The following is a 288,358-nucleotide window of genomic DNA, read 5'->3' on the forward strand; positions in this document are numbered from 1 at the left end:
TTGAAGAAAGAGTAGAGTTGGCTTTTTTCTTTCTTTTTTTTGGCTAAGTTTGAAAACTATTGGTTTAAAATGATACTTCTGCGATCCCTTAGGCAAAAACATTCCTGCTTATGGGTGAGTCTCCTGTGGACCAGGCAACTGGCTGGTCATTGAAGAGTTGTTAAGGAACTAAGTTTCTGTAAAGATCCATCCTCAAGCCTATTCTTTGATACTGGGCAAGAAAGAATCGCCTTGGTTGAATGGCTAGGTTAGCTAGGATCCAAGGAATAAAAGGAAATGTGCATTGATTGATGTTGAAAGAAACAGGGAAATAAAATCACCTACTTGTTTCATTGTGGCCTTTCGATCTGGAAGGGGAAGGAATAAGAGGCAATGAGGCCTCTTTCTTTTATTAGGGAAATCATTCTACCTCTAGAGAAGACCTCCTAATTCCTTGGGTGTGTTTGCAGAAACCATTCAAACGCATCCAGCTGGCTTCAGAATTGCTGCCCATTTGAACTTGCTCCAGCCAAGCAAATTGGTCTTAACAGGGAAATTTTACTTGGCAGTGGATCATCTTCCTTTTCGTCACCTCCTCCTTCTTCTTCCGGCTGCCCTTCACCTTCTCCAAGTCACAGAAAGTTAAAATGTACCCTTTGGCATCATTCCGTAAGATCAGTCAGTTTCTTCTCCAGCATTACCTTCCTTCTCTCATTTTCTCCCTTCGGTGCTGAGAGCACACCTCGTTCTGATTTGAAAGAACTTCTCTATTAGGAATGGACACATCTTTGCTAAATACATGTACAGGGGGGATAGGTCTTGCCTACACTGGCTTCCCAAAAAGCTGTGTTCCTAAGGTCTGTTATAAATTGGTTGGTTGGACCTAAGCACATATTTTCCCAGTTATCCATAGTGCTTAGCCCATTGTGCTTAGCCTAGGCTAGCCCACGATGAGCCTCTTCCTTAGTTATAGGAAGCAGCACTGGGATGGACTCTGGTGAACTGAGTTGGTGGAGTGGACAGAGAGCACAGGTTTTGTTTGGGGCAAGCTAGACTTGGTTTGAATCCCAGATTGTCCTCAGGCCTTGAGCTACTTACTCTTGGAGCTTCAATTTTTTTCCTCAGTAAATAAGATGAGAGTGATGATACCCGCCTCAGATGCAAGGTGGGCTCGAATACCCTGTGTGAGGGTTAAATGGCAGAACAATGCCAAGTGCCCAGCACAGAGTGGATGCTCAGTGAATGTTAACTTCCTCGCTACCCCTCTCCACTCAAGTTATTGATTTACACTGTAGTGGGTATACCCCACATGTGTGAAAAGAGGGGTAAAAGATGAGAATGCTACAATGTTAGCGATCAACCAAAACAGAAAAACTATGTAATTGAAGAAGTAGTGTTTCTCTCTTTGTTGCTGTCATTCAGTAAAAGGCAGAATTATTCAATTAGAGGAAGATGAAGTAGGTGGAGAAATGACGAGGCTTCTGAGGGAATGTCTGGACACGTTCAGGGGCTCAGGGATGGTGACTACCAATCTGATGGAGGATGAATTCTTCATATATCTGAGGCACATGCAGACAGTTGCCTTTTCTGTTTCTTAGGATCACCAATGGAACTGGGTGGGAGGTGGGAGGGATGGGTAGGAAGGGACCAAGAGCAACTAAGCAAAAGGAGGGGTAGCAGGGCGTGGCCAGGGTTGGATCTCATGTATTTGGCACCTGGACTGGATCTTTTCTTTTTCCTTTTTTTTTTTTTATTGTGCTTTAAGTGAAAGTTTACAAACCAAGGCAGTCTCTCATACAAAAACTTATGTACACCTTGCTATATATTCCTAGTTGCTCTCCCTCTAATGAGACAGCACACTCCTTCCCTCCACTCTCTATTTTCGCATCCATTCAGCCAGCTTCTGACCCCCTCTGCCCTCTCATCTCCCCTCCGGACAGGAGCTGCCCACATAGTCTCATGTGTCTACTTGATCCAAGAAGCTCACTCTTCACCAGTATCATTTTCTATCCACAGCCCTGGACTGGATTATTTTTAACAACCTCCCCCCTCATATGCACAAAATAATTGTGCAATAATTAATCATAATCACGACTTTCTTGATTTGTTGATTAATTTAAAAACAAACAGTGAGCAATTCAAAACAAAGGATAAATTTCTATTTTAAATGTGTTCAAATTCAGTAAAATTGGCCATGCGTGACCTTGCAGTTTTCATTGTTTCTGTTTTAAATTTTAAATACAAATAAAAATTCCAAGGGATCACAAAAAACGACCAAGTTGAAGTAACTCAAATTCTGTTTCTTTCACTTTACAATCACTGTGCTAGCATTGTTTATTTTTAACCTACTGTTTAAACAGAGGGACATGTGGTACCATAGGAACTGGAGACACAAACCGTGCCTGAAGCCAACTCAAATGGTTCTAAGCTGTTATGAACTTACTCCTGAAACACCTGGGTAGCTAATTGTGTGTGTGGTGGGGGCAGTAGAGGGGCGGGGTGGGGACTGACTGTATAACTACCATAGAGGGTACAATTTGTATTAAGAATAAGTCATAGAAAAATTCTAATTGGATGCTCACATGTATTATGAAAACTTAACAGGAATTACAACAATGGTTGAGAACTTAAACCAGCAAAAGATTTTCTTGGGGAGGAGTATTTCATCACTGACATTGTATAGATGTGCTGGAGCAAGGTGATAATAAAAAGCAGCTGGACTTTTATTTCTGTTTATTACTGTTTTCACATTCTCTGCAGACAATGCCCTCTTATTGCTTGCATCCGTGGAAGCCTCCCCCCACTGCTTGCCCATGGTACACACCGGGTGTGGCCAGCCCAGTAGTCATTCCTCCTTCTAAAAGAAACGGATTTTGTTTGTTTGTTGAGTATCAATGTACTCAGGAAAAGTGAGCCTCTCCCCTAGCTTCAGGGAATGAAGATATTTTAAGCCAGTCATGGGGATCCATCTCTCCTTTGCCAGCGATTGGTTTGGGGTGAGCATATACTGAATTCTGGCCAATACGATGTGAGGATAGTCTGCTGGAGTGAGGGCTCTTGGGAAAGATTTTTCTCCAGGACTAAAATGAAAACAAAGCAAACAAACCAGAGATATAAGGGGCAACATTTTCCCCCAACATAAACCAACATATGAGTACACCCCTGTCCTGGGTTTATACATAGCTGGGTAAGGAAGTGATGTCTGGGGCCACAAGAGCCATCTGTCAACCACGAGGGAAGCTGAAGGTGAGCAAATGTGAAGAATGGCAGAGCAGAGAGATGAAACTACCAGTCTCTGGAGTGTTTGCTGTGTGCGGTAATAGACTCCTCCTTTTGAAGCTGCTGTCGTTCAAATCTCCTATTCCTTGAAGTCAAAAACAACTTACAGTTATTGTTGGATGTGTGTGCACGTGGGGAAAAGATGGTTACCCAAGGAAGTAGCTTAGTTCAGTGTAGAGAAAACAAGGGGAAAGGGAGAACAGGATGTGTGCTCGGGCTCCCTGGTAGGGAGGGAGAAGAAAGAAAGGAGAGTGGAGAAGGGATACTAGGCCAGGTGGGCCTATTGCTTGGCTTCAGGTGACACCATTGACCTGAAGGTCTTAGCGACTGAACCAGAACCAGAGTGCCTGAGTGGGTGTGTGGGGCAGGGGAGGGTCCACTGGGCCTTTGTAAAACAGTGTTCGGAACCCGTAACTGCGGCAGTGACTACAGAGGAGAACCCACCCATCCTCATGCTTGTTATGCACCTTTCCCCAACTAAGATGATTGCTGTGTGCTGTGGAGTCAATTCTGACTCATAGCGACCCCCCAGAGGACAGAGTAGAACTGCCCTGTAGGGTTTCCGAGGCTGTAATCTTCATACGAGCAGATAGCCAGGTCTTTCCTCCTAAAAAACAGAGCCTGAAGCAAGCATTAAAATGCTGACACTTCATTTGGGAGATGGAAGCCCAGGGAATTGAGGGTGATAAAAAAGAGGAAGTGAAGCAAGGACAGATTAAAGTGTTGCTGTGCTGGCTACCACTCCATATCAACCCTCAAAGAGACTTAGCAGGTTTCCTGGTATGCATGTCTTTTCTGGAAGGTTTATAAAGAGAAATCATAACACGAAGCAGTGCATACATAGGAGAAAAGGCGGAATGTGGGGGGAGCTACCTTCTTGAACTTCTGAGTTGTATCTTGTGACCCCTCAGTAGGCCAAATCTCACATCCCAGAAGTGGAGGCGAGACTTGGCCTGAACGGGGTGCTGCCCAAGAGAGAGAAAGGGGACCTGAGATGGCACCTAGGGTTTACTTCTGGAAGCAAATATTTGGCCTTTAGTGGGCAAGAATCACCCATCTCTCCTTGTCCCATGTTTGGCCCTCCCCTTGTGGGGCTCAAACACTCTCCAGAAGGCCTTGAACACCTTCTCCAGCTTTCTTCAAGTCCTTCCCATATCACCCTTCCAGTTTGCTTTCAAAGTAAGTCCCTTAGGGCTGAACGTAAAACTCCATCTGTGCCTTCAGTGAGGCAGAGTAAAGAGGAGTTATTGCTGCCCCCTGCTCTGCTGGGCTTTGTAGAATTACCCCAAAGCAGTGTTTATCATGCCATTGAGCTGGAGGCCCATGTTTAATGTGCTATCTGCTCTGACCCCAGGTGTCTCTCTGCATCACTGCTCTCCAACCAGCTCCTCTACAGTCCATGGCTCAGCCTAGGGTCATTTTTGACAAGTGTATTACCAGTGTTTATCCATATTAAATCTTGTATCATTGACTGCCTTTTACCCATTTTTCTAAACTCTCTTCGGTTCTTCTGCAGCTTCCCTTCCTGCCTTGTCTTGTTCTTCTTAGAAAGGCAAACCATCCTCTGTCAGGAATTTTCTTGAAGCTTCATGTTCCCAATAGCTTCAGAAGAATAAAGATTATGGATGGCCCTACTACAAAGCTCAAGCTTTCATCTGGAATTGGTACTGACCCACTCATCATTACATCGTTCAGAGCAATGGGGAGTTCAGCAATGAGCTGGGTTTAATTGCAACATACATCTGTGAAGGTAGTAGTGGCTAGTCCTTTTTTCATGGGAGAACAGAGTTAACAGCTTTCATCTTGATTGTGTTTTATGTAGGTATAGAACTTCACTGTTTATAAAACCCTTACTTTTGATTTTGTGTGTGTATGTGTGTGTGCTTTAGGTAAAGGTTTACAGAGCAAATTAGTTTCTCATTGAACAATTAATACACATACTGTTTTGTGACATTGGTTGCCAACCCCACCACAGTGTATCAACACTCTCCCCTTCTCGACCTTGGGTTCCCCATTTCCATTCATCCAGCTTTTCTGTCCCCTCCTGCCTTCTCGTCCTTGCCCCTGAGCTGGTCCGCCCATTTGGTTTCATTTTGTTTTATGGGCCTGTCTCATCTTTGGCTGAAGGGTGAACCTCAGTAGTGACTTCAGTACTGAGTTAAAAGGGTGTCCAGGGGCCATACTCTTGGGGTTTCTCCAGTCTCTGTCACACCAGTAAGTCTGGTCTTTGTGAGTTTGAATTTTGTTCTACGTTTTTCTCCAGCTGTGTCTAGGACCCTCTATTGTGGTCCCAGCCAAAGCAGTCAATGTTGGTAGCCGAGTACCATCCAGTTGTGCTGGACTTGTATTTTATTTTTTCTAAAACCTAGGTGTATTTTCTGCTTTTCCATTCCACAAAACATTTTATTATAGCCAAAAAAAAAAAAAAGCATTTTACTCTGAAAAAATAATCAAATATGAAGTTCTAACTTAATTGAGCCATTAGGAAATAAAAACACGTTTGAATGTCCCCAGTTTTGAACTGTAAGTCATTAATGCTAGGGAGACAGGCTCAGCCAACATGTTTCTTTGTTCTCACTTAATAACAACACTTTACATGTTAGTGTGTGGTGCTTTGAAATTAAATTACAGAGAAGTTCCATGTATTTTATGGTTTCCCTAAGGTAATTATCCGTGTGAATAGAAATGTAAGTGGAGGCATAATTTGTGAGTTTGCAAAGCAAATTGTTCATTCTTTCTGTGGCCATTAGTTGACAGTGGGTTTTTTGCGGTTAAAACTATCATCAACCAAAGGGAAGTTTTCCTTTTACCAACGATGAAACCTTAGAAGCAAATTGCATGTAACGCCGTTTGAAACCAACTATGTTTTATGCTTCAGTTGATGAGAAAGTCACAAGAAATTGATTGATAAATTAATATATGATACAGACAAAAGTAAGGTCAAGTTTTTTTGGTATAATAATAATAATAAAAACCCCACAGTCCATTGTAATGGAAAATATTTAATTAGGCAGATCATTCATTCATTCATTAGCTAGCTACTCAATGCTTCCTAGATATCAGGTACTATCGAGGCATAGCTTTCTTATCTCCTCTCCTTCATCTTCTCTTCTTTGTGCTCTTCCTCCTCTTCTTTATTTCCCCCGGAAATGTAACATGGGACAAAGATACCCATAGTCATGACGTACTTCTCTTCTCCTGGCTGTTAGGAGGGAAAAAGACCTTTGTTTCTATGGGGGACCTGTCTCACTCTCTTGATGCCCCAACCTCACTGCAGCTGCCATCCTGCACAGGGCCTGCAGGAAGAAGGAATCTTTTTGGTAAATAGAGACCTTTAATATACTGTTCACCTGTGTTGGTGAGAATGGGGTCTTGTGGCTCAGAAAAAAATTGACCTTTGGAATATCTGGTAGGTATTTCAAGACCCCTGATAGGGATTTCAGAATGGTGAAATGGGTGGTGGTGGTGGGAAGGAACCCAAGCATTGATCCACTCAAGACCTTCTCTTCCTATTTTATCTTCGGTGTCATGGCGGCAGTGCTAATAGGACACGAGACTTCTTGCCCCCAAAATGGCCCATTACAGCTTCAGAAAAAGCCATCATGTCTCTGCAGCATTTATCTGTCAGCAAGAGACTATTACGGGAGCACAAACTCACATTGTATTCATGTTATCAGTTAATTATGATTCTTGGGACGTGTGCCAGCCAATGGGCTGGTAGTCTGCTGACCACCACTCAGAGATATAACCCCACACCCCAAGTTCAACCATGTGAGAAGAGAGTAGGTCCCCAGGAGTGTGTGGTCAGGGACATTTTCCTGGAGTGTATGGGGCCCTGGCCTGATCTGCACTGTCCCTAGAGATGCCCAGGTTAGGTTCATGGTCCAGGCCAGGCCCACATAGACATCTAGTCATCGTGGACTGTCAATGGATGCACCTTCTGGACTAGCCTCCCCTAGCCCTCACCCTGGGGTGGCACAGAAACAAGCTTGGACTGGGATTCAGACAATTCCACGGAGACACCCTCTCTCTCCTGGGCTGGTGGTAAGAAGTGGCCACATACTTTGTGTGCTTCCTAAGGCCCCATTCTTCCCTGGGAACTTGGGTTCAGGGAACATGGACCAGAGTGAGGCCAAGGATGGCATAAGGAGGCAATTGGTGCTCTCACTTTCACTGGACTTGGGTAGCATGTGGCAGGCACTGCAAAATTTCCTGTTGGGTCTTATCTTTCAGTAAAGAGACCATCAAGTTCTCTGCTCTCCTGGAGCCCAAGCTGAGTCCACCAGCTCCTGCTAAGTTGCCTGGCTAGAAGCACGAAAAATCTTCTATTATTTTGGGTCCTAGAGCAGCATGTCACAGGAGGGGAAGTCAAGAACCTGAGAGATGCTGCTTGCTGCTGTCTTCTTTTTATGTAAAAATGATTGCTATCAAGAGAAGGAAGATACATATCAAGACAAGGCTCTGTTAAGGGTAGAGATGTTCACTAGACCTCTGGCAGGGTGTGCTGGGCTTGGGTTCGCTGCACAGATCATGGCAAGATGGCTTAAGTAACCCTCCAGATCCTGGTCCAGGTATTAGGACTGCTGGTTGTAAGGATTTAGCCGGTGCTGGGACAGAAAATCATGGTTGGTTCAGTGTGGACCTGTGTTTGGCTAGATATGTGACATACTTGGTGCTTTTTGCATCTAGGGAAATACATACAGGTTTGGAGAACCAGGTGGGTTGGGCTGCGCCTGGATACGCTTTCTTACTTATCTCTCCACCAGAGCATTGCTTATGGTGGGACATCAGTGTCATGAAATCGGTAACCATCCATCAGCACTTCCCTTTTCCTCTCCAGAAACCACCTGGAGAAACCTGCGTCCCCACTATCCATGAGGCAAAGTGGGACTGTTCTTGTTTGGCTTCATATTCCTTAGGAAGAAACTGGAACTCAGGGAAGGAGGAGGGAGGGAAAGGGAAGAAATTTGTCTACACTTAGGAGTTGAATAAATAGAAGTCCAGAGACCACAGATGTCATGCTTTGCCAGTTATTTGCTGTGTGACCTTGGGTAGGTCATTTCATCACTCTGGGGCTTCATTTCCTTATTTGTAAAATCTGGTGATGGCTCCAAATGATTCTCTGAGCCCATCTAATTGTCAGGTTCTGTAAATGTAATAAATGCCAACTTAAAGCAGTTTGTCACAGAAACAACCTTACGTTCTCCATGCTTACTCTGTTTAAGACCTTTTATCCCATTCCCTCTTGGGTGACTTACCCATCCTGGGAGTGCCAGTATTGGGGCATGGGGTAGTGAAGGGTGGTACTTAGAGCTTTTGCTAAAAATGCATTAGAAATGGCACCTGCCCTAGGTGAGCCATACAGGTAAGAAATCATGACTGGTTGAATGAATTTCAAGCTTGAAGGAACGCGAGAGCTCTGCCCACCCTACCCCACCTCCACACCTGCCTTTGCTTTCTGGGGAAGAGATGACTTTGACAAGGTCACACAGAGTAGGGAGGACCGGATCCCAGAGTCCTTTGCACTAACCCATGACACTGCCTTTCCAGCCGAGCCATGGAACCTGACCCTGGCTTTGGGAAGGAATCCTGTGCTCCTGTAAGCTGGCTGAGGACAGAGTCGTGGGAAGGCTGGTCCCGTGAATAGCTTGTGACCAGGTCAGGTTTGCCTGGAGAACCACAGGAGATGCCTGGGCCTGCCAGGTTGGATCATGTCACCAGGGTGTCCTGACTGGCTGGTCCTCATCTCCCCTATAGCAGAATCCAGAGGCTCACACACTTGCCAGAGAAGGGAAAGAGAAAGAACCCTGCCCCAGAGCTATGTGAAAGGAGGCTGGACAAGTACAGGCAGAGGAAGGGAGGCTGAGGAGGACATGGCCTCAAGGGCATCACTCCTGCCTTGGAGGACAATCGGCTGGTGCCCAGAGGCGATTGTTACCTGGGCCTGGGATGCAGAGAATATTTGTGTGTGACATTTGCTGTTGCTGTCACCCTCAAGTCATGAGAACCCCATGTACAACAGAATGAAATGTAGCCTGGTCCTGCGCCATCCCCATAATCAGTTGCAGATGGACTGTTGTGATCCACAGAGTTTTCACTGACTGATTTTTCAGGAGATTACCAAGCCTTTCCTCCTAGTCTAAAAGGTCTACTGAAACCTGTTCGGCATCATTGCAGTGCACAAGCCTCCACTGACAGCTGGGTGCTGGATGCTGGAAGTGTATTGGCCAGGAATTGAACCTGGATCTCCCACATGGAAGGCAAAAATTTTACCACTGAACCATCACTTCATTAGCTGTGCTTTTAAACCAACATAGACCTCTATTTTCCCTTGTTTGCCCCACAGGGCTTTGAACTGTTGCTCAGGGCTGCAAAGTTGTCTTTCTTTTTAGTGTGCTCTGTTTCCTACAAACAATTATCCACCCAACTAATCCTATGTAACCTGTCAGGCCTAACCTCTTCCTGGGCAGCTGGCCTGTCCCTCAGCAGGCTCAGGCACCCCACCCCAACAGCTACCGTTTAATAATTCATTCAGCAAAGTCTTTATCAAGTAACTGCTTTGTACCAGGCTCCTTTAGGCACTTGGGGTTTTTGGGTGAACACACACAGACATGGTCCCTGACCTCATGAAGCTTACAGTCTAGTGAGGTGGGTGGAGAGAAGGTATGATTTACACCATACATGTATAACTGCCAACTGGGCTAAATCGCCTGAAGCAAAGGGAAAAACAGAAGGCTCGGTGGGGCATTCTAAGCGGTAGGTGCCGACTGGGCCTGAGGGAAGAGTGGCACGGGATAAGAGGGACCCAGAGAGGCATGCAGTGCCCTGTCATATGAGGCCTTAAAGGCCATGAAAAAGATTTGGGCCCTGGGTGATACAAATGTTTAAGGTGCTCAGTTGCTAACTGAAAGGTTGGACATTTAAGTGTACCCAGAGGTGCCTTGGAAGAAAGGCCTGGTGATCTACCTCCAAAAGATTAGCCGTTGAACACTCTGGAGCCCCGTTATGCTCTGTCGCATATGGGTCTGCCATGAGTCAGAACCAACTCAACGGCGATAGGTTCGGCTTTTTTTTTTTTTTTTCCTAAGAGCCTCAAGGGGATATTTGATGTGCATGTTGCAAAGTGCTCTGTGGCCGCTGTTTGGACAATGATTTCAGGGGGCCAAAAAGGATGCAGAGAAAACAGGCACCGAGGTCTTGGCAAGAATGATGGCCACTAGAAGCCAGGTTCCAGGGAAGTTGTGTCTGCACCCCTCTTTCTATCCCTAATATAACCAAGTACCTATGTGATTAAAAAAAACAAAAACAAAAATAAAACCCGGGGTTGCTGGGGGTTCTGCTGGCCAAGCAGATGCCTTCATCCACTTCTCTCTGAGATGCCTTCCTGAGCCTCACACCCCAGAGAATCCCATGCGTTCCTTCACTTCAACACGTTTGAAAAATCTCAGCTCTGCTTCTCAGCCTTCACAGGCTTACATTTATCCAAGTCAGATCTCATCTGTGATCATGCCGCCCATTCCCCCAGCCCTTCCCCGAGTGGCCGGCCCCTCCGGGCCTTCTCACAACCTCCCTGCTTTTATTCCTGAAGTGCTCACACACTGCCTGCAGTTCCACTCCATTTAGACATTATTCTGAGGATAAAATTATGTCTTCCCCCCTACTGCTCATTGTCTTCTGCACAACATTAGAGGAGAAGGTGGTAGTCTTTCCGGAGGGCTTTTTTCCTCCTTTTAAATAATTCTACCCCCCCCCACCCCCGCCGCCCCATTTGAATCATCAAATTGATTATTATGGCTGTGGCTGGCACATCTCAAAAGATGAAAAGCCCCAGAAGAAGGGTTGGAGCTTGACATATAGCTTATTTTGGTACAGTGGCAGTTGATAATATTCAGGCTTTGGACGGAGAGGCAGTCAGGGATGCAGGTGTATTCCTAGCTGGGGATTCAGGTGTGTATTCCAAAGCGTCTACTTGTGCCTCAGAGCGGATGTGGCAGGTAAGTTGCTTGTTTGAGCCATGATCATATTATCCAAAGCAGGCAGGAATTTATTGACTGGTGTCTGGGTCTCGGATCCAGTTCTGAGAGTTGCCAATCAGTACAGCATGGTTTTCTAGGTCTAGAGAGCATTTTAGAGATATGCACCTTGCATCTAGCCACACGGGCACCCTTCAGAACTGGTGGCCCAGGTGATCAGAGCTGGGAAAGGAATCTGTTCTCTCTGGCTCTGCCTCACCTGCTGGCCTGACCCTTTGCACTTTTGTGCACTAAACCCAGGGGTCCGGGCTGTGAATTTTGAAGGCGCTGGCCTCTTCTCCTTGGTGCATGTGTGAATGGAGAAATGTGATGTCTTTTTAATTTGGAAAACAGAGCCATTCCGAAAGCCTGAGAGCTGCTTACTAGGCCTGCCCGTTAAAAGATAAGAAGGCGTGGAGGTGGGGTGTGTAAGCTGCAAATCTTTCGCCCTCCCAGTCCCACTGGCCAATTGGACATTTTTTTTTTTCTTTACGGGAGAGAGGGTAGACCTTTTGGCTCTACAACCAAGTCTTCCTACTCCGCAGGAGGTGGGGACCTCTCCTGAGCATCTAATTCCATTGAAGTCTCTCTGGCTCACCCCCCTCCCCCTACCCCAGCTCTATTCTGTCACTTTAAGTCCAGCCCCTGAGAGATAGCCAATAGCAGCCAAACCATACATCAGTCTTCCAGCCTTAAAGCTACAGTAGGGTTAGTGGGCTCCAAGTCTCCGGTGCCCGAGTCTCCTCCCTGGCTTCCCATGCCCTCTGCCCGCCTAGGAGTGTCTGAAGGAGTGGGAGCGCAGGGCTGTGTGCGCACAGCTCTCCGCCTCCCTCTCCCCGGCCACGCCGCTTCCTCCCACTGCTCCTTCTCCGGCTCGCTGAGCGCCTGCCGGGACTCGCACCTCGCCGGTGCCCTTCACTCGCTCTGCCGCGTGATTTCCGCGCCGCCTTTCTCCACCAACTGGGAATGCTAAAGCGGGACTGATGGACGTGTCAGAACTGTGCATCCCGGACCCCCTCGGCTACCACAACCAGTAGGTGCCCGGCTTCTCGGTCTGTCTGTCCTTCTGCCCGTCCGGCTGTTTCTGCCCTGGGTGTCGCAGTTCCTCTTCTAGGCATTCTTGAAGTGACGGGGGCCCGGGAAGGGGGACATTTGGGAGACGTTGGAGGGGCCAAGCCGCACACTTCCTGGGTTTCCTTCTCGGGGGTTAGCCCGCCTCTAACTTTTCCCGCACCCCTTTTTACAAACCCTCACTTTTCAGCAAGAGCAGCTTTTTTCTCATTCACTCTTTCTTCCTTTCTCTCTCCTCTCTGATTTTCCTTCGTGGTGAAAAAACCTTTGCGTTTCTGTGCAATGGGGAGGAGCAAGCCCAGAACAGGTGCGGGAATGTGGTCGCGAGGATGTCCTGTCCTGTCGGAGAAAGCGTCCCCGCGGACCCTTTGGCTTTATTATTTGCTTCCACCCTGGGAGCCAGAAATGACCCAGGCAAAAGGGCGATATCGTACGTGCCGCGGTGGTTTGGAAACTGCAGTCGGCCAGTGCAGAACTCGCCCAGCGATCCCAGCGGTGCGCCCCGAGGGCGCGCACCCGGCGCGGCGGGACTCAAGGCGCCCAGGAGTGCGGGCGGCAGGCCGGGGCTCTCTGCGCCTGGCACGCCCAGCGAGGGGAACCCGCATCCCACCAGCAGTGGGGACAGCGGCCGGGAGCCTTGTCCAAGGCAAAGTTAGTTCGCGGCGTTGGGGGCGGCAGCGCCACGCTGAACCCACGGATTTCGCGCCGAGCGGGCGCGATGTCCCTGCCCCGCACCGACTTCGAGCTCGCCGCGCTGGAACCTGGGATCGTCGGAGCGGCGTGGCTGTGGCCGGTGGCCGGGGCTGCGGGACGGGCCTCCGGGAACCGCGGGTCCTTCTCCCGAGGCAGCGCGCTGAGCACGCAGAGCGGGAAAGTGGAGGACCGAGCCCCCAGAGCGGCGGGTGGCGCCCGGTGCGTCCTGGCTGGGCTCTCTGGGGTCCCGCTCTGGCCAGCTGCAGTTTCCCTCCCAGCGCTGTCTAAGCGCGCGGTTTCCACCTGCCCAGCTCTCCTTCTCCGGCCGCGTCCCGCCGCGCCCCGGGCTGGTCTGGGTGTGCTTGTTCTGTGCGCGCGCTTAGTGGGTCCTTCCTAAAGCTGAAAAAAATACAATAAAATAAAAACTCTAGGCTCTCCGGGGCAGCTTTCCTGCTTAACTTCTTACTGTCTTTTCTGAAGCAAACTGAACTATCGAACTCAGCGTTTCTCCCCTTCACCATCTTTTCTTCTTTGTACCCGCCGCCCCCTCCCCCTAAAATAAATACTCTGGATAGATAATGTGGGGGTCCAGGGAGCGTGCTTAACCGCCTTCTCGCTGCGCAGACGCTGGACCACGCGCGAGTGTGGAGGCCACTTGACAACGGCTCTCAGTGGGTGACCGGACTGCCCCAGCTCCACACTGACTTTCTGGTTCTACTTTTAGGATTTCCTATGCAGAGAGTCTTTTAGATGCTGCCGTAATTTAGAGTGTGGAAGAAGGCGAGTGGTTTAGGAGATGAGGAAAATCCTTAATTGTATGGATTCTGGTTTCCCTCGGCTTGAAAAGTCGCTTTTCGTTCTCTTTGAAGGTTCCACTGATCCCAGCTTCTGTGGATGGGGGGAAGGTGGTGCTGTGCTGCGCTCAACCTAAAGAAAGCTGGGTGGGGGGTAAGTGAGGCTGCAGACAATGTGATGAAGCTGGTGGGTCATTTCCTCACATAAAATGACCAAGTACTACACATATTGGATATTTAAATTATTTAGGCTCCCTCTCTTTTTTTTTTTTTTTCTCTTTAGTAGAGCTGGAAATATCTATGTATTTGTCCCTGGCTCAAGTCACAGTCAAGGAATATGAAAATTCGTCTGGGGGAAAGTACATCCTTTGATTGTGTTGACCAGGAAAGCAAGGAGAGATGGAGGTTTTAACAGCTGGGTAATTCATCCAGTTGACGGCAACAGTGGCTTGAGTTTAAGGAGAACTATGGTCACAGAGGGAATGTCAGAGAAACAGGAAAGCGGAATGAGGGTGCTGAGGTCCTGGGTCCCTGGGAAGGGTTTGGAGGGGAAATAATTTATAAACTAAGTCTGACAGTGTTTTGGATCCACTACCCTTCCTGGCTTCTTTGCAAAGAATTAGCTTCTCACTCCACGGGGCACAGGAACAACCAGAGATATACCTGCTGTCTCTACTGAGCAACTAAGCATCTCTGTGATAAGCCATTTCTCAAACCCCGGGACCTGCTGAGCTGCAGCCTTCTGGTGAGTGGCTGGTGGTGAGCTGGTCCCGGTGCACAGATGTGTGCCTCCCCACCCAAGCTTGCAGTTGCTGGGGTACAGGGGTGCACCATTTCCAAAGATGAGCTTGTGGAGGTCAGATGCTGGTGTACGGAAGAGGTGTCTTTCTGACCTGCACCCCGGAGCTTTGTGACAGGGTGCTTTAGGATCCAGTGAAAGCAAAGTAACAAAGCAGAGGGCTGAATTCTTTGATTTGTTTGGAAGGGCAGGCGGAGGAATCCATTCATTATGGAGGGTGCCAGGGTTTCTTGGTGAACATAGACATGAGTGGGTTCATGTGCTCTGTACACACAGTTCCTACCTGTGTGGATTAATTGACATTCCTGGACTTGAGAAAACGCAGGGGAGCAGGAACCAGAGTTCTGAGAGAAAGAACCCTCCAGCCCTCCCTCTTGCCCTCCAGCACACAGAGAACATATTTTTAATGCCTTACTGCTAGTCCTGCTTTCCCAGGAGACACCAACACACACACCCAGAGACACATACATACCTTCATAACTTTCTCCTTCATTTTCATCTCCCGTAGCCAGTCCTGTAGGTGACTCCAGTACCATTTCTAATCAATATCTTATGTACATATATAATCAGCTGGAGTGAGAATGAGTGTGCGTGCTCGTGTGCCTACCTGTGTACACACGTGCCCATGACCTGACCCATTGGAGACCCTGGGCCAAAAACCCAACGAGCAGGGGACGGCCTTACCCATTGTCCAGTGATGAATTTGCTCTTGTTAAACAAATGAAGAACAAGCTGTCCTGAAGGTAAAATATGTGGGTTCACACGTAGGAAAAATGCCACATGGTAATTCAGAATCAGTGACCTGGAGAAAAAAAGGGGGGGGGGGATTAATTTTTAATGGTACATTTAAAAATAAATCAGCGTGAGGACATTAGTCTTGGTTTTCCAAGGGAAGGGCTGCAAGAAATAAACCTTTCTGTGCCTGCCACCCTTCTGGAGGTGTGGGAGCCATGGATGAAGGTGGGGTGATAGGAGGTTGAAGTTATACAGGCCTGAGGGCAATAAACTAGAAGAAAACATTAGATCAACACAGGGGCCCTGGTCCAGGGTAGGGCCCTTTCCAGCTCAGTGAGAGCCTGTCATCAACTGGAAATTTCCTCTTGGAGCTTTTTATTTCCCCAGCTCCCTTTATTTTAGAAACACTCCTCTATTTTACCAGTAATTAGGGTATATGAAAAAATCTGTTTCTTAAAAAAAAAAAAAGGAAGAAACAACCCAGCCCACGAAAAGGGAACGTTTTCATTCTATTGATTTGGAGTAATCAATAAATTTTCCATTTAGACCGAGAGACGAAGGAGAGAGGGGACTTTAGGGGAAAGCCACACAAGGGAGGTAGCTGTGAGAGAGATTTCATGTCCCAACCCTGACTTCTCAGAGCACCCCCCGCCCCCAGCTCGGGGCCCTTGTAACTAGGTCCTGCATGCTTGATTCACGCTTCCGATCATTGGACATTTGGCCAGTGGTGTTTAAAGATAAATCTAAACTCATCAAAAAAGTTTGTTCTTTCTTCTGCCCTCCGCAAAACGTTTGCCTTGCTTCTTTTGGGCTCGGGGACTGGACAGACCTGCACAACTCTAGCAGACCAAAGGAAGGAGGTGTGTGTGAGAGAGAAAATGTGTGTGTGTGTGTGTGTGTGTTTACGCACGGGGCGGCGGGGCGGGAGTAGCAGCGGAGTCATGTGAATGTGTAGAATTACAAAAGGAGAGAGGATTCAGAAGACAGCAGACAGACAGGAATCAGAAGTTTTTGATGTGGCTCTCTGCAGTGCCCCTTTCTAGAACTTGTCTTCCTGGATACCTTAAGTGACTTCTTCAAAATGATTAAAACTCCTTGTGGCTCTAATTTCAGAGGAAAGATAGGTATATTAACCATAATCCAGCCCTTCAAAGTTAAGCCCGACCCACACTCCTAAACACCTCTGTGCCTATGTGCCCCCACTCCTAAGCACTCTCACGGGCTCTCTGTCCACCTCTCTCTGTGAGACCCTCACAGCGCCTTGACATGAGATCTGCCCACCCCACCTCCGGAAGCTTCTGTCATAGGGTCTGGGGGCTCTTGACTGAATGTTACCGGTGGGGGACCCCAGCTAGGCTTGAATGTAGAAACCTGGGTATCATCCCCTCACTATAGCATCCAGAAGGTGTGTGGGCCAAGGAGGGAGCTGAGAACGCAGGGTCAGTGGAACGGGTCCAGGAAGCAGTGAAGGTCGCAGGTTGAGGATGGGTTGGAACTAGACAAATCTGAGCTCAGAGCCTTCCAGAACATCCCATCTGTTTGCCCTTGAGGCCATTTGCTGGTTTCTAGGGATAACTAAAAGATCTTTTTAGCATGTACCTGCTGGTGACCTGCGAGTGGGCTTCATCTCTGGCGAGTGTCCCCTTTGTCAGTCTTGGCAGCCTCGGACCTCTGGGAAAAAGTCATAGGTAGCCATTCCTTGGAGGAGGGGGCTGTAGGCTTCAGCTGACCCCGGGGTCTCCTGGCGTGGCTAGGGTGTTCTGGACCAGGATGACAGCCTGGTTACCCATCCGCTGGTGAGGCTGCCTCCCTGTGCTGGGAGGTCGTGGTGTTTATAATTGCAAATGTAATTAACAGACCAGCTCTGGGGGACTGGGATGCTCAACTTCTCTACACATCACGGTGACCCCTGTGATGGCTGGCCAGGCAATTAACCCTCCCTGGACCAGCCTGCCTCCTGCCTCCTTCACTGACAATGGTAGAGCTGTCCCGGGTAATGGGTGGCAGGGCCACACAACTTCCTTGGAGCGGTTGTCAGAGCAGTGACTGGGGGCAGTCGGTATTTGGGGGATCATTTCTTCCCTAGTGACCCTTGTGTCTTATGACAGTGTCACCCTGTGTGGCAGCCTGGTGTGGGGCCTCTCCTCCCTCACTTCCCCTGCCACACTAGGTGGACGTGATGGGAAGACCTTGGTACATGCTGGTCAGTTCTGTGGCTGGAGGACCTTGTCCAGGAAAGCAGGGCTCTCTGGGGACGCACTCCTTCCATCTAGTGCTCCTGGGTCTCAGCAGGCTGTGGCTGTATTCACCCAGCCCATCAGCGTCCTCTCAGAGACAGCCCGTGGGCCATGACGGCCTTGCTGACTCCCGGGCTCTGTTCCGGTGGCCCGCAGAGCTGGACAGCTTCTGGTGATCCCACTCAGAAAACTTGCAGGGAGGCCGGTCCTAGGGGAGCAGGGCAGAGACCCCCCCCCCAACCAACCATCCAACACAAAGACACCAAAAAACTGACAGTGGGGAAACGGTGCAACCTCTTGGTCCTGTTTTTTTCTCTTCTGTCCTCGCTGCTTGCATCTACTTATCTAGAGGGCTTTCTGTAACTGATGAGGATGAGACTCAGCAAGGAGCTGAACAGGACCTTTCTTTACCTTTATAAGTAAAGACTTTGCGGGTCAAGTCCTTGCGTGTTGCCCTTAAAGCCGCAGTTGTAGAGGATATTTCTGAACCCCAGAACACCCAAAGCCACGTCCATTCCTAAGAGTTTCGAGCCTGGTGGGTCTGTGTGTGGACACGTGTGAGTGTGTGCTTGGGTAGTTATTCCCGATGGGGGTGGTGGTGGGCAGGGGGCTCTGCTGTTTAAACACAGTCTCTGCTGCTTGCTGTACCCCTTGCTTGGGCTGAGGTCAGGCTGTGGCTGCATTCCGAGTGGGGGATGCTGAGCTTTGGGGTTTTTCCATGGCGTGCAAGGAAACCCACGGGCTGGCAGCCCGTACAGCTGGGAGGAGTTCAGGTTTATTTCCGCACCTCTCCTCCCTTCCTGGCCTGGGTAGTGCTGTGATAGGGCTAGTGCAGACCCCAGAGAGGAAGAGAAGGGAGACGGGCCCTTCTCTGGGAGAACAGATGGTCACACTCAAAGGAGCATTTGGGCAATTCTGTTCCAGGTTCCTGACTTCCCCTTCTCTCCCTGCACATAGCCATTGACAGTCTGTAGCTTAAAGGATCAAATGCTTTCTTAAATCAAGGGAAATCATACTGGTTAATCTGCCCAAGGGACTTTCAGTGTGGAATAAAACAAGGTAAAAAAAAAAAAATCTATTGGCTAAATGTCTTAAATTCAGAATCATCTGAGCTTGAGTTAAAATCGTATAAACACCAAACAAAAGTTTTCCTGGGGAATTAGAGATATGATTTTTTCATCTTTATTTCATTGTGCTTTTTAACCTGTATGGTACACATTTGGTCTTAAAGAAGCAGGTTTTTTTTTATTATTATTATTATTTTTAATTTCTTTCTTGTGTTCTTAGGACTTTAAAATATTCTATTCAGTATTGTCATTCAGAGTCCCCGGGACTGAGCTGTTTCTGGGAATGGTTTGGTGGATAATGTTATTTTATTTCTCAATGTCATTTTATCCAGAGGTCAGAAGGCAGTAAAACAAATTCCGACAAGATTTTATTTTTATCTTCTGGTTTCAAATGTGATCAATTTTCATTTAAAATTATATCATGCTTCTCTTCTGCCAATTACAGCAGCGATCAGCCTCCTGGCTGACTGGGGGTGCTTACTCAAACGCCGCATTTAAAATGACACGAATGTGAAGTGCCCAATTAGAGCCAAGCTTTTCTATCTAGGAAACTAGGAGTTTCTAAACCTCACAGGTTAGGTGTGATTTTCACTCGACTCTTTTGTTTTAACTGCTCGAATGGACTTGAATTCATAAATTTGTTTTACTTTTTTTGGTGTTGTTACTCATTTTAAAAGCTTTATTGTATTTACTTAGATTTGTGTTTTTGGTAGTTTCACCTGGTTTGGGGTTTAAAAAGGTATTTGGAGAGGGGCTTCTGAGCATTGCTGGCCTTTTCATGTGTTCTCAGTTCCTGAAGGGCGAAGAATAAGGGAACATAGTTGTGAGTAAATGCTGTAGGGGAAGGTGAGGAATATGCCGGAGTGAGGTTTTAGATGAGACTCTCTCTTGTCTTGCAATTTAGCATTTTCCTTTGTCTTCACTTTTTTTTTTTTTTCTCTCTTTTCATTTCAACTTGCTCTAGTTTGCCCTTGTCCTTTTATCCCTCATTGATTCTGTATGTTTTGGAGGAAGGAATGTCGGGTATATAGGCCTGTCTGTGTATCTACCTGTGTTTGTGTACGTATGAGCGTGTGGGTGCATTTGCTCTGTTTTGAGGTTCTCATTCCTAGTTAACTGGGTATCGTCCCAATGCTGAGTGCTTGTCACTGGCCACCTTGTTCTGACTTAACCGTTAGTACATTTATCCAACCGCCTCTGGTCTGCTCAGATGTTTTGGTGAAAACAAGGAGGATAAAGACCTCCTGCTTACAGACAAATTTCAGGTTTGGCTGGGTCTGCTGCCTGAAGAACAGGTGATAGAGGCTGGAGGAGTGGGTGAGGGTATCAGGAAGCATGAAACCTTATTTGAAACCATTTTTTAATTCTCTTGCCTCATCTAGTGCTTTGAGCTCTAGTTTGGGCTCTTGGTGAGAGGGCGTAAACAAGCTGGTATATGCTTTTGTGTTTGTCTCTCTAATCGATCAACAGAAAACATTCCCTTTGATGGTAAAGCATCTCTTCCGCACGCATGCAGTGTGCAATATTTATTCTTTTCCTTTTAGCCTCCCTCCTCGTCGCTTGTCTCTTGGGTGTGTTGACATTGTCTACCTAAACAGACAAGCTAACAAGCTTTGGCAGAAAGAACATTGCTTTTACAGAAATCATAGCAATAATGTGATAGTTATAGTAATTATGATAACAGTCATAACAGCTGGCAGCTTTTTCTTCCCCCAAAGCGCGAAGCAATTCTCATCCCTAGTTTTCTCATAGTGACTGGGTGAGGGTTTGCTATGTCTTGCCCTGGACATAAATATCTTTGCAGAAACATAGACCTGTGGAGGTTTCAGGTTTGCATGGCTGAATTCATCGAGGAGCAACAACTGCCAGGTCTCGAGTCAGAACGGAGGGGAACAGGATAAGACAGGAACTACGTGGCACCCCTGAGATAAGCAGGATATTTTGCTTGTGAACTAAGAAGGGAGAAATGTTTCCTGCAAAGGTTGCTGTGTCAAATCTGACTCCCCTTCTGCCAGCCTCTCTGGCCCATGAGATGCTCTGCCTTTCGGTTCCCCCATGTTCCATGGCTTTTCTGGCTGCGTGCGTCCTCAGGAGAGGTTTGCAGGCCAAAGGCACACAGAGGGCAAGGGGTGGTGGTGGTGTTGGTGGTGAAGGCTTGGTGCATGTGAATATCTGGAAAAAGAACTGCATGAAGAGGGAGGCAAAGTCACCTCTCCACCCTTGATAGCTTTCTTGGCCCTTCAGCTTCTCTGAGGCTGCTGTCCCCTGCTCCTGGGCACCTCAGCCCGTGCTCTGCAGATGGAGGGAGGTCACCAGGGAGCTGACCCCTCTGGATCCTGGTGACCTCTCTTGTGAGTCTCCTTACAGACTCCTAACCAGGACCCTGTGCAAATGCAGGCTCTGCCCCTCTGCAGAGGTGCAGAGGTGTTACCTTTATAATCAGCGATGCCTTTGTTATTTTCTCTCGCGTTTCCTTTTGGTGTGTGTGCTTTGGAAATAGGAGGCAGCTCTGGTATTTTTGTGGTATACTCAGGAGCGTACCAGAGCTTCCCTGGCTGTCTGTAGTTCTCTTTTCCACCTTAATGTTCTTACTCATGTTCTTAGTCATTTTTTTCCTAAGGAGGTGGCGGGCTGGAGGGTGGGGAACAAAAACAAGGCTTCGGATTATTAATTGATTATTAACTGATTTCACAAACAAAACATTCCTACCCCGAAGAATTCAGGCAAGAGTTTGGCTGTGCTGCTCAGGTGGAGAGCTGCCTTTCCCCTTCAATCGGGGAGAAATTTTATAGCTTCAATTCCCTTGTTGGACCCAGAGTAAAAAATTAATTCATGAATAATAAAAGCCAATCAGTCTTGTTGAGTTTAAGAAGGATTAGGAGAAAGGGTGTTTTTTTCTTACAGAGAACATTTAGAATCCGTGTGTCATTGTCACTGAATATTCGGGCATGGCTTAGCGTGCCTACATTCATGGCAAATGAGCTGTTTATTATCCCGAGGTGTACCACGTCTTCCTTAGTTACAAGGCCAACTTATGGCTGACTGTGCTGAGTTTCCCACCCACTTCTCTCCCACCATCCCATACCCCAAGCCAGTGGTAAGCATTGAAATTAAGACACTTTACTGTGTAAGTGGTGTATAACCAAATAGCAACAGACCCGGCATCGGGTTATGAATAAGCCCATTTGTTGATGGGATGGAGACCTTGGTTTCCTTCCACTTTCCTCCTGGGAAAGTAATTGACCAGAAATTTACATGCCTTTCCAAGAGCAAAACCCTGGTGGTATAGTGGTTAAGTGCTATGGCTGCTGGTGGGCAGTTCAAATCTACCAGGTGCTCCTTGGAAACTCTATGGGGCAGTTCTACCCTGTCCTATAGGGTTGCTAGGAATTGACTTGATGGAACTGGGTTTGGCTTTTTTTTTTTGCAAGAACTACAGAAATAAGATTTGTAGGTTCTCCTTTTAGTTTCTGCAGCTAATAGTATCCACCTCCCACGGTTGTTGTGAAGATTAAATGAGGGAATTTGCAAGTGCCTGGAACACAGTTAAGTGTGCATTAAATGTTCCCTGTTATTACTAATTTTCTCTGATGTTATCTTTTGGAAGTTACTTTTCATTTCTCTGAGGCAGCCTCACAACGACTCCCCCCTCAGCAGTAAAATCGAGGTGTTTGAACTGTTGAAGGCGATGACTGTGGCCTGGGTTTCTATACCTAACATAAAGGGATCAGAGAAGGAATTCAGTTTTGAAGTAGCGGTAATGAATAGGAAATTTCTTCTGAATGAATTCCTATATCCTTGGACCCTGTAGATAGGGTTGCCCGATAAAGTACAGGGCACTCAGTTAAATTTTAATTTTAGATAAACAACGCATCTTTTTTTCCTGTAAGTATATCCCATGCAACATTTGCTAAATCTAGCATCCCGACTCATCCATGCTTTTCCTAAATGGGTCCTATTAAGAAACACTTTTCCCTTTATTTTTTTTTCCTGCTTTTAACAAAGCCCAAAAGAACGATTATGTGTTCAATTTTTTTCAAATTGTTTTTTAAAAGACCGCCTTTAACTTTTCGCCAATATTAACTTGTTAGGTTGGCCATATCCTTAGAAGTTGGTAGGCAGAAGTGCTTGCTGCCATCCAGATATATTGATAGAATTGCAATTAGGTAAAAACATCTGAAGAAGGAGGTCTCCTAGCTCAGCCCCAGGGCTATTGAATCTTGCCTCAGAGAGGAGCAAGGTAAGCCAAGTCTTTTTGGGAACCTATGTCTGTGTGACATTTCCCTGACAAGCAGGTTGAGAGGCTGGTCTGCCAGAACCTGAGACCCTGGCATTTGGAAGCTACTCTTGCTCCACCTGGGAGGCCAAAGCAGTGACCCTTCCTTGCCTCCCCACCCAGAGACAGGAGGCTGACCCTCTGGCGGCTGACCCCCACTTTGAGGGATCATTTTAGCCTTCCAGGAGGCTGTGTCAGATGGTGGAACAAGAACAAGGGGCTTGAACCTGGAACAGAGCCAATGGGGAGCAAGGATGAACTGGGGCTCATCAACAGGGGACCAGGGAAACCCAGCTTCTTTTCACCCACCCCAAGAACTGCCTAGCTGCATAAAAATAGCCCTGGTAAACACAACCATTGTTTTCCGCGAGGAGCCCTCACAGCCTAAAAAAGGGTATGGGAAATGGAAGAGCTCTAGAGCCCCCTACAGGCCCTCAATGACACTGCACCTTCCTAGGGTGGGAAGGGGTGTGGAGGATTCCACCTGGAGAGCCTTCAGAAAGGCAGGGTTCTGGGACTCAGTGAGGGTGTGACTCAGGATTCAGAAAGCAGGTCTGGCATGGAACCGCAATCCATGCTCTTTAGCACTGCAGCTGCCTGCAGGTGTGGTGTGCCCCATCCCTCACTCCCCCCGACATGCGTGCACACACACACACCACAGTCACTGCCTGTGAAACAGGCCACACCATTTTCAGAACCTCACACTTACATTCAGATTCTCCTCTTCATGCCACCTAACTCTGAGGAATCCTTTTAGGATTTGCTAAAAAAAAAAAAAAGGCTTATAAGGTTGTTTTTGTTAGGTGCCGTTGAATAGAACTGCTCTGTAGGGTTTTCTAGGCTGTAATCTTTATGGGAGCAGATTGCCAGGCCTTTCCCCCATGGAGCCACTGGGTGGCTTCGACCCACCAACTTTTGGTTAACGGCAAGCGCTTAACCATTGTGCCACCAGAGCAGGAGAACTAAAAATGAACTGTAGGGTCAGAGATGGGTGATTGTAATAATAATAGTAACAGTCATCATAGCAGTAACTGACATTTATTGAGCACTTGCTATGTGCCAGACTTTGTCCTAAAAACATTTTAGGTATTGACTTGTTGCTTCTTCACAACAACCCTGTGAAGTAGGCATATTACCATCCCCATTGCACAGGTAAGGAAACTGAGGCACAGAGATGTTAAGTCACTGCCCGAGGTCACACGGCTGACAAAGCTAGGATTTACACAGAGGCAGTCTGGCCGAGTGCCCACACTCCTAACTACCGTGTTGTGTGTCGCTTATTGCATCTAAAGTTTCAGCTTTCTAACCTTAGCCTGGTTAAAGCAATCGACAGCTAACTGAAAGGTCCGCGGTTCAAAACCACCAGCAGCTCTGTGGGAGAAAGATGTGGCAGTCTGCTTCCATAGAGATTACAGCCTTGGAAACCCAATGGGGTTGGTATGAGTTTGAATTCACTTGACAGCAGTGGGTGGAAATCTCACCTCCAGAAAATTCCTTCTTAGCTGTGTGGGTCCAACACATAGGTCCAGTTTAGGGAGAGGTAGAATGGGGGAAAATTGGGCCCCATGTCTTGTTCCTAAAAAGGCAGAACAGAAGAACTGCCACAGCGAATCAGATCCGCTTCCCTCCTCAGCCTTTGTCCTTGTCATTGGCACAGAAGGAAGGCTGTGGAAAGGAGCCATTGGTTTTTCTGATGTCATCCTCCAGAAGCCCATGGTCAGCCTCCAGAGGCCCTTGGTGATCTGACCTGCTTCGTGCCTCCCTCTGAGATGTCATAAATGCATTTTGAACTGGAACCACCCCCACCCCGCCTTCTTAGCCTGTATTGCCTGCCATCTCATGCTCCCATGCCCTCCCCTGATTCTCCCATCACGCGTTTTCCAATGACTCCCAAGCCTGAATCTGAGTTCCTGACTTGGATTCATGCAAAATCAGGAACAGCATAGCACTGTGACCCTGCTTCTCCTCGTGTCATCCTTATCTCTCCCCACCCTAAGCAGGGGCCCCACCCAAGATATGGAGTGAATCTTCAGTTCCCTCTCTCTCTTCATTGTCCAACCCCCTCCTAAATCTGCAAAGCTTTTACCTAAATATACATCTCAGATCTTTTCCTTCCTATTTGTACTATTGCTCCCCCTGCCCTGGTCTGCCTGGTGACTTTGGTTTAGCCTTTAAAACCCTATTCAGGTCACACCCTCTCTGTGAAGCTATCCCTGATCCCTTCAAACCAGTTGCCGTCAGGGGGACTCTGATTTGTGGTGACCCCGTGTATGTCAAAGTAGAACTGCGCTCTATGGGATTTTCAGTGGCTGATTTTGCAGTAAATCACCACACCTTTCTTCCAAGCTGCCTCTGGGTGAACTTGAACCTCCAACCTTTTGGTTAGCAGCTGAGCATGTTAACTGCTTGCACCACTCAGGGACTCCCTCCCAAGGGGAATTAATCTCTCCCTCTTTTCGACTGCTCTCTGGCCTATACCTCTATTTCTTTGCTTTCTTTTTATTGTTGTTGAAAGTATACACAGCAAAGCCTACACCAACTCAACAATTTCTACACGTAGAATTCAGTGACGCTGATCACATTCAAGTTGTGCCACCATCCTCACCCTCCTTTTCCAAATTGTTCATTCCCCACTGACACAAGCTCGCTGCCCCCTAAGCTTCGCATCCGACCTTTTGAGTTGCTATTGTCAATTTGATCCCATCCAGATAGTTCTTCAAAAGAGCACAACGTTCAAGTCTATGCTCTATTTCTGACTGGTTTGCAATCTGTTGGATTTGAGTGGATCTCCCCACTCACTGATCATGAGCCCCTAGAGTACAAGCTCAGCTGTGTATCTCAGAGCCTAGAACAGCACCAGGCCCAGAGTAGATGTTTAATAAATGTTGAGCTAGCCCAGGAGATCAGGAGGGGGTAAAGGGGAGTCCCGGAGGGCATAAGAGGAAGGTAGAAGTGCGTAGAAAAAGTGGCCAGGAGAGGACTCACTGCAGCACCCGTGGCCTTGTTGATCAGCGGAGGCAGACCTGGCAGCTGGGTGGGCATCCACACCCTTCTGGGAGGAGGTATGGGTAATGGTTAGGAGGGGACACTTGCTCCAGACTGACTGAGTTTAAATCCTGGCCTCAGTGATATGCTGGAACCAGCTCAAACCAGCCAGTGAGAGCCGCTCATTAAGTTTTCAAGAATTTTGGGGGGGGCTGGTTGTTAAACACAACCATTATTAAAAATTACATTATATGAGCTTACAATGTTATATTAAAAACAGATGCAACCAGTATTTAAAACTCATCACTTCCTAATATCTTACTACATCTTACTTCATACTCTTGAGTTCCTTACATCCAGGAGTCCCTGGGTGGCGCAAACGGTTAAGCGCTTGACTACTAGTTCAAAGCTTGGTGGTTTGGACCCACTCAGAGGCACCTAGAAAGATAGGCCTGGTGATCTGCTTCCAAAAGGTCACAGATTTGAAAACCCTACAGTCTTCTGCTTGAGTAGAGCCCTTCTACTCTGCACACATAGGGTCACCATGAGTCAGAACTGACTGGAAGGCAACTAACGGCAACAGCATTGTGTCTGTGTGGTGGAAGTACTTACGATGGTGGGCTGCTGCCCACCTTCCCAGCTCTGCAGTCAGTGATGTCACGTTGGCAGCTTGAAATTGGCCATGGTGGGAGTATTTACATCATGGAAATCGGAATTTGGCAAATGCCACACATTAGCCAGTTGTTAGACATTTAAGACCACACTACTGCCTGGTTCATCGCGTCCCAGCTCTGTGAACTTGGATACATGACTTAATCTTTCTGAGCCTCAGATTCCTCATCTGCAATGATACCATCTCCTTAGTTGCTGTAAAGATTTGAGGAGTTGATACCCACAAAGTAGTTAAAACAGAGACTGGTACAAAGTAAGTGCTCAATAAATATTAGCTTCTTTTAGTATTTCTTTCTCAATGGCATGTCCCTCCAGGCATGTCCCTATCCAAATTCTATTGAAGCAGGTGACCTTCGCAGATGAGGAATGCAAGTTTTATGTCTAGGGTGTAAGGTTAATTGCTCTTCTCTGCTGGACCCTGCCCATGGGGTTTTAACTTAAGTACGAAGGCGAAAACACGAATTCTCCAAGGGGAAAGGCCCTGCTGGAGAGGTATGCCTAAGCCTCCAGGCCTGTGAGGAAGGGCCATAGCAGCCACCAACAGGGGAGGCAGGCATAGGTGAGGGCTGACCAGGTGAGGCAGGCGCAGGTGACGTCTGGAGAGGAATGGAGCCGATGCCAAGAACCGCAAAGTTACGATGTGAAGGGAGGAGGCTCTGCGTGTGGCTGAAGTGGGACCCTAAGACCACGTGAGGGGCAATTGCTCTCCCTGGAAATGCTGGGATGCACAGCCAAGGCAGTCACGCTACCTGTGAAGACAAGGGCCCCACTGACTTTGGGAGTTGAGAGAATATTCTGGGTCATTCCCAAGTCAGAGCACACACTATAAATGGCTTGAGTTGGGGTTACATTGGCTGTGCTGTAGTTGCTTGGGATGCCACAGGAAAGTGGGAAGTTGAGAGGGAGGCCAGCGGGCCTGGTCTGCAGCCCCCAGTACAGCAGAGGCCCAGAAGAGGGCCAGAGTAAACTAGTGTTGTCCCAGACTCCTCCTTGGCAGGCTCCTTGGGTCCCAGGCAACACTGCCCCAGAAGGAGGTATTACCTTTCCAGTTACCCAGACATTGCTTCAGGCTCAGACCTTTGGCGTCTGGTGGCACAGCTCAGTGACTCAGATGCACATAGCGCGCGGGCCACCAGAGCCCAGGCCTCAGCCCAGGCCTCAGACTGACCCACTTCCAATCAGAAGTGAAGTACAAGCCCCCAGACACCAGATAATGGCTATATCAACACAGCTTTTTTTTACAGGCTAGGAGGTGCCTGTCATGGGTGGGGTCGCGTTTTGTTCTTTAAACCCCTGGACTGCAGAGAAACGCCCTTGGAAGTGGCCTTGCCAAGGAAGAAGTGGCCTTGAGAATGAAACTCCTCCCCCTCAGCTCTCCCCGGAAATCTTCCCTTTACCCTGAGCCCCTCAAGGGCAGGTCTGCATCTGATTCACCTGAGGACCTGCCCCACAGGGCCAGGCATGGAGGAGCCTGCAGTAAATGTGAGGTCGAAGCTTGGAGACATTCTGAGAAAATGCGTGTGTTGTGCTGAGCAGCTGGCAGGGCCGCCTGTATAGTTGTTCAGGTTATTCACTGCCCAAGGGTGGCTGGTTGAGGGGGCGGGTGAGGTCTGAACTTGCTCTTTTGATTCACACCAAGGCTCACAGGACAGAGAGGTAAGGGGCTGAGTGTCCAAGGGGTTCAGGCCTAAAGGGGGATGAGGAACCCCAGGCCCTGACTCGTTCCCAGGGAGCAGCCCCTCTGACTAACGTGTGCCCTGATTCTCTGAAAGCCACTGTGTTTCCTAGCATTGCCGCCACAGTGAACTTAGGGCTTGATGACTCTTCAGAAGGCTTTGTGTTCTGTTTAACTTCAGCTTAGTTGGTCCCCAAAACTCTTAGCAAGCATGGGGTCGGGAGGGGCACCCAGGACCCTGCTCTTGTTGCTGCTGAGTCAAGGTGGTCAGGGAGCAGTAGCATGCTGGGGCCCTGGGTTCCCAGACTCAGGGTGCCAGATATATGTGGGTGAGGGTGAGCCAGGGGTCCAGCCACAGGGACAGGCTGGTAGAAGAGTGTCACCTGGCCCCTGGACTCTCAGTGCCTCTGTGCATAGGTTCGGGGGAGAGAGGGAGCTTAGCTCCTTAGAGGGGAAGGGAGCTGCTGTAGCACTTGGTGTGATCCAGGCACCGTGCTGTATGATCGCTGTAACCTTTGCAGTAACACCTAAGCAGGGGGACGCATCCCCACTTTACCCAGGAGGAACCTGAGGTCGAAAGGGATCATGTGACTTGGGCAAGGTGACCCTGCTGGTCCCCTAAGAGCTGCCATTAAACAAAACAGAAAGGCCCCTGAATAGTCTTTGAGCCCTAAAATCGTTGTGGGGGCAGCACTGGGCAGACAGAAACAGTAGCTTTTAGGGTGCACGCTAGTCAGGGGGGTTGCTCCCTGGGAATGAGTCTGCTTGGAGAGCCAGGGTGGAAACCTAGGTCTGCCTGAAACAGCTCTGAGCTCCCAGGTGCCCCAAGAACCATGTTTCCCTCACAGATGTCCCTCTCAAGAGTCCAGGCCAGCCCATGACGTTCCCCCAGCACGTTCATGTGGTCCCAGGTGAGCTACTTGGCCGACCAGGAGGGTGAGCACAGCCCCTGACAACAAGGCTGCCTGCTAACTCCTCATCCCGGAACGGCTGTGCAGAACGAGTCAGGGCAACTAGAGGTGTCGATGCTGGGGTCTCTTTATACCGTGCTGAGGGGGCTTTTCCCCTGGTGAGAACAAATGGGAAAGAGTGGAGTACAGGCTCCCCGGCTCAGCTGCCTGAGGGCCTAGTAAGAGGAGCCGCTTGGGGGTGGTTGACATGCTCAAGCTAGAACGTGGAGCCTGTGCTTGGTGCCTCTGACAGGCGTGTGGGACAGGGAAGCCTCGGAGGCCACTTTCCTGGGTGGACACTCCGGGCATGGTGGAGAAGGAGGCCTGCTTTGGTCTGGGTGGGGCTATGCCTGGTACCTGGCACAGGGTTTGGGTTAGTGGTTTGATCTCCCTATGCCCACGCGGTGCCCACCCACCTCCACATGTGACCAGCTGAGCAGTGCCAGGAGGAGACCCCAGGCTTACAAGGGGAGGCAGTAGGGGAGCTGGCCGTCCCTAGGACGCCCCCTCAGCAAAACTCTCATTACCCTGGACGTGCCTCTAACTTGAGTCGGGTGGATGCCTTGCATGCCCCATCTGGCTTTGTTTGGTGAACCCTTCTCCACCGTGCCCAAACTTCCAAGTCTTTACTCGGGCCAGGGACTTTCATGTGGTAATAATAGTAATAAAAATAGCATCTGGCCATGTATTTCTTTCCTGGTCTGTAAATGTATCATCTAGGAGGTTTTACGTCTTATGACACCTAGACATTGCACCTGTTTCCTGTACTGAAAAGAAGAAAGTTACTCGGAATCAGAGCAGAGGCAGAAAATAGGGACCTCTGGCCCCATGTCCACAAGAAGAGTGGGTGCCGGGCTGGGAGGAAGGTCTCCTGGACGGTGCCCATGTCCAGAGTGTGGGCTGCTGCAAGTGGGTGAGTCCACGTGTTTCCAAGGGTGGGCTGTGTCAGCAGCAGGTACCATGTGCAGAGGCTACCTGCACACCTGAATCAGAGCCCTCTCTGTATCCAGGTGAACTCCAAGGCTGTGGTCTTCTCAGCGGGAATATTTTCCATCCCAGGTCTCCACAGTTGTTCCAACTCCTGGCTACACGGGTGAGGCCAGCAATTTGTGTACATGGCAGGTAGTCTTGGCCATTGTGGGATAAAACACTTTGTCTCCAATTCTGTGGCTTTTTTTCTTGTTCTCCATCATACTCTTACTTTCTTTCTAGCCCCGTATTTCTGCCTTTGTCATCCTGAGCCTCTTTCACTGTGTTTTTCTTTCTGTCCTGCTGCTGATGACAATAGCAATCACTGCCAATGTTGGCTGAAAACCTACTAGGTGCCAGCCTTCATGTAGATTTGGACACCTCATGCCTCACTTTCTCTCTTTGGGTCTTCTTTCTAAAACATACCCCTGGTGACACCTGAGCACCCTGTGTAGCTGGCCCGTGGGATTTCCCACTTCCCAGAGGGAGAATGCAGAATAACTGTGCTGGGGAGGAACCACCCGAGAGGCTCATCAGCTCCAGCTCCCTCGTTTTGCAGGTGGGGAAACCGAGGCCCTGAGCAGACAAGGGCCTTGTCTAAAGTCCCATAGCTCCTGTGTGCAGAACTAAGCCCAGGAGCCTGGCCTTTTGACCTCTTGCTGTTGTTGTTAGCTGCCTGCATTTAGCCTCCGACTCATGGCGACCCCAAGCACAGACTGTTGTGCTCCATAGGGTTTTCATTGGCTAATTTTTGGAAGTAGATCACCAGGCCTTTCTTCCTAGTCAGCCTTAGTCTGGAAGCCCCACTGAAACCTGTTTGCATCATAGTAACACACAAGTCTGCACTGATGGGTGGTGGCTGTGCATGTGGTGCACTAGCCGGGAATCGAACCCTGGTCTCCTGCATGGAAGGCGAGAATTCTACCACTAAATTCTCCCTGCCCTCTCTTGGCCCCTAGCCTCCAAAGGGTCAGCCTCCTGTCCTCGGGTGGGAAGGCAAGGAGGGATCGCTGCTTTGGCCTCCAAGGTGGGGCAAGAGTAGCCTCCAAATGCCAGGGTCTCAGGTTTTTGCAGTCCAGCCCCTCAACCTGCTTGTTGGGAAGATGTCACGCAGACACAGGTTCCCAGAAAGACTTGGCTTACCTTGCTCCTCTCTGAGGCAAGATTCAATAGCCCTGGGGCTGAGCTAGGAGACCTCCTTCTTCAGATAGATTTACCTAATTGCAACTCTACCGATATACCTCGATGGCAGCAAGCACTTCTACCGACCAACTTCTACGGCTGGGCTCCTGGAGGTGCTGATGGTGGATGGGCAGCCGGGTACTGCCAGGGTGGGCAATGTTGGCGTCTCCACCAGATTCTTTCTTTTCTTCACGCTTCATGGAGCCAGGCTGGGGGAGTCACTGGAGGATTGTGATGGGCTGAGTGGGTGGCTGCCCACCTGCCTAGGAAGCCATTAATCTTGTGCCTTCAGGGCTTCTCGTCCTCCCTCACCAGCCGCCCTGGCACAGACAGACTCAGGGAAAGACAGAAAAGGGCCCTGGGCTTTGCTCCATGGGGGACCGTGACCCTGGAAAATACCATCTGGCTTTTCTGTGTGTCTTCTGACACCAATTCCCCAGGTTGAGACGTATCAAAGCGGTGGCATTTCTCATTGTTATTCCTTTGGCAGGGCCTTCGGATTCAAGGTCACAGGTATGCAGGCACCTCTGAGGCTGGCTGGAGGGGGTGGGCCTGAGGCCTCCCTCCTCTACATGCCTGGACAGGGGGCTTGCAGAGGTTGACTCAGGCCTGCCTAGGGGAAAAAAACAAGACCTTATTTACAGTGCCTGGAAGGCCAGTTCCTTAGGGCCAAAGAGCTTCCTGGAGTTACTGACTGGCTCTGAATTTCCTTCCCAGCAGTCTGACTCTTCCCATACAGGGTATTGGCAAATGTGTGGAGTTTGACCTTGGCCCTAGGAATCTCGGCTTTATTAGTTGCTGACTACTGCTGAGTTGGTCCAATTTATGGCAACATGTGTGTCAGAGTAGAACTACATTCCACTGGGTTTTCAATAGCTGTGGTCTTTCAGAAGTAGATTGGCAGGCCTTTCTTCTGAGGCATCCCTGGATGGATTTGAACCAACGACCTTTCAGATAGTAGTCAAGTGCATCACCATTTGTGCCACCCAGGGTCTCCTTAGTCACTGATCCATATTTTCTTTAAATTAAGGGATGTTAGGGTTTCGGGCCTTAGAGTCATTCCAAAATAGGTTTATTTGGGGCAAAATAGTTTGGGGCAAAAGAGAGGGTCTTTGATTAACCTGGGTGTTTGGTGCTTAGAGATGGACTACCTCCTGAGAAGTGAGGCACCCATCATGGGAAATACTTAAATGGAGAGTGGGCCTGTTTGGAACATTACAGAAGATACAGGTGGGGGATTGAGTTGTCTAATGTCCACTCCACCCATTTACAATAAACCAACCAGTTATCGTTGAGTCAATGCCAACCCATGGTGACCCCATGTGTGCAGAACTGTGAGTAGGGCAGTGCTCCACAGGGTCTTCAACAGCTGATCTTTCTTTCTTTTTTTTTTTTCTGGGTGGACTCGAGCTACCAATCTTTGGGATAGCAGGTGAGCATGTTAACCATTTGCACCACCCAGGGACTCCCTGGGTAAATGTGAGGGTTAAGTGAAATCAAATATCCAGCAAAGGTTAGACGTGAGCCGGATTTTTTTTAAGGTGCTGCTCCCTGGTGGGGGTCCATCTGGCAGCACCTCTCTCGCTCCCTCCTCTGTGGCCATGCCGTCAGACTCTGCATCATCTTTGAATATGCTCACTGGTGGCGAATCTTCTTCCTTTGGGGATGGATTTAATTTTTAATGCTGTCAAGGTCATTTGGAGGCAAGTCTAGGGAATTAGCTGGGTGACAAAGCTGAGCAAAGCGATTTTCGATTACAAAGAAAAGTGAGGGTGTGACTCTTTCTCAGGTAATCTGGTTCTAAAGGCAGTTCCCAAGAGGAGCTCCAAAAATGCTTTGACCAAAGACAGCATCGCAGGAAACTGGGCAGAGATTCCCAAGGTGACTACATTGAAGGGGACACCACGAGAGTATATATATCTGTTGGTCACAAATGTCTCCTGACTTCGTAGTCACACCCTGCTGCTCCTGACCAGCTGTTGCCGCTTCCTGAAACAAGCTTGGTGGGAGCTCCTGTGGGTATCCAGGGGAACTTGGGTAATTGTGGCAGCCATGGGTCAGACTCAGTTCCTGCCCATCAGGGTGCCTATAACTTTCTCATCTTACCAGCCAGACCCGCAAATTACCCAGCAGAACCCACACTGTCTGTGCCGTGAGGGCCAAATGAACTGGAGCTTTCCAAAGTCTAGCTGGAGGCAAAAGGGACAAAGGACACTTGCTTCCTCCTGTTCCCCGGCACATCATTGGCTCTTGAGAATTAGCCTGGTGGGGGGAGCCTTAAGAGTAGGCCCTTAATTCCTCTTTCCATGTACTGCCAAACTCATTGCTGTCGAGTTGATGATTCCAACCCATAGCAATCCTACAGGACAAAGTAGAACTGCCCTGTAGGGTTTCCAAGGCTGTAATTTTTATGGAAGCAGACTGCCACATCTTTCTCCAGAGAAGCAACTGATGGGTTTGGACCAGTGACCTTTCATTAGCAGCCGAGTGCTTTAACCACTGCGCTACAGCTGCTGGCATTTCTGCTTCTGGGGAAAACTTCTGGAGAAACTGTTCTGGGAAAGGTGGAAGCTTAGAAGTCTTGAATAAGAAAATAGCAAACTGACAGCATAATCTGGGGAGAAAGAACACGAGAGCAGGCAGATTGCGAAGGCCAGTCTGAAGACCCTTGCAGGTTGGAGCGAAATGAAGAAGGTAACAGCGCCGTAAGCCTCCCAGAAGAACTCATTTCAGTTGAAGATGGCTCTTTATTCTGAGATTATGCCTTTCTCAATTTTGGGGGTTAAAGCGGCCTTTCTTTTCTTCTTTTTTTTATTGTGGTGAAAATATACAGAACCAGACATTTGCCAATTCAACAATGCCTGCATGTAAGATCCAGTGACACCGATCACATTGTTCGTGTTGTATAACCACCAAGGCTAACCTTTTCCAAATTATGCTGCCCAGAATGGCTTTTCTTGTATGAAATGATGCTGCCGCTAGGTGCCTTGTTGTTGTTGTTGTTGTTGTCATCGTCTTCTAACTTAACGAAATGGAGTCAACCTTGCACTGGTTCCCATGTTTGGTGGAGTGGGGTGGTGGAGTTGTTGTGGTTGCTGGCTGCCATCGAGTTGGCCCCCGACTGATGGTGACTCCATGCACAACGAAATGAAATGTTGACCAGACTGTTGCGATCCATAGGGTTTTCACTGGCCGAATTTTGGAAGTAGATCTCCAATTCTTTTTCGCTAGGCCGTCTTAGTCTGGAAGCTCCACTGGGACCTGTTCAGCATCATAGCAACACACAAGCCTCCACTGACAGACAGGTGACAGACGTGCGTGAGGCGCATTGGCTGAGAATTGACGTCTCCTGCATGGGAGGTGAGAATTCTACCCCCGAACCACCGCTGCCGCCGAGGATGGTAGGGAGAATATTCTCATGGAACTGGCCTAGAACACAGAACCTGGAAACTGGGTGACCTCAAGCTGAGCCACAAGGCTCTGTAGGGAACCTGGGGACAAAAAGTCAAAACACAAACAAATGTCGTCCCTACTGTCCTCCATGGGGCAGCTCCTACAAGGCAGGGCTCTGTCCACCCCAGAAATTCTCCCCCTTCTCTGTGGAACTCTGCTCTCGGTGGTGTGCAGGGTTTGGCCAAGCGCTAAAGAGAGAGCCATCTTCAGCGCTTCCCCACCCCCCCCCCACACACTCAGCTCTGAGCTCTGGCCTGCTGCAGGGGTTGCCGGATTTGTCAGATGCTTGTCTGAGGAGAGGTTCCTTTTACCCTTTGTCACTATCGCAGTTCAGGACCAGATCACTCTTCAGCCCAGCATGGCCCCATATATTCACGTGAGAGGAACCGAAAGGAGAAAAGGTGCTAAACTCCTGAATCAAAGGAGAAGGGAACAAAATAGAAAAATCTGGAACAAAATGGGAATTGTCATTCATAAAGGAGCGCGCCTCCTTAATCCCCATTCCCGTCTTTTCAGTCAAGAAGACTTCAAATTAAAGAGACCATGATGAGTGGGAATCACGGTGATTTATTACTTCAGGGCACACCTCTGGGATAGCCCACGTCTTCGTGGGCAGTGGGCAGGGAGCAGAGGCCTGCAGCCCCTTTAGACTCTGACCCTGTAATACAACATTCATTGAAGCGTTAGGCGCTTTTGTACTGCAAGATGCTGTTTGTGGGCGAGAAAGTTTCCTGTGGTCAAGTGGTCTAGGAAGACTCGGTACTATCGCCCTGTCTCTGAGCTTTAAGTGCGTGGTAATGTATTAAAGGTTCAGCAATTCTGAAGTAAAGGAACCTATTTAACTTGTTTTCTTGTTGTTGGGTGCTGTCGAGTCGATTTTGACTCATAGTGACCCCGTGTGACAAGAGTAGAACTACCCCACAGGGTTTTCTCAGCTGTAATCTTCATGGAAGCAGATTGCCACGTCTTCCTTTCTCTGAACCCCTGGGTGAGTTCGAACTGCCAGGTCGGTTAGCAGCTGAGCACTTAACCTTTTGCACCACCAGGGCTCCTTTTAACTTATTTATTCAAGTGTTCATTTCCTTATTTATGTGACCATGGTTTTGTTTTTTGTGTGTTTATGTGGTTGGAGAAGGGGCATGGTCTCCATTAAAATCTCACGGAGCTGGGTTCTGTGGACCATATTTTGGGAAACACTCGACACAGCACACTGGACATCAAGGGTCCTCAGAGCTTCCTCTGTCACAGTCGCTGTCCCCACTGATACTTGGCTCTGGCATCTTCGGCCTCTCTTCCCTGCCTTCTGCTCTGCTGTGCCGGCTGCAAGAAGGTGGCTGCCTCTTAGTACTGCTATAACAGAAATACCACAAGTGGGTGGCCTTAATGAACAGAAGTCCGAATTCAGGACACCGGCCCCAAGGGAAAGCATTTTCTCTGCCAGCTCTGGGGAAAGGTCCTTGTCTCTTTCCAGCTTCTGTCCCTCAGTTCCTTGGTGGTCATCATGTAGCGTCAGTCTTTCCCCATCAGTGGTTCCTGCTTCTGTGCCTAACCAAAAAACAAACCCATTGCAGTTGAGTCAATTCCGACTCATAGAGACCCTATAGGACTGAGTAGAACTGCCCCACAGGATTTCCAGGGAGCAGCTGGGTTCGAACTGCTGACCTTTTGCTTAGCAGTCGAACTCTTAACCAGTGCTCCAGCAGGACTCCTTCATTAGGAACTAATATCCCATTTTACAGATAAGGAAATAGGCACTGAGAGTTTTAATGCCTTCCTAGCAAGTGGAAAGTCAGAATTTGAACCCAGGCCTGTCTGACTTGAGGACAGTGCTCTTAACCACTGTGCACCCTGATCCCATTGCGTGGCCTGGAAACCTTTAGAAGCAAAGGAAACAGGCTTGACCAGGTGTGTACTTTGAAATCAAACAGCTTATCTGAACACCCTTAAGCGGCAGGGTGCTTTTTGTTGGCAGAAGGGAAAACTGGAAATATTAGGGGATGGGAAAAAGAGCCCTGGTGGTGCAGTGGTTAAGTGCTCAGCTGCTAACCGAAAGGTTGTTGGTGGAAACAGAACCCAACCAGCTGCTTTGTGGGAGAAAGACCTGACTACCTAATCCCCTTAAAGATTGGGGGATTGTTGCTCATAGCAACCCTGTGTACAACAGAATGAAACACTGCCCCATCCTGTGCCATCCTCACAATCATGGCTATGTTTGAGCCCATTGTTACAGCCTAGAAAACCCTATGGGGGCAGTTCTACTCAGTCACTTTGGGCCGTTATGAGTCAAAACCCAACTCAACAACTCCCAACAACAACAACAGGGCATGGGAGGAAGCAAAATGCTAGTTAGAGAAGAGAGACTGTATGTTCGTAAAATGTGGTCATGTTCCAGGGGGAAAGGCCAAAGAACACCAGCTTAGACCATTCTGAGCCACCGTCCTGCCTTGCTGGTGATAGGCAGATCTCACTCAGCCCCGCGGCTCACTTGGTCCTCGAATGGTCCAGTGCCCCTGGAGGTGATTCCTGGGACTGCCTGACAGTGAAGGTGGTGATAGGCAGCAGGACCCCGCTAATTGGAAGCAGGGCCTTGGTCCAATAATTGGCATGACTTGGATGAGCCTGGCTGTTCTTAAATACTGTTGTGCTGTCTGCCAAGCGAACAACGCTGCTGCATCCTATTTTGCATTAGGTGGTCTTCACCAGGGGTCTGGCCCCTGGCACAGAGGCGCCCCTGAGCCATGTGTCTGCATATTCATTTATATATACATGTCACACACAATGTATTCCTGCATCACACCTAGTACTTTTAACTATTTATATTATATTCAATTGAATCGTATTCTGTTATGTCATATAATATCCTCATTAATCACCTGTCTCTCCCACTAGAATAAAAGCTGCCTGAGGTCAGGGATCTTATTTTCACTGCCCAGTGTCCCGAATATTGAAGTACAGTCCCCGACTTATGACGGGGTTCCTTTCTGATGTCTATCGTTTAAGTCGGTTCTGATGTAAGTCAAATACCTCATTTTTTTTGGTTTTCATTATCATTGCCTTTTGTTACCAGTATCTTCATAAATCCAGTCTTTATTTGTCGGCATCAGTGTCGTAACAATGAAGTTGAAGTTGTAATGGCTGTCAGGCGTGTGTGGAGTTCAATCGTTTTTGTTGTTAGGGTTGAATACTGCCCGACTTTGTATCTGTTACGACTCCCTACACTGACACTGCCACCGACTACACTGTAGACCAGGCCAGACCTGGCTATACGGCAGCGTTTTGATCAGTAAATCATAACATCGAACGTCTGCAAGTGAGCATCTGAGAACGATAACATCCACGGATTCTGTGCTGTGGCACTGTGTGTACATACGGTGTACAAAAAAAAAAAAAAAAGAAACGGTTGTAAAAGCAGTTCCTTGTAACACGAGTACCTCTAATTCGGGGACTACCTGTCCCCAAGAAATACTGGACAGACTACTAGGTGTGATCTTTTTGTAAATGTCCTGGAACTTACACCTTCGTGTGAATGGCATCCCCTTCAGCAGAGCCCCAGGAAACTGCAGTTTGACGCTGTCCTGCTGTGGAGGCCTTCTTCACCTCTTCCTTCTCTTCCTCCTCCTCCTTTGGTCTCTCCTCCCCCTCCTCCTCCGACCCCTGCACAGTGCTCAGAATCATCTCTGACAATGGCTCCAGCCCAGCCCCTTGAATATCCTTAATGATGGTTTTGACTTTTTCTAAAATAGGCAGATGTCGTTTGGATCCAAGCATATGAGTTGGTTTGTTTGGCCAAGCTGGTCACTAGCCCAGGAATGATGAATGAGGTGTTGTAGTCAGATTAAAATTTTTTTGTGTTTGGCTAACTGCCTCCAATGGCTATTCCCCTCATAGAGGAGGGCTCAGCATGAGGGGAGCAGGGGCAAGGAGGATCTTCAGGAAACCACTCAGAAGGGGAGAGACTCCACTGGGTGCTGACATTCTGGTTGGTTTCTAAAGCAGTGTCATGGTGGCACAGTGGTTCAGAGCTTGGCTTCTAACCAAAAGGTCAGCCGTTTGAATCCACCAACCACTCCTTGGAAATGTTATGGGGCAGTACTACTCTGTCTTATAGGGTTGCTATGAACTGGAATCTACTCAACGGTAATTGGTTAGATTTTGGTCCTGGCTTTCTGGTTACACCTCGTGTGTGTATTCACGTAAAGGGAACTTGAAACCTGTGACCTCGGAAGCTGTTTGACAGTGAGAGAGTGTGGGTTCCCAGGATTGAAGACGGCCCAGTGCCTAGGGGTGGGATGAACAGCTAATGGGCATATTTCCTTGGAAGTTTCCTTGTGAGATAGTTTGGAGCTTTGCCTTAGGCACTGAGTCCATGGGCATGATCAAAAGAGGGTAGAAGGCTCCTGGGAGGTTTTTCTAGTGAAACCGAGAGCAAGGCTTCAGAGAATGCCAGCGAACAGATCCACGAGGAAAAAAGATAGAGCTGAGAATCTGCAGGTGGCCTATAGTAGTCAGGTCAGTAATACCCTTAGGATTTAGCTCTTCTCCTCTGCCAAGCCTCCTTCCAGCTATGGAAACCCCAGGACCTTGGCAGTGACCTCCACTCTGATTTCCTCTTTTCTGTAGTCGAGAAGGAAACCCTGGTGGGGTAGAGGTTAAGAGTTTGGCTACTAACAAAAAGGTTGGCAGTTCGAATCTACCAGGTGCTCCTTGGAAACCCTTTGGGACAGTTCTACTTTATCTTATAGGGTTGCTATGAATCGGAATTGACTTGAGAACAATGGGTTTGTTTTTTTTTTGGTTATGGGTAAGAAGAAGCCCTGGTGGCATAGTGGTTAAGAGCTCTGGCTGCTGATCAAAAGTTTGACAGTTTGAATCCACTAGCTGTTCCTTGGAAACTATATGGGACAGTTCTACTCTATCCTATAGAGTTGCTATGAGTCAGAATTGACTCAATGGCAAAGGGTTTTTTTAACGGTCAAGAAAGAGGAGCACTGGTGGTACAGTGGTTAAAATGCTCTGCTGCTAACTAAAAGGTTTTTTCTCTGCATGAGAAAGATGTGGCAGTCCGTTTCCATGATTAGTCTTAGAAACCTTATGGGGCAGTTCTACTCTGTCCTGTAGGGTCACTATGAGTTGAAATTGACTTGATGGCAATGGGTTTAGTTTTTTGGTTTGGTTATGGTCAAGAAAGGCCTGATGATCTACTTCTGAAAATCAGCCAGTGAAAACCCTATGGATCACAACTGTCCGCTCCACAACTGATCATGTGAATGGCACAGGACCAGGCAGTGTGCCATTCTGTTGTGCACGGGGTCACCATGAGATGGAGACCAATTTGATATCAGCTAACAACAACAACAACATGGTCAAGCCCAGCTCTGTGCATGTTACCTGTGCACGATACCGATCAGAACTCTGTCCTGGAAGAGCAGCTACTTAGGAGGAAGGGCTTTTCCCTGTGATTGATGGAGTGACCTCTGCTGGGACTGGCCCTGCCTCCTCCTTGGGTGTGCAGATGGAGCCAGATGGAATGGCTATGTGCCCTGTTTCAAAGCTTACCCTTTGTTGACCAGGTGCCTCATTCTGACCACTGCACTGGCCCTTGGGTCCCCAGCAGTCTATACTGCCACTTCCTACCTGAACTCCAAGGAGCTCTGGTCCTGGGGCCCTGGGTGCTGAGCCTGGCTTGGAGCCGAAGCCCCTGCTGCTGCTCTCATATCTTAGCATACAGCCATGCAAGCTCCTAGCCACAGCTGTCATAAGATGTTCACAAATCCATACCATGGCAAACATATTAAAAGACTCATTCACATAATTTTTACTATAAAATATATTTGAAAGGATTAAAAAATATTTGAAATTACTGGGATGCAAATAACTCCATGAGTTTAAAATAGGCTATAATTCCTAGAGATCATCAAGCCAACTCAGAAATTCTTACTAAGAAAATCTATGCTGCAAATTATCTTCAAATGTAATGAAATGCTTATGAATACACCGTTAGCGAAGCAAAGTTGACATCATGTTATGCTTTGTGGGCATTTAATTATACATTTGAAAATTTTTCCTTTTTGTATTTGGAAATTGATCATGGTTTTGCACATTTCAAACATTGGAAGGTCTTTGGAAATAGCCACAGGCCCGAGTCTCTGTGCCTGTAGGGCTGAGTGGACATACCCACTCTGCTCCAGCCCTGGGGAGTTTAAGAGCAGGGAAAGGGCAGGAGGGAGGGTGTAGATAGAAAGGAGGTGTTAGCTGGAGGAGTCCAGGGTCTCTATGCAACTGAAGGGCAGCTGAGGGTGGGGCTGGAGCTAGGAGCCTGGGATCCTCTTTGACGTATGACCTTGGGCAAGTCACTTCCTTCTCCAATGTTTATTTAGTTTGCTGGATTACTAGGCTTTTGAACCTGCTCATGTTGACCAGGATGCTCTCCCGTAACTGTCCAGATACCCACCCAGCCCCCTCTTTCTCTGCATTCAAGTCTCTACTCAAATGTCACCCTAGTTGAAATGGCTCCCCATCCTTCTCTGATATTTGATGTAATGTTAAAAACCAGCTGTAATCAAGTCAGTTCTGACTCATGGCGACCCCTTGTGTACCAGAGTAGAACTGTGCTCCAAAGGGTTTTCAATGACTGATTTTTTGGAAATAAATCGCCATCCCTTTGTTCTGAGGCAGGAGCCCTGGTAGTTAAGAGCTTGACTGTTAACCAAAAGGTCGGCGGATCGAATCCACCAGCCACTCCTTTGAAACCCTGTGGGGCAGTTCTACTCTGTTCTATAGAGTCGCTATGAGTCAGAATTAACTTGATGGCCAATGGACTTGGTTTTTTTTTTTCCTGAGGCACCTTTGGGTGGACTTGAAACTCTAAACTTTAGGTTAGAAGTTGAGCGTGTTAATCATTTGCACCACCCAGGGAAACCATTCTAGTGTTACCCAGTGCTATTGTGTTGATTCCAACTCCTAGCAACCCTGTAGAGCAGAGTGGAACTGCCCCATAGAGTTTCCAAGGCTGTCATCTTTGCGGAAGCTGGCTGCCACACCTTCTGCCCGTGGAGTGGCTGGTGGGTTTGAACCACTGACCCTTCAGTTAGCAGCTGAGTGCTTACCCACTGCTCCATCAGTGTTCCCAGATGTAGTGTTCGGATACCGTTAATGCTGTGAAGACAGCTAAAACAGGATAAGGGAGTAGGGAGTAGCCCGTTGTTGTATTCGTTTGTTTACTTGTGCGTGGTACGTCTCGACCTGCTTCCTGAGGGCAGGGCTTGTGTTTTGTTCACAGCCATGTCTCCAGTCCCTGTGATAGTGTCTGGCCCCTACTAACTACACAGTAAATACCTGTTGGCTGAATGAATGAGCAAATGAATGAATCTTTGCCTTGCCTGCCTCCGGTGACTGTTGCAAGAATTGGGAGAGAAAAGACGTGCTCTTCAAAAGGGAAATTGTGTGGCAGTGGCCCCAGGAGTCAGAACACATTTTTTGCCTCTGAAGGACTTTTTAGGCTTTCCCTGCATGACCACAGAACAGTGGTTCTCAATCTTCCAGTCTTCCATATGGGCCACACTTCCTTGGAGAGACATTAAAATACATATTGATAACTCATGCCTAGAGATTTTGATTTGGTAGGTCTGGGGCAGAGCCCAGGGATCTGAATTTAACAAACCCTCCTGGTGATATCGATGCTGCTTGCTGGTCCCCACACCACAACTTGGAGAAGCCTGCACCGAGAACCAGCTGTACCTTTCACTCCATTTTGCAGATCCCTGCACTGTCTCCAGCTGGAATGCAGTGTGAACTGGAAGCCAATGGAAGCCAGTAGTTCCAGAGTTGGAAGTGGGCTGAAGCAGAGTAGTTATGTCCACTCAGCCCTATAGGCACAGAGATCCTGGCCGGTGAATGTTTCCAATGTTCAAAATGTGCAAAAGCACGATCAACTCCCAAATATGAGAAGGAAAAAGGCAAAATGAAAATTTCTCATATGTTTAATTAAGTGTCCACATGATGTCAACTTTGCTTCGCTAATGGTGTATTCATCAGCATTTCATTACATTGGAACGACTGCCCTTCCCTGTCTTTAAGGGCCAGAAAGCCTGCATGGAGCAGAGCCACCCGGCTGGGTCCCTGGCCCTTGACTTTGGTTTTTGGAGCTCTTGGCCCTGGTGTGCTAGCTTTCCCAAATCTTCTTTTTCAACCGGGGAGATGCAGTGATTTGGGGTTGTTGGCCACACCTGCTGCTCAGGGCACCCCCGTGTCCTGCCGGCCAGTTCTCACTCAGCCTGAAACCTGGCTGCTGAGCACTGATAGGGACTGTGCTGTCTTGCAGGGGTAGGTTTGGGTGCCTCCTGCAGAGCGGGGGTACCACTTCACTGCCTCATGACCTCCGGAAGGGGCACGGGGGGCTGGCACTGGAAGCTAAACAGCCCGAAGCCAGCTTTCTCTCAGCCTCATTTGCCTATACCGAGCGGCGTGTGAGTTCCTCCTCTGGCCCAGCTGCTGGGTGGTGGTTTGCAGTTGATGGTGGACTGCAGGACCCTGGCTGCCCAGTCCTCACACAGAACATACCACACACAGCACGCACCGGCAACCCACAAGAACAGGGAATCAGGCTCCAGTTATTCATGTCTGCAGAGCTGACTGGAAGAGTGAGGCACCGGGCAGGTTGAGGGCCCAGCCCTCACTCAGGCCTCAGCCTGAAAAAGTCTAAAAACTCAGGTTCGCAGTTGCCTCGGGGGTCATCTGGCTCCACTCATTGATTCATTTTTGTGCTCATTCCACAAAAGCTTATTAAGCACTTTCTGTGGATAGTTTGGAGCCTGGTAGTGTAGTGGTTAAGAGCTTGGCTGCTAACTAAAAAGGTGGGCAGTTCAAATCCAACAGCCACTCCTTGGAAACCCTATGGGACAGTTCTACTCTGTCCTATAGGGTAACTATGAGTCAGAATCAACTTGATGGCAGAGTTTTTTTTTTTTTTTTGTGGGTGGTCTGGAGTCCCTTGAGGGAATGGGGACAAACAGTGAAGTGCTTGGCTACTTAAAGAAAGGTTAGTAGTTTGAACCCACCCAGAGGCACCTTGGAGGAAGGCCTGATGATTTACTTCAGAATAATAAGTCATTGAAAACCCTGTGGAATGCAGTTCTACTCTGACATGCATGGGGGAGCCATGAGTCAGAATTGACTCAATGGCACCTGGTTATGGGTGGCTCAGTTGTAAAATCTTCCCTCCTGTGCAGAGGCCTGGGGTCAGTTCTCAGTCAGTTCACTTCATATACAGCCACCACTTGTCTGTCAGTGGAGGCCTGCATGTTGCTATGATGCAGAACAGGTTTCAGTGTCGTTTCCAGACTAAGACAGACTAAGAAGAAAGACCTGGCAATCTACTTTTGAAAATCAGCCCGTGAAAACCATGTGGATCACAACGATCGTATCCCATTGTGCCTGGGGTCACCATGAATTGGGGGTGACTTGGCAGCCAAAACGATGAATACAACAGCCCCTGTCCTCAGGGAACTTAACTGATCAGTGATGCCCCAAAGCACAAGTACTACGTAGAGTACCCAAAAAACCGAAACCAAACCCATTGCTGTCAAGTGGATTCTGACTCACAGCGACCCTATAGGAGAGAGTAGAACTGCCGCATAGAGTTTCCAAGGAGCACCCGGTAGATTCAAACTGCCGATCTTTTGGTTAGCAGCCATACTTCTTAACCACTGCGCCACCAGGGTTTCCACGTAGAGTACCAGGTGGCTCCCAATACACAGTGCTGGCCCAGGGACATCTCCGTTGAATGAGCAAGTTGCTCTGGGAGCTTGAAGGAGGAGGGAACAAAGGTATGAAAGTCATAAGATATTTGGGAGTGACAAGAAATTTGGTATGAGTGGCAGGTGTAGAAAAGTAGGAGCTAACGTTTATTGAGCCCTTAGTTCAAACCGGGCATTGTTCTAAGCACGTTACACGTATTATCCATTCAATCCTCATAACAACCCTTTGAAATGGGCTTATTCTGCTTTGTCCTATAGAATCGCTGTGAGTCAGAATGGACTCTAGTGCAACGGGTTTGGTTATCACTCCCATTGTACAATTACAGTTGCACAGCCGGAGGCACAGAGAGATTTAAGGCAATGCTCAAGGCCATGCAGGGAGTCAGTGGCAGAACCAGTCGCCCTTGAGCTGACTTACGGCAAGTCCATGTGTATCAGAGTAGAACTGAGCTCCAGAGGGTTTTCAATGGCTGATTTTTTGGAAGTAGATCACCAGGTCTTTGTTCTGAGGAGCTTCTGGGTGGACTTGAACCTCCAACCTTTTGGTTAGCAGCCCAGCGCTAACTGTTGCACCACCCAGGGACTTCAGATTCAGGTGCCATACCAGAGCCATTTATTCGGCTTCTAGTGGGTAAAGGTTAAAGACCACGAGCTTTATGGGCGTGCGGGCTCCAGGCAGGAGTTGGGGTGCAGGTTGAGTTTGGAAGGAGAAAGAGAAGTTGAGGCTGATGTTCGTAGAGCAGAGATGGCATGTGTCTGTATCAGTCACTTTCCCTGTGCCCCCACCTTTCTCTCTTTGAGGGAAAGGACGCCTTGGGGACAGGCTTCCTCCTCAATACAGTATGTACATTTTATCTCTGCAGACTTCTTGCAGACTTGGTTTAAAGATCTCAGCTCAATACCATTAGTGTGTATCTGCAGAGGCCCTTTGTAAAATTGATTAGAAAGTGGGCTTTTGCATGTGGGGTGGGAGTGGGGGTGGGACTTAATCGGATTTGAAGGAGAGATGGTATCTAATTCCCTGCATTTTGCCACTGGCTTGGGGACCTCCCTGGGAGCCAGGGCCCCTAATTTGGTTTGCGAATACATTAGCCAAACAAGCTGAGGAGGCTGCTTTGGGGAGGGGGTCTTGGGGCGGGTGGGGGCGGTGGATAGGGAGGGATGTAGTGGAAAGGCTGAGGAAATGAAGAAGGGGTATGCTCTTCTGTGCAGGTCTTGGGTGTGGGCTGTGCCTGAAGTTACCAGGGGTGTGCTGAGGGGACCTGCATTTGGTATTGCCTGCCATTTACTGAGCCCCTCTATGTTTCTCATTTTTCATACTTTTGTTTTTTTTTATTTTTAAGTAATGCATTCCTATGGATAATAAAAAAGGCAAACAGTAGGAGAGGACAGACAACACCTGGTCCATTAGCCTAATCCTCAGTCCCCTAGACAGCCTCCCCAAAAGTAACCACTGGTACCAAGTTTTCTGGAAATCTAAATTTTTCATAGATTTTCCATGCACATTCCTACACAGCTTTCTTAATCCTTCCAAGAAACCTACCTGGGAAGCTTGGGTGTTCCCATTTTACAGATGGAGAAGTTGAGGCTCAGACTGGCTAAGGGTCAACTGGTAAGTGCACAGCCAGGATCCAAGCTGTGGATAGGTCTGGCTTTTGAATCCTGGGACATTTCCGTGAAATCACGCGCCCTCCTGTGTTAACACTTTTGGGCAAGGGAGGGGTCTGCTAAACAGGAAGCACCTGGGCTTTTACTTCTCAAATGCTATCATTTTTGTCCACGTATACCCAAGCATCCTCAAAGCAGGGTGGAAGCTTCCAGGAACATATTTATCAGGGACTCCTTCACCTCTACACCAGTTCATGAGGGCAAGGGACAGAGGGAGTTGAGTGAGTCCTTGCCTGTTTTATTGGTATCTTGTGAATGGCCTCCTGCTGCCCACATTGCTACTGGGCACTGTTTGTGTGTGTGTGTGTGTGTGTGTGTACGACGTGGGTGACAATGGTAGCATGTGACAAAAAATAAGTGTGGGCATCAAAATTTAGGGTCAGCAGTCAGCTTCACTCATAACGTTGTTGGGAGGTCTGAATGATACAATGACATGGTACCTGGTACAGGTAAGTTCTCAATAAATACTAACCCAGTAAACCCTATGACTAATATCATTAGGAGCCCTGACGCAGCACTTAAAGTGCTCGGCTGCTAACCAAAAAAGGTCAGCAGTTAAACCCACCAGCTGCTCCGTGGGAGAAAGATGTGGCAATCTGCTTCTGTAAAGCCGTAGCCTTGGAAGCCCTATGGGGGCAGTTCTACTCAGTCCTATAGGGTCCCTGTGAGTCAGAATTGACTTGATGGCAATGGGTTTGGTTTTGGTAATATCATTAGCAGGACAACCTTTAATCCTCTACTCATCCTCTCTGTGCAAATGACCTTGATTAGAATGTAAGAATAGTGTTGTTCTTATATTTTTATGCTATTATTTATTAACTAATACTATTTAAAATATAATTCTGTTTACATAATAAAATAGTATTTTGTTTTAAATAGAATTAACATAATGCCAGGCATAGAAGAGAGGCTCCATGAATGTGATATCCCGTTTTTTGTTCCCTTTACTTAAATCAAGATCTCAGTTCTCCATTAGCCCTGTTCTGAATCTATTTTGTTAAGTGAACTAATTTTAATTCCATGTCAGAAAGTGTTTACTCAACACACATTTTTTGAGCACCTGCTGTTTACTTGGTACTCTGTTATGTGCTGGGGCATGAAGAGGAATAGGCCGTGGACCCTGCCCTTAAGGGGCTGATAATCCACTAGTGGAAACTGACAGAGAACAGAGGAATCCAAGTCCAAGCTGTTTGGCGGTGGGGTGGGGGGCAAGTTCAGGGTGCCAGAGAGGTGAAGGGATGGACCTCCTGGCTTCACTCCCTCCAGTGCCTCAGTTTCCCCTTCTAAGGAATGGAGCTATCTTCCTTCATTGTTCCTTTTGGAAGATGTAGAACCACCTGGCTGATGGAGATTCAGTCTTGTGGGGGCCAGAAGGTTGAGCTCCTTCTTCTTCCCATTCACCTGCCCCCCAACTCCCCCCACCAGCAAGTACCCCAAGGCCTCTGCTGGAAGCCATGACATGCTGGCACATTTGAAGGGCTTTGCCACCAAAGCCCCTCCAACAAGCTACACCTTTTAACCAGATTTTTTTCTTTTAATTTTCATTTTTTAAAACCAAATATTTATCCTAGCCCTTTCCTCTCCCCGCAAAGAAGGCTTTATAGGGACCAGAATACCTGGGCCCGAGGCTATACTGTAAAATCCAGAATTATATAACAGCTGGATTAAGGGGTGATTATTAGCTTTGCTTAAAGATTTTCCGTTTACACAGGGATTAGCTGCGGGGTTCCTTTAAATAGCTAGCTTTGCTAATGCCTTTTCAGTGCAAAGAAAGGGCGGGTGGGAAAAAATAGGACTGGACTGTGAGGCAGAAGGCTGGGTTCTAAAGCCACTGTAGGATGGCCCTTTTATCTCTTTGAGCTTTAGTTTCCTTGTTGGTGAAAGTGAGCAGCGGCGGCCTGCCTAGCTCTGAGGATTGTTGGCCGAAGGACCATTAGGGCGGTTAGTAGCGCCGGTCTGTACACAGGTCTGAGCCGGCTGCGCACAGGTCTGAGCTAGTGGAGGCTCTGATTACGTGGTCTTGGTGGGTCAGGTGGTCTGCAGTGGTGCAGGGTGCGATTCAACCAGCCCGCAGACACTGCCAGGATAGAGAGTTTGGCCCCGCAGAGGTTCCAAAGTCCGAACTCCTTAACTTAGCACCCAGGGATTTTCTGGAGCTGATCCCTGCCCACTTCTCCATCCTGTCCTCTTCCTGGCCCCTCCCTCTGCCACAGTCCCCGTCCCAAACCTCCCTAACTACCTCCAGTTCCCCCGATGTGAACTGCTGTTTCCTACTTCTGCACTTTGTGCATGCTGGTCCCGCCGTCTAGAATTCTCTCCCCTTCTCGCCATGGCCGACACCTACTTGGCCTTCGAGACATAGCTTAGAGGACTCCTCCTCCAGGAAGCCTTTCCTGACCCTCTTCAACTAAGGAGGGTTAGACACTGTTTCTCTGTGCTTCATGGGTTCCATGGATCTCTGTGTGTCCCTGTCATAGCACTTTTGGACCCAGTATTGTCATTGTCTTTTCACTTATTTGTATCCGCTATGAGCTGCTGGAGCCCTGGTGGTGCGGTGGTTAAGAGTTAGGCAGCTAACAAAAAGGTTGGCAGTTTGACTCCACCAGCCACTCCCTGGAAACCCTGTGGGGGCAGTTCTACTCTGTCCTATAGGGATGCTATGAGTCAGAATCTGTTCGACAGCAATGGGTTTGGTTTTTTGGTTTTTGAGCTGATGAGTTTAAGAGCAGGGCCCCTGTCATGTTGACTCAATAAATGTGTGGTAAGTGAAATAAATGAATGACCATTTTTCATGTGAGATACATGCATCTCCTCACTAGGCACATGGAACACACACACACACCCCCGGCCCCCCAGGAAGTGTATAGTGTTTGCTTAACAGCAAAACCCTGCTGTTAGACTAAACCAAAAAACCTAACCCATTGCCATCGAGTCAATTCAGACTCATGGTGACCCTATAGGACAGAGTAGAACTGCCCGATAGGGTTTCCAAGGCTGTAATCGTTACTATGGAAGCAGACTGCTACATCTTTCCTCCCCCCGGGGCAGCTGGTGGGTTCAAACTACCAACCTTTCATTTAGTAGCCGAACATTTAACCACTTTGCCACCAAGGCTTCTTGCTGTTAGGCTACCTGGGTCCAAATCCTGGCCCTACCCCAGCTGTGTGACTTTAGCCAAATTACTTTGCCTTCTTCGTGTCTCAGTTTCCCCATCTGTAAAAGGGGATCATAATAGTTCTGACCTCTGAGGATTGCTGTGAAGATGAAGGGAGTTAATACGTGTGCCACACTTGGAACAGTGCCTGGACACGGTAAGTTCCACGTTTGGTCGCTGTTTGTATTATTGAGGGCCCGGAATTCTAGCCCTGTGGCTCCTTCCATCCCTCCACTCCAGCCTCCCCCAGGTTGCTGCTGAGCTGGCTGTTTCTGCCTCTTTGCTTGCTCCGGTGAACCTTACTTCCCACCCACCCCAACCAGTCAGCACAGAAATAATCCAATTTTACTTGATTATTAGTCATTAATTTCTGCTGTTGTTTTTGTTGGATACTTTTTTTTTTTTTTTTAGCATTTTAGATTTAATTGAGCTGATTGATTAGCGCAATTACTGATTGGGAGGGGCGTACCCTGTAACCCTTTGCTCTGTCTGTCTACAGGCTGACTGCTGGCACCCACGGCTCAGCCCTCCCAGGGCTCATGACCTGGAAGTGAAATGCCTGGCTCGGTGGGCTGGGAGCCAGCACCTGGCCTGGATTGGCTGAGTGACCTGGTACAAGCCCTTGCCCTCTCTGAGCTTAGTTTCTTCATCTGTAAAAAGGGGATTTTTTTAGGATTGCTAAATGAGTCTTCTGATCCCTTCTTGCTCTAAAATCCCACAAAAGCTCAACATCTAAGGTCCCCACCCTCCTTGTCTGTGAATCATTCATTCATTCCTGAGAGCCTACTCTATGCCAGGCACTGAGCTGGGGGTTTGGATGTGAGCAAGTGAGCAAAGCAAGAGCCCTGACTTCTAGGAGTTAGTGGGGGACCCTATCAAGCAGCAAATCAAAACGTTTGTAAGTTAAGTGTGTTCCAAGCTCAACAGGGTTTCAGAGGAGGAGTCCCTAAGTCTGGAAATTTGCAGAGGGTATGATGTTTGGGTTCAGTCTGGTGGAGAGAAGTGACGTTTATGGAGCCTTCCATGTGCCAAGTATTGTGCTAAGCGCATTCTTCTCATTTCCTCTTTAATCCTCACAGCAACCCTTTGAGTAAGGGAATGTGATATCATTTTGTGGACAAAAACCCTGAAGCCCAGAGAGGTTAAGCACCTTGCTTAAAATCACAAGGCAAGTGAGTGGGAGTGGTAGACTTTGAACAGAGATCTGAACAGTGTCAAAGCTTGTGCTCTTTACACAGTTTGACACCATGTTCCATAACACACTGCCGTCAAGCCTTGCAACCGTGTAGGACAGAGTAGAAATGCCACATAGAGTTTCCAAGGCTGGAATCTTTACAGAAGCAGACTGCTACATCTTCTTTCCCATGGAACCACTGGTGGGTTTGAACCACTGATCTTTCAGTTAGCAGCCGAGTGCTTAACCACTGCACCACCAGGGCTCCTTTCACACCATGTTATAATATTAAATACAATATTAGATAATTTGAGAAGATAGAAAACTCCAGCTAATTTCCCCACATATCACCTCTATTTTAATTTTTTGCACATTATTTTCCGTATGTAGGTTTTTCATATGGTGTGAGCATAGTGACATGACATTTTTTGTTTTTCACTGATAGTATTCGTATTTTTTCTGGATTTCACTCATTGATTCATGAATTTATGGAGCACCTACCATGTGTCTTGGCTGTGGAGATAAAAGTGTAAGTCCAATAACGTCCCTGCCCTCATGGTGCTTACTGTCTACTGGGTGAACAGATTAGAAACAGATAAACAGACATGTAGTATAATGACGGGTACTAAGAAGGGCTGTGAAGAAGATAAAGCAGGTAACAAGGTAGAGTATATGGTGGGCGCCATTGCGGAAATAGTGGGTGGTCAGGCTGTCCTCTCTGAGGAGCTGATATCTCAACAGAGAATGGGCTGAAGTGAGGGAAGGAGCCATGTGGGTATCTGGTGGGACGGGGGAACAGCAAGGGCAAAGGCCCTGAGGTAGTAATGTGCTTGGTGTATTTGAGGAAGAATAAAGAGGCCAGTTGGCTGGAACATGGGAAGAGGGAGGAAAGTGAGGTTGGAAAGTGAGGTTGGAAAGGTAGCTGGGGCCAGGTGCAGAGAGTTTTGTGACCATATATGGACCCAATTTTATCCCCAGTGTGTCTCTCTGTTGTCTTCTAATTCCCATTTCAACAACTACACACACAATTCAAACCAGTGGTTGTGGTGTTATTTACCAACATTGAGGTTGCTTCCAGCTGTGCTCGTGTGCGTGGGTGTGTATGTGCACACGTGTACATGTTGTGTATTCAAGTTAGTACTACAGGGCACATTTAAGCATGTGGCTTTGTGCTTCTGATGAATTATTTCCTTTGGCTAAACCTGTGGGAGAGAGATAACTGGTTCAAAGTGTTCAACCACTTTTATGGTTCTTGACCAGTAAGGTCTTATTGTGACTTGGGAGAGGAGTGAAATCACCCCAGGCAGTGGACCTATCCTACAAAGGTGCAGAGACAGGGAAGGGCAAGGTCTGTCCTGAGGCCCCATGCCATCAACCTCTGGCTTGAAGGAGGAGCCAGAGGTTGTAATGCAAATGTCGCCTAAGAACAGGTCAGCTGGAGGGACACACCTCATCCTCCCTTCAAGAGGCAGGGCTAGGGCTTTTATACTTGTTTTTCTCCTAGCTTTTTATTTTAGAATAGTGTTGCATGTAGTGAGAAGTTGCAGACAGTACAGAGCGTTCCTGTACGCCCCTCAGCCAGGTGTCCCTTCTGTAACATCTGACATTACCACGGTACCTTTGTCGCACTAAGAACCTGGCATGCACGTGTCACTATTAACTGAGCTCCACACTTCATTTAGTTTGCACTTGTTTTCCTGTTAATGTCCTCTCTGCGCTCCAGGATTCAGTCCAAGATCCTGCGTTGCGTCACCTTAGTCCCCTCTGGTCTGGGGCAGTTTCTCAGACTTCCCTTGGTTTCATGACTTTGCGAATTTTGAGTACTGGGCAGGTATTTAGCTTTTGGATTTTTAAACTTTCTTTTTCCATTTGGCGTTGTGATGTAGAGAGGCTGTGAAATCCGAGTTCAGAGCTCTGGAGGTGGAGGGACCTGGATTCAAATCCTGGCTCTGTTGTCCACTGGGGAAACCCTGGTGGTGTAGTGGTTAAGTGCTATAGCTGCTAACCAAAGGGTCAGCAGTCCAAATCCGCCAGGCACTCCTTGGAAACTCTATGGGTCGCTATGAGTTGGAATCGACTCTACGGCACTGGGTTTGGTTTTTTGGTCCCTCCACTGTCTGGTGGGTGGACAGATGATAAACAGACATGTAATATAAGCTATGCTGAGCAAGGAAGCCTTCCATGCCTCAGCTCCTTCATCCGTACTGAAACCAAAACCCATTGTCATTGAGCCGATTCCAATTCATGGCAACCCTGTGTGTTTCAGGGTAGAACGATTCCATAGGGTTTTCTTGGCTGCAATGTTTATGGAGGCAGTTTGCCAGACCTTTCTTCCATGGAGCTGCTGGGTGGGTTCAGACCTTTAGGTTGATTGTCTATTGCACATCACTTGCACTATCCAGAGACATTTCCATTCATACCGCCCACTGCCATGGAGTCGATTCTGACTCATAATGACTCTCTAGTACAGGGTAGAACTGCCCCATAGGGTTTCCAAGGAGCACCTGGTGGGTTCAAACTGCTGACCTTTTGGTTAGGAGACGTAGCTCTTAACCACTACGCCACCAGAGTTTCCTTCCATCCATACAGTGGGGGGATAGTGTTTGCTCTGGTGATCTGGTGGGAGTTAACTGGGAGGGACATGCAAGTGTTCTAAATCTGGGGTTCTTTTCATCGTGTGGATGGACACCTGGTGGGACTGAGTAGCCCGAAGACATTTCCCTTCCTCTTCTGAGCCAGGGGTGAAACGCCAGGGAGAGGATGGCCATGAGGTTGGGACAACTTTGCATGAGATGGCGGTTTACAAAATTTTGAAATAAGATCCTAATTTGATCCTCACAGTAATCCTAGGAGGTAGTGAAATGGGCTGTCCCTGTTTTAGAGGTGAAGAAACTGAGGCTCAGAGAAGGTAGAGAACTTGCCCAAGGTCACAGGAGAAGGAGGTGGCAAAGCCAGGACTTGAACCTGAACCTTGAGAGTCCAGATTTGGTACTCATTGCAGCCTAGCCTGGCCCGAGCTGGCTGGCAGATGGGGAGGCAGCTCTAGGGGGAAGCCCCGCTCTCCTGGATCCTGGGATGGAGCGGGTGGGTCATAAGTGGCAGGAGGACTGGGGTCTGACCAGGCAGACAGATCGGAGTAGGAGACTGGAGAGTTATGGGTTCCCAGTCTTTACACGTCATATTGATCTCAGGCCATTCTATTACAACGAGGTTTTCATTTTGTAATGTGGGTTTTTTTTTTTCTCTTTAGTTAATTTAATTTTAACCTGTGATTTACTGCTGAAACCAGCCTGAGCAAGAGGCTCAGGACAGGTGCCCAGCCTTCCTGTGCTTCCCAGTGGCATAGCCGGTAAACATTGAGATCAGTAGTCCAGCTTTCTTCCTGAGGCCCACTGAGCTACCTCCTGCTTCCTGTCCTGGGTCTTCAGGCCTCTCTGCAGATGGGTAGAGTGGTCTCTATTTGCCAGAAAAGGAAGTAGAAAGACTGAGACCAGACAGGGCAAGCGACTTGTCTCAAGGACACACAGCCTCTGAGCTGGGGCAGAAGTCTCACCAGGTAGTGCTTGGGCTTTTTCTAGCAGGCTTAATAAGAACTCAGAAGAAACCTGTGCTGTTTTAATTCTTTTAAAGCTGCTGTGTAAGCTGGGAAGTTATAATTCCATTATCCATTTCCAAATTTCACCATCACTTTTGAGGCTGTTTCTCTTCTGGTCCTCTTAAAATCCCACCTTAAAAGGCCAGTCTGGCCAGAAGAAGGGGGAAGCCACTGTGTTTGAGTCACCTCGCTTCTCCAGAGATGATCCTCAGTCTTCTGGGGGTACAGAAGAGTGGCTAAACCCCCAGACATTAGTGTCAGGGCGTTTGGTGTTCAGGGCAAAGTACTGTGAGGCTGTGTGACCCGTGAGACTCACGACCTATGTGCCTCGATTTTCCCATCTGTAAAATAGGGCTTAAAGTGGCACTCCTACCTTCCAGAGCTGTTTTGAGGATTAAATACACTTACATGTATAAAGCGCTTTGCCCATGTTGTTGGCCCTGACTCATGGTGACCTCATGAACAAGGGAAGAAAATGCTGCCTGGTCCTGTGCCGCCCTCATGATTGGTCTCTGATGGGACCCTTGTGCTCCACGGGGTTCTCACTGACTACTTTTTGGAAGTAAAACACCTGAACTTTCTTCCTAGTCTGTCTTAGTCTGGAATCTCCGCTGAAACCCATTCCGCATCATAACAACACTCAAGCCGCAACGGACAGACGGGTGGTAACTGTGCATGGGGTCCATCGGCCAGGAATTGAACCCGAATCTCCTGCATGGAAGGTGAAGTTTCCCCACTGAATCGCCAATGCCCCATACTTTGCTGATGCTGTTGTGGCTGTCATGTGCCACCAAGTTGGTTCTGACTCATAGCGACCCTAGATGAGAGAGTACAACTTCCTTATAGGGATCCCTAGGCTGTAATCTTTACAGGAGCAGATCGCCAGGCCTTTTCTCCTGCAGAGTTGTTGGTGGGTTCGAACCACTGACCTTTTGGTTAGCAGCCAAGCACTTAACCGTTGAGCCAGCGGGGCTCCTTACTTTGCTCGTAAACCGGACCAAACTTGTTGCAGTCGAGTCAATTCTGACTCATAGCAACCCTGTGGGACAGAGTAGAACTGCCCCAAAGGGTTTCCAAGGAACGGCTGGTAGATTCGAACAACCGACCTCTTGGTTAGCAAGTGAATGCTTAACCACTGGCCACTAGGGCTCTAAAAAAAAAAAAAAGAAAGAAAGAAAAAGGGCTCCCACATCTGTTTTCTCATGGTCTCCTTACAACAACCCCTTGAAGTAGGGCGCTTTTTCTTGGTTCCAGTCTACAGATGGAGGGAAGAGATGTAGAGGGCGCTGCTAGGTCAACTGGACCCCTATTTGGCACAACTGTGGCCACAAGGACCCTTCCTGGCAGGCATGTCGCAGCTGGGGAAGGCAGCCCCTGCCCCCACATCTGCCCTGCCAGTTCTACGCTTGCTCCCGGGATGTCTCCTCTCCTCCTCCTCCTTCCCCCTGCCTATGAACCACTGCCTTCTTGTCCACCCCTGCTCTGTCTTTCTATGGTGGAGGGAGAGCCATAATCCAGTTTGGTGCCGGCAGAGGTGGCCCCGGCTCTCGGGCCAGTGGTGGGGTGGTGGCATCTCCAGCAGCATCTTGTCGGGATGAAGGTTGCCTTAGTGAGCAGTAATTGAAATGCAAAATAACATTTTGATCGAGCCACCAGGCTGTTTATTTATCAGATCAATAGTCAAAATGCCCCATCTGGAGAAGTCAGCGTGACAAGCGACAGCCTTTACAAGCGACAGCCTTTCCAAGGGCAAGCCGTGTGGGAAGAATCTAGCCCCCACCCTCAACAGCCCAGATAAGGGGAGGGCCAAGGAGCCTGGGAGTGACCCCACACCTCTGCTGCCCTTTGTAAAGCATGTGCACACACACCCCTTTCCTCATTTCCTTCTTATACCCAGTTTGCAGAGGAGACAACTGAGACCCAAATTGTCATGGACTATCCTTACTGTAGAAAGAACCTGCACCCAAGAGAGCTGAGGAATGGTATAGTCATAGCCAATATTCATTGTCTCCCTTACTTTGGATGCATCATCAGGAGGGAGCGATCACTGGAGATGGACATCATGTTTGGTAAAGCAGAGGGCTAGCAGAGGTGAAGGAAACCCTCAAGAGATGGATTGACACAATGGCTGCAACAATGGCATGGGACTGGGCTACCTTTTATTCTGTTATGTGTAAGGTTGCTGTGAGCCTACTCGACAGTAACGACATTCACTGAGCTCTTACTATCTGTAGGCTCTGCTTTTGGTACTTTATGTTTATTATGTCTTTAATCCTCAGAGAAAATGCCACGAGGTAGATGTTTCTATAGTACCCATTTTGCAGATGAGGAAACTGAGGCATGGAGAGGTCAAACAACTGGTTGCACAGCCGGTAAGTGACAGAGGCTGATTCAAGCCCAAGTCGGCTGATCCCGAATCCTCCTGCCAGGTCGTGTCTGCCCCCTTCCCCGCCAGCACCAGGGCGGGGAGGGCTGTGTCTGGTTTTCGTGTACACAGGGAGGCAGCACCATGGTGCTCAGAGGTTCCTGCTCTGAAGTCAGGCCACCTTTTCTTAACCCTACTTCCCACAAGTTTTCATGAATTCCATTAATTTTTGTGTTAACATATATTTTTAACATTTTGAATCCAGATTTCTCGATAAGTAGGTCTCAGACTCAACCTTTCTAAGTTGCTTGCCAAAAATATCACGTAGTTTTTGGATGCTTTAAAACAAACAGATAGAAAATAAGAAAAATCCATACACAGTTCGTACGGTCTTTAAGTTGAATTAGCAGAATTCGTTCGGAACTGATTGTGAGATTGCTCCTTTGGGGGCCTGCCCTAGGTCTCTGTGGGTTCTGCTCCTGGGCACCACCTGGCTCCCTCTCTGACGCTGGTCCTGCCCTGTGACTCAGACCTAGGGCTGTCACATCCCGAGAGGGTGTTGGGCTTGGAGGCTATCTGACGCTGGTTTTGTTGGGCATCCTCACATCCCATCCAGCTCTTGGACTTCATTCAGTACCTTTGTTGATTCAACAAATATTTATTGAGCACCTACTGTGTGCCTGGCAAGGTACTGCAGGAAACACAACAGACAAAACCATATGGGGGCAAAGACACCTCACAGGGGGCAAAGACTCCGAATGGGGAGCATGACCCGTGCAGTCAAGAAACAGCAGGAGGCCCGTGTGGCTGGAATGGAGTGACCACAGAGAGTGGGCAGGAGATGGCATCAGAGAGGTGGCAGGGTCAGATCCTAGGGGGCCTTTCAAGCTGCAGTAAGGAGGTGAGGACTCACGCTTCTACTGTGTCGTAATCTCCTAGAGCTGCTCTAACACAGATACACATGTGGGTGGCTTTGAAGAAGAGAAATTTATTTTCTCACTGTTTAGGAGGTTCAAAGTCCAAATCAGGGTCTTGGCTCCATTGAGCCAATCATATTGGTGGCACTGGGCATTCTTTGGTTCCTTGGTGGTCCTCGCATGACATCTGTCTTCCTCTGTGTGTGTGTGTGTGTGTGTGTGTCTAATCTGCTCCTTATATAACTCAGAAGTGATTAGGCTTATGATACAACCTACCCTGGTATGGCCTCAACCGATCAATTGACCACCTTATATTAGATGACATTATGGCAGGGGATTACATTACACTGCATCCACAGGCATAGGGGCTAGGATTTCAATACATATTTTGGGGGACACAATGCAATCTATACCACACTGGGTGCGTGACGGGAAGCCCCTGGCAGTTTCCAGCAGAGGAGTGTGATGACTCCTTCCCCTGTGCATCATAACTTACTCCAGCACTTTCTGGCTGAGTGATCCCTTCCAAGATGCTTGCCACCTCTGGGCCTCCATTTCCTTATCTGTAAAATGGGAGAACGAAAGTATCTGCTTCAACAGGTGCTTCTCAGGACTAAACAACTTAGCACGTATAGACCCACACCTAGCATAGAGGAAGCCCTCCAGAGGTGGGCACTATTATCATTGCAGACGTCAGGACCAGGTTCCCACTTGGCTGCAGTGCCAGGTCCCCACCTGTCCACCTGAGTTAAGATGTCTCTATGTCATCCACCCAGACTGTGCATTAACACAAAGACTGAAAAAAGGAGTCAGGAATTGACATAGATGGTGGGGGCCCAAGCTTCCCACGTCATCCCTGCTGTGCATAAGCCCACATAGGAAGGGCCACTGTCGAGACCAGGGGGTGGATGGGAGTACTACCTCTTTACTGAGTCTGCACGCGGCCCTGTGGGAACACACATGGGGAGGGGGCAGTCAAGCTCAGCAACAACACACACCAAAGATGCTTTATCGCATTAAGGAGTGGAGTGGAAGGAAGTCAGCAGTGCTGATTCCATCTTGTGTTGCATAAATAGAAGCATAGTGTCTAGAATGAGGGAGGTGGCACCGCTCTCATGGGCTCAGTTCTGAGGCCCCTCCTTTAGAGGAGTAGGCAGGCCAGATGGATTGCTCTCCTTAGAGGACAACCAGTGTGAGGAGCAATGATTCTAGGCCCAGGGGATGTTGCTCCCGGGGAGGAGAGGGCTCACCAGAGAGCAGGAAGCAGCCCGCAGCAATCTAGAGGGCTGTCAGGTGGGAGGGAGTCAGACTTGTTCCATAGGTTCTGAGGGGTAGAGGTGTATAACTATAACTGGAAGCTCCAGAAAGAAGAGTCTGGATCTAGACAAAGAAGAAAAGTTTATTTTTCCCCTTTTAACAATCTGTTGTTGTCCCGTGCCGTCAACCACTGTGCCATCGGGGTCCCTTTTTAACAATCTAAAGTGGTTGAAAGTTTGAGGCGCATGGAAGAAAGGCCTAGAAATCTGCTTCTGAAAAATCAGTCATTGAAAACCCTACAGAGCACAGTTCTGCTCTGACATACATGGGGTTGCCATGAGTCGGAATTCAACTTGATGGCAACTTTTTAAAAAAGAAAACACAATTGAAGTTTACATCTTGCCCACATAATATTCTGGTGAGAGTGTTCAGCAGCAGCTTTTCATGAGGTAGTTTAAGGGCCCAGGTTCCTTTTAATTTGTGGCTCTCCTGTCCCCCAGGACCTTGGAGTCCCCTTCTAGATCCTCTGCCTGCTGCTTGCAGATGGGGGGGAGGGGGAAGAGAGGGAGGAGGAGCATCATGAGAGATTTTTGTGGACCAGATGGGGGAGTGGCTTACATCACTCCTGCCCACATTGCATTGACCATGGCCTAGCCACATGGCCGTAGCTAACTGCAAAGGTAACTGGGAAATGTAGTCTTTCTGGTGTCCAGGAAGAAAATGAAATGGCCTTTGGTGAACTCATAACAGTCTTGCCACACTAATTTATCATATATCTTTGAGTCAATGACATCATCTATTGTAAGACACACCATTATTTTTGGATCCACTAATTAAATTAACCTATGGCATGCCATCAATTTAAGATGCATTCTGATTGCCAAGATGCTAAAATGTGAAAGATGGTGTAGCTTAGAGTCAATGAAATAGGGTATTGTCTCTCCTTAAGGGCAGGGACCTTGTCCACCTTGTTCAGCAATGTGTCCCCAGGGGTAGACCAGTGTTTGTGACATGGTAGATATTCAAAGGACAATAATTGGATGAATGTGTGAGTAAGTGGGTGAAGGAATGAATGACATGGTGTATGAGTTACCGTTTTGGTCCAGTGTCAGATGCCCCCTTGCGTAAGCCAAGGCATCAGAGAGAATCAGGCTGGGTGCGCTCTCCTAGACAGAGGTGCTGCTGGGGATTGAGACAATTGCCAGCAGCAGCTCAGGCTCCCAGGAGGCTCTGCCTCTGGCCATTGCTCTTCTCTGTTGCCGTCTTCTATATTTTCCTCTCTCAGTGCACATTGATCAGCTCTTGAGCTATCCATCTTACTGTTTCTGTCCCTGAAGAGGTAGCCCTGATGCTGAAAATCTCATGGATGGGACTCAGTGACCCAGCTTGGGACAGGTGCATACCCCTAACTAATCAGCTGGCCAAGGGATAGAGGTCTGTAAGAATGTGGTAATTCCCGTGCAAGCTCTGTGCATCTGTGCATAGGAGAAAGACAGAGGGAATGCATTAGTGTGACTAGCGTGTACGTGTGTGTGTGTTCCCAGGAGACAGGTTAGTGCTGGGCAGTTTGCTTTAGTGGTGCCGGAATAAGGGACACTGGAAACTCTGGTGGCATAGTGGTTAAGAGCTACAGCTGCTAACCAAAAGGCTGGCAGTTTGAATCCACCGGGTTCTCCTTAGAAACCCTATGGGGCAGTTCTGCTCTGTCCTGCTGGGTCACTATGAGTTGGAATCAACTTGACGGCAAAGGGTTTTTTTTTTGTTTTGTTTTGCTTGAAAAGCGTCCCTGGGTAGTGCAAACAGTTAACACATTTGGCTGCTAACTGAAAGCTTAGAGGTTTGAGTCTACCAGAGGTGCCTTGGGTCAAAGGCTTGGTGAGCTACTTCAGAAAAATCAGCCATTGAGAACCCTATTGTCTTAACTATCTAGAGTTGCTGTAACAGAAATACCACAAGTGGATGGCTTTAACAGAAATGTATTCTCTCATAAGTCCAGTAGGCTATTAGTCTGAATTCAGGGTGCCGGCTCCAAGGGAAGGCTTTCTCTCTCTGTTGGATCTGGAGGAAGGTCCTTGTCATCAATCTTCCCCTGGTCTAGGAGCTTCTCAGTGCAAGGACCCTGGGTCCAAAGGACGCACTCTGCTGCTGGCACTACTTTCTTTGTGGTGTGAGGCCCCTCCATCTCTCTGCTTGATTCTCTCCTTTGTATCTCAAAACAGATTGACTCAAGATACAACCTAATTTTGTAGATTGAGTCCCACTTCATTAACATAACTGCCTCTAATCTTGCCTTATTAACACCATAGAGGTGGGATTTACAACAGATAGAAAAATCACATCAGATGACAAAATGGTGGACAATCACAATATTGGGAATCATGACCTAGCCAAGTTAACACACATTTTTAGGAGACACAATTCAATCCATAACACATATGAAGCCCATTTCTACTCTGACACACATGGCATCACAATGAGTTGGAATCAACTCAATGGCAACTGGTTTTTTTTGTTTTGCCTGAAAAGAGACTTTCCAGGTGGAAGGTCCAGCACATGGAGCAGGCACGAAAATGCATGATAAAATGAGTGGATGGGTAGATGTGTGGATGGATAAATGATGGAAGGAGAGAGGGAGTAAGACACTCTGGCTTGCTGTGGGATTGAACTCTTTAAGGAATATAAATATAAACTGAATGGGAGTGCTAGTAACCATTGCTAACATTTATTGAGCACTTACTGTGTACCAGGCACTGTTCTAAGCTCTTTTCTATATTAACTCTCTAATCCTCAAGACCACCCTATGAGATGAGCACTGTAATTATCATCCCCATTTTACAGATAAGGAAACTGAGGCACAGAGAGATTAAATGGTGCAGAACTGGGATTCAAATCTAGGCAGTCCAGCTCTTAACCACTAAGCTATATGGCCTAGCACCTATGGTTATTCTGACGATTAAATGGGATCTGAAAATGGCTGAGTTTGTCCAATGAGAGTAGGTTGGATGTTTATGCCACACCACTGCTTAATATAGGATAACAATAAAGTTAGATTTAAGAAGAGTTAAGAGAGACTCAGAATCCCCGGGTGGTGTGAAAGGCTAACACACTTGGTTGCTCACCAAAAGGTTGGAGGCTTGAGTCCACCCAGCAGTGCCTTGAAAGGAAGGCGTGGTGATCTACCACCAAAAAATCAGCCATTGAAAACCCTATGGAGCACAGCTATACTTGGATACACGGAGGGTTGCCATGCATCAGAGTCTACACAACGACAACTAGAAAGATAGATTCACAGATGTCAGATCTCCAAAAGCTATTGAGACGAAGGGTGTTAGAACTGTGTTTGGGGCATAGTCTGAATTTTTAATGCTGTCCATTCCCCAAACCCATACCTTCATGGTGATCAGAGCCCAGACCTGGCAGCGTGGGCAGAAGAGGGAGCCACCAGGTACTGTTGTGCTTTGCATGAGGGCACTTGGTGAGAAGACCAAGGGACGGGCTGAAATTCAGAACTGGTTTCCTCAGAGGGGGCATCTCTTTCTTTTTTTTAATTGTATTTTATTGTGTTTTAGGTGAAAGTTCACACAACAAATTAGGTTCCCATTTAACAATTTTTATACAAATTGCTCCACGTCATTGGTTATAATTTTACAATGCATCAGCATTCTCATTATTTTCATTCTGTTTGTTCTATTCACATTGATCTAGCTTCCCTTCCCCTCTTTGCCTTCTCATCTTTGCTTTTTTGGGTAAATGTTGACCATTTGGTCTCATATAGTTGATTGTTTAAGGGAGCACACCATTCACAGGCGATATTGTTTATTTGATAAGCCAATCTATTATTTGGCTGAAAGGTGACCTACAGAAATAGCTTCAGTTCCAAGTTCAAAGGTTATCTTTGGGTGATAGTTTTGAGGGTTCCTCTATTCTCTATCGGTCCAGTAGGTCTGACCTTTTTTTAGGAATTTGAATTTTGTTCTATGTTTTTCTCCCATTCTATCCGGGACCTTCTATTGTATCCCCTGAGCAGAACGGTCAGTGGTGGTAGCTGGGCACAATCTAGTTCTGGTCTCAGGCTAGAGGAGGTTGTGCTTAATGTGGGCTGTTAGTTCTGTAGCCTAGTTTCTCCTTAGAGCCTTTGATTCCCTTTGATTCTCTTTTGCTCCATAAGAGTAGAGACCAAGAGTTGTATCCTAGATGGCTGCTTGCAAGCTTTAAGACCCCAGATGCTACTCACCAAACTACGATGTAGAGCATTATCTTATGAACTCAGTTATGCCAATTGATTAAGTTTTGGGGGGCGCCTCTTTCTAATTTGCGCAAAGTGTGTCCCAGCAGTGGCCCTCCCCACGGATCTGAGCTCAGGACTTTGCTGGTGGACTGGACCCTCCCAGTTGTCCCCGGCGGCCACTCCTCACCCAGTCTGTCTCCTTCTGGTTGACAGAGCCCCTCTTCTCATTGTGATGGATGCTGCCTGGAAAATCATGGATAAAAAGCCCCGATTGAAAGGCACTAATTACCCATCATTATTTTCCATGCCGCAATTTGTGTGGAACGAGATTTCCATCAGTTGTCCGGGGTCAGCCTGGTTTTGACTAATCTTTCTAACGACAAGATGTTTAATTACCGATTTTTGCCTGAGCTCCAGTGGGCGCCGAGGGAGGCAGGCACTCAACTGAAGCCAGTTTGCTGTTGGGTCATTTTGCAGCCACGGACCCCAGAAGGGCCCCCAAAAGGAGGAAAAGAAAGAGAATATGAGGAAAGTATTTGTGAGGAAGCCAAATAAAATCCAACCACCACAGGAATATTCCTCAGCCATAAAGAGAAATGAAGTCCTGATACATGCTACAACATGGATGAACCCTGAAAACATCATGCTGAGTGAAATAAACCAGTCAGAAAAGGACAAATATTATACGATCCCACTTATATGAAATATCCAGAATAGGCAAATGTACAGAGACTGAAGTCTATTAGTGGTTACTAAGGCTGGATGGGGGGAGGGGAAAAGGAGGACTCAATGCTTAGGTGACACTGAGCTTCTGTTAAAGTGGATGGTACAATTTGGGAACAGATAAGGGTGATGGTTGAACAATGTAATGAACATAATTAATGACACTGAACTGTACATCTGAAATGTCAAATGTTTTTTACATATATACCTACCACAATTAAAAAAAAAAATTCAACCACTGCAGAGAAGGGGGCCGGGGTACCAACAGGGTGATGGACTGTGGCAGGTGGACTGCTACCCTGAGTCTCTCACTTTCTCTGAGCTGTTCTCTAACTCACTGTGTCTCTAAACCTCCAACCAGATTCTCAACCAGTCTTGCCCTTCAGTTAGTGACTTTGAGGACTATGGGCTTTGGTTTCATCATCTAAAAAGACACCAGGGTACAGAGGAGAATCTCTGAAAAATTCTGACTCGAGATCCCAGCTGGCCTGGTGTGTCTGTCCAGAAAAATGTGTCTATGACTGAAAGTTAAAAGGTATACATGTGCAAGATTTTAGTTATACAGAAATGATTTAAAAAAAAAAAAAAAAGACCATTTATGAAAACAGGCAATTCAGACCACTTGGGAGAAAGGTTAATTTGAATTAGTGATATATGAATTTAGGAAAATAAATATATCACGACCGGACCTCAGATGCATAAAATTGGATTAACTGGAATCCTTGGTTCTTGACACTCTTCATCAATGAACTGCTCCTTCCTCCTTTCCTCTCTCCCTCCTTTCCGCTCTCCTTCTCTTCCTCCCCTTCATCTCTCCGTCCTTCCCTCCCTCCCTCTCTCCCGTCTTCCCCCTTTTCTTCCGTCCTTCCATGTCATAGATAGATAGATAGATAAATAGCTGCCATGGAGTCAACTCTGACTTACAATGACCCTATGTACAACAGAACAAAATGTTGTCTGGACCTGTGCCATCCTCACGATCACTGGCATATGCAAATTCATTTTTTGAGGTTACTGTGCCAATCCGTCTCAACAAAGGTCTCCCTTGCCCTCGTTGGCCCTCTAGTTCACCAAACATGATGTTCTCTAGGATTCATTCCTTCTGATAACATGTCCAAGGCAAGCGAATTAGATAATGTTCTGTTGTGAGCTATAAAGTTTTCATTGGCTAATTTTTAGAAGTAGATCACCAGGCCTTTATTCCTAGTCTCTCTTAATCTGGAAGCTCCACTGAAACCTGCCCACCATGGGTGACCCTGCTGGTATTTAAATTATTCTGGTGGCATAGCTTGTAGCATCACAGTGACATGCAAGCCACCACAGTACAACAAATTGACAGATGGGTGTTGACCTTGCATGTAATAAAACCAAAACCAAACCCATTGCTGTCAAGTCGATTTCAACTCATAGCAACCCTATAGGAAAGAGTAGAACTGCCCCACAGGGCTTCCAAGGAGTGGCTGGTGGATTTGAACTGCCGACCTTTTGGTTAGCAGCCAAGCTCTTAACTACTGCTGTACCAGGGCCCCTTCCATGTAATAAATACCATGAACCCATGTTCCAACAGTAAAGCTGGAGCCTGGATATTGACTCGCATTTAGCCATATGGTCTTCCCCATCCCATCCCCCTACTAAAGAATCAGCCTGCCTTCTTTAACTCTATTTTTCAAGGAAGTTTATCTGTGTTACTTGCAGGTGCCCAGGAACTGATTTCTGACAAGATCTTGCTGGAGTATCTGAGAATCTGCTTTAACGGATAACTCTGGTGGCCCCTGGTTAGCAAATTAATTATTTAAATGTGCATAAGAGTCTCTCAAGTGTTTAGAAACCATTTTTCTTCTGTAGAGTGGATTGCTGTCTCAGGCTTGTTTGTCCTCTTCATTTGCCTATCCAGGCCCTTTCCCTCCTGGTAAATAGCAGGTTCCTCTGAGAATTGTCCTCAGTTCTAAACTGGAGGAGGGAGATGTTTTGCTGAGTTTAAACACAGGCAGCCAGCTCCAGGATTTTCCAGGAGGGGTTTCTTGGTAGAATCACAAGAGCAACCAACATCCATTGAATGCTTACTTAGGGCCAGCGTGGTTGTATGCATTTTACCTACATTATCTCACTCACAGCCAGAACAGCTCCATGAGGGAAGTGCTGTGAGGAAGCCCATTTTACAAATGAGGACACTGAGACCCAGAAAGGGTACCTATTTACTCAAAGTCAACAGCCACCGATACATGGTAGAGCTGGCTTGTGTGACACTAGAGCACAAGCTCTTAACCATCACGTGTCCAGGATGCTTGTTTCTATCCTCACAGTTGCTCTGTGTGTGACCCAGATTGTTGCATGTTGTGGGTATACTCTACCCAGCAGAGGAGAGCAAACCAGGCCTTAGGCTTTCTAGGCCTGACCTTTCCTCTTTCCTCTAGGAGTGTCTGAATATCAGGAAGCTTCTCTCTTGCCTCCGTTCCCAGATAGGCCACCTCAAGGGGCACAGAGCTCTGGGATTCCAGCTTTAGTGTTTATGATTGTCTCTTGCTAGTACCCTGGAATTTCTCTTCTCCTAGAAGTTCATGGTAAAATAGTTCAATAGTTTGGGTTTCTCAGAACCTCCAATGTTCTTTTGAACGAAGAAACAAAATTTTGTTGGTCTCCGGGTAAAGAAAACTTCAACCCACATCATTTGGGCAATATACGGCAGAGGCAGGAAGAGTCCATGGTAAGCTCAGGTATCCCTGCAGGTCAGTCCCCTCTAGAGAACAGGGCCCCACACCGGCAGCTAAGAGGGCCAGGAGCAGAGCTGGTGGGGGCGGGGGAGGCAGGCCATGTCTAATCAGATGGTGGTGAAATTGAGGCTAGGGCAGCTCTCGCTGAGCTTGTTACGCACGAGTCAAAGGGAAAGGGATGCCTCCAGGGGCTTCGACCACTGACTATTGCTCTTTCAAAAGCTGCTTAGATGGGGCATCCCTACCCTCCTGGTAAAGTCGATAGTCATTGACCAAAGACAACTCCAGATGATTGACTCCTCTGGGGAGGAGTCACAACGTGTCCGCCTCCTCCCCAGAACACACCTGTCTGTCAGCTGCCCTCCACCCTTAACCTGAGACTTCACTCTCCCTGGACACCATGTCGGCCACTCTCCCCATGGCGAAATCCTGGACTTAGCATCAAGGCTCCACCCCTGACACCTGAAGTCCCAGATTCTCAGGGCCTGACCCAATCTCCCTTCCTTCCGGCTTTCCCACTCCTTCCTCCTGCTGTCCCTCAGCCTCCACCTTCTGGAGACTTCCATGCCCTTGGCCCCTCCGTTTTCTCTATCCAGTGACTGCATAATTCATTTTGCCCAACCCTGGCTCCCATCCTCTTGCCCATCCTCTTCTCTTGACAGCTAAGTCAGTGCTTCTCAACTGAGGAGATTTTTCTCCCTGCCCACCCCCCCCGCCCCCAGTCCCTGCCCAGGGCACATGTGATGATGTCTGGAGACGTGTTTGGTTGTCACATCTGGGCGGAGGGGCCTTACTGGCATCTAGTGGGTAGAGGCCAGGGATGCTGCTAAACATCTTACAGTGCACAAGGTAGCCCCTCAACCAACAATTTTCCAGCCTCCAGTGTCAACAGTGCTGCGTCAGAGAAACTCAGGCTCCCCGTGAGCTGTGGCCCCTGCAGAGTGTGCTAAGGTGGCCCTGATTTCTCCTCTCCCCTCCACCCGCAGTTGCTGTTTCAAACTTTCTGCCTTTTCCTAGACCTCCTGCCCTCTGGCTCTCAGCCTTCGCTTTCTGCATCTCCCACTTGAACTGAGGGGAGTGTGGAAGGTGAGGAGGGGTCTCTGCTTGTTCAGCTCTCACCTCTACACCTACAAACTTCCCACCTGCAGAAATGCATGTTCAGGTCAGGCCCAGGAAGTTACCTGTTCAACGAGCGCCTCAGCCAACTCAGATGAAGTTTGAACTACAATTTGAGAAAACCTGACTTATTTGTGTTTGTTTCTTCAATCTTTCCCTCTTGGTTTGCTGGTTACCATTAGCGTTTAAAAGAGTAACTGTAATTCATTATTCACTTTGCAGAGAGAAAGAGGGAGCTCTTGGTAAAGATCCTGATTTAGTGGGTGGAACCAGGATTGCCCAGGCAAAACTGGAAAGTAAGGTTACTGTAATTTTTAAATACCTTAAATTCCATCCATTCTTAAATAACACACCTCGTCCCCATTAAAGAAGCCCACAAAACTGACAATAACACCAAAAACATTCCTTCTCCACTCCCATATCTCCCAGATCGCCCATATCACCCAAGTCCAGGGCGGGTGGCCAGAGTTTACCTTGTGGATGGTGCTGCCTGGAGGGCAAAAAGAGGCACCCCACCCTCTTCTCTACACTCCAGGCCAAACTTCTCAAAAGAATTGTCTGCATTTACCATCTCTCCTGGCCTTTGCAGCATGGCTTCCATCCCCATCACTGCCCTGGTGAAGGCTACCAGTGACCTCCTGGCTGCTCAATGCAGTGGGCAGTTAAAATGTGCCAAGTCTATTCCAACTCATGGCGACCCCATGTGTGTCAGAGTAGAACTGAGTCCCATGGGATTTTCAATGGCTGATCTGTTGGAAGAGGATTGCCAAGTTTTTCTTCTGAGATGCAATGGGGCGGACTTCAGGTAGACCCCAACCTCCAACCTCCCAGTTAGCAGCCGAGCGAGTTAACCGTTAGCACCACCCAGTGACTTCAGTGGGCACTTGCCCCTTCTTATTTCACCTGATCTTGTAGCCATGTGTAACCTGTTGCCTGCTCTCCATCTAGATATGCTCTCCTCATTGTATTTGAGAGGCCTTCTTGGAAGAGGGGATGGCAAGACTTTGTCTCATGTACTTTGGACATGTTACCAGGAGGGACCAGTCCCTGGAGAAGGACATCATGCTTAGTAAAGTAGAAGGTCAGCGAAAAACAGGAAGACCCTCAAGGAGATGGATTGACACACTGGCTGCAACAATGGGCTCGAACATAGCAAGGATTGTGAGGATGGCGCAGGAACGGGCAGTGTTTCGTTCTGTTGTACATGGGGTCACTATGAGTTGGAACCGACTTGACGGCACCTAACAACAACATCACGTTTCTAGGGCATGCTCTCTTTTTAGTCTTCTCCAATGAAGAGAATACCTCCGGCCACTTTTTGCTTCTTTCTTTTCCCCTGTTATTCTTTTAAATTTTGCCTTTGAATGAATGAATGATGGTGTCCTGGAGGTCCAGTACAGATAGAGGGAGTGGGCAGAGGGAAGATTTCCAGAGGGTCTGGGGTCTTTAGCAACTCTCCTTCTCCTGCCTGGTGAACCAAGAGCCAGGCAGTGCAGAAGGGCCCGGTGCCCTCCGCCCCGAGAGTTCTCTACTCTCACATCTTATGGGTCAGAAATGACAGTGAGGAAGGTCCCAGGGTTCGAACCTTCTGGGACAGTCAGACATTGTCTAGCCAGGGGCAGGTGGGTAGGGCCTGCATTCTTAGAGGGCTGCAAGGAGGAGGCCTCTGCCATGGCAGATCCTCCTGAAGTTTCATATCAGGGGCAGCTTGGATCTGCAGATTGACAGCCCCAGTCTGAATCCCAGCTTCTCCTACCACTCAGGTGGCCTGGGACAAACTCTGAGCTTCAGCTTTTCTGTAAAATAGAGATAACAGTGTCTGGCAGACAGGTCATGAGGATTAAATAAGATGGTACAAAGGAAGGTGCTGGGCACGTGACCGATGCTCGATGAATGGTCACTGGTATCGCACAGCCTCATGAACAAAGGGGTAGCCGGACAGCTCCTGAGAGTGGAAAGACAAGGAGAAGACTCTGGAAGGAAATGTCAACACAGAAAAAAAGCTGTGACCTCCTGGGGGTCTTCATATGTTGATATGAATGAATGAATGAATGAAAGAAACAAGCAAGGACCAAAGGGGCACAGCAGGTGAGTGCCCACACTTCTCCTTTTGGCTCTCTGCACACTCGTGTGTGTTTAATGTCTGTCAATCCTATAGGCACGGAGCCTATGCCTGTCCTGTTACCTTTATCTGGCCAGTACTTGGCACGTCATTGTTGTTGTTAGTTGCTGTTATGGACCGAATTGTGTCCTCTAAAAATATATGTTATAAATCCTAACGTCTATGCTTGTGCTAACCAAAAGGTTGGCAGTTTGAATCCACCAGGTGCTCCTTGGAAACTCCTATAGAGTCTCTATGAGTCGGAATCAATGCAACGGCAATGGGTTTTTTTGGGTTTTATGCCTGTGGTTATAATTTCATTTGTGAATGGGTTGTCTTTGTTATGTTAATGAAGCAGGATTAGTGTAGAGTGTGTCCTGAATTAATCTCTTTTGAGATATAAAAGAGATTAAACAAGCAAGCAGAGGAGAGCTGGGGTAAGATAGTTGCCAAGACACATGGAGATCTCCAAGGAACCAGGAAGCAGAAGCTGAAGAGACAAGGACCTCCCTCCAGAGCCCACAGAGAGAGAAAGCTTTTCCCTAGACCCGATGCTCTGAATTCGGACTTCTAGCCTCCTAAACTCTGAGAAAATAAATTTCTGTTTGTTAAAGCCACCCACTTGTGGTATTTCTGTTATAGCAGCACTAGGTAACTAAGACAGTTGCCACTGAGTCAGCTCTGGCTTGTGGCCACCTTATGTGTAACAGAAGGAAACATTGCCCAGTCCTGTGCCATCTTCATGGTAGTTAGTATGTTTGAATCTATCGCTATGTCTGTGGTGTCATTGAGGGCTTCCCTTGTTTTTGTTGATCCTCTACCAAACATGATGTCGTCTTCTAGTGATTGGTCTTTCTCGATGATGTGTCCAAAATAAGCAAGACAAAGTCTCACCACTTTCTTCTCTAAGGAGCATTCTGGTTGTATCTTCTAAGACTGATTTGTTCATTCTCTTGGCAGTTCACAGTATATTCAATATTCTTTGCCAACACTACAGTTCGAACGCACCCACTCTTCTTCTGTTTCCTTTTTTCTTTGTCTGTTTTTCCCAAGCAGATTAGGTGATTGAAAAGACCATGACTTGGTTCAGTTGCACCTTAGTTATCAAAGTGACATCTTTGCTTATTAAAACTTTAAAGTGGTCTTTTGCAGCAGATTTGCCCAATGCAATATGTTGATCTCTTGATTGCTACTTCCGTGGACATTGATGGTTGCCCCAAAATATGTGTAGACTATTCCCAGAAGAGATATTCTGGTGGGCCCCAAATAAGAGTCACAAAGATAAAGCTGAAGAAAATGATGTCGTTAGACACCCCTCTGCTGGGACTGGGGCACCAAGTCAGCAGCAGGCTTCCCCGGCAAGCTATGACTGAGCCAAGGTCAAACTTGCCTCTGCCTCGGCCCCAGGGTCCCTGACCAGGGGCTAGGGGCAAGGCACAGCTTGTTTACACAAGCGTGTTTCGTGTTTCGTGTTCTCCTCAGTCAAGAAGGAGACGGACAGAGTGGGAGATCAAGGTTTGGGGACAAAACCTTGTGTCCTTCAGGGTTGGCTGAGCTATGAGGCTGGGGGAAGACAGTTGGTGAAATTATGGCTTGATCTCTCTGGGAGTGGCTATGGGGCTTTCCATCTGTGTCCTTCAGGGCAAATGCTTCTAGTATGCCCCCTCCTTCAAACAAAGGCTTGAAGGAGGGGGTATATAATACAAGCTTACAAAATAAAGGCTGTGGTAATTATTGTTTATGCCAAGTGTATCTTCTAAAATCTCTATGGCTCTCCTGAGCCTAGGGGAAAGGTGGAGATGGAAGGCCTGGGGTCTGGGAGCTGCCTGTCTTATCCCAGCCATCTTGGGCTGGTCCTGTGAATAGCGGAGTCTAAAACCACAAGCTAAAACAAAACAGAAACCAAAAGCCAGTTGCTGTAGAGCTGATTCCTACTCATGGCGACCCCCCGTATGTCAGAGTAGAACTGGGCTGCACAGAGTTTTCAGTGGCTGATTCCTACTCATGGCGACCCCGCGCCCCCGTATGTCAGAGTAGAACTGGGCTGCACAGGGTTTTCAGTGGCTGATTCCTACTCATGGCGACCCCGTATGTCAGAGTAGGACTAGGCTGCACAGGGTTTTCAGTGGCTGGTTTTTTAGAAGTAGATCTCCAGACTTTTCTTCTGAGACTCCTCTGAATGAACTCGAACCTCCAACTTTCGGCTAGCAGGCCAGCACGTTAACGGTAGGTACCACCCAGGGCCTACAAAGCAGCAAGCAGGAGGGGATTAAAATGAAAGCGCATCTGGTCAGCTCTCCTCTTCCGGCGCTGGCAAAGGCCTTCTGGGGAGGAAATCAGAAGTGCGCTCGTCCTTGCTCTGTTAAAATTGCCTCTGGATTACGTTCTGCTAGGCTACTGGGAGAATGTTGGCATTTCCTGCAGACACACCAAGGCTCTGGTGGTTTGAGGGAAGGAGGGTAGCAGTGTGGGTGTCAGGGTACTGACAGAGTACCAGCTAGAGATGTAAAAGTGCCCAGAGGAGACCCTCAAGCAGGGGACCCTCTGCCAATGCAAGGCCATCTGCAGTTGGGCCTTGTAGTGGAGATGTCTCAGAGGACAAGGGAACATTCAATTCAGAACAAAAGAGACTTGGGGGCTACGGTCTCTAATCTTCAAACACTGCATTCCAATAGATTATAAACTTCTTGAGAGTAGGAGCCGTGTATGTATCTTTTATCTTTGTATCCAAAACACCCAGCTCAGTCTCTGGTACAGAGTCCATGCTCAATAAATGACTTTGTTAAATGAATGAATGAAACCTTTGAAGGACTGACAGGGGAGAGGACTGCAAATATGTTCTGAGTAGCCCCACGGGGCAAAACTTGGACCAATGGCTGAGAGCTCCAGAGGAAGGGAAAAAAAATGGAAAACAGGTTCTGGTTAAAACTGTCTAAACCAAACCAAACCCGTTTGCCAAGTCAATTCCGACTCCTGGCACCCCCATGTGTTACAGAGCAGAACTGCTCCATAGAGTTTTCTTGGCTGTAACCTTTATAGAAGCGGATTGACAGCCTTTTTTCTGCAGTACCAGTGGGTGGCTTCAAACTGTCGACCTTTAGGTTAGTAGACAAGCATGAACTGTTTGTGCCTATAGGGCAATGAATTCCGTCACTGGACATGTTCAAGTGTAGATAGGATGACCCCTTGGGAGGTATATTAACTATGAAATCATTCATGGAACCGGAGACATTGGAGGCGCCTCCATCGTAAGAATCCAGACACATTTTGTGGTATTGGTTTGTGGCCCAGTTTGTGATGCAGAGGTCCGCTTTGAGGGTGTGGTAAGGCAGCCCCTTCCCCAGGTGGTTGCTCACAAAACAGGGACTATCATACAGCATTACTGCTACCTCTGAGCAATGTTGGAGGTAGGGCTGCTCCTTGGCTGGGTCCTCAAGCACTGAGACGCTCCCAACCATGAGTTATCTTTCCATTAATGGGGCTATACTCTCTGGGTGGCGCAAAAGGTTAACACCCTCTGCTGCTAACAGAAGGTTGGAGGTTTGAGTTTGCCCAGAGGTATCTTGGAAGAAAGGCCTGGCAATCTACTTCTGAAAAATCAGCCATTGAAAACCCTACAGAACACAGTTCTGCCCTGACACGCATGGGATTGCCATGAATCAGAGTTGACACGAGAGCAACTGGCTTTGCTACTCCCCTCTCTAGCCCTTTGCAGTTCTCCAAGATCTTTCCCTCTTTCCTTTCACCTGCTTCTTAGTCATAAGTATTATCAACTGTCTACTCCACAGAGGAGGCTCAGAGAGTGAAGCGACCTGCTCAGGTCATGTGTCTGACACCAGATCCCAGTCCGGGCTGGCCCAGGGGCCTTGAGTTTGGTCTGTGACTAGGGCCGAGTTTTCCAAAACACATGCCTTGACCTGACTGCTATTAGCTCCTGTTGCTTTTCTTGCCCATGCTGACAGAGATACAAGCCCCCTCCCCTCACCCAGGAGGTGGTGTGTGGGAGGGTCACACCCTTCCTAGCTTTTCCACCCACCCAGCATGGTTCTGGGAGGAGGGGCTTTCATTTATGGAAATCACTTTATCCCTCTTTGCAGTGTTCCTGCCATGTTGGTAGGATCCCTCTACTGTGTAGATGAAGCAACCAGAGCTCAGAGGGGTTAAGAAATGTGCTGGGGGATGCACAGGGCTAGGGTTGAAAGGCTTACCCATGCTGCCTGATGGAGGTGGTCTCTTGAAGGGGAGGTGGAGTGGGCCAGTGGAAGATGGCCTGCTCAGGGTCTAGGAAGGGATTGAGAAAGGCAGCCAGGGAGCCGCCCTCCATATTTGCCCTCTGTTTCCAAGCCTGGGTCAGAGACAAAACCCAGAGGGCAGCCACAAGCTGCCCCTCTTGCTCTGACTAGGTTCCTTAGCACCTCTGGTTCCAATTTCGGTGATGGTGGGTTTAGAGGGGAAGTTCCAAGCTCGGGTTTACCAGAGGCCCCAGTGGGGACCCCATCAGGAATGAAGGATACCATGAAATGGGTTATCAAGCCATTGTGAGATCCCAGGCCTGACACATCAGAAGTGTTAAATTATAGCCACCGTGTATTATTGCTGTGGAAGAAGGTTGGCCAAATATTTTGGCTGTATAAAGAGTTATCATCTTGTGTCACTCAAGCCAGGAATTCTCAAAGTGCCTAATCTGAAGTTTATTGATCAACACATAGTTTCTTTAATGACTCTGAAGGTTCTGAAACTTGTTTAGGGCTGTGCTCTTTTGTGACCCATTGGCCTTCTCAGCCATCATTCTATCCCATCAAGACCTTAGCATAGAGCCCCTCCCAGCCACTCCGCCCAGTGGGAGCCCAGAGCCACACCCACCACGCCCTCGTCAGAACTGACTCCTCCGCCTCTGTGTCCACAGGCTGCTGAACAGGATGTCCACGGACGACCGACACCTGGGCTCCAGCTGCGGCTCCTTTATCAAGACTGAGCCGTCCAGCCCATCCTCGGGCATTGATGCCCTCAGCCACCACAGCCCCAGTGGCTCGTCCGACGCCAGTGGCGGCTTTGGCATAGCACTGGGCGCCCATGCCAACGGCCTAGACTCGCCACCCATGTTTGCCGGCGCGGGTCTGGGAGGCACTCCGTGTCGCAAAAACTACGAGGACTGTGCCAGTGGCATCATGGAGGACTCGGCCATCAAGTGCGAGTACATGCTCAACGCCATCCCCAAGCGCCTGTGCCTCGTCTGTGGGGACATTGCCTCTGGCTACCATTACGGCGTGGCTTCCTGCGAGGCCTGCAAGGCTTTCTTCAAGAGAACCATCCAAGGTGCGTGTGGGTGGGGCGGGCCTTGGCTCTGGGGTGTGGGTGGGGCGCCCCAGCCTGTCCTAATAGGAAGCCCAGGGGGTTCCCGTGAGCTGCCATGTCTGGGCGCCCTTGGAGCAGAGCTTCCGAAGGACCCCTTTGCTGTCAGGGTTTCTCTTTCTGGCATTCTGGACAACGACTCCGACTGCAAGACTTGTTGAAGCTGACATGCACCCCACGCATGCTCCCCACACCCACCCAAAGAAAATCCACGCAAATGCCTCACCACGTGTGTGCCTCTCACTAGTGTGGGCAACCTGGCAAATGTGCGCCTCTCAAAAAGCTTATTTTGGGGAAGGAATTGCATCATTTGCCCTGCGATTCTAGACCTGTGGAGGTATAAAGGGACCCTCGCTTTCTTTTTATCTTTTTTAATTACACAAGTAAAACGTGGATATTTTCTCACTGTAAAAGGGCCAGGCCAACGGATGAAAGGAACGCTGCTTGAGCACTCACTCCCAGTCCCAGTTTGGGCAGGTTTCCAGGCCTTATCAAGTGCGTGTGTGTATTAGCTGAGTCCCCTTCTAATGGGAATGTGGCTGGCTGCTCTTTCAATGAGTTCTAGAATGCATTATTCTGATAAAAACGCAAAAGAGCCCTGGTGGTGCCCTCTGTAAAGTCATCCCTGGGTTAATTGAGGATAATGATGGGTCGGACTTCTGGACTGGTATAAAGTGTCTGGCAGCTATGATACTTCTTGGATTGGCCGGACCAGAGCACTTGCTTCCTTCATTCAGTCAGGTATCTATGAGCGTCTGCTGAAAGCCAGGCATTGTTCTAGGTGCTGGTGATCGGCAGTGAGCAAAACAGACAAGAATCCCTGCTCATGCAGTTCCCATCCCACTGGGACAGAAACTGCAACCAGGTTGGAGAATACCCGGGAACACCTGTCCTGCTCCCTGCCCAGTCTCTCTTGGTTCAGGGCCCTGTCTGATTGTCCAGAGAGTGACCTCCTTTTTCCTCCTTCTCCACCTCTCATTTGGAAGAGACAGACTGAGCTTGCCTGGGATGATTCGCAGTTTATTCATTCAGCAAATATCTACTTGCTTACATGTCTTCAGTTGATAGTCTATTTATTAACCTAATGGAGGCATTAGGATTGGACTTGTCTCCAATTCTGCAATTGAGGTGGTGTCGTATAGTGGCTAATCACCTGGGCTCCTGGGTCAGACAACCGATCAGTTACCTTTGGTTAAGAGCTACGGCTGCTAACCAAAAGGTTGGCAGTACGAATCCACCAGGCGCTCCTATAGGGTCGCTATGTGTTGGAATTGACTCGACGACAACGGGTATAGTTGAATGACCTCAGGCATACTGCCTCAGCTTCTCCGTGCTTTGGGTTCCTCATCTGTAAAGTGAGACGACATTGCCCCTGCCTCCCATAGAGCTGTCAGGAGGAATTAAGTGACTTAATGTATATATTAAGCACTTAGACTGTTGCCTGTCACCCAGTAAGTGCTAAATAAATGTTTGCAATCATTATTTTCATTTTTATAATTTAAGACAAACAGTATTACTAAAGCAACAGACATATAATTTGTTTTATGTACAGAGCAAGCTGTTGTAATTTATATAGATTTAAATGGAACAGTATAATTATTATTTTGACCTGAGAGGATTTAAATTATTTTAGCCATTTTGTTATAAATAATATTTATTTTTAAAATGAACCCTTAAATGAAAATAAACATGGTGAAAAATCAGAAGTGCAGAAGAGTAAACAGCAAAAAGCAAATTTTCGTACATCTCCAGACCCTGGTTCCCTATACTTGCCCCAGAAAGAGCCACGTTACCCATTTCTTTCAGCAAATACTTACTGAGCACCTGTGTCAAGCACTCTGCTAGCTTCCAGGACATAAAAATGAATTGTTCTAAAAGAGAGAATCACATTTTCGTCTGTCTAGATTGTTCTTAAAAGGACTGGAGTATTCTGGATCCAATTTTCTGAAAACAGAGGCCGATGTAGACTCAGAAACCCTACTGCACCTGTGGCAGAAGCTGGAATGTTCTCAGCAAGTCAGGAGCCACATGAAGGATTTGTAAATAATCTTAATTATTTGCTACCACGAATAGGATAATGATCTCTTCGTGGAAGTCAGAAGACAAACGGTAGTATTTAGTGCAATCAGAGCTGAACGGCTTCCACCTCTTCCCTTTCTCACAAAAAGGGGCCCATGTTTAAAACCAGACAGTGGTTTGTCACATTATTAACTCCTTGGTTTGACTCTAACAAAGGTTTTCTTATTGTTGCTTTTGAACATGATAGTTGTAGAAATTTGGAAAAATAGGAAAGATATTAAGAAAAAAGAAATGCTATGCCAACTATCATTGGACAATTCCAGAGATCAGCTAGAATTGAGTGAGAGGATTTGTTGAGTCCCTGCTCCGTGTAAGATTGCCATTCTTCGGTGGCTGTTCCGACTTAGAGTGAGTCCGTGTGACAGAGCAGAACTTCCCCATAGGGTTTTCTAGGCTGTAATCTTTCTAACAGTAGATCGCCAGGCCTTTCTCCCTTGAAGACACTGAGTGGGTTTGAACCACCAACCTTTCAGTTAGCAGCTGAGCACTTAACCATTGGACCACCAGTGCTCCTCCAAGTAAAATAATGGAGGGGAAACAGGAAGGAGATACCTGCCCTCCAGGAGCAAAATTGAACATTTGGTGCACATGGAATCGGCAGGCACAGTGTTAGACCCCAAACGAGAGTGTCTCCTAAACATCTACTCAATTAAAGAGAACATTCAGGCTACTGTTTAAAGTCCAATAACTTGGACCCAGGGCCTTTAGTCGTGGAATGATTCATTCACAAATAGACGCAAATTCTCAAGACTTGGAAAGCCTAGAAAATCATGCCAGCTTCACACCCCACCTCACTCCTTAGCTTGCTTCAGGCTGCTCAATTCAGAGGTTGTACCAATGTGGGAAAGGAGCCCTGGTGGTGCAGAGGTAAAGCTCTTGGCTGATAACCAAAAGGTTGGTGGCTCGAACTCACGCAGTGGCTCCGTGGGAGAGAAGACTTGGTGATCTGCTTGCATAAAGATTATAGCCTAGGAAACCCTATGGGGTAGTTCTGCTCTGTCATATGGACTCACTCTGAGTTAGAATTGACTGGACAGCACCTAACAACAACACTAATGTGGGAAGAAGTTTTGCAGAAACAAGGATGTTGCGTTGGGCTTAGAGAGGAAGCGCTGGTAGCCTTTCCTTCTCTGCAAATATTTATTGAGCACTCACTGTATGCTGGTCTGTGCTAGGTGCTAGCACCATGGGAGGCAAGAAGGAGGGAGGGAAGGGAAATACAGGCCACCACCTGTTTTTGTAAAGTAAGTTTTAGTGGAAAACAGCCACACCTGTATTTACATATCTGTGGCTGCTTTGGTGCCGCAGAGTTGAGTAGTTGCCACTGAGGCCACCTGGCTCTCAAAGGCTGAAACATTTACTCTCTGGTCCTTTACAGACACAGTTTACTTTTCCCTGCAATGCAGCATCCAACAGGGTGCTGTCTCCCTGCCCTCTTGGGGCTTCTTTCTGATCAACCCCTCATAGTGCATTGTAAGTATTTATTATATCTTTGCCCAGTTCCCTGCTATGGAAGGGAGTTTATTGTCAGTGCTGGGGGCTCTGTGCTAGCCCAGAACAGATGAACTCAGACATAGACAAAGGCACCTTCCTGAATGGACAGAAGTCTCCCTGGCAAGGGAGATAGCCCTCAACCAGACTGAATTTACTAGCATATCAAAAGGAAAAAACTGTATCCAACCAAAGAGAATTGATCAGCCCTGGGGCATAGAAAAAGAAGGCAAACTTTGGCAATGGTCTCCTCCCTAAGAAAAAGGAGTCTTAGCCAATGAACTTAGCCTGATGCAATTAAACATTAAATTTATCTGATTAAGATCTTTCTGATTATGATCTAGTTCCCCTGTAGGTCTCCTGCAGGGAGAGAATGTACTAGTCAGGCAGACTGTGCATGGCAGATCGATTCCCGGGCTTATACATCAGGCTTCTGGATTTGGGCAATGTGAGTTTAGTCCTGAGAGACAGACCGCTTCCTGTGGCTCGCAAAGTCAGGATTCCGGATCATAGGGCTGGGTGCTGGATATGGGACTGTGGTATTGACCCCAAAGTGAAGAATATCATGTGAGGTGGCCTTTGGGGAACAGGCTGGTGGCCTTTTCCAAGCTAGACCACAAACCTTGACCGTGCCACCCTGCCTCTCATTCTCAGCAATGACCTCATCTCCTGTTTCATTGAGAAACTAGAAGCCTTCAGAAATACCTCAGTTCTTTGCCACCAAACCTACCCACACTCTCCCATATCTGTGTATCTTCCACTCATCGATTCCATTGATGTTTATTGCTACCCATTCACTCCTGGAAGAGATGTCTTCCTACCCCCAACTCAGCTCTTCTCTGCTTTGAATTCCTTCTCCTCCTGCCTGCCCAGAGACCCTCTTACTGGTTATTTCCTCTCCTTTATCCCCCGCCCCGCACCCCTTCTCACTCTCTACAGCCTCCTTCCTCCCATCAGCATTTAATATCTCTAGTCTCTCTAATGATTCCGCGGTAGAATTCTCACCTTTCGTGCAGGAGACCCAGGTTCGATTCCCAGCCAATGCACCTCATGTTCAGCCGCCATGTGGCTGTCATGCTGAACAGGTTTCAGCAGAGCTTCCAGGCTAAGACAGACTAGGAAGAAAGGCCTAGGGATCTACTTCTGAAAATCAGCCGATGAAAACTCGGTGGATCACAGTGATCTGAGCATGGGCGTGGTGCAGGACCGGACGGTGTTTTGGTCCTTTGTGCATGGGTTCACCATGAGTTAGGGATCGACTCAAGGGCAGCTAACAGCAACAACATTTGAGCTTATGTAGTAGTTGTTCAGGTTTTTGGTGCACTTGTATTGAGTACCAAGCACTGTGAGTTGGAGTTAGAGAAGTAGCCCAGTTTTTTTTTGCAGGGGGTAGGGGGGCAGGTCGTGGCAGACAGTACATATGGTAACAAATAAAGAAACATAATGACTGATTCTGATAGGTGCTATGAGGATAAAAACCACTGATGAGACCAAAGATGATGGGGGGATGCGGGGGAAGGTCTCCTGCATGAAAGGTGAGAATTCTACCATGGAATCATTGGAGAGGCTGATGGAAGGAAGGAGACTGTAGAGAGTGAGAAGGGGGGCTAAAGGAGAGGAAATAATCAGTAAGCGGGTGCGGGGGCGATCTCATGTAGATGGAGTGGTTAGGGAAGGCCATGCTGAGAAGGGGAAAGTTGAGCTAAGTCAAAGCGTCTAAAGAAGTCCTGGGAACAGCATTCCAAATGGAGGACTGTGTTTCAGCAAGTGTTTCAGAACCAGAAAGAGGCCCAGTGTAACTGAGTGATGAGAGCAAAGTGGAAGGAGCTGGGGCTGGCGAGGTCAGTGACACCTCGGGGCCATGGTAAGTGCAGCAGGTGAATTTTCATCTAGGTGGCATGGAAGCTGTTGAAAATAAAGGCTGGATGATCGTGAGGGACTGTGCCGAGTCTCCTCACCTATGGCCCCCGGCGCATGGCCAGTGTTGCAGGTCACTGGGCAGCCCCTGGAGCAGCTCCCAGGTCTGTGACAGAGAAGATGAGGAAGAAGCCCTGGCACCTACTTCCTCAGTTCATTTGGGGCCCAGATGCAGGCTGGGAAGGAAACTCCAAGGAGAGGCCTGAAGATGATTGATGGGTTATCCCTGCCTTGGACTGCATCCAAGCCTTTTGTCATGGAGAACAGGATCCCAGGAGATACAGGCTTTGGTGCAGAGACAAAACCCTGGAGTGGGTGGGAGTCAGCAGGGGTGCTGGTCCCCAAGCTGCCACTCACTAACCCCCTGACCTTGAGCAGCGTCAGTTTTCTCATCTGTGCAAAAAGAGTCAATTCAGCCCACAGGGCTTTCAGGGAACGAAGGAGGACAAGTCACAATTCCTCTTTTCCGAGGCATGCATAGTGCAGAGGGAAGTCCCCTAAGGCCACAGCCAGGGTGTGTCAGCATGTGGTCTGTGACCAGGTGGGCTACAGAGCCCAGGGGAAGCTCATAGGTTCTGGAGGGCAGGGGGATTTCACAGAAGAAGGGACACGGAAGCAGGAGTTGAAGGTGAGCCTGCTTGGCAGAAAGAAGAGTGTGAACAAGGCTGCAGCTCGGTAGTAGGTGTTAGGCTGGAAATCCACCTGGGGCTAGGTTACCTACTTACCTAAGGCGTCAGGGGCTGGGCTCAGGAAAACGGTGCCGTAATAGTTAACATCTGGGGGCTGTGTAACCTGGTTTAGGAGTCCCTGAGTGGCACAGATGGTTAAGCGCTAGACTGTTCATCAAAGGGTTGGTAATTTGAACCCACCCAGAGGCACCTCAGAAGAAAGGCCCAGTGATCTGCTTCTGAAAGGTCACAGCCTTGAAAACCCTATGGAGTGCAGTTCTGCTCTAAAACACATGGGGTCACCATGAGTCAGAATTGACTCGATGACAACTTAATTATTTATTTATTTTTAACCTGGTTAAGAATCCAACTTTACCATTTCTTAGTTGTGTCACCTCGAGCACGTTATTTGGCTTCTCTGAACCTTAATTTCCTTATCAGTAAAATCGGGTTAGTAAATATTTCTTGCCCCAGAGTGTTATTGCAAGAGTTCAAGGAGACAGCGCATATACAGCATTTAGCTTAGTGCCTGGTACATGATAACCCTGAAATAAATATTATTAGTGTTTATCGTTGGCAGCAGGAAGCTATTGAAGGTTTCGGAGCAACGAATTAATCAGATCTCCTTTTAGCAAGATGCTGTTGGTAGGTGCCCTTGAGTCGATTTCTACTCATAGTGACCCCATGTGACAGAGTAGAGCTCCCCATAGGGTTTTCTTGGCTGTAATCTTTACATAACAGATTGCCAGGTCATTCTCCTTCAGAGCCGCTAGGTGGGTTCAAACCACCAACCTTTCAGTTAGCAGTCAAGGGCTTAACCTTTTAAGCCATCAGGGCTCCTTTAGCAAGATAGTCTGGCAATGGTAGTTAAGGTGGTCTACCAAAAAAAAGCAAACCCACTGCCGTTGAGTCAATTCCCACTCATGGTGACCCTATAGAACAGAGTAGAACTGCCCCATAGAGTTTCCAAGGAGTGCCTGGTAGATTTGAACTGCTGACCTCTTGGTTAGCAGCCATAGCACTTAACCATCATGCCACCAGGGTTTCAGAAGGTGGTCTGGGAGGAGGAAAGTCTGGAGTGAGAGGAGTTAGGGAGACCAGTTAGGAGGAAATTTTAACAGTCCAGTTCAGGGAACTAGTTGAACGTCCAGTTAAGGGCATCCAAACCAGGACACTGATGACCAGTTAAAAACAGCAACAACTAGTTGCCGTTGAGTAGATTCCCACTCACGGTGCTCCCACGTATGTCAAAGTAGAACTGTGCTCCGTAGGGTTTTTAATGGCTGATTTCTTAGAAATAGATTGCCAGGCCTTTCTTCTGAGGTACCTCTGGGTGGAGTTGAACCACCAACCTTGCAGTTAGCAGTTGAGTTCGTTAACCCTTTGCACCACCCAGGGAATCCAGGACAGTGATAGAAGTGTAAAAAGGTGAGGTTAGGCTTGAGAAACTTTTGAAAGTGGACGCAGTATTAAAAGGGCATAATGATTGGCTTGCGGAGACTGAGAGAAGGAGGACAGATTTCTAGTTGAGGCTGCTGGGAAGATGATGAAGCCATTAAGGGAAAAGAAAGAAGGAAGAATTTGCCAGGAGAGGAGGACGGGGCTGGGATAGTGGATAATGTTTTGGACACCTTCAGTCTGATCGGTTTACAGGACTTACTCCGTTAAGTTGGAAGTTGGGGCTAGAGGCCAGCAGTGGAATCTGATGCTTTGGGTCTATGGTAATGAGATCTTCTAGGGCAGTGGTTCTCAAAGTGTGGTCCCCAGACCAGCTTCTCTGGCTTCACCTGACAGCTTGTTAGAAATGCAGATTTGGGGCCCCACTGCTTCCTCTCTGGGCGAGGGGGGCCTAGCATCTGTTTTAACAAGCCCTCCAGGGGAGCTTACTGCTTGCTCAAGTTTGAGAACCTGGGAAGGCAGTGCTAGAGAAAGTTCTTCTGAAGGGAAAAGGGGCAGGGAGGAGGGGCCCTGGTGAAAGGAAGGGGACAAGAGGAGCCTTCAAAGGAGACTGAGCAGCACCCTTATTCATCAGTTCTAAGATGCGCATTCTCCACGCTTTAACGTGTCCCAGTCAGTCTGCGTGTCACAGTTACTGTTGACCAGGCAGCAGTTGTACCTTGGTCGTCATTGCCCTCACGCCCATCAAAACTTCCAGAACATCGGGGCGCTTTCCTTAAAAAACAGCATCATCAGCTTCCTTGTTAGGAGAGAAGAAGACGACAGAGAAAAAAAATGAAAATGATTAACTTTGATCAAATGCCAATTCAGGAGAGTCAGACTCCAACTGAGAAGTTTTAGCAATATCTGAAGCCGTTTGTTTTTCTTATATTTTCTATTTCATGCATGCACAAGAGTAAGGTCCAGCGCTATGGGATCATGTCTAAATAAATCTAAGTCTTTTAAGTAGAATAAAATGAAAATGCTAGTGACAAGGGAACAGAGTCAAAGTTTAGTTGATGGTGTTTTTTTCTCTTGGAGGTACATCAAATAATGGCGCATCTTGCCACCGAAAGCACGTTAGAGCTGATGAAATAAATATAGACCAGAGAAGTTGCATGAGTCCCTGCAGAGAGAAGGGAGATGAACTCTAACAGGGGAGTCAGTTTAAGGGAGTGATTATCGGTGTCTGCTGCTTCAGGAAGGACCAGGAGGAAGAGGACCAAGAGGTCCAACTGGGAGGTCACTGTTGCAAAATTTGAGGATTTTTTAGGGAAGGGAGGTTCTTGCTTTCAATTCATTCACTTTGATCCATCCAACAGATGCTTAATCATGTGCCAGGCACTGTGTTTTAGATACAGAAATGAAGGGCATTGCAGTCTCTATCCCTGATAAGCACACAGTTCAGTAAGGAGAACAGCACACAAAGTCCTAATGACGGAACATTAAACTAATTGTGGGAATCCCTGGGCGGTGCACGTGGTTAACACCCTCGGCTGCTAACAGAAAGATTGGGGGTTCAAGTCAACCCAGAGGCACCTTGGAAGAAAGGTCTGACTGGAACCTTCAACCTTTCCCTTAGCAGCTGAGAGCATTAACTATTCAGGCCACCCAGAGACTCCATGAGATATTGAGTCACCTAGTTACCAGCCTCAGCAGCTGGGCCCCGGGGTCCCTGAGTTGAGAACCACACCTGCTCATTTTCTCCAGAGATTAAATCCACTTCCTCGTGTGTGGGTCATGGAGGGAACCTGGTGGCCATGTGGAAGTGGGAGTGGGGATCTGGGCAGCTACCACTCCTTAAATACGCACTTTTGACAAAATTTTCCTGCTTTCAGCTCCATGCCCACCTGTGCTCCCTCTTCTGCTCCATCTTGGAGTCTTCAGTGTCTGAAGCTTTCTGATCAGGGTTCTGAAGTACAAATGACTTATTTATCTGTATACCCCTCTTTAGCCACTTACATTTCTACTTTCTCCATTTTTCTGAGACAGTTAACACCCTTTGGGCCTTTGGAGAGCTCAAGTAGGCAGACATATGGGTTCAGTCTGCCGTGATGAGCTAGAAGTCCATCGCAGAGTTTTGCACAGGAAAGTTATTAAGGCACCTCTAGGGGCAGTGTGGGAGGTTCCTGGGTGGCACCAATGGTTTGCACTGAGCTACTAACCATTTGCATTGGGCAAATCTGCTGCAAAAGACCCCTTTCAAGTGTTAAAAAGCAAAGCTCTCACTTTGAGGGCTAAGGTGCGCCTGACCCAAGCCAGGGTATTTTTAATCGCCTCATAGGCATGCAAAAGCTGGACAATGAATAAGGAAGACCGAAGAAGAATTGATGCCTTTAAATTATGATGTTGGCAAAGAATATTGAGTATGCCGTGGACTGCCAGAAGAACAAACAAATCTGTCTTGGAAGAAGTACAGCCGGAATGCTCCTTAGAAACAAGGATGGCGAGACTTCATCTCACCTACTTGGACATGTTATCAGGAGGGACCAGTCCCTGGAAAAGGACATCATGCTTGGTAAAGTAGAGGATCAGCAAAAAAGAGGAAGACCTCTAATAAGACTGATTGACACAGTGGCTGCAACAATGGGCTCAATCAAACATGGCAAGGATTGTGAGGATGGTGCAGGACCGGGTAGTGTTTCATTCTGTTGTACATGGGGTCACTATGAGTTGGAACCAACTCGTCAGCACTTACAACAACAACAGCACTAACCAAAAGGTTGGCCTTTCACATTCACCCGGCGATGCTGCGGAAGAAAAGCCTGGTGATCTACTTGCATAAGATTATGGAAACCTTTGAAAACCTATGGAGCCCTGGTGGTGCAGTGGTTAAGAGCTTGGCTGCTAAACAAAAGACTGGCAGTTCGAATCCACCAGCCACTCCTTGGAAACCCTATGGGGCAGCCCTGTAGGGTCTCTATAAGTTAGAAGCAACTTGATGGCAATAGTTTGGGTTTTTTTGTTTGTTTTGAAAACCTCTGGTGTAGTTCTATTCAGTAACACATGGGGTCACCATGAGTCAGAGTTGACTCGACAGCAATGGGTTTGGTTGTTTTTTTAATTTTTTTTGAAGGAGCAGTATGAGGGCATTCTCACCTTCCATGCGGGAGACCTGGGTTCGATTCCCAGTCAGTGCACCTCAAGTGCAGCCACCACCTATCTGTCAGTGGAGGCTTGCCTGTTGCTATGATTCTGAACAGGTTTCAGCGAAGCTTCCAGACTAAGACAGACTAGGAGGAAAGGCCTGGAGATCTATTTCCAAAAACCAGCCAGTGAAAACCCTGTGGATCACAGTGGTCCGACCTTGTCATGCATGGGATTGCTGTGAGTTGGGGGCTGACTTAATGGCAGCTGACAATGACAACAACAGGGGAAGTGTGTGTGTGTGAGGGGGGTGGATTCAAAAGGAAGAGGAGACTAGAGGAGGCTAAGGTATTACAGTTGAGGCACGACATGAGAAGTACTGGAACTAGGAGCATGGCAGGAGGGGAAGGAGGAAGGAAATGTCCACAAAGTAGAATGAAAAGGATCTTAAGAGTAGAGGAGAAGGAAGAGACCACTGACTTAGACAGTGAGGTGGCTAGTGGTCCCTTCCCTGAGTAAGGCATGCAGTGAGAGAAGCAGGTTGGGTGAGGATGAGTCCAGTTCAAGAAAGTGTAAGGAACCCAAGGGAAACCCGGTGGAGATATCTAGCAGCCAGGTGGATCTCAGGGCGTGAAGCACAGGCAGTAGGTGGGTCTTGCTGCAGACCTTGGCCAAATACATGATTGCCAAGGCCAGTGGCACCGATGAGATCATCCAGCCAGCAGCTAAGGAGGAGGGAAGGACAGAAAGCTGAGGACAGCGGGGGCCACTGAGAGGAAAGGGACATTCTGTGTCTTTAGGAGTGAGATGAAGAAGAAAGCTTAACTGGCTGATTGCCAGCCCAGCCCTTTAACACCAGCAGCTTCAAATGGTGACTCTGCAGGCTCAGATGTTAACCAGCAAGCAGCCCTTATTGTCTGAGACCAGATTCCAGTCCTCCCTCTGAGCCCACAGGTTCCCCAAGAGCTGTTTTTGTCTAAGCTCGGCAACCCTCTTCCCTGAGCCCCAGGCCAGGGCTGCCTGCTCCCCTGCAGCTGTTTGTGGACAGCTGATGAGGATGCCCTGGGATTTCCTTCTCCTGGGACAGCCCGGGATCAAAGAGAGTTGGTGGAGGGCAGGCAGCTCGCTATAGTCACCCTCTTGGATCCTCTCCTCTCTCTATGTAGATTTCCCCTTCACCTTGCACTCACACTGAAATCCAGGGTGGGTTCTGGGCCTTTCTGCCTTCTCGCAGACACAACCACCAGCTTTGAGGTCTGACTGCGGGAAACATCTTCGTGTTTGTAATGTCAAAATGTGTTGTCCACCTCGGGTCTGACACCTAGAATGGATTTGTCCTCGTGTCTTCTGGCTGGCTGTTCCCAGGCAGCCATGGCATAGTAACCTTGATGTTACTAAGCCTTTCATGTGTTTTCTGTTACTGAATCCACACAGCTCTCTGAGATGGGCATGTACTGTACCCATTTTACAGATGAGGAAACTGAGGCTCAGAGAGATTAGATGACTTGCCCAAAGTCTATATGGTACACACTTGCAGGTTAGAACCCTGAATTTTACGACAGCCTTTAGCTATCCATGTCTTGTGAGAGCCCACTCCTAAACTTGCCACACCTCAGTTGGTGTGTATATTACTGTGCAGGTGTGTGTGTGTATGTGTGTTTGCATCACATATGCCCCCTCCCTGCTCCTGAGCTCTCCTAGGCTGCCCTCAAGAGACCATAGGAATTCTGATGAATTAATCTCATCACTTTATCGAGGAGGCACTTACAGAAATTACACGGCAAGGCCAGCAGTCTGGCCTTGCTGGCAGCCAGCCTCTGGGACCATAAAACAAATTGAAAGGAACAAAAATAAATAAATAAAAATAGAACTCAGTCTCTCTTACGCACACGCGCACACACACGGGTACAATCCCAAAGGGTCAAGAACATTTTTGGGGCTCTTGCTGTTAGCACTCGATGCCCTTGTTCTGATGCCAAATCCACAGACACCGATTGACCCCTGCTCTGAGCAACAGCCCTGCAGAGCTGTGGCTCCATCCTCCTTCCAGGGGATGACGGGCAGGCTGAGCAGCTCGGACGAGGACACATGAGAAGTTCACGTTGTGCAGTTGGCATTCAAGGCTGCGTGGGGCCAGGAAGGGCCCTATAGCTCCCTCCCCAGCGGCTCAGAGCAGAGACTTGGGCTGGACTGCCAGGGTGCCAGTCCCTGCTCTGCTGCATCCTAGCCACTGCCTCACCTTTCTCACCTGTAAGAACTGTAGCTGTTTTATGATAAGCTCTCAGTCTTGATTCTTAATGTATTGAGCACCTGTTGTTGCTAGTTGCTGTCAAGTTGATTCCGACTCATGGTGACGCCAAGTGTGCAGAGTAGAACTGCTCCGTAGGATTTTCAAGGCTTTGACCCTTCAGAAGCAGATTGCCAGCCCTGTCTGTCCAGGCATCTCTGAGTGGTTTTGAACTGTTCGAACCTTTCAACTAGTAGTCAAGTGCTTAATCGTTTGTGCCACTCAGGGCCTCCTATAAACCTGTATATATTGACCAGTAAACCAGCTGCCATTAAGTCAGTTTTGACTTATGGCAACCCCACAACTGTCACTGTAGAACTGCTCCATAGGGTTTTCAAGGCTGTTGTCTTTTGGAAGCAGATCACCAGACCTGTCTTCCAAGGTGCCTCTGTGTGGGTTCACATCGCCAACCTTGCAGCTAGCTGTAGAGTGCTTACCTGTTTGCAGTGCACCTATTGCCTGAGACCAGGTTTCAGTCCTTCCTCTGAGCCCACAAGTTCCCCCAAGAGCTGTTTAATCTTGGCAGACCCATCCCTGAGCCCAGGCCAGGGCTTCCTGCTTCCCTGCAGGGGTTCATGAACAGCTGATGAGGAGATGTGCACTGGGATTTCCTTCTAGGACAGCCTGGGATCAAAGACAGTTGACAGATACCCATGAGCTTGCCACAGAGTTACCCTCCTCAATGTATTGAGCACCTACTGTGTGCCAACCACTTGGAACACAGAGCAGCCAGTTAGGTGAAGACAGGTACAGGGTGATGGGCAAGTGGTGGGTGGTCGACTCACCTAAGTGGGCCTTGGGGATTTAGGACTGGCCAGGCAGGGAGGTGGAGGGAGCACAGGAGGCTCGCCCAAGGCAGCAAAAGCCTGGAAGCCTGAGAGAGCTCCAGGAACTGATGGCTATGCAGAGTGACGGGGGAATGGAGGAAAAGAGGCTTGCTGAAGCTGGAGAGAGAGAAGGAGCCGGGGCAAATCCTACAGAGCCTTCTAAGCCAAGATAAGGATTTGGATGAATTAGTTCGTATGTGTTTTCCTCTCTTCTGCTTGTTTATCTTTTAAATTTTACCTCGCTTATGTGACTATTGGAATGATTTCCTGAAAAACCACACAGGCCAGAGTGACAGAAGAAATGGTTTAAAAAAAAAAAAACAAGTTGCCATCAAGTTAGCTCGGACTCATGGCGACCCATGTGTGTCAGAGTAGAACTTTGCTTCATAGGATTTTCAGTGGCTGCCTTTCTGGAAGTAGATTGCCACGCCTTTCTTCCAAGGCACCCCTGGGTGGACAACTTTTTGGTTAGCAGCCAAGCATGTTAACCCTTTAAACCATTCATGGATTCTGAGAGAAGAGTAGGGGCAATATCCTAGGGGTGTACTTCTCCCAGGTCCCTTGGGGGTCCCAGCTGGGTACAGACGGGGAGGGGGAAGATGTACTAGTTTAGAGAGTCTGCACTGGTGTTCTGGTCAGCACAGGGGGTGTTCTGTTCCAGGGATAAAATGCCAGCTCTGGGTTTTGATGTCCCAGCCCAGGGTGACAGTTCTCAGAACAGTGTTTTCCCGAGTGGCTGCCTGCTTCAACCAAACCTACAGAAGAGAGTTTGAAACATTTGTTTTTGACCCTTAGGGATCGTGTGTGCGTGTAAGAGAGAGCACCTCAGAGCACCTGCTTTGAGAACCACTGCCTTAGGGGAACCCAGGGTTGGGTTGGGGGTGGGAGTTGTAGGTCCACTGGTTAATCCCCATTCAGCTTTGGACTAGCCAGTTGGCCAGCAGGGGCCCTGGGACAGTACCTGGCAACCCTCTCTGTGTCTGGTTGTAGGAAACATCGAGTACAGCTGCCCAGCCACCAACGAATGTGAGATCACGAAACGGAGGCGCAAGTCCTGCCAGGCCTGTCGCTTCATGAAATGCCTCAAAGTGGGGATGCTGAAGGAAGGTAAGAGGCCCACAGGCCCACCGAGGCTTCAAGTGGGCCCAGAGACTGGGCCAGGCTCTTCTCTTTTGGGATTTTCACACGCCAGGCAGGGTGTGGACCTGCTTCCGGGACAGTGCGTGCACACCCAGCACCGTGGGCCGCAGACCCTAGAAACCACCCACAGGTCTCAGGTTAGGATGCAGCCTCCTGGGTGAGCACCTTTCTGTTCCACTTACCCTGCAATCCGGTTTTGAGCCTGCAGCTGCATATAGCTCTCTTTTCTCCTCTATGGTAGGCGTAGCCTTAGGCAGCCAGATGTTGAAAGTTCTCCATTAAGGATCTTTTGGGAAGTGGCCTGGGGACTCCTAACCCCACTTGGGACCAAGAAAGTTGTCTTGATGTGCTGGGGAAGGCTCTCCTGGGGAAAGTCCCCTCTCCATCTTGCTGTTTTACCTCCCAGTGCTCCATAGGGTTTAGAGTGAAAAGACGTTAAGGCCCAGAAAGGTCAATAACTGACTCTTTACCTGCAAAGAGTGGCCTTTGTGTCCCCGCAGTGGACATCCCTGTCACCTTGTGAATACTTTCCCCCTTCCTCTGTTTCCTGGTCTCCCTATCTTCCCCTTTCCCTTTCCTTTCTCTCCTTTTCGCCTCTCTTTATCCCCATGAGCTGTGCTGTCCAACATGGTAGTCGCAATGCGGCTGTTGGGCACTTGAAATGTGGCAAATCCAGATTGAGATGTGCTGTGGGTGTAAAACACACGCTGGCTTTTGAAGACGTAGGAGCCCTGATAGGGCAACGGTTAAGCGCTCGGCTGCTAACCGAAAGGTAGGCTGTTGAAACTTACCCACTGCTTCAGTGGGAGAAGCCTGTTGATCAGCTGCCGGAAAGATTACAGCCTAGAAAACCCTGTGGAACAGTTCTACGCTGTCACATGGGGTCCCTATGCATTGAAATTGGCTCCACAGCACTCAACAAAAACAATAGAACGATTTAAAAAAAAAAAAAGACCAAACCCATTGCGGTCAAGTTGATTCCGGTTCATAGCGACCCTGTAGGACAGAGTAGAGCTGCCCCATAGGGTTTCCAAGGAGCACCTGGTGGATTCGAACCACCAACTTTTTGGTTAACCACTATGCTACCATAGTTTCCAGAACAATAAAGGAAGTGTAAAATATTGCAGTAATAATTTTAAAAAATATACGACTTGTTGAATTGATAATATTCTGGATATATTGGGGTAAATAAAAATATTTTGTGAAATGAATGTCACATGCTTCTTTCTTACCTTTTTTTAATGAGGCTACCAGAAAATTTAAAACGAAGTATGTGGCTCACGCTTTTGTTGGGCAGCACTGCTCTGGGGTGCCTTCCTCACCATCCGTATTCACCTGCGCAGTGTTCTGAATCCCTTTCAGGACCGCTTTGAGATGGGGAGAGTGTGTGTGTGTGTGTGTGTGTGCGCGTGTTCCTCCTCCACCAGCTTTTATGAAGAGCCAGTGGAAATTCCTACAGATTAGCTTTTATGCTTCTGGGCCCTGGGATTCTTCCAGAAATGGGAGAGGCAGGAAAAGAGGTGTGTGTGGATGAATAGACGGAGCTGGGGGAGAAAAGAAGCCCTGGGGGCACAGTGGTTAAGTGCTCGGTTGTTAACCAAAAGGTCAGTAATTCAAACCCATCACCTGCTCCTGGGGAGAAAGGTGTGGCAGTCTGCTCCTATAAAGATTACAGCCTTGGAAACCTTGTGGGGCAGTTCTGCTCTGTCCTGTAGGGTCACTAGGAGCCGGAATTGACTCAGTGGGACTTAGAGCAGAAGGAATCTTCACTGGCCATCAGTATACCCTGAATGTAAAAAAAAAAAAAAAAAAAGAATGTGAAGGATGACAAAATTGAGTCCTGGAGGGTTGGGGCGAGGCGGCGCTCCCACCGTCAGTCACACGTTGGTTTGGGCGGAGCTGGGCACAGAGCCTGGAGCTTTCCATGTTGTGCCCGTGCCCCCTCAGCCGGTGTCAGGGATGTGCCAGGCTTCTGACCCCAGGCCCTCCCCCTGCAGAAGGACTGAGCTCAGGAGCAGGGGAGGGAGAAGGAGCAGTGAGGAGAAAGCAGGGCAGGGTGAAGAGCGGAGCACTGCCCAAACCCCCTGAGCCTTCTTGCAACACTGAATAGAGAGGGACTACACAGTGCTGGGAAGAGAGCAAGGGTGCTCTCTGGTGCCCCACAGAAAGGGGGCCATGACCAGGGGATGCACTGAGGCAGGGAAGCAGCTTGCCAAGCATATGATTGATGGCTAACAGCAGCTCAGGGATCCGGCCGGGCCCTCTCTGGGAGCAGTGAGATCCACGCTGTGTCCCAGGATGATGGTGTGGGGCTGCTGGGGGCACTCGGGCCTGAGAGCGGGGCTGCCTCGTGTGGGGAGGATGGGCAGAATGAGCCCCCGTGTTGACCCTGGATGCCCCCAACCATCCTCCGCTGTAAGTAGCCTGTGGTCAGCCCACTTGGGAGCACAGGAAGCCCTTTAACTCGGGGTGGAAGCCCGGGGGTGGTGAAGCTGTTCTAAGAGCTGGGCAGACGCTGAGGTGAACGCACTGTTCCTCTGTGGCCCAGCCTGAGGAGGCACTCTGCGGAGCTCAGCCTGGAGGAGGAAGGGATGGTCACCAGAAGACACCCCCGCCACACACACCACGAGTGCTGGCAGTCCTAAATCCAAAGGGGAAAGATGACACAAAGGCTTGAGTGAGGACAAAGCCTAGCTCCTCCATTTAGTTTCTGTCCCCCTCGGAGCCTGAGGAAGATCCTGGGATCTGAAGCTCCACAGGGACCGGCCCCTTAGGAAGTGCGAGCCTCATTCAGGAGCCTGGGTCCCTGCCAGGCAGGGGTTCTCGGCAGCTGCTGTGGCTCCTGCTTTTGTTTGGGTGTCCCCTCCCCTCCTCGTCTTGGGGGGCCCAGGCCCCCGGGACCATCTCGGGCTCCGTGCCTCCCTCTCGTCCTTCCTCTTCAGCTGACTTAACTCTGAAAGGAAAACTTCAGCCTCCCTCCAGGCCACTGCCCCTCTTTACAGGCCTCAGGCATTGGGGGTTGGGGGGTCCCGGGTCTTACAGGAGGGGGTGGGAGGCTAGGGAAGGAGAGGATGTGAATGCTATCTTCCTTCATCCCCCTTCTTCTTACCCACACATCCGCAGGCCTTGTTTCCCTCTCATCTACAGCTCTAGATATCTTTAATAATTTTTCCTTTCTTAAGTAAAACAATCAGAGGGCCTATTTCATGATTTGGGGAGCCCAGCAGCTGCTAAGGAAAAGGTCAGATGTGCAGCTTCCTCTGGCTCACCCTCACCCTTGAGGCTGCTGTCCACCCAGGCATCAAAGCTTCTTCCATACTCAGAATGGCCAGAACGTCCTGTGCCACTTCTAGGACTGCTCACCCCCTGCACTGCCCTTGGCTGTTCAAGTAGTCGATGTCTAAAGTTCTGTCTTGCCTTAAGCAAATCTAGTGTATGACAATCTGTATTTTCATTAAAAAAATTATTCTCTCTACAAAAGAATTATGCACAAAATCTGAGCTGGGTTAGGAGTCGGTGCCTTGCATTCTTACTACTGGTTTTGCAGTATTCTGCTGTGTACTTTGTTCACACTTGACCTTGTGCAAAGCAGGGGTGTTTATACCTACTCAGTATCACCAGGTCAAGGTGGGGACCATGTGGGACCTCTTCTTTCAGTGAATCCACTGTGGAATTACTTTAAGATGTCAGCTTTCTGGTGTGTTAAAATATTGTTGGATTCAAAGATATTCTTGTTTGCACTTAACTTCTCAGCAGCCTGCCTGGTGTATTGGGTAAGGCACACGGTGTCCAGTGGCCCTGATTTTCTTCCTGGATTTGCTGGTGAGAATCTTAGAGGGTGGTGTCCATCTTGGGCTGGTCCCCTGTCTGGGTTCCAAAAGCAGGAAGAGAGGTTCCTCTGGGAAGACAGTGGAGAAACTCTTCCTGGGAGGTAGGCTCACAACCTGGCTAGGATGCAGACAGACTTGGCCTTGAAGTCGAGTTCCAGAAGAACCTGGAACACCATCTGCTGCATTTCACAGGGCAGGGAGTGGGGGAGGGGGTGCCCCAAGTCTTCAGGATGGCTTCGGGCTTCCAGCAGCTCTCCCCAATCAGCTTGTCCCTGCAGACCTCACCTTCTCCTTACCTCACTTCACCCCCCTCAAGGTACCAGCCTCCCAGGCCTGCTTCATTTCCCTCCCCCGCACCCCTACCTACTTTTCCCCAAGTGTTTTCTAAAAGATATTTGATTTCAGTGAAAGCTGGGCTGACATCCATGCAATATTCTCTCACTCCCTCTTTGTGCTTGTTGGGAAGGCGGAGGGCTCCTTCGGGGATTCTGGGTAATTGGGTTAGTGGCCAGCTCATGTCAGGAAATTAAAAGGAGGCCCTGATCAGGTTCCCGCTGCATGGGATTTAATGGCTTTGTATTTATAGAGTATTCTGCCTCTAGCCCATGCCAGAAATACCACTTTTGTGGCCCTGTGAATGAAGAAAGAGAATGAGAGATGACTTGCTTTTAAAACTTCTTTTTCTTTTTCAAAACACATTAGTGTTCTGAAACAAACCAACTCTCTAGCACTTCAGAGAAGAGTTTTGAACTCCACTCAGGAATTCTGATGTCTGTCTATCCCCCCATTCCCCCCTCCCTGCCACACACACACACGCACACGTCTGGCAGCTCACCAGGTCTTCCCATGTGCCTCTGGACCACTCCGCCACGTCGACCTCTGGTTGGGGAAGTGTTGATGGAATTAATACGTAGGAGATGATTCTGTCTGTTGAATCTGTATTGCCATTCGATGGGAGCTTTTGGTGTTTCAAAGCATTGGATAACAGGTTCATTGGTCATACAGATCTTGTAAAACCCGAGCTTCACCACTTATCAGCTCCTTGAGCCAATGATTTAAACCTCTTCAAGCCTTCCTTTCCTCCTCTGTAAAACGGAATAATAATGGTGGCCATTTTCAACTTGCTCCTGACTCTTCATGGAAACCCTTAGAGTTGTACCATGAAGTATGATGGTGGTCTTTGATTTGAGAGGATATTTGTCTGTGGTCCAGAGGGCAGTTTTGAATCTCCTATAGCCTCTCTCCCAACTCCTTGATTGATGACCTTTCTTCATATTTTCTTCAGAAAATAGAAACAAACGGGAAATTCCTTGCCTAGTGAATCCACAAACCCATCTGCTCGTGTGTATGTGTTTTCTGGAGACTAGTCCTTTTTCAGGTGTGTTGCAAAACTCTTCTCCCTCTTTGTGCCTTGCTTTTTCCTTTTTATTATGGGACCTTTTGATGAACAGAAGTTAGTAATTTTAATAAATTGAATTTTTCACCCTTTTCATTTATGGTTTATGCTTTTATGTCTGGTTTAAATACTCTTCCTAAACTACTATTGTAAAGCTGTTACCCTCTAGTCAATTCCAGCTCATGGTGAGCCTATAGGACAGAGCAGAACTGCCCCACAGGGTTTCCAAAGCTATAATCTTTACCACATCTTTCCTGTGGAGCATCTGGTGGGTTTGAACCACCGACTTTTTGGTTAGCAGCCTAGTGCTTTAACCACTGCACCGCCAGGGCTGCCTTACATATTTAGGTGTTTAATCCTCCTGGGGTTGCTTTTTGAGTGTGATGAACTGGTCATCCCTCAGTCCAATTCATTCAGGTGTCAAACCTGACCGTACGCTTTTCTGTCTTCAGCTTACTCAGCCTCTTGGCAGTATTCCAAGCAGTTGACCAGTCCTCCTTATACCCCTTTTCCCTTAACTTCTGTTACATCACGTTCAGCTAGTTTTCTCCTTACTTCTCTGCCCATGCTTTATTCTCCTTTGCAGGGTCCTCCTCTTCCTTGCCTTTGTATTTTGGAGTTATTCAGAGCTTGGGATCGAGCCCACTTCTCCACCTATGCCCTGCAGATGATCTCTTCCAGACACATGAGTAGATATAGGAGACTCTTAATTTTAATCCTCCAGCCCCAACTTCTTCCCTGAACTTTAGATTCTAATATCTTATTGCTTTACTGGCATCTCCACTTGGGTTCCTTATGGAGTATCACAAATTAAACTTTTTTTTTTTTTTTTTAGAGAGGGAATCTGGATTTGTACCACCCCTCCCTTCCATCAGAGCCCTGGTGGTGCAGTGGTACATAGCTTGGCTGGTAACTAAAAGGCTGGCAGTTCGAATCCACCAGCTGCTCTTTGGAAACTCTATAATGCGGTTCTACTCTGTCCTATAGGGTCGCTATGAGTGGAAATTGACTCCATGGTGATGGGTTTGGTTTGGTTCTGGTTTTCCCTTCCATCACTCCCAGCCTTCGCCATCTCAGAAATCACACTTCACCCATTGCTCAAGCAAAAACTCAGACGTTATCCTTAATTCCACTCAGTTCAGTGTCCAAAATATATTGCAGATCGTCTTAACCTCTCTCCATCTCCATGGCTATGACACTGGTCCAAGGAAGCACCATCTTTCTCCTAGATCATTGCAAAAATTTTCTAACTGAACATCTGTTTCTACACTTGGTCCTACTTAAGCCACCCCCCACAGAATTCAGAGAGATCTCTTCAAAGCAGTAATAAAATTCTTTCATTTTACTTAACCTCTGTCTTTGTTATCTAGTGCTGCTATAACTAAAATACCAAAAATCGATGGCTTTAACCAAACAAATGTATTTTCTCAAGAGTTTAGGAGGCTAGAAGTCTGAATTCAGGGTGCTGGCTCTAGAGGAAGGCTTCCTTTCTGTGTAGGCTCTGAGGAAGGTCCTTGTCTCTTTGAACTTCTGCTTCTTGGTGATCTTCATGTGATGTGGCATCTCTCTTCCCCCATTGCTGCTTCTTTTGCTTGCTTGTTTAATCCCTTTTACATCTCAAAAGAGACTGACTCAAGATATACCCTAATCCTGCCCCATTAACGTAATAAAATAACCTGATCCTCATTGACATAACCTAATCCTGCTTCATTAACATAACAAACAACCCATTCACAAATGGGATTATAACCACAGGGAGAGGTTAGGATTTACAACACACATTTTGGGGGAACAAAATTCGGTCCATAACATTCCTCCCTTTGGCCTCCCAAAATGCATGTCCTTCCCACATGCAAAACACATTCACTCCATTGCATCATCCAAAAAGTCTTAAATCAACTTTAAGTCCAATCTCATCTTCTGAATCACATGGGTGAGACTTTAGACATATTCTATCCTGGGGCAAAATTCCTCTTCATCTGTGAACCTGTGAAATCTAGACTATAAGTTTTCTGTTTCCAAGGTACAATGGTAGATTAGGCCAGGCACAAGGTAGACATTTCCATTACAAATGGGAGAAATTGGAGGGAAAGAAGAGATAACAGGCACCAAGCACGTCCAAAACCCTGCAGAACAAATTATGTTAGCTCTCTTGAAAATAATCCTTCCTTCTCTGAGACCATCTAGGCAATGGCCCTGTCCTCCAGACTCTGGGTGTTGGCCAAGCCCTCTAGATTCTGGGTGGAGGCCCCTTGGCCCTGGGCTTCAACTCAGCCCTTCAGGCCCACTGGGAGGGCAACTCAGTTCCCTCTGCTCTGGGAAGCCTCATTCTCCTAGTCCATCTGAGTGTTGGCGTGGCAGCCCCACCCCCTCAGCTTTGGGCAGCAGCGGCCCCATTCCCCAGGCACACTGTAACAGCAGCCCACACTCCAAAGATCTGACTCTTTGAAACCTAGGAGGCTATGGTCCCACCCTTTGAGACCCAGAAGACTGTGGCCCACCGCTTGAAACCAAGAAGGCCCTACTTCCCATGCTTCTTCCAACAGTTTTGCTGATCTGTGATGCTCCGGGGATGGTGCTTTTCTTAGAGGACAACCTATGTAGCTCCTTTGGCCTGTTTGCTGTCTGTAGAATTCCAAGAGGCAGACAGCATTCTCTCCTTTTGGTCTTTCTCTGTCCCATTCAGTCTAAGCTAATGGGTTTTCTGCTGTGGTAGCTGGTGAGATCCATCAGTCACAAAAGATTGTATAGTCATAGCCTTGGTAAAAATTCCAGGACACACGTCCTTAGGTTGTACAACAGAATTTTCCAAATCTTTAAGTTTTGTTTTCATTTTGTACAGTTCCTTTTTCATCCATCTCTTTCCTCTTGCATTTTACTATAAGCAGCAAGGAGAAACCACGAGGCCCTTTAAGATTTTCCTTAGAAATCTCCTTAGTCAAATATCCAAGTTCATCACTTCCAAGTTCCACCTTCCTCCAAACATTTGAACGTAATTCAGGCAAGTTTTTTGCCACTCAGTGAAAAAGCATTGCCCTTACCCTGTTATCCAGTCACATGTTCACCATTATCTTTTAAAGTCTCACCAGAAACACATTTAAGGTCCACATTGTTAGCAACGTTCTGTTGCTAGTGCCATATGTATTCTCTAAGATGATAGAGACTTTCTCTATAGCTCTCCTCCCTTTCTCCTGAGCCCTCATCAGAATCACCTTTGACATCCATAATTCTACCAACAGTATCTTCAAGGCAATCTAAGCTTTTACTATTAATTTAAAAAACAAACAAACAAAAAAGCCAAACCCATTGCCGTCGAGTCAATTCCGACTCATAGTGACCCTATAGGACAGAGTAGAACTGTCCCATATGGTTTTCAAGGAGCAACTGGTGGATTCAAACTGCCAACCTTTTGGTTAGCAGCCTGAGCTCCTAACCACTGAGCTACCAGGGCTACCTTTACTATGAGGCACCTTAAAATTCTTCCAGCCTTTACCCATTACCCTATTCCAAAACCGCTTCCACATTTTAGGTATCTCTTAGAGCAGCACCCCATTCTTCTGGCAGCAAACTCTGTCTTAGTTATCTAGTGCTGCTGTCATAGAAATACCACAAAGCGAATGGCTTTAACAAACAGAAATTAATTTTCTCATAGCCTAGGAGGCTAGAAGTCTAAATTCAGGGTGCCGGCTCTGAAGAGTGGCTTTTGCTCTCTGGCAGCTCTGAGGAAGGTCCCTGTCTCTCTGAGCTTCTGCTCCTGGGTGATCTTCATATGGGTTGGCATCTCTCTTCCTCTATCTCTGCTTCTCTGGCTTGCTTGTTTAATCTCTTTTATGTCTCAAAAGAGATTGACTCAAGACACACCCTGATCCTGCCTCATTAACATGGTAAACAAAACTTAATCCTCATTGGCATAACCTAATCCTGCTTCATTAGCATAACAAACACAACACATTCACAAATGGGATTATAACCACAGGCAGAGGTTAGGATTTACAACACATGTTTTGGGGGGGAAACAATTCAGTTCATAGCAACATACCTCAATGGCTTTTCATTGCACTTAGAGTAAAATCCAAGCACTTTAATTTACTCTGGTTTTCAAGACCCTGCATGATCTAGCCGCTCCCTACCGCTTCCGCCATCTTATACATCTCCTGACCCTCACTCACCCTTACCCGCTCTCCTCCAGGCACGCTGTCTTCAGATCCTCAAACATGGCAAACTCTTTCCCACCTTAGGACCTTCACTTGCTGTGGACTGGCTGACTCCTTCTTATCCTTCCAATCTCAACTTCAATGTCATCTTCTCAGAAACGACTTCCTGACCACCCTGGCTAAAGTTGGTCTCCCCTCCCACTCCATTAATTTCTATCATACCCCGTTGTTTACTTCCTCAGTGAACTTCTCCCAGTCTGAAATGATCTTTTTTCTTTTTTTGACTTGTTTATTCTGGTAGCCTCTAACACAGTGGTTCTTGATTTAAAAAAACAAAAGCAGCTGTTGTCAAGTTGATTTCCACTCATGGCGGCCCTGTGTGTACAGAGTAGAACTGTGCTCCCCAGGGCTTTTAAGGTTGTGACCTTTCAGGAGCAGATTGCCAGGCCTTTCTTCCAAGGTTTCTCTGGGTATGTTCAAGCCACCAACCTTTTGGTTAGCAGTCGAGTGCTTAACTGTTTGTGCTTCCCAGGGATACCTGTTCTTGATTTAGGGACTTATAAATTATCTTGTAAATCTAGTGAAAACTCTACTGAAAAATATATATGAGTACATATACACAATATTTTACAGACAATTTCAGGAACTTCACAGGTCCCCTGAAGCCCATCTGAAAGGTTTCTGAAGAGTCAGAATTTTAGAGCTGGAAAGAACCTTAGCAACCATCCAGCCCAAGGATGGTCAAGTCTCTTTTTCTGGACCATCAGCTCTAAGGTGGGAAGTGGCTGCCTAGAGTAGGTGAAAAGACTTCTTAGGTAGCATCTGGGACCAGTAAGCAAGAGTGCTATGTTTGATTAGCACTGTCTGACACAGACTAGGTAACAGAGAGTGGTGGCACATATGACAGGTATTTACTGTGTCTGATCTGGTCCAACTGAGTTTAAGTGATTTGCCCTAGCCACAGAGCCAGTAAGCGTCAGAGCTGTATAGAATCTTGTCTTTTCCTTCTAAGGAGCCCTGTCCAACTTCAGTGTAGATGCCTTGGCCAGTAGCAAAGCCCTTGGCTTCACTAAGGAAATTTAGGAAGGGAAGGCTAGGCTGAAATACATTTTGCCTGTAGGGTGTACAGTTTCAGGAGGCTTCCTGGCTGTTGGGAATGCAGCATACTGCAGGCTTGTAGAAATGTCCTTGGGGCCTGGGGACTTGGTGCCCTGGGTGAGAAGGTTCCAGAGGAGAGAGCAGCGTGAGAGTGGACACTCCTATAGCAGGCAGAATGCCAGGCCTCCTCACCCATTACCACCCACCTAGCCTGGTGCCCAGGGCCCACAGAGCAGTTGGTGCAGGCCCCAGATTATTAGGTGGCATGTGTATTTATCCATTCACAAGACTCTTGCTTTGGCTCTTAGCAAGTCATGCGTGAGCTACTCTTTACTCTTATGATATGTCACCAGGGAAAAGGCAGCCAAAAATAGCCATTGTGTCTGAGACAGCAAGGTGAGCTCACCTGCCACACGGAAACCCCTGCAGGACAGGTGGCCAAAGGAAGGCTGGCGTGTGGATGAGCGTTTAGAACTTCACGCTGGCTTGGAGCACCTGTCAGCATGACTGCAGAACCTACAGCCTCTGGGCCCTCGGGAGGCCAGGTTCCACACCATCTCTTGTGTGGTTTTCTCCTTCTGGACATGGGTCAACTGTAACTCAGTAGACATTATGGGCAGAGAGTCAACCGCCAAAACCTCTAATAAGAACCCAAATCAGATAAAACTATTAAATAAAATAGGTTTAGTGCAATGCTCCCCAGGCCTGGTGAGTCATCAGAGAAGCTTTTAAAAAATATCAATTCCTGGACACCACCCCAGTCCTACTGACTCAGAACCTTTGCGGGGTAACTCCTCAACATCTGCATTGTTCAAAGGCTTTCCAGGGCATTCTGAGGATGGTATTGGGCTGGCAGCCCCAAGTGTAGAGCAAAGGGAGCAGGACTTGGAGAGCTGTAGATCAAAGTTCAGATCCTCCCACTGACAGTTCCTGGCTGTGTGACTCTGAGGAAGTTGCCTGACCTTTCTGAGCCTCAGTTTTCACATGGAATAATAATAATGGTGTGTCCTCCCTTCCCCAACATTGTTATGCAGATCAAATGAGACAGGAGAATGAAGTAGTTATCTAAACTGAAATGTGACACAAATATAGACCTGCTCATATCATTAATAAAACAGGGACATTGGATTTGGGGGAAGAGGAGGGACTTCTGGGTAGCGAGAAGAGAAGGGTCTTTAAAAAAAAAATTGTGTTTTTGGTGAAAGTTTACACAGGAAATTAGGTTCTCATTTAACAATTTCTATCCATATTGTTCAGTGACAATTGGTTACGTTCTTCACAATGTATCAGCATTATCATTATTTCCATTTTGGTTGTTCTGTTTCCGTTAATCTAGCTTCCCTGTTCCCCCTAGCCTTCTCATCCCTGGTCTAGGGTAAATGTTAACCATTTGGCTGCATCTGGACGATTATTTTGAGGAGCGCAGTGCTTGGAAGTGATATTTATTTTATGGGCCAATCTGTCATTCGGTTGAAAGGTGACCGCTGGAAGTAATTTAAAAAGTATCTCAGAGTAATAGTTTTGGTGGCTCATCTAGTCTCTACCCATCCAGTAAGTTGGGCCTCATTTTTAGAAATTTGAGTTTTGTTCTACATTTTAAGAGGAGGATCTCGACCGTTAAAAAATCGCAGACTGTGACCTGGGCAGCAGCTCCGCAGAGGCGGTGGTGGGAGGACGTGATGCCACCCCCTGCCCTGTCTGAGCCTTTCCTGGGGAAGAGAAATGACATGGGGCAGTGCCGGGGCAGGCTTGACCCAGGTGCAGGGCCAGGCTTTGCGGAGAGCATTAGCTGGTTATTTTTAGAGACTGAGTACAAAAGAGAGAAACTTAAGCTGCTTCCCACTGCTGTGGCCCCTGCACACTCGGCTATTTTTACTTCTGAAAGCCTGGGATCTGGTCCAGCTTACGAGTGAAAATGAGAAGAAAGGAGGGAGGTGGGTGGAAGCAGGAATTATTTTACTTCCATTAAGAAAAAAAGTCAGAAGCCTGATCTTACGAAGTCAGCAAGTGGACATCTGATCGCAGCTGGCTCTGGACGCCTCTGATGCTCCACAGGGTGGGCTGGGGAGTTAGTAGGTGGGGCATAGGGTTGAGAGGCTTTGGAAGTTTGTGCTCCGCAGTGGCCCCTCAGCTTCTTTGCTATTTATGATAGGGGGCTTCTGAAGATCTTACAGGACTGGTGGTCCCAAGTTTAGGGCAAAGGAGGTAGGACTTAGAGAGCTGTAGATGAAGGTTTAGATCCTCCTGCTGACATTTCCTGGCTGTGTGGCGCTGAGCAAGTTGCCTGACCGTTCTGAGCCTCAGTTATCACGTGGGAATAATAATAATGATAATAATATACATCTCCCTCTGCCCACATTGTTATGCAGATCTAATGAGCTATGGGTATGGGATAGCCCTGTGCTAGGAAGTAGGATTGGCTACTGCAGGCACAGGGTCACCAACCCAGATGAGACTGGGGTGGGGGGTGGTTAACCACTGCAGCCAAGGGCAGCTTCTCTGTCCTCCTGTTGGCCAGAGACACCCACTCGGTCCTAATAGGATATTCAAGAGAGCACCAGCTTTGGAATAGGAAAGACTTATGTCGGAGCTAGCTCTGGTGGCGCAGTGATTAAGTGCTAACTAAAATGTCAGTGGTTCGAACCCAGCAGCTGATCTGTGGGAGAAAGACGTGGCAATCTGTTCCTGTAAAGATTGCAGCCTTGGAAACCCTATGAGGCTTCAAATGGACTCAATGGCAATGGGTTTGGTTTTTTTGGTTTGGTATCAGAGCTGTGTGATCCTGAGCACAGTATTTAACCTCTCTGAACCTTAGTTTATTGAGTGTTTTTGTCTAAAGTACTTGATACACAATAGTTAGAATTACAGGAACATATTTGTCTCCCTCTTCCCATGAGGAAAGCTGGTGGTTCAAGTTAGGATCTACCACCTCAGGTAGACAGATGAAAGGAAAGAAATTATTACTGCGTTCCTACTAGGAGCCCTAGTGGTGCAGTGGTTAAGAGCTCGGCTGCTAACCGAAAGGTCAGCAGTTCGAATCCACCAGGCGCTCCTTGGAAACCCTATGGGGCAGGTCTACTCTGTCTTATAGGGTCACTGTGAGTCAGAATCAACTTGACGGCAGTGGGTTTTGCTTTTGGTACTGTATACTAAGTACTCTGTTATGTGTTTCACAAATTTTATGTTATCTAGTTCCAGTAACCTGAAAAGTGAATTTTTTTAATTTTTATTTTCTTCTTTTTTAATTATTTTTTTTGTGTGAAAATATACACAGCAAAGACTACGCCATTTCAACAAACTTCACGTGTACAATTCAGTGACGTTGTTTACGTTCTTCAAGTTGTGTACCAGTTGTCACCATCCTTTCCCAAGTCATTCCCCCCCATTAACATAGGCTTACTGCTCCCTGAGCTTCTCATCTAACCTTCTGAGACATCAGTTTAATCCCACATAGATAGATTTTAAGCTTTTTATTTTGAGGTAATTGTAGGTTCATGTGGAGCCCTGGTAGCACAGTGGCTAAGAGCTCAGCTGCTAACCAACAAAGGTTTGCAGTTCGAATCTACCAGCTGCACCTTGGAAACATTATGGGGCAGTTTTACTTCTGTCCTATGGGGTCACTATGAGTCAGAACCAACTTGACTCCAACAGGTAGGTTCATTTGCAGTGTTGTTGTTGTCGGGTGCCATTGAGTCAGTTCCGACTGATAGCAACCCCATGTACAACAGAACCAAACAACTGCCAGGTCCAACAGAACCAAACAACTGCCAGGTCCTGCACCATCCTCATAATTGTTATGCTTGAGCCCATTGTTGCAGCCACTATGTTAATCCATCTCCTTGAGGGACTTCCTCTTTTTCACTGACCCTCTACTTTACCAAGCATGAAGTATTATTAATAGGTATTTTCAGCTGTTTCTTCTCATCTTGAGTGGTGCCACATCAGCAAATGAAGGTCCCGAAACCTTGGCTTCATTCACATCATTAAGGTCGGCTCTACTTTGAGGAGGCAGCTCTTCCCTAGTCGTCTTTTGAGTGCTTGCCAACTTGAGGGGCTCATCTTCAGGCACTCTATCAGACAATGTTCCACTGCTATTCATAAGGTTTTCACTGGCTCCTTTTTTTCAGAAGTAGACTGCCAGGTCCTTCTTCCTAGTTTGTCCTAGTCTGGAAGCTCAGCTGAATCCATTCCATCACGGTGACCTTGCTGGTATTTGATACTGGTGGCATAGCTTCCAGCATCACAGCAACATGCAAGCCCCTGCAGTACAACAAACTGACAGACGTGTGGGGTTCATGTGCCAGTAGTAAGAAGCAATACAGAGAGATCTCATGTACCCTTAACCCAGGTTCCCCCAATGGCAATGTTATGAATTGAATAGTGTCCCCCAAAAATGTGTGTCACCTCGGCTAGGCCACAATTCCTGGAATTGTTTTGTCCTCCACTTTGTAATATGATGTAATTGCCTAGATGTAATTGCCTAAAAAATTGTATTGTCCTCCACTTTGTAATATGATGTAATTGACTAGGTGTTGTAAATCCTAGCCTCTATGAGGTTAATGAGGCAGGATTAGAAGCAGTTATGTTAATGAGGCAGGAAGCAATCTACAGGATTAGATTGTATCTTGAGTCAGTCTCTTTGGAGATAACAAAAGCAGAGAGGAAAGAAACCCCATACTACCAAGAAAGAAGCACTGGAAGCAGAGAGCATCCCTTGGACCCGGGGTCCCTGTGCTGAGAAGCTCCTAGACCAGGGGAAGACTGATGCCAAGGACCTTCCCCTAGAGCTGATAGGGAAAGTGTCCTAGAGCTGGCACTCTGAATTTGGACTTCTAACCTCCTAAACTGTGAGAGAATAAAATACTCTTTGTTAAAACCATCCACTTGTGGAATTTTTGTTATGGCAACACTAGATAACTAAGACAGGTAACATCTTGCTGAACTATAGTACAGTATCACAATGAGGATATTGATGTTGGGACAGTCAAGATATAGAACCGCTCCAAGAGTGTAAGTTTTTTTAACCATAGTAATATTGCCTAACATTAATTGAGCACTTACTGTGTGCCATCTACAATATTTTAAGAGTTTCACATGTCTTAGCTCGTTTAACCCTTACAGTAGCCCTGTAAGATAGGTACTGTCATTATCCCCATCTCACAGATGCAGCAATTGAGGCACAGAGAGATGAAGAAGCTTGTTCAAGCTCACACAGGTAGCAAAGGGAGATTCGAGGATTACACCCAGGTCTGACCTTAAAGCTAGTGTTTGTTTCTTCTGCTTTCAATGCACTGAACTTCCGGGCCACAGCACAGTTGCCACTCTCAAAACAAACACAGTGAGCAAAGCAAGCCACAGCCAGGAAGGCCCCTGGGCATTTGCATCTAGAGACTACTATCGAGCATCTCAACATGGACTTGGTTACTCCTTCTGATCACATGTCTCTCCCTCGGTCCTTGTGAGGCTAATGAAACACATCCTACTTCTTGCTGTCTCATAGCCCAGCAGGAAAGGATGGCTCCTCACAGGGGCCACTGAAGGGGGTTTAATGAAGAGGCAATTTACAGAGGGGTGAATAGAGTCAAGGGAACCCGCAACAGGTGCTGATGCACCCCAGGGGTAGCAACAGTGAGAGCCTTTAGCTCCCCTGGCCTGAAGGGACCAGCATGGGAACTGTTTCAGGAAGCTGGTGAGAGCTGTGGCTGTACTTACAGGGCAAAGCCTTGGCCAAACTGCAGCTTCCAGAAAGGGAAGGAAGTAGGTTAACCAGGCTGCCATTGAGTCAATCTTGACTCATGGTGATCCCATGTGTGTCAGAGCAGAACTGTGCTTTGTAGGATTTTCAGTGGATACATTTTTGGAAATAGATGGCCAGGCACCAACAGAAGTTTGGAGAGCAGGGAAGTCGGGGATTGATCTCTTCTACCCACTTCTTGGAGTCCCTGGGTGGTGCAAATGGTTAATTCCTTGACTAGTAACCAAAAGGTTGGTGGTTCGAACCCACCCAGAGGCACCTTAGAAGAAAAGCTTGGTGACCTGCTTCTGAAAGGTTGTTGCCTTGAAAACCTATGGAACAATTCTACTCTGCACACACTGGGTCACCATGAGTTGGAATCAACTCGATGGTAACTACTCTGATTGCAGATTATATACATGTAGTTCCCAGACAGGCTCGGGCAGAATCCTCCCGTCATCAACGAGGGAGTTCGTTTTCCACTGAGTCCCATGCAGGCCAGAGTGGTACCACCATGAGACACATCTCCAGGGGACATCATTCAGATTGTGTTCCAGGTGAACGGTACCCCTGGAGGTGTGCAACGTGGCTTTGGTTCAGGGTCCCCCTGCTGCTTTTTCCTACCAACTCAGACTCTTCTGGTCACTTTGAGAGAGCCCCTAAGCCGCAGTGGTTGAAAAACCTTGGCTCAGGAGCCAGACTGCCCTCCTACTGGTGTAACCTGGGGCAAGTTATTCAGTGGCTCTTAGCCTCACTTCCCTGTTCTATAAAATGGGTTAATAGAACCTCCCTTATAGGGTTGTTGCATGCCCAGAATGAGATAATACACATCCAATGCTTAGAGCAGGAACCAGCACAGTTAACTGGTCAGTGGATGTGAGCGTCTGCTTATAGTTGTGTTTGTAAGATTTAGGAGTTTATCATGCTGCCCAAAACAGAGTCAGCTCCCTATCTGGTCCTGGACTCAAGGACAGTCTGCACAGGATCATGTATTCCAGTGATTATCCATCTTTTTTTGTATTCATAGCACACTTCTTTTTAAAAATTGTGGCAAAAATAACAAAACATTTGAATGGCACACTTTGGAATATTAAAATTGACCTGCACATTTAGAGGGATTGGTGTTGACAGTGGCTCAAACAAAGGACGTGTATTTACGACGATATTTGGACATCTGAGACACTTCACATATGAGTATCATTAATGCTTCTTTAAATCCAGACAACGTCAATACAATTTAATAATCCCAGGCAGTAATTGTAAGTTAACGTGCTTTCTGAGTCTACTTTTTGGATATTTTGCTAGTGTAAGGACATAAGCGATATGTCTCTCATTCCATGTTCAAGGCTCCTCCTTTTTTTTCATTTGGGGTTGGTAAGACTTAAGCGTTCTGACTTGAAAAGCAATTGCCCATCAGATCAGTGAAAATTGCTTTCTGCTGCAAGTTACAGAGCACCTGACTGCTAGTGGTAGAGCATCAGTGAATGAGGTAGATTTCCCACCTAACAACAAGTCCCGAGGTGGGCGGTTGCTGGCACTGCATGGGCTTCTGGGCAATCTTATCAAGGTCTTAGGCTCCTTCTGCTCTTCTTCTCTGGTGTTCTTTGTGTCCTCAACATGGCTGCCTCGTGGTCTCAAGGAGGTTGCCACAGCTCTAAGCTTCACCTTCCAGGTCAAGGCCGAGAAATAGAAAAACACATCTGCCCCTTTTATCAGAAAAGCAAAACCCATCCCAGAAGCTTCCTCCATGGACTTCCGCTTACGTCCCATTAACCAGACCAGGTCATATGCCCAGCCCTAGCTACCAGGGAAGGGATTGCTAGAGCAGGGACTGGTGAGGCCACGTTGTCTGTATGAACAAAATCCGGGTTCTGATAGCAAGGAAGAGGGGGGAATGGAATGGAAATGGGGTAGAAAACCTAAATGTTAAAATTTGGTGATCCGTTTCGAAAGGATTCATAATACAGTATTTTGCCATAGCACTCAGGTTGAGAGCCCATTCTATACCATTGTCTCATGTGTATGTGTGTGGGAGGGTGGGATCTTCTTTTTGTTTATTAAAATTGTGAGCAGCTTATTTAAGAAAATGCAAAAGCGAATTATCAGATAATAAGTAGAAATATAGTTAGTTATCCAATGTCTGCTGAGGCTGAGTGCAAAGGAATTCAGACAGATGTCCGAGGCCTCTGCTCTTGAAGGAACTGACAGTTCTCAGTTCAGAGCAGACCCCATCAATAGAGACAGATGCATAGAAGGCAGGGAGGTGACTGGCCTGAAAGCACAGTGTAAATGTAGAAGTTAAAGGCATTGAGGATGCTTGGTCATGGAAGGAAGATTCCTCAAAGATATCCGGATTCCATGAAGGGTTGTCATGTGGAAGGGGAGTAGTCTTGTTGAATGGGCTCCTAGGGGCAGAGCTGGAATGGAGGGTAGGAATTCAGGAGACAGAATTGAGCTCAGTTCAAGGAGAAACTTTCATGAGGAATGGCTGCCTTGAGGGGGTGAATTTCTGGAGGATGGAGGATGGGTAGTGCAGACGGTTAATGTGCTCAGCTGCTAATTGAAAGATTGGTGGTTCGATCTACCTGTGGAAAATCAGCCATAGACAACTCTGTGGAGCACAGTTTTACTCTGACACAGGTGGGATAGCCCTGAGTCTGAATCAACCCTAGAGCAACTAGGTGGAAGGATTAAAGGGAAGCTCTGGAAGGGGACAGACCCTGGGCCAGATGTCCTTCACTACTTTGAGATTCTTTTGTTTCCCAGATCTGAGGGGCTTCATTTTAACTCAGCACATCATTTTATTTGGACACTTGATTGCCTACCATGGGCTGGGTGCTGAGCTCGGTCTACAAAGATGAATGAAAGTCTTTGCCCAGGAGATGCCCACAGTCTACCAGGGAGATGAGTGTATGGCGTATTGTGACGTGGTAGTGTTTTTACCATAATTGCTCTAATGCGCAATGAGCAAAGGGAACCCAGAAAGGGCATGATCAACTTTGCCTGGGAGAGCAGGGCCTGGTATGGAAGTACTGACTCGAAAGAGTTAATACTTTAACTAGGACTTCAAGGGTGAGTCCAGGATATTAACTGTCTCTGGGAGCAGTGTGGGGAAGAAGGATAAGACCACTTCGCTTAGGGGAGCCATAGGTTGGGAAGCACAGGCCTGTACCACAGGACCATCCCCCCTCACCACAGGATCATTAGCAAACCCTGACTGTGTGACAGTGTAGGGGAGAGAGAGTACCAGGAAATGTAGCAGACATGGGTCTTGTCCTGGAAGAACCCATTTAATCCAAAAGCTGATGGGAGGTGGTATGTGAAGTGCCAGGTGAATGCCAAACTGTGGAGCGATGAGAAAGATGGCCACACCTGTCCTACTGGGCTTGCTTTCGAATTTCTGAAGCATTTTCCCACCATTATGTCATTTGATTTTCACAAAAGCTACATGTGGTGAGCAGAGTTGGTGTTATCATTGCCTCCTCCTCTTACCCTGATGATAAAACAGGCTATGAGGGTCAACTTGTGCAGACCTACAGAACCCATAAGGGGCAGCCTGGGACCTTGATCTTTGGATCCCATAGGCTGAAGCAGTTACAGGCTCGTGGCACTTAACCACCATACCACCAGGGTTTCCGATGCGTAGGGCAGGACTCAGAAAAGCAGAGGGGAAGCAAGGAGGGGGAGCGTATCTCACACCAGGTATCAATTTGTGCATAATTAAAACTAACAGGCTACTTAAAAAAAAAAAAAACAGAATAATCTAATAATCAATACATTTATTGATTGGAGTTATTGACCACTATGTAACTGGAGGAGAAAGTTTAGAGGAGACTACTGCATACCTACTGTGCTCTAGGAGGAAACCCCGGAGGCGGAGTGGTTAAGAGTTCGGCTGCTAACCAAAAAGTCGGCAGTTTGAATCCACCAGGTGCTCCTTGGAAACCCTATGGGGTAGTTCTACTCTGTCCTGTAGTTGGAATTAACACGACGTTTTTGTTTTGTGTGTGTGTGTGTGTGTGTGCTCCAGGAGGTCATACTCTAGAATGACAAAGAACTTGGGCATTGGCTGTTTCGTTGGGCAGATTACTAAATCTCTACAAGCTTCAGTTTTTCTCACCTGTAAAATGAGATTAGTAGCACCTACTTTACGTTCTGTGAATTAAGTAGGGTAAACATACAGAATGTCCTCAGTAAGTGCTATTAGCGTTGTCGTTATTAGCATCACTGACCAGGAAGTTGTACACAATACTAGAGGAGTGTTATAGTGGCGATGATATGATATATATGATAAAAAAAAATTTTTTTTATGATAGGTTATCATTATTATAATAATGATAATCGTAGTGCTCGCTCCCAATCCTTGAGCACCCATTGCGTGTCAGATGCCATGGCAGACACTGAAGGAGGACCCCGAGCAGTCCCTGGCCTTATGGGACACGTGGTCAACAGGAGAAGCCCAGTGCACTATTCAGACACCAGAGGAAGCACTGGCCTGATGGGGGAGTGGGGAGGAAGGAGGCACATCCTCTCCTGTATTATCAAATCTTTTCTGAACACCCTCTAAGGGCCCTGAGTCAGGACAGAGAACGTTCCAGATGGTAGCAGTGGCAGAGGTAGTACCTGCCCCTCTCCTTGCCTTGCTGTGGGGATGAGTCCCTTTTTTTTATCGTTAGCTGGGCAGTCCCTACTCTGGTAGACCAGTCACCACCCTGGTTGACCACTGCCTGGGGTAAGGTAGGTGGGGGTTGGGCGCAAGGGAGGGCTCATTAGGTTAGCTTCTAGGCGAGAAGGTCAGTGAAGTGAGGAGGGGGCTCATCCTGGCACATAGTAGGTGCTCAGTAAGTGGGGGTCCTCACCATCCTTCACCAATGAAGCTTGGCATTTCCTTTTGTGGTCTTATTGGCACCCCACGGGGAAGCAGAGCTTGGTGGTGGGTTTGGTTCACCTCAGGTGCGGTAAGGAAGGGTGGGCTTTTTTGTAGCAGTGTCACACACAGGTCGGGGTCAGGACAACTCTTCTGAACAGGGAACTTTTCCCCAAAAACTTTCAAGGGAGAAACCATCCTTCCTGCATTTGTGTGCCTACTTCTTCTGCTCTTACTGAAGGGGGCAGGAGGATTTGTTGTTGTTGTCATTGTTGTGTGCCATTTCATAGTGACCCTATAGGGTGGAGTAGAACTGCCTCATAGGGTTTCCTAGGCTGAAATCTTTATGGAAGCAGATTGCCGCATCTTTCTTCTGCGGAGCAGCTGGTGGGCTTGAACCTCCGACCTTTTGGTTAGCAGCCTAGCGCTTAACCACGGCGCCACTGGTGCTCCTTTGACGAGGTTAGGAGTGCCAAGGTAAGGGGGCAGATGTGAGCCAGCCTTACCAGCAGATGGATTCAGGTCTGTGTGGGAGAGAATTCAGCTGTCCCCTTTAGTGTCCGAGGTACTAGTGGCAGCTGGTTTTCTGCTAGACACTGTACCCCAGCATCTCTAGCCTTTAATTTGCATAGGAATCACCTTGTTGAAATGCGGATCCTGAGTCTTCTGGGGCCAGGCCTGAGATTTTGTTTCTAACAAGCTCCCAGGTAATGCTGATGCTGCTACCCTTGGACTAGCTGTGGGTAGTAATTGAATGCAGAACAGTTTCTGTCCTACGGCTGGATGTAAATGTGGTGTAGATGTTTCCTGCATGGAGCAGCCACAATTGCTTTTGCACCTGCTTTTGAAGTACTTCTAGTCGTTGATTTTTTAGGTGTGGACAGGACCACCTACATCCTTATCCCATAGCGGAGTTTACGTAGAAGTTTCTAGAACTCCAACTTAGAATGTCTGAGGATGGGATCCAGAAATTGACATTTTTATTGTGTGCCCACCCAGATGCTTCTTATGCAAGGGATTTGAAAATCTGTGGTTTGGCTCTTTCAGTGTATCTGGCAATGGAATGGTTTTCTGTCCTATCTTGGCAAGTTGACTCGACCTTCCCTGGATTTGGAGCAGATCTAGAATAATGTGACTTCTTTCCCTAACACCATTAGGTGGAGTGTTTTGTTGTGCTTTCCCTTTTAGAAACAGAAAGACTCAAGGGCTGAAGGTTGCTTGTGATGGATTTCAGGAGGATGCTGAATCCAGAGAGACAGGACCACGCCTGGGGTAAAAGTGATGGGCTGTCACTGTTAGATAATTGTTTTAGGACTGTCCAGCCAGCTGGCCTGCGGCTGGCCATGAGGCAGCTGTAGAAGGCCCCCTTGGGCTTGGCCCTAAAGAATTTGGCCAATGCTGGAATTCAGAAGTCAGTACTGCACACGAGTAATGTTGAACGACTCTTGAGACCTTCTCCCTTTCCTCCCAACAGGTGTGCGTCTTGACCGAGTACGTGGAGGCCGCCAGAAATACAAGCGGCGGCTGGACTCAGAGAGCAGTCCTTACCTGAGCTTACAGATTTCTCCGCCCGCTAAGAAGCCATGTGAGTGCCTGGGATGTGCCTGCCCCTTGCCAGCACCTGCACCTGGAACATCTGGTGTCACTTGGGGAAATGCCACTTTCCCAGTGCTGAGTGATGGGGTGCTGGATCTCGGGGAGATGACATTGGTGCCTGGCCTTGGTTTGGGGTACTTCATTCAAAGCCATTCCATGCAGAACATCACAGATGGGTCCCAAACAAAGTGTGTGGTTCTAAGAAGCCATGGGCCTCATCCTTCAGAACAAGGCTTCCCTCACCATCCACCCAAAGTTGCTCTGCAGGCTCCTCTCAGGAGAATTCACCAAGCCCTTTCTCAACAGACTGAGTCACCTCTGCCAGCAACTCTGTGAAGTCAGAAAGGGGACCTTCTAGCCACGTGTGACCTTTATGGGGGTATAGGAACCCAACTTTTCTTCCATCCTAGGCCACACCCTTGACCTTGTCTTCTTTTCCCAGGCATTTACCTTTCCCTCTTTGTCCTTGCAGTGACCAAGATTGTCTCATATCTGCTGGTGGCCGAGCCAGACAAGCTGTACGCCATGCCTCCCCCTGGCATGCCTGAGGGGGACATCAAGGCCCTGACCACCCTTTGTGACCTGGCAGACAGGGAGCTCGTGGTCATCATTGGCTGGGCCAAGCACATCCCAGGTGAGTCACGTAGGACCAGGAGCATAAGCAGGGACTTTCAGCCAGTCTGCCCACTGCCTGACCAGCAGTGATGGTTCTGACAAGTGAAAGCCTGGAACCAGGAGGCCCGTGACATCTTGCTACACCCATTTTACTTTTTCTCTTCCTGTGGGATTGGAGGGGAACAGGTGTTTGGAAGGTCTGGTAATACGTATGAAGTCCTGGGGACTCCTCAGAACCAGCTATCCTTCTAGAAGGGCCTGTGATTGATCTAATTAAAAAAAAAAAATTGCCATTGAGTCAGAATTGATCAATTCTGATGCACAGCAACTCTGTATGTGTCAGAGTAAGGTCTTCAAAGCCTGAATTTTTCATAAGTAGATTGCCAGGCCTCTCTTCGCAGGTGCTCTGGGTGAACTTGAATCTCCAACCTTTTAGTTAACAGCCAAGTGCATTAAGCGTAGGCACTACCCAGGCAAGGACTCTGGTCAGGATGATTGGATCTACAATAAGTAACGTTCAAAGAGCAAGTTCCTTGAACTCTTGGAGGCAAAGGAGTAGTGTTTCCTTATAAGACCTTATTGGCATTATGTTGACATACAACTCAAAAGGATGATCGACTCTCTTTCTTCATATTAGAGTCAGGTAGAGAGGAGCAGTTAGGAGCATGGGCTTTGGAGTCAGATCTGGATTCAAATTCTGGGTCTGTAACTTACTAGCTGTGTGACCCTGGGCAGGTCACTTGACCGTTCTATAAAATGGGAGTAACAGTTGTGCCTCCTTTGTGGGGTTTGAGCTGAGGATGAAATGAGATCGTGTGTGTGGAGCATTTGCCTGGCCTGTGCTAACACCATCTGCATGATTGCTGTTGCTGCTTGCCTGATCTCTAAAGGAAGCCTGTCACTTTATTTGGGTTCTCAGATTTTAAGAGCATTCCTAGTACAGAAAGTATGTATCACACATTTGAAGCAATACGGACTTCTCCATTGCATGTGGACCCAAGCCTCTCTTTCGGCCTTTCTAGTTCTGCGTAAATGGCGCGAGCTTGTTTTTATTTTTATTTTTGTAGATATTGACACCCACATATTCTATGTTATACACATTTGGGGGCCTTTCTACAGTTTGTGCCTTAACTCCTTTTACTTTACCCCTTAACCTCCTGTTTAACTCCTTTAAGGTTCTGACAGCTTGGTTCCCAGAGTTGTAGACATCCTGTAATCCTTCTGGGGACGATCCACCGTGGTCTTGGATTCTTCCTAGCTGCGTGGCATGGGACAGCTTATCTTCCTGTCTGTCAATCTGTTGTTTTTGTTTGTCATGGGCTCTGGAAGATGAAGCCAACACGCATGATCATGTGACAAAAGTGCCCTATAGGTTAGATGCCAAGGCCCGTTGTTGATGGGCTGAGCCAGAAAGAATTCCTTATGTGTGAGACCCTGCATGCATTGCTTACAGGACAGAGCCTGTGTGTGGAGAGCGGCTGGAAGAGGCCAGGTGGCAGGGTCTGCATGGAGTAGACTGTAACTCAGCTGGCAGGAAACCTGGAATTCCCTCTGCAGGGAATTCCTGGTGGCCCCTGGGCATTCTGACTGGGGAGGGGGGTCCTCAGGGACCGGGGCTGGTGTGCCCTTACTAAGGAGCTCAGCCTCCCGAGATTACACACTCAGTACATTTTGAATCTGCCCGGTGCTGGTTCAGCACAGACGTGGGGTCAGGCCACTGCTTAAGACACCTCAGCCCGGATTGCTCCACTGACCCAGGGCCAAATCAGGCACAGCTGCCCTTCCCCGCCCGCCCGCCCAATCTCACACATTTCAGTTCCTGACTTAGACCCACGGCCTGTCAATGGCTCAGGAGCGGCAGCTGGCGGTCCTCCAGGTCACTGCTTCCGTCTCCCACCTCGCCTCCCCTGCAGCACCTCTGAGGGAGTGGACAGGCACTGTCTCCCCTGAACCCGTTCTTCCCTGTGCCTTCCTGGCTCACAGCTGCATCTCCTGTCTGGCTTTCAAACCAAGAGTGCAGTGAGTGGGTAAAGTGTGGCTTTGAGCACCGACTCCGGAATCCGGCCAACCTGGGCCCTGATCCCAGTTCTGCCTTTACTGGCCTTGTGCAAGTGGCCTCGTTTTCGTGGGCTTCAGTGTCCTCATCTGTAAAATGGGAACACTAATAGAGCTCCCCCCATGTGGGGAGGGTATAGCACACCTAGCCCAGCGCCCGCACCCCACACATGGTGAGTACTTGATAAATGGCGGAGGCTGGTCCCACAGTGGTGGCCGATGCTAACAGTAAATCAAGGCCTCCTTTCATATCATCATTTCTCCTTGTCCAAAGCTGAATTCTTTTTGATTAGAAAATAAGATAAATATCGGGGCTCATTTGACTGTCTCAAATACGAATTTGCCTATTTTGCATAAATCTGCATACAGAATTCTTTGGGCCTGACTTTCCAGTGTTTAAGGTAAAATTAATTAGTAGAGTTTCCTGCCACTGCATGTAAACCTCTTATGAAGGACAGTGACACATCAAGTGTCTGACATTTTTAAACGAATCGACTTAATTCCATCCCACATTAGATGGAGAGCTCCCGAAGGCCTGTCCACTAGCCCTATGGGGCGGAGAGACTGAGAGAGAGGGAAAGAGCACAAGCGAGCAGGTAGGGTAGGGAGGAGGCAAGTGGGAGCCCCACCCTGGGACCTATGTTCGCTCCAGTCTGTCCTGGTTCCTGGACAGACAAAAGGAAGGACTATTGGGACCACTTCCAACTGCTTAGGAACAGAACTGTGAGGAGGCTCTCAGGCCCCCATCCTGAAGTACAGGAATACACCTCTCATGCCGTAAGCATCACTCAGCCTCTAGCCCAGGGCCTGGCACATGAGGGCACGTCATACTTGGCCTTTGCAGGCTTTTACTGAACATGCACGGGGAGGAAGGGCTCTTGCTAGGAGCTGGGGCTGCTACAAAGAATTAAGACAATTTCTGCCCCAGGGATCCAATTTGGGAATAAGATGGAAAACTAAAACCAAAACAGAAACTTTTGATTATAGAAAATTTCAAACATATATAAAAGTAGGCAGAACAGTGTAATGCATTCCTAGGTACTCATGCCACAACAGTTACCAGCCCATGGCCAATCTTATTTCATCTCCTATTGTTTTATTGTTGTTAGTTGCCAGCAAGTTGGTTCCGACACGTGGTGACCACATGTACAACAGAATGAAACATTGCCTGGTCCTGCACCATCTACGTGATCGCTGGTAACCTCAAGCCCATTGTTGTGTCCACTGTGTATTCCAAGTGCCTTCCAACCTAGGGGCCTCATCTTCCAGCACTATATCTGACAGTATTCTGTTGTGATTCATAGGGTTTTCAATGACCAGTTTTCAGAAATAGATTACCAGGCCTTTCTTCCTAGTCTGTCTTAGTCTGGAAGCTCCGCTGAAACCTGCCCACCATGGGTGACACAGTTGGTATTTGAAATACCAGTGGCGTAGCTTCCAGCATCATAGCAACACACAAGCCACCACGGTACAGCACACTTACAAATGGGTGGTGAGTTTCATCTGTCCCCACCCATTTGCTGACCTCCTGTATGGTTTGTATCTCCATATATGATAAGGCAGATACAGGGTGGAGTTCAGGGGCAGGAGGAGGAAAGAGCAGAACATGTGTTAGGCCTTCAGGACTGATGGACAGTGGCCAGGTAGAAAAGTCCAGAAAGACATTAGGATGCTGAGAACGTAAGTTTCCTTGCTACCACACAGAAGTCGACATATTCTTGTGGGCTCTGGGCAGATCAGTTTAGCCAGAAGGATGGACCCTTTGAGTGCAAACGCATTCCTCCTCTTTTTGGCCTGTAGTTTTGAACACACAGGACACTTCTCACAGGATGAGTTCCATGGGGAGCTTGAAGCTGATGTCATTCGCTCAGAATGGCAGCCACTCTTTTGTTCCAGCCGGTCTGAAGTTGCCCTGCCCCTAACACAGGTTTTACCTTGAGTTGAATTTTCCAAGTATTGGAATACCCAGAGGACAAGCCTGAACCTTTAGAGTATCCAGTTCTTGTTCCCCAAGAGCGGGAGATTAGAAAGAGAGCTAGCAGCCTGTAATAGGCTATGGGTATCACTTGATGAATTGCAGGCTCCACACCTTATTAGCTCGTTAGCCTCTTCCCAGGCGGCCCAGAGGCAGCCCAGCCAGGAGAGCCTTCTGCTGGCCCCTGGGAGTCACCGTCACCCCTGCCAGGTCCGGCTGACATTTGCACAGACTCTGCAGGGGACCCCCAGAGGCCTCCTCACCAAGGGTCCCTCAACAGGCCCTGCTCCCAGGTAGCCAGCCTCTGGCTCACACTGGGAAGAAGGGAACGCCAGCGGCTGATGAAATATGGGCTGCCGAGTGACAGCAGCTGTGTCTGGAGTGGCCTCAGATCCTATAATTACATCTCCCTTTATTACCTCTGCTAATGGCCCTCCAGGTCGACAGAAACGATAATAAATTAACAGATTATGAACTCCACTTGCCACAAATTATGTGCCTTTTTTTTTTTTTTTTTAATTCTAGGAGCTCATGCTGCCAAATCACTGGGGGATGGGCAGGCTTGGGAAGAGCCTGATGGTATTAGATCAGTTGGCGCAGATAAAGCAACTTTACTGGGGCAGCAGAGCTCACGGTGGGAGATGGGGAGGAGCAGCCAGCTTGGTTTGCTCCCCGGGGCACAGGCCAGATCCCAGCCTCTCCCAGCAGCCCTCCGAGAGGGGCCCCTCTGTCCCAGAATAGCTGATTACTTGATGGAGAAGAAGGTCTAGCCATCACATCAGAACAGAAGGTGAAGGGTGCTTTACGGAAGGACAGGAGGAATTTTGCACGTCTTTTGTTTGTTTTAAAATAAAAGAATATATGCTGCTAGTAAAGACGTCTGGAGTTCCCGAGTGGCGCAAGTGGGTAATGCACTTGCTGCAAAACGAAAGGCTGGAGGTTCAAGCCCACCCAGAGGCATCTCAAAAGAAAGGCCTGGCAATCTAGTTCTGAAAAACCAGCCTTTGAAACCCCTGTGGAGCACAGTTCTACTCTGACACACGTGGGTTACCCCACGTTGGCGTCAACTCGACTGCAGCTGGCTGGCTGGCTGGTTGGAGTGAAGATGCCAGATCACGGGGACGGCACCGAACAGGCAACGTTTCGCTCCGTTGTGCATGGGGTCCCTGTGAGTCAGGGGCTGGCTTCACAGCAGCTAACAGCAAGAACAAAGATGTCAGATGTGACAGGAGGGCGGGAATTAAGAGTTCCTAATCCCCCATCCGCTCATCCTAACTTCCTAGGTGCTCTTCGCAGGGTTTCCTGTGCTTATGTAAACGTGTGTGTGTGTGTGTGCTTCCCCCTCCCACAGTGGGATTATATTATAACACTGCTTAAAGCCCCCCCCCCTTTTTTTTTCATTTAATTCTGCAAAATAGTGGCACTTACCATGTGCTGAGCGGAAACCTCACTGGCGTCGTGGTTAAGAGCTCAGGCTGCTTACCAAAAGGTTGGCAGTTTAAATCCACCAGGCGCTCCTTGGAAACCCTACGGGACAGTTCTACTCCGTCCTTTAGGGTCACTATGAGTCGGAAATGATTTGACGGCAACGGGTACCATGTGCTAAACTGTCCCAAGTGCTCTACGCATTTAATCCGAACAAATCCACGAGGCAAGTATTATTATTATTATTCCCATTTCACAGATGAGAAGATTGAGGTTGACTTGCTCTGAGTCACAGCCCGTGATTAGCAGAGCTAGGATTCTAACAGACCACCTGGCTCTGGCATCTGTGCTCTGACCCACTCCATCTGCCTTAGGCTCTTGGTTATCTTTCCATATCAGCACAAACAGTTCCAGCCCTTTATAGTGACTCCTAAGTGTGCCGTTCATCTAACTAATAATTACATTTATTGCATTTAATATAATAATTACATGTATTACATTAATTACATTTAGTTTGTTTCCCGCTTTGGGCTATTGCAATGATCTAACAAACACCCTTTGACATTTCTCTTTGCGCATTTACACACGGTTTTCTTTTTAGGAGAAATCCCTAGCAGTGGAATTGCTAGGTTCAAGGGAGCATATGTTTTGTTTTATGTTTTATTTCATTGTTTTTCATTTAATTTTATTCTTGGGTATCTTAAACATTGGCATGGTTCAAAGCCAAAACTAGACAAACACGTTTTCACAAAAGTCTCACGTCCATCTCTGTCGCCTGCCCCTCTTACCTTCTACAGGCAACCATTTCTCTGTTTCTTACTTTTTCCTTCTCGTGTTTCTTTTTTCAAATATTAGAAAATATTTTACGTATTATTATTGGGTGCCGTCCAGTCAATTCCAACTCATAGCAACCCCATGTGACAGAGTAGAACTGCCCCATAGGGTTTCCTAGGCTGTAATCTTTATGGACTAAAGTATGCCTGACCCAAGCCACAGTATTTTCAATCGCATTGTATGCATGCGAAAGCTGGACAATGAATAAGGAAGACCGAAGAATTGATGCCTTTGAATTGTGGTGTTGGCAAAGAGTATTAAATATACCGTGGACTGCCAGAAGAATGAACAAATCTGTCTCGGAAGAAGTACAGCCAGAATGCTCCTTAGAAGCAAGGATGGCGAGACTGAGTTTTACATACTTCGGACATGTTATCAGGAGGGATCAGTCCCTGGAGAAGGACATCATGCTTGGCAGAGTACAGGGTCAGTGGAAAAGAGGAAGACCCTCAAACAGATGGATTGACACAGTGGCTGCAACAGTGGACTCAAGCATAACAACGATTGTGAGCATGGTGCAAGGCCAGTGTTTCATTATGCAGTACGTAGGGAACCAACTTGATGGCATCTAACAACAATCTTTATGGAAGCAGATCACCAAGTCTTTCTCCCACAGAGCCGTTGGATGGGTTCAAACCGCCAACCTTTCAGTTAGCAGCTGAGCGCTTACCCATTGTGCCGTCAGAACTCTTTATTTAAGATATTAGAAAATATCATCTCCCCCTTTCTTGCACAAAATGAAGCAGAAGGTATACACAGTCAACACTTCGGAGTGTGCATTCAGATTTTCAAAGCTATTTCTAGCTTCTGTCGAAGATGCTCAAGTGGAAGAGAGAAGTCAGATTCGAGTCCACTACTTAGACAGGCTGGCAGAGAGGGCTAGGCACAGGCCTCACAGTGCACCCTCCGATGGAGCACAGAACTTTCTACGTCGCCATCTCCTCCCTCCCATCCCCCAAAGGGGCAAAGGCAGCTAGTTCTGAACTTGAGCCCAAAGACAAAGAGGGTCTAACTGAGTTTCTTGGCAAGTTTTCTTAGCTCCTGGGGACAAGGCCTGGTGGCATTTGTTCATTCTTTCCTCTGTGTTGCATGGGTTTATGGGGCATCTTCTTTGCACGAGGCACGGTGCTAGGCAGTGGGGTATGTAGATAAACAGCAAGGTGTCCACCTTCCCAGGAGCTCAGGGCATGGGGAGCAGTTCATTCAGGTGCACTGCAGGCAGACATGCCTTTGTCAGCCCCTGCAGAGCTCCGACCCACCCTTCAGAGCTCAGCCCCGGTCGCCTCCTCTGTAAAGCCTCCACAACTCTCTTCTTTGGGCCAAATCCCCCTGTTGTGTGTTCTCTGATAGCTCTTCTTACAGTCAGAACTTTACATTGACCGGTGGTCCTTGTAAATGGGGACTCTTCCGTTCTTGACTATAACTCCTGAAGGCAGGGGCTATTCCATCCCCAGTGCTTAGCACAGGGCCTGGTATGTAGTAGGTGCTCAGTATTTGTCAAGTGAATACAGGGGCAGAAGCACGCCAATAGCAGTCATCTCGTGATTGCGTCTGTGTGATCACAGGCCTCCCACGGGTCTTTTCTCCTTCATTGTCAGAAGCCTAGTTCTTACCTTCACCCTCCTGTCAGCTACCTTCCAATTCAGTTGTCTATTAATTTTCTCCCCTGCCCACCTCCTGCATCTTCCCTCCCTGTCAGTCTGCTTTCAGACCCTCTAGTCCAGTCCAGCACTTCCCTTCAAACACACACCCTCGTGTGCTGGCTGATTGGTATCTGTTAATTAATGTCGCCCAAGGCCTCTCTTCTCCTCAGAGGCCTGATAAGGGAAATTGGATGTCCATTTCTATCTATCTATTATTACCTCCTGGCTCCCCCGACCACACGGGCAGCCTCACACCCTCTCCCATGTGTGGAATCAGCACGTGAACACACACACACGCACACACACACACCCGGCCTCTCTACACCACAGCCTCTCCCCCCAACTGTTGCATCCATCAAAGCTTACCCCGTGTCAGGCCAGTGTAATCGCTCCAGCTCTTGCTGACCACCCATGGGTGCCAGTTGGTGACCCAAGGCCCAGATTGTACAGCTTGGGCCAGGATCCACGATGATCACACTAGGAGGATGCTCACGGGTAACGGGCAGCCTGCCGAGTGAAGGGGGCTTTGGCCCCAGGGATGCCGCCAACAGTCATGTACTGGGTGGGAAACGCGGAGCGGCAGTGGCATTTAGAGACAGAGGACAACAGATGAGAGGTGGGTTGGAGTCCACAGAAGCCCAGAGATAGGCCAATTCAGAAGCCCAGGCCTCCAGACATGTCCAGAGTTGAGGAGAGAGTGATCCTAATGGCATGCCAACAACAACAACAGTAATAGTAACCACAGCCATTACTGCTACAATATCTAAGATTTGTGTGGGATTGATTGGTGCTAAGTGTGTCGTCTGCATCATTTCTTCATCCTCCTGGCACCCACATGGGGCAGCACATCTTAAAACTGCACCCAGGCAGAGTTAGCTTCTAAGTCAGCATATGAAGAAAAAAGTCACACATAGGCGAAATGACCCTGGAAATCCAGTAAGTTGCTCATGACAGATGGTACCAATGGTTTTGTGGATACTCATCCTTCTTCCAATAAACCCAGCGCAGTCAGTTTAGTTCTCCACTGTCGGAATACATCACTGAGTTTCTGGGTGAGTCCCCAGTGAAGTTACTGACTTCTGTGGTCAAGATATTTGAAAATCCCTTCCTTCCTTCCTTCCTCCCTCCCTCCCTCCCTCCCTCCCTCCCTCCCTCCCTCTCTTTCTTCCTTCCTTTTCTTTCTCTTTCTCTCTTCTAAATCAAGATATGTTAATTGAGTTCACCAAAGTTAAGTACATAATTGTTGCAATTCCAGTATACAGCATTATTCATATTTTACAGATGAAGACTTTTATCTCATCATAATAGCAAGAGCTCAGTGAACACTTTGTGTGTTCTACAAATCCTTGTCTTATTTAGACTTCACAGCCACTCTCTACTAGTATACCCATTTCATAGATGAGGAAGTTGAGGTTTGGAGAAGTTTCATGACTTTGACCAGGTCAGTCTACAGCCAGGAAATGGAGAGTGGGGACTCAAACCCAGGTACTCTCCAGAACACATTGGACAAGGCAGTGTCATCATTCTGAGCCATCCCTACCCAACCTTCTTCACTGTGGGGTCAGCCTTCTCCTCACCAGCAGGGAGGCGGAAACTCGCATGCTCCCACGTTCACCAGATACTGGACTGCTGGGTCATTGTTAGGTGGAGAGTGATGGTACAGGCAGAAGGGGTCTGAACCTGGGAGGACAGGCTGCCCTGTGAGGAAGTGCCCCTGACACCACCCTGGGGGCCCTTTAGCTCTTAGCAGCCGCGGGCTGTGCTCCCTGGGACCTATGTCTTTCTGCCTCAGCCAGGGACAGCTTAGTCCCTGTTCCAGCTGGACCCGTGGGACTCAGCACAGCTGAGACTCTGCTTTGAGCTTCAGGTGTCGCTTTAAAACACCAAAGCCTGCTCTGGTTTGAGCAGAGAGGGGAGCCTGGAAACTCCCCCGGGGCGGGGGGCGGGGGGTGGGAACCTGTGCGGCTGTCTCCTGCTTCTATTATGAATTCAGTAGTTCCTACAATTACACATGCATTTAATTAATCAAAAAGCCTTCACAGACATTTGAAAAATTCCTTAGAACTAGCAATAATAATGATAATAACAACTGTCAGCATTGACTGAGCTCTTCCAGTGAATTCCAGATCACACTCGTTCACCAGGAGAAGCAGGTACACAGGGAAGGGTGCCCCAGCAGGATCCTGAGGCGCCTGGGCCAAGCCCACCGGCAGCGGGCCCCGGGGTGGCCCTGACCCGCCCCCTCTCCCTGCAGGCTTCTCGAACCTCTCTCTAGGGGACCAGATGAGCCTGCTGCAGAGTGCCTGGATGGAGATCCTCATCCTGGGCATCGTGTACCGCTCGCTGCCCTACGACGACAAGCTGGTGTACGCCGAGGACTACATCATGGACGAGGAGCACTCCCGCCTGGCGGGGCTGCTGGAGCTCTACCGGGCCATCCTGCAGCTGGTGCGCAGGTACAAGAAGCTCAAGGTAGAGAAGGAGGAGTTCGTGACTCTCAAGGCCCTGGCCCTCGCCAACTCAGGTAAGGACAGGTGTGGGGGGCTCAGAGGGCGGAAATGGGGGAGGTCTGCTGGGGCTTGGGGAGCATGGCCCTGGGGCCTGTGAGTAGGGCCGGCTGCCAGGGCCATGGATGATGCGAAGACACTGGAGCTTCTTGTCACCAAAGACTGGCACAAGGGGTGGACTGGAGTTAAATGAGATGGCAGTGATGGCTAGCATTGGTTCAGTATTATTTACTAAACCCCTGATTTGCTGGGCACCAGGCTTGCTGGGAAACCCTGGTTTGCTGGGAAACCTTGGTGGTATAGTAGTTAAGTGCTATGGCTGCTAGCCAAAAGGTCAGCAGTTCGAATCCACCAGGTGCTCCTTGGAAACTCTATGAAGCAGTTCTACCCTGTCCTATATGGTTGCTATGAGTTAGAAATCAACTTGATGGCAATGGGTTTGGTTTGGTTTGGAAGCTAGGCCCTTGGGACTCTGGGGCCAGGCTGCTAGGGTCAAATCCTATCACTTGGGCAAGTTGTTTCATTCTGTGCTTCAGTTTCTTCCTCAGTACCCCACAAAATTATTGAAGGGATTTATTTATGTATAATTATAGTGTGCTTACAACTTGCTTGGCACATAGTAAGCATTCAATAAATGGGAGCTATGAGCTCATTTGGAGTCCCTGGGTGGTGCTTATGGTTAACACTCTCAGTTGCTAACCAAAGGTTGGAGGTTCGAGTCCATCCAGAGGCACCTTGGAAGAAAGGCCTGATCTACTTCTGAAAAATGAGCCATTGGGAATCCTGGCGAGCACAGTTCTGCTCTGGCACACGTGGGGTTGCCATGAGTCGGAATCAACTTGATGGCAACTGGTGTGAACTTATTTAATTCTTGAAAACAACCCTATGATTGAAGTTCTATTCTTTTAACCCCATTTTACAGATGTGCAAACTGAGGCTTGGAAAGGAAGCAAATTGCTCAGGGTCACGCAATTAAAAAGTGTCAGAGCCAGGACTCAAACCAAAGTGATCTGATTTCAAAATCAACCTGAGCTTAGACCTACTCCTTGATTTTTCCCAATCGAATTGCTCAGGCACAAGAGAGAATATCTTCCCAACCGAGTTATTTAAACTGACATTAAAAAGGAGGCCGTGTTCTATTTCTTTAGCACCTATCAACTTCTGGCTAGATTACCTGGGGAGAGGGGCTGGGCATAGGGCAATGCAGGTGCGTGAGCTTGAATTTAATGGGTGTCTACACCTAGTAGTGCCCACCCCCTGCAGGGCCCTGGGCTGGTGCTGGAGGAATGCAGAGGGAGGAGAAAGACAGGATTCCTGCCCTGAAGAGTGTGTGTCAGGAATGCACACTCACAGAGTTCTGCTGCAGGGCAGGGGGTGGTGGAGTTCACTGCTCAGACCTGGGGTCAGATGGACCCAAGTTCAAATACTACCTCTGACACTTACTAGTACTGTGGCCTTGACTCTGTGTCCTCCTTGTGTGTAAAATGGGGATGTTCCAGGACGTCCTCCAAGGACTTCTCCGAGTACTCAGTGATCAGCCGAAGATAAAGCACTTAGCCCAGTGCCTGGCCTGGAGGAAATGTTCAATAAATATTAACTATTACCATTATTAATATTAGAGGAAACAGTATTATCAGCATATGGAAGAGGGAGAGCTGGCTCTCAGATGGAGATAGTACAAATAGGGTACCCACCTGGTTTTCCCTGTACCACCATGTTTTTAGAAGCCCTGGTGGCTTGGAGGTTAAGAGCTACTGCTGCTAACCAAAAGGTCAGCAGTTCAAATCCACCAGACCCTCCTTGGAAACTCTATGGGGCAGTTTTACTCTGCCTATAGGGTCGCTATGAGTCAGAATCGACTCAACGGCCACAGGTTTGGTTTTTGCCCTGTTTTTAGTACATCTTTCGGTCTCTAGGAAACCAGGATGGCCGATCCCCTAACAAGTGGCTTTGTGGAGAGTGTAGGGGCACTGTTGATGCCCTGCTCAGATCCTTTTTACTAGGTTTCTGCATCCATCCCCCAATGCTGAGCTTTGCTGCCAGCAGCTCACAGTGGACCCTTCTGCAGAGAATTACCCACAGTGCCGTGCCCAGAGGGTTCTGGGCCCCCATAACCCTCTCAGAGCCTTCAGCCAACGACAGACCCGCACGAGGTACAAAAGGCCAAGTTCCTTGTGTGGTAGGATCAGAGCTCCACATAGGATCAGGCTGAAGCTGAAGTACCCCAGTCTCGCTTATTCCTTCCCTGCCCTGTCCTGCTTCCCTCACACCCTTCTAAGATCACGCCCTCAACACACCCCAAAAACCTGAACCCCTGCCTCAGGCTCTACTCCTGGGGAACCTGACTGAACCCAGAGAGGGAAGCATTGTTATTTTCCCCCAAATCCCTTTACTAAACAATAAATGAATACAAAATGAAAATTAAAACCTTACATGCTTCTGCAGAGACCATTTAGATCTTAGGATCCCAAAATTGTAATGTGTTCATTGTTGGAGAGTGCTAATGCTGAGTTTATTGTTTGTTTTTTTAAGTGTAGTTTTAGATTTACAGAATAATTGAGCAGACAGTACTAGTTTCATACACCCATCTCACCTTACTTCCCCACTCCAGCACATTTTCTGTGTATGCTTTGGTCAGATCTCTTGAGGGCAACAGGTATTTTTGTTATTAGTGTGGTACATTTGTTACAATTAATGAACCAATATCAATACATTGTTATTAACTAAAGTCCATATTTCGCATTCAGATTCATCTTTTGTTTTGTGTGGCCCAAGGAGCCCTGGTGGTACAATGGTTAAGCACCTGGCTGTTAACGGAGAGATTGGTGGTTCTGACCCACCCAGTGGGTCCTCAGGAGAAAGACCTGGCTATCCGCTTCCATAAAGATTACGCCAAGAAAATCCTACGGGGCAGTCCTACTCACATGGGCTGGCTATGAATCAGAACCGACTCGACGGCACCCAACCACATGAGTTTTGACAAATGCATGATGTCATGTGTCCATCATTATAGTTTCATGCAGAACAGTTTCACCACCCTAACAATGCCCTGTGCTTCACCTCTTCAGAGGGAAGCACGTAACCAACCTCTGCAGAGGGGCGGGGGCTTTTGATGGGCAGAGGAGGAGAAAAGCAGTTCAGGCTGAGGAAACAGGGTGAGCAAAGCGAGGGGCAGGAAAGCGGAGACCAAGAAGGCTGGTCAGGCCTCGGAGGTCCTCTCCTCGATTTTGGACTCTCCCAACTCATACCAGGTGGAAGTCAAGCTGACCCATGCTGGCAGAGGAAAATGAAGAGGTGGGAGGCCACTTCTGCCCGCCACAATCCCCACCGCCCCACACCAAACCGCACCAGCCTTCAGATTGCTCCTGGGCTCCCTTGTTCTCAGGCATGCGTCTCTCTCTCTCTCTCTCTCTCACACGCACGCACACACACACACGCACAGTGGTTTGGTGACATGAACTCATCAGTTGCTTCTAGCTGGGGTCTAGCCTTGCCCAAGTACACACCCTGCCATGGGGATCGAGGTTCCAGGAACCCAGACTTCTTACCTCAATAGGAGTTCAAGTTTGAGGGTAGACCTCGGTCCCCAAGAGGGGCCAAAACTACAGCCAGTTGCCATCAGGTAGATGCCTGCTTATGGCGACCCCTGTGTGTCATGCTCGTGGCGACCCCTGTGTGTCATGCTCATGGCGACCCCTGTGTGTCATGCTCATGGCGACCCCTGTGTGTCAGAGTCGGACTGTGCCGGAAGTGGTTATTTGGAAGTAGGTCACCAGGACTTTGTTCTGAGGTGCCTCTGGGTAAACTCGAACTGCCAACCTTTTGGTTAATAGCAAGCACATTAACCACCCGCACTACCCCCAAGGGACTCCCTGAGAGAGGCCACACGTCCCCTATTCCACAGTGTTGCAGGCCTTGATGGGCCAGCAAGGTGAAGAATGTTCCCTCCCCAGCACTGAAGATTGAGTACAAGGCCCAGTGCCACTAAGCAGGTACTCAGTGAGCAGAGCGCTGATTCATTTTTTTTCCATATTTTTTTAAAATTTTTTTAAACAATTTTTATTGTTTTTTTTTCTTTAAGTGAAAGTTTACAAATCAAGTCAGTCTGTCACATATAAACTTATATACACCTTACTCCATACTCCCACTTATTCTCCCCCTAATGAGTCAGCCCTTCCAGTCTCTCCTTTCGTGACCATTTTGCCAGTTTCTAACCCTCTCTACCCTCCCATGTCCCCTCCAGACAGGAGATGCCAACATAGTCTCAAGTGCCCACCTAATACAAGTAGCTCACTCTTCATCAGTATCTCTCTCCTACCCATTGTCCAGTCTCTTTCATGTCTGCTGAGTTGGCTTCGGGAATGGTTCCTGTCCTGGGCCAACAGAGGGTTTGGGGACCATGACCACCAGGATTCTTCTAGTCTCAGTCAGACTATTAAGTCTGGTCTTTTTATGAGAATTTGGGGTGTGCATCCCACTGTTCTCCTGCTCCCTCAGGGGTTCTCTGTTGTGCTCCCTGTCAGGGCAGTCATCGGTTGTGGCCGGGCACCATCTAGTTCTTCTGGTCTCAGGATGATGTAGTCTCTAGTTCATGTAGCCCTTTCTGTCTCTTGGGCTCATAATTAACTTGTGACCTTGCTGTTCTTCCTTCTCCTTTGATCCAGGTGGGTTGAGACTCATTGATGCATCTTAGATGGCCACTTGTTAGCATTTAAGACCCCAGACACCACACTTCAAAGTGGGATGCAGAATGTTTTCTTAATAGAGTTTATTTTGCCAATTGACTTCGATGTCCCCTGAAGCTATAGTCCCCAAACCCCCACCCCTGCTCCGCTGACCTTTGAAGCATTCAGTTTATTCAGGAAACTTTGTTGCTTTTGGTCCAGTCCAGTTGTGCTGACCTCCCCTGTATTGAGTGTTGTCCTTCCCTTCACCTAAAGTAGTTCTTATCTAGTAACTAATCAGTAAATAACCCTCTCCCACCCTCCCTCCCTCCCCCCCTCGTAACCACAAAAGTATGTGTTCTTCTCAGTTTATACCATTTCTCAAGATCTTATAATAGTGCTCTTGTACAATATTTGTCCTTTTGCCTCTGACTAATTTCACTCAGCGTAATGCCTTCCAGGTTCCTCCATGTTATGAAATGTTTCACAGATTCGTCACTGTTCTTTATCGATGCGTAGTATTCCATTGTGTGAATATACCACAATGTATTTAACCATTCATCCATTGATGGACACCTTGGTTGCTTCCAGCTTTTTGCTGTTGTAAACAGTGCTGCAATAAACATGGGTGTAAAATAATGGTTTTTTAAAACCATGTGGTGAAAAACAGGTGAAATTGTGCACTACAGATTAGTAAGTAAGCACAAGTTAGCCTGTTCTTACCTCACCGGCTAATTCATCCTTGTCAGGTACTGTAAATTTGACGAGGCTTTGATTCTGTAGGAAGGTGCTGTGGGGTTGAAAGAGAGATGGATGCCAGCCACACTTAGAAGCAGAATCTTTGATGTAGTGAAAAAATGTGAAATCGTTCACTAGAGATGATCTGGTAAGCAAGGTAAGCATCGTGCTTACCTTGCCTACTGGATAATCTGCCCCTGGTGGTAAGACATGAACATAAACATATGCGGCAAGGCAGAACATGATCTGAGGCACAAGGAAGGTTCAGGTAAAGGGCTCAGGTGTTCAAGGAACCAAAAACCAAACCCACTGCCGGCGAGTCTTTTCAGCTGGGGAGATAGACACTGAGCTGTACCTTAAAGCAAGGGAGGGTTCATAGGGCGGGAGGAGGGAGGAGGGGAGTCCACTTTCATAGTGGATCCATCAGCTTAACACAGGAGATGGGGAAAGGACAGGCCTGCTTGGAAATAATGCTGGAAAAGCAACGTGCTCCCAAGCCAGAGGCTCTAGGGCTGTGAAGGGATTGGACTGTAATAGGGTCAGTACAAGGGAGCCGTGAAACGCTGCAGAGGAGTGACCTGTCTGAATTGGCAAGGTAAGAAAATCACCCAGGCAGTGATAGAGGGAGTGTGTTGGTTGGAGGAGAGACTGGGGGGAAGGAAACCGTCAAGGTGGTCCTGGTACACAGCCCCAAGGGCCCCATGGGCGCCACTGCTAAGGTCGAGCGAGACAGGACGTCTCAGCTACCTCTGTGGTTGAGTGACTCAAGGTGCTGAGGCTAGGTAGAAGAGCAAAGCATACCAGAGGCAGGCTGTGGCCACCAACCTTGGCCCCTTGGGAGCCTGCTGGCCGTCTGTCACCCCGTGTCCCGGCCATCTCAAGGCACCCTGACAGCAGAAAAATTCATAGCCATTGATTTTGTAATTAACAGTTTATCAATGCCATCAATACAGGCTCGCTGATGGATTGCAAAGAAATTAATCTTGCAATGTTATTTTATTTCATTTTTGGTTGAAGGCAGCTGCCAATTTTGGCCTCCTTGGGGAGGATGGGGGAGGGCAGGAGGATGGGGAGAGGGAGCTGGCGGGAGTCAGGGAGTCTGGACAGCCATTCGGAGCCTTGCAGGGACCAGCTTAGGTGAGCACTCTGAAAATGCGGCAAGGGTAGGATGGAGCCACGCTTCATCTCCAACTGGCAAAGAAGGAGTCCTCAGGGCCGTGGTAACTACAGAAAAATGTGGAGGAGACGCAGGTGTGGGGCCAGTAAAACACCAGCCACTCAAGGGCACTTGCTCCCAGTCTGAGTCCCCACAATAGGGATATAATAGCTGACATTGACATTGATTAGGCGTGTATTAAGTGCCAGGTAATGTTTTTTTAATGTTCTGTTTCATTTACTCCTCAGCACCACGCTATGAGGTACCCACTGAAACCAGTATACACTCTTATTTGCTCTGTTTTACAGAGGAGGAAACAATCTCAGAGAGGCTAAGTAACTTGGCCAAGGTCACACAGCACCTAAGACTCCAGAGTCTTACCTACCCCATTCTGTTGCGGTCCTCTAAGAGGCGGCAATGAAGGTACCTACCAAGTGGAGACCCAGAGGGTAGGGGGAGACCTCTGGCGTCAGCCAGTTGCTGTAGCTTCCCTTTGCAATCTGGTATCTAAACCAACCCAGCGTACAAAGGCATGGCCCTTTCTCTTTTGAGGAATTCAGGAAACTCACCAAGCCTTCCTTGGCAATCCCTCCCCCAGAGCTTGCATTCTCCCCGTTCACATGCACAGCTGCCCTCTCACCTTTGACACGCCTTGGGTGGTGCAGTTCAGGATGGGGGCCTAGGATCATTAAGGAATGTCCAAAGAACTTTTGTTATCACCCCCCTACCCCACTACCCAGCCCACCACCCCAGGCCAGAGAGCAGGTTGATTCCCTTTGCCTGGCTCTGACCTGACTGTAACCCTGCTGGCAGCTGGTGCCTCCCTGCCTCTCTGAGATTTAGGTAAATTTCATTTGAACCCCAATTCCTGGTCTGAGCCCAAAGCCCACCCCAGGATTCCAGAGAAGAGCCCCCTCCAGCACCATGCCCCGTGCCCAGCAATGCCCCTCACCAGCAGGCACCCGATGCCCAGCTCGACCCATTTATCTGTGTCCGAGTTCTGTAACCAGAGTTTTGTAAGGTCAGTGCACTGAGGGTCTGAGGAGGGGATGCTTGGCAGCCTCAGTGATGGTAGTGGCGGTTCTGCTGCTGGCCAGGTACCTGCTTTGTGCCAAGTGCTATTCTAAGCACTTGCCTTGCATTAAGTCATTTAACCTGTTCAGGTAGCTATTGCTATTGTTCCATTTCCCAAATGAGGAAAATGAGGCACAGAAAAGTTAAGTAACTTAAAATCACACAGCTAGCAAGTGAGAAAGGCAGGATTCCAACCTGGCAGTCTGTCTCCCCCAGGGTGACCAGCAGGTCTGCTCATGTTCAAGCCCCTCGGGTCTCCACTGCCACCGTTGGTGGTTCCTCAAGAAGTATCTTATGTAGATGCATGTCTTTGCCTGGGTTCGAGCCCCAGCTCTGTCGTTAGCCTCTGAGTCCCCCAAGTGGCAGTTTTACCTCTCTGAGCCTTGGTTTCCCTCTCTTTCAAATGAGGATGATGGATCAGAAGCGGAGGCCCAAGCGCCCCAGAATGGCGGGGCCCCCAGGCCGCACTCCCTGGCCCCCGCCTCACACCTGCCTTTGTGCCTGCAGATTCCATGTACATCGAGGACCTGGAGGCTGTCCAGAAGCTGCAGGACCTGCTGCATGAGGCGCTGCAGGACTACGAGCTGAGCCAGCGCCACGAGGAGCCGCGGAGGACGGGCAAGCTGCTGCTGACACTGCCCCTGCTGCGGCAGACGGCGGCCAAGGCTGTGCAGCACTTCTACAGCGTCAAACTGCAGGGCAAGGTGCCCATGCACAAACTCTTCCTGGAGATGCTGGAGGCCAAGGTCTGACGGCCAGCCCGCAGACAGACAGACGGACCGCCGAGGAGACCTCCACAGCCACCAGCCTCGCCCTTCAGTCCCTGTGTCACAGCTACGAGCAGTCCCAGGGGAAGGGGCTCCTTGGCTCCGGCTGTGTGTGCGCAGACTCCTGGTGCAGGGGGTAGGGCATGGGGTGGGGGGCAGGGGTGTGGGGCTCATCTGTAACCTGCTTTTTCTTTGGTATGTTTCCCCTCTCCATGGGCAATGCTGAGGCCTGGGCCAGGGCTGACTCCCCTTGGGACTGGTGACCACTGGAGGAAGTGCCCCTGGTCCCCCAACAGACCACCAAGAGGCAGCATGTATGTTTCCTCACTCCCCCCTCCTGCCTCCCCATCCATGGCTGGGTGGGCAGTGCTCAGGGCCCAGGATGCTGGTAATCTCTAGTGGGTGTCACCTGGAGGTCTTCCTTTCTCAGAAGGCAGGTGGGACAAGGGCATCTGTCTCCAAAGGACCTGCCTACTCTGAGGCCCAGCACCTTTCACAGTCCAGAGGCTTTCCTTCCTCCCTCTGCTGGCTCATCTCCCAAACAGGACTCGCCCACAGGAGAAAAGCAGTCTGGGCACGTGTATTCTCCTGGCACTCCACCCCTTGGTGACCTGCCTGTCACCACCTGCACCAATGCCCACCTGTCCTCCTCCTCTCCACTCCCAGTAACCTCCCGGCTGCCTCCTGCCCCTACCTCAGAGCTCGCTCAGACAGGGGGTGCAGCCAACAAGGTGACTTCTGGGCCTTTAGAAGGGAACAGCACTAGCTCAGAGAAGAGTAGGGTCCAGGCAACACTCTCCAGAACACCTGCCTTCTGCTTCATCCTCAGTACCACCACCCCCGCCCGGCCCAGCAGTCTTAGGGCAGGTCCAGACCAGGTGAGCCTGAAGGCAGTAGGGATGTTCAGGAGCCTGGCCCCATCCAAGGGCACCCTGGGGCTCTCAGTCGAGGTTGGCAGTCCTGGAAGGAGGGGGCAGGATGAAGTGAGGCCCGAATCAATCTAAGATGAGCACAGAAAGCCCAGCAGCAGAGACAAGCAGGCCAGGGAACCCTGAAGAGGGAGCTCAGTGGGGGTTGGCAGCCTGCCTAGTCCATCCTGACTTCCAGGGACAGTTGATACCAGAAACACCCCCTCCCCTGCATTCCAAAGGGCTGGCCTGACTGCCCCCTGGAGGCCTGTCTCCTGCCCCTGGAACTTAGAGGTTTGGTACCGCTCCTCTGGGCACTCTGGGCCCAGCTCTCTAGTGGGACTCCGTAGTGCTCCTGGCCAATTTGTAGGGTGATAGCTGTCTCAGTTTGCCCAGGGTGTCCTCTTTTGAGCACTGAAAGTCACATGTCCCAGAAAACCCCTCAGTCCTGAACAAACCTCTGTAGGGGGCTGTGGAAGTCAGCTTTAGCCCACTTAAGGGGTGCCCTGAGCCTCTAGTCTGGTGCTTGTGGGCTGGCCAAGGGTAACTTAGAGGATCTCCCTAGGATGAAGGCGTATCAAGCCAAAATGGCTTTGAAAAATATTCCTTCCAATGAGATGCCTCTAAAGCCAGGATCAAAGCAACCCCAGTTGGGGTACTTTTCTTGGGGACCCCAATTCACATCTCATTCCAACCCATCCTCCCCTCACCATGGAGAGGCAGACGGGCCCCATCTTGTCACTAGGGCACGAGGGCAGAAGCAACAAGTACCCAGGTGTCCTCTTGGTCCTGCCCAGGGGGCCAGGTGCCCTCTTCACCTTCACTGCATTAGAAGGGACATCCTGGTTCAGAAAAGAGCAGGATCTGCTGGTCCTGCCTCCTTGGCTCTGTGCCCTGAAACCACTCGGCCTGAACTTCATGTTGAGGTCTTCCGAGACAGGAGGGCTTGCTGTGAAACCCAGCAGCTGCAGAGCGGCTCTGATTTTGTGCTCATGTAGACAGTTTCAAGGATTCCAAGAGACCTCACACTCTGGTGAAGTGGGTCCCCTTCTCACCACTTTTGTCTACGGGGAATCCAAGGCCTAAATCATTTGGCAAGTCGACATTGAACTACAGTCCAGGACGCTTCCTCCCTGGCTCCTGCAACCCTCACAAAGGTCCTGTTGTCCCTGATCTGGGTGGACACATGCAAGGCCGAACTCCTTTCTGCACTAAGGAACATTCCGGGGATGTGCCCTACGGAGTCTGAGCTGGAAAAAGCTCACATGAAAGAATGTGGGGTGTGCCTGTGGGAGTCTCCAAGCCCCTCGTCCTGTGTACTCATTAGTGGAGGCAGGACAGTGGTGGGGCAGGGTCACCTTCCCTGTATTCCATTTCTGTACAAGCATGAGGCCCTGGGCCACCAGCCAGTGCAGGCAGGGGCTTGTGCACAGCTGGCCTTTGACCCATCTTCTCTAGGAAGAGCCTAACCGTGCAACCATCAGGTTCAGCTCAGTGGGTAGTAGTGGATGGGTGTCTGAACATAGGACCTAGGGCTTTTGCAGTGACCAGAGTTACAGCCCATTCTTCCAGAAGGGCACTGTGATCCTGACGGTTTGGTGCTGGTGAGGTGGAAACTGCTTTTACACATAAAGCGAATTATTGGTAGCAGTGGGAACTCCATCCAATGGCAAAGGCCCTGGCGTGTACTTACAGACCCACTGGGCGTTTAGACAAAGGGTTAGGGGTACCTTAGTTGGAAGCTGAGATAGATGTAGGACCTATCAGGGGTAAGAGGGGGCTGACTTTGTATTGGGAGATGATGGTGAAGTGAGAGTTTATGAGGTCCTACCCCCTGCAAACAATGAAACTCAAGCTTACCCCCAAATTCTGCTGTTCTTGGGGAATCTGTAAAGATGAAATCACCCTTCTCAGCTGTACACTCATGATACAGGTCATTTGAAACAAACCAAGAAATAAAATATAAAAGTCCAACCGTGGAGAAGATGATATTGGCTGGGTTTTGTTTGGTCCCCTTGTCCCCATCCTTTCTGAAGGTTTCATACTGGTTTGTCACATGGACCCTGACAGTGTCTCCCAGTTTTTACATACAGGAAACTGACATTTCCCAGGCCCCAATTTAAGACTAAAGCCAGAGGCTCTTAAGACCAGAGCAGGGTGTTGGTTGAGAGGCCATGGCTGGGCCTAAAGGAGCCACAGCCTGCACTTCTGGGTTGGGGGCCACCCCTCCCTCCAGACTCGCCTTCCCCTGTGCAGAGGGGAGAAGTGGGAGGGAGACAGGCTCCTGACAAGGAAATGGAAGGGCCCAGAGCCCACACCTATGGAACAGCACCAAAGAAAAGCTCTATGTGGAAAGATCGTTTTATTTTCTAATAATGATAATACGGCTGGAATGGCTTCTTAAGATGTATATATATTTTTAAGATGGCAGTCCCTCATTGCAGCATCACTCATCCATACATATCCCTGCCTCTGTATATGTTCTCCCAAAGACCCCTGTGTAAATCCACCGCCCTGGGATTCTTCCGTCTTGGTCCCATGTATCTGGAATCTAATAAATAAGGAAAGGCCGATTGGAGAGTTTCTTCACGCATCATCTTCTGGGGCTCACTGTGCCCTGGACAGCACTGCCCTTGGGTCTCAGACCAATTCAGCCTTGGATTTACCTGGGGATTCACGTGGGCATTTTAAAAGTGTGTTCAGCAGCAAAGCCCAGGAATGCAATATGAGGCATACGATGCAAGTCTGAGGAAATCTCCCTACTGCCCCCGACCCCTCCCCAGGGCAACCCCATGTGTTACAGAATAGAACTGCTTCATAGGGTTTTCTTGGCTGTAATCTTTACAGAAGCAGTTTGCCAGGCCTTTCTTCCATGGAGCCGCTGGGTGGTTGAACCACCAACCTTTAGCAGCCAATCTCAAACCTCTTGCGCTACTCAGGTATGCTTTTAATATTAACAGTGAGACACTTTATTAATGCTGGAGAAATGGAACATCAGATACATGTGAACCAAAAGCAATTGGTTGCCTTGGGATTGTGAAATGGGCATGTTCTTATGCACATACGCTGACTGCACAGGATCCACATGTTCCACGACCCAGTGAGGACCAGAGAGAGGCAGAGAGGGGGAGCTGAAAGAGATCAATATGTCTTCTGTGCCAAGTAGGAGACACCTCAGCTTCTACTGGCTTATTGGATTTATTGCCTTGAATGTATGTGAAGTCAGAAATGGAAGGTCTTCAGGCAAGGTTTGATCCAGAGGTTCACAAAGTAGAGTCCAGAGGCTCTATTTCTCTGATTCTCTCAGTTCTGCCCTCTTCTATTTACTATGTTCTCAAGCTAGCCCCCTTGATGGCAGCAAGAAGGATGGTGGGACATCTTTTCCACAGAATCCTCATTTCACATCCTAGGGAGCTTTTTATTTCACATCCTGGGGCCAGAAAAAGACAATTTCTTCCCACAATCATGGAAAATTTCTGAGTTTCACTCTAAACCCTTATGGTTTTTGTGCCTAGCCCTTAACAAATCACTGACCAGCTGAGAGTGAGACCAGTCCCACCCAAAGCCTAGCTGCTACATAACCAGAAAGGCATGGGTTGGAAGTCTGGGAGACAACCAGGCAACCATGATGCCCACAGAACCCACATATATGGACAACTCAGGGTCTAGCCAACTTTCAATGAGCCGAACTTCCCAGCTCCTAAAGATGGGAACCATATGGTAGTCTTTGAACTCAAAGCCTAGCAAGCCTAATACACAACATGTGTTAAGTACTTGTGGGGGTGCAATTATACAGTTTGTGGATTATTTTTAAGTAATTTTCCAATTTATCTTCACATCTGGTACATGTGTATGCATGTAAAAAAACATACAGTTCGTATTCATACGGCTACCTTAAGAAAAGAATATATAAGACCATACAATGCAATCGAAATAGAATTTTTTTTTTTTAGTTGTGATTTAGGTGAAAGTTCACAGAGCAAATTAGTTTCTCATTCAAAAATTTATACACAAATTGTTTCATGGCATTGGCTGCAATCCCACATTGTGTCAGCACCCTCCCCCTTTCCCTTTCCACCTCAGGTTCAATGTGCCCATTCGTCCAGTTTTCCTGTCCTCTCCTGCCTTCTCGCCTTTGTTCCTGGGCAGGTGTTGCCTACTTGAAGAAGCATGTTCTTCAGGTGTGTTGTTGTTTGTCTTACAGGCCTGCCTAACCTTTGGTTGAAAGGTGAACTTCAGGAGTGGCTTCGAGTCTGAATTAGAAGGGTGTCCAGGGACCATAGTCTTGAGGGTTCCTCTAGTCTCTGTCAGACCAGTAAATCTGGTCTTTTTTGTGAATTTGGTCATTTGTTCTACATTTTTCTCCCTCTCTGTCCGGGAGAAAAATGTAGAACAAATGACCAAATTCACAAAAAAGACCAGATTTACTGGTCTGACAGAGACTCTCTGTCCATTCAGAGAGTTTGGTAGTGGTAGCCCAGCAACATTGAGTTCTTCTGATCTCAGGGTTGTGTAGGCTGTGGTCCATGTAGCCCATTAGTCCTTTGGACTAATTGCTCCCTTGGGTCTTTAGTTTTTTTCCCTCTCCTTTGCTCTGGACTAGAAGAGACCAACAGTTGTATCTTAGGTGGCCACTCACGAGCTTTTAAGACCCCATATGCTACTCACCAAAGTAGGATGTAGAACATTGTCTTTAAGAATTATGTTGTGCCAATTGACATACACGTCCCCTGAGTCTATGGTCCTTTGCCCTCGAGCCTGGGAACTTCATCCTGTGAGGTGTTATGTCTAAAAGGTTTCCCTGACTGTCCCACCTGTGTGCTCTATTGCCTATGTTAATATATGAGGAGCACCTGCAGTTATGTATTTAGAAATTTCCACCTCCGAACTTGTATCTGCCGGTGGGTGTATTCCCTTACTCCATCCCTCAGCTCTTGACATTTCTATGTATCAATTCATGGATTATTGTTTGCTGATTCTATTCTTGCAGGATTGTCTATGCTATAGTAGTTACCATAAAACAAAACAAAACAAAAAAAACAAACCCGCCCTTATTGAGTCAGTTGCAATTCACAGTGACCCTACAGCACAGAGTAGAACTGCCCCATAGGGTTTCCAAGGAGCTCCTGGTGGATTCGAACTGCTGACCTTTTGGTTAGCACCTGTAGCTCTTAACCACTACACCACCAGGCCTCCATACCAAAAAAAAAAAACCCATTGCCATCAAGCCAATTCCAACTCACAGCTACCCACTAGGATAGAGTAGAACTGCCCCGCAGGGTTTCCAAGGAGCGCCTGGTGGGTTCGAACTGCCACCCTTATGGGTAGCAGCCATAGCTCTTAACCACTATACCACCAGAGTTTCCAGTGCCTCATGGTTGCACTTTTCCCTCCGTTCCTCTCAGTGTCCTCTCTTGCCTTGGGTCTTGTGCTGACTTCTCTGATATTTTGTATTGCCCTTTCCTTTATCGATATTAATTGGTGTCTACTATCTCTTTGGAGCCCTGGTGGTGTAGTGGTTTAGAGCTCAGCTGCTAACCAAAAGGTCAGCAGTCTGAATCCACCAGCTGCCCCTTGGGATCACTATGAGGCAGCTCTACTCTGTCCTGTAAGGTCACTATGAGTCAGAGTTGATTATGAGTCAGAATTGACTTGATGGCAATGGGTTTTCTTTTGTGTTTTTGGACTATCTCTTGGGTAATTTTCCCTCCCTCCCCCTCCAATCCCTGGTAACCATCAAAGAATCTTTTTTTCTTTTTTCCTCGTGTATAAACCTTTTGTTGTTATTTTATAAAAGCAGTCTCATACAATATTTGTCTTTTTGTGATTGACTTATTTGACTCAGCATAATGCTCTCCAGATTCATCCATGTTGTGAGATGTTTCACAGATTCATCATTATTCATCATTATTCTTTACTGTTGCATGGTATTCCACTGTGTGTATGTACCACAGTTTGTTAATCTATTCATCTGTTGATGGGCACTTAGGTTACTTCCGCCTTTTTGCTGTTGTGAATGATGGTGCAATGAACATGGGTGTGCATATGTCTATTCGTGTTACAGCTCTTATTTCTTTAGGCTATATACCTAGGAGTGGGATTACTGGATCATATGGTATTTCCATTCTTAGCTTTTTGAGAAAGAACCATACTGTTTCCCATAGTGGTTTACCATTTTACATTCCCACCAGCAGTGTATAAGAGCTCCAATCTCCCTACAACCTCACTAACGTTTGTTATTTTCTGTTTTTTTTAATTAGTGCCAGTAATGTTGGGGTGAGATCGTATCTCATTGTAGTTTTGATTTCCATCTCTCTAATTGCTAATGATCGTGAGCTTTTCTTCATATGTTTGTTAGCTGCCTGAATGTCTTCTTTGGTCAAGTGTTTGTTCATTTCCTTTGCCCATTTTTAGTTGGATTTCTTTGTCGTTGTTGTTGTGGTGGTGGTGCTGAAGTTTTCTATAAATTTTAGAGATTAGACCTTTGTCTGATATGTCTTAGCCAAAAAATTTTTTTCCTAGGGTTCTCTTTTTACTCTTTTGGAAAAGTCTTTTGTTGAGCATAAGTGTTTAATTTTTAGGAGGTCCCATTTATCTAGTTCATTTTGTTCTGTGTGTTCAATTTTAGCTATGTTTAGTAATCTATTTATGCCATATATTAAGGCCCCTAGCATTGTCTCTAAATTTTCCTCCATGATCTTTATAGTTTTACATTTTGTATTTAGGTCTTTGATTCATTTTGTGTTAGTTTTTGTGTATGGTATAAGGCATGGATCCTGTTTCATTTTTCTACAGATACCCAATTTTGCCAGCGCCATTTGTTGAAGAGACTGTTTCTTTCCCATTCAATAACCTTTGGTCCTTTGTCAAAGATCAACTGTCCACAGGTGGGATGGATTTACTTCTGGGTTCTCAATTCTGTTCCATTGGTCTATGTGTCTGTTATCATACCAGTTACCAGGCCGTTTTGACTACTGTGGCTGTATAGTAGGTTCTGAGATCAGGTAGCGTGAGGCCTTCTACTTTGTTCTTTTTTTAATAAGGCTTTATTTATTCGGGGCTTCTTTCCCTTCTGTATAAAGTTAGTGATTAGTTTTTCCATCTCAGTGAAGTTGGGATTTGAATCAGGATTGCATTATATCTATATATCGCTTTGGGTAGTATTGACATTTTCACAATGTTGAGTCTTCGTATCCATTTATGCACATCTCTTTTGGTTTCTTGCAGTAGTGTTTTGTAGTTTTCTTTGTAGGTCTTTTACATCCCTGGTTAGATTTATCCCTAAGTATTTTTATCCTTTTGGGGTCTAAATAAATATTCCTATTGGGTTACTATATTTTATGATTTTCCGGGCTACTTCTATTTGTACAGATAACTGTGATCAGACTAGCTAATGGCTCATTGTCTTAAAGATTTAACCCTCATCCACCTCTCTTCATTCATTGTCCAAATATTCTCCCCTTTTTGTTAGTGAAAGAAGTAGAGCTTCAAACAAAGGGAGAAAACACAAATAAGAATCATTTATTCGTTTAACAAATAACTTGCTGAGGGTCTACCCTGGTCTGAGTACTGAGACTGCAGTGCAGCAAATTACTTACCGTGGCCCTTCTAGCCAGGCATGGTTTGTAACTCCCACAAAATGATGGGGTGGGACTATGCAAATAAGGTACACAGACCCCTGTGGGGGTGAGACCATGCAGATAAAGCATATGAAACCCTAATGAGGGGATTGGTCAGTTTTGCCGTCCTGCTAGGCTTAAAACCCCTAAACCAAACCTGTGGATATCAAGTCGATTCCATCTCATAGCAACCCTATAGGACAGAATAGAACTGCCCTGCAGGGTTTCTAAGGATCAGCTGGTGGATTTGAATTGCCAACTTTCTGGTTAGCAGCCAAGGTCTTAACCAGTGCACCACCAGGGCTCCCTGCTAGGTTTAAAGGGAGCCAATCCCAGAAGTGGAGAAGGGACCTTATTATTACGAAGAAGAAGAGCCAAGACTGGAGGGTGTCCTTTGGACCTGAGGTCCCCATGCTGAAAACCTCCTAGACCCAGGGGACAGACACAGCTGTAAAACCAGAGATGACTTGAGATGGCAAGAAGTGGTGGCAGAGAAATGGCAACAGCGGAACCAGGAGGCTTGTATGAGTTGGTGCAGTGGGCTTCCCAGCCCATGGAGCAAGGTAGCTACTGTCGGTGTGCTGATCCACAGAGCAAGAGAGTTGAGCGCCTTCAGGCTGAGGCTAACTGGCAGAGTGGGGTGCCCCTGGGCACTTATTGGCAGAGCTAAAGAGCTTCGTAACACTTGCCGGAGCAGGGCAGAGGCCAGGCCTCGGGTCAAGGGGTTGAGGGGCTGAGAGAGAGAGGCCTGCCTTCCAGCACACCCGAGAAGCTGTCCTAACTAAAGAACTATATCCTGAGTTGTTCCTGATCCTAAATTGTAACCTTCTACTTCTTTAATAAACCCATTATCGTGAGTATGGTCTGTGAGTTCTGTGTGGCCATTGCAATGAATTAATGAACCCAGCAGAGTAGTAGATAGTGTTCTGGGAGGGACGGCTGGCGTCAGAATTGGTAAAAAGGTTGGAAAGACCAGGTATATCTGACCTCCACCCTGTAGGAATCAGCCTTGGGCTGATGCTGAGGACCTTGATTCTTTCTCTTCCCCCTTGTGAAGTTAGACAAGGTCTGACACCACCGTGACATTTTTCACGGGGCTATATCAGTAAAGAAAACAGAATGTGGGGAGCAGGAGTGGATTACCCAATAAGCAAGGTACGCATGGGCTTACTTACTAATCTGTAGTGAACTGTTTTTCACTATATTAAGGATGTGGTGAAACTCATGTGAAATTTTTAACTACACATCAGTAAGTAAACACAAGAAAGCCCGTGCATACCTTGCTTACTGGTTAATCCGCCCTTGGTGGGGAATCAGGACAGGCTCCTGGGTGGTGCAAATGGTTTGCATACAACTACTAACCTAAAGGTTGACAGTTTGAACCTACCCAGTGGCACTAAGAATAAAAGGCGTGGTGATCTGCTTCCATAAAGATTACAACAAAGAAAACTCTATGGAGCATTTCTACTCTGTCACGTGAGGTCGCCATGAGTAGGAATCAACAGCAGCAACTAACAAGAAGAAGAGACATTTGGGTTGTCACAACCACGAGGGGGCTGTACAACTGGCATCTAGTGCGTAGAAGTCAGGGATGCTGCTCAACATCACACAATGCACAGGACAGACCGCACAACAAATAATGACAATAACATCTTGTGGAACTCCACCTGCTCCCAACTCTCCCTAACTCAGCCTCCTCAAGCTCCATTTCTGTTCTTCCTTCCCCTCCCTAATTCTGCTCTTTTTACCTAGATCAGTTTAGCCTCTCTAACTTCCATCCATCTTCCTTTACAAGTCAAAGAAGGACTAGAAGCTGGTGCGCTAAGCAAAAAACTCTTCTTTAGCAGAGGATATGGGGTGGAGGCAGGAGTTTTTGTTGTTAGGTGGTTCCTACTCATAGCGACCCTATGTACCACAGAACAAAACACTGCCCGGTCCTGCGCCATGCTCACGATCGTTGTTATGCTTGAGCCCATTGTTGCAGCCACTGTGTCAATCCATCTCATTGAGGGTCTTCCTCTTTTCCGCTGACCCTGTGCTTTACCAAGCATGATGTCCTTCTCCAGGGACTGATCCCTCCTGACAACATGTCCAAAGTATGTAAGACGCAGTCTCACCATCCTTTCTCCTAAGAAGCATTCTGATTGTACTTCTTCCAAGACGGATTTGTTCATTCTTTTGGCAGTCAATGGTGTATTCAATATTCTTCGCCAACACCACAATTCAAAGGCATCAATTCTTCTTCAATCTTCCTTATTCATTGTCCAGCTTTCACATGCATATGATGTGATTGAAAATACCACGGCTTGGGTCAGGACACCTTAGTCTTTGAGGTGACATCTTTCCTTTTGAACACTTTAAAGAGGTCCTTTGCAGCCGATTTGCTGCAAATCTTTTGATTCCTTGACTGCTGCTTCCATGGGTGTTGATTGTGGATCCAGGTAAAATGAAATTCTTGACCTGGGGCAGCAGAGGAAGACTGAAAACCTCACCACCTCATGTATTTTAAAGAGCCCTGGTGGTACAGTGGTTAAGCACTTGGCTGCTAGCCACAAGATCAGTGGTTCGAACCCACCAGTTGCTCTGTGGGAGCAGTCCACTTCTGTAAAGATTTACTGGGGCAGTTCTACTCTGTCCTGTAGGGTCTCTGTGAGTCAGAATCGACTTAATGGCAACAAGCTTGGTGTTTTGGTTTTCATATATTTTATGTTGCCTCATTGTAAATTCACTTCTCACCTCGAGAACAGAAACCACCTGGAATCCAAGAGAGCAGCAGCTTGCCTGCCCTTTGGCTTTGCCATGCAAACTCCAGTTCCACAGAACTGGGACCTGCCTTTCAGGGACATCTCCAGGCTCAAAGACTGGCAGTTGCTGTAAGTCTTATTTCAGCAAACACCAGATAGGCAAATCCTTTCCAACCTAGGGCCTGCTCCCTCCTCAGTTGTTGGTGTTAGTTGCCATCAAGTTGCTCTGATGCATGGCGACCTTATGTATAACAGAACAAAACATTGCCCAGTCCTGCACCATCTTCATGATTGTCGGCACATCTGAGTCCGTTGTTGTAGCTTGTGTTAGCCCTTATTTTTTTTCTGATCAGTTCTAGTTGCTTCGGCCCAGTCTCTTTTCACATTCATCCATCACCTGGCATAGGGCTAGATTTTGGAGGGTATCGTGGAGTTCATAGTTTAGCAGAGAAGATAAGACTTTGAACGAGTGCTTTACAAGTATATCCTACACAGGAGGATTTCAGCAATATACGGGAGCAGGTAAAAAGGGAGCCAACTAGACCTTTGGTGGTGGTGAGGATGGGGAAGCATTGTCCAAAGAAATCATCCCTGTGCAAGCAGATTTAGGCTGAGACCTGAAGGAGTGGAAGTAGCCAGGTGAGCCTGGGGGAGGAGTGTTTGAGGAAGAGGGAATTGAAGTCTTGGTATGAGAGAGAGAGAGAAAAGACTAAAGCTCAGAAAGGTTAATCAGCTTGCCCCAGGTCACACAGAGCCCAGACTGGAAGAGAACAGAAGGGAAGAAAAGGGCAAGGAAGGGGAGAGGAGAAGGCAGGAGGGGAGGGAAGAGGAGAGAAGGGAAGGGAATGAGAGGAGAAAAAAGGATGCTGATATGCTCCAGGCTTACTCAAGAAATTGGAAGAGGACCATCCGATAAGTGGCAGAGAGTGGGGAAGAGGAAGTTGGAAATTGGAGGGGCCAGATGGTGTAGGGCTTTGTCAGCCACGTTGAAGCTGTTACTCTCAATCCCAAGGATAATGGGAAACACTGGCAGGGTTTTAAGCAAGAGAGTGATGTGGTGAGATAGATCTCTCCTGTCTGGCGAGAGTAGGTCAAGCTTTCTGTCCTCCATAGGCCGAATGGTAGGGAGACTCATGAGCTTTGGATTCAGACTGGCCTAGGCTCAGAAGTCCTACTCTGCACTTGGTGTTGTGGCTATGGACCAGGCACCTCCCCTCCCTATCTGCCCAATGGAGTTGATCATACCTGGTAAAAATACTAATGGTAACATTAGTAGGGTGCTCGTTATACCCCAGACACTTTGCACATAGAATCCTACTCATTCCTCACAACAAATGTTTCATATAGATGCCTAGATGCCACTGCCTTCATTTTATGGGAGAATGGAGCTCAGAAATGTTAGTCAACTTGTCCAAGGTCACACAGAGTACAGATTTGAATCCAGATTGGTATTACTTCAATTAAAGTCACTTCTCTTAATCACTACACCATATTTCAGACTGGTAATCTAAAGGGTCGGCGCATAGTGGGCACTCAGCCAAGTGTCCATTCCTTTCCCCACCCCTCTCCCACTATAAGGAACCACATGGCCCCATATGAGCCATCCCCAGGTGCAGGTGTCTGCTCCCAGCCCTGCCAGGGATAGCTTGTCGTAAGGCTTCTGCTCAGATATTTGGAGCCCCCATCCAGGTCAGCTCACTGATGTTTCTGGGTGAGCAGGAAGGGGAGGAGCAAATATTTCTTACCTTATGTGCACTATTAGCAATGGGGACTCTGGGGTGATATGTGGGCTTAACAAATGAAGAAACTGAGGCTCCTTAGGATGTGTCTTAGTTATCTAGTGCTGCTGTACAAGAAATACCACAGGTGGATATTAACAAAGAGAAGCTTATTCTCTCACAGTCTAGGAGGCTAGAAGTCTGAATTGAGGGTGCCAGCTCCATGGGAAGTCTTTCTCTCTTGGTCAGCTCTAAGTGAAGGCCCTTGTCATCAATCTTCTCTGGTCAAGGACTTCTCAGTGCAGAGACCCCAGGTCCAAAGGACACTGTATCTCCTGGCTCTTGTTTCTTGGTGGTATGAAGTCCCCTGGTCTCTCTGCTTACTTCTTTCTTTTGTATGTCAAAAGAGATTGACTTAAAACACAACCTAATCTTGGAGATTGAGTCCTGCCTCATTAACATAGGGGCCCTGATGACTGCTAATTAAAAGGTCAGCAGTTTGAATCCACCAGCCACTCCTTGGAAACCCTATGGAGCAGTTCTGCTCTGTCCTATAAGGTTGCTGTGAGTTGGAATTGACTGGACAGCAACCAGTTTTTTGGGGTTTTTTTTCCTCATTACCATAACTGCCTCTAATCCTAACTCATTAGTATTATAGAGTTAAGATTTACAACATATAGGAAAATCACATCAGATGACAAAATGGTGGACAGTAACCCAATACTGGGAATCATGGCCTATCCAAGTTGACACACATTTTGGAGGACCACAATTCAATCCATAACAGATGGTTCAGTGACTTTACCCAAAGTCACACCCTATAACTGAGCTGAAATGATGCTTTAGACAGTATTACTGGGGATAAGAATTCAGGAAATTCCTATCTCTTTTTTTCCTGCTTGTCTTTGGAAAAAAAAAAAAAAACAGCCTAAACTATGGGCCAAAATTATGGTGATATTTTTATCATTATCTGTCTTAGTTACCTAATGCTGCCATAACATAATACCACAGAAGTTTATTTTCTCATAGTTCTCGGGGCTAAAAGTCCAAATCAGGGTCTCAGTCGTGTTGATTCCTGCCTTGTTGGTAACCCCAGTTGTTTTGTGGTTCCTTGGCATTTCTTGGCTTGTAGACAATCCTCACATGGCATCTGTCTTTCCCCGTGTATCTGTGTGTGTGTCTATTCTGCTCTTTTTATAACTCAGAATTTATTAGGTTTAGCGCCCACCCTACATTGGTATGGCCTCATTAACATAACTAAAGAAAAAACCCTATTTCCCAACAGGATCACATCCACAGGTTCAAGGACCATGAATTCAATACTTATTTAGGAAGACACGATTTAATCCATAATGTCACCCTAAAAGTCCCTGGGGTGGGGTGCTCATTAAGAGGAAAGATCTCAGCTGGACGATATCAGAGGTCAGAGCTTAGACAGAAGAAAGCCCGTGACCCCAGACAAAACAGGGAAGGATCTTAGGGGACAATTCTTGGCTTGCACAGTGGCAGGTACAGGTGGGCATCTCAGAGGTGGTTGGTCCTGGCTAAGGTCACTCTCTTAGTCACCAGTTTTTGAAGGAGGGGTACCAGTGTCAGGGGCAGAGAAGGGGACCAAGTAACTGCTGCCTTCCTCACCTTACATCCTTTGTAAGCCCTGCTCTGCACCTTGGTCACTACTGTGTTTAGAATGGGGGCATGAGGCCAGTAGACAAGCGGGACCTAAGACAGAGGTAGAAAGTGCTGGAAGAAAGGAAAGAGAATTTGACTGAGAGGAAATCTTCCTGGAAGGAAACCAAGCTCCCCCAGCTTCCTCTGGAATTGCTTTGTTTAAAATGCAAAGTGCAGATGTGTTTAGATGACATCTCCGCATCCATCACCCTATGCAAATACCGACCCTGGGGAAGAGGGGCTCCTGTAAGTCACTCAGTCCCCTAATCTAGTGTATGTGGGTGACAGCAGGCCAAGGGAGAAGCACAGGGTGTGAGACAGCTTGCCACCCAGAGAGAGGCTTGATACAGGGTGGTGGGGTGGGAGCAGACCCTGGAGGTGGTGAGTGGGTAGGCAGTCTGCATCTGTGCCCAGTGGTCGGGATGAGCTTGGGCAACTGCTCCATCCCTACCCCCAGGCTAGTGAGATGTAGGATTCACTGATGCTTTAGGGATTAAAGGACAGAGCTCCAAACAAGGAGTTGCTGGGCTCAGGGACAGTGACTTAAATGCCTTCTCTGGTGAGCAGGGAGGTGCCCCTTGCCTGAACACTCTGCACTGGGAAAATTGCTGAATCGAAAGGCCTAGTAGGGAGGGGCCGGTCTTAAACTCAAGCCTGCCATCTGATACGTCAATCACCGTACAAAATCCTCCCCTGTGGTTTTTCAACCTCAGTGACAAAAACTCATTATCCTGGTAGGATTTCTAGATCAAATACAGGATTCCCAGTTAAATTTGAATTTCAGATAAAGAATGAATGCTTTTTTAGTCTAAGTATGTCCCAAATAGTGTATGGAGTTATTTGGTATTTATCTGAAGTTCAAATTGAACTGGTGTCCTGTGTTTCCATCTGCTGAATCTGGCAACCTTACATCCTGGGTAATCCATTCCATTTTGTGCATAGGTTGGTCCGATTCGAAGCCTATCATGGGGATGGTACAGGACCAGGCAGCATTTCATTACGTTGTGCATGGGGTTGCCATGAGTTGGGTGCCGACCCAAAGGCAAGTAACGGCAACAACAACAATCATTAAATCATGGATTGAGCCCACCTCTGTTTCAGTCGTCCTTTCTTTTCTACCCACCCCACTCCACCCTCACCCTGGTTCTGCCTTCTCTGGCTGCACAGAACAAGCCATACGCTTCTTCTCCCCACAGTCTTTCAGGAACAGAACCAGACTTGCCGGTACTCTTTGGGCCCTTGATTCTGAACTCTCAGCTGCTCTGTGGTTGCTTCCTGGGTATCAACTTTAGGCTGGATTCAGGAGCCCAAGTTGGAGCCTGGCTTGGCTACTATCTGAATGGGTAAACTTGGGCAACACCTCAGTCTATCAGAGACTGTTTCCTTAGGAGGGTGGCTTTTAAATACAATAAAACACATCCACATACACTCGCCACACACCAACACCCACCTATCATTTTCTAGAATTTGATTGGAAAGTGCCAGAAATTACAGAGAAAAACCAATGCAAGGGAATTAATTAGGCAGAATAAGTAAGCGCTTCGTGCACTTTCATATTAATAACAACAAGCCATTTGCCAAACTGGAGTAAAAGTGAGTGGAATCCTTCTTATTTTCAAGTAACCAGCAGAATCTTTTCCTAAGCTTTGTGTGGCCATCTCCACAGATCCAGCTATGTCTCCAGCACGCTAAGCATAGACACGGAGCTGCCTTCAGAGGCACTGTTGTAGCTGAGGTTGTCTTTGTTAGGTGCCCTGGAGTTGATTTTAATTCATAGTGACCCTGTGTGACAGAGACTTCTCCATAGGGCTTCCTAGGCTGTAATCTTTTCATGAGCAGATTGCCAGATCATTCTCTCTCAGAGCTGCTGGGTAGGCTTGGTTACCAGTCGAGCACCTAACTGTTGCGCCGCCAGGGCTCCTTTGTAGCTGAGGGTGTATGTCTAGAGATTGTCTTAAGCAACCAGTAGTGACTTATAAGGAGTCCCTGGGTGGCTCAAATGGTTAAGCTCTCGACTACTGGCCCAAGTTCGGCAGTTTGAAACCACCCAGAGGTGCCTCGAAAGACGGGCGTGGAGATCTGCTTCTGAAAGATCACAGTCTTGAAAACCCTGTGGAGCGGTTCTACTCTGCACACATGGGGTCACCATGAGTCAGAGCTGACTTGACAGCAACTAACAACAACCACAATGTGACTTACGTAGAGGGAAGTGTTGGCTCAGTGGTAGACTGTGGGAGACCTGGGTTTGACTTCTGGCCAACGCGTCTCAAGCACAGCCACCACCCGTCTGTTAGTGGAGGCTTTCGTGTTGCTCCAAGGCTGAACAGGTTTCAGCAGAGCTTCCATCAATGAAAAGCTTCTGGATCACAGTGATCTGACTGTACATAGGGCCCCATGTTGGGGGCTGACTCCACGGCTGCTAACAACAATGGTGACTTATATGGAAATTGCTACCTGTGCCCCAGGAATAAATTAATAATTCAACCAATAAAACAACCAAAAATTCAACCAATAGGAGGAGAATAAATTTCAAGCAATTCTGAGATATAGATACAAATTCTGGGAGCTCCATCCATTTACCATATGGACAACTTTATGTACCAAATAATACAAGATGCCAAATGCAAGAAGGATAAGGGAGGGATTTGCTCATAAGGATCAACTTATTTTCCAGGTGTACGTCTTGCCTTCCTTTTTTTTTTTTTTTTTTTATGTCTTGCCTTCCTAGGGAGCGTGGTCCTACAGCGTTCTGTATTCCCAACATCTTGCCCAGTACACAGTAAGTACCTAATTTGCTGTGGAGACACAAAGATGAGACTTCGATTTACCAATTGCCTTCAGTTTTATCCATAGTCCCATCTTTCCAAAGTTTATAGCTATAATACATGTTTGTTGATAACAATGATGTGATTGCTCCCAACAATATATTAAAAGAGCAAAGAGTTAAGGAAGGAAAGAAACAGAACACAGCAGTGGGAGGCCATGGTCCCTCGTGACTCCTAAGAAGAGTGTAGACCAGCAGGCAAGTACAATTTGTTCTCTGGATGCATCCATGCTGATGACCCATCTCAGCCCCTCCTCTGTTCTTTCTGCCCTCATCTGCCCACTACAGCTTACTCTAGCAACCCCCACACACCCAGTGCCACCTTGGATGTTACCACCAAGATTGCAAGCTCTGGAATTTTCCCTAAGCAATAAATAAATGTTTACAGAATGAATGGATAAGTAAACCTCCTGTGTTTCCATCTCTCTGCCATACATGCAAGCCATGGAACCTGCTCTTGGTTCTAAATACAACTCTCAGCCTGCCAATGGGTTGGTTTTGTTCTTCCAGTGAGTGGACTCTGAGACAGAGTTAGGAAGCAAGAGGTTTATTGGGGGGTTTATTGCGGTTTTAATGGTTAAATAGTCGGTTTTAATGGTTAAATAGTGACCCCACCCCCAAAATTCATGTCCGCCCAGAACCTCAGAATGTGGCTTTTTTGGAAATTGGGTCTTTGCAGAGAAGACAGACAGACTCAAGAGATGAAGGCAGTGTGAAGATGGAGGCAAAGATGGGAGTGATGCAGCTACAAGTTAAGAAACACCAAAGATTGTTGACAACTATCAGAAGCTGGGAGAGAGGCATAGGATGGTTTGTCCTTCAGAGCCTCCAGAAAGAATCAACACTGCCAGCACCTTAATTCTGTACTTCTGCATCCAGAGCTGTGGGAGAACAAATTTCATTTGTTTTAAGACACCCAACTTGTAGCAATTTTTAGGGCAGCTCTAGGAAACTAAAGAGGGGGTAACTCCTGTGAAACATAAAGGGAGAGAAGGCAGAATTGTTCAGGGAGACCCTCAGGTTATGACCCAGGTTTCTCTGTCCAATCCTGCTTCCTTCCCCCTTTATCTTCCACAAGTTACCACCTCCCCCGTACTCCCATAAACCCCTTGCACTCCTAACTGCATCTCAGCCTCTGCTCGCTGGAAGACTTGCACTGACAAAGCCTTGGCCAACCCAATGGGGAGTCCTGGAGCAAAGATCGTCCATTCAAGGAGCCCCACACTGGGGAGAAATTGTCAGTCCCCCACCGTGCTCAGTCATTAGCTGGTGCTGTCCTGGGAGAGCATGGCCTTAACTCAAATTGTCGGCTAGCTGCACTCCTCATGGTAGACAGTTGCCTCTGGCAGGAGATGAGAGCAGGACACCTCCACGGCTACTCCAGCCAGGATTTCTCACGCCCAATCTTAGCTTTCCTCTATTTTCCCCTTCGTCAAACATTTCAACCATTTCTCACTAGGACCCTGGATTCCTGGTATTGTGGCCTTTCTGCTGGAGACTTCCTGCCATCCCCAACCCTGGCCAATTAACTCTACTACAAACACCACTCTTCAATAGTCATTCCTGTACTCAAGTGTTCATTGAGTTCGTCCTATGCATCTGAGCCTGAGGATACAGTAGTAAACAAGGCAGATGTGGTCTACAGTCCAATAGGGCTTATATACCAGTTGGGCAAGACATAAGTTAAAAGAAAGAAAGAAGCTAATAAAAAAATTACAAGTCTCAGTGCTATGAGGGAATAAAGAAGAGGCTGAGACAGAGAATCATGAGGGGTGGTAAGGGTGGCAGGGAACCTGCTTCAGACGGAATTATTGAGAAGATGAAGTTTAAGTCCAGATCTGAAAGATGAGAAAATGCTAACCACACCAAAAGTGTGTAAAAGTATGTTCTAAACAGAGGAGATGACGTGTGCAAAGGCTCTAGAGTGAGACAGAATCTCAGTAGGGGCCTGATGCCCTAGACAGCACTTTTACTTCTCTGTAGTTCCACTGTGGGTATTCCAACTTCCAGTGCTCTTAAGGTCCCAAGTCCATCCCATTCTTCACCATTCTAAGCAGATGGCCTCACCTCTGAGATTCGCCTCCCTGAGAAGATGAAGTCAACTCAGGTTCCCTTTACCTCAAATACCCCCACTCCTACCCTAAGGTCACACATCAATTTCTGCCTTTCCTCTGCTCTTGGAATGTGTTCTGACTCCCCTCTTGAGCCAACCATTCCCCCATCTTCACCTTGCCTCACCAGTCCCTTTTGGGGCTTTTGTCCATCAAGTATCTCCTCTCTCCTACACCTTCAACCCTACCCGTTCCACTGGCTCCTTCTCTTTCACCTTTAACCCAGCCATTTTTTTCTGAAGATATTTGATGCTGCCATTGTCTCTTCCACTCAGTCATTCTCCATGCTTTCTGTCTTCCACTGTCTCCCACCCAACTGCACCTGCTCTTTCAAAGGGTATCAGTGCTGCCTTTCCCAACTTGTGGTTCACTTCTCCCAAGCGCTCTGGGCATGCCTGTGTTTTGCCTATAATACTGTCTGCCTGGGACTTCATAGTCATTTCCTTACTGTAATGCAAAGTCCTTGAAGGTAGGGTTTTGTCTTACTTCTCCTCTACCAGCCAAGCTCCCAAGTGCAGTACTTTGCCCAGAAGAATTGCTCAGCAAATGTTTACTGAGTTGAATTCAATTGGGGTGTCCTTGAGCCACTGGGAACCAACGTGGGAGAGTTTCTTCAGGGGTAAATACAAGAGTGGACTCACCTCAGTGATGGGGGCAGACAGAATGAGGAGGTTGGGTTGGAGGTGAGGGTTGGCAGAGGGTGAGAAGGAAGGGGGAGCAGGCGGAGGGTGCCAGCTTTTACAAAAGGATGATAAATGATAACAGCACTGGGAACAAAACCAAACATCCTTCATGCTGTCAGAGCAATGAAGCCAGCACATTGCGAGATGCGGGCACTAGGCAGTGCCTCGCTTTAAGAAGAGGCACAGGCTTTAAGTCCCCTTCTGCTCAGAGTCAACAGCCTAATTCATCTTCCTTGGGGTGTCTCCTGAAAATGGGGGGAGATGGGTACCCTGGGATTGGTGAGAGGGGGAGAAGTCAACCTGAGCCAGATGTCCTCCTCAACCGTCTCCTCTCTGGAACAACAGCGGTCTCATGTGACGCCCCGACCCCTCCCACGCCCAGAGTCAACCAAATGGCCTTGGCATCCATTTGTGTTGAGGGGTTTTGTCTCACTGTCTTCCAGAGGCACTAAAATATTAAGGTAAAGACACTCTAAGAATAAGCAAACTGACGCACACCTATCAGAGTGATGAGAAGATCCCAGAGTCTTAAGTTTCCCATATTTTCTTTGCTCATAGAGACTGTGGAAGTAAAAGAAGCCTTGCTTTGAAAGTTAGGGAATCTGCCTGGATTTGGGGCTCAGCCTTGCCACTGATGAGCGAGAGACTGAAAAGTCATTTAAGCTCTTTGGGTCTTGATTTTCTAATTCCTAATTTGTTGGGTGAAGTAAGTCAATTCTGAGTTATCTTCCAATTTTCTCATTCTGTTTTCTGGTGTGATCAGTAAAGGACATCAGCAGATTTTCAAGGCTGGCAGCCCTTTCCTCTTTTTATGGTAATTCACCCCACTTCTCTATTCCCTTTCTACATGGTCCAGTGAAGCTGTCAACCACACTGTCCTCCCCCAACACACACAAGGGATGGAGCCAGGACTTAAGCTCAGCCAATCAGATGCTAGAACAGGGTCACATGATGGCAGCCCCCTTGGTGATCTGCTGTGGTGCCTACCACTGGGATTCTCAGAGCTGTTCAGGTTCCTGCCCTATCCACCTCCTCCTTAGTTCTGTGAACTTCCAGTGTTACTCTAATAAAATCCCCTCTTCTGCAGCGTCAGTTTCTGGTGTTTTTGATCAGTGACCTTGATAACACTCTTTCAGAATCCTGAATGCAGGTTCAGGAAGGGTCTGTTTGTATATGATATGGGTAGGTTTGTCATCAAAGTTGCCTCTCAGCTGGGGAGGCTGTTAGTGGAAAAAAGAGGGAGGGACCTTGCTGAGCTTCACTGCCTGCTTCCCAAGAGAAAAAGGTACAGTTCCAGCAAATGGAGATCTGTTGGAAAACTCCAAGAGACCTGTGAGGACCCTTGAGAGCTTGCCATGAGCTTTAATGACTTCTGGCATTTCAAACCAAGTGCTGTGTAGCACCTGTGGCCTGCACGATTCTGCCTATCCCGGTTGGTAGGGCCAGGTAAGTGAGCCGTTCACATAATGTCAGCAAACCCTCTTGAGCCAACACTGTCCAATCACATCCAACAAGTCAGCAAGGAAGTAGTGGTTGAGGGACCTCCATGTGCTTAGTAGAGTGGACCTCGCCCAGCCTTTAACAAGTGTACTGTTGAATGTTTAAAGCCTTGGGCAGCTGAAGAAAAAAACTTGAGCAGGAGAGGTCACAAGCATTCCCAATGCTAAAAGGATTGGAGTGTAAAATGATGAAGGGAGGTTGTCTGGCCACCTACACAGCAGACTGTATTAGTTCCCCAGAGCTGCTGTAACCAAGTACCACAAACCGAGTGGCTTAAAACTACAAATATTTATTGTGCTGGAGCCTAGAAGTCAAAAATCAAGGTGTCAACAGGGCCATGCTCCCTCCAAAGGCTCCAAAGGGGAAGAATCCTTCCCTGGCTTTTCCAGTTTCTGGTGGTTGCCAGCAATTCTTGGTATTCCTTGGCTTGTAGCCCATCATTCCAGTTTCTGACTCTGTCTTCATATGGCTGCTTTCCCTCTGTGTGTCTGTCTGGGTGTCTACATTGCCTTCTGATAAGTACGCTAGTCATTGGATTTAGGGCTCACTCTAGTCCAGTATGACCTCATCTTAACTTGTTTACATCTGCAAAGATCTTATTTCCAAATAAGGTCACTTTCACATGTAATAGGAATTAGGATTTAAACATATCTTTTTATTGGCCGGGGGGGAGGGGGACACAATTCAATCCATAATACAGATCTTAAAAGAAGTACAATTTTGGACTTACCTCAGGTCTTCCTTATAGGACAATGTTTCTCAAAGGATGGTTGCAAGACGATTTTTTATGTATTTGGACATTCGTTTTTTGACTTTTAAATTCTGTTTTGTTTTATATTTTTATTAATTTATTTTAATTTGTTGTTCTTGAGAATATACACAGCAGAACATACATCAATACAACAATTTCTACATGTACAATTCAGTGACATTGATGACAGTCTTCAAAATGTGCAACCATTCTCACTCTCCTTTTCCGAATTATTGCTCCCCCGTTAACATAAACTCGCTGCTCTGTTTTGTTTTAATAGCATTTATTTTAATGAGTATTTGAAAATATATCACTAACATATTCAAAAGTATGATCTCACAAATATTTTACTCAGGAACAAGCTAATGTAGTGTTATAAAGCTAAAAACTGAGTTGGTTTAAATAAAATCGTTAAGTAAATAACAAAATAGGTGGGACATGGATTTGATAAACTTTGTGAAGGGGGGCTAGCATAAGTGGAGCTGGGCAGCACTTCTGTAAGAGAAGCCTAGGGTGCCTCCACCCATGTCCCCAGCCAGCCCTGACCCTTCTCAGCATGGCTGGGTGAGGAGCCCACCTTGAGACTGTGACCTTCACCAGGGCATGGACTGGGCCTTGTTCACACTGAATCCTCTGTGTCTAGCACAAAGCCAGCAAATAGGAAGTACTGACCGATTGAATGAAAGTGTTATGCCCTGTCTTGTTCTAGAAAATAGTTAAAACAGCCAACATGGAGGAGAATTTCACAGAGACAAGAAATGACAAAAAATCTCTAGTACTTCTTTCATAACATGCTACCCGCATCCAACTGGTCAACCAGTCCTGTCCATTGAGTACACCAAAAAAACCAAACCTGTTGCCATCAAGTCGATTCTGACTCATAGTGACCCTATAGGACAAAGTAGAATTCCTCCATAGAATTTCCAGGGAGCACCTTGGGGATTCAAACTGCCCATCTTTTGGTTAGCAGCTGTAGCTTTTAACCACTACTCCACCAGGGTTTCCGTCCACTGAGTAAGTGTCTTAATATTATTCCCTTCTGTCCACTGCCATCTACCCATTGCCATTGTCTGGGTCGGGCACCAATATCTCTCACTTGAATTACTGTCTGCCACTGTTGCCCAGCTTTTCTCCTTTTCTCTAGTCTTGTCCTATCTAATTGATTTTTTTCATAAAACAACCAATGGAATGTTTCTAATATGCAGATTAATCCCCCAATGGCTTCCTATTGCTCACAGGATAGAATGGCATAGAAGGTGTTTATGACATGGCCTCTGCCCACCTCTCCAGCATCATCTCTTATCTACTACATTCCACACCTCTCATGCCAGCCATATTCTATTCTTCTTTGAAAGCATCTCGCCTCTGGGCCTTTGTACACACCATTCCTCCTTCTTGGAATGCCCTTCCCCCTTCTTCTCCTGCCTCACTCCTCCTCTATCTTCAGGGTCCAGTCAAGCATTGCCTCCTTCAAGGAGCTGGCCCAGACTTCTCAGTCTGGGTCTTATGACTCCACAGAATCTATTTTTGCTTGATTATCACTATGGTGGGTCTCACTTGTTTGCTTTACTTGTCCATCTGCCTTAAGAGTCCATGCTTATAGATTTGCCATGCTTATTCACCTTTGTAGCTCCAGAAGCCAGCACAATGATGAACTGAGAATAGGTCCTCTGCAAATGTTTGTTGATTGAGTAGTTGATGGTCATGGGCCTGGGCAAGGTCATGCCAAATGGGCTCGGGACCATGGAACCTCTAACATCATTAGTGCTGTTAACCAAGTATTTCTAAATTCCCACCTGCTGGGCACATGGTAGGACTGGCCCCCTTGTAGTTGGGTGGGGACCATGTGACCCTTCTGGTCTTTAGTTATGAGAAGAAACATATCTCACTTCCAAGCTGAAGCATTTAATTGCCAGAGCTCTCTCTGCTTTGACAACCTGCAGTAATCCAGATGGTAGCTGCTCCATCAGCAAGGGTCCTGGGCTGACTACAATACCAAGTAGAGCCCCCAGCTGACCTATGAATCACTTGTAGAATAAATGTGAAAAAGCCTTTCTAATATTAAGCCTCTGAGATTCTTTTTTTTAACCAACATAATTTACATATCTTGATATCACTCTCTTCTGACATACTCACCCAGCCCATAGGTCTCCAAGGACCTAATTTAAACTATGTTCTATCGTCATTCCCTCATCCTGGTCCAGTTCAATGCCCCTGCTGACCCCAACCTGATTAGTCCCTCTCTCTGCTTGAAGAAGGAAGGAATGAATGGAGGGAGGGAGGGAGGGGGGATGGGAAAGAGGAAGGAAGGAAGGGCCCCTAAAACTGACAGGGCGTTACCCCCTAAATCTCTCCCCTCTATCCCTGCCCCATTTCTAAGTCATGTATCCTAAGATCCCCTACACAGGTATACACACCCCATGGAGGGATGTTACACCTCACACAATATTATACCCTTGCCACCTACCAGCTTGCCTCTCCCAGCAAAGATCCACACTACTCACAGTTCAAAAAATGTCCTCTCCACTGGCCCCCTGTCTTCACCTGTCAAGACTCTGTTCTTTAATACACTGAGTAAACATAGATCCCCAGATAATCAATCCTCTCAACCCACGCATGTCAGGAATTATGTTTGCACACCAGCTGCCCAACCTCCATGACCTGGGGTCCCAGTTGTGCTTCCCTGCTTCCCTTCCTGGGGAGTATGTACACCACATAAAACTATATATGTTCCAGGCCTTCTCTTACAGCCATTACTCTTCATTAGGCCTAATTAAAATGCCCCTGAATAATCATATTATTCTAATGCACCATGTAATGATTAAGAATAATGGTGATTTCCACTTCTTTCCCAACACCTCCTTTTTCTTCCTCACACAGAAAAGCTACATCTTTAGTTCTTTAAGATTCCTTGCTTGAGAAGTTCCCTGAATAAACCAATGGCTTCGAAGGCCAGAGTAGCAGGGGTGGGGGTCTGGGGACCATGGTTTCAGGCGACATCTAGGTCAATTGGCATAATAAAATCTATTAAGAAAACACTCTGCATCTCACTTTGGTGAGTGATGTCTGGGGTCTTAAACATTAGCAAGCCGCCATCTAAGATGCATCAATTGGTCTCAACCCATCGGGAGCAAAGGAGAATGAAGAACACCAAAGATACAGGGTAATTATGAGCCCGAGAGAGAAGGGGCCACATAAATCAGAGACTACATCAGCCTGAGACCAGAAGAACTAGATGGTGCCCAGCTACAACTGATAACTGCCCTGACAGGGAACACAACAGAGAATCCCTGATGGAACAGGACAGCAGTGGGATGCAGACCTCAAATTCTCATAAAAAGACCAGACTTAATGGTCTGACTGAGACTAGAAGGACCCTGGAGGTCATGGTCCCCAGACCTTCTGTTAGCCTAAGACTGGAACCATTCCCAAAGCCAACTCTTCACAGAGGGATTGGACTGGACTATAAGATAGAAAATGATACTGGTAAAGAGTGAGCTTCTTGGCTCAAGTAGACACATGAGACTATGTGGGCAGCTCCTGTCTAGAGGAGAAATGAGAAGGCAGAGGGGGACAGAAGCTGACTGAATGGACACGGGGAATACAGGGTGGAGTGAAGGAGTGTGCTGTCTCATTAGGTGTAGAGCAACTGGGAGCACATAGCAAGATGTATATAAATTTTTATATGAGAGACTGACTTGATTTATAAATTTTCACTGAAAGCACACACACAAAAAAAGATTCCTTGCTTCACTTTATTACTTCTTTCCACTGGGGACTGAAAGAGCCTTGGCTGCGTGATGACCTTCTCCATGATGGCCATTCCATTCTGGCATTTTTGTCACTGGATTCTCAGTGCCATTATCAGAACATGGCATCAAATGTTGCCCATGGGAATGGGGACAGGACAGAGAGGAGGTGAGGAAGCTTCATGTGGTATACATGGTGAGGGGTCCTCTCCTGGACATTTGCCCATTTAATTTGCATAGCAACCCTACAAGGGAGAAAACATTCTAACTATCATCCCAATTTTTATAAATGAGAAATTTAAGATTCTGTTGCATGAGATAATGTGGGGGAGGGAAGCATTTTTATTGGAAAAGCATCATACATGTGTGAAGGATGATACACAGATTGGGAACTGGGGGATCTCAAGGACCCCAAGGAAGTGCCGGCAGATTACAGAGGCTGGAGTCTAATTCTCTCCATCTCTCTGTAGGCTTATGTGCGGTGCTCATGCTCTCTCTCTTCCCTTCACCTCACATCCCTTCTCTTCTCCTCACATCCCCTCTCCTCTCCTACCTTCTCTGCTTTCTCTTCTTTTGTTGCCTCCTCAGCTTTTTCATGACCCAACATGGCTACCAGCCCCAACCTGCACCAAGACTTCCCAGCTCTAGCATCCGTCACCAAAAATTTCAGTTCATTAGCCTCACCCCCCCCATTCCAAAACTCTCCAAAGACGAATCTGATTGACTCAGTTCATCCTTTTCAAGTCATAGTTCACTAGTCCAGGAAATGGATTGGAATGAGGTGCCCGTTCTCTGTCCACTGGGGGGATGGGAAGGAGGAGAATAGGTCATGTGTTGTATAGTCTTTCAGGGACAATGGTCTTAGTAAGTGTCATAAAACATGTATATACAAATCGACAACAACAACTTGAAAGGTTAGATAGGAAGCTTGGGGTGCAGTGAGTTTATGCTAATGGGGGGAGGAACAATTTGGAAAAGAAAGATGAGAATTGTTGCACAACTTGAAGAATTTACTCAGTGTCACCAAACTGTACATGTAGAAGCTATTGAATTGCTGTATGTTTTGCTCTGTATATTTTCAACAACAATCTTAAAAATATGTATATTATAGGGGTGAACTGAAGCTCAACTAATGCTCTAAATTTGTTGTCAAGTGATTGAGGGGCTGGAGAAAGAAAGGATTAGAAGATCTCATAAAAAGACCAGACTTAATGGTCTGACTGAGACTAGAAGAATCCCAGCGCTCATGGTCCCCAAACCTTCTGTTGGCACAGGACAGGAACCATTTCCGAAGCCAACTCATCAGACATGGATCGGACTGGACAATGGGTTGGAGAGAGATGCTGATGAGGAGTGAGCTACTTGCATCAGGTGGATACTTGAGACTATGTTGGCATCTCCTGACTGGAGGAGAGATGGGAGGGTAGAGGAGGTTAGAAACTGGCAAAACAGTCACAAAAGGAGAGACTGGAAGGAGGGAGTGGAGTGACTCATTAGGGGGAGAGTAAGTGGGAGTATGTAGTAAGGTGTATATAAGTTTATATGTGAGAGACTGACTTGATTTGTAAACTTTAACTTAAAGCAAAATAAAAATTATTATTTTTTTTTTTAAAAAAAGAAAGGATTAGAGGATGGGTAGAGAGGTCTTAGTGTGGAGAAGACCCTAAAAAGTGAGGCTTAGGTAAGGCTACAAGGCAAAGGCTCCAAAGGCTTATAGGGGATTGTAGGCAATTTTGGGAACTCTGTCCTTTGAGGTTTGCCAAGTGTACTGATCCGTCCCACCTGCTGTGGGCCAGTTGAGTGGTCTTTGTGGTTTTGGATATTCACTGTCATAGAAGTGGAGCAGACAGACATACAGAAGGGATGAAGACAGGAGGAGAAGAAACAGCAGGACTGTCCAATCTAGAGAGCTCCTACTTGTAAGGTGGACGTGACAGGGCAAAGCAGAAGAGAGTACAGGGACAAGGAGAATGGAAATACGTGGCTTTTCCGAGAACACTCTTCCTCTGAGTACCGTGCTTCACACAGGACATTACCACTTGTAGAAAGCTCTTTCTCCCAAAATCCTGATCATTTGTTTGCACACACTTACCCACATTTGCCTCCTGGAAATGGTAAGATCTTGAGATCTGGGAGTTTGTAGATCCCTCTCCTTAAATAGGTAGCCTTCTGTCCTCGAAATGTCTATCCCGAATCCAGCCTCTGAAATAAAACATCTAGGGAAGCTCACTGTCAGTCTATGATATATCTCCTTTTTGTAGGGGAAAGAGCATGGATTATGGAATCAGAAGGACCTGGAAAAGTCTCTTAGCCTAAGTTTCCCTATGTGTGTTGTTGTTGTTAGGTGCGATTGAATTGGTTCCGACGCATAGCGACCCTATGCACAACAGAATGAAACACTGCCCAGTCCTCCGGCATCCTTACAATTGTTATGCTTGACCTTATTGTTGCAGCCACTGTGTCAATCCACCTCATTGAGGGTCTTCCTCTTTTCCGCTGACCCTGTACTCTGCCAAGCACGATGTTTTTCTCCAGGAACTCATCCCTCCTGACAACATGTCCAAAGTATGTAAGACACAGTCTCACCATCCTTGCCTCTAAGGAGCATTCTGGCCACACTTCTTCCAAGATAGATTTGTTCGTTCTTTTGGCAGTCCATGGTATCATTCAATATTCTTCGCCAACACCACAATTCAAAGGCATCAATTCTTCTTCGGTCTTCCTTATTCATCGTCCAGCTTTCACATGCATATGATGTGATTGAAAATACCATGGCTTGGGTCAGGCTCACCTTAGTCTTCATGGTGACATCTTTGCTTTTCAACACTTTGAAGAGGTCCTCTGCAGCAGATTTACCCCATGCTGTGCGTCTTTTGATTTCCTGACTGCTGCTTCCATGGCTGTTGATTGTGGATCCGAGTAAAATGAAATCTTTGACAATTTCAGTCTTTTCTCCATTTATCATGATTTTGCTCATTGGTCCAGTTGTGAGGGTTTTTGTTTTCTTTCTGTTGAGGTGTAATCCATACTGAAGGCTGTGGTCTTTGATCTTCATTAGTAAGTGCTTCAAGTCCTCTTCACTTTCAGCAAGGAAGGTTGTGTCATCTGCACAACGCAGGTTGTTAATGAGTCTTCCTCCAATCCTGATGCCCCGTTCTTCTTCATATAGTCCAGCTTCTCGGTTTGCATAGTCAATAAAACACAGGTAAACATCCTTCTGGTATTCTCTGCTTTCAGCCAGGATCCAGCTGACATCAGCAATGATAGCCCTGGTTCCATGTCCTCTCCTGAATTTCTGGCAGTTCCCTGTCGATATACTGCTACAGCCGTTTTTGAATGATCTTCAGCAGAATTTTGCTTGCCTGTGATATTAATGATATTGGTCTATAATTTCCACATTCTGTTGGATCACCTTTCTTGGGAATAGGCATAAATATGGATCTCTTCCAGTCAGTTGGCCAGGAGGCTGTCTTCCAGATTTCTTGGCATAGACGAGTGAGCACCTCCAGCCCTGCATCTGTTTGTTGAAACATCTCAATTGATATTCCATCAATTCCTGGAGCCTTGTTTTTCACCAATGCCTTCAGGGCAGCTTGGACTTCTTCCTTCAATACCATCGGTTCCTGATCATATGCTACCTCTTGAAATGGCTGAACATCAAATAATTCTTTTTGGTATAATGACTCTGTGTATTCCTTTCATCTTCTTTTGATGCTTCCTGCATCGTTTAATATTTTCCCCATAGAATCCTTCTCTATTGCAACTCAAGGCTTGAATTTTTTCTTCAGTTCTTTCAGCTTGAGAAACCCCGAGCGTGTTCTTCCCTTTTGGTTTTCCATCTCCAGCTCTTTGCACATGTCATTATAATACTTTACTTTGTCTTCTCGAGATGCCCTTTGAAATCTTCTGTTCAGTTCTTTTACTTCATGAATTCTTCCTTTTGCTTTAGCTGCTCGATGTTGAAGAGCAAGTTTCAGAGTCTCCTCTGACATCCACCTTGGTCTTTTCTTTCTTTCCTGTCTTTTCAACGACCTCTTGCTTTCTTCATGGATGGTATCCTTGATGTCATTCCACAACTCGTCTGGTCTTCGGTCACTAGTGTTCAATGCGTCAAATCTATTCTTGAGATGGTCTCTAAATTCAGGTGGGATATTCTCAAGGTCATATTTTGGCTCTTGTGGACTTGCTCTGATTTTCTTCAGTTTCAACTTGAACTTGCATATGAACAACTGATGGTCGGTTCCACAGTCAGCCTCTGGCCTTGTTCTGACTGATGATATTGAGCTTTTACATCGTCTCTTTCCACAGGTGTAGTCAATTTGATTTCTGTGTGTTCCATCTGGCGAGGTCCATGTGTATAGTTGCCGTTTATGTTGGTGAAAGAAGGTATTTGCAATGAAGAAGTCGTTGGTCTTGCAAAATTCTATCATTCCATCTCCAGCATTGTTTCTATCCCCAAGGCCATATTTTCCAACTACTGATCGTTCTTTGTTTCCAACTTTCGCATTCCAATCGCCAGTAATTATCAATGCATCTTGATTGCATGTTCGATCAATTTCAGACTGCAGCAGCTGATAAAAATCTTCTATTTCTTCATCTTTGGCCCTAGTGGTTGGTGTGTAAATTTGAATAATAGTTGTATTAACTGGTCTTCCTTGTATGCATATGGATATTATCCTATCACTGACAGCGTTATACTTCAGGATAGATCTTGAAACGTTCTTTTTGACGATGAATGCAACACCATTCCTCTTTGAGTCATTCCCAGCATAGTAGACTATATGATTGTCCAGTTCAAAACAGCCAATACCAGTCCATTTCAGCTCACTAATGCCTGGGATATCGATGTTTATGCTTTCCATTTCATTTTTGACGATTTCCAATTTTTCTAGATTCATACTTTGTACATTCCAGGTTCCGATTATTAATGGATGTTTGCAGCTGTTTCTTCACGTTTTGAGTCGTGCCACATCAGCAAATGAAGGTCCCAAAAGCTTTACTCCATCCACGCCATTAAGGTCGACTCTACTTTGAGGAGGCAGCTCTTCCCCAGTCATATTTTAAGTGCCTTCCAACCTGGGGGGCTCATCTCCCAGCACTATATCAGATAATGTTCTGCTGCTATTCTTAAGGTTTTCACTGGCTAATGCTTTTCAGAAGTAGACTGCCAGGTCCTTCTTCCTAGTCTGTCTTAGTCTGGAAGCTCAGCTGAAACCTCTCCTCCATGGGTGACCCTGCTGGTATCTGAATGCTGGTGGCATAGCTTCCAGCATCACATCAACACACAAGCCCCCACAGTACGACAAACTGACAGATACGTGGGGGTCCCGATGTGTAAAATAGGAATTATCAAGCTTACCTTGAAATACTGTGACCATTCATAGACAGTACCTAGCACATAGCAGACATATACTAAAATGTAAATTGGAGGTAAACTCAGTTTTTATTCAACTGAAAACGTATTATTTAACTTGGGCTCTTCAAAGATAGTTTCCCTGGGTATAGATTTTCATTTGAGAGTTGTTTTTTCTCTATATATTGAAGATAATATTTTGACTGTCTTTTAGCTTCTCTGACTTCTATTGATAAGTAAGCTATCATTGAACTGATGTTCTTTTGAAAGTGTGATCTATCTTTTCTCTGGCTAATTTAAAAATCTTTTCTTTGATGTTTCTCAATTTTACTGTGATGCACTAAGTATGGATTTTCAAAAATTTATAATACTTTGGGGTTTGTTGGACATCTAGAACCTGAGGATTGAACAACCCTGGGAAATCCTCAGAACAACCCTGGGAAATCCTCAGGCACTATCTCTTCAAATATTGCCTCTTTCCTAGTTTCCTTACCCCCTTTTGTGACTTCCATTAGACCTTTGTTAGACCTTCTCCCTCATGCTCTTAATCTCTCTTTCCTATTGTCCATGTCTTTATCTCTTTGAGCTAAATACTGGAAAATATTTGAATACTTTATCTAACAGTATCAGTTTTTTTCTCTTCAGTTGTGTCTAATCTTCTGTTTAATTCTTCCATTGAGGCTTTGAGTTTAATTATTATGTTTCCTGTATACAAGTTTCATCTGGTTTTTTTCCAGTTGTTCTTTATACTTTCATATTCCTTGCTCTTATTTTAACACCTTTCTCTTATTTCTTTAGATACATTTGTGGTAGGCAGAATAATGGCCTCCCAAAGATATCCACATCCTAATCTCTGGAAACTGTAAATATGTTAGATTAAATGATAAAGGGGAATTAAGATCTCAGATGGAATTAAGGTTGCTGATCAGTTGACTTTAGGATAAGAAGCATACCCTGTTTTATCCAGGTGGGTTGAATATAATCAAAGGGTCATTAAAAGTAGAAGAGAAAGGTAAAATTGTGTCAGAATGATATGATGTGAGTAAAACTCAGTGAGCCATTGATTTGAAAATGGAAGGGCCCGCAAGGGAAGGAATGTAGGTATCATCTAGAAGCTGGAATAGGAAAGAAAACAAATTCTTCCCTAAAGTTTCCAGAAAAGAACACAGGCCTGCTGAACATTGATTTAAGCCCAGTGGGACTCATTTTGGCTCCAGGACTGTAAGACAATAAATTTGTGTTTTTTTCAGCTACTAATTTGTCACAACAATAGGAAATTGACACAGTATTAACCATAAACCAAAAACCAAACTAAATCAATTGCTGTTAAAATGATACCAACTCATGGTGACCCCATGTGTTGCAAAGTAGAACTGTGCTCAACAGGGTTTTCATGGCTATGACCTTTTGGAAGCAGATTGCCAGGCGTTTCTTTCAAGGCACGTCTGGGTGGGTTTGAACCACCAACCTTTTGGTTAGAAGCCAATTGCTTCACCATTTGTGCCACTCAGAGACTCCTCAGTATTAAACATCAAAACCAAAAAAACCAAGCCCGTTACCGTCAAGTCGATCCCAACTCATAGTGACCTTATATTAAACATACATACCTAGTTTTTTTTTACCTAGTGTGAGATTTTATATATTCTGACAATTTTGATATTTGGATTCTTTACTATGAGTTGATTCTGCTACCGCACTCATGATATCTTATTTCCTTGTGAGCTTTTGGTATTTCATTTTGTTAGCTGTTCATTTTCCCTGAAGTTTGTCTGTGGGAATTCCCAGGGGCCTGGGATGAAGTTTTTTTCTTCCAGAGAAGATCTTTGTTTGCATCCTCTGGTTCCTGGGGCACTATCAATCTGTAAAAACTTTAAATTCTTGACTTGAGGTTTTCAGGCCACGTAGACAGCATGAATTAGAACAGAAAAACTCACACGCCAGTCAGCTGGTACTTATAAATTATCAGAGGAGACATCAAATTATGTTTTTTCTTAACCTAGCGACAAGGCTAAGGCAGGTAAAGTTTCTTGCTGTCCCCTTCTGCATGCTGGGTTTATTTCTAATTCATCTGCATCCTGAAGGTGTGACCCTTCGGGGCCCCAGCTTTATGTCCTTTAGACTTCCCATTTGTGGAAGCTCCTAAGCTTTGTCTCCTGCCTCTCTCATGCCATCCAGCCTCCAAATGGAAGTTCAGATCTAAGATTAAAAAAATATTCTCAAAGAGGAAGGTGACTTTGGGCTTGCTTAGATCTCCTATTTTCAGTTCATCTTTGGCTTCTGTAAATCCCTTGTCATCTGTATCAATTATCTACTGCTGTGTAAAAAACCACCCGAAAACTTAGTGGCTTGAAGCAACAACCATTTATTTTATTCACAGCTCTTTGGGTTGGCAAGTTGAGTTGGGCTCAGGTGATCGGTTCTTCTGCTGGTCTTGGCTAGGCTCACTCATGCATGTCTGGAAGCTGACTAGTCAGCTGGATCAAAGAAGATAACTGGGCCATTTATATTCCATTATAGGAGCAGGCTATCCTTGGCTTCTTCAAATGGTGGCAGTGGCAAGTTGTCCCAAGGGCAACAAGTAAGGAAGTTCCCATGTACAAACACTTTTCGAGCCTATGCTTGCATCACATTTGCTAATGTCCCATTGGCCAAAGAAAATCACATGCCGAACTCGGCTTCAAGAGGTGCAGAAATAGACTTCACCTTGTGATGCGAAGGGAGGAAATTGTAGCCAATTTAAACTACTATGTCATTGTGTCAGCACAACAATGTGCTGGAAATAGACCCCACTTGGTCATGGTGTTTAATTTTCTTATATATTTCCCATATTTAGGAAGTTTTGAGCTATTATTTCTTTGGGGACTTTTTTCAGCCCCATCCTTCATCTCCTGTCCTTCTAGAACTTCAATGACACGGATGTTAGGTCTCCTGTTTTAGTCTCACAGGTCCTTGAGTCTTTGTTTCTTTTTTTTTTTTTTAGTCTAGTTTCTTTCTGTTGTTCATATTGGGTGATTTCTATTCTATCTTTGAGTTCACTGGTTCTTTCTTTTGTTCCCTCTATTCTGCTGTTGAGCCCATCAACTGAGCTTTTTATTTTGGTTATTGTATTTTTCTGTTCTAAAATTTACATTTTGTTCTTCTTTATATCTTTTATTACTTTGCCAATACTTCCTATTTCTTTGCTGGGGCTTTCTGTTTTTTCATTTGTTACCAATGCATTTGTTGCTTATTGAGGTATTTTTGGGATGGATAACTTAAAATCTTTAATCAGACGATTCTAACATCTCTGTAATCTTGATGTTGGCATCTATTGATTGTCTTTTTTTTAATTCAGTTTGAGGTTTTCCTGGTTCTTAGTATGATGACAGTTTTTTTTATTTGAATCCTTTAAAATTTTTTCATTCTTTTTTTATAATAATTTTATTTTTTTTGTTGTTGAGAATATGCACAGCAAAACATACACTAATACAGCTGTTCCTACATGTACAATCCAGTGACATTAATTATATTCTTTGATTTGTGCAACCATTCTCACTCTCCTTTTGAGTTGTTCCTTCCTCATTAATGTAAACTCACTCACTGCCCCTTAAGTTTTCTGTCTAATCTTTCAAGTTGCTGTTGTCAACTTGATCCCATATATATAGATTTTAAAATAACACAGTGCTCAAGGCAGACATTCTTTACTAGTTCAGCTAAACTATTTGGTTTTAAGTAGACTTCAGGGGATATTTTTGAAGCCTGGACATTTTGAGTATTATATAGTTAAACTCTGGATCTTATTTAAACCTTCTTTATTCACTGGCTTTCTGCAACACTGTTCAACAAGGGAAAGTGTTGGCAGGGAGTAGTGATGCTTCATTACCGTCAAGTGGAGATAGAAGTTCAAGTTTCTTATCAACCTCTATTGACACCCAAGAGGGGGTTCCTCTTTACTACTGGAAGGGTTTAGGAGTTCTGGCTCCCCAGTAGGCCTCCACTGATACCTCCCTGACTGGGAGTGGTAGAAGTGACTCATTACTGCTCTCTACACAGCCTCTTCTGACATCATGGGTTAGGAGTCCTAGTTACTGATCCATAGGGATAAAACTCCCCACTCCTATACAGCTTTCTCTGACACCACCCTGGTGCGGAGTGTTAGGGAGCCTTTCTACAACTGATAGGGAGGGAAGTATAGGCTCCCCACTTAGCCTTTGCTGGTGTCAGTAGGGGTGAGACCTCAGTTTTTCTGTGTTGTTTGATTAGAATAGACTGTTCATTACCTAAAATTGTTTTGTTTTGCTAACATGTCCTTTTCCTAGTCCTTTGTCAAGAGGAAGCAGACTTTTGGGCAGAGGGTTTTTTTTTTTATCTGCACCCATTAATTTTTCCAGGTTGTCACCTTCTTCAACTTCAAGTCTGGGACATATAAGGTAAAAAAAGAACCCAGAGAACTCAACACCATGTCAATCTTTGGGTCCTGAAGTCTCTAGCTGTTCTGTCTTCTTTTGACCTTTCAGAGTCTTCCTATGATTGTCTTGTATATAACGTTTAAGGCTTTTATTTTTAACTCAGCATAAAAAAAAATAGGGAAAAGTATGTTTCTTCCAATGTCCCAGAATCAGAAATCTTGCTGTAGAACTTCTATAATTTAAAAAAATGTGAGTATGTATGGTTGTAAGTGTGTATATATTCGTGTGTGTGTGTTTTCAGGACCATTAAGAGTATATAAGTGCATACGGTCTCCCTGTCAGTCTTTTGGTTAACTTTTTAAGGGCTTGAGAAGGTGGAGGAAATTTACTGATCATCTTTTAGGTATCAGGCAACTCCAGTCTCAAGGAGAAGTGAAGCAGGCGTGCAGGTAAATAAGTTCAATACTTATTACACTTGCTCTGATAGAAAATGAGACCCAGTGTCACAGAGGAGCAGATGCTTGAGCTGAGTCCCCTGGAACTTCTGATCCATCCCCAGTAAAAGTCTCCTCTTGGCAAGTCATGATACGGACATTGAGGTGGCAGGGTGGGGAACAGATGAGAGAGGTTACATCATGGTGGCTTAAACCAGCACTTAAACTTTAAAGTGCATATGAATCACCCGGCTATCTTGTTAAAATGCAGATTTTGATTCAGTAGGTGTAGAGTGGGGTCCAAGGTATCCAACAAGCTCACAGGCAATGCCCATGCCCTTACTGACCCGTGGACCACACTTTGAGTAGCAAGATGAGGGCATGGACTTTGGAGTCAGACAGTGTTTAGATCCCAGCTCTGGTATCAACTAACTGGGCAGGTCACTTAACTGCCCTCAGATTCTGCATTTGTAAAATGAAGATAATAATTCCTGCCACATAGAGTCGTAGTGAGGATTAAAGAGGCAAGGTGTGAACAGTGCCTGGAACGCAATAAGCCCACAATACAGTCTAGAAAACCAGGCTCGTTTCTCTGCCACAAGCTGCCCCTTAGACCTGACCGCTGGGCTGCACCTGGCTGCAGGGACCATAGGGACCTGGCGATGGCACGCGCAGGGTTAATGCTCCTGGTCCTGCCCAGAGACAAATGTTTTGTGTTGAGGAGTTGCTGCTGGGCAGAAAAGGGAGGGGAGAAAGAAAGCCCCTTTTTTATTATTCCGAGGTGCATTTTAATTTGCACAAGCTACGTTGTGTCTGTGATAGATGACACAGAGGGAAAAATTACGGCCCAGGAAGCCCAGCAAAGGGGGAAAAAAATAAAAGAGATCTAGCAAGGATTAAAAACAGCCCATTGTGATGCTGCATCCTGATCAGGAGCTGGGGGTGGGGAAGTGGGGTGGGGGCCTGAAGGGGGTAGGGAGGAGAAGAGACTGACAGGGACAAAGTCCCTTCTTAGCTACCTGTGGTGGCTGGCAGTCCTTGGTGTTCCTCAGTTTGTAGCTCCAGGAGTGGGTGTAGCCTCCAGATGAGACCAGCCTGGACCACATGGGTCCTGGTGCTTCAGGCAGTTTCCTTCTGAGAGCCTGGCAAGGAATGCGCCAGGCAGAACTGGTCTTTGGCAAACTGAGAATTTGTGGAAAGTTTGTTTTTCCTGCCTCTGGCTTCCCCTTTCTGCATTTGTCTCTCTCCTCCACGGCGGCAGCATCATCTATCTCTCCACCATCCAACTTGGAATTTACTTGGGAGCTTCTTAGATCTCTTCTCCCTCTACCAAAACTCAGGAACCTTGGGGCTCCCTTTCTCCTGAGGGCTTTGTACACCATAGCGACCCAGCTCAGGGCAGAATGAGAGCAGCCCAACGTTAGGGATCTAAATTGGGCAGCTCATTTCCCGATTGCTCATGAGCAGCTCACTGAAGGCCGCCAAGGGACTGACAGACGTTCTGTTTAACTACTGGTCAGCATAGTAGTTCAGAGCATGGGCTCTGGAATCGGATGGACAGGACTGGGTTCGGAACCTGACTTTTCTACCCGATAGCTGCATGATCTTGGACAAGTTACTCTCTGTGCCTCCGTTTCTTTAAAATAGAGATAAAATAGTACCTACCTCATGGAGGAAATCCTGGTAGCATTTAATATACACCCTCATGGGATGTATATTAATTTTCTGGGGCTGCCATGAAAAATTATCACAAATTGAATGGCTTAGAACAACGGAAATTTATTCTCTCACAGTTCTGGGGGCTAGAAGTCTGAAATCAAGGTGTCGACAGAGTCACATTCCCTCCAAAAGCTCTAAGGAAGAACCTTCCCTTTCTTCTCCCTAGCTTCTGGTGGTTGCCAGTAATCCTTGACGTTCCTTGGAGCGTAGCTCCATCATTGTAATCTCTGTCTCCGACTTCACATGGCCTTCTTTCTGCGTGTACATCTATCTCCAAATCTTTCTCTCCTTACAAGGGCACCAGTCATTGGCCCACCCTAATCCAGTGTGACCTCATTCTAACTTGATTACATCTGCAAAGACCCTCTTTCCAATAAGGTCACATTCACAGGTAAGAGGGGGCGATTAGGACTTCCAGCTATCTTCTCTCTCCTGTCTAATAGTCCTGGCTGAACTAAGAGGCCACCCACTCTGTTTCCCTTTAGAAGAAGTGAAATTTAAGCAAATCTAAAACTTCTCTCTATGCAAGACACTCACTCCACACCCTAGCATCCCTTAGCTACAGCTGGGCAGGGAAGTAGAGGCAATGTTTCATTGCAGCCAGCTCACTAAATCTTGATGGTGCAGAATAAAAGCAACTGAGAAGTTTATTAAGGAGCCCTCGTGGTACACCCCTTCTCCAAATAGCAGCTGTCTTCTAGAATGAGGCACCTTTCACCCATTCACTTATCACTCGCTCACTGGCTTGCTTGCTTGCTCTCTAGCTCACTCATTAATGATGTTATGAATAGCTAACATTTATTGAATACTTGAGATGTGCCAAGCACTGTTTTAAGCACTAACATGTATTCGTTCATTTATCTTCAGAACAATCCAAGAGGCAGGTACTGTTATTATCTGCTTTTCACAGACTAGGAACAAAGGCACACGAGAGATTAAGAATCTTGCCCAAGATCACAGAGCCAAGGTTCATACCCAGGTAGTCTGGCTTCAGAGCCAAGCATTTACGGAACCTCTGCTACAATGTACAAAGACACACCAGTGTACCGCAAACCCGTACAGGCATGTATGATGGGTATAATTTCTTTTTCTGTAACTGAGGTGCGTGTATATTCTGAATACAATGTTGAAGAGCCGATTTGAGCTGTGAGGTTGGTGTGGTTTAGGGTGGAACACAATTTGCTGGTGTAAGTGTCCAGAGGTGTATCTGTCACCGAGAGAGATCCTGTGCTTTCTGGAACATGTGGGAACTTTGCGTTGTGACTATCTAAAGGGACACAGGCAGGAGAAAAATGCCCAATTAAGTGACGATGAAATCAACAACGTGGACGCTTTTAGAGACTTTACGAGACATTTGTTCTCCTGTCTCCCTAGTCACTGGGGTGTCATTGTTATTATTTAGCGTTCTCTTGAGTCTGCCTCTACACTGGGCTTTTGGGGGCCCCATGTTTTCCTCCCACTCTGCTCAGTATCATCCTGACAGCAGCCATGTGGGGCTGGGGTTAGGGAGAGGCTAAGAACCACAGGGAAAGTCTTAAAGAGGGGTGATTCTGAGATGGAGGAAGGAAGCAAGCAAGCACTTCACTGCCAGTGTCTTTTGTCACATCTGGGACAGCAACAGGGGAATATGATTGAAGTGAGATAAACTCGGTTAGAGTCTTGCTGTGCTGTGTCATCCTTTTTTTAAGAACTTTTTTTATGTGGTAAATATAAAGGCAACAAAACATTTGCAATTTCTACAATCCTAGGATCACCTCCCAAATACACGACTTGCATTCGCATCCTTGTCTCGGGGTCTGCCTTTGGAACCCAGCCTAAGACACCACATTTCCCTATTCTTAGTCCATGCTCTTTAGGTAGAACTGATGCTACCCTGGTCCCTAAGGCAGACATCTGAGCCATGGAATGCGAATGAGGGTCATCCCTGGGAAATTTGCTGACACCATTGGGAGAGCGACATAACCTTTTTCACTGGGTTCACTGGCTGCAAGGACCATGATGGCCTGGGGGGTACCAGCTTCAGCTTTGCCACTAAGAAGAGAAAAAAGGAAGCCAAAAAAAGTTGAACGGGCAGTGGAGGGATGAACTCCTGACACCCTTAAGGCACCCAGATCCTCGCTCAGCCTGAAGCCACATCTACCCACGGACCTTTCAATTTCATGAACCAATAAAGCTCCTATCTTTCTCACAACTTTGTGCCTCTCATTGGAACAACACATTCCCACCCCAATGGGAGGAATGTTCTTAGAAAGGACATCCCAGGCAGGTATTCAGGAGTTTTTCATGCTGTCTCACCAGGCCTGCTGCCTTCAGGGTGGCTTAGCACACAAAAACCATGACAGATCACTATGTCCCCTGAAAGAAAAGTACGCTTCTCCTCATCACCTCTGAGCAGCCCATCTGTGATTAGGATAGAGAAGGACTGGCTTACGTGGGTTATGATCCCGTGGCTCTGGGCTTTCTGTCCCCCACTGGACCCATCTCCTCCCCAGCAGCTCATCAACCTACTGGCATGTTCCCTAGAGTTCAATGCAACTTTTCTTCTCCATGGGCCAGAACTTGTGGTAGGAGCTTTAGGGGGCAAAGTAGAGGTGCTCAAGGCCAGAGCACTGGGCCTGGAGTGTTCGGTCCTAACCTATGTTGTATCTGCATCAGATGACTGCTTTTTAGCCTTGCCCCCTTCTTTCCACTAGGGTATTGTCTGAGTTTTCTAATGCTGCTGTAACACAAATACCACAAGTGGGTGGCTTTAAAGAACAGAAATTTCTTTTCTTTTTAATATTTTATTGTGATTTTGGGGAAAAGTTACATAGCAAATTAGGTTCTCATTTAGCAATTTCTATACATATTTATTCAGTGACATACACTTTTCACAATGTGTTAGCATTTTCATTATTTCCATTCTGGTTGTTCTGTTTCCATTAACCTAGCTTCCTCGTCCCACCTTACCTTCTTCTCTTTGGTCTAGGGTAAATGTTGACCGGTTAAGTCTCATTTAGATGATTGTTTAGAGGAGCACAGTACTCACAAACATATTGCTATCGAGTCGATTCTGACTCATAGCGATCCTATAGGACAGAGTGGATCTGCCCCTATAGAGTTTCCAAACTACAATGTAGAACATTATCTTTATGGGCTATGTTATGCCTATTGACCTAGTTGCCCCCTGAGACTATGGTCCTAATTCCTCAAACCCAGTGACCCAATCCCAAAAGATGTTTGGTTATATCTAGGAAGTATCCATAACTCTGGCCCCTATGTGCTTTATTTTATATATGAATGCACATGCAGAACACACAAACATTTGCCTACAGAAACACCTATGCATGTATACCAGTATATTCATATATGCTTACCTATAGATACATACCCACTGCCGTCGAGTTGATTCTGACTCATAGTGACCCTATAGGACAGAGTAGAACTGCCCTACAGAGTTTCTAAGGAGTGCCTGGTGGATTCAAACTGCCCACATCTTAGTTAGCAGCCGTAGCACTTAACCACTATGCCATTAGGGTTTCCACCTATAGACATGTAAGCATACATATCTACCTATGTAACCACACACATACGTTTTGGTTGTTATTATTGTTGTAGCAAAATTGTGTATGTTGTGGCTTTTACCAAAAACATCCTTTATTCATCTGTACTTATTAGTGTCATCTTTTGCCTTTTGTTGTTTTTGTTAGGTGCTGTTGAGTAGGTTCTGACTCATAGCAACCCTATGTACAACAGAACAAAATACTGCCCGTCCTGAGCCACCCTCACAATCATTGTTATGCTTGAGCCCATTGCGGCAGCCACTGTGTCAATCCATCTTGTTGATGGTCTTCCTCTTTTTCGCTGATCCTCCACTTTACCAAGCATGATGTCCTTCTCTAGGGACTGGTCCTTCCTGATAATATGTCCAAAGTAAGTGAGACAAAGTTTTGCCATCCTCCTTTCTAAGGAGTATTTTGGCTGTACTTCTTCCAAGACAGATCTGTTCATTCTCCTGGCAGTCCATGGTATGTCCAATGCTCTTCGCCAACACTGTAATTCAAAGGCGTCAATTCTTTGAACTTCCTTTCTCACTGTCCAGCTTTTGCATGCATATTAGGTGACTGAAGATATCGATGGCTTGGGTCAGATATACCTTAGTCCTCAAAGTGACATCTTTGCTTTTCAGCAATTACAGAAGTCTTTTACAGCAAATTTGCCCAATGCAACACATTGCTTGATTTCCTGACTGCTGCTTCCGTGGGCATTGATTGTGGATCCAAGTAAAATAAAATCCTTGACAACTTCAATCTTTTCTTTGTTTATCATGATGTGGTTTAGTGCTCCAGTTGTGAAGATTTTTGTTTTCTTTATGTTGAGGTGCAATCCATATTGAAGGCTGTGGTCTTTGATCTTCATCAGTAAGTTCTTCAAGTCCTCTTCTCTTTCAGCAAGCAAGGTTGTATCATCTGCATATAGAAGGTTGTTAATGAGTCTTCCTCCAATCCTGATGCCACATTCTTCTTCATACAGTCCAGCTTCTTGGATTATTTACTCAGCATACAGATTAAATAAGTGTGGTGAAAGAATACAACCCTGACGCGCACCTTTCCTGACTTTAAACCATGCAGTATTCCCTTGTTCTGTTCGAACAACTGCCTCCTGGTCTATGTACAGGTTCCTCATGAGCACAATTAAGTGTTCAGGAATTCCCATTCTTTGCAATGTTATCCATAATTTGTCATGATCCACACAGTTGAATGCCTTTGCATTGTCAATAAAACTCAGGTAAACACCTTTCTGGTATCCTCTGCTTTTGGCCAAAATCCATCTGACATCAACAATGATATCTCTCGTTCCATGTCCTCTTCTGAATCCAGCTTGAATTTCTGGCCATTCGCTGTCAATGTACTGCCGCAACAGGTTTTGAATGATCTTCAGTAAAATTTTACTTGCATGTGATATTAATAATACTGTTCGATAATTTCTGCATTCTGTTGAATCACCTTTCTTTGGAATGAGCACGAATATGGATCTCTTTCAGTTGGTTGGCCAGGAAGCTGTCTTCCAGATTTCTTGACATAAACAAGTGAGCACTTCTAGCTCTGCATCTGTTTGTGGAAACATCTCTATTTGTATTCTGTCAATTCTTGGAGCCTTGTCTCTCACCGTTCCTTTCATTGCAGCTTGGACCTCTTCCTTCAGTACCATCAGTTCTTGATCATATGCTACCTCCTGAAATGGCTGAATGTCGACCATTTCTTTTTGGTACAGTGACTCTGTGTATTCCTTCCATCTTCTTTTGATGCTTCCTGTGTCATTCAATATTTTGCCCATAGAATCCTTCAGTACTGCACCACGAGGCTTGAATTTTTTCTTCAGTTCTTTCAGCTTGAGAAATTCTGAGTGTGCTCTCCCCCTTTGGTTTTCTATCTCCAGGTCTTTGCACATTTCATTTTAATACTTTCCTTTGTCTTCTTGAGCCACCCTTTGAAATATTCTGCTCGGCTCTTTTACTTCATCATTTCTTTCTTTTGCTTTAGGCACTCTACATTCAAGAGCAAGTTTCAGCCTCTTCTGACATCCATTTTAGTCTTTTCTTTCTTTCCTGTCTTTTTAATGACCTTTTGCTTTCTTCATGTATGACGTCCTTAATGCCATTCCACAACTCATGTGCTCTTCTGTCAATAGTGTTCAATGCATCAAATCTACTTTTGATATGGTTTTTAAATTCAGATGGGATATACTCAAGGTTGTATTTTGGCTCTGGCAAACTTGTCTAATTTTCTTCAGCTTCAACTTGAACTTGCATAGGATCAATTGATGGTCTGTTCTACAGTCATTCCCTGGCCTTGTTCTGACTGATATGGAGCTTTTCTATCATCTCTTTCTTTTTTTTTTTTTTTTTCTTTCCACAGATATAAAATAGTCGATTTAATTCCGGTGTATTCCATCTGGTGAGGTCCATGTGTATAGTTGCTGTTTATGTTGATGACAAAAGGTATTTGCAATGAAGAAACCATTGGTCTTGCAAAATTCTATCATGTGATCTCTGGCATTTTTTCTATCACCAAGACCATATTTTCCAACTCCCAGTCCTTCTTCTTTGTTTCCAACTTTTGCATTCCAATTGTCAGTAATTATCAATGTACCTTGATTGCATGTTTGATCAGTTTCAGACTGCAGAAATTGGTAAAAATATTAAATTTTCTCATCTTCAGCATTAGTAGTTGGTGTGTAAATTTGAATAATAGTAGAATTAACTGGTCTTCCTTGTAGGCATCTTTGTATTATCCTATCACTGACAGCTTTGTATTTCAGGATACATTTTGAAATGTTCTTTTTGATGATAAACACAACACCATTCCTCTTCAATTTGTCCTTCCTGGCATAGTAGACTATACTGTTGTCTGATTCCAAATAGCCAATACCAGTCCATTTCAGTTCATTAAAGCCTAGGATATCAATTTTTATGCATTTCATTTCATTTTTTGATGATTTCCAATTTTCTTAGATTCATACTTTGTACATTCCATGTTCCAATTATTAATGGATGTTTACAGCTATTCTTCTCATTTTGAGTCTTGCCAGCTCAGCAAATGAAGGCGCCAAAAGCTTGACTCCATTCGCGTCATTGAGGTGGAGTCTTCCTTAAGGAGGCAGCTCTTCCTCAGCTGTATTTTGAGTGCCTTCCAACCTGAGGACTCATCTTCTGCCACTATACCAGACAATGTTTCGCTGTTATTCGTAAGGTTTCAGTGGTCATTTTTTTCAGAAGTAGACTACCAGGTCCTTCTTCCTAATCTGTCTTAGTCTGGAAGCTCTGCTGAAACCCTTCCAACATGGGTGACCCCCTTGGTATTTGAAATACCACTGGCATAGCTTCCAGAATCATAGCAATACGCAAGCCTCCACAGTACGACAAACTGACAGATGTGTAGGGAGTAAGTACTGCTTTACCCATCGCCAAAATTAAAAAGTGTCTACTATCTAGAAAGTGATTCCCCCTTCTTCTCCCTTTCATCCGTGGCAACCACCAGAGAATGTTGCTTTCTGTATGTACACCTATTCTTGTCTTTTCATAATAGTGAGATCATACAGTATTTTGTGCTTTTGTGATTGAATTATTTCACCCAGCATAATGTCCTCCAGATTCATTGATATTATAGTATATTTTGAGAACTCATCATTATTCTTTATGGCTGCATAATATTCCATTGTGTGTATGTACCACAGTTTATCCATTCATCTGTTGATCAGCAGTTAGGTTGTTTCCATCTTTTTGCTATTGTGAATAATGTTGCAATGAACATAAGTGTGCACATATCTGTTCATGTCAGTAGTTTTAGTTCTCTAAGGCATATACTTAGGAGTGGAATTGCTAGATCATAGGGTATTTCTATTTCTAGCTCTTTGAGGACATGCCATACCATTTTCCATAGTGGTTGAACCAATTTACAATTCCGCCAGCAGTGGAGCAAGGTTTCAGTGTTCCCGCAACCTTGCCAGCATTTACAGAAATTTATTTTCTTGCAGTTCTAGAGGTTAAAAGTCCAAACCAAGGTCTCAGCCATATCAATTCATTCCTTGTCAGTAGGCCCAGGTATTCCTTAGTGCCTTGGCTTGTAGACTATGCTCACATGGCTCTGTCTTCCCCTGTGAGTGTCTGTTGTGGTCTTTTTATACGTCAGAAGGGATTAGGTTTAGGATCCACCTTACAGTGGTATGACCTCATTAACATAAAAAAAGAAAATCCTATTTCCAAACTGGATCATATCCATAGATACAAGGGCCAGGAATTTAACACATATTTTAGAGGGACACAATTCAATTCATTAACAGATGTAAAGATAAAGCACTCAGCACAGTCCTTGGCACATTAATTAAGCTTTCATAAATGATTGTTGTTTTTGTTAGTTGCAGTTGAGTCAATTCTGACTCATGGTGACCCTGTGTGTGCAGAATAAAGCTGCTCCATGGGGTTTTCAAGGCTGTGACCTTTTGGAAGCAGATTGCCAGGCCTCTCTCTGGAGGGACTTTTGGGTGGGTTTGAGCTGACAAACTTTTGGCTAGTAGTCCAAGGGCTTAGCTATTTGTACCACCCAAGTAAACCAATCCATAAATGGTAGGTGTTATTACTATTATTACCACTACTACCACTGCTACAAAAATCCTCACAACTGGACCAATGAACATCATGATAAACAGAGAAAATATTTGAGTTGTCAAAGACTTCATTTGACTTGGATCCACACGCCCATGGAAGCAGCAGTCAAGAAATCAAATGACATAATGCATTGGGCAAATATGCTGCAAAAAACCTCTTTAAAATGTTAAAAAGCAAAAATGTCAATTTGAGGACTAAGGTGCTCCTGACTCAAGCCATGGCATTTTCAATAGCCTCATATGCTTGTGAAACTGGACAATGAATAAGGAAGACTGATGAACTGACGTCTTTGACTAGACAATGTTTTGTCCCACTATACATAAGGTTCTTATGAGTCAAAGCCAAACTGATGGCACCTAACAACAGTAAGTCATGTCTACCAAACTCTCTATAGAGCAAACGAGAGCACACGTATCTCTTCACCTCCACTATTCACTTGTTAGGCCCAGCTCTCTGGTCACTGATATGACCCACGAATCTGTGTAGGTTCTAGTGAGTTTAGAGACTCATTGGAACTGAATAGCAAATATTGGTCAAACTTAATTTGATGTTGAGTTGATGGTGTTGATGATGAAATAACCAGACTCCTCTCTGCCTGTGGATCAGGCATGATTCCTAACTCCAAACTGAAACTAACTCTTTGGAGCTGTCTGAATTCTAAGTCTGCACACCCTTTTCCCTGCCCTGCCCAACCTGCCTCATCCCTTCCCTATTTCTGGGTGCTCCCTATCCAGAAAAACTTCTCTCTTCGCTCTCTCTCCTTGACACACCTCGTGAGTCTTTCTGGTCATTTTCCTCTTGCCATAAATGAATGAATAGCTCTTCCTGTCTCCCTTTCTAAATAAGCTCTTTATCTGTCCTCCACCCCCCCAAAAAACCCAAACCTGTTGCCACTGAGTCAATTCTGGCTCCTAGCAGCCCTGTAGGACAGAGTAGAAATGCCCCATAGGGTTTCCAAGGAGTGGCTGGTGATTTTGAACTGCAGACATTTTGGTTAGCAGCCGAGCTCTTAGCCATTGAACTACCAGGGCTCCTCTGTTTCCCCACCAGGGCACAATCTGTAGCATGTCTTTGTCCTCCCTATTGTCCTATAGCATCCCCCCCATTCTGGGCCAGGATAAATAGAACCACTCCCTCATTTCCATCAATCAGTGGCCTTAAAATGCCTTTGGACCTCTAGAATGAAAAAGGCAACATGTGCAGAAGTGGGGAAAATGCTCCATTCCACCATTCCAAACCATGGATCCTCCTTTTCATGAAAGCTCAGGGCCTGACCATCAGCATCTACCTCACATCCAGACAGAAACTCAAGGGCCTGGGGATTAAGTCTTGGTTCTGCCTCTTCCTAGCTGTGTGATCGGGGAACCAAAAACAAAAAACAAGGAGCAAAAACCCAGACCTGTTGCTGTTGAGTCTATTCCAGCTCATGATAATCCTTTGTATGTCAAGGGAGAATTATGCTCCATAGGGTTTTCTTGGTTGTAATCTTTACAGAGGCAGATAGCCAGGCCTGTCTTCCATGGCCCCACTGAGTGGGTTCAAACTGCCAACCTTTAGGTTAGCAATCAAGCAGAAACCTTTTGCGCCACCTAGGGACCTGTGCAACCTAGAACGTTACTTAGCTTCCCTGAGCCTCAGTTTCTGCCCTTGTAAAAAGAATAATATCTATCTTTCAGGGTTCTTCTGAGGATTAGAGATTGTGTCTGCAAAGTTTCTAGCACGGTGCTTGGCTCCTAATAGGCACTCAATCAATAGTAGTGATTATTACTGTTACCGCTACTATGTCAGTGGCTTCCAACCTGGAGTCTCTTTACTCCAGGGAACCCCCAGGGGTAGGGAAGTCCTTGGATGTTTTAAAGATGCAAAAATAAATCCCACAACTCTCCCAGATGAGGCCGCAAATGTGGTTACTTAATTTATGAAGTTTGCTTGCTAGGCAAAATCTTTGGAACCATGACATGCAAAAGGGAAACAGTGAAAGACCTTTTTAGTAGTTCAGTGTTGGGTGTGTGGTGGCTGACATGTGTACAACAAGGTGTAAAGAGAGGCTTGCTTGGGGCTCATGGGGAAGTAGCTTCTTTGCTGTTACCAGCAAACCACACAAGCTAGTCTGCCATGAGCAATGGAGCACCAGCTTCCTAGCAGGCAGTATACTTATGTATTAGGCTGCCATTGCAAATGACCACAAACACGGTGGCTTAAAACAAGAGAAATTTATTCCCTTACAGTTCTGGAGGCCAGAAGTCTGAAATCAAGGTGCTGGCCAGGCCATGCTCCCCCTGAAGTCTTGAGGAGAGGACCCTTTCTTGCGTCTTCCAGCTTCTGGTGGCTCCAGATGGTCCTTGGCTTGTGGCTGCATCACTCCAGTCTTTGCCTGCATCTTCATGTGTCTTCCCTGTGCCTGTGACTTCTCCTCTTCCGTCTAAGGACACTTGTCATTGGATTTAGGACCCATTCAGTCAATCTAGAATGATCTCATCTCAAGACCCTAGATTACATCTGCAGAAACCTTTTATCCAAATAGGGTTGTATTCACAGATTCTGGAGCGCGGACATATCTTTTCGGAAGGCACCATTCAACCCACTACAGGCATCTTGCAATCTCAGGGGACGCCAGCCTGAGGACAAGGCCAACATGTGGGAGAGCGCAAAAACAAAAAATAGCAAAAAAACAAACCAGAGCCCTGATCATCTTGTGCCTGAAGCTCATCCTACCTCTCTAATTCCTATACCCACTGCCTTCTAGTAGATTCCGACTCATAGCGACCCCATAGGGTTTTCAAGGCTGTAAATCTCTATTGAAGCAGACTGCCACATCTTTCTCCCACAGAGCTGCTGGTGGTTTTGAACCTCTGACCTTTTGGTTAGCAGTCGATTGCTTTAACTACTAAGCCACCAGGTCTCCTTCTAATTCCTACCCACCGTCCTACATGTGAGATAAATTTGCTGTTGTTCAAGGCAGGAGTATTAGTTTCCTAATACAAATTACCACAAATTAGGTGGCTTAAAACAACAGAAATTTACTCTCTCGTGATTTTAGAGGCTAGAAGTCCAAAATCAAGGTGTTGATAGGGCTATGCTCCCTCCGGAGCCTCTAGGGGAGGCTCTTTCCTTGTCTCTCCCAGCTCCTGGTAGCCCCAGGCATTCCCTGGCTTGTAGCAGCATCACCCCAATCTCGTCACATGGCCATCTTCCCTCTGTGTCTCTCTGTCTCTGGTCTGTTTTTATAAGGGCACTACTTACACTGGATTAGGGCCCACCCTACTCCAGTATGACCTCGTGTTAACTAATAACATCTTCCAAGACCCTATTCCCAAACAAGGTGACATTCACAAGTACCAGGGGTTAGGACTTCAACATATCTTTTCGGGGGAACACATTCAACCCATAAGAGCAGGTTTTCCATTACTGGCAGCCCCTTCCAGCTTTGACTGCCTATTCGTGTCCCTATTCCTTAGGAATCTTGCTGGACATTTACCCGGACTCAGATTTCTCCTGCCAGGTGGACCTGGTACACAGCACACGCTATTTCCTGGCAACAACTCTGTCCTTTCTGTGTCTCTCGGGGTGCCTGATTGTGTCACCCTTACTCAATTATACGTGCAGATTTAATTGATCCTCCAGTAGCCTCACCTTTGTGGAGACCATGAATGTGATCAGGCATCCACTTCTGCTGAGCTCGCCTGGCCTGCCCTCTCGCTCCTCCAATTTGCTGCTACCATTCATCAGCCTCTGTTTATAGCCTTCCCGCTGAGCCCCAGCCCTGAAACAGTCCCTGTCCATGCCAATTTAAATTAATTTGGCCAGTCAGATTTCACGAGACACTGAATCAAAGGCTTTTGTAAAAATCAAAAAGCACTAAATCTTCGGTGGATCCTCTTCCCACTAATATTACAAATTAGTTAGAATGAAAAAGCATTATGGTTTCCCGGCACGACTTCCGCGTAAACCTGCCAGTTCGGTTTATGGCTCAGGATTCTGTTACCCTCCAGCTGCTTACTGGATTTTCTCCTCGTAAAATTTATCGTAAATTTTTAATCATAAAATTTGTTCAATGGCTTGCTTACAAACAGAACGTACGTCTCCCGAGGGGGAAATTGCTGGAATCTGTTTTCTTCCTGTTTTTCAAGCCCAGCCCCCTGTTTTTCCTCTTCATGCAGCCTCCCGTGGTTCACCCTCACTTTTTGAATGTAGACGTCAAGAGTTCCTTAAGTTCATTAGCTAATTCTGGCAAGACCTTTCAGTAGGACCCCCTGATTGATGTCTCTCCCAAGCATTTAATTTTTCTAAGTGACCCTTTACCTGTTTTTTATTATGACTTACTAATTGCGCCCATTTCCTAACTTTATTTTTCTTATTAAAGACAGGTTTTAATAGGTAGTTCATTTCTCAGCCACTTAAGAACCCTGATTAATTTCCCTCACCTCCTAGTCATTCAGGGATGGATCACCTTTATTGCTAATGTTTCTTTGTCCCTGACCTGACAGGTCTGGGTTCTGTACTTGAGAGGCAAGGTAAACGCCTAGGCCCTGGTTCAAATCCTGCCTCCACCGTTTCTTAGTTGCATGATGTTACTTACATTGACTGTGCCTTACCTTTCTCATCTATAAACCAAACCAAACAAGTTGCCATCAAGACACCTCTGAGTCATGGCCACCCCATGTGTGTCAGAGTAGAACTATGCTCCATAGGGTTTCCAGTGGTTGATTTTTTCGGAAGTAGATCGCCAGGCTTTTTTCCAATGTGCCTCTGGGTGGACTTGAACTTCCAACCCTTCGGTTAGCAGTGAGCATGTTAACTGCACCACTTAGGTACTCCTTCTTTATCTGTAGAATGAGGATAATAGACCCTGCTTAAAACCCTCAGTGAGGAAGTGCGTATAGACTAAGTCCTGGCCACAGTTAGTGCATAATAAACATTAAACCAGTTGCTGTCAGGCGACTCCGACTCATGGTGGCCCCGTGTGTGTCAAAGTAGAACTGGGCTCCATGGGTTTTACGGCGGCTGATTTTTTGGAAGTAGATTGTCCGCTCTTTCTTCCAAGATGATTGCGAATGAACTTGAACCTCCAACATTTTGGTTAGCAGCCAAGTATGTGACCTATTTGCAACACCCAGGGACTCCTTGATAAAAGTTAAAAAAAAGAAAAAAAAAATTTTTTTTTAATGCTTATTTCTGGGAGAGGCTCTTTTGCAACGAAATGCTCTCATGCTGTTATTGTTTGCTGAGCAACTTCTGTGTTTATTGCATTGAGGCAGGCTGAAGAAAAAAAAAAAAATTTGAGCTGAATACTATTGCCCAGTCCCTGCTGGAATGGAATGCTCATCCTGGTGACAGACAGCCAAGCGATCAGCCGTATATAAGTCCAGACAGAATGAAATAAATGCTGGAACCTGTGAAAGCAAAGAGTTCAGGGACCCAGTGAAAAGAAGGCTTTGTTCTTGGGAGGGGCTGGAGAAGGCATCACAGAGAAGAGGGTTGAGCTATAAAGGACAAGTGGGGTTTCGGCTGCAGAAGAACAGGAAGAAAGGGCATGGCAAGATGGGGGTCAACCTGGGCAGAGGCTCAGAGGTGCAAACATGTGCAGGGAATTTGGGGGTTCTCCAGCCTGGAGAGCATGGAGAAGAGGGTGCCTGGGATACTGGGGAGTGGGGAGTCAGGGACAGGGCTGGAAGAGCAATTGGGGTCAGATTGTCATGGGCCCTGATTCTGTAGGGCAGTGATTCTCAAAGTATGACCCGCAGCATCAGCATCACATGAAGCTTGTTAGACATGCAAATTCTCAGGCCCCATCCTAGTCCTACTCTGGTTTTACAAGCCCTCCGGGTGATTCCGATGCACACTCAAGTTGAGGACACTGCTGTAGACAGTGGTGAATAACTGGGCTGATCATTAAGGTAAGCCTTTAAGGATGGCATAATCCTTTGTGTTTAGTAGATAACTACATTTGGCTGCGTGGAACAGAAACCCAAATGCAGTTGCTTAACCAGTTTGGTGTTTATTTTCCTCATGTGACAAAGGGCCCAGAGGTGGGCAGTCCAGGGCTAGAGCTACACAAGAAAATATCTAAAACCTAAGCCCTTAGCATGTGACTTTTATCCTCATGGTTATAAGGTGGCTGCTGTACCTCCAGATTTCTCTACCATGTTCCAGGCAGAAAGGATACGGGAAGAATGGAGAAAAGCTTGTGCCAGTTCCCTCTTTCCTTTTAGTCTTGCTGGAAGTCTTTCTGGATAGAAATAATCTCCCTGGAAGCCCTGTCTTGTAACTTATTTCTATTTACCTAAAACTGGGTCACATGACTACTCTAGCTACAAAGGATTCTGGGAAAGTGAGTATTTTTAGTGGGATGAGTTGTGATCTGCAATAAAATCAGGATTCTGTTAGTAAGGAAGAAATTGTGAATAGATACTAGGTGGATAGCTATCCATGTCTACCACAACCCATTTCAAGCATATTTTAGGATAGTGACCCTGGGGAAGAGGAAAGATTGGTAAAGAGGTTTAGTTAAAAAACAAAGACCCAAATCTGATGCCACCGAGTCCATTCCAACTCGTAGTGACCGCATAGGACAGAGTAGAACTGACTCATAGGGTTTCCAAGGAGTGCCTGGTGGTTTCAAACTGCTGACCTTTTGGTTAGCAGCTAAGCTCTTAACCACCATGCCAAGGAGATTTAATAGAGTGGCTAAAAAATTAAGCTCCAAAGCCAGACAATGCTGGGAAAGTTACCTAATTTCCCTATGCCTCGTTTTTCTTATCTGTAAAATAGAAATAACAACATTACCTACATCATAAGGCTTTTGTAAGGATTAAGGAAGTTAATAAGTGTAAAGTCCATAGAACAGAGTCAGGCTTATGATGAACACTCAGTAAATACACAGCAGGGAGATGATACGATTGGGGGCTATTGAACAAATCATTCAAGAAATGATGAGGACCTGAACTTGGACATCAGGGATGGGGATGGAGAGAAGGGGGCAAGACAGTGTGTGAGCAAGTGTGACCTAATATTTGCAGCATTGGAAAATGCCCACTGTCTTACTTTTCCCCCAGGTTCCACTGTCTTAAGTACAAGTGACCCCTTTTTGAAGGGCTCAGCCTCCAGAATCTTCCACAACTAAGGAACCTCCTGAGCTGGCAGGAGCCCTATGACTTCACTGCTCATTTTGGTTTTTGTCTCCCATCTCTGGGGAAGAACTCTCCCCAGTGCCTCCCCAAGGCCCGGTACCTCCATCCTTTCTCACCATCATTTACCTCTGCAGATTTCAGAATAATTTTTACCAACTCCAGTGAATTCTAATGACTCACTTGTACCCTCAAACTATGTTCCTGGTGGAGGTGAAGTTTGAACAGAATCTTTACAATGGGTAGGGATTGAAGAGGAAGGGGTTACGGGATGGGAAGGAAAGGGATGTCAGGCAGATGAGGCAGGCTAAGCAAAGGCATAGAGAGGGAAAGAGTATGGAATGAGCTAAGAACTCCAAGAAATTTGGGTGCTGGATTGTGATTTCCGAGGCTGACGGTGGGAGAGGGGCTAGAGGGGTGGGCCTTGTGAACCATGGGAAAGAGCTGGGGTCACTGCACATTCCAGATATACCAGCTAGGCTACAACAGCATGGAAGGGTTCTTTGAATAGGCTGAGGCTGGGGCCTTGGTTTGGGAGAAAGCACCTGGAGCTAAAGCACCAGGTAACAGCCAGGCAGGTAGCAAGACTGTTGCACAGCAGGTGACCACCTGAGCTGTTGCTAGATGCCATCAATTCGGTTCCAACTCATACCAACCCCATGCACAACAGAAGGAAACATTGCCCAGTCCTGCGCCGTCCTCACAGTTGTTATGCTTGAGCCCACCGTTGCAGCCACTGTGTCAATCCATCTGGTTGAGGGTCTTCCTCTTTTTCACTGACCCTCTACTTTACCAAGCATGATGTCCTTCTCCAGGGACTGATCCCTCCCGATAACATGACCAAAGTATGCGAGACATAGGCTCACCATCCTTGCTTCTAAGGAGCATTCTGGTTGCACTTCTTCCAAGAAAGATTTTTTCATTCTTTTGGCAGTCCATGGTATATTCAATATTCTTCTTCGCCAACACCACAATTCAAAAGCTTCAATTCTTCTTCAGTCTTCCTTATTCATTGTCCAGCTTTCACATGCATATGAGGTGATTGGAAACACCATGGCTTGGGTCAGGTGCACCTTAGTTCTCAAGGCGACATCTTTGCTTTTTAACACTTTAAAGAGATCTCTTGCAGTTGATTTGACAATGCAATGTGTCTTTTGATTTCTTGACTGCTGCTTCCATGGATGTTGATCGTGGATTCAAGTAAAATGAAATCCATGACAAACTCAATCTTTCTCCGTTTATCATGATGTTGCTTATTGGTCCAGTTGTGAGCATTTTTGTTTTCTTTATACTGAAGTGTAATCCGTACTGAAGGCTGTGGTCTTTGATCTTCATCAGTAAGTGCTTCAAGTCCTCTTCACTTTCAGCAAGCAAGGTTGTGTCATCTACATATCGAAGGTTGTTAATGAGTCTCCCTTCAATGCTGATGCCTCCTTCTTCTTCATATAGTCCAGCTTCTCGGATTATTTGCTCAGCATACAGATTGAATAGGTATGGTGAAAGGATACAACTCTGGTGCACACCTTTCCTGACTTTAAACCATGCAGTATTCCTTTGTTCTTTTTGAACAACTGCCTCTTGATCCATGCACAGATTCCTCGTGAGCACAATTAAGTGTTCCAGAATTCCCATTCTCTGCCATATTGTCCATAATTTGTTATGATCCACACAGTTGAATGCCTTAGCATGGTCAATAAGACACAGGTAAACATCTTTCCGGTATTCTCTGCTTTCAGCCAGGATCCATCTGACCTCAGCAATGATATCCCTCATTCCATGTCCTTTTCTGAATCTGGCCTGAATTTCTGGCAGTTCCATGTCAATATACTGCTACAGCCACTTTTGAATGATCTTCAGGAAAATTTTGCTGATGTGTGATATTAATGATATTATTTGATAATTTCCCCCGTTCAGTTGGATCACCTTTTTTGGGTATAGGCATAAATATGGATCTCTTTCAGTCAGCTGGCTAGGTAGTTGTCTTCCAAATTTCTTGGCATAGATGAGTGAGCACTTCAGTGCTGCACCCATTTGTTGAAACATCTCAGTTGGTATTCCACCAATTCCTGGAGCCTTGTTTTTCGCCAATGCCTTCAGTGCAGCTTGGACTTCTTCCTTCAGTACATGATCATATGCTACCTCCCGAAACCGTTGAACGTCGACCAGTTCTTTTTGGTATAGTGACTCTGTGTATTCCTTCCATCTTCTTTTGATGCTTTCTGCATCATTTAATATTTTCCCTGTAGAATCCTTTAGTACTGCAACTCAAGGCTTAAATTTTTTCTTCAGTTCTTTCAGCTTCAGAAATGCTGAGTGTGTTTTTCCCCTTTGGTTTTCTGTCTCCAGGTCTTTTCACATGTCATCATAGTACTTTCCCTTTTCTTCTCTGAACTGAAATCTTCTGTTCAGCTCTTTGACTTCATCATTTTTCCCTTTTGCTTTAGCTACTCGATGTTCAAGAGCTATTTCCAGAGTCTCTTTTGACATCCATTTAGGTCTTTTCTTTCTCTCCTGTCTTTTTAATGACCTCTTGCTTTCTTCATGTATGATGTCCTTGATGTCATTCCACAACTCACCTGGTCTTCAGTCATTAGTGTTCAACAGGTCAAATCTATTCTTGAGATGGTCTCCAATCCAGGTGGCATATACTCAAAGTCATACTTTGGCTCTCATGGACTGATTCTAATTTTCTTCATCTTCAACTTGAATTCTCATATAAGCAGTTGATGGTCTGATCCCCTGCCAGCCCCTGCTTTTCTATGGTCTCTTTCTACAGATGAGGTCAATTTGATTCATGTGTATTCTATCTGGTGAGGTCCATGTGTATAGTCATTTATGTTGGTGAAAAAAGATATTTGCAATGAAGAAGTCATTGCAAAATCCAATCATGGGATCTCCAGGATCTTTCTGTCACCAAGGCCATATTTTCCAACTACTGATCCTTCTTCTTTGTTCCCCACTTTCCCATTCCAATCACCAATAATTATCAGTGCATCCTGATTGCATGTTCAATCAATTTCAGACTGCAGAAAAAAAAGCCAGTTTCTTCATCTTTGGCCCTAGTGGTTGGTACGTAAATTTGAATAACAGTCATATTAACTGGTCTTCCTTATAGGCATATGAGTGTTATCCTATCACTGACAGCATTGTACTTCAGGATAGATCTTTAAAAGTTCTTTTTGACGATGAATGCAACGCCATACCTCTTCAAGTTGTCATTCCCAGCATAGTAGACCATATGATTGTCTGATTCAAAATGGCCAGTACCAGTCTATTTCAGCTCACTAATGGCTAGGATATCAATCTTTATGTGTTCCATTTCATTTCTGATGATTTCCAATTTTCCTAGATTCATACTTTGTACTTTCCAGGTTCCAATTATTAATGGATGTTTGCAGCTGTTTCTTCTCATTTTAAGTCTTTCCACATCAACAAATGAAGGTCCTGAAAGCTCGACTCCATTCACGTCATTGAGGTCAACTCTACTTTGAGGAGATGGCTCTTTCCCAGTCATATTTCGAGTGCCTTCCAACCTAAGGGGCTCACCTTCCGGCACTACATCAGACAATGTTCCACTCTATTCATTAGGTTTTCACTGGCTAATTCTTTTCAGAAGCAGGCTGCCGGGTCCTTCTTCCTAGTCTGTCTTAGTCTGGTAGCCCAGCTGAAACCTGTCCACCATGGGTAAACCTACTGGCATTTGAATACCAGTGGCATAGCTTCAAGCACACAAGCTCCCACAGTGCAACAAACTGACAGATGTGTAGAGGCTCCTGATATTGGCCCTGCCCAAGGACAGGCTTGGTTCCAGAGCCCAAGGTATGGCTAAGTGGCTCTAGGTGTTTTGGGGGCAGTCAGGGATGCAGAATCAGTATATGGGGCACTTTAGGCATGGGAGGCTGAATCCCCTCACAAAGACATCAAGTGTGTTAAAGAAGAGGGAAAGGTTTGACCTTCAACCTTATATCAGCTTAGAGACCAAGCCCTAGGCTCCTTGGGAAAGGTGAAAGAGGGCAGGGGAGAGAAGAGATGAGCCAGGCTCAAAGTGAGTATCTTAGTTTTGTAGGGCTGCTATAAGAAATATCCCTGAAGAACAGAAGTTTATTGTCTTACAGTTCTAGAGGCTAGAAGTCCAAACCAGGTGACAGCTGTGTTGATTCCCTCTGCAGGCTCTGAGAGAGAAACTGTTCCGTGCCTCTATCCTAGCTTCTTGCAGCTCCTGGCAATCCTTGATGTTCCTTGACTTGCATCTGTCTCTGTAGTCACATGGCCGTCCTTCCATAAAGGCACCACTCAGATGGGATTAGGACCCACCCTACTCAGGTATAACCTCTTGTTAACTGATAACATCTCCAAAGCTCCTATTTCCAAACGAGGTCATGTTCAGTGTACCAGGGATTAGGAATTTAACATATTTGGAAGCGGGGGGGGGGGGGGGGGATCCACAATTCAAATCATAATAATGAGCCTTTTGAGACAAGTGTCTCTTTACCCAAAACTAACCTAACAAATAGGGTGGGCACATTGGACCAGGGTATGACTTTGCACTCCATCTTGAATCCTTGTGAGGGCACGGGTCCTTGGCTTACCTCCTAGCTCCATTGGACTAGAGCCTGGTCTTGCCTTCACCAGCAGACTGGGGCTTGACTGAGAACCCTAGTTTGGCAATTATGGGGTCCCACTGCCGGCACTGTGCTTTCCTAGGGTTGACAACCATCTTCCTGAATCTCAGAATGTAGACACCCCTGGCTCCCTCCCACTAGGTTCCCATCCCCAGTGGGGACATCTGGATGGTCACTTTTCTGGATCTTTTTCATACACGTCTTGTTGTTGGGTCTTGTCCCAAATCCTGACCACATCAGTGACCTTGCCTGGCTTTCAGGGGACCCCTTCTTACCTGAACTTTTCTACCATCACAGGACATCTTTCCTGCTCATGAACATTAGGACAGTTTAACCCATTTCTCTGACCTTGTGGAAACCCTGGTGGCGTAGGGGTTAAGGGCTACAGCTGCTAACCAAGAGGTTGGTAGTTCAAATCCACCAGGTGCTCCTTGGAAACTCTATGGGGCAATTCTACTTTGTCCTAGGGTCACTATGAGTCAGAATCAATTCAACGGCAGTGGATAGTGGGTGCGTAGGTCAGAGTGGAGCTCCCTACATTCATGATTCTCTTTGGCTGGGTTTCATTTTTTTAAAATCATATCTACTGTCCAATAAGTTACTGCCAAGTACTAGTCATTGTTCTTGGTGCTTTATCTACAACAGTGGATGCAGGTATTTTATGTCACTATTTTATGGGTGAGAAACTGAGGCCCAGTAAGGTCACATAGCTAATAAGTGACTGACCAGAGTTTGAACTAGGCTCCAAATTATTTCCAATTTCAGGTTCTTTTCATGATATTGCGGTCCTTGGGTGGCACAAATGGTTTGTGCTTGACTGATAACCAAAAGGTTGGCAGTTCAAGCCCATGCAACAGCTCCACAGAAGAATTATCTGCTTCTGTAAAGATTATAGCTAAGAAAACTTTATGGAGCTCACTTCTACTCTGTGAAACATGGAGTTGCCATGAGTCAGGCTCAACTGGACAGCAACAGAGTTTTCATGATATCGTACTGTTTCCCAGCTTTCAGTGCCTTAATATGAAGCCCGCTAAGCTGAGAAGAATTCCAGGGGCAAAGGACCAATACTGAACACTTGTGCCTCTGGGAGTCCACCCACCCTATCAGTATCATTCAGGGCACCAATCTGGGGTGAAGTCTAGAGACATCTGACCCTCTAAGCCAGGGGCCCTCCACCTTGGTTACACTCAGGGTGGATTATCCAATAGGCCAGGTAAACATGGTGCTTACCAGATCACCTGCAGAGAAAAATTCCACATTTTTTACTTCATCAAAGATTCTGCTTCTAGGTATGGCTGGCATCTGTCACTCTCCCAACCCCAGAGCACATTCCTCAGAATCAAAGCCTCTTTTTCAAATTTACAATCCCTGACAGGGCAGATTATCCAGTCAACAAGGTAAGCATGGGCTGATCCGTGCTTACTTCTGAATCTGTAGTGACCAATTTCACCTGTCGAGACCTGTGCTTTTCAAAGCTTCCCAGCTGATTCCGACAAGCAGCCAGGTGAGAACTATCACTCTAAACCAGTGGTCCCCAAGCTTTGGCATGCATCAGAATTACCCGAGGGCTTGTTAAATCTCAAACCGCTGGCCCTGCGCCCAGTTTCCAATTCAGTCGATCTGAGATGGGGCCCGAGGATTGTGTGTCTAATGAGTCCCCAGGTAATGCGACCGCTGCTGCTGGTTCACACTTTGAGAACCACTGTGCTAGGTTGTGAGGATATAGGGTGAATCATTCAGACACTCCTCAGCATATGAATACGTGTGTGTCTACATATATCACCCATTCCTTGTTGGAGCCCTACTCTGGGAGCTATATAAGGACCCCATCGCTGCAGGCAGAGATGACTGGGATAAAATAGGAGAAGATAGGAAATTTGGCCCCAGATAAACAGGGTTGATTATGAAACAAAAGGGCGGGGGTGAAACAGTTAACCGGAATGCCTGTGTCACTTACTTGGTACATCCCTGCAGTAGTAAGAGGGGGTCCATTCTGTGACCAGCGGCTTTGGGCTAATCAATGGAGCAGCCGAGGGATCCAGGCCACTCTGGAAAACCTGCTTTCAGTCGGACCTGCCATTTACTGACTGAGGGATTGTGGCCAAGTTGCTTGACCTCTCTGAGTCTAGGTCTCTTATTTTGAAAAGTGATGATTATAATACCCGCTTCACGGTATAGTCGTGAGGATGAGATTAAGTAACATTTGAAAGTGCCTACTCAATAAATGTTAGCTATAATTATTATTATTAGAGCCCTGGTTGTGCAGTGATTAAGAGCTTGGCTGCTAACCAAAAGGTCTGCAGATCAAATTCACCAGCCGCTCCTTGGGGCAATTCTACTCTGTCATATGGGGTCGCTATGAGTCAGAATCAACTAGACATCAAAGGGGTATTATTATTATTATCATTTGTTGTTAATTATATCCAGTTGGCTCTGACCCATGGTGACCTTACATATAAAAGAATGAAAACATTGCCTCGTCCTTCACCGCCTTCATAATCGTCGGTACGTTCGAGCATATTGTTGCGGCTATTGTATCCATCCATCTCACTGAGGGTTTTCCTTGCTTTCACTGGCCCTGTACCAAACATGATGTCCTTTTCTAGTGATTGTTCTTTCCGGATGATGTGTCTAAAGTAAGCGAGTCAGAGTCTTGCCATTACTACTTTATTATATCTGGCTCTGCTGCTGTCAGTGCTCCTTATGTAAAGAGTCTCAGTGATAAAAAGAGTTTAGACTTTAACTAGAAGGACCCTGCTGGTCATGGCCCCCAGACCTTCTGTTGGCCCAGGACAGGAACCATTCCCGAAGCCAACTCTTCAGACATGGATTGGACTGGACAATGGGTTGGAGAGGGATGCTGGTGAGGAGTGAGCTTCTTGGATCAGGTAGACACTTGAGACTATGTTGGCATCTCCTGCCTGGAGGGGAGATGAGAGGGTGGAGGGGGTTAGAAGCTGGCGAAAAGGACACGAAAAGAGAGAGTGGAGGGAGGGGGCGGGCCATCTCATTAGGGGGAGAGTAATTGGGAGTATGTAGCAAGGTGTATATAAGTTTTTGTGTGAGAGACTGACTTGATTTGTAAACTTTCACTTAAAGCACAATAAAAAAATTAAAAGATGCTACCTAAAAAAAAAAAAAATGTGTTTAGACTTTAGTGCTGGGGAAGCATCTCTCATCCAGCAACAGGGATGCTTTGTATTAGTTAACAGCAGCCGCTATGTTTACCAGGACACTCAGAACTCAGTTCTGTGAGGTTTTGGCAATTACCGTTAGCCTAGTTTTTCTGGTATAGTTCTCTCTCCCCTTGATTATACACGATACGCTCCTTTCTTTACTTAGCTGTCCCATCTATTACCACTAGGCAATTTTGTCTCCCCACTGCCTTCCATGATCCCCAAAAAGGAACTTTCCTTTCCTTTGCTGTGCCTGGTTGGATGCCTACTCAGTCCCCGTCTGATAGATACAGGTAAGAGATCTAAGTGAATATGAGTGATTTAAAATGCTTTGTGGCAACGAGCGATTTAAAAATTATAAATTGTAAAGTGTGTAGAAAACACCAGGACTGAGGGTCTCGTTGGCCTCATCTGTGAAGCAGAATCAATTCTATTTTAACACCACTTGCTGAGAAAGGGAGGGCCAATACCGAACTGGAAAGAACAGAGGTAGTCCTCCCTCCTTCCTCCTTCCCTCCTTTCTTTCTCCGTCCCTTCCTTCTTCCCTCCTTCCCTTCCTTTTTTCTTTTTGTTGGGAAGATTCCTCAACCTCTCTAAACACCGGTGTCCCTTAGTGTAAAATGAAACTAATACTATCCCCATTGTGGACTCTTGTAAGGAGCCCTGGTGGCACAGTGGTTGAAGTGCTCAGCTGCTAACTGGAAGGTCAGCAGTTCAAACCCACCAGCTGCTCCATGGGAGAAAAATGTGGCAGTCTGCTTCCACAAAGATTTACAGCCTTGGAAACCCTATGTGGCAGTTCTGCTCTGTCCTTCAGGGTTGTTATGAGCTGGAACTGGTTCGACAGCAGCGGGCTTGGTTTTGGTTTTCTGAGCTCTTGTAGATGGTATGACATGTGTGAATGCACCTGGCACAGTGCCTCTCACCTTGGACCTTCACTTAACTCTAGGTTCTCCCTCTCTCTCGGGTGTTGCAAATGGTTAACACGCTCAGCTACTAACCAGAAGTTTGGAGGTTCGGGTCTACCCAGAAGTGTCTTGGAAGAAAGGCCTGGTGATCGACTTCTGAAAAACCAGCCACTGAAAACCTCGTGGAGCACAGTTCTACCCTGACACCTACGGGGTCCCTGTGAGCTGGCACCCACTCGAGGGCAGCTGGTTCTCTTCCTCTTGACTTCGCCCTGCCTTATAAGGATTTAGATCCAGCAACACTGTGGTTTCCGGATGAGGGCCAGGGTGAGTCAAGCAAGGCTTCCAGAGCACAACATTTAAGGAGGTGCTCACTCTCAGGCTGGTGCAAGCGCAGGGTCAGCACCCAAGAGTGAGCACTTCCCTAAATGTTGATGCCTGGGTGCCTGACCTGCCTTACTTACCCTAGTCCTGGCCCTGGGACTTTTTATCCAGCCCCCAGTGGTTGGCAGTTTGAGTCCTTGGAAACCCTACGGGGTAGTTCTGCTCTGTCTTATAGGGTCTCTTTGAGGTACAGTTAATTCCACGGCAACAGGTTTGGGTTTTGTTTTGGTTTTTTACCCAAGACACACAATTATATTTAAATAATCATCATGAAAAGTGGCTTGGAATCCCTCAGCCCTACAGAAATCTAGAGTTTTCAAATCCAATCAAAAAGGTGGCCTGTGGGAATGCAACCCCAAGATGCTAACGGCCCTGGGCCAGGCTGTTCTGTGTATCTGTGCAGATGCCAAGGAAAACAAGCCATGCCTTTCTCCGAACATAGCCGGACTCTTTTCCAAGTTCATCCCGGACTTATCTCTTTGGGTTCAGACCTTCCTTGATCTCTAGGAGGTAGGAAGGCCAGTTAGGGTTCTGCCAGTGTAAACTATTAGGAAATGAAAAATGAAGTGATTTTCCCAAGGTGACAAAGCACATTAGATTTGAAGCACTGGCTAGACCAGTGTTTCTCAAAGCCTGGCCAGAGACACCTGAGGGCACTTGCCAACCTCCAGGCTCTGGGCCTGGACCTAGGCAGTGTCCACACTTCTGGGATCAGAGACTCTGGAGGTGGGGCTGGAAGCTGCCTCCTAACAGGCTCCCATGCTTCCCGGGCCCAGGGAAGTTTGAGAAGTCTGAGCTGCAGGTGTCCTCTGTGTCTTAGTCCCACGTCAGCTGTCCATTACGTCGCTGAGTGCGCAGGCGGAAATGAAGCTTTAGCCCAGGTGTGGTGCATGTCCGACAGATATGATTTCAGTAGGCGGGGAGTTAAGTTCATTGAAATAGTATTTATTTTAAGGTCTTGGGAAAAACATAACTATAACATCAGGCACACGATTTCATAAATTTTTGCTTAGGACAAAGTTAAGTTTTTAAAGAGTGAGCTAATTTCAGGTTGAGTTGAAAATACTAGGAAATACGGTACATCTACCAGTCGCCGTCGAGTCAGTTCCGGTTCGTGGTGACCCCGCATATGTCAGAGCAGAACTGTGCTCCGTAGGGGTTTCGATGGCTGACCTTTTGGAAGTAGATAGCCAGGACTTTTTTCCGGGGTGCCTCTGGGTGGAGTTGAACTTCCAACCTTTTGGTTAGCACTCAAGCACATTAATCATTGGTACTACCCAGGGACTAATAGGGTACATATGATACTTAAATGAGGCAAAAACTTTGAAAGTGACACCGTCGTGATTGGAGTTTGGAAAACACAGCTTTGGGGGATTCTGACAAAAGAAGTAAAAGCTGCACCGGAAGCAGGACATCTTCTAAGGGGATTTTTCCAGCCCGGCAGAGCCTCACGGCGTCTGTGCATCTGACACCGTCAGCAGCTAATAACTGTGATGGTAAATATTTACAACCATCTCTTTCACCAGGCTGGGCTCCCAGGGGAGTAGAAAGCTCTCCTCTTAGAGAGAACGGATAGCTGCTCTTTGCAACAGGTTGTCACCACCTCAGACTCCAGCTCTGCCCTATCTGAATCTGTATACCAAGAAACAGACTGTGGGTGGATGCCGGTGGGGGCAAATTTGAGAGGGATGAGAGAAGCACCCCTCTCCCATCTTCCCAGGAGGTCCTGGCTGCCACCACTACCCAAGGCAGCTTTCCACTCCCCTTCCCACAGGACCACAGCACAGGGCAGTTTGGCTGGGGGCCAGGTGGGGGCGTTATGCAAGTAACAGAAGACAGGGAGAAAAAGAGAGGAGAGAGAGGAGAGGCTGGGGGCAGGGAGAGGCTGGAGGAGAAAGAAGCAATGGAAGTGGGAAAAAAGCATTTGTAAAATTAAAAGGCAAGGCCCCATCAGATGGTGTTGGGCAAGGAAAGCGCGTTACAGGCAGGAGTAATTGGTAATCGGAGCTGATGTGAAGAAGGGATGATTTATGGGAGCATGCAGACAGGGGTGGAATAATTTTTGGAGCAGAACGGGGAACTTACTGAACGCCTGAAACTCAGCTACTTATCCACTCGTTCTCGTGATGAATTAGCTCTTGTTTAAAGTAACCGCGGCTCCATTTTTCATTCTGATTACTACACTTGATATCTTTCTCTCTCTCTGTTTCCCTCTGACCACTGCCCCCTTACCAGGCTCTGGGTGCAGAGGCACTGGGTGTGCAGAAACTCACCCTTTCCTCCTCCCGTCCCCCTGCCACCCCCAGCAACATTAACCCTTAAAAGCCGAGTCCAATAGCCAGCCACCGGAAATATCGCAAAGATTAGGAGTGTGCAGAATTAGCGAAGATGGGAGATGTGAGGAAGGCTGACCTGCATAAGCATCCTGGAAGATGGCCATCTTTGCCTATATAACGTGGAAAATCTCTCTCCAAATCGTCCACACTTCCTTAAAGATGGCACTGTGAAGGAGGGAAAATATACCCCTGCCTTTGGGGTGGAAAGGTCTTTGAAGGCCGTGGCAAACCCTGATGAGCAGCAAAATCAAGGTACATGACGTTCAGTGTCATGTACTCCTTCCAACCTTTTGAAAAAATCAAGTTGAAATTTATATTGTGTGGCAGGGGACGCTGAGCTTCTGTTAAGGGCGATGGGAAAATCTGGGAACAGTTAATGGTGATGGTGGAACAACACGATGACATATTTAATGTCACTGTACTGTACAAGGAGACCCTGGTGGCCTAGTGTTTAAGAACTATAGCTGCCAACCAGAAGGGCGGCAGTTCAAGCCCACCAGGGGCTCCTTGGAAACTCTATGAGGCAGTTCTACTCTGTCCTATAGGGTCACCATGAGTCGGAATAGACTCGACGGCAATGGTTTTTTTATGAGAACAATACAGGTGAGTATTGTTGAAGTGGCAAATGTTTTGTTACCTATACATTTATTATAAATACATAAAAATATATTAAAAAAAATTATATTGTGTAGACAGGGAGCAGATCCGGGCACAGATGGAGGTATATAAATAAGTAGCAGGTCCTTTTGTCCTTTTATTTATTTATTTTTTCCTTGATTAAAAACATAGCCCTCAAAAATTCAGTTTTCCATGTGGTCCAATCTCAACACAAGTTTGCATTCAAAGTAAAAACAATCGATTAAAAAAAAATTAAATATTCATAGCACTGACTTGTGAAAATAACAAAGGGAAAAAGTTTACTTAATACTCAGAAAAACTTCTAAGAGTGCTCTTGGCATCTTTTTCCATCCCAAACTGTCAACTCCAAACCAAGAATCCCTCCAAACCCCAGCCACATGGCTCTCAATTAGGTTGCCATACATACGCAAGCGGGCTGTGCAATGCAGTAGCCCTGGGTCTTGACTTCTCTCCTGTACCACCCATCCCTCAAACCTGACTGCCTCCATTTTTCCTTCTGTCAGTAATCAGGGCATTCATCTCCTCTTGCCAGTGGGCCTTGCAATGCTCACCTTGATCTTTGCCTTTTCTTGATGATGGGACCTTCCTGGATCTCCTGCAGTCCTTTGATTATATCAGGCCCGTTGAAATTTTTCCTGTCTCAACAGATTCCTGGTTTGGCAGCCTGTTTCAAAGTGTCCTAAACACTGGGGCCTCATGACCACAGTCTTCACTGAATCCCTGGATCCTAGTCCACCTCCACCTGCTCTGTTGGCTTTTGATTCCTGCTTCAATCTTTAAAAGAAGCTTTCTAGAGCTCCCAAGGCTCAAGTCTATGCCTTTTTGTTTGGCAACATTATGCTCATATCTGTATCTTGGGTCTCTGGCCCTGGGTTCTCCCTCTGCCTTTATGATTTCCCTCAACCTTGGAGGGAAAGGGGAAATGAAAGGGATGCTGTATTCCTAGCTAACAGTGGGGTTCAGTAGAAAAAAAGCTTTGGATATAGAATTAAGACCCTTAGAATCTAGTCCCAGCTCTGCCACTGATGCTCACAAGGATTTTCCTCTCTAAGCCTCAGTTTCCTAATGTAGAAAATGAAGAGACTGAGTAGCTAAATCCTTAAGATCCTTTCAGTGCAATGATTAAGACAGACTTACTGTCCAATTCCATCTCCACCCCTTGCTGCTGACCTCTCTGTGCCTCTGTAATACCACCTTTCTGGGTTGTTAAGAGGATTAAATGGGAGACTGAATATAAAATGATCAGTACGGTCCCTGGCACATAGTGAATACTCAGTAAAAGCTGTGATTACTGCTATTATCACTCTGTCATTTAGCTGATCCTAGAAAGCTTTTTCTGGTTGGTCTCTTATATTTGGTTCACACAATCAACTCTTTAGAGCAGGGTCTCAGCCTTGATTCTGCCTCATCTTACCTGCTGAATAAGACCCACTGTCAGCAGTTAACACTGATGACTCAATTCAGCTGGTAGGGTATAGCCCACTCTTTGAGGGAAGAAGGGAAACCAGCCCACAGCAGTGGTTGAGGATCACTGTTTTAGACTTGTGCTTCCCCTAATAAGAAAAGGACCCATCCAGAAGTTTCTGATTCAGCCCAACCACTGAACCCACAACATAGCCAAATAGGTACCAACACTCTTGGGTATGCCCAAGTTCATCCATCATCAGGGTCCAGACATCCTTCCTGGGCTTTAGGGAGTGTAGTTGGGTACAGGAAAGTGTGGGGCTGGTTCTGGTTCACAGAGAGTAGAATTGGGATAGCAGAAAGACAGCATCCAGGTATGAAGCCTGAATTGAGAGCTGGGCAGACAGTCCCACCAAAGTATCAGTTCAAGAGGGCTGGCTAGAGAGACAGAGACTCGAGATGGCCAGGCAGATTTTTAAAGCGTGACTTCAGTGATACCCTGGGTGGGAGAGCCTTGAGCCTATCTCATTCCAGGCTTCCTGTAGCACCCACCTGCACCCAGATTGAATGGGAAGCTGGGCTCAGAGGGGGCATGTCCCCTGGGTGACCTCCCTTTCCCCCTCCTGCTGGTTATGATTCCTCAGATGTCTGGTCATTAGGCAGAAATGCCGGAAAGAGGAGGGTCACTGGCTCCACAGGCAGCAGTCAAGACATTGTTACCTAGCTTGCACTCAGAGGCAATGGGCACTTCCTTCTTTTTTGCTGGGTGTCATTTTACCTCCCTGGGGTTTGGAGATGGACAGTTCCCCTGAGCTAACCTGGCAGCCTTTGTTTCCTAGAAAGCACACCTGAAGTATGCCTTGTGCCTCAGTGAGACTCAGCAAGCTTACACCTATCCACCCAAGGCTCAGCATTAACTATTTCAAGCATCCATTCATCCATTCAAAAAATATTTATTGGGTACCTACTATGTGCCAGGAAACCCTGGTGGCATAGTGGTTAAGTGCAATGGCTGCTAACCAAAAGTTCAGTAGTTTGAATCCACCAGGCGCTCCTTGGAAATTCTATGGGGCAGTTCTACTCTGTCCTGTAGGGTCACTATGAGTCGGAATCAACTCGGCAGCAACGGGTTTGGTTTTTTTGTGCTTTTTTTTTTTTAACTCTGTGCCAAGCATTTGATGGGAGTTGGAGCTGACTCAGATCCAGGGCTGGAAGGACAGCGAGCTAACCCACCCCTAGGGACAGAATTTGTCCAGAGCACTTGCCCCCTCCTCTGTGGACAGCAGGACAATTCCATCACTATGAGCAACCAGAGACTAGGAACCAGGTCTGTTATATTCAATATCATCTATTCAGCACTTAGCGCAGTGCCTGGAAAATAGAAAGCACTTGATAAACAGTTCTGAAAGAAAGCACCTTCCAAGAAGATTGTGCAGGAATGACCCCCAGGGACCCCAAACTGCAGCTCCTACTACTCCGTGGTATGGCTTCCTGGGCTTCCATGTACACACAGTGTGAACCCACACTCACACCACCCATAAAGTCCAACCCTGATGCTCAGCCAGTCCCATGTAACCCTTTACAACAGCGACCAGTGAGGCTGGCATTATTCTTACCTCCATATTAAACCATTTATTGTGAGTAGATTCCAACTCACGGCGACCCCATGTGTGTCAGAGTAGAACTGTACTCCACAGGTTTTCAATGGCTGATTTTTCAGAAATAGATCACCAGGCCTTTCTTCCAAGGCACTTCTGGGTGGACTTGAACTTCCAACCTTCCAGTTAGCAGCCAAGTGCATCAACTGTTTGCACCACCCAGAGAATTCATTATATATTCCTCATATTACATTTGAGGAAGCTGGGTGGCAAAAACAGTTAAACACTCGACTAGTAAAGGCTGGCAATTTGAACCCAACCAGAGGTGCCTTGGAAGACAGGCCTGGCAGTCTGCTTTCAAAAAGTCACAACCTTGAAAACTCTATGGAGCAGTTACTCTGCACACATGGGGTGACTATGAGCCGGAATCGACTCGACAGCAACTAAGAGCAATAGCAGGATCAAACCCAGATACTGTATCTTTTTCCTACACTCTTAGCACACAGGAAGCTATCAAGGAGCTTGAGGTGGGAGTGGAGGACATGTAACCAAAGAGCCTGCCATCAAGTTAATTTTGACTCACAGCGACCCTGTAGGACAGAGTAGAACTGCCTCATACGGTTTCCAAGGCTATAATCTTTAGGGAAGCAGACCATCACATCTTTCTCCCATGGAGCACCTGGTGGGTTTGAACTGCCAACCTTTCAGTTAGCAGCCAAGTGCTTAACCACTGCACTACCAGAGCTCCTGGAGGATATGTAGGGGTCCGAAAAGCAGGAAAGGCAGAGGGCAGATATAACCAGTCTGGGAACTCCACAGCAGAAGGCGGAGGCTTCTAACCTAGACTCACACCTTCATTGTGTGTTGTTGGGAGAGGTGCGTGTGTAAAGACCTCCAAGCCCTCCACCCTTTTGGAGAACAAACTTTCAGCAATTCTGATTGGTTGCCAACTTGTGAGACCGGTGGAGGTGTGGGGGAGTGGTAAGATGCAGCCAGGGCGCTAGCTTTGTGAACTTCCTCCCAGGTGACTGTGCACTGAATGGCAATGGGCATATAGCTAGGTTCAGGTTTACCAGGTGCGACCAAGGTGGGGCCAGGGACCAATCATCCTCCATGCATCCGTTTGTTCAATAACCAAACTCCTCTCTTCCTTAGGAGCCCCCACCCCGAGCCCCCACCCCTTTTAAGGTGAACTGCATATCTTTAGATAATAATTAACTTGTCACAAGCCCCATCAATACCCCATCAAGAGAGTGACAGGGGAGAGGGAGGCGAGCCAGGTGGGGAAGGGGTCCCAGCCCAGCACCCCAACCTGGCCAAAGCCCCATGCTCATCTGGCCTGTAATAAATAGGATGAAAGGCACTCCTGATAAATGCCCGTGTCAGGGAGAGATTTTGCCTTCACTCAGAAACAATGTAATATCTCAGCTATTACCCAAAACAATTTATCAATGTGTAATAGCTTTGTGCAGACCTCAGATAGGAGGGGAGCTGCGCTATCAGAGATGAATGTAGCCTACCTTCGGCTTTTAATTTTTAATGTTCGCAGCCAGCTTTGCATTAAAGGCCAGGTGTCATATAAAGACTTAATGGAGGAGGGGAGTTCATGAATTCTAATCAAGGGAGGAACACTCCCTGGCTGCCTGCTGTCACCTCCGACTGTGCTTATTGATCTTTTGTTTTCTCCCTTCCTGTTTTTTTTTTTTTGGGGGGGTAGTCTTCATGCTCTTTTTTTTACTCTCCAGCCCCTCCACCTCATCACATCTCACTTCGCCCCACCCTCCCTGCCCAGTTCCACCCTGTCCTTCCCTACCTGGGCTTTCTGCTTCCCTTTTCTTCCCACCTAAAAGGTAGGGTCTCTGGCTGGCTGGGCCAGGGTAGCAGATGCAAAGATTCTACCACAACCAAAGGAGACACCAAAACTCAAGACTTAGATGGCAGGGTTTCCCCCCCCCCATTCACTGTTTCATTCATTCATTCTTCATTCCATTTTTATTCATTCTTTTTTTTTTGTTCTTTGCTCATTCATTCAAAGAGTGTTTTGAATTCCCATGAGGGGTCCAGTGTTGCTCTAGGCCCTGTGGAGTTTCTAACCCTAGAGGAGTTTATAATCTTGTTGGCGAAATACTCATCCGTGAAGACGTACATATGAAATGCAACTTAACACTGTTGCATAAGATTTAAAAGAAACCCTTCAACATCACCTTCTCAGTGACACTTTCCCTGACTACCCTTTCAATTTGTGCAGCTGTATGCACACACAGAAGGGTCCCTGGATAGAGAAAATAGTTAAGCACTTGGCTGCTGACAGAAAGGTTGGTGGTTTGAATCCACCCAGGGGCACCTCAGAAGAAAGCCCTCGTGATCTACTTCCCAAAGATCACAGCAGTTGAAAACCCTATGGAACACAGTTCTACTCTGACATACATGGAGTCGCCATGAGTCTGAATCCACTCATGTAACCGTTTTTTTTGTTTGTACACACACACACCTGCCCAGCATTCTCTGTCCTCATCTCTGCTTTATTTTCCTGCAGTACAGTTATCACGTTCTACTACACGATATTCTTTAAATAAATACACCATACCCACTATATTACATAAAATAAAAAAGCAATATGTATATTAAAAAAAAACCCATATAGACTATATAATATATATGTTGCATATAAAATACAGAATAAAAAAGCAATGTATATACTCTACATACATTGTTTTTTATTTTGTTTATGATCTATGCCCTCCCATGAGAATGTAAGCGCCATGAAGGCTCTATTTTGTGGCCCTGTGCATGTACAGCACTCGACGTATAGTAAAAAACCAAGTCCCTTGCCGTTGAGTCAATTCCTACTACCCTATAATAGGCACTCAATAAAAATTTACTGACGGAATTAAGCAACCAAGAGTGGTGTTCAGAGCAGTGATGTTGCTGCGTGCGGAAGGGAAGGAACAATCGAGGCACCCTGGATTGGCCACCAGCTCTTCCACGTAGTGTCTGTTCCCTGCCCTGGGAGCCTGGCCCCTCTTTAAAATGCCAGTGTGTTTCCCTGGGGATCCACCTCTCCCCACCTGGCCTGAGCCCACCCCCGTCCTGCCTCACTTTGCTGGACTCCTGGCAGCTTCCTCTCTAGCCCCTCCACCAGCCTGACTCAGATCAGAGGTTGCCACAGGGTGGGGAGGGGGGCCAGGGATGCCTAACTGGCTATGAGCGCCTCCAGGGTAGGGCTGGGTCTTATGTGTCTTGGAGTCGGAAGCGCAGGTCCCACATGCAGTAGGTGCTCACTGGAGGGCAAGCAAGTTTTTATGTGAGAGAGCCTTTCCTGAAAACCTCTCCTAATTTCAAACTTGCAGAATCCAAGACTAATTTCCCCATAGAAAAAGATATAAAGTATGATCTGCTTTATTTCAGAGTTTACAAGATCGAGGCTTCATTCAGATTGTTCGCACTGCACAGTTTCAGCTTTGCTTGAAAATGCAAAAGCGCCATGCCCCTGAGGTGCAAGTTAAGAGTAATCAGTGGAGAGCGGCAGGCGCCATCGTTTTCTTCTGGGTCCTGCTGCAATTCTCTCTGTCAGGAGGTCTGCCTCCACTGTTTCCGCTGCCAAAAATCCTCCTCTACAGCCCCTTTTCTAGGGCCCACCTCAAACGTCAGCCTCCTCCAAGAAGCCCTCAGGCACAGTGGGCCCCTCCCTCCTTTGTGCTCCCAAAGCACTTTGTTCAAGCCCTTGTCACAGGCAGTTGAATTGTTAATGAGTTGCTAATGGGTCAGTCTATTAGATCGTGAATCCTTAAAGACAGACACAGTGTTGAAGTCATCTCTTTTGAATTTATGCCTATTTTGGAGTCCCTGGGTGGTGCAAATTGTTAAGTGCTCCACTACTAGCCTAGAGGTTGGCAGTTCGAACCCATCCAAAGGCACTTCCAAAGACAGGCCTGGCCATCTGCTTCCAAAAGGTCGCAGCCTTGAAAACCCTATGTTGCAGTTCTACTCTGTACACATGGGATTGCTGTAAGTCAGAATCCACTTAAGGGGAACCAACAAAAACCATCCTACATGTGAATGAATGAATGCCCATGTTACTCCCTCGTCGTTGTTAGGTGCCGTCGAGTCGGTTCCGACTCATAGCGACCCTGTGGACAACAGAACAAAACACTGCCCAATCCCGCACCATCCTTAGAATCGTTGTTATGCTTGAGCTCATTGTTGCAGCCACTGTGTCAATCCACCTCGTTGAGGGTCTTCCTCTTTTCCGCTGACCCTGTACTTTGCCTTAGTGCCCATGTAATTCCCCAAAGCTGATTCACTTTCAGGCCGGCTTCATCAGAATCACCTCTGGAACTGAAGCCAACCAATCAACCAAACTCCCCAAATTCTTGACCTCCACTCCAAACCTTGCTTGGAAAGCTCCCTGGGAGAGTCTGATGGCCAGGTAGGTGGGAACCACTGCTCTAACCAATGGACTCACCTGGGGGACTTGTTAAAGTCCCCGCCTGGAACCTACAGACTCAGACTCTCCAGGGTAGAGTGTGCAGGTGATTGTGACAGCAGGTCCATTCAGAAAACACCCTGTGCTCTGTCCCTTCCTTCCCAAGGGCTCCCAATCTGGGGTGTGGACCCCTCCTGCAGCCCTATCCAGACAATGAGTCCCTCCAGAAATCTCTGGTAATTTTCAGGGCAGGGTGGGGCGTTTGTGATCTTTCTATTCCAGGGTTTCTCAACCTCAGCTCTGTTGACATATTGGGCTGATAATTGTGTGTTGCGGGAGGCAGTATCCCTGACCACTACGCACTGGATGCAGTAACAACGCCCACCACCTTGTCCCAGTTATGAAAACAAAAACGTCACCAGATGTTTCCAAATGTCCTCTGGGGTCAAAATTGCCCCTGGTTAAGAATGATTTCAATCCCGCCTGTAAGAAATTGAGGTTCAGAGAAGCTGAGTAATTTGTCCATGGGAACTAACGTAGCTAACATTTCCATGTATCTGAAGTTCAGGAAGTAATCAAAAGGAGAGATGAAGACTATGTAAAGAGGTTCATCACAGTATTGTTTGTAAAAGCAAAAAACTGAAAACCCACCAATTACTAAAATGCAAGAATGATGTTTTAAAACTCATGGCACCTTGTGACATAGACTATTAAACAGCCATGCAAATGGCAATATTGAAGATTGATAAATGACAGAAAAGTAATTTAAAATTGAAATTAAGAAAATAGTTCATCCAGTGGAATGAAAAGTATGGCCTCAATATCATTTTTTAAAGTTGAAACCAAAAAACATTACCTTTTGTATTTTCACAATAAAGACTTCTTTAATTTTTTTCTGAAAAAATATCATTGTAGTAAAAATTAAAACAATACAGAGAAAATAAAAGTTCTTCCTATAAATTCCAACGCTCCCTCTTGCCCAATCACAAGGTCAAACAAAGATGTAAGGGCTCCCCAGGAAGGTAGGAATTGGCACACTGTGTTACACTGAGACTTTTTAATGTGTATTCAGCATATGTTTAGTGGGAGTGGGGAGAAATTGATATTTTCTAAGTAAAAATTATATACTTCTACTTCAAATTAAGTAATTTATTGCATGCATCGAAGAAATATTTTTTGTTTTTAATTACAAAGCATTCCAAACATACAGAAAATTATAGAAAGTAATATAAACAAATCGTTACACACCTTGCACTATCTTTTTAGTTTTTTCAAAAATGTAATGTTATAATCATAATTCAAGCCTCACTCTCTCATTTCTTTCCCCTCTTACGTGCTCTGGAAGTCAACACAATGGAAAAGGCAAATAACATCTTATTCTGAAAATAGTTTTGACCTTATCGGCCATCTGGAAGAGTTTCAGGACCCCGGGCAGTTTGGACCAGTCTCTAACAGCCACTGCTCCCATGTAGCCATCCAGAAGCAGAATTGCTGGGTGGTTGGGTATGCACGCCTTAACTTTACTGTTGTCGTTAGGTGCCTTCAAGCTGGTTCAGACTCGTAGCAACCCTTAGAACAATAGAATGAAACACTGCCCTGTCCTGAGCCACCCTCAACAATCATTGCTATGCTTGAGCACATCGTTGCAGCCGTTGTGTCATTCCATCTTGTTGAGGACCTTCCTCTTTTTCGCTGACCCCCGACTTTGCCAAGCATCATGTCCTTCTTCAGGGACTGGTCCCTCCTGATAACATGTCCAAAGTACCTGAGACAAAGTCTCGCCATCCTTGCTTCCAAGGAGCACTGTGGCTGCACTTCTTCCAAGACAGACTTGTTCATTCTTCTGGCAGTCCATGATATATTCAATATTCTTCACCAGCACCATAATTCAAAGGTGTCCGTTCTTCTTTGGTCTTCCTTGTTCATTGTCCAGCTTTCCCATGCATATGAAGCAATTTAAAATATCATGGCTTGATTCAGGTACACCTTACTCCTCAAAGTGACATTTTTGCTTTTTAACACTTTAAAGAGGTCTTTTGCAGCAGTCTTTCCCAGTGCAATATGTTGTTTGATTTCTTGACTGCTGCTTCCATAGGCGTTGATTATGGATCCAAGTAAAATGAAATCCTTGACAACTTTAATATTTTCTCCGTTTATCATGATGTCGTTATGTCCAGTAGTGAGTTCCAGTAATGAAGGTTTTTGTTTTCTTTATGTTGAGGTGTAATCCACACTAAAGGCTGTAGTCTTTGTTCTTCATCACTAAGTGTTTCAAGTCCTCTTCCCTTTCAGCAAGCAAGATTGTGTCACCTGCACATCGCAGGTTATTAATGGGTCTTCCTTCAGTCCTCATGCCATGTTCTTTTTCATATAATCCAGCTTCTTGGATTATTTGCTTAGCATACAGATTGAATAAGAGTGGTGAATAGATAACAACCCTGACACATACCTTTCCTGATTTTAAACTACATGGTATCCCCTTGTTCTGTTTGAACAATTTCCTCTTGGTCTATGGACAGTTTCCTCATGAGCACAATTAAGTGTTATGGAATTCCCATTCTTTGAAAATGTCATCCATAATTTGTTACGATCCACACAGTCAAGTGCCTTTGCATAGTCGATAAAACACATGTAAACATCTTTCTGATATGCTCTGTTTTCAGCCAAGATCCATCTGACATCAGCAATGACATCTCTGGTTCCACGTCCTCTTCGGAATCCGGCTTGAATTTCTGGCAGTTCCTTGTCGATACACTGCTGCAGTCTCTTTTGAATGATCTTCAGCAAAATTTACTTGTGTATGATACTAATGATATTGTATGATAATTTCCTCTCTCGGCTGGATCACCTTTCTTTGTAATGGACACAAATATGGATCTCTTCCAGTCGGTTGGCCAGGTAGCTGTCTTCCAAATTTCTTGGCATAGATGAGTGAGCACCCCAGTGCTGCTTCCATTTGTTGAAACAATTCAATTGGTATTCCATCTATTCCTGGAGCCTTGTTTTTTGCCAATGCCTTCAGTGCAGCTTGGACTTCTTCCTTCAATACTATCGGTTCTTGATCATATACTACCTCCTGAAATGGTTGAACGTCGACCAATTCTTTTTGGTACAGTGACTCTGTATATTCTTTCCATCTTCTTTTGATGTTTCCTGTGTTGTTCAATACTTTGCCAAAAGAATACTTCAATATTGCAACTCGAGGCTTGAATTTTTTCTTCAGTTCTTTCAGCTTGAGAAATGCTGAGAGTGTTCTCTCCTTTTGGTTTTCTAACTCCTACTAGCACTCTCAAATCCCTCTTCAAACTGATTTTATCAACTTCACTCCCACCAGCAATGTTTAAGCCTTCTCCACTCCCCATATCTTGGTCATCACTTGGTATCATCCAACTTAAACTTCTGGCTATCATAATACATATGAAACGGTGTCTCAGTGCTGTTCTAATCACAATATAGCATTTCAAACATACTTGGAATGGTCTTTCCAAACAGGCCTCACATCACTCATAATTAGATGATGTTTGTTACACTCACTAATAATCGAGGTAATTTGAGAGGCGATAGATATAAAGTATAAAGTCTCTTTCAGCATATGATTAAAAGCTATTTTTGTTCTAGCTTTTATGTTGGCAAAACATTTTCCACTTCTCTTCAATTTTCGTTTGCAATTTTCCAAATGAGAGAGCTTCTGAGAAAGGCTATTCTAGGGTTTTTAATCATTTATTCCCTGTAAACAGTGCTAGCTCATATGTGATTTGGTTTCAGAATTGCAGTTGGTTACATTGCAGATGTGAGCTTGTTGGTCTCGGGGTTGGTGATGCTGCCTAGAGCAGCCCCATATACCTTGCACATGTATATTGCAGAAATGCTCAACATAGATGCTGGTAAAACTGGCTGTGCTGGACTTAATGAGAAATTGTCATTAGGTATATCAGTCTCCAACACAGCCACTTTCAAAAGGCTTTCCAGGATAAGTTTGAGTATAATTTTTGCTTTAAATGTTAACTTTACAAGCTAACACCCACGTAAGAAGAAAGACAGTTGTAAGTAGTCATGTGTGGAAGCCTGAAATAATAGGCACCAGGTTTCTCATCAATTTCATTAATACTTAGCTCCCTTTTTAAGCTAGAGTTCTCAGCATCTGTTCATTTGGACCAGAAGTTGGCAAACTTTTTCTGTAAAGATCCAGATAGTAAATATTTTAGGCTTCGCAGGCCTTAAAGTCTCCATCACAGCTACTCAACCTCCATTGCAAGTAAAAGCCAAGCCAAGCCAGTTCCCACTGAGTTAATTCTGAACCCTGGCAACCCTACAGGACAGAGTAGAGCTGCCCCATAGGGTTTCCAAGGAGCGGCTGGTGGATTCAAACTGCTGACCTTTTGGTTAGCAGCCGATTGCTTTAACCACTGCATCACCAGGCCTCCGCAGGTGAAAGCAGACATAGAAAATAAGTAAACCAGTGGTTGTAGCTGTGTTCTAATAAAATTTTATTTAAAAAAACAAGCAATGGGCCATACTGTGCTGACTCCTCATCTAGACTGCTTCTTTACCTTGTTTCTGGAGGAAGCCTTTGTTAATCCTTTCGTGTCTGTTCTTCTGATATGATCGTCTTTTGTTTTCATTTCATTTCATTGTGCATGTGTGTGTATAGTTAAACATTTAATTAAAAAAAAGTAAATACAAGAGGATTGTTATGGATTGAACTGTGTCCCCCCAAAATATTTGTCAACTTGGTTAGGACATGCTGCCCAGTAATGTGTGGTTGTCCTCCATTTTGTGATTGATATAATTTATGTATGTGTTATAAATCCTAATCTCTGCCTGTAGTTAATGAGGCAAGATTAGATTATGTTAAAGAGGATTATGGTAGGATATAACACCTTTACCCAGGTCATGTCCCTAATCCAATGTATAGGGAGTTTCCCTGGGGTGTGGCCTGCACCACCTTTTATCTCTCAAGAGATGAACGGAAAGTGAGCAGAGAGTTGGGGACCTCATATCACCAAGAAACAAGAGCCAGGAGAATAGAGCATCTTTTGGACCCGGGGTCCCTGCTCCTGAGAAGCTCCTAGTTCAGGGGGAGATTGATGACAAGGACCTTCCTCCAGAGCAGGCAGAGAGAGAAAGGTTGCCCCTGGAACTGATGTACTGAATTTGGACTTGTAGCCTACTAGGCTGTGAGAGAATAAACTTGTTTGTTGAAACCATCTGGTATTTCTGTTATAGCAGCACTAGATGACTAACATAAGGACTAAATGAAAACAATGTGGGTGATAAACAAGGTTATTACTACTGCAAATTAGGAAACCACAGATACTCGACGAGAAGAACTTAACGTTACACATGCCAACTTCAGACACTTTGCTGCTATCCAGACAAGTAAAGTCAAATTGGTCCTAGGAGGTTTCTTGGAGAAAAAGTTGATTCCAGGCCTGGAGAGGGAAAGTAGAAGATGAACCCTAAACAGCTGATCATGCCAGACAGTAAGGTATGCTCAAGGAATGATGGAGACATAACTCCGCTGGCTCCCTCTAGCTAAATCTGGGACAATTTGAACATAGAGATAAATACTATAGTAATGCCTTATAACTCATTGAATATAATAAGAATCCCTAGGTCCATACTGATATACAGAAATAGATTCATAAATAAAGAAAGAAGGGATACCTCTTCCTTACAGTAGAATGCCAACTAATAAATATAGAAGGAATAACGGAGTTAGAAAGTCATCAATGTATGCTAAAACCAGTGGACAATAGTTTTTTGAGGAATAAGATATTTACATGCTCTCAAGTTATCTTTCCACAAATTAATCACTGCTGAGGAAAAAAACAATAACTTCATAGCAAAGAAACCTGGCAGACATCAGTGTACCAAATGATTAAAGTTAATATTAATATCACCAATATGTCCCTGGGTGATGCAAATGGTTAACACGAATGGCTGCTAACCAAAAGGTTGGAGGTTTAAGTCCACTGTGGCATAGTGGTTAAGTGCTACGGTTGCTAACCAAAAGGTCTGCAGTTCGAGCCCACCAGGCGCTCCTTGGAAACTCTGTAGGGCAGTTCTACTCTGTTTTATAGGGTCACTATGAGTTAGAATCAACTCAACAGCAATGGATTGGTTTTTTAGAGGTGCCCCAAAAGGAAGATCTGGTGATCTACTTCTGAAAAATCAGCCATTGAAGACCTCGTGGAGCACAGCTCTACTCTGACACATGTGGGGTCGCCCTGAGCTGGAATTGACTCCATGGCAACCGGTTATCGCCAATATGGAGAACGTCATGTGCCTTTACTGTGAAGCACTAAGAATAACACAACATCACTTCAGCGATATCCTGGCCCAAAATGCATAAACTGAGTGTATTCATGAAAAAACATCAGACAAACCCAAACTGAGGGACATTCTAACTGGCTGGTCTCTGGAAAAAAAATGTGACGGTCAAGAAAGGCAAGGAAACCCTTGTCCATTGTGGTGGGATTGTGAAAGGTGCAGCTACTGTGGAAAACAGTTTAGTGGCTTCTCAAAGAGTTAAACATAGAATTGCCACACGATGCAGCAATTCTACACTTAAATAGATACCCAGAGAAAGCAGGGACACCATCAACAGACAAGTGGATAAACAAAATGTGGTGAATCCACACAGCGGAATACTATTCAGCCATAAAGAGAAGTTAAGTTCTGATACATGCTACAACATGGATGAATCTTGAAAATATCATGCTAAGTGAAATACGTCAATCACGAAAGGACGAATATTGTATGATCCCAGATATATGAACTATCTAGAATAGGAAAATGCATAGAGACAAGGTTTATTAGTGGTGACCAAGTGCTGGATGTGGGGGAGAGAGGAGTAGGGGTTGTTGCTGAATGGGTACTGAGTTTCTGTTTGGGGTGATTAAAAAGTTTTGGAAATAGTGGTGACGGCTGCACAGCATGATAAATGTAATTAATGTCACTGAATTGTGCACTTAAAAATGGTTAAAATGGAAAATTTTTTGTTATATATTGTACTACAACAAAACTTACTGAAAAAAAAAAACAAAACAAAGAAAGGCAAGGAAAGACTGAGGAGTACAAAAGAGACTAAAGGAAACACGACAAGTGAACGTGCTGTGTAATCCTGAGTTGGATCTTAAGCTGCAGAAAAAATAGCTATGAGGGATGCTATAGGGACTATTGATGAAATTTGAATACGGACTGTGGATTAGAAGATAGTATATCAATGTTAAATGCTCTCATTTTTATAATTAAGTTTATATAAGAGAATGTCCTTATTCTTAGGAAATAACATAAAAGTATTTGGGGTAAAAGAAAAAAACTGATCCTTGTAATATGAAAAAAAAAAAATCCCACATAAGCCAAAGTCAAGCCTTTAAATCAAACTCCTCATAAGGTTGGACTCTTAAAGATGTTACTTGGAGATGTGGTGAGATCTTCTGGTTAACATACTGCCTTGGATTTAGTGGCCTCATAGATTTTATTGTCTATTTCTTACAATTTCACTGTACTTTATAATCAAGACAATTTGTTACTTTTTTTAAAGTTTGGAAGAAGGGCATTTCAAGCGGAAGAAATACCATCAGCAAAGTTATATTGGTGGGAAATACAAAGTTCAAGGTCTAAGATACATTAAAGTTGCAACAAGCAAGTAGCAGAAAGATAAGACTCAAAAGGTACTTACTGATGGTCAGATTACAAAGGACCTTAAATGCCTTTGTAATCTGGCCATCACAAACTTTAGTAAGGACTGTTAGTAAGGGCAAAGGGGAGCCACTGAGCATTGTTGAGCAAGAGAGTGACATAGAGCTGAACTTTGGGAAAATGACTCTGGCTGCGTATTTAGATTGGATTAGAAGGAAAAGAACCTGGAGTTGGAGAGACTTTTTGCAAAAGTATGGGTGGGAGATAACTGTTCCACTCATACGTGAACACACATTTTTGCAAATTTGGAACCTGGGAAATAGGTAGAGATGGACATTTGGGAATCACCTGCCTTAGGGAGCTCATTCGGGCTATAGGGGTAGGTGGACTTGTCAAGGGAGAGGAAGCAGAAAGGGACAGAAAGCAAAGGAAGAACTTGAGGGAGTACCTGCCTCTAGGGGGCAGGAGTAGAAAGAGGAGCCAATGAAGGAGGCAAGGGTGATAAGGGAAGAAGGAGGAGAGCCAGGAGAGTGCAGTGCCTTGGGCCTTGGGTCTGGCTACGTGCCATCAGGGCCCTCCTCCCCTGAGGGTGGGCAGTGCAGCTCCTGAGAGGTAGCGGATGGGCTGTGTGGGCTAAGTTCCCTGATGCTCACCTGATCCCTTCCTAGGCCAGGGCCACAGGGGAGAGGCCTCCCAGGTACTGGAGCTCTGGCTGCAGGGTTCCCTTGCTAATGCTGTGACTGTAACTGCTGTGTACTACAAATTAATTCATTCCTTCAGGCCTTGCTGTTTGGTAACTGGCTGTCACAGCAATTGCCCCAGGAGCTAATTGAGAGTTGCGATCCATGGCAGTATTCCCATTAGCGGCATAATGACAGGCAGCCTCCGAGCACACACAAGTACACACCAAAGTACAAGGCACGGGTACACAGAGACACTAAAGGTGTCACTCACACACACATGCAAATGCTTGGATCCACATGCACACATTCGCACATACACACTCAAGCCCATTCTCCCAAGTTCATTATCATAGAGACAACTAGGAGATTGGGTTGCAGTGGCCGCTCATGTTTGAGAGCCCCTGGCTGAGGACAGAGGAGAACCCCTTTTGCGTGTGAGCACTGGGGGAGGAGCTGCAGCCACTGCCAAGAAGGCAGGTGTCCACCTCTACCCACCCCAGCTCAGGCTGCTGCACCTGGGCCCACAGGTGCTCCTGTTGGGTAATGGTGACCTGGGTTTCTTCACCTTGGCTTCAGTTGCCTAGGGGAGGAATGGTGGTGACTCTGTGTGTGTGTGTGTGCAGTGGTTGGGGTGAGTCAGAGACAGGATCAACAGTTCTCATTTCAACCGAAGTTGACTGGGCTGCCTCTGAGTCTAGCAGTGGGGATGGATGAGTTTATAAATTCAGTCAAGAAGTACTGATTTAGCTATGGGCCAGGCACTGTTCTAGGCACTCAGTAACCAGAGTTACTCAGGGCAATCCCACAGAAGCAGAGTCTGGGATAGGATGTACGTGCACGCAGTTTATTGGGATGTGACCCCAGGATGCACCAGTAAAGGAGCAGGAAATTGAAACGGAAAAGGGAAGAAAGTCAATACAGGGAGTGTTAACAGGAAGCTCCCCACCCTGGGCAACTGGGGCTCAGTCACTGTGGGGAGCACCGAGAGACTGTGTAGAACTAGCCTCAGAGTTGTCCCACCCGAGGGCCACGGAGCTGGGTATTTATCCCTCGGCACCCGTTTGTCATTGGTTGAGGGTTGCTCCCAGAGGCCTTAGCTCCCTAGCCCTTGCAGCCTAACCCTTGCACAGGCCAAGCAGGTTCCTGTAGCCAGAGCAAGGCCTCAGGCAGTCATAGGTACCTGAAGGCAGTGCAGAGGGGTGTGCAGGGGAAGGGAACGGACAGAGGGAAGAAGGACAGAAGGAGTGTGGGCTATGTTGGCAGTGTCTTCCTCAGTGGCGCACCAGACAGGCCCAGTCCCTGTCTTGTGTCTGGGGAACATGACCAAGTCCTGCCACAGGGAGCTCAAGTTCAGGAAGCAGCAGAAAAGGGTGTGGCTTCGGGCCAGGCTTTGGTTTTCAGTGACGCAGTTTCGGGGTGGCTCTAGAGACACGTGATCCTCCTTCCATTTTGCTCACAGAACTTTGGTGCTCCTCAATGTGCCTTCCAACCAAAAAAAACCAAACCAGTTGCCGGGAGTCAACTCTGACTCGTGGCAACCCCACGCGTGTCAGAGAAGAACTGTGCTCCACAGGGTTCTCAATGGCTGATTTCTCCAAAGTAGATCACCAGGCCTTGTTTCCAAAGAGACTCTGGGTGGAATCAAACCTCCTACCTCTCAGCTAGCAGCTGAGCACATTAACTGTTTGTGCCACCTAGGGACTCCTAGGCTCCACCCAAGGGCCTCATATTTCTCACCCTATACCATCTTGTCTGCACCCATAGCTTTGGCTGCCACCTGCAAGCAGGTGACTCCTACTCAGGTAACTCTAGCGCTGCCTCTCTTGACATTCCATTTTGGACATTGTGAAGGCATGTGACGCTAAACATAGTCAAAACCAAACTCCACTCTTGTGCACAAACCTGATGACCTTTTAATATTCCCTGTCTCAGGGTGTGGCAGCCACAGCATTTCTCAATGGAGAAATGTAGGATTCCACCTTGACACCTCATTTCCTGCACCATTGGTGTCCAGTCTATAATCTGCTGATTGTACCTCGCAAATATTTCTCAGCGGCATTCATTCTATCTCCACCCCCTTAGCCCAAATCACTCCCCAGGGTTGGCACATGATGACACAAAAAATATACGTTGGCTGAAGGCATGATGAGATGTGCTTCTACTTCCATGAAGACTCCTGAGACCATACTCCTCCAAGGTGCATCCACTTCTTAATCTGGATTGTTTCAGTGATAAACGAAAAGAAACATATACCAATAAGGTAAGTTATGAAACCCAGATAATGAGTCTGGTGGGCCAGTTAATACCCTTTCTTTGCCAGCGATAGGAACAGTGACTCAAACTGGTTCAAGCAAAATAAGAAAAGGGGAGGCGTGGTGGTGGATTTAGTGACTTAGTTGACTAAAAAGACCAGTGGTAGAGCTTCAGGAACAGCTTGATCTAGAGGCTCTTGATACCATCAGAAGCCAATTTCTCACTGTTCATTTCTTGATTCCACTTTTTCAATATTAGCTCTATTCTCTGAGGATTTCTGACTTCACAATGGCAAAATGGCTGCCAGAGGTCCAGCCTATAGCCTTGCAGGTTCATTAGTCAAGAAGTACAGAAAAGAAGGAATCCTGTCTTAATTGTATGCGTCCTAGGAATCACTCTGATAGGATTAATTTGGAACACTTGCCATCTCTGAACCAATCACTGTGACCAGGGGGATTGAATGCACTGATTTACCAGCCCCTGAAGTCTTGGATGAGACCCCACCAAAGACCGTAGCCTGAGAGTGAGGGAGGTAGGTCCCAAAAGAGAATCTGAGTGCTGTTTACTGAAAGAAGGCAAAACGGAAACCAAGGGCAGAGGCCACAGACAGCAAATCCCACTACTGATACAAACCCTAAACAAGATGTTTCACCTGGTGCCAGCAGGACCCTGTAGATGGAAGGACACAGAAGTCGGTAACCAGGAGTCACTAACCAGGTGCAGTACCCATTTGAACAGTTCTGGGTCACTCACTTGTTCCAGAGGTGTAAGGTCACACCTTGCGTATGTGTAATGCAGGTGTGAGTGGAGAGAAAAGCTCTGAGTCCTTCCACTTTCCCCAGGACTCTGTATGTGGATCATACTGACTGTCACTTGGTGTCTTAGTTATCTAACCCAGTGCGGTTATCTAGTGCTGCTATAACAGAAATACAAGTGGGTGGCTTTAACAAACAGGGATTTATTTTCCCACAGTTTAAGGGGCTAGAAGTCAATTCCAGGCATAGGCTCAAGAGGAAGGCTTTCACTCTCCGTAGTCTTTGGGAGGAGGTCCTTGTCTCTTTTCACCTTCTGTTTCTTGGTTTCTTGGAGACCTCATGTGGCGTGGCATCTATCTTCCCCCACCTCTGCTTGCTTGCTTCTTGCTCAGTCTGCTCTTTTATATCTCAGAAGAGATTCATTTAAAACACACCCTACACTAATCCTGCCTCACTAACATAACAAAGGAAACCCTATTTCTAAATGGGACTATAACCGCAGGTATTGTAGGATTTGCAACACATATTTTGGGGGGACACAATTCAATCCACAACACATAGGCTAACCTTGTTGCATACCATTCCATTTCCTTAATATCTACTCTTGCAAAAAACAGGCAAAGCCTGCCACCAGCACCAGGCATTTGTGTGTGTAGTAACTGTTAGTTATTGAATGTTTGGAGAGATTTCATTTGGTCACATCAGCAGCCCGCATCCCCAAGGCACTGTGATGTCTGCTTCTCCAAGCTGTCTTTCCTTCGTGGCCTCCCAGAAACTCAGCTTCCCTCGCCTTGTTATGCAGAACCATTTAGCTGGTGTCCTCTGCCCTGGGCTCGCCTGGCCTGTCCAAAGCTTCACCGTCCTGCTCTGCAGTGACCAGTCACTACAAGCCTCATCCTTTAGCAACACAGAGAGCATGGCAGATGTCTGGACCCACCTGTCTTTCCTTTCTCCCTCCCTTACAAGTCTTAGCTAGGGGAAGAAAACAACAGAGAGATTGATTTCCCTGCTCATTTGAATTAGTCTTTTCTCCTTAGGAAGCAGAAACAGTTATAGACTCTTTGGTTTTAAGTAGCACTTTTTTTTTTTCTACTGTCACCTTTGGAAAGGCCAGGGCTTCTGCTCATGGCCACCAAAAAAAAAAACATTGCCGTTGAGTCAATTCCGGCTCATAGTGACTCTATAAAACAGGGTAGAACTGCCCCATAGGGTTTCCAAGGATCACCTGGTGGATTCGAACTGCTGACCTTTTGGTTAGCAGCCATAGCTCTTAACCACTAAGACACCAGGGTTTCTCACTCAAGGCCACAATGGCTCTTTAATTAGCTTTGGTGACACTTTACCAAGACAGACCCACAGCCTTGGCTCAAACTCTCAGCCCTGGCCCTGGTCCTGACCCCAACTGCACCTAGAAGAATCTTCCCACTCTTGCAGGAGGCTCCCCCTTGCTACATCTGTGGGCATGTCAATGATCAGAGCTGGAAGGGACCTCGGAGTCATCAAGTGACGTCAACTGTGAGAGGCCCAAAGGGGAGCGGGATCTGACCAGGGTCACCCAGCAAGGATCGGTGGAGCAGAGACCAGAACTCGGGTCTCTTGGCTCTTCCAGCCCTGTCTGCAGCAGCCAGACCCATTAGGAGGCCAGGCAGGCACTGCTGACAGGACACAGTGATGCTGGGCTGGGCTGTTCCAAAGCACTTTCCCCACCTGACTGAGGCTTTCTGAACGTCCCACTGTTGAACCTTGGGGCACCAATTGTCTCCACAAGGTTCTAGTCAAAATGCACATTTACTAACTCAAAGGTGTCATGCTTTCAGTATTTGGTGATATAATAATAATTCATTCATCAAGTTACACCCTAGATATTTCGGCTTACAGGATGCTTTCCCATAGACCAGTGGCTCTCAACTAGAGTGATTCTGCCCCCCAGGAGACATATGACAATGTCTAGTGACATTTTTGGTTGTCCCAGCTGAGGATTGCTACTGGCGTCTAGTGGGTAGAGGCCCGAAATACTACTAAACCTGCTACGGAGTGCAAGGCAATGCCCACAACAAAGAACTGTCTGGCTGAAAATGTCAGTAGTGCTGCGATTGAGAAACGCTGCCATAGCTCCTGTTGTTTCATCCTCCAACAACCTGGAGGCAGAGCTTCCCAACTCAGGTGCTGGGGGCCCCAGGGAGTTTCACACAGTGGAGCCTCTCTCGACCTTGGAAGCAGCCAGGGTGGGCCTGGAGGAGTCCTGGGGCCCAGATGCCTCTGGCTGCTTGCAGTGTCCTTCTGGGCTCTTGCAAAAGCAGCCAGGAATGTAAAAAAAAAAAAAAGGCTTAGCAAGCATTCTTTTAAAGTCTTCAGAACAGGCATCATTATCCTGTTGTAAAGATAAGTAAACAGAGACTCGGAAGCTTGTCAGTTTCTAAGCCACATAACTTGGTGCTGGTTCCAGGACTAAAAATCAAAAACACCAAACCCAATGCCGTCGAGTCGATTCCGACTCATAGCGACCCTGTAGGACAGAGTAGAACTGCCCCATAGAGTTTCCAAGGAGCACCTAGTGGATTCAACTGCCGACCCTTTGGTTAGCAGCCGTAGCACTTAACCACTACGCCACCAGGGTTCTAGGACTAGGGAAAAATTAAAGCAGGTTTTTCGATGCTAACTCTGCCGTGTAAAGATTTTATGGCTACTACAGCTATTCCCCGACTTACAACAGGGTTCTCTTCTGACGACTCTGTTGTAAGTCAGTTCTGACTGACATAAGTCAAACACCTCTTTTTTTTTCTTTAGTTTTCATTATTACTGCCTTTTATTATCAGTGTCTTTCTAAATCCAATCTTTGAACACCTGTGAGGGAACATCTGGGAATGATAACATCAGCATATTACACTCTCAACATTGTATGTAGTACATATGAGTAACGCTAAGATGTACAAAACAAAACCGTCTCGAGTGTGGTTCAACGTAACCTGAATACCTCATAAGTCTGGGACCACCTGTGCTATTTTATATGAGGAAGTGGTGGTTCGGTGGTAGGATTTCTCACCTTCCATGCAGGAGACCCAGGTTCATTTCCCAAGCAATGCACATGTGCGGCTACCATGCATCTGTCAGTGGAGAGTGGTGTTGTCATGACACTGAACAGATTTCAACAGAGTTTCTAGACTAAAGCCCATTGCCCCGAGTTGATTCTGACTCACAGTGACTTACAGGACAGAGTAGAACTGCTCCATAGGGTTTCTAAAGAGCAGATGGTAGATTCAAACTGCTGACCTTTTGGTTAATAGCCATAGCTCTTAGCCAATGTGCCACCACAATCTATCAGAGAAATTAATTTTCCTACGGTCACACAGCTAGTAAGTAGAAGAGCTGCATTTAAACTCAGGCCTGTCCTATTCCAAAACTTGTACCTCTTTTCCATAATACAGTAACCTCTTCTATGAGTCTCTCTCCTCTAGGTGGGTGGTAGGTCTTATTCCTTTGGTGACTCAAATCAACACAGCACCCGGAACACAATAACCAAGCCAGACCCATTGCCATTGAGCTGGCCTCCGACTCGTGGCATTCCCATGTGTTACAGAGTATTACTGCTCCATAGGGTTTTCTTGACTCTAATCTTTATGGAAGCAGTTCACCAGGCCTTTCTTCCACAGAGTGGGTGAATTCAAGCCACCAACCTTTAGATTAGGCATTCAATAAATGTTTGTTAATTTAAAATGAACAACTAACTACCTCTTTCCATCCCTGGCTTGGGTGTCCACAGAGGTGAGTTACCCAATAACAAGGTAAGCTCAGGCTTACTTGTGCTTGCTTACTAATCTGTAGTGAGCAGATTAGTTTGCCTGTGTGAAACCGTTCACTACAGATTAGTAAGTAAGTACAAGTAAACCCGTGTGTACTTTGCTTACTGTGTACTCTGTCCCTGTTAGGGGTTGTAACTTTTAAAAGAGGCTTTTATTCTGTAAGAAGGTGCTGTGGGACTGAAAGAGAGACAGATGCCAACCATACCTTGAAGCAGAATCCTTGATGTGATGAAAAAAAAATTAGTAAGTAAGCACAAGTAAGCCCGTGCTTACCTTGTTATTGGTAATCCGTCCCTGAGTATCCAGGTCTAGGCCTATTAGAAACTCCTGATTCGTCAGCCTTTTCCAGCTGCCCCTCTCACTAGAACTCTCCCCAGTCTAGCCTAGCCCTTTCTCTACTTTCAGGCTCCGCTTACATCCACACTATCAGGACTCCAGTTACTCATTTTCCAGTCTACCTTGAACACAAGAAATTGGAGGTGGCAGGTATGAGGAAAAGAGCAAGGCTAGATGTCAGGAGATCTTTTTGGATCTCTGTTTCATTTTCTATAATGTTAAGAAAGTTAAATTTGTAAGATCTTTCTGTGATAGGTTGAATAATGGCCCCCAAAGATGTCTGCATTCCTAATTCCTAGAACGTGTGAATATGTTACCTTACGTGGCAAACGGTATTTTGCAGACATGATGAAGCCAAGGATCTTGCGATGAGGAAACAATCCTGGATTATCTGGATGAGCCACGAGGGTCCTTAAAAGAGTGAGACAGGAGGGTCAGAGTCAGAGAAGCAATATGACAACTGAAACAGAGGTTGACGTGATACAAGGAAGGGGCCGAAAGCCAAGGAATGCAGGCATCCTCTGGCAGCTGGAAAAGGCAAGAAAATAGATTCTCCCCTAGGATCTTCAGCAGGAACACAGCCCTGCTGACCCATTTTAGACCTCTGACCTCCAAAACTGTAATAAAGTTTGAGATTTGTGGTGTGTTAAGCCACCAAGTTTGCAGTAATTTGTTACAACAGCAGTAGGAAACTAACGCATCTTCCAATTTCAAAACTGTTGGATTCTCTGTAGCTCTTAACTTTTAGACCTGGGTTCAAATCCCAGCTTTGCCATCTACAAACTGTGTGACCTTTGGCAATTCATATAACTTCTTTTGGTCTCGATATTTTCATGCCTCTGTGAAGATGGGAAACCCTGGTGACATAGTGGTTAAGTGCTACGGCTGCTAACCAAAGGGTCGGTAGTTGGAATCCGCCAGGCGCTCCTTGAAAACTCTGTGGGGCAGTTCTACTCTGTCCTATAGGGTCACTATGAGTCGGAATCGACTTGAAGGCACTGGGTTTGGTTTTTGGTTTGGATATGAAGATAATGATATCTACCTGGGGATTGACCATTCTGGCAATATTGTGGATTTGATGACCTGAAATCCGTCTTGTTACAAAACACCTAGAGATGCTGAAGGTAATATGACAAACATCCTTTTATTTTTTTTTATTGTACTTTAGATGAAGGTTTACAGAACAAACTAATTTCTCATTAAAGAGTTAGTACACATACTATTTTAAGACATCAGTTAACAACCCCACGACATGTCAACACTCTCCCTTCTCGACCTTGGATTCCCTATTACCAGCTTTCCTGTCCCCTCCTGCCTTCTAGCCCTTAACCCTGGGCTGGTGTGCCCATTTAGTCTTGTTTTGTTTTAACAAACATTCTTTTAAATGTATGAATGAACTTATAAGAAAGTAAGGGAAACCTATAGGATTCAAAAACGAAGGAGAAAAAAGCGAAAGTCAGAAACAGGCTCAGTAAGTACCTGAGCTTTTCCCCATCCTATCCCAACCTCTGCCTAAGGATGAGAAATTAGCCCTGGAGCCAAGCGAGGTGAGGAGTTGGAACCATGACCCCAAAAGGTTACAACCTTAGTGAAAGTAGAGTGAGGAAAAATAAATCCTGCAGTTGGCACAGGTTCAGGGCAAAGAAGCTTATTTTTCTAGACAAGGGGTTTTCAACCATGGACAATTCTGTCCCTCAGGGGATACTTGGCAATGTCTGGAGACATCTTTGGTTTTCAGAGCTGGGGCTGGGGGGAGTGCTATTGACATCTAGTGGGTAGAGGTCAGGGTTGCTGTTAAACATCCTACAATGCACAAGATAGCACCCTCCCGCAAAGAACTATCTGGCCCAAAATGTCAAGAGTGCCAAGGTTGAAAAATCCTGGTCTAGAACTTGAGCTCTGTGCAGAAAAAGTATTTTCTGGAAATTAGTAACCATGAGCTTTCTCACCTATAGATTGGGATTCAAATTTACCCTACCCTCGGCGTCTTAGAGCTGGAAGGCAAGAAGTTAACAACATAAAAAAGGAGCCTGGGGTCAGTTATGGGAACCTGGGAAAAACAAATGAATAACCCTTCTGGAGGAACACAGCTTCTATCCAATCTACGCAGGATTTCTACACATAAAGCCTCCTTGAAGATGAGCTTATAATGCAAAATTACAAAACAGACAAGGAAATAATCCACCATGAGTGAAATTAGGCAGATACAAGAGAACATAAGATTAGAGCCTTAAGAACTTCAGATAAAAAGACTAAAGGCACAACTCTGTGAATATACTAAAAAACACTGATTTTATACACTTTGAAAGGGTGGATTTCATGGTATGTGAATTATATTTTAAAAACCAAACCCACCCTGGTGGCATAGTGGTTAAGTGCTATGGCTGCTAACCAAAGGGTCGGCAGTTCGAATCCACCAGGCGCTTGTTGGAAACTCTATGGGGCAGTTCTACTCCATCCTATAGGGTCGCTATGAGTTGGAATCGACTCGAGGGCACTGGGTTGGAATTATATTTTAATAAATCTATTTTTCTTAAGGACATAGGATGCAAACTGTGGAGTCTCTGGGTGGTACAAATGGTTAAGTGCTCGACTTCTAGCCAAAAGGTTGGCAGTTTGGACTCATCCAGAGGCGCCTCAGAAGACAGGCCTGGTCATCTGCTTCTGAAAGGTCACAGCCTTGACAACTCTTTGAAGTAGTTCTATTCTGCACACATGGGGTCATCATGAGTCCGAATCAACTTGACAGCAACTAACAACAATAGGATGCAAATCATAATATATATTTGTTTGAAACAATTAAAGTCACATTACCTTCCTTGTAATATTATTTTAATAATGTCAGAAAGTGTGTCTGACATAAAATAAACACAAAAATACCCAGTGATTATTAATTTATCTTCATATCCAGATTTCTTAAGCTCCTTATCATCTGTCAAAATATACCTGTGCTGTGTCTCATTCTCATTCTATTAGGGCTTCGTAGCATATTCTCTCAATTCTAAGACGCCATCAATTTTAACACAACCATCAGTTCAACAAAAGATTTTTTAAAATAAATGCAATCTATCAAATGTACTTATCTATTATAAAATTATATATTAAATATGAAATATTTAATGAGAAATATTTATTATTAATATCAAATATTTTAAAATATTAAAGTGAGAAAAAATACATTTAAACTTATGGTACCTGATAAAATTCTTTGTGGTAACATGATACTGGATGCTACTGGGTAGTCAACACAGTGTTTCATGACTCGAAGTCATGGATCATCAGAAAGTGGAACTTCTTTCCAGGCTGGCAGCTAGAGACCAGCAATGTTAGAGGTGACAGCATGTGATTGGCATCACAATCATCCCTGTTTCCCCCCAAGGCAGTGGAGCCCCACAAATTTGAAGTAGAAGGGAGGGGCTATGAACAGTCTCAACAGGGGAAATTGTTGTCTTAGCGTATACGTATTACAGGCCTGGTGCTGCAACTCTTTATAAAGAACCCAATATCACTCAATGCTCCATATCAACAGTCTCCACTACCACTTGTCATCAAATTGACTCCAACTCATGGCAATCTATGAATGTGAGAGTAGAACTGTGCTCCATGGGGTTTTTAATGGCTGAATTTTGGGAAGTAAATTCCCAGGCCTTTCCTCTGAGGCCCCTCTGGGTAGACTCAAACCTCCAACATTTTGGTTAGCAGATGAGCATGATAACTCTTTGCAAACCCCAGGGACTGTCACCACTTGCACACTCAGACCCTCCTGGACCTCAATTGCCCTAGCTATAAATTGGAAATGAAGGAACATGACTCTACTATTCAATGGACCACAGCCAGCAAAGTCTTATTTGGCCCAAGGTTTGGCAAGATGGGGTCCTCTGTCTTCTTCACCCCCTTTGTCCCTCCTCATGAGAGGAGATGAAGTCTTCAAGAGACAGCGTTGTGGGTCAGGATGGTGCCCAATCTGAAGATTTCAAGGACCTGCAATTGCTAACTCCTACAAAGGCTGATGGCAGGATGCAGCTGGGAACTGTGGGGAGGTCAAAGGATGGGCACCCATCATGGCTGGTTTGATCCACACCAAAAACTCATCTACTGAGGGTCACAGCATAAAGCATTCTTGCAGAAGTTAGTGTGAAGTTCAACCTCCTTCCCCAATGATGATGAAGCAGGAAGGCCTGGGCCAACAGGGTTTACCAAACTTCAGCGTGCACTGAATCGCCTGGTGAGCTTGGTAAAATGCAGATCCTGATTCAACAGGTCTGAGGAGGAGCTGAGATTCAGAATTTCTAACAAGCCCCCAGGTGACACCAATGCTGCGCTGGTCTAAGGACCACACCTCAGTAGCAATGTCATAGGAAGTGTTGTTGTTGGGTGATCCAGTCAATTCCCACTCACAGCGACCACATGTGACAGAGGGGAGTTTTCTGGGCTGTAATCTTTACAGAAGCAGATCACCAGGTCTTTCTCCAGCAGAATCATTGGGGGGGTTCTAACCACCAACCTTTTAGTTAGCAGCAAGCACTTAACCATTGTGCCACCAGGACTCCTTGTCATAGGAGGTACTGGACCGATATTCATTCATTCTTCAATTCAATCAGTCAGTCAGTCATTCAACAAATACTTTTTTTAGCACTTACTATATATTCTAGGCACTAGAGATACTGAATAGAAAAAAAATAGAATATACAGTGTACATTCTAAATAAATGAACATATAATTTACTTAATGAATGAATGGTGAAAGTTTGTGGTTTAGTGCACAACAGTAATGAGAAAACAACAAAAGAAATTTTCTGCTGTGGCAATTTACCCTGCAAACTCAAACCAAAAAAACCAAACCCTTTGCCATCAAATCAATTCTGACTCATAGCAATCCAGCATAGAACTACACCATAGGGTTTCCAAGGAGAGGTTGGTGGATTCAAACTGCTGACCTTTTGGTTAGCAGCAGAACACTTAACCACTGTACCACCAGGGCTCCCTTGTAAACCCACACCCCAATATTTGTTTATTAAAGAAAAGGGCAGGGAGGAATGGGAGGAGAGAGGGAGCCCTGGTCCACTTACCAGCAGCATGACCTTGGGCACAATCCTTAACCCTTCTGGCCTTCAGGTTCTTCATCTATTAAATTTTACATTATCACCATGAGGATTAAAGTAGAAAATATACAAAAACCACCTGGCCCAAATGCCTGGCACATAGTAGGCACTTGGTACGTGGTAGCTGCTATCACCTTATCATTAAGGAGTCCCTGGTGGCACAAACAGTTAAGTGCTCGACTACTAAACAAAAGGTTGGCAGTTCGAATCCACCCGGAGGTGCTTCAGAAGACAAGCCTGGAGGTCTGCTTTTGGAAGTTACCACCCTGAAAACTCTATGGAGCAGTTCTACTCCACACACATGGGGTCACCATGAGTCAGAATCTAACAACAATAGCAAGGCCATCACTAATTATTACTTATCAGGGTGAGAGCACAGCTGCTTGGGTCTGTGTCTGCTCCCCCCCACCCGCCCCAACCTGCAGCTCTTCACCCCCCATCCTCCTCCCTCATGGAGCCACAAGGCTACCCTGATGAGCTGTGCAGCTTACTGTGAAATGCGTTGCATTTTCTCCCCAGCTGCCTCCTGATTGCAGTATTTACTTTTAATCTCCTGTGCCTCAATGCCCGATAAAAACTTTGTCACATTAGATGGTGACAGATGGGGGAAAGAAGGGGGGTGGCCCTGCGCGGGAGCGTCCTGGCGGCTCAACAATCCTTCACCACGCCAATTACGTCCTTCAGTGCTCCCTGGCGTGGGCACCCGTGTCAGCACAGAGGGAAATGGAAAAGCATAAATAAAGACAAAACCAGGCTCTGCGAGGCTTTAATCTGCAGAATAACGTTTCTCATTTGTGTGAAATATCACTGGATTCTCTCCCTATGCTCTGGGCCACACATGAGTGCCCAGGCACACCCGGGACGGGGTCCCCAGTCGCCTCCAGTTAAAGTTAACTGTGCGCAGACTGCCTTATAGAGGGGGTTAACCTGTCCCCATTTTCCTAACTGGGCTATCAGGGACTATTTCTTCCCGATGTTTGCAAGGTGCTAACGGGGAAGGAGAGTGAAAAAAAAAAAAAAAAAACACCATACAGAGGAATTCGAACAGTTAAGAAATTACCAGCTGTGTGCAAGAGAGAAGGGAGGCCGGCTGGGTGACCAGAAATTGGTTCTGCTTTCACAATAATAGAAGAATTATTTTATAATAATATATGTGATTGGTGCTTAACACTTTCCAAACCTCTTTCTTTCACTTCTTGGTCGTCAACAACTCTGTGAGGCAATTTTAAAACGCGCACCCTCCTGTGTGTGTAGGGAGTTTCCCTTTCCAAAAGACCTCTGCGCTCTCTCTAGCTCTCTCCCCCATCCCACCTCACCGCTCTTTCCCTCTCTCTTTCTGCCTCTCTCCTCCAGCCCCCTCTCATTCTCTCTATTCCCCACTCTCCCTCTCCCTCCCTCCTCCTCCTCACACAATCTCTTTCCCTCTCTCTCCCTCCTTTTCCTCTCTCTTCTCCCTCCCTCCTGGCTCCTTCTCCCCCTCCCTTCCTCTCTCCCTGTCTCTCTCTCCCTGTCTCCCTCTTTCTCTCTCTGTCCATAAGGGTACAGTGATTAAAAAGCATGCATTTTGAAATCAGACAAACATGTATTTGAACCTTAACCCCAGGGTCAGTTGCTGCATCTTCTGACTTAACCAGGGAGAGTCCTCCAGACCACACTTAACCCTGCCAGAGCAACAGAGGTCAGCCAAACCTCTCAGATCAGCTGCTGTTGGGAGGGTCCACAGGTGGGGCTCTAGGCATTCACAGCAGCACCCCCAGCCCACTTGTTTCTGCACAGATTTGTCGAAGAGGAGGGACTAGAGCAGGAGCCAGGGAGTTCTCAAAGCCAATGAGCTGAAGACTGAGGTCTGTATCTGAGACCCCAGGGTGGAGTTGCAGAGGCAGTGGTGGGGAGCCCTTACACCTGGAAATGACCCAGTGTGCCAGAGCCAGGTCAACTACAGAGGCTTTGATCCAGCATTTGAAGAACTGGATGATAGGGAGCGAGACAAGGAAAGAGGAGGAGCTTCTAGATCAAAACCCAATACAATTCTAGTCACTTCTGACTTTACCAAAATTCTGTTGTTGTTGACATTGCTGTTAGCTGCCATTGTGTAGGGACTTTGTGTACAATGGAATGAAACCCAGTCCTATGCCATCCCCATGATCGGTTGCAAATGCAACCATCAATCCATAGTTTTCAATGGCTGATTTTTGGAAGTAGGTCACCAGGCCTTTCTTCCTAGTCCCTCTTAGTCTGAAAGCACCGCTGAAAACTGTTCAACATCATAGCAACATTGAAGCCACCACTGGCAGGTGAGTGGTGGCTGCCCGTGAGGCTGGACTCAAACCTGGGTCTCTTGCATAGAGACCAGAATTCTACCACTGAACCACCACTGCCTCTCACCAAAACTCTAAAAACTCATCAAAACTCTAGCAGAAAGGAATCGGTGGTCAACCCCAGAACCTCCTGGACTAATACTCAACTGTACCCAACGGAGACTAGCTGGAGGAGAAGGATATGTGGCCACTGAAAAGAGGGTAGGAGGGGGCAGCAAGAAAAGGGAATTAGGGGGGAGGCTGGCGGAGAAAGCCCTGATTAGAACAAGCTGGGGAAGGAGAATTCTAGCCACACCTCAAGGCCAGGTGAGAAGTGGAGGGGAAGGTCCAGTGAGAGTGCAGGGCAGGGTTATCCCAAGTTGCAAAAGGAGCCCTTGAGAATTTGGTAGTCCTCGCCAAGGGGGGAAGGGGGTGCAGAAAGGCGTTGTGACAAGATTGATATATCATGCAATGCCATCTTGATTTTACTGAGGCGAAACTCAAGTAACGTGAAACCATTTTAAAATGCACAATCCAGTGATATTTAGTGCCTTCACAGTGTTGGGCAGCCATCACCTCTATCTAGTTCCAAACCATTTTCATTACCTCCAAAGGAAGTCTTGTACTTTAAACAGTCACTAATCTGCTTTCTGTCTCCGAGGATTTGCCTGTTCTGGGTGTTCCACATAAATGGAATCATACAGTATGTGCCCTTTTGTGTCTGGCTTCTTTCACTTGACATGTTTTTTAGGTTCATCTGCATGGTAGCATGTATTAGTAACTCATTCCTCTTTATGGCTGCATAATATTCCGTTGTGTGACACTGCACATTTTGTTTATGGACATTTGGGTTGTTTCCACTTTTTGGTTATTGGACTTGCAATGTAATCTCCACGGGAAGTTTGTCAATGTAGCTGCTTATTCTAGCCAAGTGGAATTTGAAAGGAAAGACCCGTTATTGTGGTTACTATGCTTGTATTCCAAGTGAATGTTTACAATGCTTAATAGAATGGAATAAAAAAGCCTTCTTTAAATCTCACTCCTTCACTACCAAGGGCAGGAAAGGAGACAACGAGAAAGAGATCCCTCTCAATCTCTCTCTCCTCTCATTATTCATTTATTCTTTCATTCATGTTCCTGAGCACCACCATGCGTGAAGCCCTGGCTCTGTTAGAGAGATGGCGTAGGGACATTGTGCAGCCTTGCTAACTTCCAGCTGTAGGCCCCAGGAGACATAAGGTGGCCCCAAACCACAGATGCTGTTCAAGCCTCTGGCAGCAAGTTCCCACTGGCTTTTCAGAGCAGGAGAGAGAAAGGCCAGCACCTGAATCAGGCCCCTCCCCAAAGGGCAGGGACAGCCAGTTCAGAAGGCACAGAACCCTGGAGGAACTTCCAAAGGCCTGGTTGCTAATGCCAGAGCCTCCCCAGTGAGGACAGGGCCCCTGCGCCCCAAGGGGCCCCCACAAGCCCCTTGGTCCTGACCATCCATGGGCACAATGAGGCCTTCACTTGTTCTGATGTGGCAGACAGTGGGCAATGGACTATCCCTCAGACTGGCCTTCATTGCATTACCTGGGTGTCTGTGTGAGAGGCTGAGACACAGCTATGGAGAGAGACGGGGAGACAGAAATAGAGAAAAAAGACAGAGAGATAAAGAGAGAAAGACAGAGAGAAGGAGAAAGGGAGACTGACTGCCTACTTAGCAAGTGACAAGACCCCAAGTGAGAGAGTGAACTGGAAGAAATTGGTATGGCTCCACAATATTATTTTTAATTAACTCTAAATTTTTATGTTTAATAAAACTAACTGTAGTTTATTCTTACGTACGTTCCCACCAAATAAACCAAACTGGCTGGCATTGAGCAGATTCTGACTCATAACCACCCTATTGGACAGAGTAGAACTGCTCCATAGGGTTTCCAAGGAGTGGATGGTGGATTCGAACTGCCCATCTTTTGGTTAGCAGTTAAACTAATCTTAATCACTGCGCCACCAGGGCTCCATGTAGGTTCAGGTCTTCCCAAATAATCCTTTTCTTGCCCTCATAAGTCTCGAGTTAAAAACCACCTTCGTGGTTGGTATTTGAGTCCACATTTGTGGGGTTTGGATTGAGATTCCAGATAAACAGTCCCCATGTAGTGTTTCTCGGAACGTGGCCTGTGGAACATGCAAAGCAATAAACTGGGGTAGCTATTAAAAATTCAGATTCCTGGGTCCCTCATGGAAGAGCACCGCTTTCCCAATGACTCTCCCCTCTCCCAAAGTCTAAGAATTGAGTCTCGTTGGGTCCAGTTTTCCTGGTTCATGTCATGTGCCGTTCCTGAACCAACCATTGCAGCTAAAAGTGCACACTGGGGCAGAGATGCAAAGCCTTGTCCACCAAGCCAAGCGGAGAGCAGGGGAGGGTGTTTCCCAAGGAGAGTCAGGGTGCTAATACTGGAAATGGGAGAGGAGAGTCAGGGTGGGCAAACACAGCACATGGCTGTCCCAGTTCCTGTTACACAGTCAAAGGGGAAGTGCAGGGGTTATATTTGGTCATGTCCAGGCAGTGAATGTTTGTGGTGCATACTTCGTACAAGGCATTGGGATACTCTTCAAATATGTGAAGAGCTGTTATAGGAAAAAAAGCTAGGAGTGTGTGTGTGTGTGAGAGAGAGAGAGAGAGAGATCGCATGCACATACATTCGTGTTCTTAGGGAAGAACTAGAATGAATGACTGGAAGCTATGGAGATGGGTTTAGAGTACACAGAGGAAGCCTTGTCTAACAATAATATCCGAACAACATGGGGCAGGCTGTCTCCTAAGGACTGAGCTCCTTGTTACTAGAAGTACTGAAGAGGCTGGGTGACCACAAATCAGGTCTGCTGCAGAGGGATTTCAATATCGTGTAAGAGGCTGGAATAGATGAGGAGCCTGAATTAGTTTGCTGTGGCTGTTGTAACAACCACAGGCTTAATACAACACGTTTGCCTTTTCCAGCTTGGAGAGGCTGCCTGCGTTCCTTGGCTTGCGGCCCCTTCCTCCATCTTCAAAGCCAGAAACAGCAGGTCAAGCCTGTTACAGTTTGAATCGTGTCCTCCAAATATATGTGTTCTAAATCCTAGATCTCAAGGGTGGTTATAATCCCATTTGGGAATGATTTTTCTTTGTTACATTAATGAGGCAGAATTAGTGTGGGACGTGACTTAAAACAATCTCTTTTGAGATATAAAAAGTGCATATTAAGCAAGGAAGCAGAGATGGTAGAAGATGCCACACCACATGAAGATGGCCGAGGGATCAGACCTTCCCCCAAAGCTGACAGAGAGAGAACGCCTCCCCCTACAGCGCGTCCCCTGAATTTGTGCTTCTAGCCTCCTAAACTGTGAGAAAATAAACTTGTTTGTTAAAGCCACCCACTAGTGGAATTTCTGTTTTAGCAGCATTAAATGACTAAGACAGAGTCCTTCTCACATCGCAGCACTCTCACCTCCTCTTCACCTCCCTCTTCCACATTTAAAGGCCCTTATGACTACATGAAAGGAGCCCTGGTGGCGCAGTAGTTAAAGCACTCAGCTGCAAACCAAAAGGTTAGCAGTTAGAACCCACCAGCCACTGTGCAACAGAAAGTTATGGCAGTCTGCTTCCATTAAGATTTATAGCCTTGGAAACCCTATGGGGCAGATCTACTCTGTTCGATAGGGTCACTGAGTTAGAGTTGACTCAATGGCAATGGGTTGGGTATGGTGATTACACTGAGCCCACACAGATAATCCAGGATAATCTTTCTACTTTAAGGTCAGCTGATGAGCAACTTTAATTCCCCTTTGCCATGTAACGTAAGCTATTCAACAGTTTAGGAGGTTAGGACATAGGCATCTTTGGAGAGTCATGATTCTGTCTACCACAGGACCTCAGTGTCCCTTCCCAGCCAGAATCAACTCCTGTCCTACAATTTATTGGGTCACTGAGTCTTTTCAAACACAGTAGAGACCAGGCACAATTGGGTACAATGGTAACACTCTTCAGTTTCCCCCACGAGCACAGCACGTGTGGCTGTTTGCTTTGGAAGGCAGGCAGGTCACACAGTAATTACTTTAGTCTATTAGCAGCAATTATGCTCAAGTCGGTAGGAGGCCTGTAATGACTGTGGACTCAACTTCTTTTGCAGGGGGTTCTATTAAGTGTCTGTGTAACTAAGGAGTCAATACAAACCACTTGAAATGATAGTGTCACCTGCCTTAGAAAAAGTCCCTGGTAACTCCCAGAGAAGGGAGGAAGAGATTGGAAGAGCAGGTAGGCAGGGGAGACGAAGAGTCTTCCTCCTCTTGTATCCTGAGGTCACCACAAAGTCTGGAGCATTCTGCATTTGGGCAGGGCCCAAAGGTGGTGAAAAATAATAATAATACCTGCCATTCATTGTTACTTGCCTGGTGACAGGCCAAGAGCTGGGGCTTGACATACCTCAGCACCAAGCTCCTGAGTGATATTCAGGCCTTCCCATCTGAGTGGAAGCAGTGGATGCTAACATGGATGAAGCTAAAGGAATACAGAGTTGAAGAAAGCTGTTGGAATGGTAAAGACAAGGAAAGTCTGGCATTATAGGCCTAAATTCAAAACCATTTAATGTCAGCAGTGGGTTTTCTGCCAGTGTTAGGAATGAGGACGTCGACCAGAACCCTGCTCATGATACTGGCTTTCGGGGGCGGGGGGGGGCGTTCCCTCCCTCTGTGGGTGCTTTTTTGGCTATTCCAATGACTAGGTTCCTCCAGGCATTTAGTGAGCATCCCCAAGGGAAGTGGCATCTCTCAACTTATAGGACAATCCTATAGGACAAAGAATGTCCCATGCCCCACAAGAATTTCAAACATCTCACTGAACATTTATGTAGGTAAAAAATCTGATTTGGGTGAACTGAGCCTGGAACTAACACTTTTTTACATATGAGCACAAAATAATTTTTTGCAAAGTTAAGTATCACCAAAATTTCCAGCAATTTAACTTTTGTCAATCAAGAGAAAATTGCACTTTGCTTTGTTCAGGACCATGGCCCAAATTGTTCACTATTTCAGGAAATGAAATCACAAATGGCAACGCTGCTCATGATATTTAGCTTGCCACCACGTGTATCAGTCTGCGTTTGTAGCTGTCAAATTCATAGTTGCATTTATAAAAATAAATGCAACCTTCCAATTCCTTTTTGTTTTGAAATAATTACAGATTCAAAAGAAGCTGCAAAAATAGTACAAAGAGTACCATGTACTTATTGCCCACCTTCCCATAATGGAAATATCTTACTTAACTGTTATGGATTGACTTGTATCCCCCAAAAAGATTATGTTGATGCTCTAATCCCTAGTAGCTGTGAATGTGACCTTGTTTGAAAATAGGTTCTTGGAAGATGTTATTAGTCAACATGTGGTCATACTGGCGTGGAGTGGGTCCTGACCCGATCTGAGTGGTATCCTCATAAAAGTGAAGTTACACAGAGGCAGACAGAGGGAAAGTAGCCATTTGATGATGGAGTTATCCTGCAGCTGCAAGCCAAGGAACTCCTGGGGCTACCAGAAGCCAGGAGAGACACAAAAGGATCTTCCCCTTAGATCCTTCAGAAAGAACATGCCGCCAACACCCTCAATTCAGACCACTAGACTCCAGAACTGTGAGACAATGAATTACTGTTCTTATAAGCCATCCGGTTTTGGGCACTTTGTTACAACAGTTCTAGGAAGTTAATACAATAACTATAGTGTATTATCAAAATCAGGACCTTCATTGGGCCACAGATGCACACAGCCAAAACACAAGGCTAAGCATGGTCAGTAATTTTCAAGTCCTAAACAGGCGTTTTCAGAGGACTTGAGTCCTCTTGTTTAGTATTGTCATCTTGCACAAGAAACATGACTTTGAGATTTCGTTTCCACATCAGTTTTATAGGTAAAGTAATCCCTTGCTACTCAAAGTGTGGTCCATGGACAAGCAGCATCAGCCTCACCTGGAAGTCGAGTAGAGATGCACAATGTTGGACTCACCCCAGACCTGCTGAGACAGAAATGGATTTTAGCAAGACCCCCAGGGATTTGTATACATTGATACGCCTGTCCCATAGGGCTGTTATGAAGGTGATGATGATGATGGATCCTGCATATTTGGGTAATTGATGGTTACCAGATAATAATAACTGACCTTGTTTAAGTGTTCGCCACGTGCTAAGCCCTTTACGTGCATTATTTCACTTCATTTGCATAGCATCCCTATTAGGTGGTGATTATAATCTCTATTTTGCAAATGAGGAAGCTGAGGCACCGGGAGTTTATATGGTTTGCCCTAGGTCCTGCAGTAAGTAAGTGGTACAGCCAGGTGACTCCGAGTCTGCAATACCAACCAGGAGTCTGGATGTTTCCAAAGCACTGTTGTTGTGCCCCCTAATAATGCTGCCATTAACACAATAATAATCACTTCCATTCTCTAAATTCAGGTGGGATATACTCAAGGTCATATTTCTTCTGTCATGGACTTGTTCTAATTTTCTTCAGTTTCAGCTTGAACTTGCATATGAGCAATTAATGGTCTGTTCCACAGTCAGCCCCTGGCCTTGTTCTGACTGATGATATTGAACACTAGTGATCGAAGACCAGACGAGTTGTGGAATGACATCAAGGACATCATCCATGAAGAAAGCAAGAGGTCATTGAAAAGACAGGAAAGAAAGAAAAGACCAACATGGATGTCAGAAGAGACTCTGAAACTTGCTCTCGAATGTCAAGCAGCTAAACCAAAAGGAAGAATTCATGAAGTAAAAGAACTGAACAGGAGATTTCAAAGGGCATCTCGAGAAGACAAAGTAAAGTATTATAATGACATGTGCAAAGAGCTGGAGATGGAAAACCAAAAGGGAAGAACACGCTAGGGGTTTCTCAAGCTGAAAGAACTGAAGAAAAAATTCAAGCCTTGAGTTGCAATAGTGAAGGATTCTATGGGGAAAATATTAAATGATGCAGGAAGCATCAAAAGAAGATGGAAGGAATACACAGAGTCATTATACCAAAAAGAATTATTTGATGTTCAACCATTTCAAGAGGTAGCATATGATCAGGAACCGATGGTATTGAAGGAAGAAGTCCAAGCTGCCCTGAAGGCATTGGTGAAAAACAAGGCTCCAGGAATTGATGGAATATCAATTGAGCTGTTTCAACAAACAGATGCAGGGCTGGAGGTGCTCACTCGTCTATGCCAAGAAATCTGGAAGACAGCCTCCTGGCCAACTGACTGGAAGAGATCCATATTTATGCCTATTCCCTAGAAAGGAGATCCAACCAAATGTGGAAATTATAGAACAATATCATTAATATCACAGGCAAGCAAAATTTTGCTGAAGATCATTCAAAAACGGCTGTAGCAGTATATCGACAGGGAACTGCCAGAAATTCAGAAGAGGACGTGGAACCAGGGATATCATTGCTGATGTCAGATGGATCCTGGCTGAAAGCAGAGAATACCAGAAGGATGTTTACCTGTGTTTTATTGACTATGCAAAGGCATTCGACTGTGTGGATCATAACAAATTATGGATAACATTATGAAGAATGGGAATTCCAGAACACTTAATTGTGCTCACGAGGAACCTTTACATAGATCAAGAGGCAGTTGTTCAGACAGAACAAGGGGATATTGATTGGTTTAAAGTCAGGAAAGGTGTGTGTCAGGGTTCTATTCTTTCACCATACCTATTCAGTCTGTATGCTGAACAAATAATCCGAGAAGCTGGACTTTATGAAGAACAGAGAATCAGGATTGGAGGAAGACTCATTAACAGCTTGCATTATGCAGATGACACAACCTTGCTTGCTGAAAGTGAAGAGGACTTGAAGCACTTACTAATGAAGATCAAAGACCACAGCCTTCAGTATGGATTGCACCTCAACATAAAAAAAAAAAAAAATTTTTTTTTTTTAAATCCTCACAACTGGACCAATGAGCAACATCATGATAAATGGAGAAAAGATTGAAGTTGTCAAGGATTTCATTTTACTTGGATCCACAATCAACAGCCATGGAAGCAGCAGTCAAGAAATCAAAAGACGCATTGCATTGGGTAAATCTGCTGCAAAGGACCTCTTTAAAGTGTTGAAGAACAAAGATGTCACCTTGAAGACTAAGGTGCAGCTGATCCAAGCCATGGTATTTTCGATAGCATCATATGCATGTGAAAGCTGGACAATGAGTAAGGAAGACTGAAGAAGAGTTGACGCCTTTGAATTGTGGTGTTGGTGAAGAATATTGCATATACCACAGCCTGCCAAAAGAACGAACAAATCTGTCTTAGAAGAAGTACAACCAGAATGCCCTTAGAAGCAAGAATGGCGAGACTGCGTCTTACATACTTTGGATATGTTGTCAGGAGGGATCAGTCCCTGGAGAAGGACATGATGCTTAGCAGAGTACAGGGTCAGTGGACAAGAGGAAGAACCTCAACGAGGTGGATTGACACAATGACTGCAACAACGAGCTCAAGCATAACAACGATTGTAAGGATGGCTCAGGACCGGGCAGTGTTTCCTTCTGTTGTGCATAGGGTCGCTATGAGTCGGAACCGACTCAACGGCACCTAACAACTAACAACAACAATCACTTCCATTAATTTAATCCTTACTATGTGTCTGTGTCAGAGGACCCTGGGTGGTGCAAACCGGTTAATGTGCTCAGTTGCTAACCAAAATGTTGGAAGTTCCAGTCCAACCAGAAGCACCTTGAAGAAAGGCCTGACAACCTAAAAATCAGCCATTGAAAACCCTATGGAACAGTTCTACTGTGACACACAAGTGGTCACCGTGAGTCGGAGTTAACCCGGTGATGACTGGTTTCTTTTTTATGTGTCAGATAGTGTGCTGTGTGGGTTACACAGGTCATCTAGCTCTCAGCAATTCTATAAGGAAAAAATTTTACCCCCGCCCTAAGATCAAGACACCAAGATGTTTGAACAACTTAGGATGGGCACGGGGAGGGGGCCATGCACAGAAAGATTATCTCACAATTCGAACTCGTTAATGAAAGAAATAAATTAACTAAGCTCATTTTTCAGGGAATTCTTGTGTAAACTGGAAATTTTCCAGTCTGTGAGCCCTGTGCCGGGCACTCCCATAAATCACAGCAAGCAGGCTGTCTGCGTGGCAGAGAGGGAAGGGGCTGGGGGAGAGCGGGCAAACAGAGGGAAGCCAGCAGGCCAGGTAGCTGGGTAGGGAGGCCCCATGATTTCCTGGCTCTTTGCCTCCATCAATCGCTGGGAAAAGAACAAGGAAAAGAATGGTCACAACCACAGGGCCTCTGCCAGCAAACAGGGCCCACATGTCAGCAAATACCCCCACCCCCACACTCCCAACCTGGGAGAAGCCCCCCAAACAGGTCATTTTTTAATTGAATACAGTATTAATTACCATGTGCACCATTAACGGTTTGTGGGATTTGACTAATTAATATAATAGTTTTTGAGTCACGCTCATTAAATATGAAAATTACGCTGGTGAAAGGTATTGGTTTCATTATCAATCTTGTATGGACAGGATGGGGGGCAGGGACCAACAGGAGGGACAGACCCCTGCCTGCCTCTTCTGGCATGAAAAGCCACATTGCTGGTTCCAGAATGGAAGGATGCCCACAAGGGTTCATCCAACACGACCCAGTGACCCTGCAGGCCTCTGAAAACCAGGTCCCTGGTGTCCCTTCTACTCTAGACTTTTCCAGGTGGAAACCCTCTCATAGATTGATTGATCCAATTATTCATTCATTCAGGTATGGTGCAGCAGACACCGTTGACCAGCATCTAATACAACATCCATTCCCAGCTCCCTTTTCCCTAGCTTGCCTCCACTTCAAAGGCTGTACAAGGGAAATACTTATATTCCCAGCCTCCCTTTGGGCTAGGGATGGTCATGTGACATAGTTGTGGCCAATGAGATGTAAGGGGGTGGTTAGGGTTAGAAGAACAGATATTACTAGTGAAGGAGTCCCTGGGTAGCCCAAATGGTTAGGTACTTAGCTACTAGCTAGCCAAAAGGTTGGCAGTTCAAACCCACCCAGAGGCATCTCAGAAGAAAGGCCCGGTGACCTGCTTCTGACACATCACAGCCATGAAAACCCTGTGGAACACAGTTCTACTCTATAACACATGGGATCATCATACATTGGAATCAACTCTACAGCAACTGCTTTTTGTTCATTTGCTTTTCCTTGGAAACTCTGGTGGCGTAGTGGTTAAGTGCTATGGCTGCTAACCAAAGGGTCGGCAGTTCGAATCCACCAGGCGCTCCTTGGAAACTCTATGGGGCAGCTCTACTCTGTCCTCTAGGGTCGCTGTGAGTCGGAATCGACTTCATGTCCCTGGGTTTGGTTTTTTTAGGTTTTTTTTTTTTTCCTTGCTGGTGACACTGTTTATTTTCTTCTGTTTGACTCTGTGAAGCTGTTTTTTAACGTGAAGGAAAAGGCAAGGAACATGCTGAGATGCAGGCCCTGACGCTATTGAGCCACAGAACCATCCCCAGAAGTCATCTGCTTCAGGATTCCTTGTTTTAGGGAAAACAACCTCCTATTTGTCTAAAACACTGATATTTGGGTTTTCTGTTACTTGCAACTAAAAGCATTCCTAATAAATACACATGATAAAGGCACTATGGCACATGCTATGAGAAATTCAAAGACCCTTGCAATCTAGTCACAAAGAGAGAAAAAAAAGGAAACTAAAAACATTCAAGGCATCAGCTGAGTGAAGAAAAAGAGCTGCTATTCAGCTGGCAAACCCAGTAGAGCCCTATGGTTACTTGCAGATGGGGTCGTGACCAGTCCTGGCTATGATATACCAAACCAAAAAACCCATTACTGTCAAGTCAATTCTGACTCATTTGACCTTTAGGGTATAAAAAAACAAATACCCACTGCTGTCGGGTTGATTCTGACTATAGCAACCCTACAGGACAGAGTAGAACTGCCCTATAGGGTTTCCAAGGCTATAATCTTTATGGAAGCAGACTGCCACATCTTTCTTGCATAAAGCAGCTGGTGGGTTTGAACGGCTGACCTTTTGGTTAGCAACCAATCACTTAACCACTGTGCCACTAGGGCTCCTTGCCGTGACATACTGGTTATCAAATATTTAGGATATCAGAATAACCTGAGGCTCAGAGAGTTTAAGTAATCTGTCAAAGGCCACTCAGCTGGTAATAGAAGAGAATGTTAGGAAAGCTCATTTACGTAGTAGGTGCTGTGGAAAGATGTAAAGAGAATACGTGGCCCTTTTCCTTGAAGAGTGTATCGTGTGGCTGGGGAGCCTCAAAAGCAGCAGCCAGCAAACAGGGCCAATATCCTGGTATGCCAGTCCCACACTCCTACAGAGGAGGCACTAGGCCAGGGAGCCACGGGCCATCCCTGTGGGGGGCACTTAGAGTCCAAGATGGGCAGGACTGGCATGGGCCTAGAGGGCTCCAGTCTGCCCCTCCCTTCTACTCCCACCACTTACCAGAGATGAACTATAAATCCAGAGGGATAAAGTGACTTTCCCAAGTGAATGTTAGGTGTGCTTTCAGCTGCAAGTATTTGAAAAAAACCTGAACTAATAGTAATGGTATTAGTTTTCTATAGCTGCTGTAACAAACTACCGAGAACCTAGTGGCTTAAAACAACACATATTTATTACCTTGTAGTTCTGAGGTTAGAAGTCCATAATGGGTCACATTGGGGCTAAAATCAAGGTGCTAGCAAGGCTGCATTCCTTTCTGGAGGCTCTAACAGGGAATCCATTTTCTTGCCTTTTCTGGCATCTAAAGGCTGCCACATTCCTTGGCTTGTGGCCCCCTTTCATCTTCAAAGCCAGCAATAGTCAGATGAGTCTTTATCACATGGGATCACTCTGATACTCCTCTGCTTCCATCTTACACATTTGAAGGACCCTTGTGATTATATAAGGAGCCCTGGTGGCACAGTGGTTAAAGCACTCAACTGCTAACCAAAAGGTCAGTGGTTCAAACCTACCAGCTGCTCTTCAGGAGAAAGATGTAACAATCTGCTTCCATAAATTTATAGCTTTGGAAGCCCTGTGGGGCAGTTCTACTCCATCCTATAAGGCGATTACATCAGGTCCACCTGAATAAAAAAAAAAGAAAAAAAAAATTTTTTTTTTTACCTGAATAATCCAGAATAATCTCCCTATCATTAAGTCAGCTGATTAGCAACTTTAATTACATCTATAGCCTTAATTCCCCCTTGCCACGTAAGGTGACATATTCACAGGTCCCAGAGATTAAGACCTGATCTTTGGGGCAGAGGGTGTTATTCTGCATGTCACAGTGACTTAAACAAATTGAGGTTTATTTTCCTCACTTATAAGTTGGAATAGACTCAACGGCAACAGGTTTTTTTGGTTTTTCCTCACATAATAAGAAGTCTAGAGGTAGGAATTAAGATTTGGGGGCACAGGCCTGTTATATCCTTTGGCATGTTGACTTTGGTCCTGAAGCTTGACACCTCATGTTCACAAGATGGCTGCCAAAGCTCCCGACATCATATTCTCTACCACCATGCCAAGCAGGAAGGAAGAAAGTGATCAGAAAAACCCTCTCTTTTTGTAAAGGAGGACAACCCTTCCCTGGAGCCTTCTATAAACTTCTGTTTGCATGCTGCTGATGAGGTCTGGATTACATGGCCATCTTTAGCTGCAAAAGAGACTAACAAAGTGAATACAGTATGTGGCTTTCCAGCCTTTATTGAGAGAGGCAGCAAGGCAGAAGGGGCTTTGAACTGGCTTTAGTTTGCCAGTCTGCAGCATCTGCCATATGAGGTCTCATACCTTTAGGCGGCAGAGCTGGGACTTAACAAGATCCCTGTAGGTGGCTGGTGGCCATGACTGTCCTCCCTGGTCCTGTTGAAATGGCAGGCTGTCTGTGCAGATCAGAGCAGCCTGGTGGTTAGGAGTGCAGCTTAGCCACTCGTTACTGTTTCAACTTGGGCATTGGCTTATCAGTGCAATGGGCCTGTTTTGAGGATGAATGAGATAGGCTGGGTGAATCTGGCTGGCACCAGCGTAAGTTTCTTTTACTCAGAGATCAGAGCCTTGGGGTTGGAGGAGGCATGGGGGTAAGATGCGAGATCAAGCTTTGTGGCTCCAGCTCACCCCATGCAGGATGGGCTGCCACTCGCCCTGCAAGCCAGCCTTGCAAGCTCTGTATTGGTACTCCTGTTTCTTCTTGCTAATTCATCAGTGTTTGCTGAGTGAAAGAGAGAGACCCATTCTGGGCCAGAAACTCTTGCAAGCTGCCAGCTGTGCCTGGAGCAGGACGACGGGGATTGCAGCAGGAACAAGGAAGGCAAAGCACCCACGAGGAACATAAAAGTTCCTTCACTCTGGTTCTCTCCTTCCAAGCACAGCAGAGGGAGTTGGGGATGGAAGCCTGTAAGTGACAGTGAGCGACTGCTGCGTGCAGCACCCTGGGGAGGGAGCCGGGCCAGCTCCATTATGTTTACAGCCCCTGCTTGGCAAGCTCCCCAGCCTGCTCTGCTCCCATGGTGAGTCCAGGGGGGTGGCTGTGCGCCAGGTGGGGTCCTGGGGGGCAGCATCCATGGGAGAGAGTGAGGGAGAGAAAAAGGGAGGATTAAGGTAGGGGAGGAAGGGGAGGAAAGAAGTTCAAGCACAAAGACTAAGCACTGGCTGAACAAAGGACATGCTTCTTTTATTTTAAAGAAATGATTAAAGGATGTTGGGAGAGAAACCCAGAGAAGGAAGTGGGAGAGAGAGGAAAAGAGCAATAGAAAGAGGGACAGGGAAAGAGAGTGGATGGGAGACAGAAGGGGACAGAATAGAGGACCAGGAATTAACAAGTGACCTGGTGCTGCAGTGGTTAAGCGCTCAGCTGCTAACCAAAAGGTCAGCAGTTCGAACTCACCAGCCGCTTTGCGGGAGAAAGGTGTGGCAGTCTGCCTTGATAAAGATTATAGCCTTAGAAATTCTATGGGGCAATTCTACCTTGTCCTACAAGGTCACTATGAGTTGGAATTGACTCAATGGCAACAGGTTCAGGCACCAGAGAAGGTACCTGGGTGATGCAGTTTGCACTAGACTACTAACCAAAAGGCTGATGATTCGAATCCACCCAGTGACCAAGGAAGAAAAGCCTGGCAGTCTGCTTCCATAAAGATTACAGCCAAGAAAACCCTATAGAGCACAGTTCTACTCTGTAACACATGGGGTTGCCACAAGTCAGAATGGACTGGACAGCAACAGGTTTGGTTTTTTGGAGGAGGACACCAGATGAGGAGCTGCGAGCCTCAGAGGTCAAGGAATTCACCCAGGTCCCAGGGCGGCAGGCTTGGCAGCATTGAAGGGCTTTGAACTTGGATCTGTCTTGTGCCATGAGATTGTGGAGGTGGGACATTGAAGAGGGGGTCCTGGGGACTTAAAATAAAGTAGGGTCAGACTGACTGGCTGAGGGCGAGGGGCTCTATTGGAAAACAGCCTGAGTGTGGCAGTGGGTAGGCGCTTGGAGTTATCCCTGATTAAAAATCCTCAGTGTGTTCCCTTTGATCTGTGGCAGCACCTGCCATCCCTCATGAGTCGGGGCTGCTTACCCTGCTTCCTGGAGGTTAATGTGGTCCAGAGGTCAAGGGCTCCAGCTCTGGAGCCAGACTGCCTGGGTCCAAATGCTGGCTCTGCCATTTGGGAAAGTTACTTACATCCTTATCCTGAAAACAGGGTACTAATAATTCCCACCTGTGGCAGGCTGAATACTAGCCCCCCAAATATGTTTATGTCCTAGTCCCTGGAATCTGTGAATGTTCCCCTTGCAGATGTGATTTAGCTAAGACCTTGAGACGGAGACAGTATCCTAGATTATCCCAGGGTGACCAATGTAACCACAATGGTCTTTGTAAGAAGGATTCAGGGAGTCAGCGGTGAAGGCGATGTGATGACAGAAGCTGAGGCTGAAGTGATGTGCTTTGAAGATAGAGGAAGGGGCCACAAGCCAAGGACTATCGGTGGCCACCAAAAGCTGAAAAAGGCAAGGAAATGGATTCTCCCCTTAGAGCCTCCAGAAGAGACCAGCCCTGCTGACATCCTAACCGTAGCCCAGCGATACTGATTTCAGACTTCCCACTTCCAGAATTGTGAGTGAATAAATGTGTATCGTTTTAAGCCACTAAGTTTGGGATAGTTTGTTTACCGCAGTGATAGGAAACTAAGACACCTACTCATGGGTTGTTGCGAGGGTTAAATGAGATAGATGATGTATGTAAAGTGCTTAGAAGCATGCCAGCATCTAGTAAGGGCTCAGTAAGTGTGAGATGTCATTGGATAATCCTTTACTAATAAAATCATCCCTACATTGTTGAGGATGACAATATGCCCAGCTACAAAACCATATTTCCTAGCCTCTGGTGCAATGGGGGTGGCCAGTGAGGAGTTAGAAGAAGTTATTTTGTGAGGCTTCCAGGAATTCTCTTTAAAGGGGGCTGTTCTCTACCAAGTTCATTGCTTTTCTCCTTCCTCATGCCAGAAAGGTGGGCATGATGACCTGAGCTGCAGCAGCCATCTTGTAGCCCTGAGGTCTCCTTGGGGCTAGAAGTCATGCAGTGAGGGTGTTGGAACAGGGAAGTAGAAGGAGCCTGAGACTCCGACGTTCTGAGGTTGCCAAACCAGCCCTGCACTGCCAGTCACCATGTCCTTTGCACGAGAGAAAGACAAAACCTGAACTTACTTAAGTGATTGTAACTTCAAATTTCTGTTACGAGCTGCCAAACTAATTCAGAATAAAATATTAAATGTATTCTAGAACACTTAGAGAAATTTATACTGATAGAAACTAAAGACGTGACTTGTGAAGGTGGGTGGGAGTGGGGCATGTCTGAGAGGCATGGAGTAACTTCAGAGGTCCCACAACCTGTCCCCTAGACCAGATTGTCTGTAAGTCCAAGCCAGGAGGTGATTGTCTTATTATTGTTTTAATGAAAGCCTTGAGAGCAGAGGCCTTCTAGAAACCAGTGTGGGAATTCTCTGGCTCTCCGAGCTGCTACTGTGTGCTATGGGCACTGGGTTCAGTGTTCAGGAAGGACCTCTCTCAGCTGAAATGAGGTGAAAACACTGAGCCTATAGGGTTGCTATGAGTCGAAATTGACTCGATGGCAATGGGTTTGGTTTTTGGTTTTGGTAATTTGTTTTTAGCTTTTTTCTTACCATTTTATTATAAAACTTTCATATACTGAAACAGATAAAAAGCAGAAAAAATGTAATGGACCTCAATGCGTTCATCACCTAGCTTCAACAATGACCAATTCATGAATAATCTTCTTTCCTGTGTATTCCCACCAACTCCCCCGCCCCAGTTATTTTTAAGCAAATCCATGACACCATTTTATGTCATCTCTAAATATGTCAATATGTATCACCAAAAGACAAAGTCTTTTTTAAAAAACCACAATGCCATTATCACATTTAAAAAAACTCAACAATATTTTTTAATTATTCATCAGATAACTAGTGTTCAAATTTTCCTGATTGCATCATAAATGTTTTTTAATAGTTTATTAATTCCATAATCCCAAACAATGAGATTGATTGATAAAAAAAAAAAAATTGATAGATCTCTTAAATCTCTTTTTAAATGCCCCTTCCTTTCCTCCTCCCTCTCCTTTCTTCTTCTTTCTTCTCAAAATTTATTTATTAAAGGTTATTTGTCCTGTATATTTTCCCATGGTCTGGATTTTGCTGATGGAATACTTACGGTTTTGTTGAGCAGGTTTCTCGATTCCCTGTAGTTTGGTAGTCAGATCAAGAAGCTTGACCTCAGTGAGCTTCTTGGATCAGGTGGACACTTGAGACTATGTTGGCATCTCCTGCCTGGAGGGGACATGAGAGGGTAGGGAGGTTAGAAGCTGGCGAAATGGACACGAAAAGAGAGAGTGGAGGGAGAGAGCGGGCTGTCTCATTAGGGGGAGAGTAATTGGGAGTGTGTAGCAAGGTGTATATAAGTTTTTGTGTGAGAGACTGACTTGATTTGTAAACTTTCACTTAAAGCACAATAAAAATTACTAAAAAAAAAAAAAGAAGAAGAAGAAGCTTGACCTCATTCAAGTTTGAATGTTTGGACAAAACTACTTCATCGGTGGTATTAAGTACTTTCCACGGGGCAAGGCACATACGTGTGGGTGAGTCTTTGTGTCATATCAGCAGCTATTGGTGATCACCACCCAGATCTATTATTTCATTAGAGATTGCAAACTGGTGATATTCTAATCTATCATTTCTTCTTCATCTGTTAGCTGGACTTCTTCTGTCCAACAGAACTCTCTGCAATCCTGAAAATGTTCCATAACTGCACTGTCCAACACTAGCCACGTGTGGCTATCCAGCATTTAAAATGTTGCCAGTGCAACCAAGGAATTGAATTTTAGATTAATTTTAATTAATTTAAGCTTAAATAGCCATACCAGGCTAAAACAAAAATTCACTGCCTTCAAGTCGATTTGCTCTCAGCTAGTAAACAGAAGGTTGGCGGTTTGAATCCACCCAGCAACACCACAGAAGAGAGGCCTGGTGATCTACTTTGTAAGATTACAGCCACTGAAAATTCCGCGGAGCACAGTTCTCCTCTCAGAAACCTAGGGTAGCCACATGTGGCTGTTGTTGAGTTGTTGCTGGGAGCCATCAAGTTGATCCTGACTCATAGTGACCCCATGTGACAGAGTAGAGCTGCCCCATGGGATTTTCTTGGCTGTAATCTTTATTTTTTTTTTTAATCTTTATGGAAGCAGATCGCCAGGTCTTTCTCCTGAAGAGCCACTAGGTAAGTTCAAACCTCCAACCCTTAAGTTTAACTTTTGCACCACCAGGCTCCTTCCAGAATTCTCTCCTTTGCCCATATTGACCCTGTCATCCTCAGTTCCTCCTTTGTGTGGAGTTTTATCCTGAAAGGCAGCGTCTGTTTGTTAACTTCAACAGTTCCCAGGTCCAGACTGCTCTGACGTGTCCTCACCTGCAATTCTGATCCAGCTGGGATCCTCCCCCTCTCCCCTCCACTAGCTTTGGATGTTCTCACATTGGTGTATCGGCTTTCAGGACAACACCTCTAGGTGGTTTGGGGTCTCTGGTCCTCAGAGCCCTTGGCCTTGTTTCTGTCCCTCTGGCACAGTTGCTAAGAGCACACTAGCCTTATCACCCAAACTACAATATTCTCCTCATGAGTTCTCATTCACTGGGTAGCAAGAGGGGAAAAATCAACAATAACATGAAACTACATTTGGTCCCAGGTGTGGAGTCTAGAGGTTACAGTGCTAAGAGCTCCGAGTGCTCAGGCTCTAAACCCAATTACCTGGTTCCCCCTTTAGCTCTGTACTGCTCTGTGATCCTGAGCGTTATTTAACCTGTCTCATCTGTAAGATGAGAACAATAGTGTCTGTCTCTCAGGGTTTTTGTGTGAGTTGTTCTACAAGGGCTTGGAACACACCGGGGACATAGTGAGGGCTCAGGCCGTATCAGTTTTAACACTTCATTGTTGTTGTTGGGTGCTGTCAAGTCAATTCTGACTCATAGTGACCCCATGCTGATTGGGGGCCTCTCATCTCTTTGGGTGCTGTAGGTCTCTCTGATCTCTGTCACACCACCCACCACCCCGGCTCCAGCTATCCACTCCACAGCCTCAGCTATGGGGTCAGCTTGGCCTTACTAGGGAGGGCCCACGGCAGGCCCACTGGCTCCGAGCTCCTGGTCAATCCACCAGGAACGGGTGCTCAGGAATGCACCTGGACCCTCTTGTTGCTTTTTCTTTCCCTAAGCTGTGCCCTCCCATGTTGGCACAGGGGACATGCACTGACTGTCCTCCAGAGTTCCCAAGGGGAAGGAAGCAGAACCTGTCCACTCTCACTGCTGGGCTCCCAGACCTCCCTCACCGGACACCTGCTGACCATCAGCCTCTCCTCCTGAGGCCTCTTTTCCTCCCCACCACCCACCTGGCCCTCAAGAGGAGGAATTTTTCCTCCATTCTATCTTCTCCCAGACTGTTAGGGCCCTCCCTTGGGTAAAACTAGTCAGCTGGACCTGGTTCTTCATATGTTAAGGGCGAAGATAATCAAATTTGAAAAATCCTTTGTTTATTGGCAATACCTGGCTTTTGAGCCTACGCCATTCTATTCTAAATGATAGAAGCTAAACATCAACTCTTTCTTTCTCTCTGCATTCCCTCTCTAACTATCCTAAAATCCCACTTCCTGCCCTCTGAACAGAGCAGTTCCTGGGTGACTGAAGTGGTTAAACTCTCAACTACTAGCTGAAAGGTTGGCGGTTCGGTCCCACCCAGAGGTGCCTGATGATTTGCTTCCAAAAGGTCACAGCCTTGAAAACCCTACGGAGCAGTTCTACTCTACACACACGGGCTCACCATGAGTCGGAATCAACGTGACCGCAACTGACAACAACAAGTTCTCTGAACCTAGAAAAGAGATGGATTTAGAAATGCAAAGAAGAAAAGCACAATATTATTTTCAACATATTATCTCCACCACATATAGGTAATAAATACTATGGGAGCAGAGATCAATGAATATTCCCTTCCAGCTGAACTGAATAAGACACAGTTCCTTCCCCCAAAGGATCTTAAAGGCTAATGGAGTCTAATGGATTCGTGCATTCATTCTTTCAGCTCATCCTTACTGAATGCCCCTCTGTGCCTGGCCCTCCTTTCTGAGCAGTGGAGGCACAGCAGCGAATAGAACAGAACCCCTGTCCTCGTTAACCTGACACTCTAGGCAGGGACACAGATCATTCATTCTTCCCGACAACCCCATGAGTTAGTTATTGTTATCACCATTTTGTTGTTGTTGTTGTCGGTTGCCATCAAGTCAATTCCAACTCATGGCGACCCCATGTGGCAGAGTAGAGCTGCCCTATAGGATTTATGGAAGCAGATTGCCAGGTCTGTCCTCCTGTGGTGCCGCTGGATGGGTTTGAACTGCGGCGGCCGGGCACTTAACTGTTGTGCCACCAGGGCTCCATTATCACCATTTACACAGGAAGAAATTGAGGCTTAGTGATATTAGGGAATTTTCCCCAAAGTCCCACAGCTGATAGCAGCAGAGCACAGACACGAACATTGCCCTCTCTGCCTGGCACCCAAAACTGTTCTGATGCCTCCTGTAGAGCAGGAAGAGCAGGTCTGGGGATACAAATGATGACATCAGTTTGAAACATGGCATGTGGTGGAGATGTCCTGGATGAGACAGAAACTCAAGTCTCAAGAGAGCAACTGGGCTAGAAGATGGTCTAGGTTTAGGAGATAGTAGCTTCAAGTTAGAAATTCACGCCTGGGGCTAATGAGATGGGCCAGTGTTACGGGCTGAATTGTGTCCCCCCAAAATGTGTATTGAAATCGTAACCCCTGTACCTGTGAATGTGATCCTGTTTGGAAAGAGAGATCTTTCTTTTCCTATATTAATGAAGTCATACAAGTGTAGGGTGGATCCTAAACCTAATCACTTCTGAGTTATAAAAAGAGCAGAATAGACACAGACACACAAAGGGGAAGACAGAAGACATGGGAGGGTTTTCTACAAGCCAAGAAACCAAGGACCACCCAGGACTACTCACAAGGAAGGAATCCTCACGGCTGAGACCCTGACTTGGACTTTTAGCCTCCAGAACCGTGAGAAAATAAATCCTGTTCTTTAAAGCCACCTGCTTGTGGTCTTGTGTGATAGTAGCAGTGGGAAGCTAAGACATCCAAAAAGGTTGTACAGTGTGGAGGTCAGAGTCCTGGGGCCTCCATATGAGATGTCCAGACGAGGAAAAAGAAGCCTGAGAAATAACCTGGAACCGTGAACCTTTACCCCAGAGAAGAACGGAAGATGGAACAACAAAGTGAAGATGCCAACACAAAGAAAGGTGTAGGCAGAGAATGAATGGAGGGTGACTCTGCCACTCCCCAGCTGGATGATGTTGGCCTGCAGCTTTTCCTCCCTAATGCTCAGTTATTCCAGCTGGAAGATGGGGGGAATAAAGCCTTCCTTGTCTATCTTATAGGTCCCTGGGTGATGCAAATAGTTTGCTCTTGGCTACTAACCAGAAGATTGGTGGTTCGAATCCACCCAGTGACACAGCGGAAGAAAGGCCTGGTGAACTACTGCCGTAACATTACAGTCATTGAAAACGTTATGAAGTGCAGTCCTACTTTGATACACACGGGCTTGCCACAGGTCGGAATCGACAGCTACGGTTGTTGCTTTTTTGGTGTGTCTGTCTTACAGGGTGGAAACCCTGGTGGCCTAGTGGTTAAGTGCTATGGCTGCTAACCAAAAGGTCAGGAGTTCGAATCCACCAGGCACTCCTTGCAAACTCTATGGGGCAGTTTTACTCTGTCCTATAGGTCACTGAGTCGGAATCAACTCGACCACAGTGGGTTTGGGTTTTTTGGGGAGTTATCTTACAGGGTATGAAAAAGTGGTCAGTACTCTATAATTATCAAGTTTGATTATTCCGGGACCTGGAAAAAATACCATGAGGAGACTAGAGGTTTTAGTTAAGCTGTGTGTGTGTGTGAGCAGGAGAAAGTGAAGACACAACCGAGTCACTCAGCCTTTTGCTGCTTCTCGGGAAAAAGTGAGCCCTGGCCACTACCCCAGAAATGCAAGGTGGCACGTTAGGGAAAAAGCCTCTCAAGAACCTGAAGGAAACATGCTGCTCTGGAAGGACAGGAAACAAGGTGATCTAGGGCCAAGGAAGGGACGAGGAAAAATGCTAAATTGGAAGGTTAGAGACCCAGCTGGCGGGGCTGGCCCAACTAGATGCTTCATACTAGAGGCTGGAAAAGCTCAGTGGAAGGGAGAATATCAAATAGGGGTAGTCATTTGTAAGGGGATACCTTGGAGTCACAGGGTAAAGTAGCCCCCACAGGGACAGAGGAAAGAGACATCCTTTCTCCTTTCCTAATTCTCATACGCACAAGCCAAGTCACGTTAGCCAACAGCCCACCCAAGACCTTCAAAGAAGGTTAGAAGCCCAGTCCCACCCTCGGGGCCTGGGGTTCTCTGGAGGCCTCTGGGGATAAGCTTTGCTGGTCCCTAACACTTGGTCAAAGAAAGTTTGCCTACGGTCCCATCACGGCTGCTGTGTCCCTGACTCCCTCTCCAAGGAACCCTGCTCTCCATTTGTCAATTTTAAGTGATAATTTCTATTCAATCTGATACATATTATAAGAATATAAACAAATGCCTCTTCCCCTATCGGCACCATAATCACTTTCTTTTATAGCTATCATTTATTACAAGCCGACAGATGGCCAGTTCGCAGAATTCCAAAGAGGCTACCCGGCGGCTAGTCACCTGGGAACACAGCGCATTTACATTTCTCCAAAACAGATGGGAAAGGGAGGGGGCAAGGAGGCGAATTCCTGTCAAAACTTTGGCACTTTCCAAAATGTGTTTCTTTTGCTTCTCCTGCTATCCCTCTGCTTTTCTCACAGATGGTATTTATCCAATCCTCCGCACACCCTCCCAGACATCCATTTCCTTTCAGTGGCAACTGAAACCACCAATATGGCAGCCTTGATAAGTGGAGACCCAGTGGGCTTTTGGCAGGCCACCTTCTGGGAATGTTCAGGTCTGCAGTTCAGTTTTTCAGCAATCCCTCCTGACTTGTTACTTGGGATTGGGGCTGAGGTAAGAGGCCAGAGGAGGGTGACAAGTGAGTTGGCTTCACAGAGGATGGATCCTAGAGCCTGTCTCTTTCACAAAACAGCAGAGCAGTGGTTCTCAGCCCTGATACCAAACGCAAAACCAAACCAGTTGCCACCAACTCGATTCCAACTCACATTGACTCTACACGACAGAGTAGGACTGCCCCATAGGATTTCCAAGGAGTGGCTGGTGGATTCGAACTGTAGACCTTGTGGTTAGCAGCTGAGCTCTTAACCACTGTGCCACGAGGGTGCCCTCAGCCCTGATAGTGCATGAGAATCACCTGAGGAGTTTTAGAAAGAATGAATGTCAAGGCCCCACCCAGAATGGTCAAATTATAGTCTGGAGATGGTGTCTGGCACGGTGTCCAGCTGCAGTTGAGAACCCGTTGCTGTGGAGCCAAAGGAAAAAGGGGTGTTCAGGGTCGAATTAACAGTAAGCATGGCACGCACCAGCTTGTATCAAGCAAGATACGCATGGGCTTACTTGTGTTTATTTACTAATCTGTGTTGCACAATATCACATGGGTTTCACCACATCTTTGACGTGGTGAAATTATGCACTATAGATTAGTAAGTACGCACAAGACCCTGCGTACCTTGCTTACTGGGTAATCCTGCCCTGGGTGTTTTTAAGAGGCAAAAAATGAAGATGCCATAGAGAAGAGAGACTATTGCGCACCAGGCATTGCAAGAGTTGACGAAGTTACAACTCAGTGAGACAAGGTCCCTGCTCACAGCCCACTGGATTAGAGAATGATAAGAGCTGTGATGGAGGTGTGGTCAGGGCAGGATAGGAAAGAGACCATAAGTGGGACCTCAGGAAAGTCTTCCCACAAGGAGATGGCATCCTTAGTGAAGAAAATAAAGGGCCTAAGAGATTGTCTTTATGACACTGCCCACCCGCCCCCAGTGGGGAAGGATTCCTTAAGACACAAGGAGTGTCAACCATAAAAGAAATGGTTGATACATCTGCCTACATTAAAATCAAGGTCTTCTGTTCACCAAAAGATATCATAATGAGAATGAAAGGCAGGCCACAGACTAGAAGATATTTGTAACACAGTAGCTAATAGAAGGTTAATATTCAGAATGTATAAAGGAGGCATATGAATTAATAGAAAAAAAAATCCAATAAACCATTGGGCAAAGGCATTTCACACAAAAGGAAACAAGAAATGGTCTGTAAATGTAAGAAAAATATTTTAAATCATTTGTAATCAGGGGAATTACAACCACAATAAGATACCATTTCACACCCACTAAATTGACAAAAACTTGTCTGACAACATCAAGTGTTACAAAGATGTCGACGCTGGTGGGTGCGTAAACGGGTACAACCACCCTGGGAAAACCATGGCGTGATATATACTAACGCTAAATACACGCATACTCTGTTGTTATTGTTGTGTGCTGTTGAGTTGATACCGACTCATAGCGACCCTATAGGACAGGATAGAACTGCCCCATAGGGTTTCCTAAGCTGTAAATATTTATGGAAGCAGATCGCCAGGTCTTTTCTCCCTCAGAGCTGCTGGTAGGTTCGAACCACGAACCTTTTGGTTTGCAGCAGAGTGCTAACGTTGTACCCTGCATGTGCATGTGTGTGCACATGGGTGTGTGTGCGTGCATGTGTGTACAAGTGTTGATGGCCTGGAAGTAAGGAAAACTCCTGAGAAGACGACTGTAGGTACTATGGACAACATTCTTGTTTCTTTGGCCTCAATCTCCTGTCAAGTGTGCCGTCGGAGCTCCTTATACATACTCTACCACCCAGCAATTCCACTCTCGGTAGATATCGCAAAGAAACTTGCACATGTGCCAAAGAAGCATGCATAAGACTCTTGTTAGCAACATTGATCATAATAGCAAAAAAACTAGGAACAACACAAATGTTCATTGATAACAGCATGGATACATAAATCTCGGTATAACCACACAATGGAAAACTATACATCTGTGAAACTACAAACAGGAGCTATATACATCCTCATAGGTAAAACTCAAAAAGCATAATGTTGAGTGAAAACAGCAAATTGTGGACAAATACATTGAATTTACACAAAGTTCAAAAACATGCACAGCTAAACATTATATTGTTCAGGGATGCATACATATGTCATAATATCTATAAATAAAGAAGAGAAATAAGTAACAGATTTCAACCAGTTGGGGGTGCTAAGATGGCATCAGGAAGAGGCACGTGGGGTTTCAAAAGTACTAGTGATTACGTTCCTTTAATCTGTGTAGTGGATACACAGCTGCTCATGTTATGATTATTCTCTTACCATTTTTCTATGCATATTTCATAAGAAAAAATAACGAAAACAAAGATAATGGCACATGCAAACTATTGTATTATAAATGTTATTCTTTATCTCAAAGTTTATCCAAGAAAGCAGCTGAATTTTCTTTCCTAAGTAATATCTATCCTTCGTTAGCTTATTAATATAGCTTAACGGACCCATATCAAATCAGTGTGGACACCTTGTGACCAATTTCCAGCTGAGAGGAAGGGCTCTGGGGTTTGGAAATAGTCCATGCCCCAAGAAAAAAAATCATCTGTGCCTCAGTCAGAGGGTCAGTGAGCACCTCTTCTCTGAAAATCCCCTGACTAGGTGCTTTGGGAGAGTCTACAGCCAAAACCTGCCACAGCGCACATCACCATCTAATGATGGGCAGGAAAAGTGACCAATCAAAACAGCCATTAAAGTAAACACCAATGAGAGGCAAACATTTTCCTCTGCACGTGCATGTGTGTGCGTGTGTGCATGCCTGTGCGTCTGTACAAGTGCTGGTGGCCTGGAAGTAACGAGAAGTCCTGAGAGGACAACTATAGGTACTATGGACAATGTCCTTGTTTCTCTGGCCTCAATCTCCTCAATCGTCAAGCGAACAGAATGGCTCAAAGGTACTTAAGATCTCTTCCAACTCTAGAATTTCTCATGCTATAGGTATTTGGGGCCAAACACCCCAAATAAATACCTATTTTGCAAATTATTTGCTCGCACCTAGGTTGATAGCATGCCTCTCAGTCTACTAGCATGCCTATTTGCATGACTTCGTACAGAAATGAAAGTTAAATTTATGTAAGGAGAGAGTCAACGTGTCACCATCTGTTCTTATCTGAGATGGATTTTGGCCAAAACTGGAACTTTGGCCTGAATGTCAGCGTCTAGGCAAAGGAGAGGTTGTTGGGGATGGCAGCATTTGATGGAATGTGGAGGGAGAGAGCTTTCAAGGGATGGTCTGTGAAGCGCAGCAGATATGGGGAAGTCTGTAGGGAAAGTGGGGTGGGGTCTATTTGGCTAAAGTTCAGGGCATGGAGAAGGTTTGCCAAGGTAGGGGGCTGAACAGGAACTTTCCTTCTGGAGGGTCCCCACACTCCTAAGCAGGACTTTGATTCCAGGAGTCTTAATCTACTGGTCAGGCATTCCTGGGTAGCATAAACTGTTAAGCGCTGGACAACTAACCAAAAGTTTGGCAGTTTGATCTCACCCAGAGGCACCTTGGAAATAGGCCTGGTGGTCAACTTCCAACAGGCTACAGCCTAAAAACCCCGTGGAGCACAGTTCTACTCTGCACGCTTAGGTCACCATGAGTAGGAGCTGACTCAATGACAACCGCAGCAACAATAATCCACTGGTCACAAAAAGGGGGAGGGAGGTGCTGGGCCTTGAAGAAAGTGATTCCCGCTGTTGGGTTCAGGATAGAGTTGAATAGGGAGGGATGGGAGCAGGGAAGCTGCAACAACAGAAGCATGAGTGCTTGACCCGAAAACAACCAGGACAGAGCTTCTCCAGGGACACAATGTCTGTTTTATTTACCTCCACACACAGCACAAAGCCTGGCATGTGGTAGATGCTCAATACTTATCGGATAAATGAAATAAGGATGCTGTTGTTGTCTCTTTTGGGTGCCGTCCACAGCTGGCGTATATTGAAAGCTTACTCTAAGGCAGACGCTTCGCTATGTCCCCTGCCTGCTCCACTTCACTCTCATAATGGCTCTGTGAGTATAGTGCTGATTGTACGCCCATTTCTCATCAGAGGAAGGAACTGAGGCCAGCAGTGTGGTTTGAGGAGGAGCAGGGATGAGAATCTGTGGGCTGACCCCAGAACGGGCTTGGTAGCCCCTCTTTGTTCTTGTTTGAGCCTCCATAGCTACTCTGGAGTGTAAACCGAGAACATAGATTTTCAACAGACTTAATTTTTTAGAGCATGTTAGGTTAATAGAAAAGTAGTGCAGAAAGTACAGAGAGTTCCATACCTCCCTCCTCCCTGCACACAGTCTCTCATATTATTAACACCTTGCATTCCTGTGGTACATTTGTTACAATTTATGAACCAATATCGATCATTATTATTAACTAAAGCCCATAGTTTACAATCATGCTCACTCTTTATGTCATACAGCCCTATGGGTTTTGACAAATGCATGTTACGTGTTCACCATAATAGTAACATACAGAATAGTTTTGCTGTCCTAAAGATGCCCCATGCTCCACCGATTCATCGGTCTCCCCTCCCCGTGAAGCCCTGACAACCAGCAATCGTTTTACTATGATGAGAACATATTTTATTTACCATCTGATACATGGAAAGCCTGAGGCACAAGTTGAGGGACTGACTTAAGACCACACAGGTCGTTGGTGACCAAGAGGAAGACTACCCATGAGATTTTCAACTCCTCCATTCTGGTCCTACTGGGTTGCTGGGTGGAGAGATAAACCAGGAGACCAGAGTACAAGACCATTGCCCCAGTGGCACAATGAAAGAGGAGAGCTTGGAACCAGCCCTGCAGCTCCTACTCTCTGCGCAGCAGTGGTTAGGCCCAGTTTCTCAGCTCTGCTTCCCTCTGTTGGTTTTATTCTCTGGTTCTTCATCAGAACAGAGGCAGGGGTGGTTCAAGGGTAGAATTTTCACCTTCTGTGCAGGAGATCCGGATTCAATTCTTGGCCAATACACCTCATGCACAGCCCTCATCCATCTGTCAGTGGAGGCTTCACCTTGCTATGATGCTGAACAGGTTTCAGCAGAGCTTCCAGACTAAGACAGACTAGGGAGAAAAACCTGGTAATCTACTTCCGAAAATCAGCCAATGAAAACTATGGATCACAAGGGTCAGATCTCGCTGTGTCTTAGGTCCCCATGTTAGCTGCCCTCAATGTCTTGAGGGAAGATATCAACAACAATGACTGCTTGGCCCACGGCTGGTAGCACCTAAGTGCTCATTAATGAGAGTCTTCACACTAAAGGGTGAAGCCAAGGAGTGACTTCTCCCAGAGTTATTTAAACCCATAGACTGAATCTCTACTGTGGAATTTCCAGCATCAGCAAGTAAATGGGAGAGGCATTTTGAGGGATCAGGAGAGTCCATTGGTGATACCCAATTCATGCTATTTAGCAGCCCTGGCCAGGAGACTAAGGATTGTGTAGTGATAACAATGGTTAGCACTTAGAAGCACTTACAAAGTGCTAGGCACTGCTCTAAGTCAGAGGTCAGCCAACTTTGGGCCAAAGGTGGCCCACTGCCTATGTTTTGTAACTGAAGTTTGGCTGGAACACAGGCAGGCTCATTTGTTTACATATTGACTATGGCTGCTTCCACACTACAGTGGCAGAGTTGAGTAACTGCAATATTGACTATCTGGCCTGCGAAGTCTAAAATATGTACTATATGGGTCTATTCAGAACAAGTTTACCAACCCTGCTGTAAGTACTTGACATGTTTAATTGTACTTAATCATATTCCTAGAAGTAATTATTATTATTATTATTCCCATTTGAGAGATGAAGAGGTCGAAAGGAAAAACAGCAAGTCAAGAGCTGAATGTAGGCACTGCAATGCCAGAACCTGGAATTGTAATAACTACACTGGATGGGGATCCTCTCCCTGATAGGGTTATCAAATGTAGCAAATAAAAACTACAGGATGCCAGCTGAAATTGAATTTCAGGTAAACTATGAATAATTTTTGTGTATAAGTGTGTCCCATGTGGTATTTGAGACATATTGCTGTTAGCTGCCATTGAGTAAACTTGGACTCATGGTGACCTCATGTACAACGGAGCGAAACGTTGCCCAGTCCTGCGTCATCTTCACAATCGCCGGCATGTTTGAGTCCATCGCTTCGGCTATTGTGACAATCCATCTCACTGATGGTCTCCCTCGTCTTCTGTGGCCCTTTACTTAACATGATGTTCTCCTTCCAAGATTGATTCCTCCTGATGATGTGGCCAAAGCAAGTGAGTTGGATAATTCTCTATGATGTTCCATAAAGTTGTCATTGGCTAATTCTCAGAAGTAGATCGCCAGGCCTTCTTTCCAGTCTGACTTAGTCTGTAAGCTCTGCTGAAACCTGTCCACCATGAGTGACCCTGCTGGTTCTTGAAATACCAATGGCTTAGCTTCCAGCATCCCAGCAACACGCAAGCCACCACTGTATGACAAACTGACTGACAGGTTGGTAGTGGATTTGAGACATACTAAAAAACTGTTCATTTCTTAAAATTCAAACTTAACTGGGCATCCCATATTTTAACTGGCAACCCTACTGAGAACCCCAGGAAGAAGGAGGCTCAGCCAGGAAGAAGCCGGTGTCCCTGGAGCCTGTTTCCCAGAAAGGTCTCTTTCCATAGCCGATCACTTCCTGGGAGGTTGGCCAATGGTTCCTCTCAAGCACCTCAATCCTTCCATTCTACAAAGGTAACTTCTCGGGGGGTCTCATTGCCATGTTGCTTCAGACCTGGCTGCTTAGACAGGAGCAGGGGGGATCCCAGGGGGAGCCACAAAGGCCCTCTCTCCAGTCCAAGGGCCAGGTGTCCCGCTCCCTTCTTCCCGCCCTCTGCTTCTCGCCCCGTCAACAGCCCTCCCAGGCCCTCTTTCTCCATGAGGTTGCACAGAAGTTTTAAAAAGAAGGAAAAAAATATGGCAAGTCAGAGTGACAACAATCCAGGGCCAGAGGGGGGTGGGGACGAGGGGAGAAAGAGAGAGAGCTGGGAGGTGGGGGATGGGAGAAGACCGTGGGATTTTTAATAGACTAAGACATGAATGCAACATGATTCACTTTGAACAGGCCACCTGGATTAGATGGAAGTTAATTAAAACAATCCCTCATTTCTTAACGTTTAAAACTTCTTAAGTCTCACTCGGGGAAGGGTGAGGCAGGACTTTTTATTACTCTTAGATAGTGTTCAGAAGGCCCATAAATACATCTCCTCTTCCCATGATCCCATTAATCTTGCCGCCTCTCCTGCTCCTCTCTGCCAACAATCAGATCCCAGTAAACAACCTCTAGTGAAATTTGCAACTGTCAGATAAACATTAAAAATGCTTCTCTTGTCCTTTCCCATTGATAGTCCCATTAATATTGTAATGGAACAAAAAGTTATGAAAATGAATGCATGCTGGTTTGGGAAATGAATGATGCCAGCTGAGGCTGGGATACAGATACACATGCATATGGATGGGCCCGGGAGATCGGGTATGCTGCCCGCGTCGACAGGAGGCTGCGTGCCACTGGGGTCTGGCAATGGGCACGCCAGGGTCCAAGGACACCCCGCCCAACGCTGGGTCCACACCAGGACAGCTGTGTTGGGGGGGAGGAGTTACACACGAAATCAAGAAACTGCACCCCAGAAAGTACTGCAGACCCACACTCACCAGCCAGCTTTATATGGAGCAAAATATTAGCGATGTTTTCTGTTTTATCATTGCTTCTCTCCTCTCTTATCTGTTTCCAGTCACTGGTTGGGATTCTCTCCAAAGATACTCAGATACCCCAATTGATAAGGTGCTCTTGACATTTCTTGCTCGTTTATTTTCCATGCAGAGGCCTTTTTAATACACATGCACGCTTTTGTGTGTGTGTTTATCTATCTGACGAGTGAGGTCTTAGAACCTGAAGCTATAATACATGGGAACTTTGTAAGAAGATGGATGTTTGCCGCTGTTTCTTCTCGTTTTGAGTCATGCCACATCAGCAGTGAAGGCCCCGAAAGCTTGACTCCATCCACGTCGTTAGGGTTGATCCCACTTTGAGGAGGCGGCTCTTCAGTCAGATTCTGAGTGCCCTCCAACCTGAGGGGCTCATCTTCCTGTGCTATATCAGACAGTATTCCACTGCTATTCATAAGGTTTTCCCTGGCCAACTTTTTTAGAAGTAGATCACCAGGTCTCTCTTCCTAGTCTATCTTAATCTGGAAGCTCTGCTGAAACCCAGCCACCATGGGTGACCCTGCTGGTATTTGTACACCGGTGGCACAACTTCCAGCATCACAGCAACACACAAGGCACCAGAGTACCACAAAGTGACAAAATTTCTTCAGGAGGTTTCCAGGTCAAAGAGTCATGTTTGGTGCAGGAAATGAGTACAATTTTTTTGTATATTTAAGTTTACTAGGAGAGTACATAAGGAGCCCCGGTGGCGCAAGGGTTAAGCACTTGGCTGCTAACAGATTGACGGTTCAACCTTCCAGCTGCTCCAAGGAAGAAGACCTGGAGATCTGCTTTTCATGTGTTTGGTGGCCATTTGAATGTTCTCTTTGATGAAATGCCCATTCATGTCCTTTGCTCATTTTATGATTGGGTTATTTGTCTTTCTGTTGTTGTCAAAGTTTTATACATTTTGATTATTAGATTCTTATTGGATATATGGTTTCCAAAGGTTTTCTCCCAGTCAGTAGCTTTTCTTTTCACTTTTTTGATAGAGTCTTCTGATGAACAAAAGTTTGTAATTTTTTTGAGGCCCCATTTATTTATTTTGTCTTCTGCTGTTTGTGTTTTTGTTACTATACTAGATAATCCATTGTTAAAAGCTAGGCCAACAGTGTTGCCCCTGAATTTTCTTCTAAGAATTTTAGTTTGCCTATACCCAGTGCCGTCAAGTCGATTCCGACTCACAGTGACCGTACAGGACAGAGTAGAACTGCCCCATGGAGTTTCCAAGGAGCGCCTGCTGGATTCAAACTGCCGACCCTTTGGTTAGCAGCCATAGCACTTAACCACTACGCCACCAGGGTTTCCAGTTTGCATATGTAGGTCCTTAATTCATGTTGAATCCGTTCTTGTGCATGGCGTGAAGCATGGATCCTATTTCATTTTTCTGCATGTGGAGATCTAAATTTCCCAACACCATGTCTTGAAGAGATTCTTCTTTCCCCATAGGATGGACTTAGCATCCTTGTCAAAAATCAGTTGACCATAGATGTGTGGGTATATTTCTGGACTCTCATTCCTATTCCATTTGTCTATGAATCCAGTATTATTTTAACATACATAAGAACTGTACATGTATTAAAAAGTTGGAAAGGATATAAAAAGAATGTACAATTTCATTAAGTTCTTGCCTAGAAAAGAAGACTTGAGCGAAACTTGAGATGGGGAAAAAAAAGGAAGATGCAATCTTGTAACACCTAATCGAGAATTGCCATTTTCCCTGAAATACATAATGTGGCTACGCAGTTAGTAGATTTCATGACCACCTCCTTTGAGTTGTGGAGTCATTGACATTATAGCAACTATAAATAAGGTTTAGTGCATCCCAAAAGGGACACGGACCAGTATCTAGGTAGAGCCCTGCCTGAAATCTCAGTTGTCAGTAACCTCAGCTAATTGGATGTCATTGCCTCCCAAGGGGTCATACATAGTTCAACCCCAGGAAGGCTGATAATTAAGTAAAAAGACTTTTAAGTGAATCAAAACTGCATTTTAATATTTTTGCACTAAGAAGTCTGTAAAATTTTTATATTCTATGTACTTGCAAAGTTTCAGGGATTTTGACCTTTGGAGCGACAACTTTCTAACTCCAATTTAAAATGTGTGTTTGAATAATTGATTTAAGATCTGTGATCTTTACATTGTATGGCAATGGAACACTGAAGAAAATTTTATACTCACTGTCATGGATTGAATTATGTTCCCCCAAAAATGTGGGTATCAATTTGGCTGGGCCATGATTCCCGGTATTGTATGATTTTCCTGTATGTTGTAAATCCTGCCTCTGTGATGTTAATGAGGGAAGATGGGTGGCAGTTGTGTTAGTGAGGCAGGACTCAATCTACAGATTGGATTGTGTCTGGAGGCAATCTCTTGAGATATAGAAGAGAGAAGCTAGCAGAGAGACAAGAGACCTCATACCACCAAGAAAGAAGCACTGGGAGTAGAACACGTCATTTGGACCCAGGACTCCTGAGCAGAGAAGCTCTGAGTCCAGGGAAAGATTGACGAGAAGGACCTTCCTCCAGAGCCAACAGAGAAAAAAAGTCTTCCCCTGGAGCTGACGCCCTGAACTGGACTTTTAGCCTACTTTAATGTGAAGAAATAAGTTTCCTTTGTTAAAGCCATCCACTTGTGATATTTCTGTTATAGCTGCACTAGATGACGAAGACACTTTAAAGTTTAATGTCATGGATTTATAAAAATTATTAAGTACCTGGAAAGGTTTTGTTTGTTAAGTCAGGAAACTGAAGTACATTAGAAGGAAATAAAATATATTACATTTATAAATGCAGTTCAAAATACTTGAAAGTATTTAATTAACTAGGTTTGCAAGTGGGACAAAATAGAACTCAGGGGCTCTTTAAAATGATTGCTAATATATAATTACAAGATTTGTTAACTGACTTATAAATAGAATAATAAGGTTTATAAACTGTAAAAGCTTGCAAAGAAATTGAGTCTTTTAATGTATAATTTTAGTCTATTGCACATTAAAGTTTAAAATTCTATGTAACTGTTTCCTTCATACAAAAGCCATTCTCAAAGGCATAAAACACCTCATCTCAGCAATCTATATAATGGGGTTAATCCTGCCTGGTGGGCCTGCTGTGAGAACTAATAGAGAGTTCCCACCACATCTCCCATGGTGCTCAGCTCAGAGGAGGCCTTGGTGTATATCAGTTCCCTTTTCTTTCAACTCTTTCCCTCTTTCATTTGCATATGTGTCCCAGTGGACCCTGGGGGAACACATGTGAATCTCCCAGAAGTCTACAGAGTAAAAGACTTCCCACAACCCACATGACCTCCCCAGGCTAGGTGGGCACCCAGATAATGAGGGAGCAATCTCTCTCAGCCCTTATACCTGAACAGTGTTTCCTTGTGTGGCAGAAAGCAAGGGGCAGAGCGACTGGCCAGTCTTCTAAACTGAACACAGGAATGGAGAGATAAAGTTAAGCTGCCTAGCGTGGCTTTTTTCCACTGTGTATGTGGAGACGCAGAAAGAATTGGGCTACAGGGAGAGAAAAAAGAATTAGCTCAAAGAAGGAAGCGGAGAGAGAGAGACAGCTCCAGATACAGTTGCTGCCTCAATACCCACCAGTGTTCTACATGCCAATGCCAGTATCTTTGGAGGTCCAGCTGCTCTTTCTGCCTTTGGTTCATTCATTCATTTCACAAATATTTGTTGTGTATCCACTGGGCACTTTGCTAGATGTGGAAGACACAGCAGTAGGCAAAGAAGACATGGTCTCTTTGAAATGTGGCGTCTGGGGTCTTAAATGCTAACAAGCGGCCATCTAAGATGCATCAATTGGTCTCAACCCACCTGGAGCAAAGGAAAATGAAGAACACCAAGGCCACACGACAACTAAGAGCCCAAGAGTCAGAAAGGGCCACATGAACCAGAGACCTACATCATCCTGAGACCGGAAGAACTAGTTGGTGCCCAGCCACAATAGATGACTGCCCTGACAGGGAGCACAGCAGAGGACCCCCGAGGGAGCAGGAGATCAGTGGGATACAGACCCCAAATTCTCATAAAAAGACCAAACTTAATGGTCTGACTGAGACTAGAGGAATCCCGGCGGCCATGCTCCCCAGAGCTTCTGTTGGCACAGGACAGGAACCATCCCCGAAGAAACTCATCAGACATGAAAGGGACTGGTCAGCGGGTGGGAGAGAGACGCTGATGAAGAGTGAGCTAATTATATCAGGTGGATACTTGAGATTGTGTTGGCAACTCTTGTCTGGAGGGGGGATGGGAGGATAGAGAGAGAGGGAAGCCGGCAAAATTGTCACGAAAGGAGAGACTGAAAGGGCTGACTCAAGAGGGGAAGAGCAAGTGGGAGTAGGGAGTGAGATGTATGTAAACTTATATGTGACAGACTGATTGGATTTGTAAATGTTCACTTGAAGCTTAATAAAATTAATTAAAAAAAAAAAAAAAGACATGGTCTTCATCCCATGAGACTTACATTCCAACACAGGAGACAATTAATAGGTACAAAATAAAATAAGTAATTTTAGATCATGGGCAATGAGATGAAGAAAATAAATGGAAATACAAGGGAGAGTAATTGGGGCATGGGCATGGGGGTACCCTCCATTAGATGGAAGTTAGGGTGCTCCCTGGGACCTGAGACATAGATGACAATGAGTCAGTTATGCCAACAGCCTGCTTTCTCTCTCTCTCTCTCTCTCTCTCTCTCGTTTCAGTGAGTTTCTGTTGCTTGCAACCAAAAGAGGACCTAAACACATAATTGCTGGATGAACAAACAAGTGCTGTGTTCAAGTGTTCTACCAGCCTCATCCCTTCCTAGTCTTTAGTCCCTGTTGTTGTTGCTGTCGAGTCGATTCCAACTCACGGCGAGCCCATGTGTGCAGAGTAGAATTGCTTCATAGGGTTTTTAAGGCTGTGACCTTTCCGAAGCAGAGAGCTAGACCTGTCTCCCAAAGTGCATCTGGGTGGGTACAAACTGTAAACCTTTTGGCTAGTAGTTGAGCGCTTAACCGTTTCCACCCCTCAGGAATTCCTTCCTTTACCCTATTTGTGTGATTTTTTAAGCCACCCACCATAGCTCTTTGTTCATGATATGCCTGGATTAATTGGGGCTCTTTTGTTTGCAAATGACAGAAACTCAAGTTGGGTCAGGTCCAAAAGGAAACTTGCCAGCTTACATCACCCAAACATTTATGTGCAGCTGGATCCAGGTCAGCAAAGCCATTATCAGGCCTCTGTCCATTTCTCTCCATATCTTGGCTCTGGCTTCTCCTGTGTTATTTCGTTTTCATAGTCATATTTCCCCACATCAAGGAGTCCAGCCTCAAATTTAACCAGCTCAGTAGCCACAGGGACAAAAGAAGTTTGTGTGTGTGTGTGTGTGTTTAGAGGTTCCTGTAAATAACACAAAACAGAAATGAGTGTCGTTGGATGACCTGAGTCACACGCCCATCTCTGAGCCAGTCACTGTGGTCAGCAAAATGAAGTATGCTGATTACCAATGGTGATTCATTCACACTGCTTTCTCCAGAACTGGGATGGGGGGGGTGGTTTCCCAGAGGAAAATCATGGTGCTATTTCCAGAAGAATAGAGGAAGTTTGCAGGGAAGGAAAATACAACTGACCCTATTGACAATACCTTCTTCCCTGTCTCTGTTGTACTCATCCTGCACAGAACTGGATTCATCAGAGCTCCAGAACAAACTCCCTTGTATCTTTTTTTGGTAACTCCTATATTTTTTCCCCACTGGAAACCTCTCTAACTTCGCACATGAAAGAGGAAGTAAAGAGGTGCATTTGTTGGGGAGTGAGAGGGGACACCTAGCAAATGCCTCCAGGGTTGGCAGTGCCCATGCCGCAGGTTGCAGGCTGTTCACCACCTTCACTATCCAAACAAAAAGACCAGTATTCTGAGAATATGTGGCCATCTCCCAAGGCCGACTAAGCAAATATTTCCATTTCATAAATTTTTATTTATGATCATATATTTGTTCCCTATTTGAGCAGTTGGGCAAATAAAATATTGGAGCCCAGAGAAAGGAACTGCCCTCTACCTACCCAAACACTTTGGGGCATGAAGGAAGGGAGCTGTACCCTTGTAGTTCTAGTAGGAATTTGATCGGCTGACACTTGCTTTGTGCCAGTTACTATTCTGTTTTACATGTAGGAATCTACTTAACCCTCACAACAACCCTATGAGTTTTATTATCCCCATTTTACAGATGAGAAAACCTATGCTCAGAGTGGTTAAAGGACTAGCCCAGGTTACATGGCTTGTAAGTGGCAGAATCAGAATTTGCATCAAGCAACCTGACTCTAGAATCTACACGCTATACGCCCATATTTGTATAATGCTTTACAATAAGCAAAATGTGTTGGCACAGTCATTAACTCTTTTTTAATCCTTAGGGAGAATACCTGTTAGACAGTTGTTATGAGTCTCCATTTTCCGATGCTGAAAATGAGGCTCACGGAAGTTAAATGAGTTGACCAGGCTATACAGCTGACCAATGAAAGAGCTGAAACTTCAACCCAGGACCCCCGTGCAAAGCTCTTGGCACGACTGCAACCCCAGGAGTTGCTGGATGCAGGGGTGGACCAGCCATGAAGATTCTTTCTTTTCACTAATTCTTCATTTGCAAGTCACTCAGCTTCTTTCATGAACCCACATTTTGCCACTAGGGTTTAGTCGTGGCTGGTTTTCAGAATACACAGTGACAAAAAGAAAACCACATTACTGTCTAGTGCAGTGGTTCTTGGCAACGGCTACACTGAGAGCAACCTGGGGTGTTTATAAAATATTAATGCCAAGGCTTCATCTCAGACCAACAAATCAGAATATCTGGGGAGCATCAGTATTTTACATAAGCTATTCCGGTAAATTTCATGTGCAGCCAAGGTTGAGAGCCACTGACTTAGCCAATCCCAAACACATATGGTACCCAGATGATGCTGCAAACCATTTCCTTACTTTCTCCATTAGCTTGCCTTTCATTCCACACAAACTCTGCTCTAGACAGGTCTCTACTAGGAGGCTCTTATTCCCAGGTCTTACCTTTTTTCTCTTCTCTTACTCAACCCAAGCTATCACTTCCCACCAGAGTTCCTGGCTCCATTCTGGGTCCTCACAGGAGACAAATTAACTTTTTACAGCCCTTAGTATGGAGCAACTATAATTCAGATAAGCCTTTCTCTTGCTAATACTGGCAAGTGAGGATGGGCAGGAATGAAGAGAATAAAAAAGGGCAGAGAATACCATCCTGCTACAATTAAACCAGTTGCCATTGTGTCAATTCCGGTTCATGGCAACCCCATGTGTGTCACAGTAGAATTGTACTCCACAGGGTTCTCAATGGCTGGCTTTTCAGAAGGAGATAACCAGACCTTTCTTCCAAGGCACCTCCAGGTGGGCTTAAGCCACTAACCTTTTGATCAGCAGTCTAGCACTTTAACCATTTAAACTGAAAAATGTTGTGAAGGAAAAGTAGGGAGCAGCATGAACAATAATAATAGGACCACCTGAGGCTTAAAGGCCTTCAGCATCTCCTCTTGGTTCATATTCCTACCTATTAAACCAGACTGCAATCCTGAGCCACATAGCTTAGTGGGCACTACCGATGTCATGGAAAACTTCATCAACGTCTTTCCTCTATCCCATTCCTGTACCTGTTCTTCCCTGTGAGATGATGTTTGGTTTTCTCCCCAACTACAGAGAAGCTTCCATGCTGTCTGTAAGAGGCTATGATTTGGGGGGAAATTTTTAGAACACAATCATCTTTAAGATAAAGTAGGCAAGAATTATTACGCCTCTCTGTAGGAACCCTTGGGAGAGACATAGAAACATAGCTCAACATGCATTTTCTAAGGCTTTACTTGAGGTCAGGCACTGTGATGGGAAGAAGAAGCTAGATCTGTGCCGCAGGCCATATCCTCTAGAGCAATAATTCTCATATGCTGTCCAGGGGCTGCCAGTGATCCATGAAGATCTCCCAGATAGACTGGTCCCTTGGATTAGCAAGGACTATGAAAAGGCAATACCTACACTTCTGTTTCTGGCGTAGATGATAATACAGCATTTCGTGGGAACCAATACCTTTCCTGCTAACCCTCCTTTTAAGCTACTTTAGCAGAACCTGGAATTATACGTAGAGTGGAAAGATGGGCCATGGGATCTCTTGCCAGCTAAGGTAGTGTAGGCCCTGAAGATATTTCGGAAACATTTCTGCATGAGGACCCCATTTATCCTCTTGAAAACTACAGTGATTTCTGTCAAATGCCTATCTCTCACTTCCAATCCTTCAAGAGGTGAACCTGGAGAAGATGCAGGGGTGAGAATTGGATAACTTTAGGAAGTTACAAGGTTAAATAAGGAGCATTCATGTAGTAATTGTTTGCAGAAAGGGTTCATGCGTGACCTCATGTGAGCTTCACAACAACTCTCTGAGGTCAATGATGACGATTATATCCATTTTACAGATGACAAGAGTAGGCTCAGGGGACTTCCACTTACCACCATGATGAAGTAACTAATAATACAGCTTGCCCTTTTGCTAAAAACAACTAAGAAGCTAACAAATACGTGAAACAACTATTTTAAGACTTCAGGTAACAGATATCACAGGACTGAGAAGTGAAACAATCACTGTAGTTTTCTACCTGGAGGTATTTTCCAGACCAAAGTGCAGAGAGGGAGAATCCAAGCAGAGCACAGCAATCTCACTAAATTGAGAAAACTGAGATTGGAGTTTAAGGAGTCTAAAGTGGCAGGAATTTGTAGGGCAGAGTACCAAAAAGGAAGGAACTATGAAGAGAAAGAGATCTAGAAATCTGCTCCAGAGTCACCTTTGAGATTATTGATCACAGAGGGCAGAAAGGTGCCAATCTCCAACCAGCCAGGATGGAAAGATTTCATTGAACACCAGGAACATTCAGTAAAGACTCTAAAACCAACACCCATTGTTGGTGGGAGTATAAAATGATATAGCTAAATCAGTCTTAAAGTAAAGGTTACTCTAGATCCATGTTGAAAATGTTTAAAAATAAGCCTAGAAAGGATCAAGTTGATCCATAAGTAATTTCACAGTCTACCAAAACAAACTTCTCTTCAAAGGGAGACAACAAAATCCAAAAAACGAAAATGTACAGCACTCATTCTGAAAATTACTAGACATGCAAAGAAGCAAGAATGAGACCCATAACCAGGAGAGAAAAAATAGTCAATAGAAAGAGACACAGAGATGAAGAGATGATAGAATTAACAGACAATAATTCTAAAGTAGTTATTGTAAATATCTTCAAACATTTAAAGAAAAACATGAATAAATTGAGGAGAGAAATGAAAAATATAAAAAAGATCTAAATGGAAATTTTAGAACTAAAAAATATATTTCAAATTAAAAAATTCATTGGATGGTCTATTTAGTATATTAGACACTGAAGAAGAACAGATAAATGAACTTAAAAATATAGCAATAGAAATATCGAAATTGAAGTGCAGAGGGAATAGTGGTTCCTATCTGTATCTATGGAGCCCTGGTGGTGCAGTGGTTAAGAGCTCAGCTGCCAACCAATAGATCAGCAATTCAAATTCACCAGCAGCTCCTTGGAAACACCATGGGGCCATTCTAATCTGTCCTATAGGGTCGCTATGAGTCAAAATCAGTTAGACAGCAACAGGGAATGGAATCTACATCTATAGCTACATCTATATCTTTGTCTATACATATTTGTTGTTAGTTGCCATAATAACCCCACATTGGAAACAGCCCAGGTGCCCATCAATACGAGAATGGGTTTTTAAATGTGGGCAAGATTCATACAATAGAATAATACTCAAGAAACCAACTATCGGTACATGCAACAACATAGATGAATCTCAAAAATACAATGTTGAACAAAAAATAGCCAGACACAAAAGTGCACATACATGCAAAACTTACCTATGATGGAAAAAAAAAAAAAATTAGAACAGTGGTTGGTCTGGGAACACATGGCAGGAATTATCTAAGAAGGGGCATGAGAGAACTTTTTGGCGTTCTGGTAATATTCTATATCTTGACAAAGGTTTGGGGATAAACAGGTGTATGCGTTTGTCAAACCTCATCTTCAGAAACAAAATTTGGACATTTCACCGTATGTGAATTTTATTTTAAAAAAGGAACTAATAAAATCTGAATTCTAGTTAATGATGTGCATTCTGAGCGTTTACAGGGAAGTACACTGAAGCAACTTAGTAAGAAAAATAAAATGTATTAATAGATGGATAGAGGGATGGGTAGAGCAAATAAAGTAAATGTAAATGGCAAAATTCAGGTTGTAAGCATATGAGTGTTAACTTTTAGATTTCTTTCCAATTTTCTGTATGTTTGAAAATTTTTCTAGTAAAGTGTGTGGGTGAAAAGGACATGTTATCAGGGATGCAACTTGCGCCTTCAGGCTTGGCTGGATCCAAGGACTCAAATAAGTGTCCTCAATGAGTTTTTTCTCTCCATCTCTTGTCTCTGCTTTCGAATCTGTTGGCTCTTTTCTCAAGCATGCTCTCTACTCATGATGCCCTTAGCTGTAACTTTACAGTTTCAAAAGTGTTATTATTGTCAGAGGCAAAAGGACAAATATTGTATAAGATCACTATTATAAGATCTTGAGAAATAGTATAAACTGAGAAGAACACATACTTTTGTGGTTACGCGGCGGGGAGGGAGGGTGGGAGAGGGTTATTTACTGATTAGTTAGTAGATAAGAACTACTTTAGGTGAAGGGAAGGACAATACTCAATACATGGAAGGTCAGCTCAGTTGGACTGGACCAAAAGCAAAGAAGTTTCCGGGATAAACTGAATGCCTCGAAGGTCAGCGGAGCAAGGGCGGGGGGTTGGGGACCATGGTTTAAGGGGACTTCTAAGTCAATTGGCAAAATAATTCCATTATGAAAACATTCTGCATCCCACTTTGAAATGTGGCGTCTGGGGTCTTAAATGCTAACAAGCAGCCATCTAAGATGCATCAATTGGTCTCAACCCACCTGGATCAAAGGAGAATGAAGAACACCAAGGTCACACGATAACTATGAGCCCAAGAGACAGAAAGGGCCACATGAACCACAGACTTACATCATCCTGAGACCAGAAGAACTAGTTGGTGCCCGGCCACAACCGATGACTGCCCTGACAGGGAGCACAACAGAGAACCCCTGAGGGAGCAGGAGGTCAGTGGGATGCAGACCTCAAATTCTCACAAAAAGACCATACTTAATGGTCTGACTGAGACTAGAAGAATCCCGGCGGTCATCGTCCCCAAACCTTCTGTTGGCCCAGGACAGGAACGATTCCCGAAGAAAACTCATCAGACATGGAAGGGACTGGACAATGGGTAGGAGAGAGATACTGATGAAGAGTGAGCTACTTGTATCAGGTGGACACCTGAGACTGTGTTGGCATCTCCTGTCTGGAGGGGAGATAGGAGGGTAGAGAGGGTTAGAAACTGGCAAAATGGTCACGAAAGAAGAGACTGGAAGGGCTGACTCATTAGGGGGAGAATAAGTGGGAGTATGGAGTAAGGTGTTTATAAGCTTATATGTGACATACTGACTTGATTTGTAAACGTTCACTTAAAGCTCAATAAAAATTATTTTTAAAAAGTGTTATTATTATCATTAGTGTAATATTATTATTAGCACAGTCTATTCCATTTATTTGGAACCTGCTCCATATTCTTTCACTTTGCCTTCAGTCATACTTACCCTTCAGGCCTTGGTTTGCATATCATTTTCCCCAGGAAGCCTCCCCCGATCCCACCCACACCATGATGGCATTCTCGCCTCCCTGGCCCCATAGAAGAACTCATCATTCTGTTCTCTAATTGTTTTCTCCCCCACTAGTCTGTGAGCTCTACAAAGGTGGAGATTATGTCACTCTTGCTCATTGCTGTGCCTCCAGTCCAGGGTTTGTTACATGTGGTTAGTGGAGAAAAGTGAAGAGAAAATAAGGAAGAAAAGGAAACTAACTCCTTCCAATGGGGCCTTCCTGCTGTCTGTGGCCATGCAAGTGAGGAAGAGGAGTCCTCAACCTGCTTTATCCCACCTTCCAGAAGAGTCTGACCCAGGAGACTACTTACTCTTAGGTCCTGGAGCAGTTAAGAGTCTTTACAGTCTCCAGTGTAATGAGCTCTTACCACAGCCACTGGGAAAAATCAATCCAACCAGGAGTCTCCATACCTCATATATCAGCAAAGCCCAGAAGAGATAAGCCCCCATAGCTCGGCCTCCAGGTTCTTCCTCTTCTAGTTGCTTCTCTGTCTTTTCCCAGCATGACCAGTGACCATACCAGAGGGCTCTCCAACCTGCTGCTGCAGATTTTTACCCATCATCTGCTGAGACCCAATGCACAACTTTAACTGTTCTAAGCTCCCCTTGTGACCTGATCTCTCCAGTACTTGGGGTTGGTACCTCTGGCTCAGTGACTCAATATTCATTACAGAATTGAAAGTTCTTGGGTGCTGCCATGTTTGGAGGCCAAGGGGTCCTCAGAGGGCTATAATTTCCCCTTCCTCTGAAATACGACGTTACATTTGCAATGTGTATGGGTGAAATTATCCTAAGCAGGTTCCCAGAAGCAGCTGGCAAAAACCTCTACAAAAGGCTGGCAGTGAGTCACAGGAGTTAATACCAAACCGAGGTCACATTTTTTAAAAGGTGTTTATAGCCTTCCCTGTCACCTTTAACCCTTGGTGGCACAAACAGTTGGTGTTCAGCTATTAATTTACAGGTTGGTAGTTCAAACCCACCCAATAGCACTGTGGAAGAAAGGTCTGACAATTTGCTCCCATAAAGATTACGGCCAAGAAAACCCCAGTGGAGCAGTCCTACTCTGTAACACATGGGGTTGCTATGAGTTAGAATCAACTCAGTGGCGGTGGGTTTGGTTTTTTTTTTTTTGGTTTATCACCTTTAAAGTCCATACGACCATTGTTAGGTTCTTTTGCTACTTAAAAACCTTATTAGTATTCCTCTTTGGCTAATGTGCAGCCTGACCACAATTTTAAATGGCCCTGAAGTTATTTTCCCCTCATCAATGTAACCCATATGTACTTGGAGCCCCACCTGGTCCAGTTTTACTTAGATGAATTCAAGTAAAACCACACTGATAACCAAAATTAATTGAAAATGCAATCTGAAAATTTTACGGGAGCCTCTCTCAAAGAATATTAAAAGGAATCAATTCATAACTTACCGCAGTAAAATTTCTTAAAATTCTCCTTCCCCTCCCCCACTATCCACCTTCCTCACCCACCATGAAGCCCTCAAAACTCTTACTTTGTTCCCCTCCCCCAACTCCCAAAAATCTATTTCCTAGCCCAGCCCTCTCAATCTCCCCATCTATCATCCCTGTCTTTATTACAAATGATATCCTTTATAGATTCTTTGTTTTTTGCTCAGTTTTTTTGTTTGTTTGTTTGTTTTGCATTCGCTAATTACCCAGATTCTAAGCAGCAAAAGAGACCTCAAGAGCTGACACAGCAAAAATAATTCTTGTTTGGGAGGTAAAGAAAGGGGAGGGATTGCAGCCACTGACAATTTACTCATCTCTTTTATTCCTTTTACATTACTTTCTGCTTGCCATAGCCTACGTACTTGGGGCATGTTATCAGGAGGGATCAGTCCCTGGAGAAGGACATCATGCTTGGTAAAGTAGAAAAAAAAAACCCAAAAAGTAGAGGATCAGTGAAAAAGACAAAGACCCTCGATGAGATGGACTGACATGGTGGCTGCAACAATGGGTTCAAGCATAACAATAGCGAGGGTGGCACAGGACCAGGAAGTTTTCTGTTCTGTCGTATATAGGGTCGCTATGAGTTAGAACCGACTCGACAGCACCTAACAGCAACAACAAAATGACCACAGCCTACTAAGCAGTACCCTTCTTTGTCCCTACCCTATCCACCATAGATGCAGTCTGCGGATTATCTTCCTGAAGCCCAGCCCTCAGCATGTCATTCCAACCGTAAGTGCTATTCAATCTTTGCTACCTCCCCATCGCACAAGGGTAAAGTCCATAGTCCTTCACCTGGCAGTGAAGGCTTTCTGTGATCTGGACTAAATCTTCCCGCCCTTATCTACTGCCTCTGCCCTGCATAAATAAAGGGAGTCTTCTCACCTCCCACTCATCAGATATACCTCCTGGATTCTTATCTCTAAGCCTCTACTCACTTTCTTTTTTCCCTGGCATGTCCCTTCACTTCCTTGCTATTTTTCTGTCCTATTCCTCCTTCAAGATCAGGCTTAAGTCTGACATCTCTCCCCACCTTGCCTCCTCCCTCTAGTAGCCACTTGAAAGAGTCTTTTTCTTTCCCAAGGTCACCATCGTATATTGAAAAGACCATGGGCTTTGGAGTCTGATGAACCTGAATTCCAGGCTTGGCTAAATGGATGGAGAGCATGAAAACTGGCTTAACTTCAATGTCCCCTTCTGTAAAATGGGAGAAGAGGTAACTATTCTAGATTATTGAGTTGTCAGAATTAAGATGAAATAATGAAAGTTAGGTGCCAAGCGAAGAGCAGATACCTGATTGTTGATTCACACTCCACACTTCTCTTTTAAAATGTGGGATTCAGAATATGGTATTCCAGGAACAGTCAGAACAGCACGGTATATCAAAGGACCCTTGTTTCCTTTATCCTGGGCACTGAGAGCAGGTTAAGATGCCAATGGCTTCCTGCTGAGCTGACAACTGCCTGCAGCCCCTCAGTCTTTTTTCTCATGTGCTGTTACTAAGTCATCTTCTCCAGATCTACTTGTTCAGCTGATTTTGTTGAAACCAAGCCTAACGTGTTCCCAAGTTCCCATTGTTCGTGGAGCTTCTTCATGGCCCTATCCCTCTTGTCCGGACACAGATCAACGGAGGCTGCCTGGTTGACTCGGGGCTAGGCTCGTTCACGGGTGTCTGGATGTGATTGAAGGTCTTTGCAAGGGGTTCTGCCCTTCTCAAATGTCTCCCCTTCCCCAAATGACCACTATCTGCCTGGAGTTGTAATCTCTGAGATTTTGGTATTAGTTGAAACACTGGGTCTTCAGTCTGCTTTTCAGATGCAGAGTTTTGAATTTAGCGATGGAAAATCCACTGCCATCAAGTCAATTCCAACTCAGCGACCCTATAGGACAGAGTAGAGCTGCTCCATAGAGTTTCCAAGGAGCACCTGGTGGATTCGAACTGCCGACCTCTTGGTTAGCAGCTGTAGCACTTAACCACTACACCACCAGGGTTTCCTAGCAATGGAAAGACCCATTTAAATAATCCAGTTCAAAGTTCTTGTTTCACAGACAAGGAAACTCAGGTCGTCAATCGCAGGTAGGAGTCCCAATACCAGGTAAGAGGTCTTCTAATTAGGCCTGGGATGGCATAAAGTTTATTCTAGACTATAGTAACTGTCCGTGTTGTTCACTACTGGATAGTGCCTGGCACCAAGCTTGGCACATGAGAGGCACCCCATAAACATTTACCAAATGAATAAACGAATCCTGCAAGCACCGATTGTGATCAGCTGGACCTCTGGGTTCAGAGGCCATTCACAGGCTTAGCAGAACAGTGTGTTGTGACCTGTTAGTGATGCTCACCATCAGTGCAGCAGGCAGAAGTGGTAAAATTCCTACACCAGATCCTGCAGCTTCGCATATGTAATGGGAAACTCAGAAAGTCACTGACACCTTAGTAAGAATTAGTTTATAGCTATGAAGAGTTCGTTTACATCCCAAGGCCCTGATAGAAAAGCAGACAGGACAGGTACTCAGGAGTTATCTGACCCAGGATAAAGACCTTAGGTTTGGAAACTAGGTCTTCAGACAATCAGGTGGTCAGAGCTACATTTTCAGCATCAGTTGCATTTGCCTTCCCTGTAACAAGTGCCAGACACATCATACCTTCCCTCCAATTATCTGTAAATGACAGAAGACAGCCCAAAGAACATTTTCTGTGTTTTAACAGGGATCGAAATCTCAAACCAAAGAAGCATCAACCAGCAGGTAAAAGAGTTTCAGAGCCAGCCAAGCCTCCTCAGGTCTTCTTTGCCCTGGGACAACTTGAAGATCGGAAGAGGTACCGATTAGAGAGAGAGGAGAGAGCTCCGTGACCTGGGGCGAAGCCATCTCAGGAAGCCACAACCTGCCAAGAACTGTGCCCCTGCCTCTGTCATATGCCCTTCCACTTTCTCCAGCTACAGGTCCTTTCCAATGGGGCCTCCACCAGCGCGTCACAGCTCCTCTAGAACTGAAGTTACCATCACTGTGATCAGACAGAGGTGACCCCAGGTCTCAAAGTTTTCTCCCAACTGTAGGATTAAAGTTTGAAGAGAATGGCACTGCTGTCCATTTGAACCTTATTGTTCTGTAACCCACCCCCTTTCCCCAAGGGATAGTTAAAACGCTAACATTGGAGCCCTGAAGCCTGGGTCACCATTTCGGATCATCTGCAAGTGACCTAACAGCTCAGCCTCAGCGTCTTGTTCTGTAAAAGGAGGCCACACTGCATTGTTATAGGGATTAAATGAAAGGGTGGGTTTAAGGGTCTGGAATGGAGTTGTTGTTGGGTGTCGTCTGGCCAATTCTGACTCATAGCAACCTATGTGACAGAGTAGAACTATGCCTTAAGGCTTCCTAGGTTATAATCTTTATGGGAGCAAAGCGCCAGGTCTTTCTCCCATGGAGCCCCTGGATGGATTAGAACCACCAGCCTTTAGCAGCCAAGTGCTTCGCTGTTTCACCACCAGGGTCCTCCTGGAATGGAATAGATGTGGGTATTGTGCCTGATAGCGTAGGGCTGAGGTACTAGCCCATTGGTCTGCTTCTTCAGGATTGAACAAAGTAAGCAGAGAGATGAAAAAGGCCTTAGAGGTGGTGCCCCATCTCACCCTCACCACCAAAAAAAAAAAAAAAAAAGCTAAAGAAAGAAAAATAAAATGGCCATTTTAATTTATATCCTCTGCGTCAATTTTCACACTTAACTGCTGAACTGACTAAATTCTTTTCTTTTCTTAAGGACCTTTATGAATTCCATCATTAATAAAATCAGACATTCAATTAGAAGAAAACTCTGATTGGTAACTGATCATTTCCTCCATCCCTCTCTCTCCCCTCACTCTTTGCCAACTCCCTGGCCTGTCCTGGGCTTCTCCCTGCTGGTGCTCCACTTCCCACTTCTCTTCCCCCCATGCCTGTCAGTATGCCCAACAAAAGCCAGAGAAGAACACAAGCTGATTCCATTAACCTCTGTCATTGCTTAAATCTATCTCTTAATTAACAGGACTTAATATGATTAATCAAAATAATGAGACAAACCTATTAAATTAGGGAGGTTGAAATGGCAGAACTCGGCAGAAGCAGCAAAGGCAAGAGGAGGCAAGAAGGGCTGGGCCAGGGTGGTGAGCCCAGAGGTGAGGAGGGCAGGGAGCCTGTGGTCCGGCCCAGCCCAGCCCAGCCCAGCCCAGCCCAGCCCAACAGGGAGGAATGGTGGAAGGTGTGGGCAGTGGCTTGGAGAAACAGCTTTTGGGAGCATATCCAGTGTTCCTGTCCATCTCAGTTACTTATGACCCTTTCTGGGGGGCCTGCCCTGCTCCTTCTTAGTCTCACCCAGTTCTGAGTTCTTGGTATCCCTGCTCTGGCAATGTCCACGGAAGCAACAGTCAGGAAATCAAATGACATATTGCATTGGGCAAATCTGATACAAAAGTTCTCTTCCAAGTTTTAAAAAGCAAAGATGTCACTTTGATGACTAAAGTGAGCCTGACCAAAGCCATGGTCTTTTCAATCACCTCATATGCATGTGAAAGCTGAACAATGAAAAAGGAAGACAAAAGAATCGATGCATTTGAACTGTGGTGCAGGTGAAGAATATTGAATATACTGCCAGAAGAAAGAACAAATCACTCATAGAAGAAATACAACTGAATACTCCTTAGAGGTGAAACTTTGTCTTTCTTACTTTGGACATGTCATCAGAAAGACCCATCACTAGAAAAGGACATCATGTTTGGTAAAGGAGAGAGCAAAAATGAGGGAAACCCTCAATGAAATGAACTGGCACAAAAGCCTCAACAATGGACTCCAACATATCAAAGATCATAGAGATGGCACAGAACTGGGCAATGTTTATTGTTATATATAAGGTTGCCTGAGTCGGAGCCGACTTGACAGCAACTAACAACAACCCCATTGTTATCTACTCCTGAGTCATCCTCTCTCACCTGAGGCCAGGCTCTTGGAGGCAGCTACTTTTCCTAAGGCAGAACCCTAGCTCTGCTACTCACAAGGTATGTGACTTGAGGAGAGTTATATTACTTCTCTGAGGCTCATGCATATGAACCCATCTACAAGAATGGGAATAATATTACTGAACTTGAATAACTGCAGTAAGAATTCAGAGACAGTCTACAAGGAAATGCCAGGTGGACTCCTAGTAAAAGTTCCTTCCTTCCTTCTTCCACCTAGTGTCCTTATGATAATACCTTGAGATTGTATAAAACCAAAAAAACCAAACTCATTGCTGTTGAGTTAATTCAAACTCACGGTAACCCCATGTGTTACAGAGTAAAACTGAGCTCCATAGGGTATTCTTGGCTATAATCTTTACAGAAGAAGATCACCAGGCCTATTTTCTGCAGTGCTGCTGGGTGGATTTAAACCATTAACCTTTCAGTTAGCAGCCAAGCGCAAACCAATTGTCCCACGTAGGGATCTATACATAACAAGAGCCTACCCACTGAAGTCTATCATGTACCAATTCACTGTCTCCTACCTATAATACTTTGAAAATTACTCTTAAATCCATGGGTTACTCCTAATATTTTTTTACCTCAACTATCGCAATGACTTCCTACATGGTCCCCTGCCCCTAGTCTCTCCTCTCAGCAATCTGTCTTCCTTGCTCACCAGCACAGCCTTTCCCAAGCCAAGTCTGATCACCATATACCCTTGCTTACATTTCTCCTGCAGGCATTCAAGGCCATGGCAATCAGTCCCCACCACCTCTCCTAGTCTGTAGCCCATATCTTTTCCTCTTATATCTTTGGCTCAGATCATAATGAACTAATATTTCCCAAACTCTCCATGAGCTTTCTTTTTCTAGAGTTTTGCTCATACTCTTCCCTCCAACTAAAAGACCCTTCCCTGCTTTTTGTGCTAGGAAAAACCCTACTCATTTTCAAGACCAGGCTCCATGTCACATCTTCAGTGAAGGCTTCTCCAAGGCCAAACCAACCACATCCTCTGTGGTCCCAGAGCACTTTGTCCATATGGATAAGGAGCACTTCTCCCAGCATATTACAGCTAGGCTTATTTGTGAACTCTTGCAGGGCCAGGGCTGGGTCTAAATCATCATTCTGTCCTAAGCACAAACTCCTGGCAATACCTGCTCAATACATATTTGAAGAATTAAGCTAAACTATTTCTACCTCCTCCTTGACAGATGGGGAAACTGAGGGTAAGAGAGGGAGTGACTTGCAATGGTCATTCCACATACTTAGCATTCTTCTTGTAATCACCTTGATGGCAACTAACAACAACAACTTTTGTTGCAAGTAGAAAAGGACACTGGCTTAAAAGAAAAAGGGAAATTTTTTGGCTTACAGAAAACACTCTCTTTAGGCGTAATTTTAGTCTAAGGATTCAAAAAGTATCATTAAGGCCCAGTTTCTCAACTCTGCTTCCCTCTCTGTTGGCTTCATTCTCTGGTTCTACATCAGAATGGAGGCACTGGTGGTTCAGTGGTAGAATTCTCGCCTTCTATGCAGGAGGCCCAGGTTCGATTCCTGGCCGATGCACCTCATACCCAGCCATCACCGTCTGCCACTGGAGGCTTGCGTGTTGCTATGATGCTGAACAGATTTCAGTGGAGCTTCCAGATTAAGATGGACTAGGAAGAAAGGCCTACTGGTCTACTTCCAAAAGTCACTCAATGCAAACTCTGTGGATCACAATGGTCCGATCTGCAACTGATCATGGCGATGGCACAGTCCTCAGCTGACTTGATGGCAGCTAACAATAACAAACCTCTCTAAACTTCTGTTTCTTTATCTGCAAAATGGGATCATAATACACACAAAGGATGTCAGGAAGATTAAGTGAGGTTCTATTTACAAAGAGACCTACCCCAGGCCTGGCACAGAGTAAGCGCTCCTTCCACCTAGGGAGGCTGCATCTAGAAAGAGGAAGCACACCAATTTCAAAATGGGAAAATTTGGGTTCTAGTTCTCACTCTGCTGCCAGCTGCGCACATCACCTTGCAAAGAGTCTGCCTAAGCCCTACAGCACAGGGGGTGGAGGGAACAGTAGAAAGAACATATCAGTTCTTCATTCCACTAGGTTCTCTAAGCCCTGACTAAGGATTTGGTTAGATCAGGGGCCAGTAAACTATGGCCCAAGGGCCACATCCAGCCCCCACCTGGTTTTATGTTGCCCCCAAGCTAAGATGATTTTTACATTTTTTAATGGTTTAAAAAAAATTTTTTTTTAATATTTCATGACACATGAAAATTGCAAAAAATTCAAATTTCAGTGTCCATGAAAAAAGTTTTGTTGGAAGACAACCACACCTAGGGGTGGATTAACCCAGACCCAGTAACTTACCCAAGCACAAATAAACCCATGCTTACCTTGCTCACTGGGCAATTTGACCCTGTCAGGGATTGTAAATTTGAAAAGAGGCTTTGATTCTGTAGGAAGGTGCTATGGGGTTGAGAGACAGATGACAGCCACACCTAGAAGCAGAATCTTTGATGTGGTAGAAAAATGTGAAATCGTTCACTACAGATGATCCGGTAAGCAAAGTAAGTACAGTGTTTACCTTGCCAATAGGATAATCCACTGTGGCCACACCCATTCATTTAAATATTGTCTGACGTTACTTTAGCACTACAAGGGCCAAGTGAAGTAGTTGCAACCTAGACCAAACGGCCCACAAAGCCTAAACAATTTACTATCCAGCCCTTTACGGAAAAACTTGCAGACTCCCAAGTCAGATCATCAAAAAGCCACATTCTTGTCTGCCGTTCACTCAGTTCCCCCAGAAAAGCTTCAGTGTGTTAAGGTTTCACGTTATGCCCTTAGCTTTTTTAGGAGGTTCATAAGAAAGATCCATTTGGAGTGCCTGCGTCTTTTGCAATAAGTATTTCCATGAATTTTATGCCAGGAAAGAAGCTTATCTCCAACTGACCTTATATACATCATTTTATTACCCCAGTGTGACTGGCATATCATAAATGGCACGCAGAATAATTTTAAAATTTTTAGATAGTACTATCAGACCCAGAACACTTAACTGTGCTCATGAGGAACCCATACACAGATCAAGAGGCAGTTGTTCAGACAGAAAAAGGCGATACTGGGTGGTTTAAAGTCAGGAAAGGTGTGCGTCAGGGTTGTATCCCTTCACCATACATATTCAATCTGTATGCTGAGCAAATAATCTGAGAAGCTGGACTATATGAAGAAGAATGGGGCATCAGGATTGGAGGAAGACTCATTGACAACCCGTGTTATGCAGATGACGTAACCTTGCTTGCTGAAAGGGAAGAGGGCTTGAAGCACTTACAGATGAAGGTCAAAGACCCCAGCCTTCAGTATGGGTTGCACCTCAACATAAAGAAAACAAAAATCCTTACAACTGGACCAATAGGCAATATCATGATTAATGGAGAAAAGATTGAAGTTGTCAAGGATTTCATTTTACTTGGGTAAAATGGAAGCAGGAGTCAAGAAATCAAAAGGCACATTGCATTGGATAAATCAGCTGCAAAAGACCTATTTGAAGCGTTGAAAAGCAAAGATGTCACCTTGAAGGCTAAGGTGCACCTGACCCAAGTCGTAGTATTTTCATTCACATCATATGCATGTGAAAGCTGGACAATGAATAAGGAAGACCGAAGAAGAATTGACGCCTTTGAATTGTGGCGTTGGCAAAGAATACTGAATATACCATGGACTGCCAAAAGAACAAACAAATCTGTCTTGGAAGAAGTACAACCGGAATGTTCCTTAGAAGCAAGGATGGAGAGACTATGTCTTACACACTTTGGACATGTTGCCAGAAGAGATCAGTCCCTGGAGAAGGACATCATGCTTGGTAAAGTACAGAGTCAACAAAAAAGAGGAAGACCCTCAACGAGATGGATTGACATAGTGACTGAAGCAGTGGACTTAAGCGTTAACAACGATTGTGGGCATGGCAAAGACCAGGCAGTTGTTTCATTCTGTTGTGCAAAGGGTCGCTATGAGTTGGAATCAACTCGACTGCACCTAACAACAACAGACAAGCATTCTTTAGTTTTAAAATTATGCATTTCTTTTGTGATTACCTTCTATTTGTGGTTAGTGACAGTAGCCCTCTATTTATTAAAATGGTACTAGCTTTCTTCCTAAATTAATTAAATAAAATAATTGCATGGCTTTAAGAAAATGTCAAGTAGCAATATGGGTAGATCCACAGGAAAGGCAACAAATGTGAAGGCTATTCAAGAATGGCAGAAGTTTGGGAAATATCATATTGGACAATAGGAACAACATGTTTCCCTTTTTATGACAGTTGCCAGGAAGCTCAGGATTAATGGTAGTGCCATTTTGCAATAACATCCAAGGTTTTGTAATTTATATCATTCTACTTCTTTGCATCTCACTTTATGAGAGCATTGGCCACATTGTACAGCTTCTACTGGCTCATGTGTCTATCTTCCAAGCAAGATGGAAACTTGGTATCCACCTGAGCTCTAGCAGTGTTAGATACACACATACAAAAATCAGTTGCTTTTGAGTAGATTCTGACTCACGATTCACATGTCACAGTGGAATTGTGCTCCAGAGGGTTTTCAGTGACTGGATTTCTCAGAAGTAGATCTACAAGCCTTTCTTCCAAGATGCCTCTGGGTGGACTTGAACTTCCAACCCTTTGGTTAGCATCTGAGAGTGTTAACCATTTGCACCACCCAGAGACTCCAGATATACAAAAACCCGTTGCTGTTGAGTTGATTCCGACTCATAGCGACCCTAGAGGACAGAGTAGAACTGCCCCGTGTGGTTTCTAAGAAACGTCTGGTGAATTCGAACTGCCGACCTTTTGATTAGCAGCCATAGCTCTTAACCACTACGCCATCAGGGTTTCCTATACACAAAAGAGGGGTGAGAAATTGAACAAATAAACAAAGGAATGAAGGGCTAGAAGGAAGCATGAATGATAGTGTTTGTTTCTCTATGCTCTTTTACTACTAACTTGGAAGGATTCCAGAGAGCAAGTGGGAGAGAAGGTGAGAGGGCCTCAGCATACAGCAGCTCTTGGAGAGAGAATATTTATGACTCTCTGGATGCCTGTCCTCCTCTGAACTCTGAGGAGTCAGCCAACTATGGGGGGTGGGGAGAGGAAGGGAGAGGAACAAGTGGCTTAAAAGAGAAGCTGGTGTAGTTTATTGAATGCTTACTATATTTCAGACATCGTGCTAAGTGCCAGCTATAAACCAAACCAAACCTGCTGCCATGGAGTTGATTCTGACTCACAGCAACCCTACAGGACAGGGTAGAGCTGCCCCACAGAGCTTCTGATGGAGCACCTGGTGGATTCGAACTGCCCACCTTTTGGTTAGCAGCTGTAGCTCTTAACCACTACACCACCAGGGTTTCCAAGTGCCACCTGTAGAAGAACCTCAATAATCTATACAACAACCCTGCCCAAGTAGATACTGTTTTTATTCCCCATTTGATGATGAGACTCAGTCTTGGAGGCTTTTGGATTTCATGGATTAATCAAATTTCCCCAAAAATGAGGAAGGGCACCCATTTAGGGTTGCCAACATTTATTTTCCTAAATAAGGCCAATAGAAAAAACTACTATCTTACATTGCCACCATTTCATAAAATGGGGGGTAAAGTCATTTGCCAACTCCAAGGTTCTAGACAGACAACAATCCATGGAAAAGAAGGTCTTCCCCTTCCCTGAACATGTTGATACAAATCACTGAATCTTGAAGGTACTGAGGGCCTGCAATGGTGAGAAGAATAAGACGCCCTTCGCGCCTCCCAGCAGAGCCCCTGGGTGAGTAGGCTGAACACTGGGCACAGGTGCACGGAGTTGGGCTCTGGCTTGGGAAGAGATTGCACACTTCCTAAGCTCAGTCCCAGGGAAAATCACTTGCTGGATTTGCCAGGCCAGAATTCGGGGTACATATTGGGTTAACCTGTCCCATTTCCTCTCTTCCCATTCCTCTTTAACCCCCTGAAATCTGGCTCCTACTGCTCTCCTAAAACTATTCCCAAAGGTCAAGAATTGCCTTTGAAAAGTCCAACACAAAGACTCTTTCAGTCCTCGTTCCACTGGGCCTCTGTTCAGGACGTGACCGTGGTTTCCGTATATGTCATTATATGTGGTAAGCTAGTGACACCGACCTCCACCCAAGTGCACGAGCCAAACAGTTCCATTACTTTGGACACCTCCCTCTGCCCTTCCCTTCCTGTCCAAGCTGCTGGCCAGTCCTCTCCTTTCTGCCATTGACAGATCTCTTCACATTCTCTGCTTCTCTGGGGGCTCCAAGGCCCTAACCTAGACCTTTTGTGGACATGGTGTTAGCTTCTCTCTCTTCACTTCTACCTTCTCCAGTTTTTTCACATGGCTGCCGATTAACGTTCTAAACTGGGTGGGCAACCTAAAACTCCAGGCCCAGTCCGGCTGACCTTCTGTGTTTACGTGTTCAAATGATTACATTTTAAATGGTTACATGTTGTTGTTGTTAGGTGCCGTCAAGTTAATTCCAACCCACGGGGACCTTGTGTACAGTAGAGCAAAGCGCTGCCTGGTCTCGCGTCATCTGCACAATCACCTGAACGTTCGAGTCCATCGTTGTGGCTATTGTGCCAATCCATCTCATGGAGGGTCTCCCACACCTTCGTCGGCCCTCTACGTCACCAAACATGATGTCCTCCTCAAGAGACTGATCCCTCTCAATGGTGTGCCCAAACCAAGTGAGTCAGACAACGTTGTGTTGTGATCCATAAGGTTTTCACTGGCTAATTTTCTGAAGTGAATCCACAGGTCTTTCTTCCTAGTCTGTCTTAGTCTGGAAGGTCTGCTGCAACCTGTCCACCACGGGTGACCCCGGTGGTATTTGAAATGCCCATGTACAGCCTTCCAACATGATAGCAACATGCAAGCCACCACAGGCGGGTGGTGGAAAAGGCTATATAAAGGGTTCTATAAGTACCTACATTGTATCTTTTTTTTTTTTTTCTTTTGCCTACTGGCCCACAAAGTCTGGACTATTTATCACCTGGCCCTTTACAGAAAAGGAAACCCTGGTGGCATAGCGGTTAAGTACTACAGCTGGTAACCAAAAGGTCAGCAGTTCGAATCCTTGGAAACTCTGTGACACAGTTCTACTCTTTCCTGTAGGGTCGCTATGAGTTGGAATCTACTCGACAGCAATGGGTTTGGTTTTTTTTTTTTTTTTTGGTTACAGAAAAAGTTTATCAGCCCCTGTTACAAACCCAGAGTTAGTTGTTTTACTGTTCTGCTTCTTGCCTATACCAGACATTAGTGCACATCGGAGTCCCCTGAGGGCCTGGTTAAAATGCAGATTTCTGGGGCCCAACAGCTAAAGATCCTGATTCAGTACATCTGGATTGGAGCCAGGAATCTGTATTTTAACAAGCACCCACCTACACCTCAGGTAATTCTAATGCATGTGGTGCAAGGTCCACACTTTTTGAAATTCTGCTCTAATCCCGCAGACAACTGAAGTTCCTGGACACCGGGCATTTTCATGCCTTCATACCTTTGCTGTCACAGTTCTGTCTGCCTGGAAAGCCTTGGCTCTGCCTTTCTCCTTCAAGGCTCAACACAAGGCCATGCCTTTTGTGAAGTCTTCCCAGGTCCCCACCCTTACACCAGGCAAGCATTGTCACCTCCTCCTCCGTCCTGCTCCATAAAGCACCTGTCCCTGCCCACCCAGGTGATGCACCTATGTGCCTGTCTCAGTAGCGGGCCATGAGCTCTTACTGTGTAAGACATCACTTCGCTAGACCCTAAGCCCTCCCCACAGTGCCTGGTCAGAGAAGGCACTTGATCAATGTCTGACAAATCAGTGATTGAACAGATGAACTTGCTCCAAACCACCACCAGAAGCAGGGCAAAGTCAGGGCTGGAGTCCACACACCAGGATCCCCTGTCGTGATCTGCATGCCCTGCAGTCAGCTACAAGGGCTCTGGACTCAGCCAGCCTGGGTTTGAGCCTGGCTCTGCACCCTGCTAGCTTGGTGACCTTGGACAACTGTACAAGCTCTCTAAGCCCCATGACATCATCTCTCGAATGAGAAAGATGATACTAATAGCGCTTACCTCATAGAGTTGCTCTGAGGTTTCAATGAAATAACCCACAAAAAGCTCTTCAGTGCCTAGGACACATTCAATCCGTGTTCGTTATGATTGTTATGCGGTCATCTTTCTTTGGCCACACTGGGCACTTGCCCCAGAGGAGACTGACAGGAAGCTTGGCCTTTCTCTCCTGAGGGGACGGGAGGGACAACTCCTTGACTTGAGCCTCAGGGTCAGCCAGCTCTCTCCCTCTTGACACTGGGATCCCCCTGGGAATCACCAGCCAGGGGCTGTCCTGTGGAGTGACCAGCACCCTAGGCACATGCAGACCTTGGAATTCAGATCCTAGAGCTCATGAACCACAGCTCCCCACCCAATTCAAGACATCGTTCCACAACCTTCTGTTCCCAGGCAGAGTCACTTCAGGAGACTGATGATGCTCAGGGGACCAGAGGACACACAGGATGCTGGTGGCACCCCTGCCCAGGCAGCAGTCTGCATCAGTGACATTGCACGCCTTTTGTTGAGCCTTCATCCATAAGCACAGGCAGGGGGCAGTGCCACCCAGCCCAGGGACAGGGGTAATTGGAGATGCAGCAGGGGCAGTGGATGGAGCTGCCCACAGTGTAGACCTGCTCTGACAGAGAGCCAGGTGATGTGGCAAACCCAGGACAGGGGTTTTCCATGGCGGGATGTCCTCTGGGGATGTGACAGCCAGATCACAGGCCCACCTGCAACAGCTAAGCTGTCAGAGACACCGTCATAGAGACCATAGGATGAGAGAGTCAGAAATGCTAGAGTAATACTTGGCCCAACAGACTCCTTTTCAACCACTCATCAGTTACACAAATCAGAAACCTAGGAGTTGGCCTTGATCTCTCTTCCTTAGTGCTCCCAACCCAAAACTCCATCATGCAGAGTTACCATTTTTGTCTCTGAAGGTTCTCTGCCATCAACTACTTCCATTCCCAACCTCACTTGCCCAGCTCAATTCATTTTCTTTTTCCAAAGCACTTAGTACTTTCCAATACACTAGGGTACTTACAGTGGTGGTTCAGTGGAAGAGCTCTCGCCTTCTACGTGGGAGGCTCAGGTTCAGTTCCTGGCCAATGCTTCTCGTGTGTAGCCACCACCTGTCTGCCAGTGGAGGCTGGCATGTCGCTATGATGCTGAACAGGTTTCAGCAGAGTTCCAGACTAAGACAGACTAGGAAGAAAGGCCTGGTGACCTGAAAATCAGCCAATGAAAAATCTATGGATCGCAACAACCCAATCCCATTGGAGATAAAATAGTCCTGTCCTCATGGAGGTCGGAAGAATAACATTAAGTCCTAAGTGTACATACTCATGCTTACTATCTGTCTCCTTTGGCACTAAAAATGTACGCTCTGCAGCGGTAGAGAACATGGCCTGCTTTGCTCACTGAACAGTGCCTGTCACTTAGTAGGTGCTTAATAAATATTCATGGACTGATTTTCTATGACCACCATCTCCTGTGTTAACAACTACACTAGCCTCCTGTTTGACTCACTCCAACACACTTCCCAGTGTGGGGTTGTTCAAAATGCACATCTGACCAGTTGTCTGCTCTGTGCTGTCCACACCTGCACTCACAGGCCTTGAACACAGCAATGGTTTCCCACAGCTCTCAAGATAAACCCCCTGACATGGCCCACAAGGCCCCGTGTGGCCTGCTCCTCCTGCCTTCCTCTCTGGCCTTCTAGTCCTCAGCCTCCTCACTCTCTGCTCCAGCCACCCTGGCCTCCCTCCAGCTCTGCCCACCTACCACCACTGCTCCCACCATCGGGCCTCTTCTCTCCTTCACTCCTGCTTATTCTTCAGATCCCAGCTCAGGGCAGCCTTCTCTGGTAGGGCTCTCTGCCCCTCACTAGGTCAGTCCGCCATCATAGGAACTCCTAACACTGTAAACTTCTCATTAGTACTTTTCATGATTGCATTTGTATGCCTGTTCATGGGTGGTTGATTAATGTCGTTCTTCCTGATTTCATGAGAACACAATTGTCTTCGTTGCTCACTATTTTATCCCCAATTTCTAGCAGTATGACAAGCACATAATAGGCATTCAATAAACATTTGTTGAATAAGTAAATTAAGCGGAGAAACTAAGGCCTAAAGATTTGAAGTGGCTTGCTCATGGTAAAATGGCTTGGACGAAAAGATACGCAAATGGCCATCAAGCACACGAAGAGATGTTCAACATCATTAGTCATTAGGAAAAAGCAAATCAAAACCATAATGAGATACCACTTCACACCCACTAGGACATGCTATCATTCGGGAAAATAAAATAACAATTACAAAAACAGAAACCTGCAAATATTGATGAAGATGTAGAGAAATTGAAACTCTCATTCATTGGAGGTGGCAATAAAAAAGGGTGCAGCCACTGTGGAAAACAGTTTGGTGGTTCCTCAAAAAATTAAAAGTAGAACTACCATATGACCCAGCTATTCCACTCCAAGTCATATACCCAAAAAAAAAAAAAAATTTAAAGCGGGAACTCAAAGAGATACTTGTACACCAGTGTTCATTGCAGCACTATTCACCATAGCCATGGGGAAGCTGTAACCAGCCAGTGCTGTGGCTGAGGGCACCAGACAATGGGATAGAACCCAGGCCTCCTAGGCCCATTCTGAAATGACAGCTGCAGGCGGTCTGATTTATCTTCCCCATGACAGACGGCCAATCGTCTGGAGATTATTCCATACTAAATGCCCGCCTTGGAAATTACCACTCCCAGCTGCATATCAAAGGCTCTGAAAAGCCCCCAGGTCAAAAAGGGACTCTAATGTAAGCAGAGGAATGTATTTGCCCAGGGGAAACATTCTACACACGCCAATTAGCAGTCCCGGAAGCAGGTGTCTCGGAAGCTCAGCTCCAGGCACAACCAAGCGGACCCTCCTGCTTCAAAGACCATTTATCAACAACCCACTCAGTGCCAGGCAGTGCCGGGCACCGGGGAACCAGCCGAGGGAAAGACAAGCACAACCCTTGCCTTCAGGGAGCTTATATCCTTGTGGGGGAAAATACCAAACCCAAAACCAATTAAACAGCGAAAATACCAAACCCAAAACCAATTTAATTGTTGAGTTGACATCACAGTATGTACAATAAAAAGGGGGCACCAGCTCTGGCTAGGTCCCTAGGTGGCACAAATGACTACTAGCTAAAAGGTTGGCAGTTTGAACCCACCTAGACGTGCCTCAGAAGAAAGGCCTGGCGATCTGCTTCCAAAAAGTCACAGCCTTAAAAACCCTATGGAGCAGTTCTACTCTGCACATGTGGGGTCACCGTGAGTCGGGATTGAGTTGATGGCAACTAACAACTACAACAGCTACGGCTGGATGGTCTGGGCAGAGCTCTCTGACACCTTTAGGCATGGGGGCCGGTAAAGAAACCACAGACAGGACTCTCCAGGCTATGTTTTAGGGAGGGCGACGTGAGGATTTGTGCTATAAAACTACAGATACACTGAAACCTGAATTGCAAACTACACACAGGAAGGAATGTGCCCCTTCTAATCTCTAATCTTCGTAATCTCTACAAGCAAGATGAGTGTGTAACATCTCACTGAAAGCACTAAAAACATTCAGGAGAGCAAAGGAATTACTTAAAAGGAAAATAATTGTTGAGGAGCCATTATTACTAATTCAAGATGTGTCAAATGACATTGAGGTGTTCTACTTAATGTACTGTCATTACTATCATCTTTTAGAGAATATAAAAATTAGCTCTCGTTTGATGATCGGAATGCCCACACCTAGTCTCCTCATAATATCTTAAGTCCAGCCAGTGGA

The 288,358-nt window shown here is 46.2% G+C and overlaps 1 protein-coding gene and 1 non-coding gene across 2 annotated transcripts; both read left to right on the plus strand.

Annotated features, from left to right (window-relative positions):
* Window positions 1-12,253: 12,253 nt before the first annotated feature.
* ESRRB (estrogen related receptor beta) lies at window positions 12,254-132,019 on the plus strand. Its single transcript, XM_049898140.1, has 7 exons — window positions 12,254-12,303; window positions 74,499-74,908; window positions 89,728-89,844; window positions 112,431-112,541; window positions 113,025-113,186; window positions 123,354-123,623; window positions 131,746-132,019. Exons 1-7 carry the CDS (start codon window positions 12,254-12,256, stop codon window positions 131,988-131,990), a joined length of 1,365 nt encoding a protein of 454 aa, XP_049754097.1. The 3' UTR covers window positions 131,991-132,019.
* A 145,924-nt stretch (window positions 132,020-277,943) lies between these two features.
* Window positions 277,944-278,014, plus strand: TRNAR-UCU (transfer RNA arginine (anticodon UCU)). The gene has a single exon. It is a non-coding gene; the product is annotated as a tRNA-Arg (tRNA).
* Window positions 278,015-288,358: the final 10,344 nt, after the last annotated feature.

This window comes from Elephas maximus, chromosome 10 (assembly GCF_024166365.1).
Source record: "Elephas maximus indicus isolate mEleMax1 chromosome 10, mEleMax1 primary haplotype, whole genome shotgun sequence".
Classification (NCBI taxonomy): domain Eukaryota; kingdom Metazoa; phylum Chordata; class Mammalia; order Proboscidea; family Elephantidae; genus Elephas; species Elephas maximus.

Bases quoted from the DNA above. Each gene is read 5' to 3' on its own strand.
- ESRRB (XM_049898140.1), top strand. From the start codon at position 12,254: ATGGACGTGTCAGAACTGTGCATCCCGGACCCCCTCGGCTACCACAAC. The intron at 12,304-74,498 runs GTAGGTGCCCGG...CTGTGTCCACAG, and splicing joins CCCCTCGGCTACCACAACCA to GCTGCTGAACAGGATGTCCA. The intron at 123,624-131,745 runs GTAAGGACAGGT...TTGTGCCTGCAG, and splicing joins CCTGGCCCTCGCCAACTCAG to ATTCCATGTACATCGAGGAC.